General features: G+C 42.9%; 1 protein-coding gene across 1 annotated transcript; it reads left to right on the top strand.

The window, feature by feature from the left end:
- Positions 1-70,534: 70,534 nt before the first annotated feature.
- LOC126424527 (nephrin-like) lies at positions 70,535-262,907 on the top strand. The gene is made up of 10 exons (XM_050087297.1): positions 70,535-70,540; positions 70,617-70,851; positions 178,921-179,138; positions 182,725-182,869; positions 192,373-192,503; positions 207,360-207,519; positions 216,592-216,885; positions 230,048-230,377; positions 259,725-259,850; positions 262,636-262,907. The coding sequence occupies exons 1-10, from the start codon at positions 70,535-70,537 to the stop codon at positions 262,905-262,907; spliced, it is 1,917 nt and encodes a 638-aa protein (XP_049943254.1).
- The last annotated feature ends 25,451 nt before the right edge of the window (positions 262,908-288,358 follow it).

Raw genomic sequence — 288,358 nt, 5'->3', positions numbered from 1 at the left:
CTCTTTCGAACAATAGATTTATTATAAAACATTTACGAAAGACTGCGACAGAAAAAATCCGTAATGAATGTCTAAATAAACTTTTAGTTCATGTCACTGTTAATCAAAATTGTGCTGTAGCAATTAAGAAGAAGATCCACACATATCATGTTAGCTACAGCTTCAGTTAGCAGGCCGGCCGGAGTCGCCGAGTGGTTCTAGGCGCTTCAGTCTGGAGCCGCGCGACCGCTGCGGTCGCAGGTTCAAATCCTGCCTCGGACATGGATGTGTGTGCTGTCCTTAGGTTAGTTAGGTTTAAGTAGTTCTAAGTTCGAGGCGACTGATGACCTCAGATGTTAAGTCCCATAGTGCTCCGAGCCATTTGAACCATTGTTCAGTTAGCAGTATCATGTTTACGTCTCTATGGGATTGGATTGGCAGTCTTGTGGTTTAGTGCTGCTTTCTTCATGTTACTGGTTTTTCTTCAGCCAAACCTCATTAACACGTAACTCAGAGTGCTTGCGTTTAGCCACCCTATGTAACTCCGACGACTTCACCCATCTCAGAACGTATTAGCAAATTCTTCTCGTCAATGAGAAAGACTTTTCAGCTTTACTTCTTCGGACCATACGGCTTCTTTCCACATCTTAAGAAAACATACTTCCTCTTCACACATACTCTTTGTCTTTTTCACCTCAAAACACCTTAATAATTCTTAACAATCAGTCGCGTCAGAATGTAGTATCTTCTCACCGAAAGAAGAAACACCTTTCATACTCTGTAATATTTGCAAAGCTGCCAAGCCTGTGCAAAGAGCGAGTTTCTATCATTTAACACAAACCAAATTGCTTCAAAGTTCTCTCTCTCTCTGAAACAGTTTTTAAAAACGTTTTTTGTCACCAACAATCTTTACAAATATACAAACACATTAAAAGATTAACGAATTGTGCACAGAAAAGTTTGCTTATAGTAAAACGTCTGATTGATTTTACGGTGTCACACTGTCATATCGACATGACCTTGCAACTACTGTCGCCGCCTGGACATGGCCAGTGGGCCAGTCACACTCGTTGCGCTACTTCGTTTATAGATGGCTCATGTGTATAGTATTTGTCATTCGTGCACGTGACATTTCTACCTGTATTCACCTGCCGATGCAGGTATGACTCATTGCTTCAATCACAGATGGCATAAGCATCTCTACACCCTTACGCTTGAGATGTGATTCCTTGATAGGTTACACAGGACTTCGTATTGGGGATGTTACAACGGCAAAGACTTGGAATAAGCTCCTTCCTCCACATAGCCTTATCACTGAGCGAGAAACCCAAAACAGTTTATACCTCAACTGTCTGGACTGCTTAAAGAGTCTTCTGGATCTGAAGAATGCAACTAGAAAAATATTCAAGACTGGATCGAATTTGATGTTGATGACCTCGTCAATCAAGTACTGACTGACAATAAAATAATTATCAGTGTCATAGCAGACCAAGACCCTGCGACGACGAGAAAGTCTTGGCTCGCTTTAACCGTCGTTTTCGACATTTAGAACAAGGTTGTTTTATTTGTAAGACGTGTCAGACAAACTAAATATACACAAATTTTTTTGTTTAATTAAGTGCTCCTTTTTGTCACATTCCTATCAACACTGGTACAGCATATTTTCGTAAACGATCAGTTATCCGAAAAACAGTGAAATCTATACTCGTAACACATTAATTTGTATTTTAAAATATTAAAGCACTTGTTAACTGTACCACAAATAAAGGTAACTTTGTGATTCACAGAAGGCACGCATATTGTAAAACGGTTTTCAGTGGTATGTGAACTGCAATGTGCTCATGCAGTGGATAGTTCCGGACGGTACCGGAAAGGGTGAGAGAGAAATGTGAAATCTGTCTGAATCTGAGATTAATCAAGAAGCAGGAACGCCTGTGAGACCGACAGCTAAATTCAGTGTACCCGACGGATTTACAAATGCTTTGATTGACTGGCCCTAGCAAGGAATCTGAAGGCGGAAAATTGACAAAATAATATGTCAAGGAACTGGTTGTGATAATGAACACAATATTTAAATAACATTATTATTTACTATCAAAAGATGTGAATGTCAATGCAGTAAAACATAATTACGACGACAAGAAGATTAAAAGATGTTTCATAGTATACGTATTGCAAACTAACACTCAGAGTTGGCAATGTACGTGATGTTGATGATGTGTGGTTTTTGGGGCGCTCAAATTACACGGTTATCAACGTTCGTACACAGTCCAGTCTTGCCACTTCCATGAATGATGATGAAATCATGCGGACAACGCAGACATTTAGTCCACGAGCGGAGAAAATCCCCACCCCGGGCGGCAATCGCACACGGGATTCCAGAGACAGCAAGGCTAGCCACTGGACCACGAGCTGCGGACATTGCCAATGTAACCGAACGTGGCGGAGCTGCATCAGAGATCAGATCTAATTCTGTGACATAGACACAGAAATAGCCTTATTATGGTGATCGAAATGACAGTTTCTCTGGAACCAGCATCTAAAGATCCTCCAGACTTAAGGAAGTGCAAATAAAAGAGCCGGTGGCTGCTCTCTTTCAATTGAACTATGATACTTTCGATTTCCCTAATATACCAGAAAAGTAAGCGATGCTTGCCAAATTTTCACCGATCTATGAGAAGAACGGAGATGTAGCTATTCCATGACTTGTGAATGCAGCACCAATCTAGTCTCCTCGTCTCCCAAGAGACACCTTTCCTAATCCACGCCTCCCGAGAGACTCTCTATTTCGCGTCTAAAAACCAAGCACGCTGCTGGCTTCCCACCAACACTACATGTCCACTAATCCTCTAAAAAGTTGTCAGCACCGCAGAATGATGGAATTGTATCATAGGCAAGATTGTACGCACAAAAATGCCGAAAGGGCAATAGGACAATGGATTCCCTTTAATCCGTTATTTTCTAAAAAGTTTGCTACCGTGTTTTACATCCACATGACGTCACAACTAACACGCCAATTGATGCTCATTCTGCCATCAGCTAACTTCACATTTTTGGTCCTGTGAAAATGTAAAAAGCTTGCTATGAGACAAGTAACCAAACTTGCTACAGCGCCCATCCGTGAAGTAGGTCAGGGTTGTTTACTAGTTTTTTATGAACGCCAAGAAATGTTTACCTCCCAAAGTATTTCACTTCACACGGTACCAGTACCTGTCGCCCACTGACAGGGCTCCATTTTTGGAACGAAGGCTTTCTCATGTCAGCTGTCCATAGATAATGGCTTGTCTGCCAGCGCTCCATGTGCCAAGTGAATTTCATCCACTGGACAGAAAGACAGGAGGCGGGTGCTTCACCTACCATTCTTTCCTGCTTCTGCGAAGGACCAGAGGGGCGCCCCCCCCCCCCCCCCCAAAAAAAATACCGTGGCTCGCAATATGACGCGTCTCATCTTCAAAGTACTCCTCGCTGTTAAAGTAAGCCCAGAAAGCAATTGAAAGTTCCCAGCACCAAGTTAGCCTGTAAGAAAATTAAGGAGAAAGGAAGTGAACTCAGCACATCCGTACACTGTAATAATACACATCCTGTTAAAATTATTGAATTCCTCTCGATTTGTGTAAGTAACGATTATCAAAAAATGGAAATAGGCTCACCAAGGGGCTTGCGGCATTTCAGGCGGTATGTTATGAGCGATGACAAGTGAATTTTTCGCTCCACCAGTTGATTATTCCAACTTGTGTGATACGGCGGAACACTTTCACTGTCCTGTTAGTGTCCACTAAAGCTACTGTCAGGTTTTAACTACACAACTTGCAGTTCAGTGCTATTTTTCTTCCACACTTGATCATCTCACGCTTCCAATATGACTAGCTACTGTACTCACATCACGAGACCTGCTAGCAGAATTTTTAGTCAGCCGTTATATTTCTCTATTTTCTGTTTTTCATTATTCTTTCCCGAATACTCTTTATTTGAGCATATGCAAGCTCTAAGTAATTACAACTGCCACTGCAAAATGCATGTAGGGAGAGGAAAGCAACGAAAGGCCAAAATTGGTAAATCACGGGAGCATATGAGGCGCTACGTAAGGACGCAGTTGACACAGGAACAAGTGTAACTATCGATGGAAGTTGAAAGTGACAGGGAAGCTCCCCTTCTTGGATGTAATGAGTTCTAAGAAGAGTGATGGAACACTACGATGCAATGTTTAACGGAAATCCACCCACACCAACCGTCATCTGCATGCAATGAGCTGCATTCCCCATCATCAATTCAAAGGGGTGCTTACGATGTTGGCTCGAAGAAGAGCCACCATCTCTGACAATGGCCACTTGCCAGATGATTTGAACAGCTGAAGCTAGCGTTCAATCAGAATGCTTACTCTGATAAGCAGATTCATTGCACACTAGATTTGACAACCAGCTGAACCACAGGAAGGTGAATGAAAAACATGGTGTTCATTATACTTCAACTGTCTCCACATAAACGGAGGTACTTAAAAGGATTTAAAATTAAGACGTTGTAGCGTCCGACTTCCGAGGGTACAGTATTCCTTGGCTTCTAGACCAGTGTGTGCAAAATTACATGTACCTACGCAAGCACGAGTTAACAATTTTTGATCGAACAAAATTTCTGTCCACCAAGTACTCAACTTTGTACCTGACGATGGTGTAACAGCCATAAAGCGGTTCGTAATACAATTACTAAATAGCATGTTACACCAGTGTTGTGTCTGTTTTATTCATAATGAGAAACAATTGTTTGGAAAAAAAATTGATACTAGGCGCAGTTTCCGAATTAATTAGTACTTAATTCAAACACTCAGGCCATTGCACTCGCAGATTGATGCGGCCCGCCAGATACAATCAGTACCAGTTGTTCTCAGAGCATAAATGATAGCGCTAAAGACTGCTCAGCCTTTGGCTCAGGCTCGATGCTTACTACCGTCCAATGTAAAAGTTTTCTCTGTCTCTCTTATTAGGTTCCAGGAAATCAAAATGAAGGACACGTTTTGAGACACCATCTAAGGCGCGCCGCTTCAGTCTGCATGCGCCGCTAAGTTCAATGCTAATTAACTCGGAAACTGCGCAAAGTATCGATTTTTTTTCCTTTACAGCTGCTCCTCAACACAACCTACCCTCAAAAACCCTTCCAGTTTTTCAGATTGTTTCTTACCACTCTGTATATAGCGCAAACATGATATGATTAATGGCGTCTACACATTATATGTAAGTTTTACTTCTGCAGCTGTAATTTCCGAACAGCGCATGGATATTGCATACAGTTGCTTATTAACCTCTTCAGCGATATTTGCACATATGTGGCCATTAACCTTATGCTGAGTATATTGAAGAATATGAGGTCCTGTAATGGGCAGTGGTTTCAGTTGTGGCCATTGTGTTCCCATAAGTTGACTACCCTGTCCTTAGTTCATTAAGTTTGAATGTTATGGAGAGAGATGTTTTTATATCTGTGGATAGTCAGCGGCTACCTGTTGTTCAGTACGTGCATTTCATATCATAATTTACATTTTTTTGCAGGAGAATTTTTCGTCTACAATTTTTCATTATGTGCTTTGAACGCTGTTGAAACAGTAATATCTGGGAACTATTTTGTATAAATCGACTGTTTACAAACGTACACATTTGTGCACACAGTGCAATAGGTAACATAACCTGAAATACAACGTAACCACCAGTGCCTCAATTATAAAATACCGTTTTTGTCATTTTGTTACTTTCATTTATTTTACAGTTTCTCTCCCAACATTATTAAAAATGAATCGCAGGAAAACATTGAGCCCAGAGGAAATTTTACTTACCTTAGATTGTGGTGATGATGACAATTGTTCTGATTTGGACGTACTTACAAGTGATGAGGACAGTGATATTCCTGATGATGATTTTGATGATAAGTGTTGTTGGTGATGACATTGTTGCTAGTGGTGATGTACTTGTTGATAGCGCAATTCAGTAAATAACAGTGCGGACCAATAGTGCAACTACAAGTACAAGCTCAACAGTTTCGAATTCTCCACCATCGTCCCTTATTATATGATATCCATAAAAGACAACGACTTCGTTGGTAACATTCCTGCATTCTGTGGCATTTACAAAAGTAATACTGACCCTTCAGTAGAAAGGACACCGTATTTTTACTACTGCAACATGTTCACTCCTGAAGTACTGGACGTGATAGTTAGAGAGACAGCATGGTATGCTTTTTCAAATCGTGAATGTAATTTCTCTGTCTCAGTAAGTGAAATTCATTGCTGCTTAGTGATTAATTTGATTGTGACATATATGAAGTAGCGAAACTATCGTATGTACTGTTCAAGTAACCCAGCTTTGAGAATGGATCTTATTGCTGACATTATTTCACTAAAGACATTTGAGAAAATAAAAACGTACTTATATTTTGTGGACAATGAGGAAATCCCTGAAAACATCACTGATATGTTTGTGAAGGTGAAACCCATTTTGGACATACTGAAAGAAACATTTCCAGGGGCAGTAACTCCTACTGAATATCAATCTATATATGAAATGATTATCGCCTTCAAGGATAGAAGCAGGGCAAAACAGTACATAAAGTCTAAACCCAAAAAGTGGGGATTCAAAGCATAGGTACGCTTTAGCTCAGATGGATACGTGACATTTTCTGAGATGTACCGAGGGAAAAGTCAGGAACAGAATAACACACTGAACCCTAACTTTGCTTCTTTTGAGAACACTGTCGTAAAATTGTGCCAGGGGCTTGAAGGAAAGAATCACAAGATCATTCTTGACAATTTATTCACAACAGTCCCATTGCTTTCGTATCTGAAGCAAAAGAAAATTCATGTACTGGGAACCATAAGATCGAACAAACTGAAGGGTGCAGAGAGTAAATTGACCAAAACCAAAGCTCTAATGAAATCAGGTCGAGCTTCAATGCCTATTGCTACTTCTAACGACAATATTACAGTTTTGCGATGGGTGGATAGAAACATTGTCCACACGGTATCTACCTTTGCCAGAGGGACACCAACTGATACTGTCAAAAGATGGGATGTTAAGAACCATGCTCGCATAGACATGTAGAGACCATATGCTGTAGCATGCTACAACAAATTCATGGGCGGAGTGGACATGACTGACCGAATGGTTACACACTACCCTCGCACAATGAAGAGCAAGAAGATTTATTTGTGAATATTTTTCCACTGTTATAGTGTTGCACTAGTAAATGCATGGATTCTTTACAAAAGAGACACTGAAAGAAATATTTCTTTCGTGGAATTCAAGCCATCAGTTGCTGCTACAGTTACAGAGCTACGAAGCCTGCAAATGAAGCGTGGCAGACCATCAAACACCCCTGACCATGCTCACTTGAAGAAAAGGCAAGGCACGGGATGATCAGCAGGTATAAGACTGGATGGTATAGGCCATTTCCCTGAAAAAAAGGAATGTAACAATCCTTCTAGGTGCAGAGATAAAAACTGCAAAAGAAGAACAAAAGGTACATTTGCAAAAAAATGCAAGGTTCCTGTTTGCCCAGAATGTATGAAGTTGTTCCACAATACATGATGTGAACAATTTCTTGTTACTTGAATTTTGCTATCACATTTTTTGGTTTCCTTATGTTTTGACCGTATGTAACATGCTATGCACCATCTACACAAATGTGGCCATTTCCTATTTCCATTGTTGTACAGTAAATTGAAGTGTTTGAAAAATAATATTTGTAATGACTTCCTTACATCTCAAATACAGTGCTAGAAATAATTGTCAAAATTGAAATTATTAAAAAAAAATTCTCCCATGAAGAGGGTAAACTAGTGATGAGAGAGTGCGATTCCCTAAACCTGGCGATGCTTTTGATAGGGATACAGTGATACTTCTTGTGAGTTTACTACATTATTGAATACCTGATACAGCAACCGATGTTACGGATTCGACCAAAAGTAATATTGAAACTGCCTTAGTCGAATGAATGAGTTAACCAATTGATGTCGCGTCTCTTCACTCATTTGTTGTCAGTCCCTCTGCTCTGCAAACAAATTTATTAGTGGCCGTTAGCAGGGTGGTGCTGCCGCAGCCTCACCTGCTGCGCAGAGAGGAGTCACAGTCTGCTGACGCCCGGACGTCGCTTTTCACCGACTTGGCACAATTGTGCGGGAGCCGCCTTTGGCTGTTTGCTCGCCGAGCTGGAAAAACAGCCCCGTCGCGCAGCGCTTCTGTGATCGCCACTGCGTGCAGCGACGTCGATTAGTCGCGACAGTGGCGCCGCGGCGCGGCCAACCTGCGCGACGGCAATTACAGCCGGCGGGTCTTTGTGGGGCCGCTCGCGGCTTTTGTTTCGCAGATTGCTTTTCGGAGGGCAGCGGGGAGAAGCGAGGGGCAGCCGCGGACGACTCGAATTTTTGTTTGATGCGACCCGGGAATCGATTCGCGAGATCGACGGACGGAATCACACGACCGCTAGAAATAACTTCCGCTCGTAACACGGGCTGCCATTTCCGGCGCGCAGTTAGCGCGAGCGGCAGCATCGGCGCGGCGGCCCGTGCCTCGCGGGGCGCGTCCCAGCAGCCGCCGCTCGCGGCGAGGGTCGCCCAGCACAACACGCGTGGACAGCACTTCCCGCTCCTTTTTTTCTCATACTACTCTGTCATTTGGCTCGTTTGATGTGGTTCTCATTTCTTTCTGCATTCATTTCTTTAGATCTTCGCAAACCTACCATGTGCTGTGTCCTGCAGGGATTCACAACACATTTCTTTGTAAGCCTATTATATTTTTCTCTTCTATTGGCATTTGTGGAGGTACCTTGACGAAGGAATCAATAATATAGCACCGATTTTGTACGTTATCAAATAAATTGTTTGCAATACAGTATTTTACACTAGCGATCAACGGAAAGAGTTCGCACTGTTTTAAACAGACTACGTTGTTTTCGGGACGATAGTGGCTCCAGTCTTCATCCGACCAATCTGATTTGGGTTACTAACCCTTTCGCTAAATTCCTTCAGGCTAATCCCAGTATAGCTATCACTGCTCACTGTCTCCAGTACTAGACCCATAACTACAGGGTGATAAAAAAGTCAGTATAAATTTGAAAAAAAAAATGGTTCAAATGGCTCTGAGCACTATGGGACTTAACATCTGTGGTCATCAGTCCCCTAGGACTTAGAACTACTTAAACCTGACTAACCTAAGGACATCACACACATCCATGCCCGAGGCAGGATTCGAACCTGCGACCGTAGCAGTCCCGCAGTTCCGGACTGAGCGCCTGAACCGCTAGACCACCGCGGCCGGCAAAATTTGAAAACTTAATAAACCACGGAATAATGTAGATAGAGAGGTAAAAATTGACACACATGCTTGGAATTACATGGGGTTTTATTAGAACAAAAAAAAGTTTTGCTAGACGCTTGAAAGATCTCTAGCGCGCGTCGTTTGCCGATGATCGTGTGCTCAGCTGCCACTTTCGTCATGCTTGGCCTCCCAGGTCCCTAGACCTCAGTCCGTGCGATTATTGGCTTTGGGGTTACCTGAAGTCATAAGTGTATCGTGATCGACCGACATCTCTAGGGATGCTGCAAGACAACATCAGACGCGAATGCCTCACCATAACTCCGGACATGCTTTACAGAGCTGTTCACAACATTATTCCTCGACAACAGCTATTGTTGAGGAATGATGGTGGACATATTGAGCATTTCCTGTAAAGAACATCATCTTTGCTTTGTCTTACTTTGTTATGCCAATTATTGCTATTCTGATCAGATGAAGCGCCATCTGTCGGACATTTTTTGAACGTTTGTATTTTTTTGGTTCTAATAAAACCCCATGTCATTCCAAGCATGTGTGTCAATTTGTACTTCTGTATCTACATTATTCCGTGATTTATTCAGTTTTCAAATTTATACTGACTTTTTGATCACCCGGTATATGAATACCAAGCAGCTTTTTTTTCCTACGACAACTCGTCCAATATCCTTGCAAAAGTATTCTAAGGATGGGTAAAAACGGCAACAATTACCACTACCTACTTGCTTTTACATTATATGATATGAATTGTGTTCCTTGGATACCTTGGAGACTTTAATGTTTAGAAAGAATTCAAAGAAATACATTTTTTCAGATTTCGTTGCACGTTATTTACAAATTTGTCAACGGAAGATATTTCCACTGAGATTATGTTACATGTACGGTTGTTTGGACAGCATTTGGACCGTTTCGGCAAAACAGTGATTTTCACGTGGACAAGACCATGAACATGTGTCACATGTCTTTCAAAAAACAATCACAGAATCTGATCATGATACTCATCACACGATTAGGTAAATATGTAAGTTTGTGTTAAAAAACTTACTTTGATAATACTGCAATGTTCTTGCACATACATTTACCGATTGTATGAAAATCACTTGATAAGATGGTATGGCACGTTTTGATTTCATACGATGTGTATGGACTTGGAGACGACCCTACCAACTTTTGATATGCAATAACGAACTTAGCTACGCATCGCCAAGCGTATCCGTCTTAATAGGAAAGAACCATCTTGTGGTTTCCTTAATGAAATACATAAGGATGTTACATTTACAAGGTTAGACAGCAGTGCATTAAACTGGTATATCTGTGAAACTCATACTTTGTATGGTTTTAATTTACAAATTATAAAAAATGTATGTCAGTCCATAACAACGCATGTTGTCTAGAGCTAACAAGTTATCAGTATAAGTTTTTTACTTACTAAGAGCCGAGCGGGATTAGCCGAGCGGTCTAAAACGCTGCAGTCGTGGACTGAGCGGCTGGTCCCGGCGGAGGTTCGAGTTCTCCCTCGGGCTTGGGTGTGTGTGTTTGTCCTTAGAACAATTTAGGTCCCATAAGATATCATTCACATTACTTTACATTACTTACTAAGAACGAGTTGAGGCCTCAAACATGACAAGCAGTGCGCAGAACACTTTGAAATGTCACTATTACTTTCTAGAATAGAAAATTTAAAACAGAGTTATTTTGGGATCAAGTCTTATCTTCTTTTAAAAACAACCGCTTAAAGAACCTAAATTAATTATGTAAAGTTTCTAGAGAGTGGCTGGGATTGTGTTGTTTCATATTTACGTACTGCATACTTTTAAAACGATTACTGAAAACTGTGCCTTCATCAATAACTTCATCCACAAAACTTTACTAAACATGTTTTTCACAACGCCAAACACAGCAACGTTGTTGAAACACCGTTACAAGAACATAGCACCCAAGAGAACACAAACGTTTGCATCTACTTGTAGGCACAGTAATACATCAAAATTGGACAGGATGTATTCAGCTACTCGAAATTAAAGAAATTACGGAATAAATATTATATTATCTTTTCAAATTCTGTTAATGACAGCTGCTGAAAACTTCAGGTTGAAATTTCATATGTTAGTTTATTTTGCAGCGCAACGGTATTTTATGGACCGGGTGCAGGATCCTAATAAAGGCACAGCAAATGCTGGTGAATGAAATGACAAGCACTTAAATTAAAAACATTAATATTGTCACCACTCCTTCTTGTAATACAGTTGTAATGGAAACTTATACGTACGTCGCCTTCATACGACAAAAAAAAGAGCTACAGGGGCTCGTGAACTGGCGCAGGTCATGTCCTGTTAAAGGTCGTATCAAACGTACATCGACTAACGGTAAGCGTCAGCCACCAGAGAGAGTTGCCGTAAGTGACTTCGGGTTGCTGCCATCGGCCGCTGTCAGTTACGTTGTATTCGTGGACATGTTGGTCACAGCTCCCCAGATCACTAGCCAAGTCAGCGCTGAACAATCAAAATCGGCGAACAGCCATATCATCCAGAACACCTCTTCTCTCTGTCATTCAGGAGCCACTGCACGAAACACGTTTGTCTCCTCCCCGCACTTAACGTGGCACGGAGAACACCATGTCTCGAGAAAAACGCCATTTGAAGGACAAAACGCTGCGAAAAGTCTTCTACGTTGGTCAGTTTCGATGCACGTCTTTAAACGTCGATGGCAGTGCACGATTACGTCCTGGTGGCCAATAGTGTTTTCTGGCTACCGGAGATAGTATTCTTGTGAGGTGGATATTGCATGGAGTTACCTGAAAGACTGAGAGTCTCGTTAGTCAAACTGGTTAATGGAATGTATGAAAGAGATAGTATGAACAGTTAGCGGACATTTTTTTACCGGTTTATTCAGAAGGTTTTGAATTTTGAAGAAGTAATGAATAGAACAGTAGTGGCATATTTCAGCTCACGTAATCTGCGGTCAGACTCGCGGTTTGCCCTTGGGATAGATATAACAACATTAAATGAAATTTACTATTTTATGTCTACGTACTATCCCAGCAAAATGATGAGGACAGTACGTATTGTCCATGATTTAAGAATAGTATTTGATCGTGTGGAACATGTAATATTTTTGCATAGCTTGGAACAATGTGGAGAAAGATATAAAGCTCAACAATGGCTCAGGAGGTAGGTAGGGGGCAGAAGGCTGTTGTCCAGCCTCAACACCAATGAAAGAGTTTTGAACCTGAATAGGGTCATGCAAAGTAGAGGGTGCCAACGGATTCTGACCTGGGTTCGTTACTTTGCTTGGTTTATGCTGGAAACCAACTGTTTACTTCAACATTTAAGACATGAACCACAATTAGTACAATTTGCAAGCTGTTTACACCCGCGTTCCTGGTGAACCTTATGTAAATATGCATCTGACCATTATTTACGAGGCGAGAACTGTTAACCTTCGCAAGCGGAAACGAAAACGAAATATTGAATATCGGAAGCCAATGACAAATTGTGATAATGAATATTTTGTTCCACAAAAGAAACAAGTGAACTACGGGTGCACAGATTACGAACTCTGTCATAGAGAAACCCTTACAAGAAATCACCTACACCATGCCCATATTTTTGCAGTTCGTTACTCTGTATGTAAGAACTCTGGCCATTACTTCAATACAATATCTTCATCTGCCTCTACACGTACATCTACATCTAGATTTACATCTACATAGATACTACACAACCCACCTACGGTTCGTGGCAGAGGGTACCCTGTATCGCTACTAGTCATTTCCTTTCCTGTTTCACTCGGAAATAGACAGAAGGAGAAACGACGGTCTGCATGCCTCCGTATGAGCTCTAATTTCTCGAATCTTACATTCGTCGTCCTTATGCACAATGTATGTTGGCGACAGTGGAATCGTTGTGCGGTCAGCATCAAATACCAGTTCTTTAAATTTTCTCATAAATGCTTCTCGGAAAGAACATTGCCTTCCTTCCAGGAATTTTCTTGGAATCCCTGAAGCATCTCTGTAATACTTACATGTTGTTTGAAACTACCTGTAACAAATCTAGCAGCCTATCTTGAATTTCTTGGATGTCTTCCTTCAATTCGACCTGGTATGGATCCCAAACACTCGAGCAGTACTCAAGAATAGGTCGCGCTAGCGTCCTATATGCGGTCTCCTTTACAGGTCAACCACTCTTCCCTAAATTTCTCCCAATAAACCGAAGTCGACCATTCGCCTTCCCTGCGACAGTTCTCACATGCTCCTTCATTTACATACCACTTTTCAGTGTTACGCCCAGATGTTTAAACGGCTTGACTGTGCGAAACAGAACACTAGAAATACTGTAACCGAACATTAGAGGTTTGTTCTTCCGATTCATCTGCATTAACTTACATTTTCCCACATTTCGAGCTAGCTGCCATTCATCAAACCTCCTAGAAATTCTGTCTGTCTTGTATCTTCCTCTAGTCACTCAACTTCGACGCCCTGCCGTACACGACGATACCCTTGTCTCTGATGAACACTCGCCGCCGAGGATAACATATTGGGTTGTAGCACTTAAGAAGTCTTCAAGCCACTCACATACCCGTGAACGTGTTCCATATACCTTCGTTAACAGCCTGCAGTAGGGCACCATGTCAAATGCTTTCCTGAAATCTAGAGATATGGAATCTGCCTGTTGCCGTTAATCCATAGTACGCAGTATATCATCTGAGAAAAGGGCAAGTTGAGGTCCGCACGACCGAATAATCTCTGAATCAGAACGAAATGTTATATGAGCATTTGGTAAGAGCCTCATTTGTAGCGTCGGCGCATTTAGCATCAAACGCACAATGTATGTTGGCGGCAGTAGAATCGTGGGCAGTCAGCATCAAACTCCAGTTCTTTAAATTTTCTCAATAGTGCTTCTCGGTAAGAACATCACCTTCTCTCCAGGAATTCTCATGGAGTGATTAAGCACCCAAAAAAATTAAAAGTCGAGTAATATACACCACTTTTTTGTTTAAAAAAAAGAGGAAATGGAGCACCAGAAGATGAGGAGGAATGACAATGGAACTTCAGCGGTTCAGTGTGTAGAAGGGGAACTCTACCTAGATTGCGGCCACGCCTGCCGGCATTAGTCATCCGGGGGCTGTAGACCCAAGATTTATCGCTGACGACAGTGCGACGCAATGCATCGGCGGTCTATGCTTCCTGGTCGCAGCACCACTCCGAGTGTAGGCTATCGCTTGGGATGGGAAATTCGCTAGTCCGGATGATACTAGACTCGACCAGGGGTGCGGAATGACACAGAATATTGTAAGGAATACATCACTTGCTCTCGGAAGGCAGGCACATACGTGAAACAATTAAAATGTGCTTGGGGCACAATACGGCTATCTTCCACTGTCGTGACCACGTGTGGTCCAACTTTGGGCCGCTGTCAGATCCGACTGCCCCACAGATCAGGACAATTCGATTAAATCACCCGGCTAACAGGAGGCCCCCATTGAGGCCCCTCTAATATGCTATCATGTGCTGATAACGGTGTCCCAGACGACTAGGCTGCGCCTCCGTGTCCTCCACAGTGATTGCTCAACGTCTATTTTCTAGTACGGCAAATCGAGTCTCTTGTTATAGATTCCGCAACCGTAGCAGTGGTTCTGGAGAAAATGCCGGCACCAGTTGCACTTGTAAATTTAATTTTTTTAAAAAATGGTTCAAATGGCTCTGAGCACTATGTGACTTAACATCTGTGGTCATCAGTCCCCTAGAACTTAGAACTACTTAAACCTAACTAACCTAATGACATCACACACATCCATGCCCGAGGCAGGATTCGAACCTGCGACCGCAGCGGTCACGCGGTGCCAGACTGAAGCGCCTAGAACCGCACGGCCACACCGGCCGGCTTAATTTTAAACCATGACCGGTTCCTGTCCCCAAGACCATTACCAAGGGGTATCTACATAGCCCCCCCCCATGAACCATGGACCTTGCCGTTGGTGGGGAGGCTTGCGTGCCTCAGCAATACAGATAGCCGTACCGTAGGTGCAACCACAACGGAGGGGTATCTGTTGAGAGGCCAGACAAACGTGTGGTTCCTGAAGAGGGGCAGCAGCCTTTTCAGTAGTTGCAAGGGCAACAGTCTGGATGATTGACTGATCTGGCCTTGTAATAATAACCAAAACGGCCTTGCTGTGCTGGTACTGCGAACGGCTGAAAGCAAGGGGAAACTACAGCCGTAATTTTTCCCGAGGGCATGCAGCTTTACTGTATGATTACATGATGATGGCGTCCTCTTGGGTAAAATATTCCGGAGGTAAAATAGTCCCCCATTCGGATCTCCGGGCGGGGACTACTCAAGAGGATGTCGTTATCAGGAGAAAGAAAACTGGCGTTCTACGGATCGGAGCGTGGAATGTCAGATCCCTTAATCGGGCAGGTAGGTTAGAAAATTTAAAAAGGGAAATGGATAGGTTGAAGTTAGATATAGTGGGAATTAGTGAAGTTCGGTGGCAGGAGGAACAAGACTTCTGGTCAGGTGACTACAGGGTTATAAACACAAAATCAAATAGGGGTAATGCAGGAGTAGGTTTAATAATGAATAGAAAAATAGGAATGCGGGTAAGCTACTACAAACAGCATAGTGAACGCATTATTGTGGCCAAGATAGATACGAAGCCCACACCTACTACAGTAGTTCAAGTTTATATGCCAACTAGCTCTGCAGATGACGAAGAAATTGAAGAAATGTATGATGAAATAAAAGAAATTATTCAGATTGTGAAGGGAGACGAAAATTTAATAGTCATGGGTGACTGGAATTCGAGTGTAGGAAAAGGGAGAGAAGGAAACATAGTAGGTGAATATGGATTGGGGGACAGAAATGAAAGAGGAAGCCGCCTGGTAGAATTTTGCACAGAGCACAACATAATCATAACTAACACTTGGTTTAAGAATCATGAAAGAAGATTGTATACATGGAAGAACCCTGGAGATACTAAAAGGTATCAGATAGATTATATAATGGTAAGACAGAGATTTAGGAACCAGGTTTTAAATTGTAAGACATTTCCAGGGGCAGATGTGGACTCTGACCACAATCTATTGGTTATGACCTGTAGATTAAAACTGAAGAAACTGCAAAAAGGTGGAAATTTAAGGAGATGGGACCTGGATAAACTAAAAGAACCAGAGGTTGTACAGAGATTCAGGGAGAGCATAAGGGAGCAATTGACAGGAATGGGGGAAATAAATACAGTAGAAGAAGAATGGGTAGCTTTGAGGGATGAAGTACTGAAGGCAGCAGAGGATCAAGTAGGTAAAAAGACGAGGGCTAGTAGAAATCCTTGGGTAACAGAAGAAATATTGAATTTAATTGATGAAACGAGAAAATATAAAAACGCAGTAAATGAAGCAGGCAAAAGGGAATACAAACATCTCAAAAATGAGATCGACAGGAAGTGCAAAATGGCTAAGCAGGGGTGGCTAGAGGACAAATGTAAGGATGTAGAGGCCTATCTCACTAGGGGTAAGATAGATACCGCCTACAGGAAAATTAAAGAGACCTTTGGAGATAAGAGAACGACTTGTATGAATATCAAGAGCTCAGATGGAAACCCAGTTCTAAGCAAAGAAGGGAAAGCAGAAAGGTGGAAGGAGTATATAGAGGGTCTATACAAGGGCGATGTACTTGAGGACAATATTATGGAAATGGAAGAGGATGTAGATGAAGATGAAATGGGAGATACGATACTGCGTGAAGAGTTTGACAGAGCACTGAAAGACCTGAGTCGAAACAAGGCCCCCGGAGTAGACAATATTCCATTAGAACTACTGACTGCCGTGGGAGAGCCAGTCCTGACAAAACTCTACCATCTGGTGAGCAAGATGTATGAAACAGGCGAAATACCCTCAGACTTCAAGAAGAATATAATAATTACAGTCCCAAAGAAAGCAGGTGTTGACAGATGTGAAAATTACCGAACTATCAGCTTAATAAGTCACAGCTGCGAAACACTAACACGAATTCTTTACAGACGAATGGAAAAACTAGTAGAAGCCAACCTCGGGGAAGATCAATTTGGATTCCGTAGAAACACTGGAACACGTGAGGCAATACTGACCTTACGACTTATCTTAGAAGAAAGATTAAGGAAAGGCAAACCTACGTTTCTAGCATTTGTAGACTTAGAGAAACCTTTTGACAATGTTGACTGGAATACTCTCTTTCAAATTTTAAAGGTGGCAGGGGTAAAATACAGGGAGCGAAAGGCTATTTACAATTTGTACAGAAACCAGATGGCAGTTATAAGAGTCGAGGGACATGAAAGGGAAGCAGTGGTTGGGAAGGGAGTAAGACAGGGTTGTAGCCTATCCCCGATGTTGTTCAATCTGTATATTGAGCAAGCAGTAAAGGAAACAAAAGAAAAATTCGGAGTAGGTATTAAAATTCATGGAGAAGAAATAAAAACTTTGAGGTTCGCCGATGACATTGTAATTCTGTCAGACAGCAAATGACTTGGAAGAGCAGTTGAATGGAATGGACAGTGTCTTGAAAGGAGGATATAAGATGAACATCAACAAAAGCAAAACAAGGATAATGGAATCTAGTCTAATTAAGTCGGGTGATGCTGAGGGAATTAGATTAGGAAATGAGGCACTTAAAGTAGTAAAGGAGTTTTGCTATTTGGGGAGCAAAATAACTGATGATGGTAGAAGTAGAGAGGATATAAAATGTAGGCTGGCAATGGCAAGGAAAGCGTTTCTGAAGAAGAGAAATTTGTTAACATCCAGTATTGATTTAAGTGTCAGGAAGTCATTTCTGAAAGTATTCGTATGGAGTGTAGCCATGTATGGAAGTGAAACATGGACGATAAATAGTTTGGACAAGAAGAGAATAGAAGCTTTCGAAATGTGGTGCTACAGAAGAATGCTGTAGATGGGTAGATCACATAACTAATGAGGAAGTATTGAATAGGATTGGGGAGAAGAGAAGTTTGTGGCACAACTTGACCAGAAGAAGGGATCGGTTGGTAGGACATGTTCTGAGGCATCAAGGGATCACCAATTTAGTATTGGAGGGCAGCGTGGAGGGTAAAAATCGTAGGGGGAGACCAAGAGATGAATACACTAAGCAGATTCAGAAGGGTGTGGGTTGCAGCAGGTACTGGGAGATGAAAAAGCTTGCACAGGATAGAGTAGCATGGAGAGCTGCATCAAACCAGTCTCAGGACTGAAGACCACATCAACAACAACATCTACATAGCACCAAACAACAAAGTGGAACAGAATTTTTCAAAAGCTGAAGAACTTACCAATAGTCATCTTCAACAACAAATTAAATGCATACATGTCCTAAACAAATTGTCCACACCCTTCATAAAAACAGCAAATTAAATAATAATGTAGTGTGAATTCGTCTACTTTCAAAAGGGACGTACTTTATGTAAAGTAAATAATGCTGAAAAACAAGTATTCAACAGATATAAACCACCGTATTAACATAGATATTGTATTACGTCGCTGACAATCTAGGAAACCGACATATGTCCCCAGAAAGTTCATTTCAGGCGTCCTGAGAAGACGCAGAACGATTGCGAAGAGACGCCATGATGTGTCACGTAAGTAGGAGACAGCCAAATTACAAAGAGAGCCTCTAGGGGACAGGTAAGTAAGTTATGATATAAAAGCTGACGAAGTACTTTCAAATGTAAATAAAATACGAAACAAACTTGAATATAAAACCCTGACAAGGTTACATAATGAAATGTATAAAAAGTAGTACACTGAAGAGCCAAAGAAGCTAGTACACCTGCTTAATATCGTGTAGAGCCCTTGCGAGAACACGCAAGTACTGCAACACGACGTGGCATGGACTCGACTAATGTCTGAAATAGTGCTGAATGGTACTGACACCATGAATCCTATTGCGCTGTACATGAATCCGTAAGAGTACGAGAGTATGCGGATGTCTTCCAAATAGCATGTTACAAGGCATCCCAGATATGCTCAATAATGTTCATGTCTGGGGAGTTTGGTGGACAGCGGAAATGTTTAAACTCGGAACAGTATTCCTGGAGCCACTCTGTAATAATTCTGGACGTGTGAGGTGTCGCATTGTCCTGCTAGAATTCCCTAACTCCGTTAGAATGCGCAGTGGAGATGAATGGACGCAGGTGATCAGACAGGATGCTTACGTACGTGTCACCTGTCATAGTTTTATCTAGACGTATCCACCAGTTTGAACAGTCCCCTGCAGACATGAAGGGTCCAGTTTCCTTGCAGGATCATTCTCCTGCCGCAGTGATGTCGGAGGTTTGACGTTTTACCGGATTCCTAATACGGCACACTCGTAAAATGTCCATACGGGAAAATCCCCACTTCGTTGCTACGTCGAAGATGCTTTGTCCGACTGCTCTTGCGCCGTCTATAACATCACGTAAAATCTCAGTAAAACACTGATAAACTGCCATTGTAGCAGCAGTAACTGATCTAACGACTGCGCCAGACACTTGATGTCTTATATAGGCGTTGCCAACCGCAGCGCCGTATTCTGCCTGTTTACATTTCTCTGTATTTGAATACGCATGCCTACACTAGTTTCTTTGGCGCCTCAGCGTACTACGGAAAGAGAAAGCAACAACGGTCAACGCTCAGATACCCTGTGATTAGCGAAAAGTCAATGTAGAAACAAACACAAAACGGCACAGAGCACTAATATTGCCAATAACTTCAAATTTTTGCATAAAATTGGAAATATCTTCTTTATTATATTTCTACTTTTGGATCACAAACTTTATTTGTAATCAGGTTATTATTTTCGGCCGGTTATGTCCATTTTCAGCCCTAGACAGATATAAGCACTTCGAGGTAGCCTAATTTACAAATGCACTCCTCAATATCAGAATGTAAAGCAGAAAACACTATAAAACAACTGTACAACATATCGATTCCTAAGTAGAAACTAGTTGCATTGCACATATCACACCATTATACGTGCTGTTGCAGTCAGCTTTATGTTGCTGCAGCTTGTGCAGGTAAAAATAGTCAATAATAATAATAATAATAATAATAATAATAATGAGCGTACGGCATCGGTGGCCTGGAGACACCTCGCGGGGCGGTTCGGCTGTCGCCTCACAAGTCCTTTAACGCCACTACAGCGACTTGCGAGTGAATGAGGATGAAATGATGATGGAATACACACAACAACCAGTCATCTTACGTGGCACATTTACTATGGAAAACATTTAACAAACATTTTTAGTAAAAATGTTTTCTAATTACTCTTTGTGTTTTACAGGTAGGTAAGGTATGACGAAACTCTTATGTTTAATGACTGTTTAGTATTTTGTCGTTTTGGCAAATTGCTTTTTAAGGCATCTGTTTTTTCAAACGGATTGTGGAAGTACAGTACGAGTATGTATGTTTTATGAATTCGATTTTTTTATTTGTCAAACTGCAGAGTTTTCTTTCTGTTTTTACACGTTTTTTTTCTCTTCTTAGTCAGTGTGGTTGGAGCTCATGGGCGCTCAACGGCGGGGTTACGAGCACTTTCTTTCTCTGTGTGTGTTTTAATACTGATTGCCTTATACGAAGATATTGTACATAGTAGAATGAAGGCTTTCACGACCGGGTGACATGTCTGTTGATATACTTTCCGGGATGTGAGGTCGTGGTCCAAGAACTTTTCTGCTCCTTACGTTTCGTCCAGGACTGCGCTGGACTTCCTCAGAGGCGCTGCTCCGCTGAGTCTTGCCGACTGACTGGTCGGGTGTCTGAGAGCGACTTATATATTGTGAGAAAGGGGGGCGTGGTTCAGGTGACACGTGATGAGCAGTGATAATCCATAGCAAAGATAAGGTTGACTATCGATTACCACCTTGTCAAAGATAAAAATTGTTAGCAATTTTGTAGAGCCACTGTTAATATATCGCTAAGTTTCATAACCTCCTCTTTCCTATTAAAATTATCGTGATGTTTATAAATTTCGATAGCTTCTCTATATAGCCGTGGATAGTAATTTAACGTTGTAGATAAAACTTCGATATCCGAAAACTTTACTTGGTGGTTGCCCGGTTGAAGAGCATGTTCCGCTACAGCTGACTTTTCTATTTTTCCAAGTCGACAAAGACTTTTATGCTCTTTCAGTCGCGTGTTTACGCTTCTTTTGATAGTACCAATGTAAACTTTACCACAGGTACATGGAATTTTATACACTCCACATGTCGACAGGGGAGGGCGTTTATCCTTCACAGATCATAGTACTTGACTTATTTTCTTTGTTGGTTTAAAGATCGGTTTTATGTCATGTTTTCGTAAAATCTTACCGATCAGATCTGTTACTTTTTTAATAAAAGGGAGAACTACTGTATTTTTCTGTCGTTGTAGTTCATTCTTATCTTTTGGGTTTCTGTTCCTTGGACGCAAAATTCCATTTATCTGAACATTTGGATGCTGAAGTGAAACATCTGAAGCAGGCTTTTGAAAAAAAAAACGGCTATTCAAGGTGGTAATCGATAGTCAACCTTATCTTTGCTATGGATTATCACTGCTCATCACGTGTCACCTGAACCACGCCCCCCTTTCTCACAATATATAAATCGCTCTCAGACATCCGACTAGTCAGTCGGCAAGACTCAGCGGAGCAGCGCCTCTGAGGAAGTCCAGCGCAGTCCTGGACGAAACGTAAGGAGCAGAAAAGTTCTTGGACCACGACCTCACATCCCGGAAAGTATACCAACAGTTATTGTACATAGATTACAAAATTGTTTACTTATTTGGTAATAGAAAAGCTGTTCATGCTCATAAGAATAGGTAATACTGTTTCACAGTAATGTTTTTAAGTCATACCATTAACCCCTCATTTATCCGCTGTTGATTTGTGAGTGGATGCACGAGCGTACCCTGTCCGCTAATTAATATGTTTTATTTACGAGACAAACATTTGAAACTTCATGAACATTTATGTTGTACATTGGCTCGGGATTCCTGATGCGGCATATGCGTTACAATACCTTTTAAGAATGTATATTTTATAACACCTGTTTCCACACACACTGATACTTTATAATTGTGGTTGCCATATGGATGGCATGTGGCAGTGGCGATATGGCGTCCAGTGACATTTTTATTCCATTTACCGTTATGCCTGAGGTTTATTGCGAGCTCTCGTCTGAAGGGCGTGCTGCGTGAGCGCATTGTCTACATTTGATAATATTTTCACTGGTGGCTGCAATTTTTACTGAAATAAAACTGTTTTGAGTGTGTAAAGAGACTCTGCATTCTTCTGACATTAGTGTTTGTTATAATGAAGCATCGTTTCCTATTAAATTTATTATATGCTTTTTAAGCACAAGCATTTCAGTTTTAATTTCTATATTTCCTTTAATAAAATGTGAACAAAGTTTTTATATGTTTGAGTATAAATCGTGTAAACTGACGTGCAGGACGGCGACGTCTTCCGGGATTGAATGGAGGCACGTTTATTGTTGCTGCACGGCAGTTATAACTAAGTATCTCTTCATGTCCAGTATACTTGCTTCGGCATTACCCTTCACGTTACGTAATTTTATTTGTTCGACGAATCCGAAGGGGCTACTCATTTTGACTACACCATCACGTTACAGGCGTGATATTCCCGTATGGATATGTTGTGCAGTTGTTTTACTGTGTTTTCTGCTTAAAATTCGTGTAGTTAGGAATACGTTTGTGAATTAGGCTACCTCTGAGTGCTTATTCCTTCCTACACCTGAAAATGGACATTACGGGTTGAAATTAAAAATCTGATTACAAATAAACATTGTGATATAAGACTAGAACTATAATAATGAAAATATTTCCAATCTTATGCAAAAATTTGAGGCTACTGGAAATATTATTACCACTGTCTCGTTTTGTGTTTGTTTCCATGTGGACTTTTTGCTCATAATAGGGTATCTGAGAGTTGGCTGCTGCGCTTCCTTTTTCCGCAATAATACCTTTCATACATCATCTTTTTATTATGCAACCTTGCCAGTGTTTTGTATTTCAGATTGTTTCGTATTTTATTTATATTTTAAAGCATTCTGTCAGCTTTCATTTCATCTCTTGCCTCTGTCTGTTTACCTACCTGCCCCCTACAGGCTCTCATTGTAACTTGGCTCTCCCATACTTACATCCTGGCACTTTCAGCAACAGCCCTGTGCCCTCTCGGAACGCCTGACATGAAAATATGTTGGTTTCTCGATTGTAACCGACCTCTTACATTATCTATGTTATTATGGCGTTTTTATTATGTACATTGGCAAGCTGTTTTTCAACGTTATTTAGTGTACACAAAATATATCCATTTTAGTAGTAAACGAGATTACACTAGTTTTTAATTTGTTGCTGTTATGAACTGAGTGAACGATTTTTTGAACAGTTACGTATTTGATTTTTTGTTGATGGTTCTTCATCATCTGATTAATTCTGTTGTACTTTGTTGTTTGTTATAGTGTCCATACCACTAGATAATGCTTTCTGGTGACCGTTTAACTGTTACAGAGAATTGCAGCTATAATCATTTACATACCCGTCGTCGGTGTTTACGTGTACGCTGTTACGACTACACTCACAATTGGTCAATTCTTCTGGGTGCTTCACTTTTATTGGTAGAAACTGTATGCATGAGACCCGTAACGTTCCGGTGTGTGCGAAGTATTTGTGAGTTGCAGCACTGTTAAACAGGGTTAAGGATTATAGAATTACCTATTTCTTGGTTGAGGTTTGGTAACAGCTTGCTCTGTTACAAAAACTACTCCTTTTAAAGAATTGTCGTTGATGAACACCGAAATCCGAACAAAGTACAAAAATAGATCGCTTTACAGGAAACTCTGACTTTTTACCGAATAAGAGGAGGATTTACGGTTCTAGGCGCTACAGTCGGGAACCGGGCGACCACTACGGTCGCAGGTTCGAATCCTGCCTCGGGCATGGATGTGTGTGATGTCCTCAGGTTAGTTAGGTTTAAGTAGTTCTAAGTTCTAGGGGACTGATGACCTCAGATGATAAGTCCCATACTGCTGAGAGCCATTTGAACCATTTGGAGGATTTAGTATCTAGCACGAGCATGGGTGCTGACAGAATACATGGACATCCCGTTACACGTGGGCGCGGGACTCAAAGCCATTTACAAAGAACAACGTTCTACTTTCAGTCAGAATTCCAAAGAAAACATTTGGCCGATTGTACTTGCAGTGCGTTTCTTAAATCAAAAGCATGTAGTGATCTCACAAACGGATTAGCAGAATCATAAAATGAACACAAAACAGCGACCATGCTTTGGATTACAACCAAAGGGGTCCTGCTGTGAGATGAAATGGCATCACAGACCATCACTCCTGTAGTTCGGGTTGGACGGTGGGTGGGCGGGTGGTAGTCCACCACCTTTATGGAGCGTCTCCAGACACCTCCCCGTCCAGAAATCTCATGGATGGGAGCAGAACTGTCTACAGTGATGAGCCCACCTTCGATGTGAGCCCCGATGTTCAGCGGTGACTTGTGCGGAGACGCCCCGGTAGCGGTGAGTGTTGCTCGCCATACGTTGTTGACAGTCAGGGGCGATGGTCTGGGTGCCATTTCATTTCAGAGTAGGATCTCTTTGGTTCCATACACGGCGACCTTGCAGCACAGCGGTATGTAGACGATTCTCTTCTCGCCATTTTGTTGCCCTTAATGGCAAGTCGTCCTGGGCTTACATTTCGGCACGCCAATGCACACACGCACACGGCGGGAGTTGCTACTGCTTCTCATCGTGCTTGCCAAATCCTTCCTTGGCCAACAAGGTCACTTGACCTCTCTCCAGTTGAGAACGTTCGGAGCATTATGAACAGGACCTTACAGCCAACATCGTATTTGGTGATCTAAAGCTCCAGTGGATATAATTTGTCACGACATCCCTCATGAGGGCGTAATTAGGGATTATACAGAAGGGTCTGCACTGTTCATTAAGTTTTATTTTCAGTAGTTTTCCAGTAGAAATGAAAAAAATTGAGTAATAATCCCGAAGTATTCAAATCGAATTTAAAGGTTTTATTGTGGCACATTCCTTCCATTCTGAGCAGTATTTCCTCGTAGTTGAGGAGCACTTTTCTTTGTCACGTGTTATTAATTAGTATAGTCTCTGACTTTCTTTTATTGTTTATTAATTCTATAGTTTACCAATTTTAGTCAGTATTCTATAACTATGTACTGGCCTGTTACGTGGAAAAATATTTCTGGCTCTCATGGTCCAATCGAACCAGATTAATGACTAAAATAAAATAAAAGTAAAGTGGGCTCCTGATTGTATCAACTCTCCGCGATGAAGGATACAGGATCTTACGATCCGGTCATATGCATCGCTTTCTAGTTTAGGGGAACTCACAGGCTATTTATATTTTCAGAAAATCAGTTTTCCATCTCATCATTCCGCGACTGTCACAATAATTTGAGAAACACTAAATGGACGTGACAGTTCTCGTTTCGGGCCTAAGAGAGGCTGACATCCACTGGACATGTCTGTGACGCCATAGAGCAGGATGAGCATTTTTTTTCTCCAATTGTGACCGTTCTTGGTGAATTATCGATGGAGCTTCAGATATGTTATGGGTCTCGATGGTTGCTGAAAGTCTTTATTGTCTGCTGGATCCTAGGACGCAATGTTTCGCCACCGTCAGGTCAAATCCGGGTAGTACATTTTACTGGGTGGTTGTGGATTGCTTACATTTACTTTTTGTGCACAGCCAATAGTACAGTCCCTGTGGAAGTAGTCTTCTAGTCTTCAACAGAGCAGAATAGTTGTCAAATATAAAATACATTAACTTAGTCTTTAAATTACACTACATTACCTTAACATTATGTATTATTTTTAAAAGTCATCATCGTCACCCTTGATTACTAAACTTACGCTATCAAAAGTTTCTAAGAGTGCAGCTTAAGCCTTTGGATTATTTTAAGGGGGAACAAGTTTACGGCATGTCATGTGTTAAAGTACGAAATCGTTCCATTTGAAAACGGCCGAAAAGCCGAAATTGTGGTAAATCAAGTAATTTTGATACATAAAAAGCAACAACCGTCTCGCTCAAAATGTTAATACGACTATGAACTGTGAAAAAAATAAAAAAAAAAAAACTGCGTCACATCTAATAATCGCTTACAGGTTAAGTTGTAGAGAATATGTGTACTCGTGTATCTGTCTCTTTTCTTTAATAATACTGTACCATTGAAGAAAGTGATCGTGGTTTTATATCCACATTTTTCAAAGGTACAACGGACGGATGAACATCAACAGTGTCACATGCCTCACTTCACTGCACACTAAGAAGAGGTTTGGAATTTTGCTGATCGGGGACATTACACCACAGCCCTTCCTTTCCCTTCAGCCATAAACGCAAAGGGAAAATTGTCATTAGCGTGCAGTGTAGAGGGATGGGCACCCATCCAGGTACTGTCTCCTCCAGATCGTGCCTAACTTCGATGATCTGATCGGGACAAGAATATCAACCACGCCATGGCGATTGACTCCTGCCTATACTGTTCTCCATAAACGTCTTCCTCCATTCTGTGTCTATATTTGATAATGATAACTGTAGTCTTCAACTGTACTACCAGGATGATGTTTATATCTTTGCTCCATGTCTTTCTCGTTCTTTCTAAGTTGCTTATTTTAATCTTATCGTTTCCATTTCTAAGCGATCTAAGTATCTACTGCACTCTTAGAAATTATGTATTTCTTTCTCCCACGGAATGAACAAAGCGTCACAGCAGTTGTGTATGTCCCCTTACTATACTTCACAATATTTGTGTAGGCCATTTGTCATTGGTTCAGTGAACGTCTGCTTTGTTCAGTCATTCTTAATTCATTCCAATACTTCCCCCATTTCTTCATTCTCTGGAATTTCAGCAAATTGCCCCTGTTTTCTAGGCTGTAAATGGAATTGATATCCTGAATTGGTTTAAAATATCAGCAAATCGTTGTTAATACTGTTTGTAACCGCAATGTACTACAGTTCATATATTCACATGTATTTTTCTATTTACAAGTATAATTTCTTTTCGAATATTCTGCTTTTTGTACCTACCCGCTTTTAAAACCTTCCAGTCTTTCAAATTGAACCCATTTTGCTTCATGTATCGTCAGTATTCCATTTACGTCAGCGAGACCTAACGAAATGTTCCTGTTCGGTAAACTCAGTAGCATTCTACCAAAATGTATTACGAGTTATAAGTTTTGTAACAATAACCCGTTTCGTGTCGCTTCTTTTTATTCCACCAAACATTAAAAATTATGTTGGTGGCTCCAGAAATTTACCGATTGTTGTTTTGTAGGGCGGGAAACAACAGCCAAACTTCGACATATTTTCAAAGAAAATTCCGCACTGGCTGTATGGATGATTTATATTAAATCTGCGACCGGTTTCGCACCACTTATCGGTGCATCCTCAGGCAATCTGTACAAAAAATAATATAAGAAGAGCTCATATACACTATTCGATCCCCCAACTTTGAGGTGTAAATTAAACTTTTAAATAGTCAGTTTCTTGAATGAAACAAGAAAGTACTCACATAGGCTATTTATAACATAGTAACGTTGAACATTGCCCTGTAGCCACTCCCCACCATTCACGTCCAATATACCGTTATCTGGTGAAAGCGGTAGTTAAAATTTAAAAATCTTTTTGAATGATGGGAACGGCAGTGACCTAGAAAATAAAAATAGAATACGATGTTGATGAAACTCCCCTAAAGACGAACGACGAAGAGCAGAACATCAGTATGAAGAAATAGAGGAATTAGGGACATGTAAACATATCAGAACTTGCACGAAGTTGAGAGGAGCCGCGTGGCTGAGGACACGGCCTGACTGACTGGATGTGTTATTGTGTTATGATTATCCTCGATTTCAACAATGTCTCGAACTCATCCACACAGCACGTTTTGCCCGCGAATCTGTGTTCTTTCGGACCTACTGTCACTTGCTTCATCTTCACTGCCTCCTTGTGCAGCTTGAGAGAGCTGAGCCGCCCTCGCTGCGCCGGCGTTAAGTGGCCGCCCGCCCGCTGTTGCAGCTTCGACGTGCGCGGGCGGCCGCTGAGCCAGGCGACGCACTGGTCGTCTCCCGAGGCGTTCGGGCCGCGCGCCTACTTCCGCACCGTGTCGGAGCCGGCGCAGCTGGTGCTGGAGGACGTGCGCCTGCGCGACGAGGGCGTCTACCGCTGCCGCGTCGACTTTCGCAACACGCCCACGCGCTCCGCCAGGTTCAACCTCACCGTCATAGGTGAGCACACTGCTGGCTTTTCATACAGTAAACAAGTTAGCGGAGAACCACAGGTACCGTTGTATAGAGTGAACCCAAACACATCCACCATGTCGGACGTTATTCAACGATATTTTCTGTTTTTCTATAAGGGACTCGTGTGTATGTAAGTGTGTGTGTGTACTAACCGGGGACCTAGAAACGAAGGAGAGGCTTGGCCCCGCCGTAGCTCTCAGTGGTTCACAACACAACCACACGTCACAGCAGTCCACCCACCCCACCACCGGCACAAACCGAACCCAGGGCTATGCGGTTCCGCCCCAGTGGACCACCCCTCCCGCTCCTGGGGCTCCAAATATTTGAGTCGCTGAGTAATTATGGTGTACACGTACAAGGAGACAGTGTTTCCACAGCAATCGCTGACACAGTGTAATTGAGGCAGAATAAGGGCAATCAGCCGAGGCAGATGGAAAACCGCCTTAAAAACAGTCCACAGGCTGGCTGGCACACCGGACCTCTGCACTAATCCGCAGGGCGGATTCGTGCTGGGTACCGGCACGCCATCCCGCTCGGGAAACAGCGCGTTAGACCGCGCGGCTAGCCAGGCGTGCCAGGGATCAATGCTGTCCAGTACGGACTAGCTAACAAGGAGACGGCACGACCGTGGGGTCGGAGAGGAGCCCTAACACCTCACGTGGTTAAAATATTAGGACGCACTACCCGGAAAATCCCGGGAAAAATCGATCCAAAGTTTCTTAGGTGCCGTATGAGTATAAAATGTTAGTGTATTGCCGAGGCGCCGTCTGGCCTAGATGTTTAGGGCTCGGACTCTTACGCCAGAGGTGACTAGTTCAATTCCTCCTCCAGCACTGTTTTTTTCCTTCTGTTTCATTTTCTTTTGTTATTCCACCTATTATTCAGAAGGTTTCCCAAACCTACATTATCTTTAACAAATTAGTTACATTATTGAATAAAAATTATTTTCTTTTTGTCCAACAACACATGGCGGTAGGTTTTCCAGTTTTCATTGTAAAGTATATGAGGAGAAACATTGGGTTTTAATCAGAATAACAAAGTCAATTGGGAAACATTCGATTTTTGTACATATAATAATTATAAACACGAACCGCAGTGGTAATTATCGTAAAAACAAACAAAGCAATAGTTTTTGCGACATCTTGTTCAACATATGAAAGCGGATTTTTTAGAATCACAGGGCGTTTGCAATAAATCTGTACAAAAAAAGCCCCATTAACATTTACGAAAATGTTTTGAGTTTCTGATAATTTTGAGGCAAACCAGGAATATTGAATCGTGTCTCGGAATATTGGTGACGATAATTGATGGTGAATTATAGAATGAATTTTTATACAATCTTCCCGGGAATTAATTTCACGATTCTCCTGTAACAATGCGCTGCAATTTTGCAAGCAACAGAAGAAAAAAAAGTGTGCTAGAGGAGGAATCGAACTCGAGACATCTGGTATGAGGATCCGAACGCTAACCATGTAGGCCAAACGGCGGCTCGGTAATGGACTAACATTTTCAATCATACGGCACCTAAGAAACTTTGGATCGTTTTTTCTAGGGATTTTCGGAGTAGTGCGTCCTAATATTTTAACCACGTGAGGTGTTAGGGGTCCTCTTTCACCACACAAAATTGCGGACAAATCCCCGTACCAACGGTCGTTCCGTCTCCTTGTAAGTAACAGCTTGCTACAGCAGTTACCTTTATTTCCGTGACATACATTGATAACAGTTAAAAAGTCTAATATCCAATTACTGCAGTAGCTCTAGTGGTGCAGGCTCGTAACCGCCACATAGTCACCCAAGGGTAGCAGGGTGGCCGCCTGGCCATCATGGAATGGGTAATGTGATGTCTGTGGCGACGGCGAAGCCAGTGAATACTCCCAGGAAATAGCTCTTATTAACAGCACATTCTAAACAGCGAAGTCAACCAGTGTCCGAGAATGGGAATTGTTGAGACAGTCGACTGCAATATTGGGAGCAGCCCGGCTGGGCAGCCTTGCTGAGGTAACTGGTCTTAATACAGCTCCGCAGTGGAGAGACTGCGAGCAGCGAGTGTTTCCAGAATGAAGTTTTGACTCTGCAGCGGAGTGTGCGCGGATATGAAACTTCCTGGCAGATTAAAACTGTGTGGCAGACTGAGACTCGAACTCGGGACCTTTGCCTTTCGCGGGCAAGTGGTCTACCGGCTTTCTGCTGCAGAGTGAAAATTTCATTCTGGAAACATCCCCCAGGCTGTGGGTGAGCCATGTCTGCGCAATACCCTTTCTTCCAGCAGTGCTAGTTCTGCAACGTATGCAGGAGAGCTTTCGTGAAGTTTGGAAGGTGGGAGACGAGATACTTGAAGAACTGAAGCTGTGGTGACGGGTCGGAGTCGTGCTTGGGTAGCTTGGTCGGTAGAGCACTTGCCCAGGAAAGGCAAAGATCCTGAGTTCGAGTCTCGGTCGAGCGCACAGTTTTAGTTTGCCAGTATCAGCGAGTGTTGTCGGCAGTTCGGCAGGCAGCTAGCCCGGATTGCCGTGATCTTGCTCGAACCCACTGATGCAGTTCTAGTCGTTAGTGCGTTCTGAATGGGCCATCACGGGGGAAGCGAAGAGGGTCCCATTTCGACACCTGAGAGCATTACCCTAGCTGGCGCTAGCAAGCTCGTGAATGAGTGCAGTAGCAGGTACAGACCATGGATGCTACCAGCAGGTGCAGAGATTGCATCAGTGCTGACGCTGGAGTCAAAGTCACGAACAAAGCTGAACGCAGCACAGTTCCAGTGGTACACATTCTGACGTCATAATTGTCCCTGTTGTCACGAAAGGTTACGTTTGTTGTCACGTAATGGTACGCCTGAAAAGCATTGCCACAATCGCTGACGCGCAGAAGCATGCCCCGTTGTGGGACAAGTTGGGAAATGCAGGATCCTGAATAGCAGTATTAACTTGCTGCAAAATTTCCTAATTTGCGGATCACTAGTCCGGCAGTCAAGCCGTTCGATCCGACGTTACAGTAATGCGGAGAGATACGAAAGCACTGTGATGTGCCTTGCTTCACTGCTGGAACTGCTCACCTAGCATCCTTGTGCCGTCTTCCAATACATTCCACGAACCAATGTACGATGTGCATAGTAGCCAACTATGGATACTGCTTTGTATTACTGTTGACGTACAACTGACATTGGTGGGAAGAAAACCGAAGCAGTAGCGAGCAGTTCTGAATCTAAGCTTAAGGGCGAAGAGTAAAGTGATACGTTATGGTACAAAAGGTAACTGAAACAATACCCAATGAAACGAACAGCATTGAAACTTTTATTCAAAGATCACATTTTCACAGAAGTTACCGCGATTTGTCATGGTCCCTTCGGCATTAAGAACGGCGGTACATGGTCCTTAGTAAAGTCTGTGATCAGCATAGTGAGTAACTCATGTTCTGCAACGTGGTCTCCTGCTGCTACCCACAAGGCTATCTTGTGATAGAGCGTTGCATTCCTCCAACAGCGTGGTCTTTGGTACATGTACGCATCCCACATGTGGTCAATGTGATCAACCGCGAATTAACTCGGGGAAGGGAGGGTGGGGGGGAGGGGAACGTACAAGCCAGTCCATTCACCGCATATCTTCTTGTTCCAAGTGCTCTTCCACCTGCGCAGATCGTTGCGGTCTCCCATTGTGAGTGTATAGAGTTCAAATATTTGGAGGTCAGTATGCCCATGACATATTATGCCTCCCCAAAACGCGACACCAGGACCACCAAAACGACAATATTCGACAATGTTAATGTGTGGAAAAAATGTCCGCACCTCTCGCCATATATGGATAGGTCCAGAATGAATGAACTGAGGGGAGAATGATTACATGCGTGTATGTACGCTGCAATTAGTCAAATCTTTTCTACGGGAGGAGGAGGAGTTTGTAGTATACATTACGTTCCTTACTCAGTGGTGCTTCTTAAAACTTTATGAGGAGGCTTTCGATATACAGTTGTCAGTGATACAGCGCTGCCATTTCAAGTTTTCCATTCTTCCCCTGACGATTTCCCGTGAGTCAAAACTACCTGTGATCTTTTGTGTTACCTTTCTTTGTATTTAGTATCCCTTTAGCCCTATATGGAATCATTCCACACGGTTTAGCTACAACGTAAGATGAGCCAACCAACTATTTTTCAGCTTAACATAAAAGTTTTCTGAGTATCTGATTGTGTCATAATGTAAAAAACGATACGTAGTTTCTCTTATTGTGACACGGTGAGATACTCAGAAACCTTTTATGTCAATGACTGCCTCCGGAAACCTATGGAATTACATTTCTCGGCAGCCTCGTTTCTAGACACTGCATTTTGCCAGTATCCTACCAATTAAGTCGACGATGTAATTTACCTACAACTTGGCGTGTATCCCTAGAAATTGCATCACTGTGTTAGCTGTAAGACCTGATTTATTCCAGTTGACACTCATTTATACTGTAGCAACACTTTACTAAATTTTCATGAATTTTGAAGTTAACAATTGCACATGTTTGGACGCGTACAGCAATTTCCCAATCATTACACCACTTTGAAAACTTCCAGTAACGTTTCCGGATATTCTGAGAGTTTTCCTTACATAATACTATATTATAGTTGATTCCATCACCTGTAAAAGGTTTACTGTTGCTGTACATGCAGCCTACCAAGTCATTAGTATACAGGGTGGTCCATTGATAATGACCGCGCCAAATATCTCACGAAATAAGCATCAAACGATAAATCTACAAAGAACGAAACTTATATAGCTTGAAGGGGAAAACCAGATAGCGCTATGGTTGGACCGCTAGATGGCGCTGCCATAGGTCAGACGGATATCAACTGTGTTTTTTTTAAATAGGAACCCCCATTTTTTACTACATATTCGTGTAGTACGTCAGGAAATATGAAAGTTTTTGTTGGACCACTTTTTTCGCTTTGTGATAAATGACGCTATAATAGTCACAAACGTATAAGTACGTGATATCACGTAACATTCCGCCAGTGCGGACGGTATTTGCTTCGTGATACATTGCCCTTGTTAAAATGGACCGTTTACCAATTACGGAAAAGGTCGATATCGTGTTGATGTATTGCTATTGTGCCCAAAATGCCCAACGGGCGTGTACTATGTATGCTGCTCGCTATCCTGGACGACATCATCCAAGTTTCCGAACCGTCCGCCGGATAGTTACGTTATTTAAGGAAACAGGAAGTGTTCCGCCACATTTGAAACGTCAACCACGACCTGCAACAAATGATGATGCCCAAGTAGGTGATTTAGGTGCTGTCGCGGCTAACCCGCACATCAATAGCAGACAAATAGCGCGAAAATCAGGAATCTCAAAAACGTTGGTGTTGAGAATGCTACATCAACATCGATTGCATCCGTACCATGTTTCTATGCACCAGGAATTGCATGGCGACGACTCCGAACGTCGTGTACAATTCTCCCACTGGGCACAAGAGAAATTACGGACCGATGACAGATTTTTTTCACGCGTTCTATTTAGCGACGAAGCGTTATTCACCAACAGCGATAACGTAAACCGGCATAATATGCACTGTTGGGCAACGGCAAATCCACGGTGGCTGCGACAATTGGAACATCAGTGACCATGGCCGGTTAATGTATGATGCGGATTATGGGAGGAAGGATAATTGGCCCCATTTTATTTATGGTAATCTAAATGGTGCAAAGTATGCTAATTTCATACGTAATGTTCTACGATGTTACTACAAGATGTGTCACAGCATGACAGAATGGTCATGTACATCCAACACGATGGATGCCCGGCACATAGCTCACGGTATTGAATAGCGTATTTCATAACAGGTGGATTGGTCGTGGAAGCCCCATGCCATGGCCCGCACGTTCACCGGATCTGACGACCCCGGATTTCTTTCTGTGGAGAAAGTTGAATGGTATTTGCTATCGTGATCCACCGACAACGCCTGACAATATGCGTCAGCGCATTGTCAATGCATGTGTGAAAATACGGAAGGTGAACTACTCGCTGTTGAGAGGAATGTCGTTACACGTATTGCCAAATGCATTGAGGTTGACGGACATCATTTCGAGCATTTATTGCATTAATGTGGTATTTACAGGAAATCATGCTATAACAGCATACGTTCTCCGAAATGATAAGTTCACAAAGGTTCATGTATCACATTCGAACAACCGAAATAAAATGTTCAAACGTACCTACGTTCTGTATTTTAATTTAAAAGACCTACCTGTTACCAACTGTTCGTCTAAAATTGAGAGCCTTATGTTTATGACTATTACAGCGCCATCTATCACAAAGCGATAAAAGTGGTACAAATAAAACATTCATATTTCTTTGAGTACTACACGAATGTGTAATAAAAATGGGGGTTCCTATTTTTTTTTAAAAATCGCAGTTGATATCCGTTTGACCTATGGCAGCGGCCGGCCTGGGTGGCCGAGCGGTTCTACAGTCGCTACGGTCGCAGTTTCGAATCCTGCCTCGGGCATGGATGTGTGTGATGTCCTTAGGTTGGTTAGGTTTAAGTAGCTCTAAGTTCTAGGGGCTGACGACCTCAGAAGTTAAGTCCCACAGTGCTCAGAGCCATTTGAACAATTTTTGAACCTATGGCAGCGCCATCTAGTGGGCCAGCCGTAGCGCCATCTGGTTTTTCCCCTTCAAGCTAGACAAGTTTCGTTCATTGTAGTTTTTTCGTTTGACGCTTATTTTGTGAGATATTGGCCCGGCCACGATCAATGGACCAATCTGTATAACATGCACAGTCTGCCGCTGGTAGTGCTGCGAGGCGGTCACGCGCCAGAGCGCTGCGGGCGATGAAGTTAAAATACCACCAGTGGATCTAATTGGTATCGACTTGTCCATATTTAGCAGTACCGTGTACGTCAAAATGATCAACGATGCGGCCTGCGACAAGGTGCTTCAGCAGGGAAAACGTGGACTGCGCTTCTGTCATTCAGACGGCAACGTCGGACCCGTTACCGTCGATCACACAGGTCTCGGCACACGAACGGTAAGGATCTTCGAACTGCCGTTCGAACTACCAACAGACGTAGTCATCGCGGCGCTCCGTCCTTGTGGCAACGTTCTGGAACATGTTGCCGATCGATGGGTACAATTTCAAACCTATCCCGTTTTAAACGGTGTCAGACAGTTCCGCATCGAGTTGCAGAAACAGGTGCCTTCCTATCTACGTATCGGAGGTTACCGTGCCATTATAATATAGACGGCCAACCTTGGACCTGTTTCGGCTGCGGGAAAGAAGGTCACCTACGGTCTGAATGCATTCAACGACGTGTCGTGCAGCTCCCGTTGTCGGAAGCGTCCGTCACACCCACGATGACCGCCCTACCGGTCACTTACGCAGCGGCTCTTGCCACGTCTACAGTTTCGTCCAGTCCGTCGTCCGGTCTCACCGCCCGTCCCACCATCCCATTCACCTATGGACGGTGCAGACGTCCCACCTGACAACCTTACCATAGAATAGGCTCCCGCACCGGACGCTGAGGAGACCAGTACATCTTCACAACACCTGTTTGACAATTTCATTGTACCCACCGGCGCCTTCGAATCAGATCGACGCGCCTCCTTGCCGTCGTCCGACACTGAGGAACACGTGCGCAAACAGCGCTTGCCACGTAGGCGCAAACGCCGCCGCCGTTCACCCACGGGTTCTCCAAGCGCCACCACAAAGGACGACGAAGACGACACCCAACCAGCCGACATCCCCACGCAGAGGTCGGCGGACAGATTTCAGGATGAAGAAGACGTTTCGCAGGACTGGACCACCATACAGGTTTACAGGTCAACACGCACAATGACACGATCGGCGCAGGGCTTGAGACCCCTGTCTCCCCGCCGACAGCTCCAGATCTCTCTCACAACGATGCAATTCCCATGGACATTGGACAGACCCACGGCACAGGAGCATGGGCCGACGAAGTTGAGGAAGGTACGCCCCCTCCTCCGGATGAGTTGCCTCCACCGGACGGGGCTGCCTGTTAACATCAAAAGCGAGGCACCGCAGCAGATGGGACAGAACTACCTGTCCGTGCCTTCTCATACTTCCCTTGGTGATGGTAGATGCGCGTCCACCACCACTGAAACAAACGTACCGGTTCGCCACACTGAACATCAACATGATCGGTACTGCACCCAAGCTGCAGCTCCTATGTGAGATGCTTCGGGTCTCTGCCGTCGACATCTCCCTTCTTCAGAAAGTACACGTTGCCACACTACCACCGGTCTACAGCTTTGACTCATACGCGTCCACATGTGATCAATCAGGGCGTGGAGTGGCTTTCTACATACGCGAAGGAATCCCAGTCAAGGACACGACCATCCTTGCCTCTGGAAGGGTCATGGCTGTTACCATCTTCGACACGCGCGTCATCAGCATCTACGCTCCGTCTGGCTCCACGAACAGTCGGCAGCGGTCCACTTTTTTCGGACACGACGTGTCTCCCCTGTTTTCAGGACGCTATGATCGCCTTAACGTGGAAGCCGCTTTCAACTGCGTCCTCCATCCGCAGGACCAAATGCCTGGTTATTCTCCATGCCCGGCGCTGCTCACCTTAATCGAAGATTTTCATCCAGTGGACGTTTGGGAGAAAATTCATGGCAATGCCCCCGGTTTTACCCATTATACTGCACATTCTGCGAGCAGACTGGACCGATTTTATGACTCTGCCCACCTCGGCAACGAAGTCTCCCAAGCAGAACGATGGTCCCTTGCATTTTCGGACCATTTCGCCGTCGTTTGCTCCCTGGCTCTGCCACCTCAGTCACGCAGCAGAGGTTACTGGAAGCTTAATACCTCCCTAATGATCCACACTGCAGACGATATATTGCCACTACATGGGCATCTTGCCAAGACGCTTCCCGCAGTGCACATCCACGATCCATTGGTGGCTCAAATGTGCCAAATCTGTGATCAGAAAAGTCTTCATGCAATGTGGCAAGGAAGCAGCAGTATGGCATCGACACACCACAAATTTTCACTACGCCGTCCTCCGTGAGCTCGATGCGCTCCCTCCATCGAAACCCATAGGGAACGACAGGACCGATTCGTCTCTCTCCAAGGTGCACGACTGTTTGGTGTCGTGGTGCGTTCCCGACGACAGGACCTCCTCCATGACGAAACCCCATCCATAATCCATGCCGCATCCGACCATCATCGTCGACGTCGACTTTTCGTCCCCAACATCACGACCGCCGACGGTGTTCACCACACAATACAGGCGGCAGTGGTGTCTGCCTTTGCAGAACATTATCGCCAATTTTATGACGACGAACCGATGGCAACGCCAATTCGTGATGATCTCCGTCCTTCCCCTGATCCGACCCTCACCGTAGTGGAATCAACGTCCATGATGTCTGCAGTCACCGCAGAAGAGATGGTAGATGCGGTCAACAAGGGGCCAAGAACAGATCACCAGGACCAGATGGTCTCCCCGTGGAGTTTCACCGGGCGTTCACCACGTTGATGTTTCCTCGCTGGACGGAAATGATACAGGAATTCTTTATTCCGTCCTTCCCAATTCCACCTGAATTCGTCACTGGCATTCTTCTACCTGTTCCTAAGCCGAAGGGAGGATCTCATGTGTCTGCATATCACCCCCTTACATTAATGCATGCAGACTATAAAATCAATGCAGGCATCTTAGCCCCGCGCATACTCACCGTCTTACGTACTGTCCTTCCACCGGAGCAGACTGCACGTGGTTGTGGCGCCACCTTACAAACAGCCCTAAGATACTGCCGTAACATCATCGCGCTGGCGGCAGTTTGTCGCCTTCGCGCAGCACTGGTATCCATCGATTTCACGAGTGCCTTTGATCGCGTTCGACACCCATTCCTTCTCATGGTGGCTACACGTATGGGGTTCCCATCACTCTTTGTCGATGCCATTCGCTGGTTACTGGTTCCCGCGGTCTCGATGGTACAAGTCAATGAGAGGCTTGTAGTACCGTTTCCTATTCGCCGCTCTGTGCGGCAAGGATGCCCTATGTCTTCCTTACTATATGCCATTGCACTTGTGCCCCTTATCACTGGTCTTACCTCTAGAATGCAGGGTCTCACTTTACGTGACTACACCTTTCACTGCAGGGCTTATGTGGACGACCTCATCTTTCTCAACTGCTCCTCCACGGAACTCAATGACGCCATCCAATGGATCCACCAGTATGGACGTCTTTCTGGTAGCATTCTTAATGTCCGTAAATCGACTATGATGCACAATGGGCGGAGACTCCCGGCTATGGTACCGACCCCACTCCCAGTCAGTACCACCCTTCGTTACTTGGGTATCGAATTTACGAGCTCCACACACGTCACAGTGGCTTTTGAAGTCGATTTGGCACCATTCCGCGGTCAAGTGCACCGTAACTTAAACCAACTCCAACGTGTGTCCTATGTTAACTTGTATGTCTCCCCTAAACTGGTAGACGTCGCCCAGATCCTCCCAATGCCGTTACCTCTCGGCAGCCGCATCCAATCAGCATTTGGATATTTCGTGTCAGCAGGGGCACTTTTCAAAGTTCGCTACAACACTCTAACACTGCCTCCTGCAAAAGCTGGCCTCAGACCCGTCAAGGTGCGGGCACGATCTTCTGCACTCTTTGTCCACACTCTGTTGCGGCACTGGCAGGGGCCGGTCCCGTCCTTAACACGCAGTCTCTTAGATATCCTCGACCAGCTTATTTCGATCCACCGATCAATGTGGCACCTGTTTCTCCATTATTGTAGCATGTCGCTAATTGTTTCATAGAACTCAGTACGTTCCTGCTGATATTCCAGTCGCCCGTGCTCTTCGTACAAAAGATTATTACGGTTAGTTTATGCTGTCGAACCCTTGCAACCCCATGGTGCTACAGCACCCTGACATTAATTGGCGAAAGGTTTGAGGGTGTGTTCATTCTCCCTTTTTACCGTCGCCTGCGCCTGCACTCTCGTATGTTTTAGTCTGTGGCAAATGCCCGACTAATAGTCGACTTCATCGCATAGGACTGGCCACCTCCCCACTCTGCCCCGACTGTCAGCTCGAAGACACCCACGAGCACCGTCTTACGTGCCCCCTCAAACGAAACGTATGGCTCCTCATCCAACGAATCGCAGGCTTTTACCTCCGAGCCCCGACAACGACGGTAGCCACAGATTTCTTGTTGTTGCCACAGACATTTCACTACCCTCTTGCTAAGCACCATACACTCATCACACCAAAAAGAAAAAGAAGAAGACAGAACATGTTACATTTTGTTGTATTTAACGTTTTTCCAATATTTTTGTATAACTAACAATCATTTGTATATGTTTAAATGGTATGTTGAAAAACTGTTGCATTGTATATATACAGCGTGGTCATTTGATAGTGACCGGGCCAAATATCTCACGAAATAAGCGTCAAACGAGAAAACTACAAAGAACGAAACTTGTCTAGCTTGAAGGGGTAAACCAAATGGCGCTATGGTTGGCCCGCAAAATGGGGCCGCCATAGATCGACCGGATATCAACTGCGTTTTTTAAAATAGGAACTCCCATTTTTATTACATATTTGTATAAAACGTAAAGAAATATGAATGTTTTAGTTGGGCCTCTTTTTTCACTTTGTGATAGATGGTGCTGTAATACTCACAAACATATGGCTCACAATTACAGACGAACAGTCGGTATCAGGTAGGTTTTCTAAATTAAAATACAGAACGGAGGTACGTTTGAACATTTTATTTCGGTTGTTCCGATGTGATACATGTACCTTTGTGAACTTATCATTTCTGAGAACCTATGCTGTTACAGCGTGATTACCTATAAATACCAGATTAATGGAATAAATGCTCAAAATAACGTCCGTCAATCTCAATGCATTTGGCAATACGTGTAACGACATTCCCCTTAACAATGAGTAGTTCGCCTTCCGTAATATTCGCACATGCATTGACAATGCGCTGACGCATGTAGTCAGGCGTTGTCGGTGGATCACGATAGCTAATATCCTTCAACTTTCCTCACAGAAAGAAATCCGGGGACGTAAGATCCGGTGAACTTGCGGGCTATGGTATGGTGTTTCGACGACCAATCCAACTGTCATGAAATATGCTTTTCAATACCCCTTCAAACGCACGCGAGCTATGTGTCGGACATCCATCATGTTGGAAGTACATCGCCATTCTGGCAAGCATGGAAACATCTTGTAATAAAATCGGTAGAACATTACGTAGGAAGTCAGCATACATTGCACCATTTAGATTGCCATCGATAAAATCAGAGAAAATTATCCTCCATCCCATAATGCCGCACCATACATTAACTCGCCAAGGTCTCGTGGATTTGCCGTTGCCAAATAGTGCATATTATGCCGGTTTACGTTACCGCTGTTGGTGAACGACGCTTCGTCGCTAAATAGAACGCGCACAAAAAATTTGTCATCATCCCAGTAATTTCGCTTGTACTTAGTGACGGAACTGTACATGACGTTCAAAGTCGTCGCCATGCAATTCCAGGTGCATAAAAATATGGTACGGGTGCAATCGATGTAGGTGTAGCATTCTAAACACCGACGTTTTTGAGACTCCCGAGCCGGCCAGTGTGGCCGAGCGATTCTAGGCGCTTCAGTCCGGAACCGCGCGACTGCTACGGTCGCAGGTTAGAATCCTACCTCGGGCATGAATGTGTGTGATGTCCTTAGGTTAGTTAGGTTTAAGTAGTCCTAAGTTCTAGGGGACTGATGACCTCAGATGTTAAGTCCCATAGTGCTCAGAGCCATCTGAGATTCCAGATCTCTCGCAATATGTCTGCTACTGATGTGCAAATTAGCCGCGACAGCAGCTAATACACCTACTCGGGCATCATCATTTGTTGCAGGTTGTGGTTGACGTTTCACATGTGGCTGAACACTTCCTGTTTCCTTAGATAACGTAACTATTCGGCGAACGGTCCTGACACTTGGATGATGTCGTGCAGGATACCGAACAGCTTTCATAGCACAAGCCCGTTGGGCATTTTGATCACAATGGCCATACATCAACACGATATCGACCTTTTCCGCAATTGGTAAACGGTCCATTTTAACACGGTTAATGTTCACGAAGCAAATACCGTCTGCACTGGCGGAATGTTACTTGATACCACGTACTTATACGTTTCTGACTATTACAGCGCCATCTATCACAAAGCGGAAAACGTGGTCAAACTAAAACATTCATATTTCTTTACTTAGTATATTAATATGTATTAAAAATGTGAGTTCCTATTTAAAAAAACGCAATTGATATCCGTTTGACCTATGAAAGCGTCATCTAGCGGGCCAACCACAGCGCCATCTGGTTTCCCCCTTCAAGGTAGACGAGTTTCGTTCTTTGTAGTTTTTTCATTTGATGCTTATTTCGTGAGATATTTGGACTGGTCGCTATCAATGGACTACCCTGTATGTGTATATGTTCAATAAAAATTATTGCACCAAAAATAAAAGTGGTCAGCGCGACAGAATGTCATTCCTAAGGGGCCGGGTTCGATTCCTGGTTGGGTCGGAGATTTTCTCCGAACACGTCCTGGGTGTTGTTTTGTCCTAATTATCATCATTTCATCCCCATCAACGCACAAGTCGCCGATGTGGCGTCAGATCGAAAGATTTGCAACCGGCGAACGGTCCACCGCCGGCCGCGGTGGTCTAGCGGTTCTAGGCGCTGAGTCCAGAGCCGCGCGACTGCTACGGTCGGAGGTTCGAATCCTGCCTCGGGCATGGATGTGTGTGATGTCCTTAGGTTAGTTAGGTTTAAGTAGTTCTAAGTTCTAGGGGACTGATGACCATAGATGTTAAGTCCCATAGTGCTCAGAGCCATTTGAAGCATTTGAACGGTCCACCCGACGGGAGGCCCTAGTTACACGACATTTACATCTTAACATGAGCAACACATATCCCACTACACTCTTCTGGACAATGCCAGCATGCTGCTTCCTCCATAGAATTCCTTAATCCAACCACATATATCGTTTTATAGTATGGTTCTACTTTTGTGCCGGCCGGAGTGGCCGAGCGGTTCTAGGCGCTACAGTCTGGAACCGCACGACCGCTACGGTCGCAGGTTTGAATCCTGCTTCGGGTATGGATGTGTATGATGTCCTTAGGTTGGTTAGGTTTAAGTAATTCTAAGTTCTAGGGGACTGATGACCTCAGAAGTTAAGTCCCATAGTGCTCAGAGCCATTTTTTTTCTACTTTTGTTTATAAGTTTGTACTGTTTCAAATATTTTCGGTAGCCAATAAGTACTAAATCTCTCTTATTGCCTTGATCCATGGCCTTCTTTATAATATGTGACGAAAGAATGAGGCCGGTTTCACATCATCAATGTTTTCGAAATCCTTGCTGGTTGGCATGTAGGAGGTCATTCTATTCGAGGTACCTCATTCCATCTGAGCTCAGAATGTGTTTTAAGATTCCGCAACAGATGGATGTCAGTGAGATTGGATAATAGGTTTGTGGATCACTTCTGTTATCTTGTAGATGGATGAGTATATTGGTTTCTTCCAAATAGGAGGCACACATTTTTGTTCGAATGACCTACGGTAAACTACAGTTAGAAGTTGGAAATTCAGTACAGAAGATGATAGAGGTTCCATTGGGTCTCGGACCCTCGTTCAGTTTTAGCGACTTCAGCTGTTAGTCAAAGTCACTGGCCATAACGTCTAAATCATCATATTTGAGGTTGGGTGAAGCTAAATTGTATCTGTAACCCTACTTTCTCGTTTGTAACGGAAAAGGGGCTCACAATTTTTAAATTTGCTTTGCTTCCTTCAGTATTAGTTCCTGTGTCATCTGTGAGTGTCTGGACACTGATTTAGGTGCTACTGACACCATGTACACAATAACTTAATTTCTTCTGGTTTTGTGACTGCCTTCGGTAAGAGTGAGATATGACAAACGTTGAACTTATACGCATTCTCTATACAATGGCCGGATCATCTCTATCTGCTGCTGTACGATTTTTCTACACACCTGATGATCAGTATCCATTGTTTACTTAGATGTTTCTTGCAGCGACTGTATTCTATGGAGCAGTCTGCCCCTCTCCCCCCCCCCCCCTCCCTCTGTCAGGATCCTAATTGGTGTTCGGAAATTCCCGTGACAAACCTCTAGCACTTTTAAAGGAGAGTGAGTGGATAATATTTTGAATTGGAACCTATGTCCTGAATCGTACCGTTCCTATGCTACAACCAGTTGAAAAAGTGTTCGTAACTCGATCAGTTTTACAAGTAAATCATTAAGCGTGACTTGTCTTACAGATGTCGTTGCTAAAACTCAAAAAACTGCTCATGGTTCTTTTCAACCTGATGCGGTACGGCGTCTTGCCAAAACGGGTTTGCGGCGTCTCCTTCGACCACTACAGTCACGCCTGCTGATGGTGAAGATATCCTTTCTGGAAACCGTTGCGTAATTGTGGAGAAAAGAGTGTGTGATGGAGTCAGATATTGTGGAGAATGATCTCGATAAAGGCGACGAGCAGGTCTTTCATTGCCATGCGCTTCGCCATTCAGAAGGATCATGCGGGATATTTTGCAAATGTACTCAAACATGTTGCTGTAAAACTCACAGATACGCGAATAAGGCTCGAACCAGGTTAGAGAGGTAGTAAAGACGTCAGATGACATTAGCCTATCGGACGTAAGCACCCACTACAGTAACTACCCTGTTACGTATCTGCCTTGGAAACACGTTTTGTAATGGCTCTAGCACGGAAACGGTACGTTATCGGACATTGGTTCCTATTCAGAATATTATGTAATCACTCCCTTCTACAAGTCCTAGAAATTGATAAGGTGGACTTCCGTATACCCTATATATATCCCGAGCGCTTTCTCAGCTACTATTCTGGTTAGAGCTACAGCTACTGTACATGCTTTTGTACAGAACAATATCTTCTTCACAGGTAACACGTGCACTTAATATGCAGCGGGAATTTTACAACTTACTGCATAAAAACTATTGACCTATATTCAATATGTCACACGCCTTATTTACAGCTGGCACCACACGGCAGAATGGTGCCATTTCATTGTTATTTCACACTCTGAATACAATGAAACTGCCGGCCGCAGTGGTCTAGCGGTTCTAGGCGCTCAGTCCGGAACCGGGGGACTGCTACGGTCGCAGGTTCGAATCCTGCCTCGGGCATGAATGTGTGTGATGTCCTTAGGTTAGTTAGGTTTAAGTAGCTCTAAGTTCTAGGGGACTGATGATCACAGATGTTAAGTCCCATAGTGCAGAGAGCCATTTGAACCATTTTTTACAATGAAACTGCTGCTAAAAATTAAAAATGTTGTGTTAATACAAAAGAACCCAATAGCAGCGGGCTTCCTCTAATGATTAAATACAAATATGAGCTGGAGGGAAGGGAATTTAACTTTCAGCGTAACAATAAAATTCCAGTCACGTCGTGGAAAAACTAAGAACATGTTGCTATTTCCACAATTTAGAAAATATATAAAGACATCACAAAATTTGCAAGAAAATACCAAGGTGAAAATAAAGTGATGTTTGTTGCCCGCTATTGCCAGGTACTATATCGACGAAGATGTTGATAAATTTGTTCAAGTGTGTGAACCTTACGTAGTGGGATGAAGTTCCCAGGTATGTTGCAAGACAGTTGACTGGTGGCTTCTAATATCGGAAACAGATAGGGGGACTAAAACTTTTGATGAATATGAAATAAGTTTCAGAGGACGTACGAGTTTTCAAAGCAGAGGGTCACATGTTCGTCTTGGGGCAAATGTGGAGATTACTGGACTGTTTTGCGGCCGTCTATCAAAACTTCTAAGAAATGTACAAAGTTGTCATTTGTGTTAAGTGAAATGAGAGACACAATGACAATACATATAATGAATTCATAATGTCAATTTTGATCGGAAAAAAAGAGGTAGAAATAAAACGTTCAACAGTTAATGAACGATTTTCTACTCTAATGATTAGAACCTATCAAATTTATGAAAATTTTGTGTGGTGAGAACAGATGGGCCTGTAAAAAGATTGACCTCACTGGTCATCAGGGCTCACTGAATGCGTCGCTATCTCGGCACGAATCACGTTGCCGGTGTGCACCCAGATCTACTGCATTGAAATGAAGCAGCCACTGCGAATGCTTGTATCGAGCGCCTGCGATGTAGGTCGCCCAACAAACAGCACGAAGCCGCGGGTCACGGGACGCGGCTCGGCGCTGCACCCGTTTCCTTGGGCTCGTTGCGAATCCCCGTATCAGAGGACACACGGCCGGGGGTTCCCTTCGCCACGGAGGATCTCCGCGGCCCGGAATCCAATTTGGCTGTCGGCTCCTCGCCGCTGCCTCTCGCTGACCCACCACGGCACCTGCAGTGGCTGCCATTGCCGCTCCAGCCTTGGGTCACCAGCTGCTTCTTCCTATTTCAATAGCTATCATTTTTGTTTATTTTCATTCAGTAATATAATAATTTGCGTTTTACATCATACGAACAGTAATATTTTTGATGGGATACAATAATGAAAGAAAATGTTTTAGGGCATTGTTTGGCTTGAAGGATCCCTAGGCATAGGTAGAGCCGCCTACCAGAACAGGCTTTCCTTCCCCTAATGGATGCTCGTAGAGCGTGGTGGCCCGTTAATGATGAGAGAAGGGAGAGGGTGAAAACCAGTGCCACATCATAGTCTGCTCCTCTCCTATGTCTTCAAGCGGGTGGCCGAGCTTAACGTCGACACACGAGACATGTAACCCTATCACTAGCTCCATATATCCTCACTACATGAAACAATACGAGTCTGGAATTAAATCCAGGATAGTGACGTATATCTGTTGTTCAGGAACTTCATGTCACCACCTCTCCTCCCCTTTCCGGAAAAGTACTTGTGGTCATAACATCTTCCACCGACGTAGTTCCGGCCAGCCAAGCGTGGATCACCGACATTAACTGTGGAGGGGATTGTGATACGATGGGTTGCTAACAAACTTCAAGCTTGTGATCGTGACCTTCTGACACAAGCTTATGGTGTGCCTAGTGCTCACTGGGAGACGTCGAACGTACGAGTTCCATACCTACTCCCGGAATAGTACATGACTTTTTTTTTTAGATTCGATTTGTTTGCTAGTATCTTCTGGATTCTACGGTCGCCTATAAATTTATCTTGGTGAACAGTTCCTGCTATTCAGTCCCAGTTAATAATCTTATTCACCGTTCTCGGATCCTCTTTCCCCAAGATTTCGTGAATTAGCTGAAAAAAGAACTAACTCCTCCCATCAAGTAACGTAAAACGTTCATAACCAGAGTTCCATTGTTTCAACCAGGTACTCTCAAATTAACCATTAATAGAATGTACTTTACAATGAACACCAGGCTCCTCTTTTCTATGTACTGTATACCGTAGAGTAAGTCAGTTATATTTTAAATAACGTTTATTACTAATACAGGCTCTTTGGTTATTCCTTGGCGGGCCACCTCAACTCCTCCCATCAGCGGCTACACGGAATAACACGCGCACCACAGAAACTGACGACGTCCGTTCACCACTCATGCCCACCACGGGAGGTGCAACTCCTGCGTAAATTCTTTGCTCTGCACAAACAGAAACCGACGGTGTTTGGTTCCACTCTAGGTCAATTAACTTCAAATAATAGTTTTCCTCTCCATATTCACGTGAGTATCTTAAGAGCGTAACATGAAATGTCCTAACAAAATGTCATGGAACATTACAAGTTGATTATCAAATAGGACAGAGAAAGTGTATAGCTAGGTGCCATTGTAATTATATGTATGTGTAGAGCACCAATGTCCAACTTTGTAAGTAACCTTAAAAATGAAAATTTTCAAAACATTTTTTTCTGTGTTTGGCTGTGTATCTCACATTATGTTTACTGCGTTGTTATAGCCCTCTAGTGATGATTTTGTGGACCGAAACTTACGTACGCCCAGAGGTTTGACTCTTATAGATTGGTGAACGGTATAGTGGACAGAATATATGTGAAGGATTTTTCACCTAGAACTTTTATAGAAACATATGAGAGGGTATACAAACTTGTACTCATTCGTGGTTTACAAGATAGGAGGAAAGGAAAATATGAAATGAAAACTTGAGATAACCTCATGATGCCCTATTCGGGTGAAACGCGTCGTTTTTGGGACAATAAAGACCATTGTGCAACCTAGGACTGTTTTTAAATATTAATTACTGGGTTGCCTAAAAGAGCAAAATTTATAAATCACAGTTAAAATTCAAAAAGTTTTAAAGACGCCAATGAGAAAATCAGACAACATACAATTTTAAAAAATATTTAAAAGGCCAATGACCAAATCAGACGTCGAAAATATATATAAAGCGCCATTAATTGAATCAGAAATTGCAGACTTGAAAGTACTTGAAATGCATGAATAATCAACTCTATAGCTTCTCGTGGATTTAAACCTAATAACTTACAGGAGTGCAGCTACAGAAGTCAAATTCCGGCCCTCATTTAGTTAGAACACAAAAAAAGGCCAATAACTGACGAGAATGTTATGGGGTCACTATGAAAAACTTCGTTCAGAGGTTGGTATAAGCATGTTTACATTCGGCGCCGGTCCCAACACGTCGTCCCATCAGATTTATAAAGGTGCACTGAAAGAATTCGGTTTTAGCGCTACGAAACAAAGAAACAACGATATTACCATACGTCCTATAACATCTTAAAAGAATTACATATAATTTAAGTAAAGACGCCTGTGTTGCTCCTTCCGTGCAATGTAATGGTTTTCATAAATCTAGTAAATGAATGTTCCAGTATTCAGTTAACTACAGCGCTTCTTTGGCAGAGTTGCACACAATACACCGATTGCCTGCTCGTATTGTTATCACAAAACTGTGTACGATAACATCACTTCCGTGATATACAATCTTTAGAGGAAAATTTAAATCGCAAGAAAACACACAAGTTATTGCTGGCACTTCCTTTGAAATCTTAAATGCAAGGAGCATGTACATCTAACATCTTACGCCGCAGAGGTAGTAACCGATTTCTCAATTATACATATCAAAACAGGTACGTAAATGCTGAGGCAATCGAGATCACTCGAGCATTATCAAGACTGAGTCTCGCAGGCAATATGTTCAGTGTCATTTGGTACAACGAAACCCCGTTAATATGTAATACAGCTGACGGAAACTGACCATTAACTTCCATTGTTTGATGATAATTATTGCCGCAACCGCCTCGCAGCAGGTGCAACTCGTTGACGAAGTTTCGTAGCAAAATTACGACCTGGGTCACCGCATGTAAATTCTCCAAACCAGCTACTTTCCAAGTTGGAACTTGTCGCTCTGCCGGGAAATCTTTCCTACGCACCGTTCACCGCGTACTGCCCTTCGCGTCCTCTCGCGGTGTTCCAGGGGAACTTCAGGTACTTTAAGTCAAGCACCACCACTATCTTATTAACACATCGATACGAATGTATCAGCACCTTACTGCGCCGATTCCATACAACCGACTCGCACATAAACACCACTTCAACAGCTTGATTCACGTCAGGGTTGTAGAGTCACATGGCAGCCTGCTACTATTGTTACAGCAAGTACTGTGCGATATATGTTCTATTTTAAAATGGTGACTGTTATTTCGGCTGGTGATCTTAAACTATCTGTCAGAAGCACATGCACTGTAAGCCCCACGTTGATCCCTTGTGACGCTCACGTGTTCTTAGCAGCATCACGCCGTTACCTGTGACAGTGTGGTCAACCTTGCCGTTACTGTTGTGTGCCCGCAGTGCTGCCCGAGGCGCCGCAGGTGCTGGACCGGCTGGGCCGCCGCCTCAACGCGACGCTGGGCCCACTGCTCGAGGGCGACGACATCGTGCTCACGTGCCGGGTGGTCGGCGGTGAGTAGCCCTCCGTCTCCTGCCTGCTGCGCGCTTCACCATTAGAACACAACCCATGCCAAATAACGTGGTGCTAAAATGAGTGGGTGAGTAAAATACACTACTGACCATTAAAATTGCTACACCAAGAAGAAATGCAGATGATAAACGAGCATTCATTGGACAAATATATTATACTAGAACTGACATGTGATTACATTTTCACGCAATTTGGGTGCATAGATCCTGAGAGATCAGTACCTAGAACAACCACCTCTGACCCTAATAACGGCCTTGAGACGCCTGGGCATTGAGTCACACAGAGCTTGGATGGCGTGTACAGGTACAGCTGCCGATGAAGCTTCAACAGGATACCACAGTTCATCAAGAGTAGTGACTGGCGAATTGTGACGAGCCAGTTGCTCGGCCACCATTCACCAGACGTTTTCAGTTGGTGAGGGATCTGGAGAATGTGCTGGCCAGGGCAGAAGCCGAACATTTTCTTTATTCAGAAAGGCCCGTACAGGACCTGCAACATGCGGTCGTGCATTATCCTGCTGAAATGTATGGTTTCGCAGGGATAGAATTAAGGGTAGAACCACGGGTCGTAACACATCTGAAATGTAATGTCCACTGTTCAAAGTGCCGTCAATGCGAACAAGAGGTGGCCGAGACGTGTAACCAACGGCACCCCATACAATCACGCCGGGTGATACGCCAGTATGGCGATGACAAATACACGCTTCCAATGTGCGTTCACCGCCATGTCGCCAAACGTGGATGCGACCATCATGGTGCTCTAAACAAAACATGGATTAATCCGAAAAAATGACGTTTTGCCATTCGTGCACCCAGGTTCGTCGTTGAGTACACCATGGCAGGCGCTCCTGTGTGTGATGCAGCGTCAAGGGTAACCGCAGCCACGGTCTCCGAGCTGATAGTCCATGCTGCTGCAAACGTAGTCGAACTGTTCGTGCAGATTGTTGTTGTCTTGATAACGTCGCCATCTGTTGAGTCAGGGATCGAGACGTGGCTGCGGATAAGATGTCTGTCATCTCGACTGCTAGTGATACGAGGCCTATGGGATCCAGCACGGCGTTCCGTATTACCCTCCTGAACCCACCGATTCCATATTCTGCTAACAGTCATTGGATCTCGACCAACGCGAGCAGCAATGTCGCGATACGATATACCGCAATCGCGATAGGTTACAATCCGACCTTTGTCAAAGTCGGAAACGTGATGGTACGCATTTCTCCTCCTTACACGAGGCATCACAACAACGTTTCACCAGACAACGCCGGTCAACTGCTGTTTGTGTATGAGAAATCGGTTGGAAACTTTCCTCATTTCAACATGTTGTAGGTGTCGCCACCGGCGCCAACCTTGTGTGAATGCTCTGAAAAGATAATCATTTGCATATCACAGCATCTTCTTCCTGTCGGTTAAATTTCGCGTCTGTAGCACGTCATCTTCGTGGTTTAGCAATTTTAATGGCCAGTAGAGTATGTGTGTCATGAACCGTTACAGCATACCTGGAGACCTTTCAGTGTGACGTGGTGGGAGCAACACGCGGAAAAACCGTTGAGCAGACAAAAATTAAGTAAAACAGCTTATGCACGATTCTGTGTGTAGTATAGAAAAACTAAGGAGCTAATATTGATGTGACATACATAAAGAGAAAGGATGGGATCAAAACAAGTTTCTGAACTGTCAGCATGTAACGATATTTCATGGAAATTGTGTGAAAACATACTTAATCTGTGACTCGTCTTTGAAAACATGGTTTTCGGTATGCTTTCTTTTCCGCGGTATCGGCCGCGATCCAGCCGCCGCACTTTCAAATACGCGCGCCGCCAATTACGTCACCGCGGTTCCTATAGCCGCCACCGCGGCACGAGGGTGCTGCCTGCCACGAAGAGTTACGCCGCTGCCAAAGAGATGCGAGCATGCCATCTCCAAAGCTCCAGGGTCGGGTGTACTTAAGTTCTAGCGTTCATACAAAGAGCCCATTTGTATGTTCCCCAGTTGAATAACATTTACAGGACACGACATTTTCTGAACTGACGTCGTATTGTAGAGTGACAGATTTGTAAATTTTTTGTATCTATATATATATTTACATTCAAAGCTACTGTTAACAACTGACGCTGCTATACCAGCAACAAAGTCGTGTATTAGTTTTACTATTTGAGTATTGGTTAAAAACAGTCTTGGTTGCAATTATAGTTTTTATTTTTCAACTACGCGTCTATCTAGAAAAAGGTTTTACTGAGTTTAACGAAGGCGATGTTGGCCTGATATATTCGACGATACCCTTTGGCTATACTGACAAAAGGATCCTTCTAAGAAATACCAAATTAAGATAACCTGAAATGAAATGAAATGTCGTGTGACGAGGGCCTCCCGTCGGGTAGACCGTTCGCCTGGTGCAAGTCTTTCGATCTGACGCCACTTCGGCGACTTGCGCGTCGATGGGGATGAAATGATGATGATGATTAGGACAACACAACACCCAGTCCCTGAGCGGAGAAAATCTCCGACCCAGCCGGGAATCGAATCCGGGCCCTTTGGACTGACAGTCTGTCGCGCTGACCACTCAGCTACCGGGGGCGGACGTTAAGATAACCTGAAGATGCCTAAATAAGGCGAAACGCGTAGTTCAAAAATAATAACTAAAATTGCAACCAAGACTGTTTTCAACAAATACTGTTAAGCACTGGTTTGCTGTATGCCACATATGGATTAAGAATTCTCTGCCAATGAACAGCATCTGTTCCTTGCTCCCGTGTCCACTGAAGAACCACATAGCGTGCAAAGGAAGACATGTTGTTGTGGTCTTCAGTCCAAAGACTGGTTTGATGCGGCTCTCCGTGCTACTCTATCCTGTGCAACCTTCTTCATCTCCGAGTATCTGCTGCAACCTACATCCTTCTGAATCTGCTTACTGTATTCATCTCGTGGCCTTCTTCTATGACTTTTATCCCATCCTGTCCCCCCCCCCTTCCGCCCCCCGATTCCCTCAAGTACTAAATTGGTGATCCCTTGATGCCTCAGAATGTGTCCTACCAACCGATCCCTTCTTCTAGTCAGCTTGTGCCACATGTTTCCCTTCTCCCCACACTATTCAGTACCTCCTCATTAGTTACTTGATTTACCCATCTAATCTTGAGCATTCTTCTGTAGCACCACATGTCAAAAGCTTCTTTTCTCTTCTTGTCTAAGCGGCTTATTGTCCATATTTCACTTCCATACATGACTACACTTCATAGAAATACTTTCAGGAAGGTTTTCCTGACACTTAAATCTACACGCGATGTTGACAAATTTCTCTCCTTCAGTAACGCCTTTCTTGCCATTGCTATCTACGTTTTATATCCTCCATACTTCGACCATCATCAGCTATTTTACTTCCCAAAAATCAAAACCGATCGACTACTGTAAGTGTCTCATTTCCTAACTCAATCCCCTCAGCATCACCTGATTTAATTCAACAACATTCCATTATCCTCGTTTTGCTTTTCTTGATTTGCTTCTTATGTCCTCCTTTCAAGACGCTGTCCATTCCGTTCAACCTCTCTTCCAAGTCCTTTGCTGTCTCTGACAAAATTACGATGTCATCAGCTAACCTCGAAGTTTTTATTTCTTCTCCCCGGAATTTAATTCCTACTCCAAATTTTTCTTTTGTTTTCTTTACTGCCTGCCCAGTATATAGATTAAATAACGTGGGGGATAGGCTGCAACCCTGTCTCACTCCTTTCTCAACCACTGCGTTCCTTTCTTGCCCCTCGATTCTTATAACTGCAATCTGGTTTATCTACAAATTGTTAATAGCCTTTCGCTTCCTGTATTTTACCCCTGCCACCTTTAGAATTTGAAAGAGAATGTTCCAGTCAACATTGTCAAAAGCTTTCTCTACGCCTACAAATGTTATAAACGTAGGTTTTTCTTTCCTTAACCTATCTTCTATGAGTATGTGTTGGGTCAGCATTGCCTCGCGTGTTACCACTTTCTCCTGAATCCAAACTGAACTTCCCCGAGGTCGGTTTCTAACAGTTTTTGCATGCTTCTGTGAAGGATACGTGTTAGTATTTTGCAGCCGTGATTTATTAAACCGATAGTTTGGTAATTTTCACGTCTGTCACCACCTGCTTTCTTTAGAATTGGTATTATTACATTCTTCTTGAAGTCTGAGAGTATTTCGCGTGTCTCATACATCTTGCTCACCAGATGGAAGAGTGAGTATTTCGCGTGTCTCATACATCTTGCTCACCAGATGGAAGAGTTTCGCCAAGGCTGGCTCTCCCAAGGCTATTAGTAGTTCTAACGGAATGTTGTCTACTCCCGGGGCCTTTTTCGACATAAGTCTTTCAGTGCTTTGTCAAATTCTTCACGAATTATTATATGTTCCTTCTCATCTTCATCTACGCCCTCTTCCACTTGCATAATAATTCCCTCAAGTATATCTCCCTTGTACAGACCCTCTGTATTCTCCTTCTACCTTCCTGCTTTCTCTTCTTTGCTTATGACTGGTTTTCCATCTGAGCTCGTAATATTCATACAGGTGGTTCTCTTTTCTCCAAAGGTCTCTATAATTTTCCTGTAGGTTGCATCTATCTTACCCCTAGTGATACATGCTTCTACATCCTTACAGTAGTCTTCTAGGAAGTCCTGCTTACCCATTTTGCACTTTCCGTCGATCTCATTTTTAGGCGTTTGTATTCCCTTTCACCTGCTTCATTTATTGAATTTTTATATTTTCTCCTCTCATCAATTAAACTCAATATCTCTTGTGTTACCCAAGGATTTCTACTGGCCCTCGTCTTTTTACCTACTTGATCCTCTGCTGCCTTCACTATTTCATCTCTCAAAGCTACCCATTCTTCTTCTACTGTATTCCTTTCCCCTGTTCTCGTTAATCGTTCCCTAATGCTCTCTTTGAAACTCTCTACATCCTCTGGTTCTTTCAGTTTATCCAGATCCCATCCCCTTAAAATCCCGCCTTTTTGCAGTTTCTTCAGTTTTAATCTGCGGTTCACAACCATTAATTTCTCGTCAGAATCCACATCTGCCCCTGGAAATGTCTTACAATCTAAGACCTGGTTCCTAAATCTCTTTCTTACTATCATATAATCAGTCTCAAACCTTCCGCTGTCTCCAGGTGTCTTCTACGTATGAAGCCTCCTTTAGTAGTTCTTAAACCAAGTGTTAGCTGTGATTAAATTATGCTGTGTGCAAAATACTACCAGAGGGCTTCCTCTTTCATTCCTTTCCCCTCCGTCTACATTCACCTACTACTTTTCCTGCTCTTAACATAACATTTTCTTATTCTTGAGAATCCTAGTAAAAAATAGCAACTGTAATAACCAGAAGAACAACCAGAATAAGAGGCAGAAGTAATAACAGAAACTGCAATCAGAGCAATAATGCAATATTTGGGAGAGTAAACCAGAACAAAATACAGAGAGTTAAGCGGACTAACAAAACAGAGATGCCTCTTCAAAGTAGGACAGCAAACGAAGCTTCGAGCCCCTGCGTTGAGGGAATGGTGGAAGAGACAGTGCCCCACTCGGCTGCCGCTAAATAAGGGAACCGTAGGCTACAGCCAGCAGTTTTGGAGGGGGAAGCACTTAGTTGAGGTGAAAGACTCGCGAGCCGCTGTTTGCCAGCTCTGGTCTAAACGTTAAGAGTAGTAAAGACTAGTTCACGGAGAATTCAGTTATAAGAGAACGAAGTTTTGATTTAGTTTAAAGAAAAAAAGAAGATCTATAGAGAGATTACAGCTTAACGTTCTGTCAACATGGAGGTAATTAACTAGACTAGAATAACTCAACAAGAAAAATCGAGTTACGAAATTTTGATTTCCGGTATTAAAAAGTGTATCTGCTCAGAATTTCGGGGTATTGTATTGTGTATGCCTCAGTGACGCACCATCATCAGCTCGAACCACACAGCAGACTTTGTTGAATAGATAATTGCTTTATCACTGACACTGCTCTCTTCAATCCTAGCGGTTTGTCAGTAACACTATTAACGGGACTAGTCCATTGTTGAATTAGGAAAAGAGGATTGTGTTGATGTTAAGATGGAAAAATATAAAGTCGATTGCGCGGTCGTTAAGCTGGTGATGGTGAGACATTAAGCTTCTGGAGTGCTGTCCGGCTGCATCCAGCACAGTTGTCTGCTTTATTCACTTTTTCACTTGTCATATACGGTACTAGACTGCAGTACAGTTCGTTTCTGGCCAAAAGCGCATCCTGTCTCCAGTAACAGTTGACAGTGATATGCGGAATGAAATTCGTATGGTTTCGTTGGCTGGCAGACCCCGGAGGCCAGTTCGACCTCCTCATTGCAAACGTGTCTTTGTCCTAAGCAAAAAATTTCACCGTTCCTTTGCTAGGTGTGAGAGTTGTCTGTGGAAGAGTGTTTGGTACGTGTTGGTGACTCTAATGGGTGTGTTTAGTGTTGTGTTTTTGTTGGATGAAGATGATGAGAGGAGGAAGAGGGTGAAACCTGGTGATGCATAAAGTCGGCTCCTCTCGAATAGCTCTAATGGGGTCGCCGAGCTTACGTCCCCTTCCGACGGACGGATCACCAGCAACAGTAGCATATGATCTCACTTCATGAGGCACTGTGGAGAGATGTGGAACTGAACCCAGGACACGGGCGCAAAGTCTGGTGATCAGAAACGTTACGTCATCACTTCTCCTTCCCTTTAGCGTAAAGACAAAGGGAAAGTAGCACCCGGTGTACTCAGGAGGTTACAAGTACGCCTAACTTCGATATTCTGATGAGAACTGGTGTATTCAGCGAGTCGCGGCCATTGACATAATAGTCTGTAAAATTCATAGGGGGACATAGCAACAGTGCTCAGAATGCGTTAGATTTGACATGTAGTTCCGTGAATTATGAATGAAGACTTAAAATACAAATCAGGATCATTATTGTAAGTATCTTAGACTGCTGTTTGTTGATTCTTAATTTCCGGTACGTTTAGCATGTAATAAATTATTAATATATTACATAAAATCTGTGTACATGACTTCAGCTTGAGGCGCAGCGTACGATATAAGTCTTGATTTACGTGATAGTCTTATGATGAGGGTTTTACGAGTGTTTCCAGATGACAGACCCATGATTGTTACACTGTGATTCCTTAGATTTCCTTCTGAACGGATTCCTTAAAGAAAATGTTTTTATGTAATTTATTGTAGACTAGCGATACCCAGCCATGGTTTGCTGTGGCTCAGTCTGCTTAAATGGAAGGAAAGAGAAAGCACACGTTTCTACTATATGCATCTTCTAACCTATCTCTGTCCATTTCCCATTTCTCCTGTTTTTGTTCATCTATTTCTCATTTCCCCCACTCTGCCCATTACCTCTTCCTCTGTCCATCTTCTCCACGCACCCCTCTCTCTCCATCTCCTGCTGCCCCCTTTCTCCATCCACCTTCTCCATCCCGTTTTCTGTGTCCATTTCCTCTTACCCATTTGTCCATCTGCTCTTTCTCCTCTCTCTGACCTTGATCCTTCTTTATTGTTATTCCATATTGATATTCTGTAGTAGCATTCTATTTATAAACCAGTAAGCTATAGACAGAAGCTTTCTTGTTTGATAACATCGTTTCACTATTGCATATGCGGAAAAATCGCAACACCAAAAACAAATAATGACCGAAATTACTGAATACGTTTTTCTAGGTAACGTATTGCAGTGATCAACATTGCAAGATCACAGGTTAATGTAAGTGCGAAGTTACTGCAAATATGAAGTGCTGGTACGTTAATAACCGGTGTAACCGCCAGAATCTTCAATGCAAGTATACAGATGCGCATGCGTTGTGTTTTACAGATACCGGAAGTTAGTTTGTGGGAAGATTTATGCTGTTTGTGGATGACATTGGAGTTGTCTCGGATGATGTGCCATATGTGCTTCATTGAAGATAGACCTGGTGATCGAGCAACATGTCGATGGGCTGTAGAGCATGTTGGGTTATACCAGCGGTATGTAGGCGAGCACTATGTGTTGGAAAACACCCCCTGGAATAATGTTCACGAATAGCAGCACAACAGGTCGAATCACCAGACTGAATTTGGAGGCAGGGTGAGTGGGATACTCACGACTGCTCCTGCTGTCTTACGAAATCGCACACTTGGGCATAATTGCCCTATGTGTGTGTAGCATGCAGGAATGTAGGTTGTAGGCCCTCAGCTGTCCTCCATCCAAACGACACACGGCCATCAATGGCACCGAGGCAGATCAACTTTCATCAGAAAACGCAACAGGCCTTCACTCTACCCAAAATGAGCTCTCTTAGACTCCAATGAAGTCGCAAGTGGCAGCGGTTTGGGGTCAAGGAGTATGGTTCGGAGTTGTCCTTGAAGTAACCGATTTGTAACAATTCGTTGTGTGACCATGGGGCGAACTGGTGCTCAGATTGCTCCTGCAGATACAATACGATGCGCCAGAGCCATATGCCAAACATGCTGGTCTTCCCTCTCGGTAGTACCGCGTGGCCGTCCGGAGCCCGGTCGTCTTGTTACCGCACGCTCTTGGGACTGCGGCTGCCAGTAATCATGTGCAGCGACTACATTTGTGCGAAGTACTTTTGCAGTATCACTGAAGGAACATCCATCTTCTAAGTCCGCACGCGTCCAAAACTCTCATCCACTGCAATAGCAGAGGAAGCCAAAATATGAATCACGCTCCACTCATACCACGTACTTCCACCGAAGCTACTTCGACATCACGTTATATCAGTTAAGTCGTCTGCCTCACAAAATGTCAGCTTTCTATACAAAGTACGGTATGGGACACATTTAAATTGTCACTTTTTCTAAGCCCCGTAATTGTCTCGCATTGTGACGCGGGAGTTTAAAACTTAGCTCAAAAATGTATACAGTTTTTCTCTTTAATGGTGCCAAACCGTGGCTCTCTGCAACGTGACCCTCAGATTCGACTACGATCCAGACAGCACGCATGAGAAAGAAAGGCAAATTCCTATGTGGTGTAATTTGTGTGAATGACGTCACATTGGCACAAAATTTCACCACAATTCTGCCCAAAGCCATCGTGGACGTGTCGCAGAATGAGAAGGTCGTCACACCCCATCTTACCCATATATGTTTACCAATATTTCAAATATACGCTCAGAATCGATACGAAAAGGTCTGGGTGGCATGAAGGGCGTCAATTGGAACCACCCCTCCCCTCTGGGCATTGGTTCTCACATATTACGCAGTCGAAAACGTGCAATTCGCAGTCCGATGACCAACTTGACGACGTTTTTGATAGTCTTTGACACTGCTAATATCCCTGGGCGAATCATATCTTCTCTTAAGGATATTAGGGCCTGCAACGGCACTGACATTGGCCGTACCCCTTTAGATCGTAGCGCGACCGTAATTTTTGCTGTGGTGAATGTTGCGGAACCATTCGGGACCGTTCAAAACGATTGGGCCAAGTCTCGACCTAATCTGAAGCTGCAAAGAGTGTTTATGCTTCTTCAGCCCTCCTGTCACGTGATCTCGGGGGAGGGAGCCGGGTACCACGAGTGGGTGAAGAAGAAGGCAAACTTCTCTCTAAGAAAACCAAGGCAACCATTTCGACACACGTCAACTGAGTGCTGCTACGTCGCTGAACTAGTGCCAGTTGGCCACATGTGCAGGGTGACAATTATTGAACTATACGGAAAAAACGTAAATTAGTTACAAACTACTGGGTACACACACTTTATTCAGCATTTAAACTTCACTACAGATATTCAGATTTAGGTTATGACATGTTCGATATGCCTGCCATCATTGGCGATGATATGGAGCAGACGAATAGATAAATTCTGCATGACCCGCTGAAGTGTCGGAACATCGATGCTGTCAATGACCTCCTGAATAGCTGTTTTCTTCAAGGGTTTGGGGTTATTGCTGTACACTTCGTCTTTAACATAGCCTCACAAAAGGGAGTCGTCTGTGTTCAGGTCCGAAGAATTTGGCGACCAATCGAAGGCCATCTCAGTGGCCTCTAGGTACCCCAGAACCAGAATGCGTCCCAAAAGTGCTCCTCCAGGACATCAAACGCTCACCTGCTTCGATAGGGTGCTCCGTCTTGCATGATCCACATCTTGTCGTAATCAGGGTCACTTTGGATAATGGGGATAAAATCATCTTCCAAAACCTTTACATACCGTTCCGTAGTCACCGTGCCATCAAGGAATATCGCAGCCATTATTCCGTGACTGGACATTGCACACCACACAGCCACCTGTTGAGAGTGGAAAGACTTCTCGATCGCGAACTGCGGATTCTCAGTCCGGCAAATACACCAATTTTGCTAGTTGACGAACCTATCCAAATGAAAATGGCCGACAATACCAAGACGCGTGCGAAAGTGCATACTAATGCCCATCGTGCCCCGCGACCAACCGTGCAGATTGAACGTCCTAAAACTCAAACCATTTGGGAGTTATGACGATTTTATTTCATATAGTTCAATAATTGTCACCCTACAAAAGATAACGGATTTTCGAAAGGTATGGCTCTCACGCCAGCGCCCAGGAAGCAGTGAACGGCCATTTTTGTGTAGACACATTTTTAAAGTGCCCAATAAACGTGTGCGGGGGGTAACGAGGGTGTTGCCCAACTGGAGTTCCTAGAGGGACTCTTATCCCTTTTATTCACCCTTGTGCGAATGTTGCACCCCACAGTGATCACGACACAGAAAGGCGTGAAACAGTAGCGCTGAAAAGGCATAAATACCCTTTGCCGATTCGGTTCACGTTCTAATTTCGCCAAATGGTTTTGAACGGCACCAAGTGCTTCTACCCTGCACACCAGAACAAAAATTGCGGTCGCGTTGCACTGCAAAGCGGAGCGCTCACATTCGTTGTGGTTGCAGGTCCACGTGCCCTTAGAGAAAAGTTGACTAGTCCGGTACATGTCAGCAGTTTCAAAGAAGCAGTTCCACGAGCTTCGTACTGCCGCTCGTCGCGCTGCGAACTGTCGTTACCGAACGCAAAATATGTGATGATCAAAGCAACAAGAGAGGAGGTGGTTTCATTGGTGTCCATTATGCCACCGCCTGAGACCTTTTCGTATAAACTTTTAGCGGCAGGTGCGCCTGAAACGTTTACATCGGCCACCTAAAAGAAAACTTCTGTATTTCAACGCTGGGGGTCGCGGTTTGACCTCCGTTACAGAGGTGTGAAGAGAGGGGGTGAAATGTGGATAAGACAGCGTGTAACGACCTTCTCATTGAGTGACACGTCCTCTTTGATGTTCAACAGAACTGTGGTGATATCTGATGCCAAAATGACATCAGTAGCCTACCTTACACCTCAAGGAATTTCTGAACAGTGGCCGTTTTTTCCGAATTGTCTATGGCTTGCTATTTAAAGCGCCGCCCCTAGTTCGAGGGTGACGTCGCAGAGTGCCAAGCTCCTGCACCATTACAGAGAAAAGTTTTAGGTACCTTTGAGCAAAATTTCAAACTTATGCGTCATAATGAGATACAATTAGGGAGTTTTAAAAAAATTGCCCTTTAATTGTATTGTATAACCGACAGCTTCAGGGGCGTGAAAGTTTTGTGAGAACCCTCTAGAGATCCCGGAAACAAGCATCAACACTGGAATAATGACGATGGAATAGGATCACGTTCCGTCAAAACTCAACGAGCCTGTAAACGAAATTTATTTATTTATGTAGTTGCTTTTTATTTATTTATTGAATTGTCTTCAGTCTGATGACCGGTTTGATGGAGCTCTCCATGATGCTCTGTCCTGTGCGAGCTTCTTCATCTCCGAGTAACTACTGCAACCTACATCCTTCTGATTCTGCTTACTGTATTCATCTCTTGGCCTCCCTCTACGACTTTTACGCTCCGCCCCAGCGTTTCCCTCCAGTACTAAATTGGAGATCCCTTGATGACTCATAATGTGTCCTACCAACCGATGATCCCTTCTTCTAGTCACATTGTGCCACAAATTTCATTGCTCTCCAATTCTATCAGTACCTCCTCATTAATTGTGTGATATATCCATCTAATCTTCAGCATTCATCTCTAGCACCACATATCAAAACCTGCTGTTCTCTTTCTGTCAACTGTTTATCGTCCATGTTTCACTTCTATACGTGGCTACACTCCAGTCAAATACGTTCATAAAACATTTCCTAACACTTCAATCTATGTTCAATGTTAACAAATTTCTTTTATTTAGAAGTGCATTTTGTATCCTCTCGATTTTGGCCATTATCGGTGGTTTCTTCCTCTAAGCGAATTCCCTCAGCTGCACTAGATTTAATTAGACTACGTTCATTATCCTTGTTTTGATTTTCTTGATGTTCATCTGATATGCTCCTTTCAAGACATTGTCCATTCCGTTCAACTGCCCTTCAAAGTCCTTTCACGTCTCTGACAGAATTACAATGTCATCGGCAAACCTGTACACTCATGCTCATGAATTAAGAATAATGCTGATACATGGTGAAACAACGCTCCGGTGGGCGGTTTGCGGGTTTAAATAAAGTTAATAAAAAGTCATAGAGACACGCAGTTTAAGCATATGATACACAGTTCTATAGATCCTGACGTCAGCTAGAGAATGGCCATATTTCTATTATTGTTTAACAAGTACACTAAGAGTTGTGAATTGTTTATGGAATAATAGTATAAGCATGCCAAACAAAGATTTCTCCACACGTTCACAAAATATTATCGTCAGCATGCGAGAGTTGTTCTATTATTCTATCAATCCATATGTTTATTCAGTGAGATTTTGGTAACTTTATGTAAGATTGTCATTTTAGTAACATAAGACCGCAGGGCCAAAGTGAATAAGGTTGTCAAGCTGAATAGGTTTTCTGTAGTTCCGTTTGTGTTGTATAAATCTGAATAAAGCCAGTTACTTTGCTATTTACATGTTACATATATTTAAAATGCGTACGTGGTATAACATGCATAATGTTATGGAGGAATGATGCTACACCAACGACTGCTACATCTCTTCAACGAATGTTGGAAGAAGAAGCGCATTCCCAAAGACTGGAAAACATCTAGAGTGATATCAATTTTTTTAAAAAATAGTATAAAAGCTTATCCAGTAATTACAGAGTAATAAGTTTACTGTACTCAGCATACAAGGCGTATGCTAAGATTTTAAATACACGACTTAGAAACATAGAAGAAGCGGTACTGCATGACGAACAGATGGGTTTAGGAAAGGACGCTCCACAATAGATGCAGTTTTTATTCTACAGCAAATAATAGAAAAACGGAGAGAGTGTAATAAACAAACACACGTTGCTTTTATTGACTTTAAAAAAACTTTTACAATGTCAATAGACAGAAACTTTGGGAAATAATCATTGATATCCACAACATCTAGTAAATGCGATAAGAAGCTTATATGAAGATACAAATATCACTCTAGATCTCAATGGTAAAACAACTAATGAGATACCAACTAACAAAGGGGTACGACAAGGTTGCTGCATCTCTCCAACTTTGTTCGACATCTGCCGGCCGCGGTGGTCTCGCGGTTCTAGGAGCGCAGTCCGGAACCGTGCGACTGCTACGGTCGCAGGTTCGAATCCTGCCTCGGGCATGGATGTGTGTGATGTCCTTAGGTTAGTTAGGTTTAAGTAGTTCTAAGGCATCTACCTAGACAGGAACATTCTTTTAAATACTTTACTGTATGCCAATGATGCAGTGATACTAGCAGATGAGGAAGACGCCATTCAGAAAGAAATCTACTTGCTAAAACAAATAAGTACAAAATTTAACAAGGAAATTTCAAAAGAAAAGACTAAGATAAAATAGTGATAGATCAGACTAAGATAAAATAGTGATAGATCAGAAGATTTTCGAGCAAGTAAACCATTTCAACTACCTAGGATGTGAAATGACATATTGCTACAGCAGAGATATTGAAATTAGGCTTAGTAAATTCAGCCGCGTATGTGTAACAATTAAAGGACACCAAAAAAACAAAACCAGGAAAGACACTCAAATTAAATTTTACGAAACTGTTACAGTTGCCACACTGCTCTATGGAAATGAGACATGGGTGGTTACCAAGAAGCAACAAAGCCGGATTCAGGCACAAGAAATGAAATTCCTTAGAGGTGTTAAAGGTTGCACAAGAGAAGATAGGCTAAGAAATCAAGATATTTGAGAAGAAATGGAAATCTTTAGCCTCAGTGATACAATTAGAGATTGCAGGAGAAAATGGAATGAACATCTACAAAGAATGGAGAGTGAGAGACTTCCCTTAAGAGCAAGAAATTATAAGTGCTTTGGGAGAAGAGACGGAGGAAGACCCCGACAGAGATGGGTACCGTAACAGGCAATTTCTGCCTTACCTGAAGAGAATATGAAGATGATGTTATGAATGTAGTCAAGTAAGTAGTTGTGCTGAGGAAGGCAGCGGGTCACATGACGAAGTTTTCGAATGGGTTCACAGCTTAGAGCGCAGCGTCTTGGTATTCGTATCTTGGTCAGTGACGCTGGCGTTGGTATGCTATGTGCGACCAAAGAGCCGCTTGAGCTTAAGAGTTATTCATGATTAGAAATGTTTCGATGCCACCAGTTCGAATCTTAGAAATATTTTCGTGTGTACCAGTTTGGGAATTACAGTAGCTTGAAGCTCTGAGTGCAAGTGGACATTGACTCACAATCGGGCTAACAGTGAATGAATATATCAGCCCTGGTGAAACTGTTACTATGTAAACGATTGTACACAATCTCTGAACTTTAACATTTCCTTACATTTTAAGCGATTTGATGCGGCGCTCCATGCTTCTACTTAATATCCGATACTGCCTACAAACGCTCCGCTTGCTGTTGAAAATGAATCATTTTCGTTTTTTGCACACAGAGTTTTCTCGGTAACAACCTGTCTTAGGGTCCTATTCGGAATAAATTTGTGTTTGATTTGAATAAACAAATAATTTAACAGAAGCTTTGGTTGTAGTGCACATCGTCATGTTTCAGTGCTACATTAATTACGGTATTTTCCTTTCAATAATCCCAATCTATTTATTTATTTGCTTCAGTGTTATGTCATTGCTAGATTAAGGTTTCTCATAAACGATCTCTACTTTTGCAATATCTTAATGCAACAGTGCAAGACCGAACACATTTTGGTCAGATGAGCCATATAGAAATTTAATTGTAAAATCGTGAATTCGCTCTCTGGTGACTAGGTAGCAAAGTATTGATGCTGACTGGCGGTTAAGTTCTCATTATTGTTGTCAAGGCCGAGTTATGTTGCAAAGACTTTGCACGAGCTCGATATAAGGGCCGATCATAAAGTTTCCGTTGAAAGGGCGTACAGTCCAGGAACGGTAGGCCAATCAGGAAAAATCGCCTTGAGTATCGAAGCAGTCATCTCACCGACCCCACCAGGTGGAACATACCCTTGTAGTAACATATCATTTCTTGCTGCGTGAAGAAGTTCGTAACTGCCCGCCGCACATTCTCGTCTGACAGGAATTGTCCACCCATCAAGGCCTGTTTTAACAGACCGGAGGTGTGATAATCCCATGGGGGAGAATACTATAGGCTGCATGATCGAGTGTGTCCCACTTAAGTTGGCGTAAATTTTGCGTTATGACGTATCCGACATGGCGATGTGCGTTATCAGGTTGGCTCTGAGCACTATGGGACTTAACATCTGAGGTCATCAGTCCTCTAGACTTAGAACTACTTAAACCTAACTAACCTAAGGACATCACACACATCCATGCCCAAGGCAGTATTCGAACCTACGACCGTAGCACCTACGCGGTTCCGGACTGAAGCGCCTAGAACCGCTGGCTCACAGTGGCCGGCGCGTTATCAGGAAACAACAGCACCCCATCACAACGTTGATTCTGGACAGACCTGCTGCCTCTTACGTCCATACACATTCTTCATTCTGCTATTGATATCTACCGGCGTTTCTCCTTCGGTAGCCAGAAAAATAATAGCAGCACGTTGACCCTATTTGAACACATTAGGTAATAACATCGCCATAGTTCACTTTTCCGCATTTGCCACAGGCACTTCCGTAAGACATGAATCCCTCAATTAACCCTTTCCTAGATGTCGGTGCTTATATACTTGCTTCGGAGCAGCCCTACTTTACATATATGCTGCTGCAAGCTTTCATACGGAGTCTTTTCGATCACCCCTTATATTTCGTCAACTTCTGATTAGACTTTGTATCGTTTTTATTAGACAGCATTTTGTCGTAAACAGACACCCTAATTTCAGAATGTATGAAGTTGGAATTGACATTATCCTATAAGACACTGACATATGGTAAGATAAATAAGAGTCGCATTACACTTTTCTAGCGTCACAGATTTTGTGGTTGTGAATCAGCTGTAATGTGCTTCGTTACTGCAGCTGAGAAATTTATGGCATCTTAAAACCAAACTTGAGTTAAAATCGTTGTCTGTATCAGGGAAATTGGGCAGACGTATTCCGGACTTCTTCGCCTCCACTGCCGCATCCGGTTATCTGGCGACCGCTCCTCAGTTAGTGTAATTTCCGGACGGACTGTGACTCGGCTACTTAGCCCCCGCCAGCGCCCCCCCCCCCCCTCCCCGACCTCCGACCGCCACCTCACCCCCACCCTGACTCGTCACACCTGGCAGGGACGTAAAGTAATTTGGTGCCGCGCCGACGCTCCACTCCGCGCTGTAATGGAAATCCTTTAAATATCGGCAGCCGCCACCGCCACTGCTGCATATTAGACTCGAGCCGGCTGCGTGACATAAATACCAATTTTGTCTTATAACGTCTGCGAAATTCAGAGCCTCCAAATTTCGTCGTCACTGATTTACTCCATCCACTACGTCCCGATGGTACTCGTTAACCCAAAGCGGTGTATGTACGTTCACAAGGAAGAACATACGGTGCCTCAGACAAGCTTACTTTGCAGTGTAGTTCACGTAGACGGACATTTTACCACACGCTTGGATGACAGTATTAATATCATGTAGTATTAATGCACGACTCAGCAGTCAGTTTCTAAAGGAAGTTATAGAGGAAGTAGCCACAGAAATGATGCACTAAGTTTATGCATATTTTCAAAAGCTTTACGACAAATGACACACGCACCTCCTAAAATCTTTAAACACCTATAACTCATTATCTGACATTTAATGTCATTAGAATAACCTTTTGGAGATATACTCAATGTACTAGTGTTCTGAAAACTTTAGTTATACGATACAGGCTGTAATGTGTTATAATATGAAACACACCAAATAAATGCTTCATGAAATTCAATACGCCGGCCGTTGTGGCCGAGCGGTTCTAGGCGCTTCAGTCTGGAACCGCGCGACCGCTACGGTAGCAGGTTCGAATCCTGCCTCGGGCACGGCTGTGAGTGATGTCCTTAGGTTTGTTAGGTTTAAGTAGTTCTAAGTTCCAAGGGACTGATGATCTCAGATGTTAAGTCCTATAGCGCTCAGAGCCATTTGAAATTCAATACGCCCTACCCGAGGAGCGTAGCCAAAGTGTATCTTTAAACGGAGAGCAGCCACAGTACCTGTCACAACATATATGTATATAATTGCACATGTCCTTGCGTTCAAATGGTTCAAATGGCTCTGAGCACTGTGGGACTTAACATCTGTGGTCATCAGTCCCCTAGAACTTAGAACTACTTAAACCTAACTAACCTAAGGAAATCACACACATCCATGCCCGAGGCAGGATTCGAACCTGCGACCGTAGCAGTCGCGCCATGTCCTTAGGCAACTGTACTCCTAAGTACAATGTTTTTTTCGATTTTTATATTTATTTTTGTTGGGAAATGTAAGTTTAGCCTAGAACGTCTTGCGTAACGAACATTAATTCAGAAAGCCATTTTTTATTTTTATAACTGATTGGTAAACCTTCTCCAAATAGTGCATTTAGGATCCCCTATGTCTTGAACAGATCTATACAGTGAGTTTGGTTATTATTATAATGGCTCTTTTCTGCGATCTGAAAGTTGCAGTCATATTTCGTACATTTGTACTGCAGAAAAGAATTCGATAACTAAGAATGAGTGTCCATACGTAACTAAATGTGAGCTGATGTGCACTGATGATATTCTGTGTGAAATTTATTTGTGTGCCCAAACCAATTGTATTCCTTATGTAGTCTGTAGAGATACCAACACCATCAGGTTTCAGAATGAAATTTTCACTCCGCAGCGGACTGTACGCTGGTGTGAAACTTCCTGGCAGATTACAACTGTGTGCGGCAAAGTGTTGGAGAAAGGTAAAGGCCCCGAGTCAGAGAGTAGGTCTGGCACACAGTTTCAATCTGCCAAGAAGCTTCGTCATCTGTCGTCTGCTATGTTAACATGTCCCTTACGTCTAAGTTTGTGGCGGACCTTCGCTTCCTTCATGATGCTGTATGTACTACGATCCAGCAGTCTTCCAGAATCTGAAAACTTTTCCTCCACCGTTTGGTATTCTTTTGCAAAAAACCTTATCAGACTCTTGTATCGAGTTTCTTTTCATTTAGGTTTACAATGTTCTTTCGTCAAAAATTATGGGAGATAAGTTAACAGTTTACTTTTCGTCTTTGTGTTAGCTTAGTATGTTATTGTCTCTGCTATTCCACGCTTCCGGGGACATCCTCATTTTCGTCCATATCCATGCAACTTATTCTCTCCATCTTCCTCCACATTTACATCTTTAAAGGACGCATCCATGCTCTGTCTTTCTTTTGGGTTTTTCATGTTTCGCTCCCCTACAACAGGATACTCCATACAGTACGATTTATCAGTAAAAATTTTGTTTCTGTGTGGGTTTACAGCTTAAATATTCTACAAATGAAAATACAATCCGTTTTAGGCTGTACCTTAATGTCCTTCATTACGAATTAAATAAGGAAAGTTAGCATACACCTTAGAATAGATCATGTCCTCAATTTATTAGTCTTTTCTTCACATGCAGTTTGAACATTAATAAAACCGAAAGCGTGCAGGGACAGATTCCTGACTGCAAATGGTGGAAGGAAGTCCTGCGAACATGTGTCAGTGAGCGAGGTAGTGAAGCAGTGGTTAGCGAACTGGACTCGCATTTGGGAGGACGAGGCATCAAACCCGCGTCTGGTCGTCCTGACTCAGATTTTCCGTGATTTCCCTAAATCGTTTCAGGCAAATGCCGGGATGGTTCCTTTGAAAGGGCACTGACGACTTCCTTCCCCAACCTTCTCTAATCCAATGAGACCGATGAAATCGCTGTTGGGTCCTCTCCCCCAAATCAACCAGCCAACCAACCAATATCTGTCCGAAAATCCATCGTTTCCACGGTAGATGTCACTGACGAATGAAAGTTCCTCTGACAACGTGCGTGTGTTCGTTATGTGTTTTAGCGTGTGCCATTGATGCAGCGTAACGTAAGCAGCAGAAATAACCCTGTATTCACGTCGGGAACAAGCCGAGAGAGTGTTTGTGTACGGCCAAGGAGATGGAAACGGTCAAGAGGCAGCACGGCTATACCAAAGCAAGTACCCTCACAGACACCAACCACATCACACAACATTTCGAGTCCTTTTTGGGCGTTTGTGTGATCATAGGTACTTTCACACAGACGAACGTGCAGGGAAGTGTAATGTGCTGCGAATACATAGAAAGAAAGATCCTTTATTATTTAGCTGCAATTTAGCAGGTCAACAACTGGAAGCAGTTAATTCCATAAATTATCTAGAAGTAGGCATTAGGAGTGATTTAAAACGGAGTGATAATATAAAGCTGATAGTTGGTAAAGTATATGCCAGACTGAGATTCATTGGAAGAATCCTAAGGAAATGCAATCCGAAAACAAAGGAAGTAGGTCACAGTACAGTAGTTCGCCCACTGCTTGAATACTGCTCAGCAGTGTGGGATTCGTACCAGATAGGGTTGATAGAAGAGATAGAGAAGATCCAACCGAGAGCATCGCGCTTCGTTACAGGATCATTTGCTAATCGCGAAAGCGTTACGGAGGTGGTAGATAAACTCCAGTGGAAGACTCTGCAAAGAGAAACGCTCAGTAGCTCGGTATGGGCTTTTGTTGAAGTTTCGAGAACATACCTTCACCGAGGAGTCAAGCAGTATATCGCTCCCTCCTACGTATATCTCGCGAAGAGACCTTGAGGATAAAACCAGAGAGATTAGAGCCCACACAGAGGCGTACATACACTCTTTCTTTCCACGAACAATACGAGACTGGAATAGAAGGGAGAACCGATAGAGGTACTCAAAGTATCCTCCGCCACACACCGTCATGTCGCTTGCGGAGTATGGATGTAGATGTATGTGTAGAAGCAGCGGACTGTGCATACACCACATTTGGAGGACCTGGTTCTGCCTCTCGACCATTTCCATCTGCTTGGCCGTACACGAACACCGTCTCGGTTTGTGTCGACGTAAATACTGGACCACTCTGCTGCTGACAGTTCGCTGCGTAAATCACGCAGCGTGTAACACACAAGGACCACAAGAAAAGTGCCCACAGAAACTTTAATTCGTCAGTGCTATCTACCGTGGCAACGACGCATTTCAGTATATATGTTCATAGAAAATTTTTCCTCCATTTCCGCTCATGAATCTGTTTCTGCCGTTTCTAGGTGTTATTAATGTTCCCCCTGTATTTGTCCACATTGCAGCTGTAAAGTATCTTCTACTTAGAAAATACTTTTTTCACCATCCTCGTTATATTTTTTGTGATGCATTCCGGCACGTGAGATACCGTCTACCCATCTACTTTTAATTTAACAATGTCATAAACTCTTTTCAAACTGAAGTTCACCGCAGTTTTTTTTTTTTCTTGGAACGTAACTGCATTTGCATACTGATCGATTGCGAACTTAGGTTACGGTTTCATTTGCTTCCCCACGTTTCCTCAGAAACTAAAATGTTTTTGTCATCCCTTCGACTCCGAATCGCTCAGGACATCCGCATCACTGTGCGGCTGGCCCCGGCGGAGGTTCGAGTCCTCCCTCTGGCATGGATGTGTGTGTTTGTCCTTAGGATAATTTAGATTAAGTAGTGTGTAAGCTTAGGGACTGATGACCTTAGCATTTAAGTCCCATAAGATTTCACACACATTTCCACTTTTTGAACATCCGCATCAAGTAGTGACAGCAATCGGTTCTAACCCTTGCAGCATAACTCGGGCCAGATGAATGTAAGCAGGAGATACTGTTGCACTTGGTCTTCTGTGAGAAGAGCCGGTCAGATGACGCTTTGTACTTGTCGAGCAGAACGTGAGCCAGCCGTGCCTTGTGGTGGCAGGGAAGCCGGAGCCGTCGGTGCGCTGGCTGCTGGACGGCGAGGTGGTGGACGCCGACTGCGAGCGGCGCGTCGCGGGCGTCGTGGAGAACCGGCTGGCGTTCCGCGGCGTGGCGCGCCGACACCTGGGCGCCGTCTTCTCCTGCCAGGCGCGCAACACGCCGCTCGTGGAGCCGCGCCGCGTCGCCCTCACGCTCGACCTGCACCGTGAGTCAAGCACAGCGACTGCACTAGCGATGGCATGAGATGCCAACTGCCGACAGCAGCTTACAGCGTTCCAGCTCCAAACAAGTAATGCGCTGAAGAGCCAAAGAAACCGGTACACCTCCCTAACACCCGTACGGCCACCGCGAGCACGCGGAAGTGCCGCAGCATGACGTGGCATGGACTCGACTAATGTCTGAAGTAGTGCTGGAGGGAACTGACACCATGAATCCTGCAGGGCTGTTCATAAATCCGTAAAAGTACGAGCGGTGGAGATCTCTCCTGAACAGCACGTTGCACATATGCTCAATAGTGTTCATGTTTGGTGGCCAGAAGAGTGTTCCTGGAGCCACTCTGTAGCAGTTCTGGGCGTGTGGGGTGTCGCATTGTCCTGCCGGAATTGCCCAAGTCCGTCGGAACGCACAATGGTCATGAATGGATGCAGGTGATAAGACAGGATTCTTATGTACCTGTCACCTGTCAGAGTCATATCTATACGTATCAGGGGTCCCGTATCACCCCAACTTGTAAGGTGCCTCTTACGTGAGGAAGACATTTTTACCAGTTTTAATAAATTATTGTCTCTCATTGACGTATTCACGGTAGTTAGGAAGTGCTGTAGTCCGTAGCCGGCCATGAATCGGAGAGCATTTCCCACGCTGGCAGGCTAGGTGACGAAGCGACCATATGTCGCGCGTAGTGGGGTGAGACTCGGCGCTGGACCGTAGCAACAAGCGTTAGCCTGGGAAATATACATGACGGGAAGTACCGCCAACTTGGTGCCGAAGTCACCGATTTTGTTTATTTATATTTAATAATTAAAGTCATTTATGACAACATGAATACTAGGAGGAGCCTCTGGATGTTTAAAGCTCTTTATCACAATTTTGCCTCGTTAAAATTCACACCCGTTCATTAACAAATGCATGACTTAGTAAGTACGCACTTGATCGGAAATCCACGAACTGTGACGACACTAGTAAGAGATACGGACTGCGAGCCAAAGTCGGCAGTCGGCGTTAAGAGCTCTTCCTGTCTTGTTCGATGGTAGCCATGCTCTCGGTTACGAGTATTTTGTGACATGAGTGTTTCATTATTGATCTAATAGGAATAAAAGTGATATTACGGCATTCTGAATGTTAATTTCGAGTAAATAGATACCCTAAAATTGATCGACAGCAATTTCAGATAATTAGCTTCCCCCGACACATCCAATGCGCCAATGAAGAATCTGCACGGGACGACATTTACCGCGCACAGGTAGGAGGAAATCCTACGATACAACCCACCAAAGCGGATCAAGGAAGATCCGACTTACACTCGCAAATTCAGGGTGGAAATGCTGACCAGTCATACTATACGTCACGTATACCACCCTCTACGGACTCGCGGCTAAGCTGAGTTATAACAGTATCAGTTTAAAAGCGAGGGGATCTTGCAAACTCCACACGCCCCACACCACTACAGTGTCTCCACCAGCTTGAGCAGTCCCCTGCTGACATGCACAGTCCATGGATTCATGAGGTTGTCTCCATAGCCGTGCACGTCTATCTGCTCGGTACAATCTGAAACGAGGCAGCTCCAACCACGCAGCATGTTCCAGTCATCAAAAGTCCAATGTTGGTGTCGATGGGTCCACGCGAGGCGTAAAGCAGTGTGTCGTGCAATAATCAATGGTACACGAGTGGGCCTTCGGATCCGAAAGTCCATATCGATGATCTTTCTTTGAATGGTTCGCACGCTGACACTTTTTGATGGTCCAGCATTGAAATCTGCAGCAATTTGCCGAAGGGTTGCACTTCTGTCACGCTTAACGATTCTCTTGAGTCGTCGTTGGTCCCGGTCTGGGAGGATATTTTTCCGGCAGCAGCGATATCGGAGATTTGTTGTTTCACCTGATTCCTGTTACTCACGGTTCACCCGTGAAAGGATCTTACGGGTAAATCCCCACTTCATCGCTACCTCGGAAATGCCGTGTCCCATCGCTCGTGCCCCGACCATAACACCACGTTCAAACTCGCTGAAATCTTGGTCACCTGGCACTGTAGCAGCAGTAACCGATCTAACAACTAGGTTCAAATGGCTCTGAGCACTATGGGACTTAACATCTATGGTCATCAGTCCCCTAGAACTTAGAACTGCTTAAACCTAACTAACCTAAGGACAGCACACAACACCCAGCCATCACGAGGCAGAGAAAATCCCTCACCCCGCCGGGAATCGAACCCGGGAACCCGGGCGTGGGAAGCGAGAACGCTACCGCACGACCACGAGATGCGGGCTCTAACAACTAGGCCAGACACTTTTTGTCTTATATAGACGCTGCCGACCACAGCGCCGTATTCTGGCTGTTCACATCTCTCTGTATTTCAATGCGTATGGCTATACCAGTTTCTTTGGCGCTTCAGTGTAGCTTGCAGAAAATGTCGTGCAGTACATTAAAACTCGCACAATAGCTCGCATCACTGTAGCATTTTTCCTGTGAACTGATGAAGTTCTGCTTGCCTCCGTTGCAGGTATTTTGTCTGGTTACTCTAAGTAGTACGTCAACATTATGTCTGACTACAAATATTGCAATATTCAATTTTGCTACTTTCGCCTCTTACAGAAGAAAATCTTTATGAATCAGTACACCTCTCTCTTATAGTCAGCACTGAGAACATGCACAACGACTCACGCAACGGAATGTAAAGTTTCTATTATTCATTTTCCAACAATATGTCACGTAACACGTGGCAGAATCCCGTCGCTGTAGTAAACCGAAATTAAAGTTTTTCGGCAAGTTGAAAAATAGAGGGGGAGAGAGGGAGATATAAACCAGCGTGTGATAAAACCCTCCCCTCGAAAATTCCTTCATACCTTCTCTGTGTTACCACAGATGACGTGTCACTGATGGTATTTTTACTAAGATCGCAATACATACGAGGTGCCTATTTGCTTCCACCACCCTGAGTGGAATGCCTAAGTTCTAATTAATGTTCACCAATCTGCAGTCCTCTGTCCTCTGTGCATAAAATAGCACGTCGTGAGTCTCTTACCTTGAGTTTACAATACACTCTTAGCGAGGAACTGGTATTGTGTAAATAATTAAATCTTCAATTGGTTTGCTTAATGTGATGCCACTCGCATTTTTACTAGCAGATAATGAGAAACTGCACAATTATAATGCACTTTACGTATGACAAATAATCTCCATTCTTCACATTTTCAAAGAAAATTTAAAAATTAATGAACAGTGTATTTGCGTAGTTTGTGTAGCTACTATCATTGCTCTCAGCTGCATGTCCACACAACCAGAAATTGCTAAATTGTTCTCAACCGATAGGACCAAGACAGACAACATGTCTGTCTTCCGAGACTGCCGAACCAGTTCTGATCTTACAGCAAACCACTTCGCTCGCCATCCAAGTTAGGCGTGATCCGAATATCTCCGAAGTGCTTCGCCTGCCTTTTCGTTTAGCAGTTGTTTATTAATCTGCTGGTAGTTAACAGTTTTGAATTAATGTAGTGGCAGCATGCTATTGATAGATGCTTCTACATGAAATGCTTGTAAATTCACTGTTTAGTTTCACAAATATAAATAACAGAGACTTATCATTTAGGAGGTCTACTCCCGAACGCAGCAACCCATCATGGAGAAGGACCAAAACGTAGGCGGTCTTTCTCGTGATACCCGTACCGAGCAAACCATCTGTCATCGGTACCTCACACCACATTACGTCATCTTCCCATTGCTGCCTTCTCAACTCCTCTTAGAGGAGCTTCTAGTAGGCGAATATGATGGCTGCAAAGCCAGAAATATTAGTTTTTGTCAGTTTACCCTGCAATTCCGTACAAAGTGGTGTATATGATGTACAGTACAAATGGTCATGCCTTCCCACCCGCCGGCCGGAGTGGCCGAGCGGTTCTAGACGCTTCAGTCTGGAACCGCGCGACCGCTACGGTGGCAGGTTCGAATCCTGCCTCGGGCATGGATGTGTGTGATGTCCTTAGGTTAGTTAAGTGTAAGTAGTTCTAAGTTCTAGGGGACTGATGACCTCAGATGTTAAGTCCTACAGTGCTCAGAGCCATTTTTTGAACCTTCCCACCCGAGACTGCGCTAGTTAAGTTAACTCTCCTGGATATCTTAAAGAATCAGCGCTTAAAGTTTCTTCCAACTTGTTTTCTGCGAATCTCTCGCTGATGTTGCCCCTTGGAACATTTCTTATAGCGCATTGCATTCTTCAAAAGATGCATGCCGGCTACCTGTCATAAGTGTGGCGTGGATATCTAATTTACATGAAATAAATAAGGGAATGCCATTACGAAGCGTTTATTAACAAACACCGTAAAACAATAACAATTCAGTAGCCTGAAAGAGATTCATCTCAAAAAGCTAAAAAATCTCGAGAGCATGGTGAAGCCGACTATTATAATAGAACAAGTGTCCAGCACATCATATTGCGAATTGGTGAGTTCGGCGTACGGCCGAAGTCTCTTGCTCACATCGTAAAACTTCGTAGCTCTTCGTACAGCTTACGGAACTTAACAATATTCTTTTGTCTACTGAATTAACTGGTTTACTGTAGAGATGGATCGTTCGCGAACTAACAGGACCAAATGAACAGTTCATCAACGGAAGGAGCGAGGAACGAATTCTAAGGAACGGTCTTTCATAGTTCACTTCGGTCGTGGCTTTCTGCTTATACACTCCTGGAAATTGAAATAAGAACACCGTGAATTCATTGTCCCAGGAAGGGGAAACTTTATTGACACATTCCTGGGGTCAGATACATCACATGATCACACTGACAGAACCACAGGCACATAGACACAGGCAACACAGCATGCACAATGTCGGCACTAGTACAGTGTATATCCACCTTTCGCAGCAATGCAGGCTGCTATTCTCCCATGGAGACGATCGTAGAGATGCTGGATGTAGTCCTGTGGAACGGCTTGCCATGCCATTTCCACCTGGCGCCTCAGTTGGACCAGCGTTCGTGCCGGACGTGCAGACCGCGTGAGACGACGCTTCATCCAGTCCCAAACATGCTCAATGGGCGACAGATCCGGAGATCTTGCTGGCCAGGGTAGTTGACTTACACCTTCTAGAGCACGTTGGGTGGCACGGGATACATGCGGACGTGCATTGTCCTGTTGGAACAGCAAGTTCCCTTGCCGGTCTAGGAATGGTAGAACGATGGGTTCGACGACGGTTTGGATGTACCGTGCACTATTCAGTGTCCCCTCGACGATCACCAGTGGTGTACGGCCAGTGTAGGAGATCGCTCCCCACACCATGATGCCGGGTGTTGGCCCTGTGTGCCTCGATCGTATGCAGTCCTGATTGTGGCGCTCACCTGCACGGCGCCAAACACGCATACGACCATCATTGGCACCAAGGCAGAAGCGACTCTCATCGCTGAAGACGACACGTCTCCATTCGTCCCTCCATTCTCGCCTGTCGCGACACCACTGGAGGCGGGCTGCACGATGTTGGGGCGTGAGCGGAAGACGGCCTAACGGTGTGCGGGACCGTAGCCCAGCTTCATGGAGACGGTTGCGAATGGTCCTCGCCGATACCCCAGGAGCAACAGTGTCCCTAATTTGCTGGGAAGTGGCGGTGCGGTCCCCTACGGCACTGCGTAGGCGGTCTTGGCGTGCATCCGTGCGTCGCTGCGGTCCGGTACCAGGTCGACGGGCACGTGCACCTTCCGTCGACCACTGGCGACAACATCGATGTACTGTGGAGACCTCACGCCCCACGTGTTGAGCAATTCGGCGGTACGTCCACCCGGCCTCCCGCATGCCCACTATACGCCCTCGCTCAAAGTCCGTCAACTGCACATACGGTTCACGTCCACGCTGTCGCGGCATGCTACCAGTGTTAAAGACTGCGATGGAGCTCCGTATGCCACGGCAAACTGGCTGACACTGACGGCGGCGGTGCACAAATGCTGCGCAGCTAGCGCCATTCGACGGCCAACACCGCGGTTCCTGGTGTGTCCGCTGTGCCGTGCGTGTGATCATTGCTTGTACAGCCGTCTCGCAGTGTCCGGAGCAATGTGTTCTTTTTTCCATTTCCAGGAGTGTAGTTCCGGGAACAGGAAACGGTCGGCCTCGTTCCCGCAACGACACTTCGGCCGGTCTCGTTCCAGGCTCTGTTCCGTTCCCGTCTCCGTCTCAGTTTCGGTCTCCCTCTGCCGGACTCGTCCTTCGCGTGGCCACTCTTCGCAGTTCCACTGCTAACTCTCCTAGTTAGTTCGGTATCGAGATGTTGTTCATTTCGTTCGCTGCGCACGCCAACTCTGGATATGTTTCAAACATTTTTTGAACTCTGGATTTCTGGTTCTTTTTGTATTGTATTCAACGTCCACGACCGGTAATTAAAACGTATTTTATAATTACGTAAATTACATAAATATACGGTGTATGTAATACATACTGTTACATCTTTTCAGGCAACGAAAGGGCGTATCAGCTTACTTCACTATTTCGATAAACAGCAGAAGACATAGAAAGGAAAGTTTTTTTGTTATTAGACATGCAAAGGAAGTCGGCACGATACACACCAGTGGCCATCTTCTGTTTTTTTTTTTTTATCCAAGGTAAAACAGCATCTCCATTGTTATGGAAGGCAGACCGACTTACGACCGAATGAAGCCCGCCGTCCATAATCGACTGTCTGGTGTCACATTTTGCGACGAGAATATGATAACTTATACAATATTATTTTAGTGGTACAGATTGGCACACGAAAAATCGGCTCCGAGTACTAGACTGCTCGTTGTCGCTCACCAATCGTCATCTATTGTTTCGAAGTTGTTGTTTTCATTTGCTTATTTGTTATTTCTTTAGTGCCTAATTATTATATGTTTTTCCATTCTGCTCGTAGTGGTCAACAAATCGTGCGTAATTGGTGTTCAGTCTGTACTCGGGGCCGGTTTTTAGTGCGGCCCCTTATATTATTTCATTGCGATCAGCCACATAACGATACAGTTGGCTAAACGAGAGGTTTTGCAGAATCTCGAAAATTACTTCTACAAGTGTATGAGAATTCTGTAGTGAAAGAAAACTCTGTACTCCAGGGGGAAGGTAAGTGCCCCCTCTTGGCGCCTTCCATCTTCAGTCACCTATGCTACTAATTTTCAGTTTTTCATAAGAACCATATACCATGCACAAATGAACGGTGAACGAATAAAAATGAACGGTTTACAAAAAATGAGCGATCACAGTGAACTAAATCCCAACAATGAACGAGTTGGCCCATCTCTAGTTTACTGCATAGCGATACTATGGTATTAAGACCCTTATGACCCACAGGCTCTCCTAGTTTTTGCTATGACGAATGTGGACTTTAGTAACTGGTATTTAATAAAGAAAATTTTGTGTTTCCCGCCAAGACACTCGTGGTTCCCCTACGTATTGACTGCCAATCAGTATTCGCTCTCAGGCCTTGTGCACTTCTCCCCACTCCCATGACTCACTACCACGCCATATGGTCCACTCGTCACCTCTGAATTTGTTGGAACCAGCTTCCTATTCGCTGCCCTCGCACTCTGCAGTGTGTGTCTGTGTGTACCTATTAAGAGCGCGTGTAACTCTGCTCGCGGCAGTGCACCCCTACCAACTGTTACCAAGTGAATGGATACGTTCCGTCTGCGAGTAACACCATGACTTGACGGAACGATTAATTAACCTCCTCAGCTGCCGCACAGTACTGCTGCGTCTGAACGATCTGAAGATATCAACACGTTGCAGGTGCGTAGATAACACCATGACTGCACAAAGCTGTCTGTACATAACAGTCTGCAAGACAGAGCTCTTAGGCTGTCAGTTACAGCGACAATGCACGAATGGTATTGATAAGCTTGTAATTAGATTTTGCAAAGAAACAAGAAAAGCACTGTAATAAAAACTAAAAAGATTTCTCAATATTAAAAAAAAGGAGTGAATGGTGAAAACTCGCTTTCCTGCTGATAAATCTTACCCTATTAAAATTTTTAGAGCGTCCAGAATGAACCTTTTGTTTTGATTAATAGGTACTATTCGGAAACAGTCGAATTTTCATAGTCAAATGTTGCCGGTCACTACTCTATACTGCACTCACACCTCATGTTTTCCCATTACCAGTGCGTCTCTTTGTTTCATAGATATTTATTTATTACTCACTTCCTTCATACATATTTTTTAACCATCACAACTTAAAACTGTTGCTAAATATAGCAAGGTAACACCTGATCTTCATCTCACGTAGATTTTAGACCCTACATACGTAAAATTGCCTTCTCATTGAAAATGTTACATGTATTCACATAGACCACTAGGTACAGTTGACAGCTAACCACTCGTTTGTATTACAGCAGTTAATTCCATTCATGAATTATGTTCAGTGCCCCCCCCCCCCCCCATTCCTTTTCGGCTTTGCTGTGTTCTTGGGCTATAAACCCGGTATGTCATCGTGATTGCACCCCTGCCTACATCTCCAAAAACTAAGGTAGTACAAAGTAGTTAGCAGTGATAACGTCTCGAGAGCCGCTTCAAAAATTTGACACTGTCGTCTTTTTGTTCAGTCCATTTGTACTGATTAGTAGCAAACTCGAAACAGATACCGTGTGCAAAAGATTTCCGCTAATGTGATCAATCAACACTCCATGCCATATTCATTACGACGTCATGACATTTTTACGAGAACACGGAGGCAGACTATCCTGACCAAAGCTCATGGTAACTGTTGCATTAATCACAGGATTTATGTGTCTATTTACATCTAATTTGTTCGTTATTATTGGTGCATATACTGAAGTATTGTGCTCTGCCTTTCAGCTGCCAGTTTTACCCATTTGTCAAGCCTGATTTACGGCAGCGCACAACAAGAACAGACGTCTTATGGTCCGAAAGGTCTGTTTCAACAAGCATGCAACATTTACAGCATTCTTAATTCAAATGTAATTTTGTCTTCGTCGTTAGGTCGTCGGGATGTCTAGACGTCAGACAGAAAACATAAATATAATAGGCGCTCAAACAGTTTTAGTTTGTGAAAGTTTCTGTACTGTATTTTATTTGTTATTAATTACATGTTGTGATTTCTTGTACTGACGCGTTCCATGATTTTGGAGATTTGCAGACCGACCTACAATCCTCCAACCAAATCAGAATACCACACTGTTGACCTAGATACTTGATTTTCGCTTCAATCAAGGACAATAAAAGATTGATGTTTTACGTCCTTCAAAATTTTAGGAATCTGTTGCAGTCCAGGCAGCTGCCAGACAATGTCGACTTGCCTTATTCTTACGTTAGTTGGCGGCTTCTGTTTTCTCCATCGAAGACATCTTTCTGGTCTTACCGAAGAAGTACGCTTCTCCATCGTCATCACGTGTCACATCTTCATCACTTTCAGTTTCTTTCTCCGAATTAGTATCGTGATCAATAAACACACGAAATCAGGGTCAGTATCACTGTCCAAAAATGTGTGTGAAATCTTATGGGACTTAACTGCTAAGGTCACCAGTCCCTAAGATTACACACTACTTAACCTGCATTATCCTAAGGACAAACACACACACCCATACCCGAGGGAGGACTCGAACCTCCTCCGGGACCAGCCGCACAGTCCATGACTGCAGCGCCCAAGACCGCTCAGCTAATCCCGCGCGGCTCAGTATCACTGTCATAAAAGTCTTCATCTCAGAATTCGATGAAGCGTTGTAGAACACACGTATCTGTCTCGCGTAGAAAACATTGCATAGATGGTCTAGCTTTTTTCACCTCGGAGAAACGGTAACGTTCAACAAAAACACGACACGCAAACACTATGATGTGTCGGTGAAACGTCCAAAGAGCCAAGAATAAGAAACAAATTGTAACAACAATGCCAGATTTCTGACACGTGTAGCCCGTAATCCAATAGGAAGGTACACAGACAAGTCCACTTCTCCTCACTGAGTTGTGTGAAATATCACAAGACAAAAAACTGTAGCGGTTTGAGAGACCATCCATAGTAGCGTCGAAACAGTCAGACAACAGCTCTTAATGTAATACTCATCCCGTCCTTTAATTACCGGGATCCACTGCTCATTGATTTCAAGAGCCTGGTGTCTCCGTCTGCGGTACTGCGCAATGCTGGAGAAATTACGGTGACAAGGGTTGCTGCTGCTTCTTTGTAACGCTCATCCGGATATCGTAAATGTCGTAAAGCAGAAGTTATGCCGACTTAAGTGGGAGATACTTGAGTACGTGCCCAATATTCCTGATCTCTCCCGATGCGACAGTCGGTCACATAAATAAGGAGTTAAAGAGTCGACTGCCAGCCTCTGTGGCTGAGCGGTTCTACGCGCTTCAGTCCGGAACCGCGCTCCTGCTACAGTAGCAGGTTCGAATCCTGAATAGGGCATGGATGTGTGTGCTGTCCTTAGGTTAGTTAGGTTTAAGTAGTTCTACGTTCTAGGGGACTGATGACTTCAGATGTTAAGTCCCGTAGTGCTCAAAGCCATTTGAACCATTTGAAAGAGTCGGCAACTCCTGTCTGACGAAACTGTGCAGCAGGCAGTTACGGATTTTTTCACGCAGCAGGACGCGGTGTTTTACCAAACGGGTATCTCCAACCTGGTGCGTTGGTGGTGTGATAGCCTCAATCCTCACAGCGATTTTGCCTCATTGGAGTACAGATTATGGACTGTACGACCTTCGAATAGTAACTTTTTGATAAGCACATTTTTTTGGTGTCAACAGTGAGGTTTCATTCGTGGGAGAACTAGCTTTCCCCTTTGCTCTGTCGCTTTAGTTTCAGAGTACGATGGATTTTAATATTATCTATGAATCGGTATTCTGTCCTTCGTCGGACTCTTACACACTTAGGTTTTCCAAAGGATAGGTTTCCCCCAAGAAAATCATGTTACAATAGTTAAATGTACTTCCCTTTCTTCAGTTATCATCATTTATACCGCAGCCATTTTTGTTATGTGTTTCTGTTTTTACTTTATCGTCATTTATCGTTAAAAAAAGCACTCCGGCAGGTAATTGGTCACTTCTAGGAGACGCCACGTAATTACTGTGGAACACCGCTTCGTTTTTGGATAATGGCCTCAATTCAGCGGGTCCGCAGCTCGTGGTCTCGCGGTCGCGTTCTCGCTTCCCGAGCACGGGGTCCCGGGTTCGATTCCCGGCGTGGTCAGGGGTTGTCACCTGCCTCCAGATGACTGGGTGTTCGTGTTGTCCTCATCATTTCATCACCATTCATGAAAGTGTGAGATTGGGCTGAGAAAAGGTTGGGAATTAGTACGGGCGCTGATAACTGCGCAGTTCAGCGCTCCACAAACCAAACGTCGTCATCGTCAATTCAGCGCCCAAGAGAGCCCACATGTTTCTCCAGGTGTATAACAGCCAGCTGAATATTGCATCCCGTAGCGCCGGAAAACTGCTGGGAGGCTGACTTTTATGTTTCAACTGCTGTTCCAAACCGTGTCAGATATTTTCTATGAGATTAAGGTTGGGAGATTTAGTTGACCAATCGAGTTGCAATAACGTTTATGACTGTTTATCGAACAAGCATAGTATGAGTGTAGACTTGTGGTCACAGCTGTCATCGTCTTGGTAGAAGCGAGTTTCCACAGCATATCTTTATGAAGACATCAGACCTTTCAGTTTCATCTCTGGTCATTATTGTATAGGAGCTTTTTACAATCGCTATATGTACACCATGTTCATGGTTGTGACGTACACCTTTCCTTGTAGACATGTTGAGTAGTCTGTATTGATCCTTTCTCTCTCATGCTCTCTTTCTAGGCACACAAACAACAGGCGTCGGCAGCCTCAGAAATGTGAGGTTTATAATCTCCTAGCTCCTGCAGAAGAGGATGCAAAAACGTGTTTTTCCAACCCCTGGCATATAGGCTGCCTTTTGTGACAAGCATATTGTGTAGAAAGAATGTCAGCTGCCTGATCGATCTACTTTGGAGGGCAACCTACATGTCAGGGGCAAGACCTGGTTCTCCAACCCCAGGCACGCAGGCTTCCCTGCATGATAGGCTGTTGTATAAGAGTAGTATCAACTAGGATGGAGGTACAGACTGGCTGAGAGGGAAACAGGAGAGCATGGATACAGAATAGGGGGAAGGAGACTAGGAACAGTGACACGGGTGGAGGAAAAGGACAGGGTGTGAGGCCATAGGAGATGGACAGAGAGAGGGGTGTGGAGAGAAAGGACAGAGAGGGGGACAAGGTGGTCAGAGATAGGGGGAGGAGGAGATTGAGAGCTTGTTAGGGAAGTGTGGATAGAGAAATAGGAAGTAGATGATATACAGACAGAATATGGGGAGAACAATATTTAGATAGAGTCGGAGGAGGAGGTAGAGAGAGGGACGAGGATGAGTTGAGGGGACAAAGAGAATGGAGAGGAGGAGACAGACAGAGCTGGAATGATGAGGTGGACAAAATGGCAGATGAAGAGGTGGAAAAATAGAGGCAGGAGGACGTGTCAGCAATGTTGTGTCAAAGGAATATTTTGGTGAAGCTGTGAGGAAAGGCTAGTACACAATAAAATGGAAACTTGATCATGGGAAAGTCGAAACACTATAGCTTCCTCTCTGCCATTCTGATCCATCTTACAGCATTGACTCTGTACAAGCCACTGGCATATACACAAACTTTCATAGTCATCAGTTGTTAATGATATTCAAGTTGCAGTTCTACTCCTTGTACAATAGTCCAAAGCGGCCAGTGAGCTACTGTAAGATAGTGGTAGAGACTGGTCCACAAAATTTAAGAACGGAAGTAACTTTAACATAATGTGTCACTGCCAAGTAACATAGATAGATGAAACGGACCATACGCAGGAGGAACTGCTACAGTAGAGTTCAGAAAGTAATTGAAACAGATACCCAGCGAGACAAACTGAAATAACACGATTATTCAGAGACAGTAAGACCACTGAAGTCACCGCGATTTACGATGGTCAACTGGACATTACAATTCCCAAGACGACCATGCATGCTGTGCAACGTGCTCCCATGTTGGCTAAAAGGTTTGTAAGGTGTCCTTGTGGTAGGACGCCCCGTTTCCTCACCAGCGCGGTTGAAAACTGGTGGATGGTCATTTATGCACGTGGAAGTGCTGAAATATGTGTCCCCAACTCATCCCACACGTGCTTGGTGCGATTTAAGTCTGGGGAACGCGCAAATCCTCTCTCCGAATATCCTCTCGCTTCGAGAGCTATTCCATCCGCGCAATTCGATGCGGTCCCACGTTGTCATCCATAGAACTGAAGTCACGGCCGAATGGAAAATATTAACGAGTGGAAGGAGTACAGTGTCAGAATAATGTAGAATCGTGAGTATACCGTGTTTTATTTGGAGATCAGTGCATCAATGCTGCATTATACCTTCACACACCATAACAACGACCATGTTTGACAATACTGGACGTACCATCATACGGCAAGAGGAGGGAACACGTAATGTACCCAAGAACATTGTTGAACACGATCCTTTTGATCTTCCAGGTGTTATGGTGTGTGTGTGGGGGGGGGGGGGGGTCACATAATGTTGGAAGGGCAAACTGACCTCCAAATATTTGAACGTACTACACTCGCCGGTCAAGACTATGGTTACACTGTACTTGAACCGTGTGGCGCGATCAGCGATATTGCCGCCGCCGGTATGGGTCACCTTTGCGTTGCTGTGTGCAGAGCGCGCGGTGACGCTACCTAGCGGGCCGATCGGGGAGCGAGGGGTGAGCTCTAGCAAGTAGCGAGAATTTTACTTTGGGACGCCTAGCAGTAACGTCGTTTGCGAAGTCTGGCGGACAGTACAGGCGCCGTGCGAGGCAGCAGGAAGAGCACATCTGAAAGGGGCTGTTTACCCGGGTGACGGCGCTCTAGCAAATATCGCCGGCGTGGAAGCAGTCACGTTACTGGGAAGCCGTTGGTGTATTTCGCTTCCTGCATGTCTCCTGGCATCGGGATGTGCGTCGACTGGCTTCGTCAAACAAGCAAGCGGGTAAGGGCCTTGTTTGTGCTGTAAATTGTGGCCGGAATCGACTACTGGGTTCAATGCTGCTGACTTCATTTTCTTGGCCGACCGTTGCTACTCCTACTGTGTCTGTCTTCGAATGTGTTAATTTCAACTTGCTTAGTACGCAAAGTCCTAGTGAGAGCTGTATGTGATGTGATGATTAACATTTACTAGGGCCTGGAGTGCTGATACATGCTGGTTATAGATTGCTACTGTCAGTGTTAACCGCCATTGAAAACAGTTTGGCTGGTCCTTGTCTAAGTGCCGCCTGGTTATTATATTTATATCACACGACGGAGTTAAGCTGGCCAGTTGCTATGGATATACATGGACAAAATTTTCCCTGAATATATTTTTCTTCGAATTTCAATAACATTACTGTTACGTTTGTATCTGAAGTGATAGTGTGTCTGAGAACACATGTCTAATTCTAAATGAGAAGTTTCATAAATTCTTACAAGTTACTGAGAGGCCAGTTGTTATTGTGTGCTTAAATAGTTTGAAACTGATTCTATTAATGAAAGTACAAGAATTCCTTCAATGACACTATGTGGATGTGGTAATTAATTCTGATTTAATCACGAGTTTAAGTGCGGCTGTAATTTGCCTTACCCAAATAGGGTAATAGATTAGTACTCCTTAGCTGATGTTTAGTAATGAGTTGATTAATTCTACAGATGATGTGCTGTAATGAATTATTGTGTTTCTAGTTACTCAAGGCAGATGTCAGTCTGTTGTAGCTGATTTCTCGTTGCCTGCACCATGAATTACTTTGGTAATACCAATCGCTGCAGTAATGAAAGGCTATATTTCCTCGTTAAATTTTAGTAAATTGTTCTTCAGGTTGATCATAGTTTTTGAGTGAATAATGTTTAGCTCATTTCACTAAATGTGTAATAGGGCATAAATGAAGTAGTTCATGAATGTTAAACCTCCCCTTAGAAAATTTTTATATATGACATTGCTGGAAAACCTCAACGTTATTTGATTTTCAAACAGCTGAGCAAAACTGAACGTACTGGGACATTCACTAAACTGACACACAATATTTTTCTAGCGCAACGCAGTCTGACTTTCAATAATCCCTACAAAAGAATGGTCCTGACTAACAATAACCTATACCTTTCATGAATCACTTACCTCACAAAAATCTTCGTTACTCAAACTACTGCCATACAGCGTGCACCAATACTGCCAGCTGAATAAAAGATTCTAACTATTGAAGGCACTAACTACTGATAGGCATAGTTAGCAAATGAAAGATTTTGATAGGGAACAAACAATGTATTTACCTTAATAATGTTCAAAAGTCATCCATCATATATATCAGTTCATGATATCCAATATCACAAATTTACTCTTTCTGATGGACACACGTCCAGATCGTCCGCTCTCAAAATTCTGCCATCTCTCTCCCCACATCCACCACTGCTGGCGGCTCACCTCCAACTGCGCAACGCTACGCGCTTTTCACATCCAACTGCCCAACACTACAATAGCAAATATTCCAACAATGCAAACCAGCCACAGACTGCACACAGCACAGTCAGTGATTTTCATACAGAGCGCTAAGTGGCGTTACCAACATAAAAACCTGAACAGCCTACTTACAAATGTTTAAATTCTGAAGTAACTTGTTCTCACCTAAACGGTACTTTTAAAAATGCGTTGACGGTTTTATTTGTTACTTGTCTTGTTTAAATGTGCCAAATAAATGTTTAGTGGTGATTGCCTGATGTGTCACTTGGTCCAGTCCTACCACTCCACAGCCTATTTTGCTGAGCTTGTGTGGTTGCGTAAAAGTTGAATTCCATGCTGTGCTGACACATCAGTACTCTTTGCCTATGTTCGTCTTTTCAGGACTTTGTTAGGCCCACACTTCATTTTTATGGATGACAATGCACGACTGCATTGAACTGCACAGGTGCAGGAGCTCTTCGAAGGAGAGGATACTCGTCGAATGAACTGGCCAGCCCGTTTCCCCGACTTGAATTCCTCGAGCACTTAGCGCTGTGTTGGCGAGAAGTACTACAGCACGTCTACATCCAGCAACAATGGTACAGTAGTTGTCAACAACTTTGATGAAGGACTGGAAAAAACCTGCCAAAAGAACTCACCAGCCTCGTGGCCAGCATGGGAACACACCGCTGAGCATGCAGTACCATGTACCGCTTTTTGTAATACCCTGCATAACATGACAATTCGCGATGAATACAGTTTAAGTATAGACTGCATAAAGGAGTCATTGTTGTTCGCTTCATGGCGTACTTGTTTCAGTTACCTTCTGTAGTCGGCTGTGGCAGTTCTTTCTGTTTATGGTCCAACTTTCAACGAGCTACGTTACTTGGCAGAGACACATCATGCGAAAGTTTCTTTCGTCGTTAAGTTTTGCACATCAGTGCATTTTGTTGGGCGACTTTACACTAAGCCGCTTTCTGCACTAACACTCGAGCGAAAGTACCCTGTACGTATCGGATACCTCTGAAAACTGGATTATTCATATTAAAGATTTCAGTCGGATCACTAGTGCATTGTGGAACTACGGCGCATACTTGTAACTGACACTGTTCAAAAGCATAACTTCTCAAATAAAAACGGGCCAATCATTCTCAGTTAGCAGGAAATTCGTGTACTCTGCGATTTGGGTCATTTCCAAAAATGATTTCCTATCGAAGTTGGAGCGCTCCAAACGATAGATATCGAAGTTGTAATAGTAAATCGATTATGAAAGTCTCGTGGCGCGTGTTACGAGTATGTTTGAAGGTGCACTACAGAATGACAGAAGAAAAGCGTTAGAGAAGCTCTCGCAAATTGAAAGGAGACGACTTACGTTACTCGTCGTCAGTGTTATCGTCTTGTGACAGTCCGCGTGATGTATAAGCTGCAGGGACAAGCCCTTTTTTCCCATACCCAGTGGAAACTCTGCCAATATCGGGTAGGAATATCGACAGATTGTCGCGTGCGTCGACTTTCCCCTGCAAACGAAAGTTGTTAAAGTATAGGTACTGGAACAAATACAGTTCGTCCCTCTCTCCTGGACAACCTTCTCTTTTTATGGTTGGCTTGACAGGCTTCCATAGGCGTTCTATGGTCTTGGTATGGACACTGGCGTCATCTGAAGAGACAAACTCGACAGACTGGTTCACAAATTCGTGCTCGAACCCTTCAGCTTTGAGACTCTGGTATGACTGAAACCCGTCGATAATGACTTTTGTTCCAGACAGTATGAAATTATTTATAAGACCCACTAAAGTGACCTTGTCTCGCGACAATACCCTGACAATGAAACACTTGCGTGACTCCCTTTCTACCCCACCAAAAACCCAAATGTGATCTACTTCACTTTTAGAAGGTCGTACTCTCTGATTCTTTCGCCTAGCAATGTGAGACTCGTCTACTTCCACTATTTTGTTCGGTCCACCAATTGGTGCACTGTCATTTGTCACTATGACGTAGCACACTTCTCGGCAAAACCCGAATTAATCACAGACGGTATTCGCCGATAGCTCAGTTTCTGATGCTGTGGCTTTCAGCGTGTAATCACGAATCCAGCACGACACAAGTATTACGCTCGTCTGTATCGATAATTTAGACTCGAACCACGTATATTTCCTGACACTGGCTCGCTTTCCACAAAGTCCGCAATGAAATTGCAACGGAATCTCAGTGTCCGCACTCCTCTTACGCAGTTTCACAGACTTCGCAGCACCACAGTCATTACAGTCTGTCCTGTCGTCGTCCGGCAGAAGTCCGTATTTCCGGGAAAAAGTCAAACATTTGTCTACACTGCATATACATGGAATTAGAGTTTTCTATGTGAGGCAATCCGCAGGAGAAACTTGAGAAGCAGCACACATTACACTCGCTATGAAGAGAAGCTGTCACAAACAATTATGGCGGGAACGTAATGTACTCAAATTGAAGAAACAACGCCAAACTGATACAAATGACGATCACAATTAATGTATCATAACGCGCCCCGCGAGACTTCCATAATCGATTTACTATCGCAACTTCGATATGTATCATTTGGAGCGCTCCAACTTCGACAGGCAATCATTCTTGGAAATTACCACGATTTGTGTTACAGTGTCCAAGGTGAGATCTCGTTGTGGGCATCAAGAATCGAAACTGTCCACAAGTTCAATTTTTTATGCGTACCCTAATACTAAACGAATTGTACTAATGTTAACTTCGGCAGCAACAAGAAAAAGACTCTTGCCAAGACATTTTACAGATTTAATACATCTTTACAAAAACAGTGAAAAAAAAGCACGAGCCTTCTTGTAATACCGACAGACATGTCAGTCTGCAAACAGAGGGCTGTAGTGGCTTCAGAGCTATCAGCGCAGCCAAGCGACAGGCGACAGCTGTTACCTAGCAACGATGCGATCGGCCCGCTGGTTCCATTGCGCTCGCGATGTACGAGCTGCTCGCGGCAGTCGCCAGGTGCGCTCCCCTCCTCTAGATGGACGGCTCAGCCACGCTCACAATTGGACAGGCACACCGTAACTTACGCGCGGCGCAGACACGGGCCTCACCGGTGGAGATTGAACGTATAATTCAGCCACTTTGATCCAGCAAACAGCTCTCTGTGAAAGAGTTGTGCGACTTCCATAGTAAGTCGTAAAGCGCGTTCTAGAGTAAGGTTCCAAATTTCCATGACTCTGGTCCCTCCGCCAATAAAACAGTTAAGTGTTATAAAGATTCGAACCTAGCTTCATACTACGTGCGCGTAGTGAATTAGAGACACTTTAACTTTTGCAGTAAAGTAAAAACAGCAACCAGTCACTGTTAATAATGCTATTTATTAGGAACAGCCGGCAGGAGTGGCCGTGCGGTTCTAGGCGCTAGAGTCTGGAACCGCGTGACCGCTACGGTCTCAGGTTCGAATCCTGCCTCGGGCATGAATGTGTGTGATGTCCTTAGGTTAGTTAGGTTTAAATAGTTCTAAGTTCTAGGTGACTGATGACCACAGCAGTTAAGTCCCATAGTGCTCAGAACCATTTGCACCATTTTTTTTTATTAGGAACAAATAGCGCCGTTATCGGTTTGGAGCCGACAGATTCATCCTCAGGTGACAGCTCGCTATGTGCTATACACACACGGCTAAGCATTTCGGCAACAAGTGCGTGTGGTGCTCTCATCTATTTGCGTCTTCAAAGTTCGGGGGTTTGTTAAGTATTGCTAGGTAGTCAGTAAAATATGCGTCCGTCTGAGGATCAACCTGTCCGTTTGAACACGGGTAACGGCACTATTTGTGCCTCAACACTGTGGGGACAACTAAGTGCAGTAACTTGCGGATTACCATCTGTCAGTCAGTATTGTCAAAATGCTACAAAGTATTTCGATATTGTCACCTACTGAAAACAACGAAACTTTGATCGCACTCATACCTAGTAATTATTCATTGTCTTTCCCTTTCAGAGTAAGAATCGCAGTTTTACATTATGTACAGACTGAAATAAGTGGAAATATCTACAAATTTTGTCGTCGAGATACGTGGAGTAAACAAAAATTTAGAAGTACTAAGACCAGATAGCATTACTCTGTCTAATACGGTGTGGGAAACCCGCTGGTATTCAGAACAGCTTCCTGTCGTCTTGGAATGGATAATCACTGGTCTTGTGCGGTTTTCAAGGGAATTGTATATCATCTTTCCTTCAAAATGGTAGCAAGTTCAGGAGCCGGATAAAAATCACGCAGCCTTATCTTCAAAGTAAACCACAAATTCTCAACAATTTTGAGATCTGTTGGCTGTGGTGCCCAGTAGAGATGCGACAGTTCATCCCGATCTGCCAAAACGATCTGATAATCCTTGGAAATAATGCGACCTTGTAGAGTGACCATGAAGCCCATGGTATACAGCGCTATGGCTGCCCACATCATCACCGAACCTCCGTCATGTTTCTCTCTTGGGACGTAAACACGGCCAGAAGCTGGAAACTGTGCAACAAAACTTACTCGACCAAATTACTTTTTTCCATTGTTCCACACTCCAGGTATTATGGCTTCGGCATCACGTTTTGCTGTTAAGCACATTTATGTCTCTGGGTGTAGGTTTTTGAGGTTTCAACTCGCTCTGCAATTCCCTGTTTGAGGGGCTCCCTTCAGGTTGTTTTTTATGCTGGCAGGGATCGCGAATGTGACGTTCATTTCTGCAGTGACTTGTGCACCTGTCGTCATCTTATTTTTCGTCACAATGCTCTTCACTGACCGTCCGTCACAACTCAACACACACTTTCGTCCGCGTTGTGACTTAGTGGATGATGTTTTTCCGCTTTCACTGTATGCGGTGTAAATCTTCGATACGATGCCTCTTGAAACACATAGCACGTTGGTTACGGAAGCACCCACCATGAGGATCAACAATTTGCCCACATTCGAATCCACTCAACACCGGCATATTGCACTTACAACTACCCAGAACACTGTTCTGACCACAAATGACACACACAACTCACTAAGAACATTGCACAGGTACCGTTCCTAGCCAAATAGGATGGCACAACATGCGGGCTGGACTAGCATCTGCATTTATGTTCAACCGTGCCCCTCCCGCGTTGTGTATGTATTTTTGTCCAACACCTGTATTTTCTACATAATTGAGAGAATGCTATGTCAGTGTTGACGCAAATTTCATTTCGCAATTATACAACAACTGGACTTAAGTGTCAAAGAATTGCACTGAGCAAAGCCAGGACTCTCTAGACCCTCGTAATAAACGCATAGTGTTGTCCTATGGAGAACCACGTTAGTTCGTGTCCATAACAATAAAAATTGTCAGACGGTTCAAATGGTTCAAATGGCTCTGAGCACTATGGGACTTAACTACTGTGGTCATCAGTCCCCTAGAACTTAGAACTACTTAAACCTAACTAACCTAAGGACATCACACACATCCATGCCCGAGGCAGGATTCGAACCTGCGACCGTAGCAGTCGCGCGGTTCCGGACTGCGCGCCTAGAACCGCTAGACCACCGCGGCCGGCTGTCAGACGGTATCGTATGCAGTTGGTTGTAGTGGTGGCGCTCTCCCAATCGCGTACTATTTCCACTTCGCGTCAATTTTGATGTGTGGTGGAAATATTAAATATGAGATCATTTCCATTTGGAAAAATGGCCATATCATAACAAGCCATGTCATCCTTGCAGAGCGTGCACCTCTCGAGGAGGGACCAAAACGCACTACACGTGTATTTTATTCTGTATTAAACATCGGATACATTATTCAGTGATGATTATACGCTCTTACACAAGTATTGGAAGACCTGATGCACTTTCAGCACATTTTAACACTAAGGTTGGCTGCAGCAAGACGTTTCTACTAACTGCTATAGAACACCATCCTTGATGTGAGTTGTCGACACAGGAGAAGACGGCTGGTCTTACGTTGTGATAGCGCGGTCCACAGGCGGAACAGAGATGCTGAGTCTCACATGCCTGTAACAGTCATCAGATGTTATCGCTTGCAGGGTAGCGCGTGATAATGGCAGCTGTGACTCCTTCTGAAATTAAAAACGAAATTAAGTTTATGGCGTCGTTCATACCCCAACAGAACGAAGCAGATTTCGAATTCATCATCAGCGTTTGAATGAATGTAGTGAGCAAGTCTCCCACCTTTCCTTAGTAGGCACTATCACTTGCTTTTATATTTCCCATTCTTTTCGTATGCCCGATGGGTCTTGTACCGAAGCTAGAAGTTACACACAATGAATATCATAATTCTGCATTTCACAAGATGCAACCTTTCTATATCTCCATCTATGTATACAGGGTGTTACAAAAAGGTACGGCCAAACTTTCAGGAAACATTCCTCACACACAAATAAAGAAAAGATGTTATGTGGACATGTGTCCGGAAACGCTTAATTTCCATGTTAGAGCTCATTTTAGTTTCGTCCGTATGTACTGTACTTCCTCGATTCACCGCCAGTTGGCCCAATTGAAGGAAGGTAATGTTGACTTCGGTGCTTGTGTTGACATGCGACATTTCTGTGAACGTTTGGGCAAGCATTGTTGGTGATGTCTTGATTGGGCCCCATGTTCTTCCACCTACGCTCAATGGAGCACATTACCATGATTTCATACGGGACACACTACCTGTGCTGCTAGAACATGTGCCTTTACAAGTGCGACTCAACATGTGGTTCTTGCACAATGGAGTTCCTGCGCATTTCAGTCGAAGTGTTCGTACGCTTCTCAACAACAGATTCGGTGCCCGATGGATTGGTAGAGGCGGACCAAGTCCATGGCCTCTACGCTCTCCTGACCTCAACCCTCTTGACTTTCATTTATGGGGGCATTTGAAAGCTCTTGTCTACGCAACCTCGGCACCTAATGTAGAGACTCTTCGTGCTCGTATTGTGGACGGCTGTGATACAATACGCCATTCTCCAGGGCTGCATCAGCGCATCAGGGATTCCATGCGACGGAGGGTGGATGCATGTATACTCGCTAACGGAGGACATTTTGAACATTTCCTGTAACAAAATGTTTGAAGTCACGCTGCTACGTTCTGTTGCTGTGTGTTTCGATTCCATGATTAATGTGATTTGAAGAGAAGTAATAAAATGATCTCTAACATGGAAAGTAAGCGTTTCCGGACACATGTCCACATAACATATTTTCTTTCTTTGTGTGTGAGGAATGTTTCCTGAAAGTTTGACCTTACCTTTTTGTAACACCCTGTATACTCCTCAAGTCACAGTACGGTGCGTGGTGGAGGGTACTCTGTATCTCTATTAATCATCTACCTTCCCGTTCCAGTCTGTATGCCTCCGTATGCCTAGTCCCCTACACGTGGGTCTAAGGATAGCGTCTTTGACTGGTGATGAAAACGTCCTGGGTCCTGGACTCGAAACTTGCCACTGCTTAAATCTGAATAAAAATCATCAGCAAAGACGGCGGAGAACTTAGGGCATAAGGAGCTACCCACGTTCTGCCAACAGCCATGTCAAAGGGGTCGGAAGAGCGGACAGAGATTCAAAACACTCTCTTGTCCTTGGGGTCGGAAACTGCCACCAAAAGGTGGAACGATCAGCAATGGTGAACGATATGAAGCTGTAGAACGCCGTGGGAAACACTGTATTAAAGACACATATTGTGTGTAAACTGAATATGTGGCCTTTTAACTGAAAAAGTGTCATGACGATCTCTCCATTGGCAAGATTACGGACTAGTCCCCCCCTCGGATTTCCTGGAGGGAACTACGAAGTGGGAGGAGAGCATGAGAAAAGGATGGTATAACCGATGAAAGAGTAACGTTCGACGGGTCGAGGCGTGGAATGCCAGAAGTTTGAATGTGGTAGGAAAGGTAGAAAATCTGAAAAGAGAGATGCTAAGGCTCAGTCTAGATGTAGTGGGAGTCAGTGAAATGAAATGGAAAGAAGACAAAGACTTCTGGTCAGATGAGTACAGAATAATATTAACAGCAGCAGAAAATGATATAAAGGGAGTAGGATTCGTTATGAATTGGAAGGGTGGGTTGATAGCGATTTACAGTAAACAGTTTAGTGATAGGGTTGTTCTCATCAGAGTCACCAAATGAACACTGGCAACAATAGTTCACGTATACATGCCGACGTCGCAAGCAGAAGAAGAAGAGATACAGAAAGTATATGAGTTTATTGAACGGGTAATTAAATACGTGAAGGGAGGTGAACACCTAACAGTCATGGGGAATTGGAATGTGGCTGCAAGGGAGGGAGTACAAGAAAAGGTTACGGGAGAACAAGGGATTGCTAGTAGAAATGAGAGAGGAGAAAGAATAACTGAGTTGTGCAATAAATTTCAGCTAGCAATAGCGAATACTCTGTTCAAGATTCATAAGAGGACGAGGTACGCAAGGAATGGTCTTTTATCCCTACTGTTCAATCTATACGTCGAAGAATCAATCACAAAAATTAGAGTAAGGTTAATGAGTCGGATTAAAACTCAAGGTAAAAGTATTTCATTTATACGATTCACTGGTAACATTGCTGATCTCAGTGAGAGCGAAGACGAATTACACGATTTGTAGAATGGAACGGTCAGTCTAATTAGTATAGAACATGGTCAGAGAATAAATTGAGGTAAAACGACATTAATGAGAAGTAGCAGAAATGAGAACAGCGAGACACTTAAAATCACTTCATGAAGTAGATGAAGTTAATGAATTGTGGTACTTACGCAACAAAGTAGCCCGTGATGGATGGAGGAAGGCGGATATAAAAAGCAGACTACCAGAGTCAAAGAGAGCATCCTCGGCGTCCTCGGCTAGTATCGAACATTGCCTTTAATCTGAGGAAGAAATATTTGATAATGTATGTTTGGAGCACAGCATTTTAGGGAAGTGAAACATAGACTGTGGCAAAACCAGAACAGTATGGAATCGAAGCATTTGCGATATGATGCCACAGAAAAATGATGAAAATTTTGTGGACTAATACGATAAGGGACGAGGAGGTTTCCGCAGAATCGGCGAGGAAAAGAATACGAGAATACGGATAACATTGATTGGAAGAACGGACAGGACGACAGGACATGTGTTACACATCAGGAACTGACTTCCACGTTACCAGATGGAGCTGTAGAATAAAAACTGTAGAGGAGTATAGAAATTGGAATACATCCAGAAAGTAACTGAGGAAGTGGGTTGCAAGAGCAGCTCTGAGATGAAAAGGTTATAACAGGAGAAGAATTCGAGGGGGGCCATATGAAACCATCCAGAAGACTGATGATGCAAATAAATAAATAAACAAAAAAATGGTCAAATGGCTCTGAGCACTATGGGACTTAACATCTGAGGTCATCAGTCCGCTAGAACTTAGAACTACTTAAACGTAGCTAACCTAAGGACATCACACACATCCGTGCCCAAGGCAGGATTCGAACCTGCGACCGTAGCGGTCATGCGGTTCCAGACTGAAGTGCCTAGAACCAATAAATAAACAATGAGATGTAATTTCCCGTATCTTATCTTCGTGGTCTTTAAGTGTAATGCATGTGGGTGGCAATAGAATCGTTCTTTAAACAGCTTCTGATGGCATTACTCAAAATTTTCTCAGTAGTAGTTATCGAAAAGAACGTCACCTTGCCTCCAAGGATTCCCCTTTGAGTTTCCGAAGCATCTACGTAATACTTACCTGTTGTTCGAAAAAAAACTGGTAGCAAATCTAGCATCATACCTCTGAATTGCTTCGATGTCTTCCTTTAACCCGGCTCGTGGATCCCGAACATTCGAGTAGTACTCAAGAATAGGTTGCACTAACATCCTGTGTGCGGTCTCCTTTACAGTTGAACCACACTGCCTAAAATTCTCCCAACAAACCAAATTCCACCATTCACCTTCCCTACACAATCCTCAAATGCTCGTTGCTTTCATATTGTTTTGAAACGCTACGCTCGAATATTTAAACGACGTGGCTGTTTCAAACAGGACTCACCAAATGATACTTCCGAACATTACCGACTGGTTTATCTTATTCATCTACATTAATGTACAGCTTTATAAATGTGGATCAAACTGTCATTTATCACACCAACTAGAAATTATGTTTAACTCATCTTGTGCCCTCCTATATTCAGTCAACTTCGACATCTTCCCGTACATCACGGCACCATGAGCAAAAAACCGCCGATTGCGGCCGATCCTGTACGCCCGATCACTTATGTAGATAAAAAATAACAGCGGTCCTATCACACGTCACTGGGACATTCCCGACGATACTCTTTGCTCTGACGAATACTCCCCGCCGAGGACAACATACGAGATTCTGTTACTTAAGAAGTCGGCGTTATTTCAGAAGTCAGTGCACCTATTCCATATGCTCATACCAAAGGTAACAGCCGGCCGTTGTGGCACTTCAGCCCGGAACCGCGCAGCTGCTACGGTCGCAGGTTCGAATCCTGCCTCGGGCATGGATGTGTGTGCTGTCCTTAGGTTAGTTAGGTTTAAGTAGTTCTAAGTCTAGGGGACTGATGACCTTGGATGTTAAGTCCCATAGTGATGAGAGCCATTTGAACCATTTGAACCAAAGTTAGCCTGCAGTGGGGCACCGTGTCAAATACTTTTCGGAAATCTAGAAATATTGAATCTATTTGGAGTAGGTGTAGACAGGACACAACAAACTTTCAATACGAAATTGAAAAAAAATGTGGGAAAGTCATGGAAAAGGAAGAAAGTTTTGTTGTTAGGCAGTTCTCATGCCAGAGGTGTAGGCCAACTTCTGCAGGAGGAATTAGGACCAGAATACCAGGTCACAAATTTTTTCAAACCAAGTGCTAGTCTGGATCAGATGACAGAGGAATTAGGTTCAATCTGTAAAGGATTTACCAGGGAAGACACTGTGGTTATTGTTGAAGGGCCAGGGAACAGTATCGACAGAGATCCTGGGTACAGTATAGAGTGTGACCTGGTAAAGATTGCATCGGCATCGAGACACACCAATGTTGAGTTTGTATCTGTCCTGAGACGCCATGACCGGCCTCATTTGAACTCTTCTGTTGGGAGAGTTAATCTGGAGTTGAAACAGCTGCTTGGGTCGGGTGCGAGGTCTCATATTGGTGTGGTTCCTGTTGATTCTCTCAGTAGGTGAGAGTATACCAGGCACGGCCTATATCTCAACAGGAAAGGGAAAGGAAAGCTGGCTGGGGTAATAGCAGGAGATTTAAGGGGGGGAGGCACTGCCATGAATGGTAAAATACCAGTGGTTACAGGTGTTGGAGCAGCACCTTTTTTAGGATAGGTAAGACAGAAAGATGTCAAGTTCTACGAGAGGTCAGGATTGAAACAAATCTTCATTTTAGGAAAGAAATTAAACAGCACAATTCTAGCACATTGGATCACCAATCACAGCTGTCAATTATAAATTTTCACCAATCACCAGAAATTTTATCTCCACCAAATTTTCATCCATTTCTGAAAAATTTGGACTCCTTGTTGTACTGTCTGTCAAACAGGGGGAAGCAAATTATTATTTGTGGGGACTTCAATGTAGATTGTCTGAAAGAGGGTAATAGGAAAAATGACCTTGAAGTATTACTCGGTTCTTTCAATTTGACACCCGTTTTTGATTTTCCTACTCGGGTGGTAAAGGATAGCAGCTCACTGATGGATAATTTCTTTATAGACCAAGATAAGTTTAACCAGATAAATGCTCAGCCTGTTGAGAATGGTCTTTCTGATCATGGTGCACAGCTAGTTACAATACATGACATAGCTCCATTCAGCAGTACTAAACAGTTCTCCAAAGTAGTACATTCAGTCAACGATTTAACAATTGCAAATTTCAGGGAAAGCCTACAGCATTTAGACTGGGATGAGGTGTACCGTGAACCTGATGTCAATTTAAAATATAACTTATTTCATGACACTTTTGTAAATGCATTTGAAATCTGCTTCCCCAAGAAAATAGTTAAATATACTCGTAAGAAACCATGTAACAAACCATAGCTTACTAAGGGTATGAAAATATCTTGTAACCGGAAAAGGGAAATGTATCTGACAGCAAGAAAGAGTAGTGACCCAGAAACTATCAAACATTATAAAAACTACTGTGCTATATTAAGAAAAGTTATTAAAAGATCCAGAAGTATGTGTATCATGTCTGAAATCAGCAACTCTGATAATAACATTAAAACAATTCGGAATATTATTAAAAGAGAAACAGGTCAACCAAGAGCACAGGAAGACAGTATTACCATCAAATTGAATGAAAACTTTACGAACAAAAAGTCAGAAGTTGAAAATATTTTTAATAATCATGTTCTAAATGTTGTGGATATAGTAGGATCCAGGTGTTCATTAGAAGATGCTAGGCTGTTAATGGAAGAGGTCATACCTATGCAATTTGATACAATTGAAATCTCACCCACTTCTCCCTCTGAAATTAGGAAAATAATAAACTTGCTTAAAAGCAAAAACTCACATGGAATTGATGGCACTTCCAGCAAAATGCTGAAAGCTTGTTCTCAACAGGTAAGTAAGATTTGCAGCCACCTGTGTAATAGCTCTCTGGAACAGGGCATTTTCCCTGATAGACTGAAATATGCTACTGTTATACGTTTGCATAAAAAAGGGGATAGGTCTGATGTCAAAAATTACCGTTCAATCTCCCTTCTAACAGCTTTATCCAAAATTTTTGAGAAAGTAATGTATTCAAGAGTAGCTTCACATATCTGTAAAAATGAAGTACTAACAAAATGTCAGTATGGTTTCCAGAAAGGTTTTTCAACTGAAAATGCCATATATGCTTTCACCAATCAAATTTTGAATGATCTGAATAACCGAACACCACCCATTGGGATTTTTTGTGATCTCTCAAAGGTTTTTGATTGTGTAAATCATGAAATTCTGCTAGACAAGCTCAAGTATTGTGGCATGAGTGGGACAGTGCACAAATGGTTTAATTTGTACCTAACTGGAAGAGTGCAGAAAGTTGAAATAAGCAGTTCTCATAATATGCAAAGATCAGCACATTCCTCAAACTGGGGAACTATCAAGAATGGGGTTCCACAGGGGTCAGCCTTGGGTCCTTTGCTGTTCTTAATATATATTAATGACTTGCCATTCTATATTCATGAAGAGGCAAAGTTAGTTCTCTTTGCTGATGATACAAGTATAGTAATCACACCTGACAAACAAGAATTAACTGATGAAATAGTCAATAATGTCTTTCAGAAAATTACTAAGTGGTTCCTTGTAAACGGACTGTCACTGAATTTTGATAAGACACAGTACATACAGTTCTGTACAGTAAATGGTATGATGCCATTAATAAATATAGATCTTAATCAGATGCATATAGCTAAGGTAGAATATTCACAATTTTTAGATGTGTCCATTGACGAGAGATTAAATTGGAAGAAACACATTGATGATCTGCTGAAACGTTTGAGTTCAGCTACCTATGCAATAAGGGTCATTGCAAATTTTGGTGATAAACATCTTAGTAAATTACCTTACTACGCCTATTTTCACTCATTGCTTGCTTATGGCATCATATTTTGGGGTAATTCATCACAGAGGAATAAAGTATTTACTGCACAAAGGCGTGTAATCAGAATAATAGCTGGAGTCCACCCAAGATCATCCTGCAGACATTTATTTAAGGATCTAGGGATATTCACAGTAGCTTCTCAGTATATATACTCTCTTATGAAATTTGTTATTAACAACCAAATCCAATTCAAATGTAATAGCAGTGTGCATAACTACAATACTAGGAGAAAGGATGATCGTCACTATTCAGGATCAAATCTAACTTTGGCACAGAAAGGGGTGAATTATAAGGCCACTAAAGTCTTTGGTCACTTACCAAATAGTATCAAAAGTCTGTCAGATAACCAACAAGTATTTAAGAAGAAATTAAAAGAATTTCTGAATGACAACTCCTTCTACTCCATAGAGGAATTTTTAGATATAAATTAAGGAAGAAAAGAAAAAACCAAACAAAAAAATTATAAAATAAAATTAAAAAAACAAAAAAATAAAAAAGTTGTTATATTAACTTAATTATGTTGTTAAATTAACTTAATTATGTCATGTATTGGATAATTTGACTCGTTCCACATCATTACGAAATATCGTATTCATGATCCATTGAACTAGTATTAATCTAATCTAATGTAATCTAATCTGTCCTTCAACCATAGTTCGCAGTATATCACGAGATAAAAGGGCAAGCTGAGTTTAGAACGAGCAATGCTTTCTCAAACCGTGCTGACTCGTGGACATAAGCTTTTCGATCTAATGAAAATTTATTATAGTCGAACTCAGAATATACTCTAGAATTCTGCATCTAATCGATGATAGGAATATTGGACTACACTTATGTAGATTCGTACTTTTATCTTATTTATATACAGGAATCACCTGTGCTATTTTCCAGTCGCTTGGGACTTTGCGCTAGGCGAGAGATACGCTATAAATGCAATCTAAGTAGGGGGCCAGTGCCGTAGAATACTGTTTGTAAAACCAGAATTGGGATTCCATTCGTACTTGGAGACTTAATCTTTCAGCTGTTTCTAGACGCCAGGGGCGCTTGTTACTGTCGTCCATACAGTACTCTGTGCGAAGTTCAAAAGACGGTACGAGTCTTCCGCGTGAAGAATTTCTTAAACACGAAATTTATGACCTCGGCTTTCGTTCTGCCATCTTTCACTGCCACACGAGACTAATCATCAAGTGTTTGGACGGAAGCCTTAGACCTACTTAGCGACATTACATAGGACCAGAATTTTCTCTGGTTCTTGGCTAGATGTTTTGCTAAGGTATGACGGTGGCAGTTGTATGCTTCGCGCATAGCTCTTTCCACGGGCAGACTAATCTTTACTAACGCTTGCCTGTCGTCATGTGCGCGTTCTCTTTTGAACCGCTTTCTTGCTGTACACTGCACTGTTTCTACCGTATTTCCTGTGGGTGTTTGGGATTGACTGTCAGATAGTCCATCTGCCGTTAATTCCTTCTGAAGAGTTTTGTCACTAATTACTCCCTCTTTCCTTTAACCTCGGTCGTGCTCCGGTAAGTACAAACTTTTATTCGACTGCTACTTATAATCCCAAGACTGCCGAATAGGTCTAATACAGCCACCGTTTCTATTATGGTGATAGCATTGCGGCACTCCACGGTCGCCAGATAAGAATTTGTTGTTTTGTTCCCGTGTTCGAATGTATTTTCTATCTAGTTTATGATAACTGAGGTAAATCCCGCTCCATCCACCGCCCTTCTTAAAAGAAAAAAAAGTCCGTCGCACAGAACAGTATAATAGCGACAGTCAGAAACACAGTTGTCCCCGTTAAATAGATTCTCTACCAAAATGCTGGATTCACTTCCCATCAGTTACACACTAGCGGCAGAGTTACAGTAACAGATGAAAACGGAGTAGTGATGAAAGGTTGTAAAGAACTAAAATTTAATTGTGGCACTTGCTTGTGTAATGACTCGTGAAAGCAGACGACTGCAAAAGTAGTTTTGTATGACATTCAATATCTCGTTCTTCACAACTACTTCATAAACATTAATTGCTTTCTATTCTGTTTAATCTATCTGTATCAAATAATGAACGGTTTTGCAGTGCTATGTAGTTCGAATGACTGGCGAATGCTATTGCCAAGTTGTCAATCAAATACTTCGCTCTCCAGTGCCGTGCATTCGAAGGTTAGGTGTGATGCAGTTTCTTCATTCTCATCACAGGTCCTACATTTAGGGTCTTCTTAGGTGCTTTTTGAAATTCCCATGGCTGGGCATCAGTCCTACCATGAGTTTAATCTCTTTCCTGTTCAGGCTCAGGATTACAGAGCTTCTTTTAAAACATGCCTTGGCATCGTCACCTTACTATGTTTTTGTTTATAGACCTTGGTCCAGTATTCTACATGCTGTTTTCTAAGCCAGTTCCATAGTTCTAGTCTGATCATAGCCTTGGTGATTGTCAGGACAGGTTCCGGTCTAATGAATGGAGTCTTTGCCCCCTTCTTGGCCAACCTGTCAGCTTCTTCATTGCCACCGATTCTTGAGTGGCCAGGGATCCACACTAGGCTTACCCTACTGTTTCCCCCTAGATCCGCCAGAGCATTGTGACATTCTGCAACATCTTAGACATTGTTGCGGGAACTGCCTATGATTTTAGGGCTGCCTGGCTGTCTGAATAGAGGCAGATGTTACAGTTCTTGTAGCACCTATGCACATTCTCCTCCATACACGCTCTTATTGCAGTAATTTCAGCTTGTAATACCGAGGCCAGTTTTCCAAGGGAAATGATGCCCTCCAATCTTGACGGAACCCTGTACGCCCTGGCGCCAGTGCCTCGGTCTGATTTTGACCCATCAGTGAACCAGACAGTGTCCCCTGTGCGGTGTCGAAATGTTTTTTCCCACTGCTCCCTCTTTACAATTATTATACTGTAACACTTGTTGAAACAGTTGGGAGCTATTGTATAGTCGCCTGACATGTACCGAGCCATTCCGATATTTACCTCACTCGCTATTTTAGTGTGTGATTCTGGATATCCCAATGAGATCCAATTTTTACCAGTTTTGAGTCTGTATGCACCTGCTGCTGCCTTCATCTTGACCCAAAGGTGTAGTGGGGACATGTCCAGCATGACGTCCATCCCAGCAGTTGGTTTGCTGCTAATTCCGCCTGTTATGATTAAGCAGGCCAGTCTCTGCACCTTAGCAGGCTCCTTAGCTACAACCTACTGTTCTGCCTTCTCCCACCACACTACAGCCCCATAGGAGATCGTAGGTCTAGCCACCATGGTGTATATCTGGTGCATACCTCTTGGGCATAGGCCTCAGTTTTTGCCACAAGACCTTCTGGTACTCACGATAGTACCTTTCACCTTGGAGCAGATGCTCTTAATGTGAGTGTTTCATGCTAGTTTCTCATCAAGGGTTACCCCTAGATATTTAATTATCCTCTTCACAGGTAGAGTTTCATCGAAAAGCTTTAGAATCCAACTTGAGTGTTGGATATGCTTCTTTGTGAATGGTACCGTAACGGTCTTCTTAGGATTAACCCTTAGATCCTGCTTAATGCACCAGTCTTGCACAATGTCCAGTGCACCTTTTGCCATACTCCTAAATGTGTCAGTAAATTTGCCAAGTATTACTATGACAAGGTCATCTGCGTATCCTTGGCAAAACCATTAACTGGAATTTAGTTCCTTAATGGGTTCTTTAACCACTAGATTCCACAATAAACGGGACAAAACTCCTCCTTGTATACAACCTCTAGTGGTGTTGATTACTATCTTTTCATTCATTATGGTGGGCTCTACCTTCCTTCCACTAACAAGGCCCACCAACATACAGTGGTCACTACATCATGCACTTCTGCCGTCCTAACCACGGAATCGAAGGTTGTGTAACTAAAAGCCCCTCGATGTCCAGGGAGATGCAGAGGGCTATTTCCTGAAACCAAAGTGCTTTCTCGACCCTCCTAATGAGTTGATCGATAGCTGTCTCACATGATTTGCGTGGTTGATAGGCATGTTGGTTTGAATGTAGAGAAGCTGTAGTTATCCTCCTCTTCCCAACATGTACATTAACCAGTTTGTCCAATGTTTTAAGAATGAAGGGGGACAGACTGATTGGTTTCGTATCCTTGGCCTTCATATGATCAATTCTCCCTGGCTTTGGTATAAAGACAATCCTCACTGCCCTCCTGGCATTGGGAATAATTCCTGCTGCTAGGCTAAACCTGAATAACCTGCATAAGACTCTTATAAGATTCTTTCCTGCTTGTTGCAGGGAAGCTGGAAAGACTCCATCTGGGCCAGGTGACTTGAACGATTGGAATGTTCCTACCGCCCATTGGGCTTTACTGAAGTCGACATACTCATTGGCCAATTCCCAGTCCTCTCTTCGACTACCTGATAACCATTGCCTGTCAGGGATCGCATTCTGGTGTAGGGATCGCATTCTGGTGTATGTTATCTGCCAGAGCATATTGACGGAAGTGAGTTTTTAGGAGCAATTCCAGCGTCTGATGTGATGTCTTTGTATATTGCCTATCCTTGTTCCTCAATGTACCTCCTGGATAACTTGGTACTCTAGTGACGATTTTGTGAAGTTTGGCTTGAGCAGCTGTGCCCTCCACTTCCTCACAGAATGCCTTCCAGGATGCCTCCTTTGCTTGTCTAATTGCAAGGCTGTAGTTGACAAGGGCCTCACGGTACCTTGCCCATTGTCCTTTACGTTTTGGAAGGCTAAACAGTCTTCGTACCTTTTTCCTTTGCGTTTCCAAGTTATTGTTTCACCTAGGCACACTCCTATTTGTGCATTTCTTGGTGATTGAGCAGTTGTCCTGATATGAGGTCGCTGTTACAGAGGTTAGAGCCTCTGCTACTTCCTCAAACTATGCTGGATTCCTTATCAAGGTTTTAATTTCCGATAAGCTTAAATCAAGTTGCCCCTATATGTCTCCCAGTCTGTTTTCCTGGGATTCCTATTGGCTGTGACCCGTGTGAGTCCCATTTCAACCTTGAATTTAATATTGAGGTCGTTTATTAGCCTGACGGAAATCTGCGAGAACCCTAGAAACAATTTCAGGTCTTGCTCTCACATTGCCTTCATGGAGTTCTGTCCGACCTCCACCACCAGGGCTCATCCTTCCAGTACAGTCTTCTGGATGATTACTCTTCAATCCTCTATAGACACTTTTGGGTTTTTGACCCTTATTTTTTCGAACAGAGTCTTTGGAGAGACATTGTTAAGGATCTTTGGTACCAATATTGATACCTTTGCAGTCTTAAGATGCTCAACTGCCATCTTGACCAGCAGCTTCGCAAACAAATATGAGTGCATCGCGATCTAAATAAACCCTCCTGAAACTGGGTACTGCACCAGCATCCCACTCCCCCAATCTTTTCAAAGAGGGCCATATGTATGAGCTGCTCCTGCTGAGAGGTGATGCCTACCAGTGGATAACCTTCTTGGATAACTGCCATCCTAAAAATCTAGACTGCAGCGCTATAGGTCTGTTTCGTTATTTATTGTCTCGGCTTTTTCTGGGCTCGCTTATCCTGAGAGGAAGGAGTGTTGTTACTTGTCTTCCTCACTGGGGAGGGGGGGGGGGGGGGTCTGTGTATCCCCTTCAACCTGAGACAGTTTTTTCTTGGGGGTCTTGGGCTCAAGCTATTTTAATTCCCCCCACTTTTGTTTGGGAAGCCATTCGTTTCCTTCCGTTTGCTTCTGTTCTCTGAGAAGTTTCTTCCCCTAGGCCCCCGAAAATGCTTTAATCTTGATCTGGTTCAACTGCTCAGTTACAGTTCCCACTTCTTGCTCAGGTCTAGACCCTGATTCAGTAGTGGGAGTGCATTCCATCGGTCCTGACCCCGATGTTTGGGTGTCTGAGGTCTCAGTTTGCCCCTCATTTTGTTTTAAATTACTTTCATGAGTCGTGTTCATCTTGGTACCACGAGATTTTGGTATCTATACGGTCCACACCACGGAAACCCCGCGTGGTGTAAGGCTACTTACTCAGGCAGGTCGCCGAGTATCAGTGAAGCTCCGTTTGCGGCACATCTTCCCATGTGCCAAAAACTCCTCGGCGTGTATCACATCACACGTTGGTTGGATAAGGGAATTGGGTAAGGATTACGAGTGGATAAGGAACACAGGACGTTGTGGGACACTCTTAGTATGATCCATCAGCTAATGTCTATCTGACAGTAGGTCCTCTATCTTCGGCACAGCGCTCAGCTTCACGCAGATACGCCACAAGGACAGTGCTTCGCCAAGGTGGTGTCCCTTGGAGACATCTCTATTCATACTTACTCTTGTACTTTCAGTCATAATTTTGTATTCGCTTCAACTCTCTGAACCTCTGTGTCAAATCTTTCGCTTTATTTGTAACTTGATCCTGAAATTTATGTACTTCTTTCTCAAAAAGCGCTACTGCCAAATTTATTTTTACTATCTTCTTTTTTTATATCTCAATCCAATTAATATGGCATTCAGTTCGCACTTTTTCATTTTTCACTTCTTTCATATTGAGTTCTGTTTTACTAGAAATACCATTTTCTAATTTTGGCATTCTTCCAGAAAGAGCTCTTTCTAATTTGGTTATAGTGCCAAACATTTCTCATACATTAATTGCCACTGGACCAGAAACATTGCTTCCCATTATAGCCATTTTCCGAGCAAAACTACTGTTCGTTTTATCTAAAATTGGCGCTATTAGCAATGAATGGAAGTTTACGGGGTATTTATCCAGACTTATTTCTCCATTTTTGTACTTAGTATCTTCTAATTCACATTTAATGTCAGGCATTCATATGTTTTGGGTTGAAGTGGCTTCTCCAGAACATTGTTCGTGTTTAAGCACTACGAGCTGTTATATGCCTAAAAGACCCTAACATGGTCGCATGTGTTTCATTTTCCCTTGGGTTCGTAAATTTGTCTCCTCTCCCTTCACTCATAAAGAAGTGCAGGGTGACGCCGACTAGACACCGAAAGCGCCTGGTAAAACTCTCTTCCAACAGTTACGTTTTTCCGGTTTTCAATTACAGCCATTTTAATTTTAAAAATGTTCTGGTAAGTAATTTCTTACATTTTGATAGTATTGAAGCCGTTGTTGTTTCCACAGTGTGTAAATACACTTAAAAATATACTTAATGTAATGGATACTATTTCGCTACTGTTTGCGCGTTAGTGCTGTTCGATGTACAAAAATTGATGTGGTATATAGCGACGTTAACACCTACCAAATATGGAAATGTTGTCTCACGGTCGCCACGTCTAACAACCGTCATCTCGTCTCTATTCGTAACAAATAGCTTTCTCTTATCGTCATTTATTACGAGCAACTGCTCAGATTTGTTAAGCTGCATGATCTTGCTACAACCTTGCATGTTTTTTGTGACATTTAACCTTGGAGTCACTAATAAAAACAATAATATTAACACTTTGAACATTTAGCATGAGCTCAGTTTGATGGATGGTTTCAAACTTGTTTGTGGCTGAATGAACATTAATCAGGCTATTATACAGGGTGATTCAAAAAGAATACAACAACTTTAGGAATTTAAAACTCTGCAACGGCAAAAGGCAGAGCTAAGCACTATCTGTCGGCGAATTAAGGGAGCTATAAAGTTTCATTTAGTTGTACATTTGTTCGCTTGAAGCGCTGTTGACTAGGCGTCAGCGTCAGTTGATGCTAAGATGGCGACCGCTCAACAGAAAGCTTTTTGTGTTATTGAGTACGGCAGAAGTGAATCGACGACAGTTGTTCAGCGTGCATTTCGAACGAAGTATGGTGTTAAACCTCCTGATAGGTGGTTTATTAAACGTTGGTATAAACAGTTTACAGAGAATGGGTATTTGTGCAAAGGGAAAAGTTCTGGACGGCCGAGAACGAGTGATGAAAATGTAGCACGCATCCAGCAAGCATTTGTTCGCAGCCCAGGAAAACCGACTCGCAGAGCTAGCAGAGAGCTGTAAATTCCACAATCAACTGTATGGAGAGTCCTACGAAAAAGGTTAGTTATGAAACCTTATCGTCTGAAATTGGTTCAAGCACTCTCTGCAGCTGATAAGATTAAAAGAATTGATTTCTGTGATTTTATCGTTGCTCAAATGGAAGCAGACGAATCTTTCGTTTCAAAGATTGTGTTTAGTGATGAAGCAACTTTCCACACAAACGGGAAAGTCAACCGTCACAATGTCTGTATATGGGGCACTGAGAATCCGCGGGAAACAACTCAGTATGAACGTGACTCGCCTAAGGTGAACGTTTTCTGTGCCATTTCAGCCAATAAAGTTTTTGGTCCCTTTTTCTTCGAAGGTGCTACTGTAACTGGACTACAGTATCTGGAGATGTTAGAGAATTGGCTGCTCCCTCAGCTCGAACAAGAAGCACAACAATTCATATTTCAGCAGGATGGAGCGCCACCACATTGGCACTTATCTGCCCGTAACTACCTGAACGTCAACTACCCGAGGCGATGAATCGGCCGCCAGGCAGCCCGTGACAGAGCACTTCATCACTGGCCTCCAAGAAGCCCTGATCTTACCCCCTGCGACTTTTTCTTATGGGGGTATGTTAAGGATATGGTGTTTCGGCCACCTCTCCCAGCCACCATTGATGATTTGAAACGAGAAATAACAGCAGCTATCCAAACTGTTACGCCTGATATGCTACAGAGAGTGTGGAACGAGTTGGAATATCGGGTTGATATTGCTCGAGTGTCTGGAGGGGGCCATATTGAACATCTCTGAACTTGTTTTTTAGTGAAAAAAAACCTTTTTAAATACTCTTTGTAACGATGTATAACAGAAGGTTATATTATGTTTCTTTCATTAAATACACATTTTTAAAGTTGTGGTATTCTTTTTGAATCACCCTGTACTTCTTTCGGAGCATTTATCGGACCAACAAGTGGACATTACATTAGAAAACGAAGTACATACTCCATTTCTTGGTTTCATTTACCTGTCTGATAATTAGTGATCCACAGTAAATCACAGTGTCAGCAGAAACCAATAACAACTCGCTCTGAGAACTTTCCTCCCGTAAATCAACAATTCCATTTGCCAATGTCGATGGCCATATCCTGAGGGGACGATTTTTGGAAGAATGCTCTTTAGCACAGAACATTTAATGGATTTATATTGTAATTAGTGTAATTATTGAATTTTGATTAGAATGAAACAAACAAAATTTAAATCAGTTACTTTTCTAATGCCACTTTAAGAACTTTCCCAAGAAAAAATAATTAAGTTACAATAATTGGTTTATTGTAGCCGAATAGCCGTTCAAGTTCTAACTAAAATTATAGTAATAACCGAAATTAGAAATTTTACGTGTTGTGGTTTGCATAGTCACTTACTGCCGTGTCCTTGTGATACCGAGTTCTATATGGTAACGTTAACGATTGCATATTCAGTGACACAGTCCAATTCACGCATTGCTTTTCTTTTCCTTTGTCCATATTCGCTCAGTCCTGGCGTCTGCGCTGTAAAATTCTGGAGGTATTGCATCTCTTTCTTCCTTCATAGATTTTAGTACATCTTCCAAAGCGCTTGTGTGGGGGAGCCTCAGGATTGTCTGCAGGTCTTGAATGACAAAAGGACTCCCTTGCTAGAGGGTGTGTACCAATCTGGATCGTGGTATTTTGAACATTTCGATCGTTTCTTTAATACAAATCGCCTTTACTCTTTCCAGTGTCGTTAGGATTTTCACTGTAAGATGGGGTGTGATGATTTTTGTGTTGTACGTCAGTACTGGCAAGATTTTGGCTCTGAATAGTGCCATTGCTGTCTCTAGGCTGAGGGATCTAATATGTTGTGTTTAATCGGCAGCCATTATTGCTTGCCATACTTCCTCTGTTAGGTTTTTTTGTGAAACATGTTGCACCTATGTGTATTGCGACGCCTAGGTTCTTCAAGTCTGGTACGATTATTATTTTTCTCTCCTGTGTGAAGATCTCAGTCGATGCAGGTGCTCCTTCTCCATTACTATGTTCCGTAATTTCCGTTTTTGTTTCATTTATTTTGACGCCGTGTTCGACGTATCAATCTTCTATATCGTGTTATGTTTCTTGTAGCTTTCTCTCCCTTCAAGAGTTTCCCTTATTGTCTTCAGCAGGAATTCTTTTGCTGTCAGAGATGATCTGCCCTTCCCGAATCCCATTTGACTTTTAGGGAGGTATTCATCGATTGTTTTCTTTATTCTTTTCGCTATTATTTCTGTGAATATTTTGAAAAGTATGTTTCCTAGTGTTATGTCTCTGTATTTGCTAGGGTCCAAGGGGGTCTCCTTTCGCTTTGCGTATCATTTTTTTTATTGATTGTCTCCAGTTTCTATTCACTTTCTATTGAGTTTTGTCCTCATTGGAGTTAGTATTTGAGCTTCGTCTTTTAATTATTCGCTATACGGTTTCTCAGGGCCTGTAACTTTTGGTATCTTTGACCTCTTAAACAGCCAATCGAACCCATTCTGTAGCTGTGTGCTATTAATGGCATCTTTGACCTCTTACACAGCCAACGGGACCCATTCTGTTGCTGCCTGCCTCTTAGTTCCTCCTTGTTCAATATATTGTCGAAATGCGTCTCCCATTCTTCCATGTTGATGTAATGTGTTTCGGCTCGTTGTCTGGGGCGTAGTGCAGTATATGGACATTTATCTATTCCGGCTTCCTCGACTAGTTTCTTTCCTTCTCTTTCCCACAATGTTCTTTTCGTTTAGAGTTTTCTTATAGATATATCGTTTTTCGGAAAAAGTACTGAGGAGTGTAGGTTTTTCTACTGACGTTTTAGCTGGTCACTCTTTCCAGTAAAACTTTTCTTAGCCTTCATCACTCCGTTTCGAGCCTTTTTTTTTGCTCTTCTTTTGTTCCAGGGATTGCGGCTTGTTTTAGAAGTCCTTCCAATGCTTCTGCTGCTTCCTCTAGTTGAGCGTCGTCAGTTAGCATTTCAAATCGTTTTATGTCACCTGATTTTGCTTCCACTTTTCCGATGTCGATTATTCTCGAAAGTGTTTGCGCCAAAGGAGTAGGGTTCCATGCCGCCAGAATTAAGGCCACCTCAGGTCACCTTTTCTTGTGCTTTTCGCTATTCTCCCTAGATACGTATTTCCAGCGGAATATGTTTCCGAAGTGATGTGTAGTTGGCAGTCCAGAGATATGTTATATTGCCCCTGATTGATCCGCCTATGAATTTCATGCCTGTTCTGCTTTTGGGTGCAATATATGTAGGCATGCTGGCATTTCTTTTAATAGGATAAAATCTCTTCTGGCAACTTTTCCACCATTGTTGTTGCTTTAGTTATGTATATCCGCAGGTTAAGTCTTCGGCAATAATTAATAGTGTACTCGTACTAGTTTAGTCTTAGTGATCAGCTGGCCTATTTCATTTATTATACCAATAGCTGTATTGTTGGGTTGGAAGTAGGGTGATATGATTGTAAAGTGTTTCGTTTCTGTCAAGAGTGTATGTTTCTGTTTCGGCTAACAATGTTTCTGTTGGGATTGCTATGTCCTGTCCCTAAGGAAAGCTTCTTGGAAACATATTTCCTGCACTTTTTAGACCTATATTCCATAGGAGCATCTTTAAGGTTGTAACTATTTTTACTTTTTTGCATTTTTTTTTTTGAGCGGTGGTCTTGTGTCTTTTTGTAGCGACACCCTCCATTTTCTCGGAAAAAGCGGGGAAAGCGAAAGCACCTGACAACCATGCTGGCCAGAATTTAGTTCTATTGTGCAATTATATGTTGTAGAAGTGGATGCGTACCATAAAGGACTTCGTATTACTTTTGTTTGTCAGGTCTTCACATTTCAATTTTTATTGAGATTCCCTTCTTACTGAGAAACCGTTTTATTGAGTCTGGTGTTGTTTCAGGTTTCAGCCGTCCTACATAGACCAAGGCTTCCTTATGGGCACCTTGTAGATTTCTTGCTCTTGGTCCAGTCGGTGACAGTGTCTCGTGTGTTGCTTAGCTGGTCTCCTCTCTCTTCTACGAGTAACCGCAATCCATTGTTTTCCGTTTAGATTCGTTTTCGTTTCTTGATCTTGTGTCACATCTCTTATTGTAGGTACTTCGTCCTCAGTCGTGTCAAACATGCTTTCTGTTTCCCTCTCTGAGGTGTTGGGCCTTTGTCGTGGTTTTGGTGACCTCTGTCCTCCATCTCCAGTTATCTCCTTTTTGAAAATCCTTGCACTTTTCGTGAAATTCTCCACCATGAGACCTATGTTTTGTGTAACTTTTCCGTAATTTTTGTCTCTAACTATCATTACACAAGTTAATCATTTCTTTGGCAGAATGTTACACTTTTCTTAATAATAAAATATAGGTTAACATACTCAAGAAGAGCTCAGACTTTGCAAAAGTGATTGTTTTAGATCTGTAAGTACAACAGTGAAATAAATGTGCAGTTACTAATTACAGTATACTTTTATGATGGTTGAATAAGGACTCTCTCCCAATAATCATCATTAATTAATCATTAATATGTCATATCAGGTACTGGCAACACACTCCATAACGTTGTACCGTTAAAACTTAAGTATCTGTTCCTCTTTTCTTTTAATACACTCCTGGAAATTGAAATAAGAACACCGTGAATTCATTGTCCCAGGAAGGGGAAACTTTATTGACACATTCCTGGGGTCAGATACATCACATGATCACACTGACAGAACCACAGGCACATAGACACAGGCAACACAGCATGCACAATGTCGGCACTAGTACAGTGTATATCCACCTTTCGCAGCAATGCAGGCTGCTATTCTCCCATGGAGACGATCGTAGAGATGCTGGATGTAGTCCTGTGGAACGGCTTGCCATGCCATTTCCACCTGGCGCCTCAGTTGGACCAGCGTTCGTGCTGGACGTGCAGACCGCGTGAGACGACGCTTCATCCAGTCCCAAACATGCTCAATGGGGGACAGATTCGGAGATCTTGCTGGCCAGGGTAGTTGACTTACACCTTCTAGAGCACGTTGGGTGGCACGGGATACATGCGGACGTGCATTGTCCTGTTGGAACAGCAAGTTCCCTTGCCGGTCTAGGAATGGTAGAACGATGGGTTCGATGACGGTTTGGATGTACCGTGCACTATTCAGTGTCCCCTCGACGATCACCAGTGGTGTACGGCCAGTGTAGGAGATCGCTCCCCACACCATGATGCCGGGTGTTGGCCCTGTGTGCCTCGGTCGTATGCAGTCCTGATTGTGGCGCTCACCTGCACGGCGCCAAACACGCATACGACCATCATTGGCACCAAGGCAGAAGCGACTCTCATCGCTGAAGACGACACGTCTCTATTCATCCCTCCATTCACGCCTGTCGCGACACCACTGGAGGCGGGCTGCACGATGTTGGGGCGTGAGCGGAAGACGGCCTAACGGTGTGCGGGACCGTAGCCCAGCTTCATGGAGACGGTTGCGAATGGTCCTCGCCGATACCCCAGGAGCAACAGTGTCCCTAATTTGCTGGGAAGTGGCGGTGCGGTCCCCTACGGCACTGCGTAGGATCCTACGGTCTTGGCGTGCATCCGTGCGTCGCTGCGGTCCGGTCCCAGGTCGACGGGCACGTGCACCTTCCGCCGACCACTGGCGACAACATCGATGTACTGTGGAGACCTCACGCCCCACGTGTTGAGCAATTCGGTGGTACGTCCACCCGGCCTCCCTCATGCCCACTATACGCCCTCGCTCAAAGTCCGTCAACTGCACATACGGTACACGTCCACGTTGTCGCGGCATGCTACCAGTGTTAAAGACTGCGATGGAGCTCCGTATGCCACGGCAAACTGGCTGACACTGACGGCGGCGGTGCACAAATGCTGCGCAGCTAGCGCCATTCGACGGCCAACACCGCGGTTCCTGGTGTGTCCGCTGTGCCGTGCGTGTGATCATTGCTTGTACAGCCCTCTCGCAGTGTCCGGAGCAAGTATGGTGGGTCTGACACACCGGTGTCAATGTGTTCTTTTTTCCATTTCCAGGAGTGTATGTTTTGTTATTCATAAGCTACTGTTGCTGTAAACAGTATTACGTTCCTCTGTATTTGCGTAATTCATATTACAATAGCTCTGTGACAATTGAACCTTAATAAAAGGTTTCATAGTTTTTATTCTTGTTGTAATTGTCGCCCTGTATATGGTAACATGTTTTTTGTGTTCTTTGATGATTTGGGTTATTTCAAACGTTTTAGAATCTATAAACGTTTCTTTACTTTTCGGTTGACACATGGTACATATTAATTATATCCATAAATTTTCAACTATACTCCTGCATGAGTGTGGTGGCGTAAAAAGTTTGGTCGTATTCATAATGAAATCATGATGCTTTCTAAATCGTTTCTTTGTGTCGTAATGAACCTCTCACATCATGTCGGAGTACGTAGCTGGTTTAAGTGAGTAGCTACCACTCAGCTATGGAAAGTCTCCCATAGATTTACATTTTTAAACAAAAGTTGGCTGGCTAGTATTTCTTTCCCAAAGGGCTGCAATTCCAGTAGACTTCTCCGGACAACATCTTTGGAGTTTAAAGTGTTGAGGATAAGGGCTGACAGAAGCTTATAAGCAACGTTATTAATGTTATGCATTATCAGAAAAAGAGGAAGTGTGAATGTTGCGCATTATCAGAAAAGTGGAAACTGGAAAGAAATTTGATGTGCAGTCACTATAAATGATAATCGAAGTACCCCACAAACCGGAGCTGCGCTAATGTGTTGGAAAAGAGCACTCCGCTTTAAACATGCACATAGTGAGAAGGCAATGCGAGCAGTCCATTAGATGTACCGTATGTCAATTACAGTATATCTCCCGTTTCTTAATAAGCATGGTCTAATGGTACAGTTTACTTATTTTTGACCCTCTTCTGTAAGACAGAACGTTAGGATGCCCACAACCAGGTCACGTTCACGTCATGTTGTTGGCAGGCATAGTGTTCGAAACGCGTGCACTGCTTGACGTATTTGGCTAATTTTGTGCGTTACTTTTTGTTTAAATGTTTGTTTTTAGTTTTAAAACATCTCTAATTACTTGTTTTCCACTCTTTTATAAACCTTTAATAAGCCTTAACTCGTTCTACAATCATATCACATCCTGTACAGTAAATAGGCTTTCATTTCTTCTGATATTTTGAACAGTAAATATTTACAGTGCAGAGACGCAGATATCTCTTAATCTTCGTTTTACAGTTCTCAGTGAATAGACTACTATAAGTGTGTAGTATCCGTGTTTAATGTACATCGGAGAATTTTTATGTGATACTTAGGGAGCTGGCATTTTTACCATGTCAAAAGAGTTTCATGTTAACGACGTTTGCAGCAAAAAACTATATTTTCGATCGCGTACAATTTTGTAGGTAATTAGTGTATACTGAATTTTCATGGGCTGTGCATTACTACCTTGTGATGACTGTTTCGCCGGCCTTGGTGGCCGAGCGGTTCTAGGCGCTGCAGTCTGGAACCGCGCGACCGCTACGGTCGCAGGTTCGAATCCTGCCTCGGGCATGGATGTGTGTGATGTCCTTAGGTTAGTTAGGTTTACGTAGTTCTAAGTTCTAGGGGACTGATGACCTCAGATATTAAGTCCCATAGTGCTCAGAGCCATTTGAACCGTTTTGATGACTGTTTCAGCAAAATATTTCCGAAAAATAGTCATTTTATTTGTCGTCCTCATCGATGTTCAGAATGGTTTCCAAAACGTCTTCGTCTGTCATAATGGCGGCTGTACACATATAACAATCGACTGTCAGGAATTCACCGCCTGGTACTATACAACACTGTCATAACGCTTCCCCAAAATGTGATTAACTGTCGGCTCAGTCTCATTACCCACTGATTTTTGAAACGCCAGAGAATGTAGTAATTCAATTTAGGAGAATCCCACATGACAAGATTAATTTTCAGTTGTCATTGGCGTCGTAATATTCACTGCAGAATGCAACACATATAATCCATCATACAAAGCGATGAAGATCTGTTCTTTTGACTCGAGTTAATATTTCCGGAACAATTACTTTCGAAAGCGAAATTTCAAATTTCGTGCAATGTCTTAATCACATGGCTGTAAGACACTTGCGGTGTTCGAATGCAAAAGTATGAGCTTATAGGATTCTCTTTAATATCGGCTTGGCTGGCCAATTATCAATAATTGGGACTTAACGCTTCTATTGTAAAAACCGATTATTCAAATTGACATTCCAATTCCCGAGCATAACGCCCCCCCCCCCCCTCCCTCCTTTTGTTCACCGCATATTCGAATCGTAGTGGTCTTTCAGTTTTAAATACCACGATCTTAAAATAAGAGTAATTTCTCAGATTCATCTGAACTGCGTCCTGCCCTGCCAATACAATTATTCTTTACTCATACATCTCCCCCAAGCCGGCCGCGGTGGCCGAGCGGTTGTAGGCGCTTCAGTACGGAACCGCGTGACTGATACGATTGCAGGTTCGGATCTTGCCTCGGGCATGGATGTCTGTGATGTCCTTAGGTTAGTTAGGTTTAAGTAGTTCTAAGTTCTAGGGGACTGATGATCTCAGATATTAATCCCCATAGTGTTCAGAGCCATTTTAAACATTTGAACATCTCCCCCTCCCCTTCCCTACAACGTGATCGAGGTTGCCTCTTAACGGAAGGAGTGTTACTGGCTAAGCCTCAATCAAATAAGTAGTTTCGTTGGCGTTGAGGAATTCAGTCGCCTAATATTGTTTGAATATTCAGGCATCATTGACTGCAAACGGTCTTTAGTCATAGTATGTCTCGCTTACATCGCGAAGAGATTTTTTTTCTTTACTTGAAGCTTTCCAGCCAACTTGTATTTTCATGAAATCCGATACACAGTAACTGTCGATAATGGAGGCGTATCAGTCTAAACTCTCTTCGTGTTTCCTTTTTACATTTACAATAGTTTTATATCAGCTGCCGTAAACTGCTCCAACCTCACTTTGTGGGAATAGCTGTCCGTTTTCGCCCTCATTTCTCTGCGTTTACGGGATAAAAATGTAATTTACTGTATCTGCATATAAAAAGGAAAACACTACTAAAAAATTTTTGACACAAAGTTCACTGACTGCAACACAGTTCACAGACGTTGACATAACCATGGCCGAATGTGATCACAAACTAGTGTTTTTACAATAGTAGTATCCGTAGGTAAAAGTTAAAATTGCAACAGTAGCAAATATAGTTTAGTATCTTCAATTTGAGAAACAAAAAAGAGAAAGAAAATAAAGCAGGTAGACATCATGATTCCGAAATTAAGATGTATTTATTGGTTCTAGAACTGAAGCTGTTTCAGCTTAACGATATTTACTTAGTGTTACAAGAAAAATGCAAGAAAGTACATAGCTTTTGTCTGAACCGCAGTAATATTTCGTGTTAACCACTTTCGTGTTAACTATATTTCACTGTATTTAGCTGTGTTAGTTAAAAGTGTTAGCAGTTTATCATGCGTCACGTGGTGTTTCTAAATTCCGGATTCCTGGTGTTTCTAAATTCCTTGTTAGAATATCTGATCGTTGTTCAATGTGGATTCTGTGTAATGTCTTTATGTTTACGTGTATCAGTGATATGGAGCGGTAGAGTTTATTGTGTGATAATTTTTCGCACTTACGTATTGTAATTGTACTGGCCCTGGTCACAGGCTGTGGGGACTACTTCATTGACAACACAGTAGCTGAAGTAGACGGTCAGTAAGGTGATCAGAATTGTGAGGGCAGAAATTCCGAGATACCTTTGCTCTCTTTCGTTCTCTACTGTGACCACGTATAGTGGTTTAGTCTCAATTATCTCCTTGACCAGTACTAGGTCGCCTCCTAATGTGGCAGCGAACCTGACAGGAAATTGTAGGAGAGCTTAGTTTCAGTGGCGATTCGCAGCTGTCGTCGATTATGTCGTCCTGATAGGAAACGTGTATTCCCTTCAGTTACTTGCCGAAATGCTTCACTTACGCTGAGGTGACAAAAGTCATGACAGCGATATTCTCATATACAGATGGCGGTACTATCGCGTACACATGGTAGAAAAGGATAGTGCATTGGCGGACCTGTCATTTATACGCAGGTGACTTGTGTGGAAAGGTGTCCAACGAGATTATGGCCGCACGACGCGGCATGGTGGTTCAAGTTGGATGCATGGGACTTTCCATGCCGGGAATTCAATATTCCGAGATTAACAGGGTCAAGACAGCGTCGAGAATACCAAATTTCAGGTATTACCTCTCACCATGGACAACGCAATGGCCGATGGCATTCAATTAACGTCCGAGAACAACGCCGTTTCCGTAGAGCTGTTTATGCTAATAGACAAGGAACGTCTAAGTGGGATAATCGCAGACATCAATGTGGGACGTACGACGAACGTATCCTTTAAGACAGTGGAGCGAAATCTGGCGTTAATGGGCTATGGGAGCAGACGACCGACGTCAGTGTCTTTGCTAACAGCGTGAAATCGCCTGCAGCGTCTCTCCTGGGCTCATGACGATATCGGTTGGATCGTTACCGGAAAACAGTGACCTGGCCAGGCGAGTGTCGATTTCAGTTGGTAAGAGCCGATGTTAGGGTCAGAGCGAGGCGCAGACGCCACAAGTCCGTAGATCCAGGTTGTCAATGGCATTGCACAAGATGGTGGTGGCTCCATAATGGTGTCGGCTGTGTTTACGTGGAATGAACTGAGTCCTCTGGTTCAACTGAACCGATCTTTGACCGTAGATGTTCATGTTCGGCTACTTGGAGACCATCTGCAGCCATTCATGGCCTTCAGATTCCTGAAAAATGACTGAATGTGTGATTTAAGACAATGCACCTTTTCACCGGGTCACAGTTGTTCCCGATTTGTTTGAGGAACATTCTGGAGAATTTGAGCGAATGATTTGGCTACCTAGTGTCGCTCGACATGAGTCCCATCGTACACTTGTTGTTGTTGTTGTAGTCTTCAGTCCTGAGACTGGTTTGATGCAACTCTCCATGCTACTCTATCCTGTGCAAGCTTCTTCATCTCCCAGTACCTACTGCAAACTACATCCTTCTGAATCTGCTTAGTGTATTCATCTCTTGGTCTCCCTCTACGATTTTTACCTTCCACGCTGCCCTCCAATACTAAATTGGTGATCCCTTGATGCCTCACAACATGTCCTACCAACCGATCCCTTCTTCTGGTCAAGTTGTGCCACAAACTTCTCTTCTCCCCAATCCTATTCAGTACTTCCTCATTAGTTATGTGATCTACCCATCTAATCTTCAGCATTCTTCTGTAGCACCACATTTCGAAAGCTTCTATTCTCTTCTTGTCCAAACTATTTATCGTCCATGTTTCACTTCCATACACTTACGGGACACAATTGAGAGGTCAGTCCGTGCACAAAATACTCCACCGGCAACACTTTTTCAATTATGGACAGCTACAGAGGCAGCATGGCTCAATATTTATGAAGGGGCCATTCAGCGGCTTGTTGAGTCCATACCACGTCGAGTTGCTCCACTATGCTTGGCGAAAGGAGGTCCGACACTATATTAGGAGGTATCCTATGTCTTTATCACCACACTGTATTTCTGCGTCTCCTGTACTCAGCGACTAAGTGGATGTTAGCTAGTACTGATATTCTACCATGTCATGGTCTTTAACTTACCCTGTAACTTGACTGCTGCCGATATTTCAACAATTCTCATCATAAAGATATTAATGAATCTCTGGGTCTCAAGGCTATACCGGATTTATAAGTAAAGTTAATGATACATTAATATGCACCCTCTTCAGTGTGTTAGTCTTCCCACAAACGCATCACGTAATTAACTACCTGATGTTTTCTACACCGTCCTAACAGCACCAAGAAGTGAATTATGTTTGTCAGTATAGACTTTCCCTTTTGCGTCCATGTACCCACATTTCAATATCTGACATTCTGAGACCTGAGTTTCTCCTGGCGTATACAACTTTCAAATAACTTCCGGGAATTCAGCCAGGTAACACTTTCAGCGACCGCCGATATTTCGGCGGGAGAACACCCCGCCATTTTCAAGGCAAACTGCAACTCCAGTTGCAGTTTGCCTTGAAAATGGCGGGGTGTTCTCCCGCCGAAATATCGGCGGTCGCTGAAAGTGTTACCTGGCTGAATTCCCGGAAGTTATTTGAAAATCTGACATTCTGCCTAGGGGAAAGTAAACATTAATGGCCTACTTGTATCTTGCGTACACTTAATAGCTATAATTAGTAGCCTGTAAGTGAAGGTAACACTGATACAATGTTCTTCAGTTCACTGTTTGAATCATCAATAAGAATATCTGCACTTATGCCCGTTACTCCGTATACGCCATGTTCTATACGTAGATCAGACATCCTATTCTCAGGACGTATGCGATCTTCCTGCCATTCCTCAGCGCTTTTGACGCGGGGCACCAGTCTTTGCTTTGTTGCCAGTTTCTCGAGTTTTTTTTTTTTTTCAATTTGATATCAATTGTCCCCCTCGAAGAACCTAGGCGTCTGCGACCGGATTTGTGTTGCCTTGCAGCCTTGTCTGTACAGTGGACGTCATACTCTTCCGGTATATCCAAGTACCTCTTAATAAATACTGTGCAGAGAGTGGGCATACTGTGTATTACCGTGCAAAAAAAATCTTGACACAGACGCCTTAACCACGGGACAGTGTTATCAGAGAGGCTATAGAGATTAGGCTGACAACAACCTTACATCAAAGATTCCGGATGCAAGCCCAGCAAGGTCTGCGATTCTGCCTTTAAATAATTGAGTCGAGGAAAGCCAATGTAAACCGACATACGAAGCTATCACTTCTTGACGCCAGCCGCGTTCAGTGCATTCGGATGTGGTGCAGCACATCTGGGGCAGACAAGGAGTGCGTGAGAGTGGGCAACATAGGAAATATCATCTGCAGGATCGCTAAAAGAGAGAAGAGAGGAAGAGTAGGACGATAACTGGCATCTATAATCCGAAGAGAAACTCATGTGAGATTGAATACATTAGCTAATGATAAATACGAGTCAAATGACTTACGTTGTCGAAATATAATGCCAAGAGAACAAAGCCCGATGATGTAACCGAGAAGGTATGATGTATCGACAGCGCCGGGACGGTATGAAAATTTCCTGAACTCTAAATTTAATAACTGTAATCTCGTAATAGCTACATACAGAGTGTCCCAGGAATACGACAGGAACGTTCGTTTGAAGCAAAAGCTTCCTGTAGAAGCTTACCCTATTCCAAATTGTTTCCGAGATGCAGCGGTTTTGACGTACATTTGTTTCTGGGCTAGTGGCGCGCTTGTATGTGTCTTACCATCCTACATCTTCGACGTTGTATTCTAGCCCAGCCAAACTCGTTGCTCTGAAGCTCTTTGATAGCGATGTCTCTCTGCCACTAAACTAGCCCGTTGAACGTGAAATTGTTCAAGTTGTGTTGTGAGTGCAGTAGCTCGAGGGATTGATAACGTTATCAGAGAGAACCACAAGTTAACTGCGTTTGTACACACGCTGGCTAAAGTGTCACACGTATACACTTCTAAAGAATATGAAAGAATAGTGTTGTTTACGGCTTCTGCGATAGCAGTTTTCCTTCTGCTGTCCAAGAATACCGTTCCCACATTCAGACGCGTCGAATTTCTGATCGTTGCGGTGTTTACCACAGTTTTCAGCACACTGCGTGAAATAAATTTTCTTCCAAGTTCACATCTTCTTCTGAACGTGCAGTTCAACAAACTGTGCTCCAGAAAGCAACACATTGTTGAAATGCTGCACCGTAGTCCTACTACCGGCACACAGAGAGCGTCTGCACGTAACAGTGTTCCATGAACACGTGTATGGCGGAAGTAACGTGCGCAGAATTTGTACACCTTTAACATGCAGCCTGTGCAGAATCTTCACACTGGCGACAATGCCACACAGTTTGAATGATGTCACTGGTTAAATGACAATCGTCATTTTCTTCCACTAAAACTATTAACTCATGAAGCTACGTTTACACGGAATGGAAACAACAACAGACGTAATAATCATCGATGGTCGCAGGAAAGTTCGTGTTTCGATCAATTTTTGGTGCGGCATGATCAGTAACATGTTGATAGATCCATTAATTTCAGAAGAGTGAATGGCGGGACAGAATTACTTGCATTTTTTGGGAAATTCATTTGCTGAGCACATTCAGGAAGTTCCTTTGACCATGTGGACAGCAATGTGCTTCAAGCGTACACATATTTTACCAATCGTTTGAGTGAACATCTCAACAGCACTTACCCTAATCGCTGGACTCGTTGTAGTTGGCCACCAAGATCTCCAGACATTACACCATTAGATTTGAGTTTATGGGATCGGTTGGTGCCTGAGACGTACAACGAATGGTTAATACGCGAGGTCATGGGGAGTGCTTCCGCCCTACTTGACAAAATCGGACATTTCTGCTTTTATGAAAAATATGTAAATATGAATCTTTGCGCTAAGTTTGGTGTTTTTTTTACTGAAATATTCGCTTATTTATAATTTTAACTAAATGTTTGAAGATAATGAAGCACTAACATTTCAGGGAATTTTGTTTTTCGTCATTGGTGGAGAGTAAAACCTATGGTGACTTGTCAATTGCAAAATTAGAGCGCTTTACTCATGTGCAGAAGAGAATGCACACGAGACGGGCAAAAACAGTGATTGGGAAGTACAAAGTTATCGGATGGTCTCAGTATAAGGCACTGACTGACTGACAAAGTGATCAAATTACACAATATTATGGTACGGCTATTAAATGTGACAGGAATAATTTACAAGGTACGAAGAGAGCGGTTTGGGCAGTTTATTTCCACTAGCTGTTTACAGATGCTGAATCAACCCACAATATGTGTTCCATTGAGTGGTGTAAATACTCCAAGGTAAAAGAGGTTACTCACAGAAAATTACTGTACCAAATACTGTTGTGCTTGTCATGAAACGTCTGCACATCCAGAGCTGTTGAATAAATGTCTGAAAGGCAAAACACAAAATGCCAACCTACTTTTTAACATGTTTTTGTAGGAAGGTCAGGTCTCGAATTTGATTTTTTCGGTGCTGCTCCTACTTTTAATGATGGCTATTCCGAGAAACTAAAGGTTTTGGAGCATCTTGGAATTCGTAAAGGTTAAAACACCACTAAATGTGTGATGGACAAACAGCGAATCATGAAGGCAGAGATTGCAGCAAACAATATGTCAAAAGAAGCCAGATCCAAGGAAGAGAGGACAACATTCGTTGAGGAAGATGAAGAAAGAGATGAAGACTGCCAATCAGGAAGATTCTAATACATTTTGCATGTATCACTTGGGTGTGTATTAATTTTTTTCTTTGAAACTCAATTTTCTCAAAATGAAGTTTTTCAGTAGAAATGCCCTTTTTCTTTAGAATTTCTAAATCTAGACCTATGAATTACCTACCCCACAACATGTAGTAGGCATACTTTAGTAGCATTTACTCTTACAGTTAAAATTCAAGAAATAAAAATAGTGAAACCTTACATCAAAACATTATATGTTTAGGAAAAAAATCAAACTGTTCTCCTAACTGTCACTTTTAAGTTAATGTAGAGCAATACGTTCACATAACGTGGGAGAAAATGTGGTAAATATCTGATACTTATATACTCATCAGTTCCTGAGAAAACAGGGCATTTATGTAGCGAATTGAACACTTTCAGGATAGGGTGGTAAGATTTCCCTTAAGTGCTTGGTCGCATCATAGGTGCTGCTGTCCTCATTACGGAGCGTGCAGAGGCACCTAGACGAGCAACACAACATGTTCTCCCAAGAGAACACAACTGCACTGAAGTTGACGGTGGGATATTCGAACAATTATTTTGAACGGTAGAACAGCTGCGGTGTAACATGTACCATAATGCCTGGAGTTAGACGTGTTAAAAATAGGATTTTCTCAAACGACATTTTGTAAAAAGTATGTTCTAATGTTTACCAACTGTTGTATATTTTTAAACCTGACAGTGTATTGAAGCGTACGGGCAACAGAGTACATTACATGTGTTCTATCTAGGAAACCATTCCGAATAGGACATATGTCCATATGAGGCATGTTGCTTGAAATGGTCATTCTTGTTATATCCTTGGATAACGACCTCTTCTGGAAAAAATTGTGTATCATTCCTACTATACATAACGGAAGCAGTAACGTGAAACGTTTGATTATGTATAAATTGTACTTTAGTTGCAGCAGATAATTTTTATTTATTTTTGACACAAACATTGTTAAATTATTAACATCGCAAATTCTTCTGCATGTATTAACAAGACAAACAAATGGTTTTTTTTGCTCTTTAGAAATGATTTTAGTACTGATAGATAGACAAATAAGAAAAAAGCAAGTAAAAGGGTGTAGAACAAATACAATGTAGTAAAACTAATAGGGCGTCAGGAATGTGACTTGCCTGATACCGATCAAACATTGAACTCTAAAATGTGGCGAATGGGATTTTTTAGCGGTGATAGAGGGAAAAATTGATTTCTCGTTCCTGGTCACCACGCTTTAGCGAAATTTATAAAACCAAAAGTCACCTCCTCACTGAATGTGTGCAAAACATCGCAAGGGCTGTGAGATGAACATACCTAGTTATACGAGGGCGGTTCAGAAAGTAACCTCCGATTGGTCACAGTGCGGGTTGTGGGGGAGTAGCGACGCCATCTGTGCGTTCACGCACTCAACAGGTCAGTCGGCATCAAGCCGTGGTCGAGTGAACGTCGTACCTGCGCTAGTTTAGTTTTTGTGGCAGTTTGAAATGTGTGCTGCAATAGAAAACCCCGCCAAATGTGAAGTGCGTGCTGTCATAAGGTTTTTTACAGCCAAAGGATATTCTGCAGCAGCTATTCATCGTGAGCTTTATGCCGTGTACGGACCAAGAGTTATGAGTGAAGGAGTTGTCCGTGAATGGGTACGTTTATTTAAAAGTGGACGAGAAGACGTTCATGATGAAGAGAGGAGTGGTAGACCATCATTGGTGACTGACGAACTCGTTCAGACAGTTGATGCAAAAGTTCGTGAAAATCGACGTTTCTCAATGTCGGAGTTGTCTACTGGTTTTCCACAGATTTCTAAGACTCTCTTGTATGAGATAGTGACAGCAAGATTGGGTTACCGTAAGTTCTGTGCAGGATGGGTGCCCAAAATTCTTACCGACCACCACAAAACTCAAAGAATGGCCTCTGCATTAGACTTTCTGTCACGTTATGAGGACGAAGGAGAACCATTGTTAAACAGAATCGTGACCGGTGACGAAACCTGGATTAAGTACGTGAACCCTGAGACAAAAGAACAATCAAAGATGTGGGCACATTCCAATTCGCCTACCAAACCAAGAAAAGCCTTGCAAGATTTTTCTGCCAGAAAACTGATGGCAACGGTGTTTTGGGATGCCAAAGGGGTGTTGTTGGTTGAATTCATGGAACGTGGTACGACCATTAATCAAGACGTGTACTGTGAAACAATAAAAAAGTTACGACGGGCTATACAGAACAAACGCCGTGGTACGCTGACTTCCGGTATCGTTTTTTTGCACGATAACGCCCGTCCTCACTCTGCTCGCAGAACAACGGCCCTTCGTGAGTCCTTCAAGTTGGACGTTATCAACCATCCACCTTACAGCCCAGACCTGGCGCCAAGTGATTATCACCTCTTCATGCATTTGAAGAAATGGCTCGGGTCACAGCGGTTTGATGACGACGAAGAGCTCAAAGATGCGGTCACAGGCTGGCTCCAGGCACAAGCGCGTGATTTTTATGCAGAAGGAATTTCAAAGCTTGTGAAGAGATACGATAAGTGCCTCAATCGCTATGGAGACTATGTAGAAAAATAGTGCAAAGATGTAGTTGTAAGATGTATATATTAAAATATTTTTATTTAACTTGGTGTATTTTTTTAAATCAACCGGAGGTTACTTTCTGAACGGCCCTCGTATAAATACGGTTTGTTGAAAATCAACAAAAGGGTAGAAACATTAAATAAAGGGTCTCAGGGTGCTTTCCGTGGGCATACATCTCACAAATGGTTCTCAGAGGAGCATATTTATTAGTTAGATCTCACTAAATTCTTGAAACGGCAGTTGGCAATGTAAGGCGTTTCTCTGCAGGCATTTGTCTCTGGTTCGTTCTTCATCTCCGCGAGGAAGCAGTGCGTCGCATGTGACTGACAGCTGCCGGCTGTTGAATGACCTAATGTGCAGGCCTAGGGGACTAGCTGGCCAGGCTAGCGCATTCACTAGTCAAGTAGTAACGTTACCAACAGGCGACTCTCCAACCGAGGTGAAGTTTTGTGTTCGGCTGGATTACAGAGCGGCACGCAAGGAACAGGATTTTAACCGTAAGACGTTGGTTATCAAAATAACAGCGTGGAGCAAAGTCAAAACTCGAATCTGTATCGGAACTGCAAAGCAAAGTTAGGTGAAACACGGACATCTGACTTCAAAAACGGAAACGAAGACGAATGCTAGTGAGAACAGTCAGAAAACCATAGAGTAGACTGGAAATTAAGGGATCGGAACATCACCAAGGGCAAGTGTAGACTCCTGTTTAACTACCAAGTCTCGATATGAAGTCCCAACACGAAATCTCTCGAGAGATGACTTACGCATCATTTCGTGTCTCCTCCGGAAAAGACCACGGAATGCCACCATTGTGCTCAAAGTAAAGCTCTTGCCACTCTCGACTTGCATTTAGGTCTTTCCTTCCTTAAGCATTCATAGCACTAAAGTAGTCGTCATATCAGTGACTGACGATATGTCACTGCAGCCAATAGATTATTCCTCCTGGCAAGTTTCTCCTCTTTTTGACTCCTTGTCCCGTGGAGCCAACTTTCCGTTATTGTGGACGGTATTTCAGGTACCACGTCTAGCGAGCATTGTCTCGATTTTGCCCCGCAGGCCGATAGCTTGCAGTAACTCGCAACCAAGTTTAGTACCACAAGGAGTTTTCAGGTAGCAACAGAGTAGTCGGCCAGGAGGCAACCTCCGCCGTTATGTTTATCACGGAAGCGTAGGTTAAACAAATGAAGTGCTTTCCTAGTGCACGAAGCCGGCTGTTTACTAGTGTCGTCAATCGGTCATAAGCCCTCGACGTCAAGGTCTCTCCCACGACAAACGGTCCTCTTCTCTGTCTATCCACTTTTGTCCGCCACATGCGTTTCGAGGAAGGATAGCCACACCCCACTAACAAGCGTTCTTCTAGTGCCTTTTGTGTGTAAGTCTGGTTAATACCAATGGCACTCTATCTTTTGTACTTCGGCATTTACTACAGTGTAGATGAGAGGACTGAGACAGGAATTACATTCCACAGCACAAGGATGTGGAAATTCAGATACGAATGCACATGGCAACGACAAAGAAAAAGCCTCATCCTATTTCGATAAAGCCGTTATACTATTTAAAATAAATACTGTATATGTAGGACATCAATTAATGTACATGTAGTTCACTGGATGGAGAGAAGTTAATGAGTTGGTTATAAGAAAGCTACGGGTATTTAGCTCATCCAGAAAAAGTCATTAAGTTAATTACGATGTTAGACTGTCACTCGGACTCCCTCACAAAGAACACCTTGAATGTGAGGTCGCAAGTTCAATCTTTAGTAAGACTGATTTGAAGCTGTGCCAACCATAATGACAGGAAAAATAATATCTGCGAATGACTCACCATGTGCATCTGGAGGGTGACAGACAGTGAGTGTCCGAGAGATGCAGAGATCAAGCTTTATGGGATGTATGTATTACACTTCACAAAATGGACAGCGTCGACATTCAAGAAATGTTCAAAACAAACCAATAACTTGCACCATGAACACCGAATGAAAAATGGCGAGTCACAATGATCACAATGTTTCGCACCATCAAGATCGAAGGCGAACTCCTTGGGAGTTACAAAGCTTGCGGGACATTCAGCTAGGTATCCATTCTTACAGAATGCATGTAGAGTCATCCTGATGTAACGGGGTGATGACAGCTGATGGGATGTTACGGCATGCAACATAATGCCAAACAATATGTCGTGGGGTTCATCGTGAAATTGGCTATCCCTGAAGGCGTAACTGCAGATGGTGCAATAATATCTTTTATAGCCACGGAAAAAAAAATCCAGAGGCTGAATTAGTCCAGTGATTTCAGGTGGTATGAATTGCAATGTCACACACTTTTCGGGAGGGATAGTTAGCTTTGAAGATGTTTGATTTTTATGCGCGGAACACGAATCAAGCAACAGCAAATTATTTTGACCAGCTCTTGCCCAATAGTGCCTCTCGTACCATAATTCTCTTGCTTGCTGTGACGTAAATATTCTCTACTGCCCTTGCGAGGTCATGCACACGAGAATGAATCGTAGGAGGCAGAACACTTCCGACTTCTCACGGCACAATAAATAACTTTCCTAGGCAATTATCATCCAGATTAATATTCGGGCATAATTATATGCGAATGCTTTAAAACTTTGATGTTAGTTAATCTATATACAACTCTCTTTGCATCTCTAATTTCCACGGTTCATTTCATATGAGTTTCATCTTCAAATCCTGGCTGCTCGGCGTTGAAAAAAAAAAATTCTTTACTGAGCCATGGGATACGTTTGTCTATCTCACCTACAAATTTTCGGACCGATTCCGCAGTCTGCGGTGCACTGTCAAGTTGATGGTTTGTTTGAAATATCGTTATCTTACGTCTTACAGTTCTGTAGCACTGTCTGATGCAACCATTCATTGCTGCCCTTGAAATCGATGTACTCTATGTCACGCGCAGCTTGATGTACATAACGTAGTAAGTCACTACCATGCACACCCTGTAAATTGAATCGAGCACCCCTGAAACGCGCAGACACCAGTTTGTGTAACAAGTGCTCCTTGTTCTTCCTTGAATATCCGTAGTTTTTCTTAGGCACTACACGGTCATAAAGATATGGAATTATCGAAAATCTGTTCACAACTGTTTTTTTACTATGCTACAGATGATCTTGCACGTACGTAATTATGTACGCTCCTTGTCCGCTCCTTGTACAACGAGAGTCCTTCACTACAGTTCATTTTGAACGAGATTTATGGGACCCTGACAAGGACTACAAGCTACGTGGCTCAATACCTGTTTCCTTATCACTTGCGCTTGTTAACCACGTATCGCCGTCATTGCCCGGACAGTCGAGAGTATACGACACCACACATTCCGTTGACTCGTCTTGCAGAAACGCTGATATTTCAGCTGCCACTTCTTTCTCACTCTGCGAAATTACTTTGGATCAAAAATGGTTCAAATGGCTCTGAGCACTATGGGACTTAACAGCTGTGGTCATCAGTCCCCTAGAACTTAGACCTACTTAAACCTAACTAACCTAAGGACATCACACACATCCATGGCCGAGGCAGGATTCGAACCTGCGACCGTAGCAGTCGCGCGGTTCAATTACTTTGGTTCTTATCTGAAAAAATGTCAACTTCGGCAACCATTGTTGTCGATATAATGCAATGTTTCCTTCATATATATATGTATCTTTTTGGATGGGTCCGCTTTTAGCAGAACACAGTTTTGTTTTCTATCCCAAACGTGTTTCACTGCAGTTGCAGCACCATCAGTCGGTTTTTATTTCATAGGTTTTTACCACATGCTGTGGTCTTCCTGATGTATTAGAAAGTAGACACTTTAAAAACATGTATTATAAAACAGACACTTCAAAAAAAATGCATTAGAAAACAGACACTATAGAAAACATCATACATCAGGAAAATCAAACCGTGTGATAAAAAGCCATAAGAAAAGCCCACTGATGATGCTGAAACTGCAGTGAAAAATGTGTGGGATAGAAAACAAAATTGTGTTTTTCTAAAATTGGTTGCCATCCAGAAACACATATATTATTAAAACAAACATGGACAAAAAAGCTTCAATCTCAAGATGAATGTTTTCATCATTTATAGTTGCCATTGCTTTGCTCTGTATCTATGCCACTAGCATTGTAACACTGTTGTGAGTTTTCCGTCGACTAAGCAGTTCAACTACTCTCCGTAGTCTCATGCTGTGATCTCCATTGGATGCCTCCAGTTCTGCCCCTGTTTGCCTTTAACAGCCAATATTGTGGATGCATAGTAGACAATATGTGGGGCGTCAAATGCCGTAAACCTCATTGGCCTTTTGTGACTTCACACCAAAGCGGTGTGAAGAAGAACCTTCGCTACTGAAAGGTGAGAACCTGGTTGTATATCAGGTCCAATGAACAGTCAGGAAGTTTCACAACAGCGCACCCTACCCTGTTGATTCATAGGCTCATTCTGGGAACAAGTCCTAGGTTGCGACTGTGGTATTTCCCCATGTCCCACACAAGCTAGTCCAGGCACGTTTGCGAGAGGGCTGAAGAGTTTGACAAGTAGGACTGAGATAAACGCAAAACTGAAGTTATCACTTAGCCCATAAGATGTTATTGAATAACTTGAAAGCATATGGGTTTCGCTAACAACACAACTTTTGTCTCCTGGTTTGTAATGAATGATTTCGACCACAAATACAGGGTGTGCTAAATACAATTATTCCCAAACTCATGCACATTAAGAGAGGCAACCCAAATTACATCATCCACATCCAGGGCCGATGATGTAAGCTTGGTTGCGTTTTGTAAGGTACGTGAAATATTTTATTTTATTTTGCTCACGTTCTATTATTACTGTCTCGACATCAGTTACGTAGGAGAACAGACACCTCATCTTGCAACGTCTTCCATATATACTATGCGATGGAATACTTATCCGCGATTTTTATGTGTTATGAGCTTTCATAGGTAGGCCAGCACCACAGATGACAACTTTGAATGACGTACATACTATAGTTTGCACTCAGCGTTCAAATACACTCGGGTTCAGGAAAATCAGAACACCTTGAACGACTAGATATAGAACGTTCATATTCATATGGCATAGACATTAGTAGTGTAGCCATGTATGGAAGTGAAACATGGACGATAACCAGTTTGGGCAAGAAGAGAATAGAAGCTTACGATATGTGGTGCTACAGAAGAATGCTGAAGATAAGGTGGGTAGATCACGTAACTAATGAGGAGGTATTGAATAGGATTGGGGAGAAGAGAACTTTGTGGCATAACTTGACTAGAAGAAGGGATCGGTTGGTAGGACATGTTTTGAGGCATCAAGGGATCACAAATTTAGCATTGGAGGGCAGCGTGGAGGGTAAAAATCGTAGACGGAGACCAAGAGATCAATACACTAAGCAGATTCAGAAGGATGTAGGTTGCAGTAGGTACTGGGAGATGAAGAAGCTTGCACAGGGGAGAGCTGCATCAAACCAGTCTCAGGACTGAAGACCACAACAACAACATAGGAATGATTAGCATTCGAACCGTGTTGGACCGCGGGTTCAAGGTCAACGTCGATATCGCGGCACATAATGCATCAGTATGACTTGAGCAAACGTGCAGTATGCCTCGCAGGCGTATGCATGAACGGTAGCGTCAAATCACTGTGTTTGAAGAGGGTGCATTATTGGCACGAGAGAAAGTGAAACATCCATCCAGGAAATTATTGATGATGTGGAACGAAATGTTTCGGCAGTGTAACTGTTACGTGCAAAATAGTTCACTGGAGGCTGTAGAACAACACGAGAGGTGTCAGGTCGCACCACCCAGACCACCCACGGAGAAGATCGATACTTCTTCCGACTGGTTTGCACGACATATCTGCGTCCTCCTCGGCTCTGACGCAACAGTGCATTAGTGTAACACATTACACACTACCAGAAGTATCTATTTATTACGGCGTGGGTCACATAAACATCATCCACATCTTAACCTATCTTTGACAGATGTGCAGATACATGCTAGACGGCAGTGGTGTATGGAACGACATTACTGGGGACTGGAATGGCATCGATAGTGTACCCGGACGAATCCAGGTTCTGTTTGTATGAAAACGAAGGCCTTATGGTGTGGGATTCTATTGGGTACAATGACAAATCCCAGTTCTCATGTGTCCAGAGTGCTGTGACTAGTGTAACCTACGTGAATGACATACTGCGACCTGCACCTATACCCTTCCTGTATAACAACCCAGACGCCATTTTTCAGGAAGACCATTTTGCTGTATGGACGGTGCCTTCTTGGTGTCACAAGACGTCAGCCTTTTGTCCTGGCCCGCCGGATCACTAGGCTTGTCGCCAATCGAAAAGGTGTGGGATATGGTGGAATGACAGGTGCAGTGTTGTGATCCAATGTCAACCATCACAGATGAACTTTGGAACTCAGTGAATGCTGCATGGATGCCTATACCACAGGACGCCATTCACACTTTATGCACGTTGATGCCATCATGCATGGGACAAGTTACCAGTGCACATCACAGACCTTGTGCCTACTAGGCAACAGGACATATACTGAACCAAGATGACTGAAATTCTAATCACTTCTGCAGAACATACTAATGTACATGTCAGTAGTAGGACAAAGAGAGAGCTGCCACAATTTGTTAGTGCGGGTTGTCTACATCAGGGGTGGGTATGCACTCAGGGGCAAACCTATTGTTCTCCTTTGATTGACATGTACTTAACCTATTGTTCTCCTTTGATTAACCAGCCCTTAAACTATTGTTCTGCTAAATGGATCCTTCCTTTTGATTTACAGGTCCTTAACCTATTGTTAGCCCCCTCCCACTCATGACCCCCCTCAAGAAACCTCCTATTGACCCACTCCCCATCGCTGCTACAGGTACACTTTCAGGTCTGAGTTATTTGAATAGCCCCTCTCACTTTTATCAATTTGAATGATTACTTAATTAGATTGATCAATTAATTAATCTATCCCCCTATGGTAAACACTCCCCTTCCCCCTCCCCTCTCCCCCCTACCCTCTCTCCCTCCCCCACCCCCTACCTGGAAATTGGCAGCTCTGTGGTGTAGAGGAAAGATCTCATGAAGGGAAATTCAAGTGTATATTTTTTTTATAAAAAATCAGTTTCCAAGGCTTGGATTCCTCTTGTTCATCATTCTCATTTGGAAAGATGCAGGTCTTGTGAGAAGTAATTACATCGATCGCATTTCTTTTTTTATTCCAACAATCGCACAAGGAATACTCTCATGAATCGCCTATAAAATGTAATTACACTGGCCAACTTTTTGATCATGAAGCATGTACCGCCCACCATCCCCAGTCCACTGGAACGCACAGAACACCACCATACCTGCTGACAGGAGTCGGCATCCACTGCCAGTTCCCGCGTATTGAAATTGCCAAACCATTCGCAGGTGTCAGTTCGGGTCCCGGGAGCATGAGGCAATGACATCCCTTTTAACTTGACATTTGAGAAATTCCTTTCGAAATGGCTCTGAGCACTATGGTACTTAACATCTGAGGTCATCAGTCCCATAGAACTTAGAACTACTTAAACCTAACTAACCTAAGGACAGAACACACATCCTTGCCCGAGGCAGGATTCGAACCTGCGACCGTAGCGGTCTCGCTGTTCAAGACTGAAGTGCCTAGAACCGCTCGGCCACAACGGCCGGCAAATTCCTTTCGAAACACATATCTACCTAGACACCATTGCTGGCGCGATGACATATGTCCTTTGTACTTGAGGTCCAGCGAGATGTTTGCATAGTGGACCACCCTCAGCGAACTGTTCCAATGTGCTCCCACGCGGACACCGTGAGCCACTGCCAGACAGACAAATACAGGGGAGTGAGCTATTACTCCCAGGCTGCTGCTGACAGCAGCCAGCAGGTGAAAGTCACGTCAGTTTTTGGCTATACAGTTAGAGTTCTTCGTGTGTTATACTGAAGTCACATGTATATGTAAAAAAGAGCCAAGTCACCCTCTGGGCGCATGTTCACCATTGCTGATGCGATACCTCTCTACCTGTGGATAATGACGTCACAGGTTGCGCTATTGAAATCTATTACAATGACTCCCAGAATAGAATAGGGAGAATTGTTCCTAGTGATCCTAACAGGACTGTGAGATGCCTCCGGCCACACATGTGTTTACTGTGACTGACATCTACCTGCAAATCCAGTCTCAAGCAAGAGATGCCTGCATAGCGGCTCACCATTTAAAAGGTTCTCAGTGTTTTATGGTTATTACAGGGCTATGTAAATAAGAGGCAAGTCGACCTCTCGGAAATTGTATAGTGTCCAATAAATAATTACCGGTCGCTTTTGTAGGATCTTTCATGATGTCTCAGCTTGTCCGAGTGAAAAATCTTGTCCTAACACACGCTGTTTACGGAAACAACCCAGAATAACGCCGAATGCATTCCTCCTGATGTCTTAACATGCCACCCCATCCATCATGTGTTACCCTTCCTGGAAATCAATAAGTCCTGCTTTCAACAAACATCTCCAAAACGGAAACGTTCTCACCACTATATAGAGGCTTCTATGTCCTGGCACAAAGGATGTTTTGTGAATGAATGGAGCATTATGTTTGGATCTTTCCAAATTTACTCTCCAGATTACTGATGCTGTCAATAAGGAAGCACTGTCCAGCTTGCTTTTTTGTAGACAAGATTTTCAGCAATAAAACTATTTTGTACAGATCACCATATTGCACTGACAGTTAAATTCTGCAAAAGTGATCTACAGATCGTCAAATACATCCCACATATTCAATGTGCTGCTGTGCAATGCCGATGGCGAAAACTACCACAGTAAACGCTGTCCATGACCGCAGCCGCAGAGCATGTCAACCAGAGAGAGGCCAGCCGGCCGTGAACGGCCCCACATCCTGGGAGAACACTATAAATACTACCAGCGCAAACACTCGTCATAATGAGTCTTCTCAAATTTCTGTAGAGTATAAATGCGACACCTGCGGTCCCGAAGGCGACTCAATGCAAACTGGGTATTATTTCACTGTTGACCTGTCCAGGGAAGCTGCGAGTCAAATTGCCATAAGTCAGAAGCTTTCTCATACTCTCTGAACTGGTGTACAAAGGATGGGCAATCCCCAGCACGGAACAAAGGCATTACTATTTTCTGACACTGACCTGCTTGCCTGCTGCTGTGCTTTCTATGGCCACCTTCAGACTCACAAGAATATTATGAACCAGGCATATATTTGTCAGTGTAACTACAATTGAATATTAGGATTGCTGCTGCAGTCTGGCACTGGGCAATGTACTGGATATGTCTCCTCTGCACGATTGTGGTTCTGGAGAAAGTCTCAGTATCTATAGCGCACATAATTTTCCACATAAAAGAACTTTCTTTCCCCTCACGGCTATTGATGTGCTGAATCTATACCCCCCTCATGATAGAACACGCAGTAGCGACCACCAGACACTCGTACATATGGCATGAAGACTGTTGTACAAAGGCTGAGTCAGTTCCCCTCAGAACAAAGGTGTCACTGTTTCTGGGCCCGACCTATTTCCTTGCTTGCTTGATTTCTACACACATCTTCCGACTCTGTGATTACAGGAACACATCTATTTCCACATGGTTTGCCAGAATATTATACTATTTACGTTTACTTCTTGATATCAAGCACATAGCAGTATCCTACAAATCGCTCTCGCAACATAACTCTGAAGATATAGACCGGAAATTATTTCTCTAGAAACTCAAAACCATAGCGAGTTGGAGCTTCGTGTAAACCACTAAGTAACTAGAAACTGATCTTGTCTGTGAAGACTTTTACGTGAAACCTCGAAAAAATAAAGGAAACTGATATTTCCACTCATGAATACATATGTCGGTGATATAACATCATCCTTATAATTTACAAAGTCAACTAATTGATGTTCTCTCAACCAAATAAAGATGGGAAATGTGCAGAAGCAGTCAACCAGACAATTTACATGTGAGGGAATAATGGTCCAGTGCAAACTTATGTCATTATTGAATCTTCTCAAATTTCCACACGATCACGAAGGGTGTCCAACACATACTAAGTATTAGTTCGCTATCCCGCCGTCTAGAGGACGGCACGCTTAAGTCAACTACATTCCTGCATCCCAATAGTCCTCTCCATGAGGACAGCTTCTGCTGTTAGCAGGAAACGTGAATCATTCCCGCCAGAGGCCACCAGCGCAGTGCACCAAGCACACATAGACAGAATCAGAATCCTCCTAGAAAACCAGCTGCATATATTATATATGATAATTATACTTGCAATTAAATGTTACGATTTCGATTTCAATTGAATGATATTCGGCAATGAGCGAAGTATTGGAAATACACCCTGCTGGCAGCTGTGGCTCTGGAAATAGAAATATATGTACCATTCTTATGACTTGACGTACTCCTCCATTTGCTATCACAGTATTCCACGACAAATTCATACTTTCCTTACGACTGGGTATAGTCATTTCTTTTGCACATATCGGAATACACACACGTACTTTACAAGCCTGATGCACAAGACGAACCTATCAAGCATACCCTACTAGTAAGTTTAATACTTCGCCAATAACTGATTGCCGGCGATGCGAAACAACAATGTGAGAAAATCAGCGATTGGTGGACATGTCTCATAAGTTTTTCCTGCGAGTGCTGTCACTCTGTCTTAGAAAGAGAGGCATATTCGTCCTACAAACCGCTAAATGTTAAAAAAAAAACTTTTTTTTTTGACGAATACCATGACACTGAAAATAGACGGTGATTGCTGAAGTATATATTATCAGAAAAACAGTGCAGTTACACTTTGCTGATGGTGCAACATCGTAATAAAATTACCAAATTTAGAAAGTGATTTGGTTAAGGAATGTGGTATGAAACTAGTATTTGCAACTCCCTCATACAGCTGCTAGGTATTTCTCCAGTATTTGTAATACATTCTGTCTCGATGCAGTGTCAGAGGTTCTGCGATGTATCCACAGGGTTATAGGTGAAGGTTGATTGAGAAGGATAACAAACAGTAGATGGTGTGCTGATTGAGGTCATAAGAAATGTTCACAGGCTTTCCAGATCTCTAGTGTTAACGCTATCTGCTAGAAATACTGTCAGGGATTTGGAATCAAGTCTTTCCATTCAACTACATACCTGCATTGAATCCTATGGAGAAGCCCTTTAATGATTACAGCAACTGGTGAATCATATTTCTGGCACTCTCATATCTCAAAGCGAGCCACCTTTCTTAGATGTATCTGCTACAGTAAAATCCCAATGTGGTTTTAGGTAGTCCCTATGCATCTTGCAACTGCCCCACAGACTCTGTGCTACCATCCCTGCAGCTTTGCGCATGTGATAGTTCCAATTTAAGTCGGAACTGAGAAGAAGTTGCAGAAAACGATATCTAACAATTTCTGCAATCTGTGTAGAAACAGGCTAGGCTGCATTAGTGCAACAGAACTGTGTTTTTGACCATTCGCTGTAAACAGGAGCATGTTGTCGTAGCACTGCTAACAAATGTGCTGTGTGTAAGGTCAGTGCCAAACGAAGCCTGCTCCTGCAACATGAAGTAGTATACAAGACAGTACGGGAACTGGGGGAAGGATGAGGATTTTGCTACTGCTTTGTGGTGAGTCCCAAAACTACATACAAGTACTGCTGTCTGAAGCAGATCCGCATCCCTCAGGGCCCATTTACGTCTATCAACCCAACATGCTATCTTTGTTATTCTGTACCACCCAACAGAGAAAAATTAGGAACTATAAAGGCTTCACTATCATTATCCAATAGAGAACTCGATAAGATTTTTACCGCATATCTCTCCTTCCATATACCGAAAATAAATAGCATCTGCATGCCGGCATCGAGCACATGTGACGATCCTGTTAAATATAGAGCTAGCTGGCTTCTATCTGGTATACGTGCTCTTCTGTGGCTGCAGTCATTGTCCACATTTACGGTGGTAGTTTTCTCTGTCGTAGCTGCACAGTGGCATGGTGAATACGTGGGATATATTTAATGAACTGTAGATCACTTTTCCAGGGTTTAACCGTCAGTGCAATATGGTGACCTGTACAAAATAGTTTTGTCGCTGGAAGTCTCGTCTGCAGAAAAAAAGGCAGACAGTTATTCCACACTGACAGTCACTAAGATCCTATCATAATGCTCCAGTCATTGCCTGGACATAGGAGCCTCTACATAGCAATAAGAACGTTTGCGTTTCAGAGACAAGACTTTCACCTGCTGGCTGCTGTTGGCAGCAGCTCAGAGCAGTAGCTCCCGCCCCTGTATTCGTCTGTCTGGCATTGGCTCACAGCATCGGCATGCACGTATTGGAACAGTTCACCTTAAGCAATCTGCTACGCAAACATCTCGCTGTACAACAGGTACAAAGGACATGCGTCATGGCGCTAGCAACAGTGTCTTATGTTGATATGTGTTTTGAAAGGATTTTCTCAGGTGTCAAGTATCAAAGGGATGCCGCCGCCTCGTGCTCACAGGACCCGAACTGACACGTGGACATGGTTTGGCTGCGTGTGTTGTGGCGTTCTTTGCAGTCCAATGGACAGGGGATGTCAGGCGGTGCATGCTTTGGATCGAAAGATTTGCCATTGTAGTTACATGTTATAGGTGTTTCATGATGATATTCCTTACACAATCAGAATAAAAAAAGAAATAGGTTCGATTTAATTACTCCTCACAAGACCTGCATCTTTCCAAACAGCAGAGAATGATGAGCAAGAGAAATCCAAGTTCTGCAGAGTAATTTTTTAATAAAAGGACAATATACCAATGTATTTCCCTTCGTGAGATCCTTCATCTCCACCACAAAGCTGCCAATTTTTCAGATATGGGAGGGGAGAGGAGGAGAGTGGGGAGGGGGTGAGGGGAGGGGGGAATGGGGATTTACCAGAGGGGGAGGGGTTAATTAATTGATCAATCTAATTAAGTAGTCATTCAAACTGATAAGAGTGAGAGGGGCTATTTGAATAATTCAGATCTGAAAGGGCGAGGGAGTGGGAGGGGAGTAACAATACGTTAAGGACCTGTCAATCAAAAAGAAGAACCCTTTTAGCTGAACAATGGGGTATGTACCTGTCAATCAAAGGAGAACAATAGGTTAAGTAACTGTCAGTCAAAGGAGAACTATAGGTTTGCCCCTGAGTGCATACCTGCCCCTGATGTAGGCAACCAACACTAACAAATTGTGCTAACTCCCTCTTTGTCTTACTACTTGTATTCGGTGAATATGAATGTCCTGTCTCTAGTCATTGAAGGAGTTCTGCTTTTCTCTGAACACGAGTGTATAAAATCTTTACTTAAATGCTTGGATATTTTAATTACTATGTACCATTCATGCAAAAGCCAGGTAGATAGTTTTAAATAACGAAAAACTGCACCAGTTGTGTATTTTCGGTTTCATGCTTAGCCCAACTCGTTTCGCGAATTTATTCTTATTTTCGAGAGAATTTGTTTACATTTTCTATATTGCTTGCACTGTAGTTGTCCTTTTGAGGTTATGCTAAAATTGGAAAACTGGACAAAATAACTTTTGGGATGTTTTGTATATGTTAATGTTAGGATGAGTATTGTTTTTCTGTCTACTTAGAGGTATTAAAACTCCTCCACTGCACAGGATATCACACACACGTAAATCATCACTTACACTGATTGTTTTTGTAATGAAAACATGTTACAGAAATGTTATCTTGGTATGCATTCACAATGTAACATCTCTAATTGGATATAAAATCTTTGTGAAACTGTACTGTCAAAATATCTCTCTAACATGTTTTGATTTAAAAAAAAATCAGTGTAAGTGATGATTTGTGTGTGTGTAATATTCTGTGCAATGAAGGACGCACAATACCTTTATGTAATGAAAGAAAAGTACTATTTCTAACATTAATACAAAAAACATCATGAGGTTTGTTTTGTCTGAGTTTCTGATTGCGATATAGCTTCAAAAAGAAAACTGCTGTGTAACGTAGACAGAAAATTACACATGCAAACATAAAAAAAATATTCATATAAGCATTCAGTTGAAAATGGAAAGAAATTCTCGAAATGTGTTGTGGTGTAGTTTTCCATTATTTAAATCATGGACGACATAGTTACAGGATTTCCAAAATATCGATTATGATGAAGGAAATGAGAGAGAATTACAGATACTACTTACATAATCACCAGTGGAAGCTACAAATCTTAATTTGAGACAATTCTTAGGAAAACTGCCAGAAGTATTTCTTATGTCTCTTGTAACAAAGCCAGAGGACAGTAACTGGATAAATGGGGCGAAGTTCTGAAGTTGTCCTAGAGCCTGCCAGGCAGTGATCATTATCTGCTATAGACTCTAGATGCATAGCAATCTACAAATTTCTTTACATTCATATTCCTTAACAGAGAGGAGCACTTTACTTTATCACGTATCGTGATCAGTGGGTAAAGGAAATCTCTTCGGGTTGGACATAAAATATGAGGTCAAGTTTCTTCATTAACGTACAGACAAAATTGTTCGAGGAAGAATTAGCTGCAAAGATAACTATCCTCATTGCAGTCCATGCCTGGCACGCAGTTTTAATTCGCCAGGAACATTGAGGTTTTCTATTAAAGACTTTTCACTTTTTCCATGCTTTGAAAATTCTTGATATTTGCTTTATCAAGCTCAGGCATTCACTATGAACAAGAGTGGTAATAATCGGGAAACATAATATGCAGATTTTAATGTAAACTTCTATTTCTTGATTTTTTGTGTGTATGGCTTTGGAAACAATTATTGGACTATTATAAAAAACTAATCCGTTTCCGTATTTTATTCTTGTCGTGATTTCGTTCATCTTAATTTATCGGACATAATGGAATATTTCCTCCATGTCCACTAGTGTGAAGAAGATATATAACATTCTGCTGCTGAGCTTAGAACGTTGTCAGCTACATTCTTCTAGTTGCATGCCATATTAATACAGTGCACTGTTGGCTGGGCTACTGGGCTCCGACTCAACATTATGTGCAAAGTGGCTGTACCCGGTCCCCAGCCAGGTGGGGGGCCCCCCTTGGGAGCAGACGGTGGACGGGCCATCAATCAGCTGCACAGCCGTGACTACCGGCGCAGATGCCGCCGCGGGCAACTCACCTGTGCCTCCATTCTCGCTGCGCTGTCCCTGTCGTGGCCATCGCTGCTGCAGCTGAAATGTGGCTCCTGTGAATATGGAAGCAGGCCATAGCTGGTAGATCGAAACGTCTCTGTATTCACTGCACCAAAACATTCAACTGATTCGGTGTATTTGGCTTCTAGAGACGGGCGTCCACGGTGCATGCAAAAAAAAAAAAAAAAAAGAAGTCTACATCCTGTTCACTAAGAACTGCTGATTAACTCCGCAGAAGAAAAAAGTTTTCGATAGTGCTGTACATGGGCAGGAAAGGAGGGAAAAAGGTTCTTGGACTCTGATTATGATGACTACGTCAGGAGGTCGAGAGTCAGAAATTGTGAGTGGCCACTCTACCTTCTTCACATTAGTGGACATGGAGGAAATATTCCATTATGTCCGATAAATTAAGATGAACGAAAGCACGACAACAATAAAATACGGAAACGGATTAGTCTCTTATAATAGTCCAATAACTGTTTCCAAAGCCATACACACAAAAAGTCAAGAAATATAACTTTACATGAAAATCTGCATATTATGTTTCCAGATTATTACCACTCTTGTTCATAGTGAATGCCTGAGCTTGATAAAGCAAATATCAAGAATTTTCAAAACATGGAAAAAGTGAAAAGTCTTTAATAGAATACCTCAATGTACCTGGCGAATTAAAACTGCGTGCCAGGCACGGGCGACCGTTAAACGACAGAACAAAAAATTTGGAAAACTAAAGGGAATATATTTCAGTGTACCCAATACAAAGGGCGCGCCTAGGGAGGAAGTTACCAGGTTTAGGCCAGTCTAGGAGGTCAAACAACTAGTTGAAGTGGGCAATGGAAGGGGACGTGGTTCATGCTATTTGACATCAGTGGCCGGTCGTAAAACGCAGAGCTAGAGGATCTGCGTCCCAAAAGGACGTCTGTTCCGCTCGAGGTCTGGATCACAAAAGAGCGAAGCAACTGTATTCTGCACTGCAGAATCCTTCAGCACCCATGCACGTGACCTGTGTCCCACACACGCTGTTCGCTAAAACCAATGGCGTGAATTCGTTAGCAGTTTCAGTGGAGGGCTCAAGGCGTCTCTTGTCAGCAGGTTTAACTGGGCAGAACTGCCTCAGTTCTGAAAGGCAAGCAACGTGTGTCACGTAGGATCAGCAGAAATTGCTCTGGAGAACACTTGTTAAGATTTGACTGGACCTTTGAAATATATTTTTTAAACTAATTCCCTAAAATATTCCTTGACTGGCTGCCACCCTACACAGTGCTGAGCCACAGTGATACACTATTTTTTGAAAGATTACACCATCATTCGATTGTATATTTCATTTGTACTACTTAGATTTCGGCTTTCACAACATCATCGATTACAATGCTAAAAAGCAAGAAGATACAAAAGTAAGACACATAGTAAAATCTGATTTTTTTAAATATGAGATGCAGGGTGAAATACATTTACGAGGGATATCCTTACTTCTTAGACTATTAACATTAATTTGCTATATACTGTGCAGGATGACAAATACACAGTTCAACACATTTGCTCAACATAATATGAATGGTGTAAAATTAACATCTTCTTGCAATTCAGAACATCATATCTGGGTAAGTCAGCCCAAAGCAGGTAAACACAAGGCTAGCATATGTCTTCACGACGTAACCATGAAAGTGATGTCAAAGAACGCAGACTCTAGAAGACTTGACACATTAAGATATAGCAATATCACACATATAAGCTTAACTGTGCTAGATATCGTCTGGTGTATGTGATTATCTTTGGAGGTGGCATTCGGAATCACCATCTTTGCTTTTACACGTAAACATCAGATCGTTAGTAATAAGTAGTGAACATACGTCATGTAACATGAAGGAAACGAAATACACTCCTGGAAATGGAAAAAAGAACACATTGACACCGGTGTGTCAGACCCACCATACTTGCTCCAGACACTGCGAGAGGGCTGTACAAGCAATGATCACATGCACGGCACAGCGGACACACCAGGAACCGCGGTGTTGGCCGTCGAATGGCGCTAGCTGCGCAGCATTTGTGCACCGCCGCCATCAGTGTCAGCCAGTTTGCCGTGGCATACGGAGCTCCATCGCAGTCTTTAACACTGGTAGCATGCCGCGACAGCGTGGACGTGAACCGTATGTGCAGTTGACGGATTTTGAGCAAGGGCGTATAGTGGGCATGCGGGAGGCCGGGTGGACGTACCGCCGAATTGCTCAACACGTGGGGCGTGAGGTCTCCACAGTACATCGATGTTGTCGCCAGTGGTCGGCGGAAGGTGCACGTGCCCGTCGACCTGGGACCGGACCGCAGCGACGCACGGATGCACGCCAAGACCGTAGGATCCTACGCAGTGCCGTAGGGGACCGCACCGCCACTTCCCAGCAAATTAGGGACACTGTTGCTCCTGGGGTATCGGCGAGGACCATTCGCAACCGTCTCCATGAAGCTGGGCTACGTTCCCGCACACCGTTAGGCCGTCTTCCGCTCACGCCCAACATCGTGCAGCCCGCCTACAGTGGTGTCGCGACAGGCGTGAATGGAGGGACGAATGGAGACGTGTCGTCTTCAGCGATGAGAGTCGCTTCTGCCTTGGTGCCAATGATGGTCGTATGCGTGTTTGGCGCCGTGCAGGTGAGCGCCACAATCAGGACTGCATACGACCGAGGCACACAGGGCCAACACCCGGCATCATGGTGTGGGGAGCGATCTCCTACACTGGCCGTACACCACTGGTGATCGTCGAGGGGACACTGAATAGTGCACGGTACATCCAAACCGTCATCGAACCCATCGTTCTACCATTCCTAGACCGGCAAGGGAACTTGCTGTTCCAACAGGACAATGCACGTCCGCATGTATCCCGTGCCACCCAACGTGCTCTAGAAGGTGTAAGTCAACTACCCTGGCCAGCAAGATCTCCGGATCTGTCCCCCATTGAGCATGTTTGGGACTGGATGAAGCGTCGTCTCACGCGGTCTGCACGTCCAGCACGAACGCTGGTCCAACTGAGGCGCCAGGTGGAAATGGCATGGCAAGCCGTTCCACAGGACTACATCCAGCATCTCTACGATCGTCTCCATGGGAGAATAGCAGCCTGCATTGCTGCGAAAGGTGGATATACACTGTACTAGTGCCGACATTGTGCATGCTCTGTTGCCTGTGTCTATGTGCCTGTGGTTCTGTCAGTGTGATCATGTGATGTATCTGACCCCAGGAATGTGTCAATAAAGTTTCCCCTTCCTGGGACAATGAATTCACGGTGTTCTTATTTCAATTTCCAGGAGTGTATGTAAGGAACAAATCAAATAAATTACAGAATCCAATGAATCGCACTTAACGGTATAATAATCACCAGTAATAATATAAAAAATACTAGCTACAAGAGTAGGAGTGGAAAACGGGTAAGGGGATGGTGAGAAGGGGTATTGGGGGGAAGGGGGGAGAAGTGATACGAAAAGATAATGTGGGGGAGGAGGGAATTGGTGAGCTTGGTGTGAGGGGGGAGGGGGGGGCTAAGCTGTAGAGATCAGTTGTTGATGTGGTTAAATACGAACTGTAGTATTAGAATAAACGCAAAGATGATTATTCACATTGCCACCTTCAAAGCTAATCACACTTGGTCAGATTTCGTTTAACGCTAGTAAGCTTGTATCTGTAGTCTAAGGGATAAGTGCATATATTTTAACTTTATATCAGCTTGCATCTAACATTTAAAAAAATCAATTCTTTACTGTGTGTCTTACTATTTGCATAGTCTCGCTTTTCTGCACTGTACTCGATGACGGCGTGAAAGCGCAATTCTGTATTTTACACGGGCAATATACAGAAATATACTGTCAAATGGCAGTGTATCTTTTAAAAAATTCGACAGAATTGGTCCACTTCATAAAATATTAAAATTTGGCTCAACTACATATATTTTGTGATACAGCTGCAAACTGCACGACATGTTCAAAGAACAGGCTCGCATCTTATACAGTGCACATTTTATAGAGTGCACATGACTGTACGGAGCATCCACAATAACAGCAAACAGCTCAGAGCACTGCCGACTCGCGTCGCGGGCACGCCAGTAGGCCGACTAGCGTTTCCCAATAAACAAACAGCAGAGCTGGCGAAGCGAGGTGTTTGTGACAGTCGATGGAGGAAGACGAATGCGTACATTCAACGGTGACATCAGATACTGGAAACTGAATGTAAGCAAGATGTCGAGAGCTTAGTCCGATGGCTCTAGTGGTATTTACTTTGTAGATATTGTAATAGTGAATACCACAATAGAAGTTCAGTTGAAAGGCAGTCACAGAGTTTTGATAGAGAGACAAAGATACAAAGAAGGTAATTGCGAACAGACGTTTGATAACAGAAGAAATACTTCAACTGATCGACAAAAGAAGGAAGAAAAAAAATGTTTAGGGAAAGACAGGAATACATAAATGTAAGTCACGTAGGAATATAATAATCAGGAATTGCAGGAAAACGAAGCTGAAATGGCTGCAGGAAAAATGTGAAGAAATCGGGAAGGGAATAATCTTCAGAAGATCTGATGAAGCACACAGGAAGATCAAAAGAACTTCAGGTGAAATTAAAAGAAAAGGCGTCAGTATTCGGAGTTCAATGGGAATTCCACTGCTAACCGCAGAGGTGAGCGGAAAAGTTGAAAGAGTACAATGAAGGCCTCTGCGAGAGGGAAGACTTGTCTGATGACGTCATTGAGGAAGCAATGCCAGTCAGAATGGAAAACACATGGCATCCAGTACAGAGTAACAGTTTAATAGAGCTGTGGGAGACTTAGGATCCAATACGGAAGAAGGAATAAATAATGTACCTTCAGAATTTCTTAATAGTTGAGGGACATTTTAAGTTGGTGTGTTGAACCTATGAGTCTGGAGATATTCGATCCAACTTTCGCCAAAATATCATCCATAGTATCCCAAAGTTGTCAGAGGCAGGAAAAAAGGAAAAAGATACTATTATCGCAGAGTCATCTTAACACCTCAGACTCATAGCTCTGAAGATATGCATTTTAGACCCCATGTTTTTACTGTCTTTTTTTCCTTCGTTGATCCACACTACCAACTCTGAAAGTTGCCTACCCTAAAATCTCAACGACTGGAATGGTGCGTGTATTCCACTGACAGAGGTTCAGAACAGATTTCGCTTATGACTTTCGACTCGTTCGTTGCCGGGTAGGGTTATTTACCCCAAACTGATGCATTTATCCTTCTCCATCATCGTAGAAAGCTTGTAACATCACCCTGTATATACATTCATTTACAGGCTCCGGCGCCTGTAACTTTGACGATACGTAGCGTCGTTGGATGACGTATCCGAACATGGGTTCCTATGTAAAACTTGATCTATTAGATCACCTCTGTAACCTCTAGAACTGTGTAACATTGATTGTGAAACATCCTGTATATTAGCAACTTAGTACAGAATCGGCTGAAAAAACTGAGAAAATAGCCCAATAATCAAGCTGAGAAGTGCAGTTATTAATGTAAAAGTAGTTTAGGACTTGTATTTTCTTGTACTGTACGGAACTGGGGACCTAGAAACGACGGAGAGATTTCGTCCCCGCCGTAGCCCTCAGTGGTTCACAACCCCAAAACAGGCTACAGCAGTCCACTCACCCCACAGCCACTCCACACCGAACCCAAGGCTATTGTGTGGTTCGGCCTCCAGTGGACCCTCCCTGGGACGTCTCACACCAGACGATTGTAACCCCAGTGTTTGCGTGGTAGAATAATTATGGTGTACTCGTACGTGGCGTACGAATCTACCGGGACGATTCGTGCCCGGGACCGGCACGCCTTCCCGCCCGGAAAGCAGTGCGTCAGACCGCACGGCTAACTTGGGCGGCAGTTCTGGACTTACCTTAAAATAGTACGAAGTAAGTAAGAGAAAAATGGTTCAAATGGCTCTGAGCACTATGGGACTCAACATCTTAGGTCATAAGTCCCCTAGAATTTAGAACTACTTAAACCTAACTAACCTAAGGACATCACACACACCCTTGCCCGAGGCAGGATTCGAACCTGCGACCGTAGCAGCCTCGCGGTTCCGGACTGCAGCGCCAGAACCGCACGGCCACTGCGGCCGGCGCAAGTAAGTAAGACAGAGAGATAACTGCAAATAGTTTTAAAAAATGAAGACGGATTAAATGTAAATTTATCATAATGCTTAACCAGTGCTCAAATGTAACACACTACGGAACGCAATTAAAAGCCGTGCAGTCTAAGGCGCCACGTCACGGATTGCGCTGCCCCACTCACCGGAGGTTCGAATCCTCCCTCTGGCATGGGTGTGTGTGTTGTTCTTAGCATAAGTTAGTTTAAGTAGCGTGTATGTTTAGGGTCTGATGACTTCTCCCATTTGGTCGCTTGGGAATTCACACACACACGATTAACGAATCACTTTTTGAGATCTCGCAATCGTCTGCCATTGCAACGCAGAAGTTTGAAATTTGCCTCAAAGATGCCGAAAATCTTCCTCTGAAACGGTATAAAAGCATAGCACCCTGAGACGTCACACCCGAGCTCGGCGACGCTTCAAACAGTTGACGACACTTGCCAGACCTCAGTTCACGTGAGGTGTAAGGTGGGTCTCTGATGTCACATTGGCGCAAAATTTCACCACAATTCCGCCCAATACCTATGAGTGTGTTATGCGATGGAGAGTTCGTCATACACACACACTCTCACCCACATATCATCTCTTCTTTTGACACCTCTGCGACGGAGATCAGAACCGCAACTCCCAGCGTGGCCGAGGAAAGTACCACCTCTCAGAATCGACAAGAAAAGACCTCATGGTGTAGCATCAAGTATGTCAATGAAACCACCCCCTCCCAAGCCATATGCTTTGCACCCCGGTCTAGTGCCCCTAAAATAGGTAATTGGCAATAACTTTATTTACGTATTTATTTATGTATTTATTTCACCTGGCAAGATTAGGGCCTTTTGGCACTCAGTCACATCCAATCAGACATCGGATCGGAAGTGCCTTAATTCTACAATATGCATAGCTTATGAGCAGTGCGTAATAATGTTAGTGGATACCAATAGTATGAAATTACGCTATTCAAAAAAAAAATTAACACCTACTACGAATCAACTGAGTACCTTCCTCCTTACTTTAATGTCGGACGTGAGTAATGAGATGATAAAAGAAATGCATAGCAGTTACTCAGAGGTATTCACTTCTAGAGAATGGATTAACTAATCCAAGGAAGAGCGAGAAATAATAGTTCAAGGTTAGCCCATTATATGGAAGAAAGAAAATAGTAAAATATATGTGCTTGGGAGGACATAAATCAAGTTTCGAGTTGTATTAGATACGAAGTGTATCTTAGCATCAACTGCGCATTAACCTCATATTTACAATATAACCTTCACTATGTAGACAAAGACATTCTGGTTTCTCATCTCTAACTGGGGCAGCCTTACTTCAATAGCGTACTTTGCTCAGTGCTGCGTGCGCAGCACCACAAACGCTCATTGCAGTGTGTAAAGTGGGTCGAGAGCGTCCGACAAGTGTGGTCACTCTCCCAACAGACTGAGCCCGCGGCTTCGGCGGCAGGCCATCGACAATGCTGCCTCCACAGCGGTCCAAAAAGCGGGCGGCCGGAGCGGCGCCGTATGTTCCGTGCGGAGCGGGGCCGTATGTTCCGTGTGCCTCGCCGCTGCTCGTAATATCGGCGGCCCGGCCTGCCGGTCGCTCGCTAAGTTGGTCGATAAACAGGCCGCGGCGTGTTCGTTTGCGTAATCTGGGTGTATGGACAAGCAAGAACATCAGTTTAAGCTGTTTGTGTTGCTGATAGTTGTTTGTGCACCGGATGGCCGCGCGCGTGTTTGTCCTGGCGAGGAAGTTTGCGAGAAACCCACCGATCCGCGGTTTCGTGCATGTTTGCAAGAAAATTGCACGCAGGATTTCCATCGCAGCATTCTAAATTCGGCATTGTACTGTTGTAGGCATAGCAGCTCGAAACACAGTAGTATGTTACATTTATCACTGGCAAAGATATATTTATTTACTAATACATGAACTTTTTCTCAGAAAAACAGTATTTTATTTGATGCAGACATAACAATCATTTTACAGGCAACCCTGTTAAATTCGATTGCTAACCGGTGTTCGGACTATTATCGGGTAGCAACTTACACATCTTCACACCAGTAGATGGCCGAGCGGTTTTAGGCACTACAGTCCGGAACCGCGCGACCGCTAAGGTCGCAGGTTCGAATCCTGCCTTGGGCATGGATGTGTGTGATGTCCTTAGGTTGGTTAGGTGTAATTAGTTCTAAGTTCTAGCGGACTGGTGACCTCAGAAGTCAAGTCCCATAGTTCTCAGAGCCATTTGAACCATTTTTGAATCAGCAGATGTGAAGGACCACTTCGACGAATGGGGAGTAGTATGGAGAAGTGAAACAGAGAATCAGGTTGCGCCAATTTTAAAGTTTGTTTTTATTTTCTGACAGTTTCGTGCTTTTTAAGTGCAGATGAATGGTTGATCACAGACAGCCATACAATGGCAACTTGATTCCCGAAACGGTTAACTGTGCATTACATTCATTGCAAATAATTTTTGTATGGTATATAACGATAACGATTGTGTTCACAACTTCTACCTCCTCTCAGCAGAATGTAGAATATTGGAGTACCTTGTTAAGTCAATAAACTTTCGCATGACAGCAATCAGTTTTGTGTTGTATACAGAAAAATCCTGAGTTACATTATAGCATTTCGGACAGTGAAACGCTATTTAAATTACCTCATGGCAGTTGATTGTGGCGGGGTGTAGGTTTTCCTCGTATCGAAATACGCAAGATACGCCTTTGACTCGGTGGCACAAGAACAGCACATTGCCTACACGACATAGGAGATACGCCGGGTAATCACGCTGTGGCAGGGATGGAAAGCGGTGACGCGCCTTTGTGCTCTTGATTGACTCACCAGTGACCAGTACAGGGTATGAAGGCACCCCAGTCGCTTGATGCAAATATTCTGCAAATCACTGTACAGCCTTTGGCGCTGCGTATCTTATACTAAAACAATCGACCTCCTACGCTACTCCTACCAAAAAACCGAGCGAGGGAAAAATGACCGTCTGTACACCTCTGCAGCCGACAAAATGTTTTGTGTCATATTCTCACGATCCCTCCTACAAAAAATACGACGGAAATAGGCTACATGAAATCCACCTCGAATACCAGTTTTCATACTTTGTCCAGCAAAAAATCACGGGAACAGTGTTGCATTTCTTCGAAACAAACTCCGTTTCCTAATTAAATATTATGGAATCAGGCTGTACCAGCCTTCGGTGACGCTATCAGTGCACATATGAAGTTCTGAAGTGTATGCGGAAAATTCAGATAAACATAGGTCGCAAATGTTTAGTTGGGGAGTTACGGCTAATAAAATATTTTGCCTAAAATTTACCAACTTCGCTATTATGAATCTATCGCAAAACTGTACGAGGTTAAAGTAAAGCACAATTTTCATTTATTTTGTTGTTATTGATCTCTTGACTCTAATAAAACATGTCCCAGACGTGTATCTGCAGTAGTAATTTCGTAAAATTTTTAATTTGTTGGTTACTTGGCCCAGTTTGTTTCTTAAATTCCAGACAGTTGCACGAAGTTTTCAACAGAAGTTGTGTAGAATTTAATTTTGGAAAAGTGATGGTGTGCACCCTGTATGTGTGTATGTATGTTCCACGTCTCCTCCTAAACCACTGCAGCGATTTAGTCCAAACATGGTACACACATCACGTACTTCTGGGGCGAATCTCTATGGGGTTAACAACCACCTATCTATAAATGAAGTTGGGATGAATGTGAAAAAGCAGTGTAGCCTATCCGCACTTTATTCATCGAGTATTTAATAATTATAGCACTTAATGACTATCAACGAGTTATACATATAATTCCAAACCTTTACGAAACATTTTCTCACTGACAACACTCATAAAATAATTAAAGGACATAAAAATTATCGGCTATCACATTTTCGCTGTTCATGGGGTAAAACTGCTGCATGAAGTGGGAACATTTTCATTTGTCACTTCTTTACTGCTAACTCCAATCGCAACGTGATTCGCACACGGGAACGACATATACCACTGGATGTACCTGCAAAATCGCGTCATTGTATGACACGTAGTTTAGCAGATACATTGAACTACGTGAAAACGAAACCGCTGGGTTAAATTCACTAGAGGTACAGGTGAAATGTGTGTACATAGACGTGTCAAATGCGTTAAATACATTTGAAATAGATTTATATGTGCGTACGCGGGCGAAAGCACAGCTAAAATGCACATCCTAGGCCTATGCAACGATTTAAACCAAATTTGTTACATACATTACTTGCGATCTGGAAAGGAATTTTGTGAGGGTAAGAACCACCACCTTCCTATTGGGGTGGCGGTGATAACGTGGAGAGAGAAGGGGGAAAGGATGAGATGAACGGAGAGGGAGGGGGAAGAAGGAGATCGACGAAGATATGATGGGAGGAAGAGTAGATGGACACAGGTATGGTGGGGGGAAGAGGAGATGAACATAGAGAGGCAAGAGGAGATCGACAGAGAAAGGAAGGAGGAGGCGATGGACAGAGAGAGGTTACATGAGGACTTGAACAGCGAGAGGTGGGGGGGGGGGGGAGATGAACGAAGACAGGGGGTGGAGATGCAGTTGGAATTACCGGGGAAGGGAGGGGATGGACAGAGAGGAGAAGAATAGGTAAACCAAGAGAGGGAGGAGGAGCAGATGGACACAGAGGGGCAAAGGAGGACATGCAGAGAGAGGGGGAGGAGGAGATAGACAGAAATGGGGAAGGTGGACCAATAGAAGACTGGAATAAATACGTACCTGGGTAATGCTGGGTATTCAGCTATTTCAGGTAAAGTCGAATCCGATTTAGTTCACCGAAAAGGTTGGATGTATTATTTTCCGGGGCCCAAAATTGATTAGTCGTGTTAAATACCTTGGGAAGAATAAAATAGTAGAAAAAAATGCTCCGAAAATTTTGTGAACCAGTACTTGGGATTGGGTAAGCGACATGAAAAATGTAATTAAGGAAGTGCAAATTCACACTTTGAAAATGGGAAAAGTTGGGGAAATGAAGTACAGAGTGCTTTGGACGGGCAATGATTCATGGAGGAAAGGGTCCTTAAGATTCGTAGATTAACATCGATTTTGACTACCCTATGACAATATCTGACAATGAGAGAGGTTATCCAACCATCCCCCTTCATTTTATTCCATACCAATCTGAAACATGACAAAGGTAACACTGAACTGCACAATTCCCGCTTAATAAAACATCGGAAAGAAACACTAGCAGATCGTCTCTCAGGAAGACAAGAAAAGTAGTGCGGTGTTGTTGTCGTGTTTCTAATGGTCAAACTTGTTGAAAAGGGTGTTGTTTCACGTTTCCTGAAGTGTTCATTCTTCCTTATTAGAAAGGAAATACATTACATGTCTTTAAAATTGAAGTATGTAGCTAGTTTCTTCCACAGTATTGAAAAAAGAAAGAAGGAAGATTAGTGTTAAACGCACGTCGTCGTCGAGGTCATCAGAGACGGAGCGCAAACTCGCCCTTTCAAAAGAACTGTCCCACCATTTGCCTGGAGCGATTTAGGTTGGTTGGTTGGTTGGTTGGGGGAAGAGACCAAACAGCGAGGTCATCGGTCTCATTGGATTAGGGAAGGACGGGGAAGGAAGTCGGCCGTGCCCTTTCGGAGGAACCATCCCGGCATTTGCCTAGAGCGGTTCAGGGAAATCACGGAAAACCTAAATCAGGATGGCCGGACGCGGGATTGAACCGTCGTCCTCCCGAATGCGAGTCCAGTGTGCTAGCCACTGCGCCACCTCGCTCGGTAGCGATTTAGGGAAATCGCCGAAAACGTAAAGCGAATGGTGTGACACGAGTTCACACCATCGTCGTCCCGAATGCGAGTATAGTGTGCTATCCAATGTGCAACCACGATCGGTATTAGGTCGGTGTGCAGACAAGGATAATGCCATTTAGTTTTCGTGATCAGTAAACAGTTAGACTGTACGTTCTAAACTTTAGAGATGTATTGTAGGTGAAAGCTGCAGATGCTGCTGTTGTGAAGGCAATTGTCTTCCTTCAAAAGATACTAGTAGGGCATACTATACAGTGAAGGTTTCTGTGTCTAGCTATCAATATGCCCATATGTCGATTCTCTCAGCGACACACGGAAGCCATAAATCAAGTATTGTTTCGACACATAATAGCACAAGCCTAGGCGGGCGCTACACAGTGACGTGGGGAGGCGGAACTGGCCACCCCAGCCGGTGATGTACAATACTGTAGCGTAAAACACACCAAACTGTCACCGTTACTTTGCTATTCTCTAACTTTGGTGACAGTTTTACGTTTGAAGCAGTACTGAACTGTTTGGAACCAAGAGTTCACAGACTGTAGAAAGGACATACGTTAATGAAGCAGACGAGGTTTGTCGAACGCCATTGTACATGACGGAGACGTCTTTCATAGTCTTCAGTGGTGGCCTGTATAATCTTCCTTTGCAGTCTGTTCGAAATGACAGATTAGAGCAAAATTAGCTCACAGTAACTTTATGTTACTGTAGAATGTAATTCAGTGAGAGATAACTGCTGATTCTCTTCTTTTTTTTTTCGAGAAAAGGCTTCATCGTGGTGGCTGTTCTTGTCTCCTAAGGTAAAGCGTCAGAACATCATTCGAAAAACTTTGTCAGCTCTCAAATAATAAGGCAATACTTTTTCTATCGCTGTAGCAGAGCACCAGAATTAACTTGACAGATTAACACTGCGTGTCAGATCGAGACTCGACTCACAACACAGGCTGGAAAACTTATTCAGGAGGGAACGCTGAGCCGGGGCTGACATTACTCCTAACGTCTTCGAAATATACGCTATGTGATCAAAAGTATCCGGACACATGGCTGGAAATGACGTACAAATTCGTGGCGCCCTTCATCGGTAATGATGGAATTCAATATGGTGTTGGACCACCCTTAGCCTTGATGACAGGCATACGTGCAATCAGGTGCTGGAAGTTTCTTGAGGAAAGGCAGCCAATTCTTCCCGGAGTGCTGTATTGAGGGGAGGTACTGATGTCGTTCGGTTAGGCCTGGCACGAAGTCGGCATTCCAAAACATCCCAAAGGTGTTCTATAGGATTCAGGTCAGGACTCTGTGCAGGCCATTCCATTACAGGGATGTTATTGCCGTGTATCTACTCCGCCAAAGGCCGTGCATTATGAAGAGATGCTCCATCGTGTTGAAAGATGCAATCGCCATCTCCGAATTCCTCTTCTACAGTGGGAATCAAGAAGGTACTTAAAACACCAGTGTGGTCCTTTGCTGTGATAGTGCCACGCAAAACAACAAGGGGTGCAAGCCCCCTCCATGAAAAACACGACCACACCGTAACACTATATCCTCTGAATTTTACTATTGGCACTACACACGCTGGCAGATGACGTTCACCATGCGTTCGCCATACCCACACCCTGCCATCGGATTGCCACATTGTGTACCGTGATTCGTCGCTCCGCACACCGTTTTCCACTGTTCGATCGTCCTATGTTCACGCTCCTTACATCAAGCGAGGCGTCGTTTGGCATTTACTGGCGTCATGTTTGGCTTGTGAGCAGCTGCTCGACCACGAGAGTCAAGTTTTCTCACGTCGCGCCTGTAATAGTACTTGCAGTGGATGCTGATGCAGTTTGGAATTCCTGTGTGATGGTCTGGATAGATGTCTGCCTATTACACATTACGACCCTCTTCAGCAGTCGGCAGTCTCTGTCAGTCACCAGACGAGGTCGGCCTGTACGCCTTCGTGCTGTACGTGTCCCTTTACATTTCCATTTCACTATCACATCGAAAACAGTGGACCTAGTGATGTTTAGGAGTGAGGAAATCTCGCGTACATACGTATGACACAAGTGACACCTAATCACCTGACCACGTTCGAAGCCCGTGAGTTCCGCGGAGCGCCCCATTCTGCTCTCTCACGATGTCTAATGATTACCGAGGTCGCTGATATGGAGTACGTGGCAGCACAGTGCACGTAATATGAAAAACGTATGTTTTTGGTGGTGTCCGGATACTTTTGATCACATAGTGTATTTAGAACAGTTTCTGATAAATTTTGGTGTCCGGATACTTTTGATCACATAGTGTATTTAGAACAGTTTCTGATAAATTTATGAACTTGGAGACAGGTATCAGTATCTTGTAAACATGGAGAGTAACGTCTGTCGAATCTAAATTGCGTGGTCTGTAAGAGCTTTTTATACAATAGTTCAATACTGAGTTGGGATGCCGGTCCAACACACTGTTCCTATCTTCCAGAAAGTTTCAAGCCGTATCCTCACTCCAGGCAGTGGTGATCGAACATAGTGAGGATGAGAGCTTCTGTCGAAATACTGACCCTCCGGTACCAACGATCTGCTTTAATCAAAGACGACATCAAAATGGTGGAATAAACCATCAAGTAAAATCAAGTAAGCGCAAAATATATTGCAGAATAAGAATTCTGATCAATTCACATTCGTAGGCTTCGCCCTCTCACCATCATTTTGTCAGCTTTAAACCTAACCTAGACGTCGGTTTAAGCCACTGATCAGTAGGCTAAGACAATAGGCTATTTTACTGTGTTGAAAATATGGTTCAATTTGCTGTTATACTGATAGATTATAAAAAGCATTTACGGTCAATATTGTCACGTGATCGAAAACGCTCTATTACTGTTTGATGCTCTGCTGACGTCACAGACTAGGAGTAAGACGAAGTTACAGGAGCGTTAGCCGAAGTTACTAGGTTTTTACGTTCTTTTTCTGCAAACATTTTAGCTATCTAGTGATGGAAAACGCAATTAAAACTATTAAGTAACAATAGAGAAGAATTTTCTCAACCGTGGTAGCGGAAGCCTTGAGAAAGTTGATGCGTTTATGTTCCACTCATTTACGGCTTCAGTAAGAAATCTTGTGGCAGAAGTTTATATTGTGAGATGTATTATGTACAGCTTCACATTAGTCTCAGTCTGAGAAATGTACAAGAGATACATGCATTTACTTCTCGAACAAACAATTCACTTTTTTGGAATGCATAGTGAAGATATCCCCCCCATGAACCATGGACCTTGCCGTTGGTGGGGAGGCTTGCGTGCCTCAGCGATACAGATAGCCGTACCATAGGTACAACCACAACGGAGGGGTATCTGTCGAGAGGCCAGACAAACGTGTTGTTCCTGAAGAGGGGCAGTAGCCTTTTCAGTAGTTGCAGGGGCAACAGTCTGGATGATTGACTGATCAGGCCTTGTAACACTAACCAAAACGGCCTTGCTTTGCTGGTACTGCGAACGGCTGAAAGCAAGGGGAAACTACAGCCGTAATTTTTCCCGAGGGCATGCAGCAGATTCAGAAGGTTGTAGATTGCAGTAAGTACTAGGAGACGAAGAAGCTTGCACAGGATAGAGTAGCTTGGAGAGCTGCATCAAACCAGTCTCAGGACTGAAGAACACAACAACAACAACAACAACAACAACAGTGAAGATTTCATCTTACGGCCACTAGAACTATGAGGTTATGCGAAGAGGTATAAAGCGAGTACAACACGCAGGTGACACAAACGAAGGGTCTGTGATACTTGTGTGTGTAAGCTAACGTTAGCGTCTGAAGCAGGCTTACTTCATCTTTATGTGAGATGATGAATGTGCCAAAGTTTAAACAGAAAGGATCCTACCTGGACAGTATGAAGATAAAATACTGTTTCTAATCAGGTAAAAAGTGTGTGGTCATATCAGCTAGAAAATATGTTTTCGCACGTGACGTGTGTGAACAAAAAAATGGTTCAAATGGCTCTGAGTACTATGGGACTTAACATCTATGGCCATCAGTCCCCTAGAACTCAGAACTACTTAAACCTAAGGACATCACACAACACCCAGTCATCACGAGGCAAAGAAAATCCCAGACCCCGCCGGGAATCGAATCCGGAAACCCGGACGCGGGAAGCGAGAACGCTACCGTACGACCATGAGCTGCGGACGTGTGTGAACAGTGATTGCAAATGTAAACACATGTAAACAGCAAGAAAACCACAATAGTATTCTGTTTCTGGTCGGTGTGCAGAAGTTTTGAATTGTGATTTGGTTTTGATATGAGAGGACTGTCGAGTCGTTTAACAAATAAGTTAAAATGTATTTTTGGGTTAGATTCGAACCAGCGATCTATAAACATCATCTTATGACATTCGAAGGTTTAGCGTATTAACAATTTTTTTTAAAAAAAGGAACCTTCCGCAGTTTTTTTTTAAAAAATGGGAACCTTCCCTGCGCCCAAAGGGAGGGGTGGGGCCAGAGTGGGCAGGCGTCGAAACCCGAGGCCTGGCCACAATGTACCATTCCCACCTTTCAGGAACCAAGGAAAGCGTCGGGAACGTGGAGCAGAGGTACAATGAACATCGTTTATTTATTTATTTCCCTTTTCTTTCTTTGTTTTCTTTTTTATTTATTTCTTTAACGTTAATACTACTGAGAATAGCAGGAAACCAGCATCGCAAGGAGGAGGGTGAAGCGAGACATAAGACTCATTGAGACTGTCATTGTACATGTTTTCCCAGAAGAACATTCCAATGACCAGAGAATATATCGGGTCTAAGTGTGGAAGAGGTGGGGATCAACTCTTCATAACAGGAACACCCCAGCTCTGGGGACGGTTAAGGAAGACACTGCAAAGGAAACTGGAGAAAAATTGTCTGTATTTTTGATTGCGGACAACTGCACTATGGCGTTCATTAAGGAACTGACAAAAATCAAGATACGTTTCTCGTCATCAGCAAAGAAGTAGTGAGCTGCGTGTCCGCAAATCCACTTCACAGCCTTCGTCTCCGCTTGCGAGAAGTATTCCACGTCCAGAAAGAGGAGCATTTGAGTAGGTATCTGATGAAGAATCGGACGGATAATTAGGGGAAACATCTGCAGCACCAGGAATCTGCATACCAGGTGGTGCTCGTCTGTGTCCAAAACATCACAGGCGACACACAACGGGGCGTCTGCGAGGTGAATCCTGTGAATGCGTGACTTGCATACTTGCTTCATATTGACAGTAAGGTGCCATGCACACTGGACGTCAGTGTCAAGATAAGGATTGCCAAACGGCACACCAGTCGATGTGGGGATGCTTCCCCTCAACTACATCCTGTGACCTGTGCTGTTGAAGGAAACCTTAGATCGCCTTCGTGGACGTCAAGTGCGCTGGCGGTGTCACAGTACGGACGTAGCTCAGTTCAAGGAATAAGTGGCGTAAGCAAAAGGGCGGCGGGATTTTAGAAAGCTGGATAGGTGGTGAGAGAGACAGTGGTGCAAGGACCTCCAGCAACAGGCTGGTAAGGCGCGTAGGACTACAGCGCGACAATGTCATGTGAAAGCCAATGTAAAGGGCTATCGCTCTCTCAGGCACATTATAAGGACCTAAACAGCCCCTGCACCACGGGAGGGTGAGGGTCTCGTACCTTATCTTGAACAGCAAGCCGTGGCAAGCAAATGAACAGTGCTGCTGGCAGGCGGCTGTCCATGGGTGGCAGAATACGAAGTGTCTGTGCCGTGTGTAGGATACGTCACGTCAAATATATATTTACATATTGTGTCCGTTGCAGAAGATCGAGTGCTCGTAAACGGTGATCTAAGAGACCAGCTCGTAGCAGGGAATGTAGACATCGGCAGTGGAGGGCAACTTTCCGCCGCAGATCACTTGCGTAATCGAGTCCTAAGCAACGGATAGTATCAGGTACACGCAAAGAAGCATCATTGTCCGCAGGAAGCAACGCACCTATAACCACGGCACTCGATTTGCAGACGTTAAGGCAGCTACCAGAAGCATCGCCGTAGGTGGTAACCCATGCAAGTGACTCTCTGATCTCAGCACCACTACGAGGAACAATGACGAGATCGTCTGCTTAAGCAGTGCAGCTGAATATATGGCCACCGAGAAACATCCCAGAGTGGCGTTGACGGAGGCAGCAGAGCAACATTTCTATGGCGAAAGACAACCGAGTTACTAAATCATTCAGTTGAAGCTGGCAAAAAACAACAATATCCCTAGGAGTTTAATTTCGTTGAATCACATTATCCTTCGTTGTAACAGATAGAGGGCACATCTCGTAGCCAAGTTAAGGTTAACTTCATAGTGCAACACACTTTGAATTAAGTTAGTGAACTTTTGCGTTGAAATGGTGCAATTCGTCGGTACAGTGCAGCAACACTTTAAGCAACTTCTTTTACTCTGGAACACTCAAAAATAACTTTCCATGTTTTTTTTATAATTGTATTTGTACAGTATGTTACTACACATCATCTGTAACACATTTTCCAAAACTTAAATCCCAAAACAAGTCATCACTGTGAATTAGCATTATAACATAAAGAGCAGCGAGCTAGCCAGCGACATCTCTGGCATCACATGACCCGGATGTAGCGTTTTAGTGGGCTTTCCAACTATTTGAATTTCATTTCCGTTTTTCTAAAAGAATATTGAAATTCAAGAGGAATGAAAAGCGCGTCAGCAGCATAAAATGACATAATTAATCATTTAAAGCAGTTTCCAGAAAACAGTCAAATAATGTATTATGTTTTCATATTCACGATCGTGGCCTCACCTTATACATAAGCAAAAAGGACACCTGCGAAATCCACCTACTGTAGACTTTGGACCACTCTACAGATTATTGTGCCACCACAACTTTCAGTCCAGAATATAATGCTGTTGTAAATAAATATATTCTGCGTTTTCTTAAAATGACTCCATAACTGCCTACATATACAGCAGTAGTAGGGCAAAGTTCGTTTCAGAGCGTTTTGTTAGTGCAGGCTCCCTACATTCAGGTGCAAATATGTTGTTCTCTTTTGATTGACAGGTCCTTAAACTATTGTACTGCTACGAGGATTATGATCCCCTGAGGATAATCTTTCCATTTGACTGACAGGTTCAAATGACTCTAAACACTGTGGGACATCTGAGGTCATCAGTCCCCTAGACGTAGAACTACTTAAACCTAACTAACCTAAGGACAGTACATACATCCATGCCTGAGGCAGGATTCGAACCTGCAACCATGGTATCAGTGCGGTTCAGGACTGAAGCGCCTAGAACCGGTCAGCCACAGCAGCTGGCGATTGACAGGTCCTTAACCTTTAACCTATTGTTCCCCTACCCCTCCCCTCCCATTCCTGCTCCAAACTCCTTAGGAAACCTCCAACCCTGACCCTTCTTCCTCGCTGATACATGTACACTTTCAGCCCTGAGTTATTCGAACACCCCATCTCATTCAATCAATCTGACTATCTAAATAATTAAGTTGATTGATTAATTAACATCTACCCCTCTGGTAAACTCCCCAACCATCTCCTCCACAAACACCCCCCCCCGCCCCTTCCAGGAAATTGTCTGCACTCTGTTGGAGAGGAAGTATCTCACGACAGGAAGTTCAGTTACATAGCAGAAGGTGTATTGTTTATTTATAAAAAATTCAATTTTCAAGGGTTTGATCTCCCTTGCTTATCATTCTCTGCTGTTTGAGAAGATGCATGTCTTGTTAATTAAATTAAACAGAAGTAACTGAATCGATCGCTTCCTATTTCATCCCAGCTGTACAAGGAATACCACCATGAAAGACCCATCACACATTATTACACATTTAAAAATCTTTCGACTGCCAAGCACGGACCATCTACTAGCCTGCGCAGAACGCAGGCTCCCCAGAGTTGGGATGCACCAGGGGCGACGTGTCTGTCAACAGCTGCGCCATGTGCTGGTGTCCAAGAGGTGTCCCCCTGCAGCCCATGGCTGACAGACGCTAATCCATGAATGAAAGCACCAGCTGGGGCAACACTTTGATTCCTGATACCAGAGAAATTCCTGTCAAAACACTTGCTCTCTCGGTTTCCCTCTGTCTCTCTCTCTCTCTCTCTCTCTCTCTCTCTCTCTCTTCCTTATGTTCCATAGCATGCCACTGCTTGGCCTGCATGTGCCATCAGTCGTGGTCAGATTGAACTGCAAACCAAGCAGCATTCAACCCATAAACCTGTGGAGAATACTGATGCACGCAAGAACTCCTTCCAAGGCAATGTGCTGGAGACGAAGGATCTGATGACAGGAAATTCAATTATATATCATAAGATGTGTTGTTTACCTATAAAATTCAATTCGCAGTGGCTGGATCTCACTTTCATTTGGTGGGATAAACTAACATCCGGCAACTACATGTCCTAATTACGTATTTAACTGCTGCAGATTGCAGATGTCGTTTTATTGAAAAATTTTCATGTGTGTGCTCACCCTGACATGCGCGGATGGACTGAGCTAGTGCACAGTGCACTAGATGGAAATAATCGTTTTGCACTATCCTGTCAAATTAATTGTTTAACAATCTAGAGGAGTCAAGTAGATTGCTTAAAATACTCATTTACACCTTATGATGACCCTCCTTCAGAATAAAACATATTTTCAACGGTTGAGTATCGCATGCAAACACTATGCAAATCAGGTAACGAAATTTCCGTCACAAACAGATCGTCCCCCCATGAACCATGGACCTTGCCATTGGTGGGTAGGCTTGCGTGCCTCAACGATACAGATAGCCATACCGTAGGTGCAACCACAATGGAGGGGTATCTGTTGAGAGGCCAGACAAACGTGCGGTTCCTGAAGAGGGGCAGCAGCCTTTTCAGTAGTTGCAGGGGCAAGAGTTTGGATGATTGACTGATCTGGCCTTGTAACATTAACCAAAACGGCCTTGCTGTTGTGGTACTGCGAATGGCTGAAAGCAAGGGGAAACTACAGCCGTAATTTTTCCCGGGGGCATGCTGCTTTACTATATGGTTAAATGATGATGGCGTCCTCTTGGGTAAAATATTCCAGAAGTAAAATAGTACCCCATCCGGATCTCCGGGCGGAAACTACTCAAAAGGACGTCGTTATCAGGAGAAAGAAAACTGCCATTCTACGGATCAGAGTGTGGAATGTCAGATCCCTTAATCAGGCAGGTAGGTTAGAAAATTTAAAAAGGGGAAGGTTAAAGTTAGATATAGTGGGAATTAGTGAAGTTCGGTGGCAGGAGGAACAAGACTTCTGGTCAGGTGAATACAGGGCTATAAATACAAAATCAAATAGGGGTAATGCAGGAGTAGGTTTAATAATAAATAAAAAAAATAAGAGTGCGGGTAAGCTACTACAAACAGCATAGTGAACGTATTATAGTGGCCAAGATAGACACGAAGCCCATGCCTACTACAGTAGTACAAGTTTATATGCCAACTAGCTCTGCAGATGACGAATAAATTGAAGAAATGTATGATGAGATAAAAGAAATTATTCAGGTAGTGAAGGGAGATGAAAATTTAATAGTCATGGGTGACTGGAATTCGACAGTAGGAAAAGGGAGAGAAGGAAACACAGTAGGTGAATATGGATTGGGGCTAAGAAATGAAAGAGGAAGCCATCTGGTAGACTTTTGCACAGAGCATAACTTAATCATAGCTAACAAATGGTTCAAGAACCATAAAAGAAGGTTGTATACATGGAAGAATCCTGGAGATACTAAAAGGTATCAGATAGATTATATAATGGTAAGACAGAGATTTAGCAACCAGCTTTTAAATTGTAGGACATTTCCAGGCGCAGATGTGGACTCTGACCCCAATCTATTGGTTATGAACTGTAGATTAAAACTGAAGAAATTGCAAAAGGGCGGGAATTTAAGGAGATGGGCCTGGATACATTGACTAAACCAGAGGTTGTACAGAGTTTCAGGGAGAGCATAAGGGAACAATTGACAGGAATGGGGGAAAGAAATACAGTAGAAGACGAATGGGTAGCTCTGAGGGATGAAGTAGTGAAGGCAGCAGAGGATCAAGTAGGTAAAAAGACGAGGGCTAGTAGAAATCCTTAGGTAACAGAAGAAATATTGAATTTAACTGATGAAAGGAGAAAATATAAAAATGCAGTAAATGAAGCAGGCAAAAAGGAATACAAACGTCTCAAAACTGAGATCGACAGGAAGTGCAAAATGGCTGAGCAGGCATGGCTAGAGGACAAATGTAAGGATGTAGAGGCTTATCTCACTAGGAGTAAGATAGATACAGCCTACAGGAAAATTAAAGAGACCTTTGGAGAAAAGAGAGCCACTTGTATTAATATCAAGAGCTCAGATGGAAACCCAGTTCTAAGCAAAGAGGGGAAAGCAGAAAGGTGGAAGGAGTATATAGAGTGTCTATACGAGGGCAATGTACTTGAGGACAATATTATGGAAATGGAAGAGGATGTAGATGAAGGTGAAATGGGAGATACGATACTGCGTGAAGAGTTTGACAGAGCACTGAAAGAGTCGAAACAAGGCCCCGGGAGTAGACAACATTCCATTAGAACTACTGACGGCCTTGGGAGAGCCAGTCCTGACAAAACTCTACCATCTGGTGAGCAAGATGTACGAGACAGGCGAAACACCCTCAGACTTCAAGAAGAATATAATAATTCCAATCCCAAAGAAAGCAGGTGACAGATGTGAAAATTACTGAACTATCAGTTTACTAAGTCACAGCTGCAAAATACTAACACGAATTATTTACAGACGAATGGAAAAACTGGTAGAAGCCGACCTCGGGGAAGATCAGTTTGGATTCCGTAGAAAAGTTGGAACACGTGAGGCAATACTGACCTTACGACTTATCTTAGAAGAAAGATTAAGGAAAGGCAAACCTACGTTTCTAGCATTTGTAGACTTTGAGAAAGCTTTTGACAATGTTGACTGGAATACTCTCTTTCAAATTCTAAAGGTGGCAGGGGTAAAATACAGGGAGCGAAATGCTATTTACAAATTGTACAGAAACCAGATGGCAGTTATAAGAGTCGAGGGGCATGAAAGGGAAGCAGTGGTTGGGAAGGGAGTGAGACAGGGTTGTAGCCTCTCCCAGATGTTATTCAATCTGTATATTGAGCAAGCAGTAAAGGAAACAAAAGAAAAATTTGGAGTAGGTATTAAAATCCATGGAGAAGAAATAAAAACTTTGAGGTTCGCCGACGCCATTGTAATTCTGTCATAGACAACAAAGGACTTGGAAGAGCAGTTGAATGGAATGGACAGTGTCTTGAAAGGAGGATATAAGATGAACATCAACAACAGTAAAACGAGGATAATGGAATGTAGTCGAATTAAGTCCGGTAATGCTGAGGGAATTAGATTAGGAAATGAGACACTTAAAGTAGTAAAGGAGTTTTGCTATTTGGGGAGCAAAATAACTGATGATGGTCGAAGTAGAGAGGATATAAAATGTAGACTGGCAATGGCAAGGAAAGCGTTTCTGAAGAAGAAAAATTTGTTAACATCGAGTATAGATTTAAGTGTCGGGAAGTTGTTTCTGAAAGTATTTGTTTGGAGTGTAGCCATGTATGGAAGTGAAACATGGACAATAAATAGTTTGGACAAGAAGAGAATAGAAGCTTTCGAAATGTGGTGCTACAGAAGAATGTTGAAGATTAGGTGGGTAGATCACGTAACTAATGAGGAGGTATTGAATAGGACTGGGGAAAAGAGAAGTTTGTGGCACAACTTGACTAGAAGAAGGGATCGGTTGGTAGGACATGTCCTGAGGCATCAAGGGATCACAAATTTAGCATTGGAGGGCAGCGTGGAAGGTAAAAATCGTTGAGGGAGTCCAAGAGATGAATACACTAAGCAGATTCAGAAAGATGTAGGTTGCAGTAGGGACTGGGAGATGAAGGAGCTTGCACAGGATCGGATGGATTAGCATGGAGAGCTGCATCAAACCAGTCTCAGGACTGAAGACCACAACAACAACAACAACAACAGATCGTAGCCCTAAATATATCCGAGGGTATGTACACACTGGCCTTTGAGGATATGGACACCACCCTCCACCACAATTTTTACACTAAACATATCTGGTGAAAAAAAATCCTGACGATCACACAAATTAGCAGTCAGAAAGAGTGCCGTCCACCAACTGCAGGGTAGCACCACCTGCACTGGCAGGGAGAGAGAGAGACCCACACCCATGCTGGCCATTTCCACCCATACTGAACGCATGTGTGCACACAGCTAACAGACACAATAAACTGATCAGTTCACAAAGAGATAGGAAGGTTCTATTGCGTAATAGAATAGAGACAACACCAAATACCACTACAAAACAGAATTCACTGCGATGTATTGAGAAGCACTAAATACGACACACTCAAGCCATGATCCAACCCATAATAGTAGTAGTAGTAGTAGAAGTTGTCGTGGCTAGATGTTGGAGATCGCTATCAGTCGGGAATTGGCATAGCGACTAGATTTTTAAAGCACTATAGATCTCCTAATCGGTTCTCTCCACTGTATTCGGAAGAAGAAAAGCTCTTCTGCATGAGAGGATCGATACAACAGCAAATGCACTGCAAGGCAGAGTCCACTGTAATGTATTGAGAAGTGATAAACAAGGCACACAACAATACCCAGGTTAATTAATTAAACTGATCATGGGAGTCACTTCGCTAGGAGGGAAATTTTTCTTTTTCAGTAGTCGGAATACACTCAGCAGGTAGTTCAAATGGGAATCCCTGCATGGAAGAATATGTTCTTTTCAAGGAACACTATCGAGAACCGTCATTTTAAACAGATCACCGAACGATTCTACAGCCGGAAACATACATTTCGCATAAGAACAGCGCTATTATAAACATGATCACAATGACTATGTTACTGTCACCCTGCATAAAAGTGGTGTTGGTTCTACAGGCACAGCCGGTCGAAGTGGCCGTGCGGTTCTAGGCGCTACAGTCTGGAACCGCGAGACCGCTACAGTCGCAGGTTCGAATCCTGCCTCGGGCATGGATGTGTGTGATGTCCTTAGGTTAGTTAGGTTTAAATAGTTCTAAGTTCTAGGGGACTAATGACCTCAGAAGTTGAGTCCTATTGTGCTCAGAGCCATTTGAACCATTTACAGGCACACACGTGGGTCGCTGATATGATTACGTTTTCTGGTAGAAATGCTGTCTGAAATTTGGAATCAAGTCTCCCCATTCAACCACATACCAGCATTTCATCCTATGAAGATGTCTTTTAATGATTACAACCAGTGGTGAATCATATTCATGCCACTCTCATGCCCTGAAAAGAGTCACCTTTTTCGAACCTATCTGCTACAGGAAAACTCCAACGTGGCATTAGACAGTCCCTCTACAACTTGTAACTATTCCTCAGTCTGTGCCCCGCCCTCCATGCAGCTTAGTCAATGTGATCGTCCCAGTTTAAGGCGCAACTGAGTAGAGGTAGGAGAGCGCTGTATCTACGGCCTTCTGGATCCCTTGGAGAAACAGGTTGAGCTGAGTTAATGCGACAGGACCATCTTATTTGACCACTCGGTGGAAATGGGAACACTTTGTCGTAGCTTCGCCACCGGTGTACGATGTGTAATATCAGCGCCAAAACTAAGCTTCTCCTGCAACATATGGTAGTATAAATGACAGTACGGGAACTGGAAGAAGGACTGGAAGAAGGACGAGTGTTTTGCTACACCAATTCTGTGCATTTCCAAACTGCATACAGGTACTGCCCTCCAAAGGAGATCTGCATCGCTCAGGGAGCATTCACGTCTCTCACCCAAACACTCTGTCATCTTTATTTTGTACCATCCAACAGAAAAACTACCAACTATAAAAGCTCCGGTAACATCATCCGACAGAGAACTCGATAACATTTCTCCGCGCCCTGTCTTCAGATACATATAGCAGAAACAAATACCGTCTGTGTGCTGGCATCTAGCATATGTGCCTACCCTATTAAATATACAGTTACTGATCCATTGGAGCAGGTGGCCAGTGATCGAAGTCGTTTGCACAGACCCGAGTAAAGTTTCGTCACCTGTAATGTAGTAGGACGATAATCCACAGACTATTGCTCACAACAGAGGGTCCCTGTCTTGTTGTTTGATACATTGTTTCTTTTCTGTTATAACACGTCTGAGCGCTGTATTACTACACCTTTGTACACATCCATACATTTTCTTTTCTCCACCATGACTTCGATGTATGTGTCAGATTCTAAACTGGCATTAACATGTATCGATCCATTCGCTCTCACGGAAAACTAGACATTTCATGGTGTAAATCATGTTGCAGCTGCCCCCACAACAAACATACTGCATGATTGAAATAAAAGGTAGTCACAACATAAGTAAACTGAGAGAGTTTTACTGCACTGTGGAGCGCAATTGATGACCTCTACTTTTAAACTCATCTTTCACAGTGACAGAGTAACAGATGGCTCGGTGTTCCATTTTGACTGATTCCTCTGATTGCAGTCAAGCATGTGTTCTTCACTGTTTCAGTGCTAGCCATCCGCAGAAGGTATTGCCTCTCCACCAAGACTCTTTCTCCATCTTTAGACAACTGAGGTCAGTCAGTCACGATGTGGCAATCAACAATCTAAATACTAGATTGCGAATATAGTTAGATGACTATGCTGTACGTCTGTTCATTGTTAACTCTGGTATATATATATATATATATATATATATATATATATATATATATATATATACCAGACAGCAATATACATATTTCACCAGGCAGGGATCTACAAATTTCTAGCACTTTGATCGTAGGCCATAATTTACGATTATGATTCCACGTCTTTCCCTTTACAGATTGCCGGCCGCGGTGGTCTCGCTGTTCTAGGCGCTCAGTCCGGAACCGCGAGACTGCTACGGTCGCAGGTTCGAATCCTGCCTCGGGCATGGATGTGTGTGATGTCCTTAGGTTAGTTAGGTTTAAGTAGTTCTAAGTTCTAGGGGACTGATGACCACAGCTGTTAAGTCCCATAGTGCTCAGAGCCATTTTGAACCTTTACAGATTGGTGTCACAGAGCATAGTCACATTCTTGAATAATCACTGGTTTCATTTGCAGCTGAGCAGAGGTAGACAGCTACATTTCACGTCTCATGAAGGAGCAGAGCGAGCAGAGTACCTAATTATTGTTTCTCAGCAATCTTACTCACGGTATCCATACAAGCGCACAATATCTCTCCAGATGCGCGCATGTCGAGGAGGTAAGCATCCCTTGTCGGTTTATAGTAGATGTGAACGGGTTGTGATGATAACAGATGGTTATGAAGAAGAAATATGTGGTTTATGCATGATGGAGCTCCAGACGGACTTAATTTGGAGCATTTTACATAAATCTACTGCACTGTGAATTCAGAAGCGAAGGTATTGGTAAGAGAGAACATAAACACATGTATTCCTGAAACTGTACGATTCTACACTTAAAACTCCCTGTAGTGCTAAAACGATGTGGCTTCTGACCTATTAGTTGTGCGCAATGCAGCACTGGTATATTGGAATCTAAGAAATATATCCCCAACCCATGACATACATTCTCCATGCAAGTTTCTCTACGATAAGCTATGGCGACATGTTGTAAAATGATAAAACTGCTATCTTGCACAGAACAGAAAATATCGATTCCTGTAACACAAACACTACATAGTTTTCCAGAAGTGCATGACTTGCCCTGTTCCCAGTCATTTACTTGCATGTGTTTAGGATATAAAAGTGTAGTAACTGTCGTTTTGTACCTATATGAAACTGAAGACTCGATTTAAGTCCAAGATGTGACAGAGAAATGGAGTACTTCACATACATCTTCGTTCATGTAGAGGAAGGTACCGAAATAAGTTTTCCATCAATGGGCATGTTTCATCACACATGAGTTGGAAGTCCTCTCCTGACTCTGGTTTAGAGAGGTTTGCCGTTAACGATCGATGGTAGATAGTGCTCCAAGTCGCACACAGAACACCTAGTTGTATACGAGTTGATTGCAGGTTATACCACACAGTTGATGCACCCCGAGAGAAGACTGGAAAAAAAAGGTTAAATGTGTAAGAAATGACCTATAGCAACATCTCCCTCTCTCCCTCTCAACCGATCACTTCATCTACTTCCTGTCATCCTTTAATGCGTATCCAAGAAAGTTTAGAGGCAGATGGATCTCTTTTCCAGGAAAGCATCAAAAACATCAGTCGACTTGCATGTATCACTATTACCTCAATAGACATACAATAGAATGCTACAATACAGCACAAGTTGATTTGCTGACGCCGTAAGGTTGCGGATGGCGGAGAGTACAGAGAAGCACGTTTTAAATACTATTTGTTAGGATTTAAAACACCTAATAGTCCTGCACATGTTCAAACACGCGATCCACTCTGCAGCGGTATATTGCAGTCATCCCAGCCATTGTACAACACTCTATAGCTAAGGACACTTTATAAAAATTTATAAGGCTGTGCCAATAACTTTGGGGTCACACCTGGGCTTTCGATCCGACATATATTAATTTTGTGCTCTATATATGGCGGTCCCCCACGTTAAATATTCTATTCCAACTGTCTTATCACTGTCAACAAAGAATGTTTCTCTGGTTCCCAGTGCTTCCATGTTTACCTTTTCTCGTATTTATCTTGCTGTCACATGCTCGTTCCCATGTACAGGAACTGCCCGGCACCAAGCAAACCACATCCAAATATTCCCTCAGTATTTTCACATTTCGAAGTATTTTCCCCCAATTTGTACACATTTTCCGTCATTTTTTCTTAATTTTAGTGATGACATGTCACTTCTACCCATGTGATCATGACATCACTTCACGTTCCATATTTTAAAATTTCTTGTGAATGCAATACAGTTGCCAACACCTAGGGCAAATGTACTGTTTTTTCTGGTTGGACAGTATAGTATAGCACTGTACTCGAATGCATCCAACCTCATATTCTACAGCTGCAATGAGTTTGCTCCCTGCATGTCTGTGTTTGTGGAAGTGACGTGCATGGGTCCCATGACCCAGAGTAGACCCGAGTTAGTGTTCGAGTGTGGATACACCAAGCGTTATATCCGGAGCGATGTAGGGATGTGGATCCACAATATGCCAAATCCGGTATAGGATTTGAAGTGGATCCACCACGTGTTATATCCAGAGTGATGTTGTAATGCAGCTCCACAATATACCACGTCTGGGATAAGGTTTGAAGGTGAATGTGCCACGCGTTATATGCAGAGCGAGGTTCAGAGGCTGATCCTTAACGCGTCACATCTGGGATAGAGCTCAGGGGTGTATCAGCCATGCATTACATCCGGACATGTGTTCTGTGTTCGAAGTTGGATTCACCAGCGGGAGGACCGGGCCATAGTAGCCATATCCATCCACTCGATACAATTTCAAACGAGATTCGTCCGACCAGGCAACATGTTTCCGATCATCAACAGTCCAATGTTAGTCTTGACAGGCCCAAGCGAGGCGTAAAGCTTTGTGTCGTGCAATCGTCAAGGATACACATGTGGGCCTTCGGCTCCCAAAGCCCATATCGATGATGTTTCATTGAATGTTTGCCACACTGACACTTGTTGATGGCCCAAGGTAGAAAGCTGCAGCAATTTGCAGAAGGGTTGCACTTCTGTCACGCTGAACGATTCTCTTCAGTCGTCGTTGGTCTCATTCGTGCAGGATCATTTCCTGGCCAAAATGATGTCGGACATTTGGTGTTAATGGTACACTCATGAAATGGTTGTACAGGAAAATCCCCACTTCATCGCTACCTCGAAGATTCTGTGTCCCATCGCTCATGTGCCGACTATAATATCACATTCAAGCTCACTTAAACCTTGATAACCTGCCATTGTAGCAGCAGTAACCGATCTCAAAACTGCGCCAGACACTTGTTGTCTTACATAAGCGTGCCGACTGCAGCGCTGTGTCTTCCGGTTTACATGTCTTGGTATTTGAATATGCATGAATACACCAGTTTCTTTGGCGCTTCAGTGTAAATTTTTGTAAGTGTCCTGAGCTAAAAAAATCGTTCAAATGGCTCTGAGTACTATGGGACTTAATGGCTATGGTCATCAATCCCCTAGAACTTAGAACTACTTAAACCTAACTAACCTAAGGACAGCACACAACACCCAGTCATCACGAGGCAGAGAAAATCCCTGACCCCGCCGGGAATCGAACCCGGGAACCCGGGCGCGGGAAGCGAGAACGCTACCGCACGACCAGGAGCTGCGGACTGTCCTGAGCTAAAGAGCGTTGTATTAGTGGCTGTGGTGACTGCAGTATACAGCTACAGCACAGATCGTATGTTTGACCATGTTATATATTAACAAACAGTATTTACAATGTGCACCGCTAATCACAACCTTGCAACAGCAGTTAACAAAAAGATGCATTATGGCAGCATTCTACTGTACGGCTATTGAGGAAATAGTGGCACATGCAAGCCGACAGTTGTCTCTAATGCTCTCCTGGAAAAGAGAGCCCTATGATCGGGGTCCTATAAATATGTAGATCGATGTCTGCTGTGCTTTGGTATATATATATATATATATATATATATATATATATATATATGTGTGTGTGTGTGTGTGTGTGTGTGTGTGTGTGTGTGTGTGTGTGTGTGTGTGTGTTCGAGAGTTAAGAATGAATGTACATACTGCTCAGTCATCTGTCTACGTTTGCAATGTAGTATATACTACTTGCAAAAGAGTGGAGAAACGGTTTAGCGATGGTACAGGAACTGGGAAGCATACTGCTGTGTCATTAATCTGCACTGAAGAAGTGGTAAAATTGCTAAATTTGAACGCACTATCAACACATCTATTGCAGTACATCGACTGTGTCTTTTCCATCTACCCACTGGTGCTCTGTTGGTTACTAGCTAATGATTGACTGACTTCAGTTGTTAGAGATGGAGAAAGAGTCTTGGTGGTTGGGCAACACCTACCAGGGATGGATAGCACTGAAACAGTGATCATGTGCATGACCGCAGTTTGAGGAATCAGTCGAAATGGAACATGGAGCCGTCTGTTACTCTGTCCCTATGAAAGATTAGTTTAAATATAGAGGTCATCAGTCAGCTTCAGACAGCTCTTTGGAAACGCTCCACAATGCTGGAAAACTTTCCAAGTTTCCTTATGTTGTGACTGCCTTTTATTTCAATCATCCAGTGTGTTTGTTGGTGGCGTAGCAGCAACATTATTTACATTTTGCGATGTCCAGTTTTCTGTGAGAGCCAATCGATCAGAACATGTTAATGTCAGTTTAGAAAATGACACATACATGAAAGTCGTGGTGGGAAAACAATATGTATGGCTGTGTACAAAGCTGTAATAATACAGTGCTTGAAAGTGTTACAACAAAAAAACAATGAATCAGACAACAAAACAGGGACACTCTTGCAGCTGATAGTCTCTGGGATATCGTCCTACTACATTACAGGTGACGAAACTTTACTCTGGTCTGTGCAAACGACTTCGATCACTGGCCACCTGCTCCAATGGGCCACATATACTAGATGCCAGCACACAGACAGTATTTGTTTCCACTAGATGTATCTGAAAACAGGAGCGCCGAGAAATGTTATCGAGTTCTCTGTCGGATGGTGCTACCGGAGCTTTTGTAGTTTGTAGTTTTTTCTGTTGGATGGTATAAAATACCAATGTTTGGGTGACATACGTTAATGCTCCTTGAGGGATGCAGATCTCCTATGGAGTGCAGAAGCTGTATGCAGTTTGGGTATGCACGGAACTGCAGTAGCAAAACAGTCGTCCTTCTGCCAGTCGCTCTTTCAGTTGCTGTACTGTCTTTTGTACTGCCTCATGCTGCTGGAGATAGCTTTGTTTGGCGGTGATCTTACACAGGTGGCGGAGCTACGACGAAGTGTTATCAATTCCACCGAGTGGCCAAAAAAGATAATCCTATAGCAATAAATCACCTCAACCTGTTTCTCCAAGAGGTCTAGAAGTTGATAGATACAGCACTCTCCGACCTCTGCTCAGTTCCACCTTAAATTGGGACGATCACATTGTCTAAACTGCAGGGAGAGCGGGGCAGAGACTGAGGAACCGTTACAGGTTGCAGAGCGATCGTATATATCCATGTTTGGAATTTTGCTGTAGTAGATAGTTTCGGTAAAGGTGACTCGTTTCAGGATATGAGAGTGGCATGAGTATGAATCACCAGTGGTTGTAATCATTAAAAGACATCTCCATAGGATCCACGGGAGGTATGTGATTGATTGGAGGGAATTGCTTCCAAATCGCAAAAAGTATTTCTACCTGAAAGTTTAATGGTATCAGAGCCTCTTCTGTGTGTCTGTAGAACCAGGACGACATTTTATGCAGGGTGGCGGTAGCATAGTCATTGTGATGGTGTTTCTTACAGCGTGGTCCTCCTGAGAAATGTATGTTGCTGGGTAAGAATCCTTCTGCGGTCACTTTCAAATGTCGGTTGTCAATAGTGGTCCTCGAAAAGAACGTCGTCTTTCCACGAGGGATTCCCATTTGAACTGCCTGCGGAGTGTAATCCGACTACTGAAAAAGAAAACTTTCTCGCCATGCGAAGTGACTCTAATGATCAATTTAATTAATTAACCTTTCAGTGACATGCCACCTGGCGGGTGGAGGCGATAGCCACGGGACAATGGATATGGTTCTAGACTTGGCGTTTTTGTTTCCTTGGGACGATATTTTTTAACGGTATTTGAATATCTCAGCTACATAGAGAGAGACTACCACCGAAATAAAATCAGATGTATTTCCGAATTGATAAAGTGATACATAGCGTAAACCTTATATTTACAACTTCTCTGAGCTGTTACCTTAATGGATAGTGTAAAAATAAGGAGGTGTCCTATGACAGTGTAGATCTTAGCATTCGATCAGAGCCGAAAATGACTTAAATATTGTAGCCCTGTGATGCAGAACGTGACAAAGAAGCAAAGATATTTTTCTACCCTATCAGAGAACACTTAGGGGAAATATAAGTTATGCCTTAGTCCTATGTAGGATTTTCACAAGTAACGGTACTTTAGCGCTCTGAAAACCCGTGCATGGTCCGATTTCACTTAACTTCGTTAATAACTCGTATAAAAGAGAGAAATTCGAGGTATATGGTTAACAACAACTCTTGACTCGGATTGGGTAAAGCAGATTTTTTAAACTGGTGGCCTATGTCAGGGTGGAATTTCTTAGAACTACTGTATACCGTCGTGCTGCAGCTGCTTGTTTTGCAGTGCACCTTGGCTGGCTGCAGCAGCAGTCACGAGGAGCTGGCAACTGGAAGTAAGATATTAGCTAAGCCTGAACCAGATACAAAGAATCTGTCTTATCTTGCTCACGGCAACAAGGGTTGGCAAAGTGACCAATATACTCGGTGAGTGTGACAGAGGCGGACATACGTGAGTTGCGTGAGAGATGATTCAAAATGAGGATGTTTGTAGTGGACATACTGATAACATCTGAATTCTTACTACTCCAGTCACCCCCGGCTGTCCTCCATGGTGGGAGTTGGTGCACTCTGGCATACATGTGTCATCGTGACTGCTGCTGCAGCTGCAGCTTTACTCTCCTCCAGTCCCTGAAGTTTGGTACTGGCAGTGAACGAGTGTGTGGGTTTACTGTGTGTGACATCCGGGAGGTGAATACATGGGATGTGCGGGTGTTCCAGTCATCTCTGACATCTGCCCGTGGTAACTACTGCTATGGACTTGATTGTGTATTCTGTCATGTTTAGCGCTTCTCAATACATTTCAGTGGACTCCGTCCTGCAAGGGGTATTTAATGTTGCCTCTATTGTATCACAAAGTGGAACCTACCTCCCTCTTTCGACATGTGGTGGAGAGAACCAATTTAGGTAGTCTATGGTACCTTCAAATACCTAATCGCGAAGTCAAATTCCCGACTGATGAATTTATTGTTTCAGACAGTTGTATTGTGTGCAGACATGCGTTCAGTATGAGCAGGCATGGCTCGGATGGGTGTGGGTCTCTCTCTACTTGCCAGGGAAGATGGGACTACCCTGCAGTTGGTGGACAGCATGCTTCGTGGTCGCGAGTTTGTGTGATTGTCAGGAATTTTTTTCACCAGATATGTTTAGTGTAAACATTGTGGTGGAAGAGGGCGTTTATGTTCTCAAACGTCAGTGTGAAGAAGATCTCGTGTACATTTAGAACTACAATCTATTTGTGACATGCCTTTCAATACTGATTAGCATTTGTTTGTGTGTGATACTCAAATATTGAAAACATGTTTTATTATAAAGAAGGATCATCATAAGATGGAAGTGAGGATATTAAGCGATCTATTTGGCCCCTGTACACTGTTAAATAATTAATTTCACAGGGTAGAGCAAATGGATTATTTCACTCTGTTCTGATATGGAATTTGTGGCAGCTTCCCTTTTTGTCTCCAGTATTAGCCGATTGGAGGAGAAATGAAAACCTACATGTTTGGATCATTGGTTCAGACAGACAAACAGGTAGTGGCATTTTGAGAGAGACAGAGACAGGAAGCGAGTGTGAAATTTCCCAATCAACAGAATACCGCCACTTGATGCTCTGTTTGGGGTCCGTGAGATAAAAGAAGTCCGATTACTGGGCCGTGGTCAGCGCTATTTAGTAATGGGATATGTAATTAGGACATTGGGCTATTTTGACTTTCATGGCGGTGCCCAGATGATAGACTCATACGCAGGAGACTTCAAACAGTGGCTACTATACCACACTTCATTCCATTCCCTGGGGATTACAGTTATTATGTCGTGGGGAGCAAGGTTGGGGGTGCAGTCATGATGTCTGCCTCCAATTGACTGATTAAATAAACAATATCTATCAATATATTATTGACTTTGATTTGAATTTGGTGTTGTGAGATCCGTCCTCTCCAGCCCAGGGTGGGTTATTTACCTACCAATTTTCTCTGGGATGGGTGGGCAGGGAATGGGTGGGACATCCGTTGGTACTGGCACCATGCACTGGCTCAGTCGATACCTGCATGTCAAGGTGAGTGGGCACATGAAAATTTTCCAATAAAACTACACCTCCAATCTGCAGCAGTGTAATTACGTAATTAGGACATGTAGTTGCTGGATGTGAGGTTATCCAAACAAATAAAAGTGAGATCCAGCTCCTGCAAATTGAATTTTATAAGTAAACATTATATCCTGTGCTATAAAATTAAATTTCTTGTCATAAGATCCTTCCGCTCCAGCACAGACGACAGCTTAGATCTCATGCCGGAATCCATTCTCAGTCAGGCAATTAGCCTGGAGGCAGTTCTTTTGTGCATCAGAATTCTGCAGGGGTTTACTGTGTAAAAGGTGCTTTGTTTGTTGTTCAGTCCAACCATGGTTGACAGCATGTGCAGGTGTGGCTGTGGTGCACTACAGGATGAGAGACAGAGAGAGAGAAACTGACAGAGAGTGAGAAAGAGGGAGAGCACATGTTTCTACAGGAATTTCTACATTATGAAGTATCAAAGTGTTGCCCCAGCTGATGCTTTTATTTGGAGATTAGCATAACATCCAGTCTGTGGGCCCCAAGCAGACACCTCTTGGACACCACCGCATGGTGCAGCTGCTGACAAACACGTCACTTCGTGGGGCCCCTGGTGCACCCCAACTCCAGGAAGCATGGGTTGTATTCTGTACAATGAGTGGTGAGTTTGTGCTTGGAGATCGAAAGAATTTTGAAATCGCAGTAACTTGTGATGGGTGTTTCATAGTGATGTTCCTTGTACAATCAGGATAAAAAAGAGCGATCTATTAGTTACTTAATTTCAAAGTATTTTACAAAACCTGAATCTTCCCAAACAGCAGAGAACGAAGAGGGAGAGAGATCCAAACCCCTGCAAATTGAATTTCTTATAATTCAACAGTATACCATCTGGTATGTATTTGAATTTCGTGAGATACTTCTCTCTGCAGCACAGAGCTCCCGGTTTCGATGTAGGGGATTGGGTTTGGTGAGGAGAGGATAGGGTTGAGGGATTTACCAGAATGGTAGGTGTTTAATTGATGACTTTAAGTAAGTAGTCAATCAAATTGATAGAGTGAGAGGGGCTATTCGAATAACTTACAGTTGAAAGTGTAACTGTATCAGCGAGGGGGGAGAGGAGAGGGTTGTAGGTTTTCTGAGGGGTTGGGATAAGGATGGGGAGGGGGAGGGGGAGGGGGAGGGGAGAAGAACAATAGGTTAAGGACTGGTCAATGAGAAGGAAGAATTATTCCCAGGGGTTCATAATCCTCCAAACAGAACAATAAGCTACAGACCTGTCAGTCGAAAGAGAAAAATATGTTTGCACCTGCATGTATGCTTTCCCCTGAATGTAGGCAATCAGTACTAACAAAACGCCCCAAAAAGAACTTTACCCTACTACTTACAGCTTTCGGTTACAAATGTTGAATTTATATTTGGTGTAGTTGAAAATGTTATAATTCGAAAATCTATAACTGTTGCGAGACTAAGCTAAGAAGTCTAATGTAGCGCACAGTTCTGGAGTCATTTCAAAAATTTCTAGTTACTGCTGACCTTGCTGAAACGAAAATTATTTTTACTATCCATCTATCTGTGTTTATGGATATATGCTGCCACACTGCACAAATCCAACGTCTGGTATCGGTAGGTTCAACACCCATCCGCTTCTGTGAAATGTCAATGAAATGAAACGAAGTACTGGTTCAGATCTCTTAAAGTCGACAGTCTGTCGTCTAGTTTCTTGCTGGCGTCCATCTTTTCCTATACTATGCTAACGTCTCTATGCTTCCATCTCTACATAACTATTGCATAGAAAATCCTCTGTAACTTGTTTGAGAGACAAACATTTCTGCCAAAGAAACATACCCAACTGAACATTATAGTGGAGACTGAAAATACCGCCTGTGTTGTAAGGTTTTTTATTTTCCAGTGCTTAGACCATGACCGGTTTTGGGGTATTACATGCCCATCATGATGTGTGGTAATTTTGTGCTGCGACCCCTATCACCACTATGGAGAACACAGGAAACGGTGTACCATCCATGATATGCGGTCGCTGATTGTACAACGCGTCGTGTACTCTCCATTGCAGTGCTAGGGCTCGCAGCACAAAATTTCCACACATGTGAAGGCCATGTAATTGCCCGAAACTGGCTGTGACCTAAGCACTGGAAAGTAAATATCCCTTCAACTCAAGTGGTATTTTAAATCTCTATTTGTTTGACACAGTCTATTCCTCGTCTTCTCTTACCATACTCTTCCTTCCACAGCCACATAAATTATTCTTCACTGACACAGAGTATGTCCCTTAAATTCTGGTAAGGGTGTTCCATATATATCCCTCACCTACTTTTTCAGTACTTCATTAAAGACAACGCTTTAAGGGGGGTGGGGGGGGGGGGGGGGGGGGGGTAGGACGCCAAACGGGCCGACTTGGAGCAGAAGAGGCACCACAGGACATTTTAATTTACACTGTCTATATTTTTACAAATAAATTCATAAAACTTTGTCAGCATGACCAGGAAGGATTCAGAATTCACACTCCTAGCAATGGAAGTTCGAAAACATAACGAAGTAATTTTTTTTACATGTGAAATTTCATCATTTTTTTCACTTACTAATGGCAGCATTTGTTGCTATAGGTACACTTTCCTTCATAAGTTAAAGATTTTTCGATGAATTTTGCATACAAACCAAATTTAAAGGTGTATGAAACTCTAGAATTTTCAAAATCAATTAAAAACTGTGGTAAAAGTTGAGGTAATTAACTAGAAAATTTGTGTTTTTCCTAAACATGAAGTTTAAAATACAACAGTTCATTCGTTTTTTCATAAATTAAATAAATTCTAGAGTTTCATACACCTGTGAGTATGGTGTGTATGATGTGTAAAATTCATCGAAGAATCTCTCTAATTTATGAAGAAAAGTGTACCTAAAGCAACAAATGCAGCCATTAGAAGAGAAAAAATGATGAAATTTCACACGTAAAAAAATTATTTTGTTATGTTTCCGAACTTCCACTGCAATGAGTGTGAATTCTGACTCCTTCCTGGTGATGCTGACAAAGTTTTATGAATTCTGTTTGTAAAAGTATAGACACTGGAAATTAAAACGTCCTGTGATGCCTCTCCTGCTCCAAGTCGGACCGTTTCACTTCCTATCGCCCGTAAGCCACGAAGCGTGCTCGGTATAACCTATCGTGACCAGCACTACGTACTAATGGGAGGTGACCAGGTCGTAGTCCGTGTTACATACGGCACTCAGTTGTAATGCCTCGGTAGCCACGATTACAGCGCCGGCTCAGTTGCAGAGTGGTCCAGTGAGTGTGCTGGAGGTGGTGACGCGTGCCTTGGTGTGTGTGGCAGTGCGTCCGCTGTGGGTGCGCGTGCTGGACCGGCCGGGGCAGCTGGTGGCGGGCCGCCGCTACGCGGTGCGCTGCGAGACTGCGGGGTCGCGGCCGCCGGCGGTGCTCACCTGGTACAAGGCGTCGCGCCCGCTGCGCAGGACCAAGGTACGTCTGCCGCCTGCGTGCCGCTTCTCCGTAGGTGGCGCAGTCATCCTGTTCTCGTACTCGAAAGTCAGTAGCATGACACTGAACATCAAACCACTTTGACACTGTTTTCCTTGAAACCAGAGCCTTCATTTATATCATCGACTTTCACTAACAATAATCTTGGCACTTGATTGTAGAATTTAAAATCAAAACTGATTTAAATTGTTGACACTTATCAACAATGAAATTAGCACTTGAGTGCAGAATTTACAATCACTATAAAATAAAAGGTTTTGGTGAACCGAGTGACGAAACAGGACCCTCTCGAACATTATTCTAACTAGGAACGATCGATGATTAATTTACTGATTTAGAGCATAATTATATAATAGTACACACATAAAAAAAACATTTTGCATCACCCCAATTCCTAGAACTCCTGGCGATAGACGTTGACTGTGGATATTGTATCACAGACACAGTCCTTTGACTGTTCAGAGATGTCACTAAAACCGCCAGCGATGTAAACAAACATGCATTAGCAGTGTATATTGGACGGAGTAGGTCCGACAGCCGATCAGTTCCAGTCATTCCACCAGGAACGAGGTACACGGCTCTTGTTGTCTCTAGTTCAACCATGCTTAGACGGTCAATACCACGGTTCGGTCGCGTCCGCATTGTCACTTTGTGCCAGGAAGGGCTCCCAACAAGGGAAGTGTCCAGACGTCTTGGAGTGAACCAAAACGACGTTGTTAGGACATGGGGGATATACAGAGAGACAGGAACTGTCGATGATGTGCCTCGCTCAGTCCGACAAAGAACTACTACAGCAGTAGATGACCGAGTCCTACGGATTATGGCTCGGAGGAACCCTGACAGCAACGCCACCATGTTGAATAATGCTTTTTGTGCAGCCACAGGACGTGTTACGACACAAACTGTCCACAATAGGCTGCATGATACGCAACTTCACTATCGACGTCCATGGCGAAGTCTATCTTTGCAACCACACCACCATGCAGCGCGGTGCAGATTGGCCCAACAACATGCCGATTGGATCGCTGAAGACTGGCGCAGGTTCTCTTCACCGATGAGTGTCACATATACCTTCAACCAGACAATCGTCAGAGACGTGTTTGGACGAAACCCGGTCAGGCCGATCGCTTTAGGCACACTGTCCAGCGAGTGCAACAAGGTGGAAGTTCCCTGCTGTTTTGGGGTGGCATTATGTGGGGTCGACGTACACCGCTGGTGGTCACGGAAGGCGCCGTAACGGGTGTACGATACGTGAATGCCATCCTCCGACCGATAGTGCAACCATATCGGCAGAATATTGGCGAGGAATTCGTCTTCATGGACGACAATTCGCGCCTCCATCGCGCACATCTCGTGAATGACTTCCTTCAGGATAACGACATCGCTCGACTAGAGTGGCCAGCATCTTCTCCTGACATGAACCCTATCGAACATGCCTGGGACAGATTGAAAAGGGATGTTTTTGGACGACGTGACCCTCCAACCACTCTGAAGGATCTACGCCGAATGGCCATTGAGGAGTGGGACAATCTGGACCAAGATTGCCTTGATGAACTTGTGGATAGTATGCCACGAAGAATACAGGCATGCATCAAAGCAAGAGGACGTGGTACTAGGTATTAGAGGTGTCCGTGTGTGGAGCAGTCTGGACCACCACATCTGAAGGTCTCGCTGTATGGTGGTACAACATACAATGTGCGATTTTCATGAACAATAAAAAGGGCGCAAATGATGTTTATGTTGATCTATATTCCAATTTTCTGTACACGTTCCTGAATTCTCGGAACCGAGGTGATGCAAAACTTCTTTTGATGTGTGTATTTAAATGAAAATTTCGCCATTAGACTGTATATAGATTTTTTATACTACTACACAATTATGATTTCGGCCTTTGCCCATTTTCGATTACGACAGTGTTTGGCTTGATTAGACTTCTACAAAGGAAGATGAGGTGTCTAGGGAGTGATCACGGGCCGAAGCGTCCACCTAATACATCTCTGCCAGCCGGCTGCAGCAAGCACAGCGTCAGCGACTCAACGACTGCACGGTCTAGCTAGCCAAGAAATTTTCAGCCAGCCCGCGGAAGTCCTTCCAGTACACCAGAGGCGAAGAAAGGGTGGCGCGCACAAACGTGGCAGGGGTCTCTCCTGCTGCGGATCTTTCTTTGTAGTCAGCGTCTCACGGAGGGCCAATCGAAGGCAAGTGTACTTCTAACACGGAAATATCTAGGACTTCGCTGACCCCGATCTAGGAACTGTGAAAGTGTTAAGGGGTATAGAAACAAATCCATAGGTCGACAGAGCAAAGCACCAACACAGAGTATGGGCGAGAACACCAAGGTGGTCGTCATCCCGTGTGAGCTGCAGTGTGTATTGTGTCCGTGGCCGACGTGAAGTAACTATCTGGACGGTGTTACGTTTTGTAATTTCGGTGCAAACGTATGAAAGTCACTTGAGGGTAAGTCGGGGCTCTGCACTGGATTTTCCAATCATGCACAATGATATGTTTGCGTTAACTGTCGTAATTGTCTTTCCGTATGAGTCAGAAATCTGATTCATTTGTGGCTTATGGCACTCGGAATTACCGCAGAGTGGAACTGTGGTATGTAGCTGTAACAGCTTTAACTTGATGCTGAAATTTTGACAATATGACACACTTCGTGTTGGTGCTGCGTGGATTGTCCCATTTTACGCTCAGGATTCTAATGGCGTAAGATTCAAACGCGTCGATACTTTATGAGAATTCAACAACTTACGAATGATGTTTTACTCACTTGTATGGCAAGAAGATAGAACACGTGCCACGTGACCGATTGTCACACGACCATCGCCTTGGATTATTTCTTCGAACTGCAATGTGACATCACTGGAGAAGTTCGCAAGCAGCTCCTGGTTTTTGATTCTTGCTATTCCTTGTTTGACTTCTTGTGCGAAACTGGGCTTAACTTTTCATGAAGTGCAGTTGTCGTAAGCGACAGGTATCACGACCGACTTCGTCTGTGATCTGTGCCTTGGCCTACAAAAATGGCAACAAATCAGCACTGGTCCAGTCGGGTACACTTCAGTGAAACATCTGCGGACCTGCACTGGTAGCAACCTACAAACGCTTGACTGCAGAGTATTATGCACTGGCTGTCTTCCACCCGATACGCTTGTGCTATTTGAAACGGTATTTAGTGTTTTGGCGATTGTGACTTATTCATGGCTCACCCCTGTATATGCAGAGGACTTGTAAAAAACAATTAAGAAAGTTGCCACATTGGTTATATATTTTTTTCTTTATGACAGTGACACAGATGAGTTATTTAAATTCTAATTTCATAATTGACCTCACAGCTTTGTTGGTTCCTGTAATAGTTTGATGTTAGCTGATGGTGAATGTTTCGATCGAAACAGGTAGTGAATGAAGTTTCCATTACTAACAGCGTTAAATGAAACTGACTTCAACCACGCTGTAGGCATCTGAGGACCAGTCGGTGTGCTAACTGTGGCAAATATGTATTGGTAAATGGCTGAAGCTTACAGCGACGCCATGACGACTGTCTGCGTACTGCACGTGTGTTGCGCAGGAGGAGACGGCGGAGAACACGACGGTGAGCGAGCTGACGCTGGTGGCCGCCACGGACGACGACGGCAAGGTGGTGACGTGCCGCGCAGAGAACCCCAACGTGACCGGCGCCTACCTCGAGACCAGCTTCACGCTCACCGTCGTCTGTAAGCCGCTCTGCTCTCTCTCCATCTCTCTCCTCGCACTATTAAGTTCTCCTCTCATCCTTAACGCTACGTGACCGTCCTTAATACACACGCCATAATTCGTACTTTTTAACTCCCTTTTGACCCTTTAAACGCTTGGTATACGTTTGAGGGAAGATCATATTATTAACTTTCATTTTTGTTTTCTGAGAATTCTTTGCAAAACACATTTACTTTCTATACATTCACACGTCCGTGTTTCTGTACTTCATCTGTGGATTGGTGCATAAGCTCGTAGCGTTTTACCAAAAGTTTAATAAGCACAACAGATAAACGTAACAGAGATCTTATTCATGTTAATATACTATTCTTCATGTTTACACTGTTTACAACAGTCTGTCGACGCTGGGGTAACTTTTCCTTCCCGCGACTGTGGAACTCACGTGGTTTTGAGGTGAAGAACTCGTCGAGCCATGTTCGGAGGGCAGTTTCGTCTGGAAAGGAAGTTCATGGAGGTTGTTCGATAGAGAACGGGAAACGTGAAAAATGTGGCCCAGTAACAGATGAATAAGGTGTGTGTGGAATAACTTCCCAACGAAACTCCTTTATAGCATTTTTTTGTCACAATGAGAGGACGCCTACTCGTTATCACCGTATGCTTCCAAATTTATGGTATGTGTAGCGCCTGGTGAGACAAGGAAGTGTTCCAAGTGGAAACTCCAGATGGCCAAGAGTTAAGGAAATAAAAGGAATTTTGATACGGATCTATCACCATGTGCACCTTATCAACTGTCCCGGTAAGAGAGTGTTTAGGAAGCGGTAGCTCAGCTTGTTGGGTCAGAGGGTTAGCTGCCCTCTTCAATTAAAAAAAAAACAAAGTGAATGGCTCCATGATGAGTTTGAAGATGCGTCATGGGACGTCCACCCCGAACGAATAGAACGAACAATAACAAATAAAAGGAGATTAAAAAAAGTTTTAAGAGATCGGATTCGCATTGAAAGGGTCGCAGGTTCGACTCCATCCAGCGACAAATATTTTTGTACTCCTTGGCACTGCGTACACTACTGACTTCACAATTAACCGCAAGATCACAAAGGTTATTTTATTAATTTATAGAAGCACAAAAAGTGTAGGCATAAGATGAAATGCGGGATTGCAAACATTTAAAAATGGATTGTAGTTAATGCATACAAGGGAACCTGTTGATGTTGTGCACATAGAAATACAAAATAACCTAGATGATTTTGTGGTTAATTGTGACATCAGTAGTTTACACATTGCCAAGGAGCATTAAACTATCGGCTGCCGAGCAGAGTCAAACCCGCTATCCTTTCGAGTCAATTTTCTTACCTCTGAGCGAAACACCGCTTCCTAAACACACTGTCAATTGATAAGGTGCACATGGTGATAGATCCGTATCAAAATTCCTTTCACTTCCTAAACGCTTGGCCATCTGAAGCTCTCACTTGGGGCACTTTCTTGTCTGACCACGCCCTACATGTACCATGAATTTGTACGAATTCGGCGATGACGAGTAGGCGTCCTCTCCCTGTCAGTGTAGCAGAATGGGGCGGCCATTACCGTTGAGTAGCATCACTTTACACAGGCCTCCTGGTCGTCGTTCTTCGATTGCGCCTGTAAGACATCTCCGTTGTTGACAAAAAATGTCAGCAGTGATGGTTAAACGTCGGGGAAGCGATTCGTTGTACACCACACCGTCGCTGTTCTGTCAGATGCATAACATTACGTTTCTTGAATGCGCACAGTTCTTTGCACGGGGTGTTGCTACTTAGTTCGTGCTCAACCGTTGCTTCCTTTTCCTTACTTTATCATAAAGACACCAATTTTCGTCACCAGTAACGATACAGGATAGGAATGGTCAGCGTTGTTCATTTGCCAATTGATGGCGAGCAAGCAGAGTTGCACATATTGCACACCCCCTGACTTTTGCGGTTTTGACTTAGATCATGAGGTATGCAATCACCCGATTTCCGATCCTTCTCCATTGCATGCAAATGTCACACCATGGTGGAATAATCACACTTCATTACATTTGGCAGTGTCCGAGTGCAGCAACTTGGGCCATCGTGGATTAATGCGTCTAAATCATCTTCACAAACCCCGAATGTATTACTGAAATGCAGACTCACAAATGACAACACAATCTTCCTTAGAACGAGAAAACCATTCTCTTGCCTTGCTCTCTCCAGTGGCGTTACCCCCACACACGACGCAAATGTTTGTGGCTACCTCCGCTGCTGTAACCCCTCTACTGAACGCAAACAGAAGAACATGTCGCAAACAGAAGAACATGTCACATGTGTGAGCAATGGCATCTCGTATACGTTACACACTTTGATTGCGTACCGAGGAGCAATTAAGATTCCGCAAATAGCAGGTGTGAGAAAGCAGAACACAAGCGAATTTACGCCTTTAAAAGAGAAATTTCGTACTCATTATGTCATACATCTCCAAGTTAACGATAAAAATCGCCCATATTTCTCAGTACACGGCACCCGAAATACGGCACATAAACTGTATTCAAAGCGAATGAGGAAAACTAGTGAGTGTTTCAAATCAGCAAACGACAGACAAGACATATTCATATCTACAGAGGTTTTTCGAATACGTTGCACTTGCGACAAAATGAATGTCGAATAACGGGACGATACGATAACACGAGAATCAAGAAACGTAAACGAAACTGCAAGCTGGGACAGACGAATCAATTGGTGGTAGGTGAGCACTCATCGATTGAATGGAACTTTGTAAAGAACTGAAGCTCTATCTGTGGAAAGAAATTAAAATTCCAGTCTGTTCAGGGAAGCAGTCGACATCTTCATGCACGCTAACAACAAGAAAAAGAAAGTCCCTTGCTAAGCGGATGTTCGATTACTGCGACCAAGAAAATTCTTAGGACAAGACCACAGTTATTATACAAAGCCTGCGACCGCGAAACATGTTTCAATCAACCATTAGCTATGGAGAATAACTCTGTGTGAATGTTAGCCACTTGTGCTGCCTACACGTTAGATTATTATCAAGAAATCCGCCGTCGGCCATAGAGCACGAAACGGATTTGACGTCTTTCGTCAACTGAAAAAACAGCACAACAGTTGCTTAATCCACAGTCTTTTACGTGTACACTCTTGGTTCCAGAACAATGAAAGTTTCATCATTTGATATAAACCGTTATAATAAAACTATTCTATAACACGTCAGTGGGAGGGGCTCCTCAAGTCTAAAATATCAGATAGGGAACTATGCGGCTAAAATTTCTAAATTAAAATAAATTAAAAGACAGCACGGGACGTGACTTTCAAATGAAATCACTTAATCATCTGAAGACATCCTCACCTCAGTGTTGTCGTGAAATCATATGTTCCGTGTCAAAATAGTAAAAGGGACCTAAGAAATGCAAAAAGGAAACGGATATAACAACAAGACACCAAAAGTAACTAAAATAATGAAACATGTGAAATCTTATACAAATGGAGGAATGGGAAGAAATCACATATTGCGTGGAATTACTTACATAGATTCCATAACAAGCGTTCTTCCATGCTGCATAATCGGGAATGCGAACGGGAAAACTATGTAACAGTAAATACTAGATGCGAGTACTAAGTACACGACCGAAACTCAGTCGTGGAAGGAACCAGACGTGAGATTGGTGAACTAATTAAACTGGAAAAGCGGGAGGTAACAGCAGAAAGGAGACGGAACCATCACAAAATTAAGAGGGACAATGACATGTACATTTAAAAAGCAAGTAAAAATATTACGTTACATGTACGCCTTAATCTGCCTAGATAATGTCATAAATAGGTGAAATATTTTTGTTGTTCCGGTTTGTGGATGCATTAATTGTTTCGAGAGCATAGAGATGAAGGCTTCCTATGATATCAGTTACTTCCAGAACATTCAGTATCCGATCTTTCTCTGCAATGTTCAAGAGAGGGAAGTTACAGCTAACCTGTTGCAGCTGATGCTGGTTGTCAGTCAAATCCACCGTCAGAGATGACCTGGAACTGGCGAAGTCTTTATTTTCTCTAAATCTCGTACAAAAATTCGTGCCTTTCTGACTAATTTAACTGCTCTAACACAACTTGCTTTTATCACACTCATTTCGATACACTCTGAGGTAGGAGAAAGTATCCTTTTTATGACTTCACAGTTCCTTAGCATACTGCCCAAATTTTTTGGTATGAAAAATGCTGGAACTATGTTGGCTGACATCAGTTCCTGCCGAATCCTCTCTGGTACGAATTCATGACTGGGCATTTTATAAAACTTGTGCTTTTTCTTTTTCTCTGCTGGCTTCAGAGTGATTAAACTTGCTCTCTCTTCCATGTTCCTCTGATGTGAGGGGAAAATTATTTAAGGGGAGCCGGGGGTGATCAAATCCAAAAAAATTACGATTTTTTTTTTTTTTGCTACCGAAAATTAATTGGAACATTCCTTTTTAATGTAAACTTTTAATTATTGTTCTACTCGCCCTAGAAGTGGAGTTATTACCATTTTCCCCCACGCCTGCAGAGGAAATGGGCGGCCGCTGAATGCATCTAACACACTCTCGTGACTTCCTGGCGAACTGCTTGGGATTTTCTCGGCCTGTTACGCATACAGCGCCTTATGTTACGCATACAGCGAGTGTGCAAGGGTTGGCTACATTGTTTTCTGTGACAAATGAAGCGCTAAGAGCGCGGAATATCGTCTCTTTGTTGTTTACCCTTTCGAATTAGTTCAGTATTGCGCCTGTTGTTGGTAATATTGTACTTCTTGTGTAAAGCGTTGTTCTGGTTACGATGCCACGTTTTAGTAACCGTGTGTATAAGAAGAGGAAGAACGTAGGGAAAAGAAAATTAACACTAATACGAAGTTGCGATACTACAATTACTGAAACAGTGCGTTCTTCTGCTAAGAAACATATGGCTGGCCATAGCCTTGTGACATCTTCTAGCAAGAAGCTAACTGGTGGAAGTGACAGATTCCGTGAATATGTTAGTGACAGTGATGATATTAACGAAGTACTGAATATTGGATTATTATCTTCTGTGCTGAAAGAAAGTGTTCTGTGTAAAATGTGTTCAAGTGTAGGAGTGGGACTAGAGTTAACAAAGCACTTTGGTTTAGCTTGCGAGATGAAGATAATCTGTGCATGTTGCAAGTATCCAGTAACTTTCTACAATTCACATGCCAGTCTCTTTGGTGAAAATGGACGATCTAGAGTGTTTGACGTGAATGTTCGACTTGTGTATGGTCTTCGATCCGTTGGGAAAGGGTCTGCTGCTGGTAAACTGTTTTGTGGTATTATGAACTTGCCATCGCCTCCAAGCAAACTTGGGTACTACTGTCATCTGGTAGGATCCTCTGTTGAAGATGTGGCTTTCTAAAACCATGAAGGAAGCAGTGGAGGAATCTGTAGAAATGAACGGTGGTTCTAGGGATTTGGTAGTGGCATTAGATGGTTCCTGGCAATAGAGGGGTCATAAATCCCTGAATGGGGTTGTAACTGCTACTTGTGGTGATAGTGCAAAAGTGATAGATGTTGCAATATTATCAAAACATTGTAGGTGCAAAAATAAAATCAAAGGAGAGCACAGTGGAACTTGTGAGGCAAATTTTAGTGGATCAAGTGGAGCAATGGAAGTGGGGGGAGTGAAACAAATTTTTGAACGTTCAGTTCCCAGGTACAACGTTAGGTACAAATACTACCTTGGCGATGGTGACGCCAGAGGTTTCAAGACTATAGAGGAACTGAAACCATATGGAAATGAATTTGTAGTTGAAAAGTTGGAATGCATTGGGCATGTGCAAAAGCGTATGGGTGCACGGCTTCGAAGGCTCAAACAAACTTTGGGTTCAAGTAAGCTCAGTGATGGAAAGACAATAGGAGGGAGAGGCAGGCTTACTGATGAGGTGATATTGAACGTCTACGGAGATACTATAGGTATGCTATAAGGCAAAATACTAGTAATGTTAGTGACATGGGAAAAGCAGTGTGGGCATTGTTCCTTCATACTGCCTCTTCCAATGAATACCCTCAACACAGCCTGTGACCAAAAGATTCCTGGTGCAAATGTAATGCAAAAAAGGACTACGAGCACAAACATGGTTTGCCAGCAGCTGTGATAAATGCAATAAAACCAATTTTTCATGACTTAGCACAGCCAGAATTGTTACACAAATGTCTACACGGAAAGACGCAGAATCCTAATGAGAGCGTAAACAATTTGATTTGGAAAGTGATTCCTAAAAGGGTGTTGTAAGCATAAAAACACTGCACTTTGGCATTTATGATGCAATAGCAACCTACAACCAAGGGAACAGTGTGAAGTGTAAAGTTCTGAAGGCATTAGGATTTACAGCTGGGGTGAACACTGTACGAGCACTAAGAAACATTGACAGAGAAAGGATAAGAGGAGCAGAAAGAAGAGAATGGCATATGAAGTATGATGGATTAACAGGCCAGAAAAGAAGACAGAAGAGGAAGCTTTTGGAGGATGAAGAAGACCTGATAATCCATCCTATAGTGCAGGAATGTATTGAGAAACTTTGATAGCCATTTCCCGTAAATTAGAATTTTTCGAATATAAGGAACATTTTCTCAAAATCCACTCAAGCTAGAGAGATGAAATTTTTGTACAGCACTCCCAGTGGTCAAACTTACATTGTAACACAGCCATTTGGCAATGTGTTCAGTAGTTTCATTTCAGTTTAATTATAAAGCAATTATTTGTAAAAAAATTGGGTCATTAATAAAAAAAAATAATTGGAAGGAAACTAGAAAAGATACTCCAAAATCCCTCTGTCATAACTGCAATACTAAACCACTCTATATGTAAAAAAAAATCAAATTTTTCTGTTTGGTAGTTTATTCATAAATGTTCCTCAAACTTAGTGATTTTAACATGGGCAGCATAGGCACCTCCGGCTCCCCTTAATCTGAATGGGATGGACCAGAAAGCAGCAGTTTTATGTTTAAACGCGTGGTTCAATGGTACATTCATAACTATGTCAGTGCTAGACTCTTTTGTATAGATGTCAAACTCGACCTTGCCGACATTTAAGGTGATCCCTAAGTCTAAATACGCCAAAGTTCCGTGAATCTGATGCTGAACAGAAAAAGAAATCTTTCCATGGAATATATTAAATTTTTATGTAAATTGTCACACTCTTCCTTGCTCTGTATTGAACAAAAATGACATAACGTAACTTTGCCAACATACCTTAGCGGCCTCCTCCAGATACTTCTTAAAAAAACTCGTACTCGAAGATACTCGAAGCTACAGTGCAAGCCGTGGCGGGGGGGGGGGGGGGGGGGGGGGAGACCCATGGCCAGACCCTGTTGCTGCCTGGACACTTCGTCACCAAATTTAAAACAATTAAAACGCAAGACCAAAGTTAAAATATTAACAACCTTCTTGATTTCGTCCAATGGACTGCTGCTAAATCTGATGAGGTTTTCAAGAACGATGCCACATATTTCGTCTGTAACTATATTAGTACACGTATGACTGACACCAAAGGTAGCCATATTGGTACCTACTGCGATGTTGGTATTTTTAACAACTGTAATTAGATCTTACCTGTTTTTTATCACTATAGACTCCCTGAAGTAAAAATGTTCTTTAAGAAAACCTGCATCAAATTTCTCAAGTATGTAACCTCACCACTCGGTGTGTTGCGTGCGTTGACAGTCTGTCTCGTCGTAGATTAAGCAACAATAAATTCTTCAAAGAGGATCCTTTCTCCTATCCTAGAGTCTATCGTAGCGAGTGTGATAAAAGCCAGTTCTATAATAGCAAATACATTGGTCAGATAGGCAGGAATTTTTATACGAGATTTAAAGAACGTAAACACTTGGCCGATTCCAGATGTATTTCTGCAGCAGGTTAGCGATAATTTAACTTCCTTAACACTGCAGAAGAGGTCGAATACTCAGTGTTCTGGAATAAACTGAAATCCTAGGAAGTCTTCATTCCCATCATCTCGATACAATTAATGAACTCAATGAACTCACAGACCTGTATCACAAAAGTGTTCCCCTTAATTATGACATTATCCAGGCAGATTTTCAGTTCAGACAGTTCACCAGTCTCATGTCTGGTTCATACTATGCCTGCGTTTCGGTCATGTCCGGCTTAGTCTCTCACGGCTAGTGTTTGCTGTCACATAGTTTTCCCGTTTGTATTCTGGGTTGAGCAGCACGGGATACTCTTGTTATAGAGTCTATGTAAGTAATTCCACGCAATATGTGATTTCCTCCCCTCCCTTCATTTGTATAACATTTTACATGTTTCATTATGTTGGTATCTTTTGGTGTCCGGTTGTTATATCTGTTTCTCTTTCGGTCCCTTTTATCATTTTGACAGGGAACGATCGGTTCCATGACAACTTCAGATGATTAAGTGATTTTATTTCGAAGTGAGGCCCCGTTCTCTCTTTTAATTTATTTTAGTTTAGAAATTTTAATCGCATAGTTCCTTGTCTGATGTTACAGTCTTGAAGATGCCCTCCCATTCGCATGTAACAGAACAGTTTTATTATTACGGCTTCTGCCCGATGATGGAACTTCAGTGTGCCGAAAGATTGTGTATTAAGCAACTGTTGTGCAGTTTCATCATTTTATGACATGGATTTATACAGCTGCGGCTGCCCCATAAGAAGAACTCTTTGTGAATAATTTCAGATAGCAGTACATAAAATTCGGTTTTATTTATTTTCACTTGGTCTCCTGAGTTTTGTTCAACATTGCAGTCTCTGAGATACATAGATAAAATTGTGGCGTTAACAAATAATAACTAATGTGAAAGCAAGATATATAAGCTACTGATTTAATGTAGATTTGGTTTCGCATTTGTTGCTGTTTGAACTGCAGCTTTGAGACAGTACATAAAACAGATTAATATAATAGCAGAGAAGGATGTGATCATGCGATTGTGGAAAGAGGTAGAACCAATTCTAAAATTTATTTTTGCAACGTATTTGTTCTACAGGAAAGTCACCTCGCAGTTATAAATATTGGTATATGCCATTACTTAATACCACATGCTAAGTTTCATAAACAAAGAAACACATTTTTATCATGTTTTGTCAACCAGCTATGTAAAATTGAGTTAATATTACGTAGTTAGGAAGTTACAGTATGCATTTCACTTGGAAATAAAGTATTTAATCGGCAGATATCCAACATAAAATATCAGTAATTTGTATTGCTTTTCGATTATGGATTATTTTGCTAATATGGAGACGAAAAGCAACTACACTTAAATTTGACAAGTTGTCTTAAAATCTAACCCTGAAGACTGTATGCTGACATGGAATATAATCCTTAAAGTTATATCAGCAGTTAGTGAAAGGAATTTTGTACATCTGTGTTACAACATTGAAGCCGCTTACTTTACCATTTTACACTATTTTATGATCATTTCCGACGTGATAAGTATGCTCAAGCGTATTGCTCTGTCTGCTTGATCTTTTGTACATCTCAGTAAAGTCTGAAATCTCCACCCCACAGATCCACCTATAGTGTCGCTCCTCCTGGGATCCACACTGAACGCGGACGACATCAAGGAGGGCGACGACGTCTACTTTGAGTGCCAAGTCAGGGCCAACCCACCCTGGCGTAGGCTCTCCTGGCTGCACAACGTAAGTACAGAAAACTAGAAACCTATTCCGTGTTGTTTAAGTTTGAACGGCACTTAGTATTACGCAAATTCTATGCGCGATAGGAAAATGTAGATTCTCTAAGGTCTCCTTTCATGTAAGTGGAGCACCAAGGATATCTTTGCTTTTGATACTGTCTGAAAGGACAGATGTTCGTCCTATCCGTATCATAGCGGCAAGATAATGTTCGTAATAAATTAAATCATCCAGAAGGACCTGCATACAACTACTCTTGAATAGATATAATTAGTCACTTTTGCAGAAAAAGCCCAGCATGGCTAGGCTGTCCCACGATCTCTTTCCGTATGTGTTATTATGACCCGTATGTCACAACACGACGATTCTCGAACCACAGTAGCTAACGCGCACTTCGTGGCACATTCCCTACAAATTCCTTTACGTTTCACTGAAAACTAGGTGGCGAAATTACAAAGGGTACTGCTATCTTCAGTACAGAAAGCTGGCTTAAGCCAGAGATAAATTCTGCCGAAATTTTTACAAAGGTACAGACGGTGTTTAGAAAGGATAGATTGCATGCAATCGGTGGTGGAGTGTTCGTCGCTGTTAGTAGTAGTTTATCCTATAGTGAAGTAGAAGTGGATAGTTCATGTGAATTATTATGGGTGGAGGTTACACTCAACAACCGAGCTATGTTAATAATTGGCTCCTTTTACCGACCTCCCGACTCAGCAGCATTAGTGGCAGAACAACTGAGAGAAAATTTGGAATACATTTCACATAAATTTTCTCAGCATGTTATAGTCTTAGGTGGAGATTTCAATTTACCAGATATAGACTGGGACACTCAGATGTTTAGGACGGGTGGTAGGGACAGAGCATCGAGTGACATTATACTGAGTGCACTATCCGAAAATTACCTCGAGCAATTAAACAGAGAACCGACTCGTGGAGATAACATCTTGGACCTACTGATAACAAACAGACCCGAACTTTTCGACTCTTTAAGTGCAGAACAGGGAATCAGTGATCATAAGGCCGTTGCAGCACCCCTGAATATGGAAGTTAATAGGAACATAAAAAAAGGGAGGAAGGTTTGTCTGTTTAGCAAGAGTAATAGAAGGCAGATTTCAGACTACCTAACAGATCAAAACGAAAATTTCTGTTCCGACACTGACAATGTTGAGTGTTTATGGAAAAAGTTCAAGGCAATCGTAAAATGCGTTTTAGACAGGTACGTGCCGAGTAAAACTGTGAGGGACGGCAAAAACCCACCGTGGTACAACAACAAAGTTAGGAAACTACTGCGAAAGCAAAGAGAGCTTCACTGCAAAGAGAGCTTCACTCGAAGTTTAAACGCAGCCAAAACCTCTCAGACAAACTGAAGCTAAACGATGTCAAAGTTAGCGTAAGGAGGGCTATGCGTGAAGCGTTCAGTGAATTCGAAAGTAAAATTCTATGTACCGACTTGACAGAAAATCCTAGGAAGTTCTGGTCTTACGTTAAATCAGTAAGTGGCTCGAAACAGCATATCCAGACACTCCGGGATGATGATGGCATTGAAACAGAGGATGACACGCGTAAAGCTGAAATACTAAACACCTTTTTCCAAAGCTGTTTCACAGAGGAAGACCGCACTGCAGTTCCTTCTCTAAATCCTCGCACAAACGAAAAAATGGCTGACATCGAAATAAGTGTCCAAGGAATAGAAAAGCAACTGGAATCACTCAATAGAGGAAAGTCCACTGGACCTGACGGGATACCAATTCGATTCTACACAGAGTACGTGAAAGAACTTGCCCCCCTTCTAACAGCCGTGTACCGCAAGTCTCTAGAGGAACGGAGGGTTCCAAATGATTGGAAAAGAGCACAGGTAGTCCCAGTCTTCAAGAAGGGTCGTCGAGCAGATGCGCAAAACTATAGACCTATATCTCTGACGTCGATCTGTTGTAGAATTTTAGAACATGTTTTTTGCTCGAGTATCATGTCGTTTTTGGAAACCCAGAATCTACTATGTAGGAATCAACATGGATTCCGGAAACAGCGATCGTGTGAGACCCAACTCGCTTTATTTGTTCATGAGACCCAGAAAATATTAGATACAGGCTCCCAGGTAGATGCTATTTTTCTTGACTTCCGGAAGGCGTTCGATACAGTTCCGCACTGTCGCCTGATAAACAAAGTAAGAGCCTACGGAATATCAGACCAGCTGTGTGGCTGGATTGAAGAGTTTTTAGCAAACAGAGCACAGCATGTTGTTATCAATGGAGAGACGTCTACAGACGTAACCTCTGGCGTGCCACTGGGGAGTGTTATGGGACCATTGTTTTTCACAAGATATATAAATGACCTAGTAGATAGTGTCGGAAGTTCCATGCGGCTTTTCGCGCATGATGCGGTAGTATACAGAGAAGTTGCAGCATTAGAAAATTGTAGCGAAATGCAGGAAGATCTGCAGCGGATGGGCACTTGGTGCAGGGAGTGGCAACTGTCCCTTAACATAGACAAATGTAATGTATTGCGAATACATAGGAAGAAGGATCCTTTATTGTATGATTATATGATAGCGGAACAAACACTGGTAGCAGTTACTTCTTTAAAATATTTGGGAGTATGCGTGCGTAACGATTTGAAGTGGAATGATCATATAAAATTAATTGTTGGTAAGGCGGGTACCAGGTTGAGATTCATTGGGAGAGTGCTTAGAAAATGTAGTCCATCAACAAAGGAGGTGGCTTACAAAACACTCGTTCGACCTATACTTGAGTATTGCTCATCAGTGTGGGATCCGTACCAGATCGGTTTGACGGAGGAGAAAATCCAAAGAAGAGCGGCGCGTTTCGTCACAGGGTTATTTGGTAACCGTGATAGCGTTACGGAGATGTTAGATAGGCTCAGGTGGCAGACTCTGCAAGAGAGGCGCTCTGCATCGCGGTGTAGCTTGCTCGCCAGGTTTCAAGAGGGTGCGTTTCTGGATGAGGTATCGAATATATTGCTTCCCCCTACTTATACCTCCCTAGGAGATCACGAATGTAAAATTAGAGAGATTAGAGCGCGCACGGAGGCTTTCAGACAGTCGTTCTTCCCGCGAACCATACGCGACTGGAACGGGAAAGGGAGGTAATGACAGTGGCACGTAAAGTGCCCTCCGCCACACACCGTTGGGTGGCTTGCGGAGTATAAATGTAGATGTAGATGTAGAATCTGGTTGTGAAGTTTATGACATACTAAGTTATAAGTGGCTAGGAGCGCCACTACGTGATTTTTTTTCTGTTAGATTCTTCAAGGAACTTACTTCAAAATCACCACAAATTAGAAATCCCTTTCATCTATGTGAAAGATAGGAAAATAATTCATCGAAATTTTCATTAGAATTTCCGAACAACCTAGCGGACACCTGTGGACTCGTACAATCACAATCGTTTTTCTCAGTGTTACCTCACAAGCACATGGTTCTATATTTCGATCTACATAGAATTTTGTTATTTCTGGTTTTATACTTATCTTTGTTTTTATGAATCTGATAACACCTGCTTTACCCATATTGGATATGTGTGAATACATCGCAAACCTAAAACCACTTAAATTAAGATGTTCTGTACCTGCGTTATTGTTTTTTGGAAAACAAAAGTGAAATCAATTTTTTCCCACCTACTAAGCTCTTGCAAACAAAGTAACAAGTCAGCTACTTTACTTTTGACCCTCTAACTCTCGTATTCTTGTGAAGCAAGTTGATTTCACTTTTCACTCTATTATGTGACCTACTACGTTTACCGATTTCATTTCCTTTAATACTATTTGTCTGATTTCAGAATTTGACCTTAAGTCGATGTCTCAATCGATCGCAATAACCACAGGCATTTGTCTAAGTCCACTGGTGCCCCCCTCTCTATTAGTAGAAGCGTTCTTTGTAGTGTGATAGGAAATGCCATCGTAAAACCTTGACTCAGTCTGCAAAGATCTGTTTTAAAACGTGAAAGTAACTGCCAGTATGCCTCTTAGTCCTCAAAGCTCGCATTATCAGTATCTGGGTAAGGCAAACTAAGAAGAATGATAAGACATGTGGAAGCCGTGCCATCTGCAGAAGTGACATCCTTCTGACAGTGATTCATGTGTGGTACGAAACTTCAGGATGACAGCTCTACACAGTGAATACGTTATACACAGAACGAAATCTGATCACAACATGCAATGACCGCCTCATTGCCCTCGTGAGAGTAACGGACAATGCTGCTTCGTCCACAGTGTTGCAAGACTGACACTGGGGTGGACCTGACTGCGTTTACGGTTCGACTCCGTATGTTGCGTGCTAGACGGGTGACTCACAGATGACAGTATTAACTTCCATTCTCCAGAAACCAAAAATACTTCAGCTGGGAGAGGGCATGTGAATGCTTTCGACGGACGTACTGTGCCAAAACATGAGGCAACAGTGAGAGTGCAAAATGAACCTGTCCAGCTGTTATAGCAAACATGTCGACACCACGCAAGACGATATTGTGGTTAAGGCACTGGACCAACATTCGGAAGTCTGGGTTCAAATACCCGTTTGAACATCCAGATTTAGATTTTCCGCACTTTGCCTAAATTGCTTGACACGATTGCCAGGTTGGTCCATTTATTCGCGCGATCTGTTTGTGGTCCTTGCCTAATGTATCATAGTGAAGGAGCGTTAAACACTAATAATGCTTTCTGCCCTAATATAGTTTAGTTCATTATATACCAACGGTAGGTGTGACAGTTTACGATACCACTGCTATCTCCACTGATAGCACTGAACAGCCACCAACACGACAATGAGGATTTCGAGGTAGAGGTATTGAACGTCCTTCAGGACATGGCAGCCATTTCAGATGCACAATACCCGACAATATGTGAGAGTAACGTTGGAGTACAGGTATCAGTGCTATCTTCTTCGCGGAGCAACTCTGCAACTGCATACCAATGTAATGTGTGCATACAGGTACTGAATACATAATGAAATAAAGTAAGTGCACTTGAAACTTTAATTATACGTTATGTGACTCGCAAAACATAGTGATTAAAGAAATTAGAGATGAGCAGCCACGTGCCCTGTATTCCCCGTATTAATTGATGTATTAGTAGTTTCCCTCTACACACGAGAACATCGTCAGATATTCATTGTTCTCATGATAACACATTAAAGATTCAAAGATCTGCTCTGCACCATAATCAACGCAAAAACTGCTTGACGATGGAGTTGAGTCCATCTTTCAACCTTTAGCGTGTTGCTGTCAGGAGTCACTCGTCTATATAGTGAAACTGGCAATAAAGCAAATTAATACGCGACATGTGGTGGTTTGTGTCTACGTCAGTTCCTGACACTCGCATGCGGTGCCTGCGTCTGTTACATTATAGAATTTGTTACTTTGCGCAGAACAGCTGTAACATTAAAATACAGTCGGCACACTGTTGACAAATATGAAACTGCACGAACCTGATTGAAACTTTCTTTTGGCATACATAAGGCTACGAAAAGCGGACATTTGCTGTATTTCTTGATCCTAGTAGCTTTATCAAAAGAAGCTAACATTAAAAAAAAAGTCATCCACCCAAGTCCGCGGCCATCTAATCCCTTCTCCTGGATCCCTGAGTAGAGAGTCACTGGAACTCACATGTGGTTGTAGTGTGTCAGCATACACTTCCAACCTTACACCTACTTGTAAACATAGCCCAGGAGGGTGAAATTTGCTCTGTGCGATCAGAAGACTCCCCTCTTATCCGATACAATTTCGTACTTCCTCCATTTCACCGTTAACATTTACCAAGTCGTTCTACGTCTCTTTTTAACCGCTACTGAACGTAGTAAAACACGCACCATTAAAGAGAATGTCCTTGCTGATATACCATGTGGTTATTTGCATCAACTGCACACTCGTACAGTTAATTCTGTGCGCACTAGTATTTGTAGGAAACTACATTTCCATAACTTGAAGCAAGTTAGATATGTAGGCAATGTGTAGACTGAAGCGACTGATACTTCATAAACATTAACTTCTTTATAAACTTCTACATCATTTAGGAGACATAATACTGTCATGCGACATATTATGTACGTGATTAGTATCGCAAAACTACATTACATTTGCCACGTGTGAGTCACTGCTTGCTACAATCAAGTCTCTGAATGTCGGGTAAGAAGATTTCATATATTTATCTTATGTATATAGTTGAGACTATGTAGAATCCAAGTTTCCGACCTTCACAATCCTCACGACAACTTTTTGTGGCAAGAAACTTACATAATTTTGGCACTCTTCTCGGACATTCACCTATTACTTGGAAACTATGCATACTACTGAAAATGTTACCATTACCAGAACGAAAGAGCATTAAATTTTGTGTCCAATGATCAACTTAAATGTCAGAATCAGTGCAGCCGTTTGGCTGCAATCAGTTCGGTCATTTTTACCAACTTGGCTAAAAAGTCGACTCCAAAGCCTATAATTAAGAAACGGCTACTCCAAATGAAAAGTGTCAAGTAACCAAAGTCGTAGAGTATGAAATTTCATGTTACAAAAGCATCTGGTTCTTCAATTTTAGGCATTATTAAGCATTCGCAAAATTGAAAGACCAGCTAATTCCATTTTTTTAAAGTCGAAGTTATTCAACGAAATGAAATTTCCAATAGGGAGACATAAACCTGTACCACCTTCCGGTGTAGAGGTATCTATTAATCTACTTCGATTGAAATGTCGTAAACAACCGAGGCTGCAATTCCCTCCGTTCCCTTGTTACTGTTTACATTGTTAGCCACGCCCGGTCTTCCTAGTTGTGCACGGTAGGCGTTCAATACTCCTTGTGTCCTGAACAAATCTCCTTTCCTCGTTTGAGTTTACTTTCGCTGTGCGGTCAGTACGTTTAAAATGAGTGCTTCAGATCGTACGGAGGTGTCTTTTGTATACGATGGCAATTTGGCAGATGGTGATGTGGTTAAAGTGATAGAAAGGACCGGAAACGCTCTGTAATCCAGCAAATTGCACCACATCGTAGTAGACTTCCCTAAGCAAAGCGAAATATTGTTAATAAAGTGATAAAACTTGAATTAAGAGTATCTGAAAGGCGAGGTGATGACTGAGCTCGAGAAGTAATGAAACATATCGTGATGAGGACCTATGTCATAAGCTTTTCAATATCATAGGTTTTGTCACAGATTTTTTTTCCAACCAGTCAGTGGTGAAGAAAAACAAGTAGGTCCTAGAACCACACAGATAGATGAAGCAATGGAAATTGTTTCTTCCTGCCTTGAAAAATCAGAAGAGTGGCAGTTTGCTTCGCAGGAGTTAAAGGACAAAATCACGGATGGCTGGGAGGCAGCTGTAAGTGTTGGTGGCGGGGGGTGGGGGGGTGGGGGGGGGGATGGAGGAGGAATTTCCTCGTTCCAATTCCTCCAAGGCGGCCCCATGTCCACTCAGTCTGCTGTCAAATGAGTTATGGCGATCATTCCCAGGGGTAAAAGACGTTAGGGGTGCTAGGCTCGCCATCCTTCCCCTCCCAGTGCTGCAGGTGAGGAAAGGATGTACTCTAAATATACAGTAGCCCGTTCACGCGTTTGCGCCACTGAGTTGTGATTGTATGCTGTAAAGCTCTTAATTATTACAACATGCATCTGCCCACTGAAGCTGTGACAAGAATTTCCAGTGTTGTGTGTATCGTGAGACCAAATACATCGCTAACTAAATATGTCATTCTATTAAAACAACGTCGTGTGCTATATTGTTCAGATACTTATAATGAAGTGTACGACTAAGACGACACCGAAAATTAAATAGGTAAGTTTCGTTCCAGTGGTAACTTCCGTACCATAGACCCGTACGTATATCATCTTGTCCACCGTTTCTCCACTATAGACGTGTTCTTGATAACGTTTTCGTTATTTTCTGTGCCCACTCAGCTTTAAAGTGCAAGTAAGTTAGTCGTCCCTGTTTCCGGCAAGCCCACAATCACCCACAGCGTCTAGCAAACTTACGGCTAAACTTGCTCAGAGAAATACGGGCTTAAAAGAAGGACAGTATGTTCACTATAAAAGCTCCTTGACATAGTGGTTAATACTAGGAGTGGGGGCGGCGTGCGAGTAAAAGTATCATAGTTGGTGTTTACCAGCAACGCGTCTCATGCCGTAATGCCGTTATTGTATTAAAGTGACATTCGTATGCAGATCTCTATGATGGATTGAAATGCCACTTGTCCGAAAATACTTCTCTTGCCAATGAGGGTCCACGTATCCATTGCGATCGAAGGCATTTGCGAATTTTGGACGAGGAAAGTAGATACAATTGCAAACGTGCCACGTATATTGATCGTTCCAGATGTCTTCAAAATTTCGAAGCAGAATAGCCCACACTCATCCACTGAACCAACTCCAATGCGGGCGAATACTGTTACTGGTTTCCACAGCGCACGCAGTACTATCATCATATTGCAAACTGATCAAAGAAAACTTATACCACGTTCACTACTTGCGTAGTCCGTGTGTGTGTGTGTGTGTGTGTGTGTGTGTGTGTGTGTGTGTGTGTGTGTGTGTGTGTCTGTGTGTGTGTGTGTATGTGTGTGTGTGTGTGTGTGTGTGTGTGTGTGTGTGAGAGAGAGAGAGAGAGAGAGAGAGAGAGAGAGAGAGAGACTGATTCTTCTTCGAACCAACTACGTTGGAGTTATTGTGTGCCGTGAGATCTACGAGACTCACTTTGCTTTTGCTCTCATGTATGCTAGTCGTTGATGTAGTTCCTCTGTCTTTGCTGTCTGTTACACTGATATCTGAGGTCATCTCTGAGTGGACACCCCTGAACCTGCGTATACACCATCTCCCTGCAATCACAATCGCTCTTATCTGGTTCACTGGTATAAACTTTGTGAGTTTCAGCCGAATGACTCGAATGCGTGCCTGTAAAACACTTGAGGTTGGTTGTTAGATTACGCATACCATTAACTCGTTCTCATATCGGCTCTCGCAATCGTGAATCTGCTTTTCGAACGCTTAATAAATGCATGACGTCACATGTCATGGTTGGTAGTGTACGTAAAGTGGCTAGTGAGGTTGCAATCAACCTAAATATATCATCTGTTGGATCAGTTTGATCCACAGCCTCGGGTGAAACATGTTATCTAATGAATCAATTTCACCCACGACTCGGGCTTTCATTATTATTGTTATTATTATTATTATTGTCCTAGTATAAGCTTTTTATAGCTTCAGCAACATCTATAGGATATTTAGCTTTAGTCATTATATCCCACTGTTTGTTTCTTGTTATATTGTCTTAGTGCAATCACCACCCTGAATTCATTGAATCAACCGAAAGATATCATCTGCTGATCGGTTTCACCCACAGCCTCAGTCGAATATTGATCCAGTAGATAATATCTTTCAGTTGATTCAAAGAATTCAGTGTGGCGATGGCGCCATGACAGTGAGTACAGAAAGGAACTGTCGGACAAAAAGCGTGGATTTGGATATCTTACACGTCTTATTGAAGCTATAACGAGCTTACACAAGGACACAACAAGTCATAATATCGAAAGATGACGATAATAAATCTGAAAAAAATGGGATTTCAGCAAGGCTGTAGTCTGTTACCAACTTCATTTAACGCACACATAAAAGATTTGGCTCAGAACTGGAGCCTGGAAGTAAATTCAGATTTACGGATTGATAGAAATAAACATAATAATAACTTTACGTAACAATGAACTACAAAAATCTGTGCATGAACTGCATCATTTAGCATTTTATCAATCTTCAGCAACCACTTGCATAAAATAAATTTTATTTCCTTAACAGGTTTGGGGTCCATAGTGCCCTCCTTGAGAAAGCTATAATTATAGTGTCAACCATAAGATGCCTGCAGTAATATCCTGCATGCATCTTATAACTGACAAACACAAATAATGCGGTAGTAACAGCCTTCTTAAGAAGGGCACTAACGCTCTGAAACCAGTTGAGGAAATAAAATTTCTTTAATGCAAGTTGTTGCTGATTACTTCGAAAAATTAATCAGTTAGGAAAAATAGAACATAACCTTCGTATGCAAATAAAGAAAATTACGGCCATGGTTCATCATGGGAAAGGTGGTATGAGTTATGATATGGACATGGATATAAAAAATAATATTAACAAATTTTACTTAATATGTGAAGAGATAAAACATATCAAAACAAAATACGGAAGGGATAAGAATAAAAATTTCATATAAACACGGCTGCACTTGCACTGGTATATGGAAATGAGTCATGTATCCCTAACAAACATGGTAAAAGTAAACTGTAAGTATCATAAACAAGAAAAGTATTACCAGCGAAGACCATATAATAACTGAGGATATTAGGAATCAAGTAGGTATTTATAATATTAACGAAAAATTGAACGAAATAAAACATTATGTAAATACCACCAACAAAGAATGATTGAATCCCACTTAAGGCCTTGCCATAGCAGTCAAGAGGAAGGAGGGATGTACGAAGACCCAGAACGATGTGGCAATGGAAAACACAGATGGAGCAGGCGCAAGTGCGGAAACCTTGAAATTCAGAAGACGGGGAAGATTAATTTCACTCACATGAAATGAATGGTGACAATCAGAAGAAAAATAATGAAGATACCATCTCATGAAATGATCTGACAGAAGTAATGTTCAGAAAAGTAGTAAATCGGAGCTAGATTCCCAGTTTGGGGCAGTTGTTCGTTAGTCACTACCTACTCGAAACAGATTACCCTGATTCACAGTGTGCCCCATAATTGCAAAAGCTGAATCATTATTACTGAGTTACTTTCAGATATCTCGACGTTTTCGACCACAGAATTAGTATCCATGGCAGCTTACCTGCTGCAATACAAGTGGTACTCATCAAGCTTTGCTCTTCCTAAAAACATTTTTTTTAAAAACAATAAGTTATTTAATTTTTGTTTGTTCTTGGGTATGTGGCAGCAGTCCTGGTATACTTTGGAAGGCTTGCGCCAAAGTACCGTAGCACGCTTCTAGCAGACCCGAAAGGAAGTGGCTTAGCCCATTAAGAAAGTGGGGTGAGTTGCACCATTTTGTATTGGCTGCATGTTAAGGTACTGTTGCGCGAGTTTACAAAACGTACCAGTGCCGAAGACACTTGTATCAAACTCTTGATTATCAGAGACCGTATTATCCAGTTTTCAGATTATCCGAACAGAGTTCGGCGATATTTTGGAAAAAATAAGCATCGGAAAAAAAATATTTTGTAACTGAGACTTATAATTGGACACAGCACCTTTTGTGCAAAAGGTAACAGCCGTATTCTATATATAGTTTGCAGTTTACATGGGTCATGAAGTATATGCACTGCCGTACTGATAGATGTTACGACACGTCATTAGTAATTCATTTGTTCTACTGTGATTAAAATGCAATGTCGAAACGGGTAGGTGTTGTAAAAAACGATGAAATACCTTCGTGTCATGCATTTAAAAATTATTCTGTACTTATTAGAATGAATCTGGTCGTTCAGTATTCACTATCACATATGTGAACCGTGTTTTACCGACAGATGACGATGCAGCTACCTTCGCTGAAAAATAGTTTCTTTTATAGTAGAGGCATATGCTACTCGTATGACTGAACGATTGAAAGAAATTTCTGCTTGTGAACACATAGATGATGAAATCATTCCCGTGTGATTAAACAGGGATGGATATGAACCGGGACATCAGCAGCTTAGTGACGCAGGTGTAGAGAACAAAGTGTGTCCTGCAGAGGATTAGGGCGGAGACGAGGCGATCGAGAAACTCATCACGCTGGGAAACAATGACAGATTTTTAAGAATGGAAATGGATGTTTCTTATGTATTTTTTACCCCTCAAAACACGAATACATTATTTGTCTTTTTTAGCACCCACAGTTTTTAAAATAAATTTTTTACAATTACTCTTTAATCTTTTACAAAGTGATAATAGTGCGTGTGACTCATTGTCTGTTGCTCCTAAACAGCACGTTCTTATCAGTCATTAGGAAATGCTTTCTTTTTTTAGCTGTACATTTATGGATGTGAGTAGTGTGATCTAAATGTACCTTGTGCTGAGTGTTTCGTTTTGTTTCAGTGGTCAGTTTGTATTAGTGTCTGTAAAATGCCAAGGATATGCTTAAATCACTCAAATAACTTTTGCTGCATCTGTGCGGAGTTCATTATTAAATCATGCAGATGACATGTGAGACCCGTAGTGAATAAACTGTATGGCATTTATTTCGGGTGCAAGTTAGGTGATCAGCACCGAAAATGGGCACCACATATTGTCTGTATGATCTGTTCGTCTCCCCGTAATGACTGGGTGAAGAAAAATCGTAAAGTTGTAATGTCTTTTGCCATTCCAATGATAAGGAGGGAACCGATAATCACGTTGATGATTGCTATTTCTGCATGTTAAAATAGCGGAGATAAAGGTCAAGGATAGAAAAACGATCAAGTATCACTCCCTGTACCGCACTGTCCCCATTCCTTCATACTTGTGGTCATTGGAGAATAAAACCCAGATCGAATCTCGTAGGGACGTGGAGAAGGCAAGCTTTGATCACGATTACGAAGGAATGACGTTACATCTCCTGCCACAAAGTGATTGAATGATCTTGTGAGGCCTGAACTTTTGGGTTCACATTTGGAAGAGTGGAATTTACTAGAAAAAGATAATAGGGTTGTTTCTTTCGACATCGTCGGGCTGCCTTCGCATTATTCTTTGACATGGAAGATTCACTCTGTTATTGCAATGACGTGAATGGACTGTTTAATGCTGTGGGAATGAAACATATCAACGGAATGGCGACTATTCTTTGATGGCTCCAAAACTAGCCTCAAAGCAGTGTTCTTTTCCAATAGCAATGTATATCCTCTGTTCCCATAGCTTATGCCGCTATTTTGAAAGAAACGTGCATAAACATGGTACTTTCTTTGAATAAAATTAAATACAACTGCCACAAATCGCAAATCGGTGGTGACTTCAACGTAACTGGGATACTTTCAGCTTTAAAATGTGGGTATGCAAAAGCAATGCAGTTTTCTTTGCGAAGGGGATAGCCATGATCGGAAAAGCTATGACAGGCGGATTTTGCCCGCCCGTACACAAATGGAAGCTGGCTGGAGGAACGTAGTAAACGTTGCACTGGTAAATTTAAAAGACTTTTGCAACCACCACTTCGCATAAAACTTGGATATGTGATTTCGTTCTTTGTTGCAATGGACAAAGGTGGAAATGGTTTTATCTACATACGTCAGAAATTCCCTGCGTTCTTCACTCACACTTGGATTCTTTTCCTTCTGATGCTCTTGTACAAGTCTCCGATGAACATGGGAAAAGATTTCATCCGACCATATCTATACTGGAACAACGTTACCAGGGGCAACATGTAAGAAGTATGATTGCTGATTACTGTTGGACACTATTGCAGGATAGTAGTGTCACACATAAGAGGCGCAGCAGAGGTCAAAACATTATTTAGGTATGCATGAAAACATTTCATTAGTATTTCGTGCTTTTCTTTGTGTTGATAAATTAGCATTTAAAAACGAAAACATCCTGTTTAGCCGGCGCGGAGTGGCAGCGCAGTTAAAAGCGTCATGTCACAGGTTGCGCGGCCCCTTCCGTCGGAGGTTAGAATCCTTCCTCGGGTATGGGTGTGTGTGTTGTTCTTAGCATAAGTTGGTTTAAGTTAGTTTACGTAGTGTGTAAGTGTAGCGATCGATGATCTCAGCAGTTTGATCCCTTAGGAATTCAAACACATTTTGTTTCAACAACACAAAATCCGAATAAAATTAGATAGTGACTAGCACAATTTACACAAAAACTGTAGGTGACGTGAAAGGAAACAATGCCAGGAGGCCTTCAGGACTTCAAAATACATAATGGTAACTATTTTGGTGCTAGAAAATTTTATAAAGTTGAATTTTGTAGATCGGTGTTACCATGCACACCGAGACACACAAATGCGTCATTCTGTTGCCTGAGAGTGTCAGCAAAATCGTTTAGTTGTATCGATGGTGGGACTCCATGGAAAATGAGAACTGTTGTCAGGGAAAAACGTATGAAAAATAGAAAAAGAAAAAAAAAACTGGATGATTATTCCTGGAAGTGCTGAATGCAACTGATATGAAACTGAGCGTGTTTTAAATTTAAATTTGTAAATAAGTTATTCGTTGACAGTGAGTAACTCATGACCAATGAAATGGGCTTTCAATTGTGTAAACTCAGTTAGTTGCAAGTTTCGATAAAACCATGTGTACTTTGGATTACCTGTGCTTTTCAGTTATCCGTGCTGTCCCCAACTCCCATTAGCCCAGATAATCGGGAGCTTGCTGTTCCTGAAAATAAAAATTTAATTTTTATGTAACATTCCGTTGGTTATTGGAGGAACATAGACATATTAAAGATTTTAATACAGAGCATTTATATTCCACAATAATATTCATTTACTTGGTCGTTATGAGTAGGCTGTCGGCTTATTAGCTTATCATCAGATAACAGCTATCAGACGAGTGCCTAAGAAGCCGAAAGAGAGTGACTCTGTTTTTTGGCTGTTATATTTACACGTTCATCAACACCTCTTCTAGGAAACATAAGTTAGCTACTACGAACGTTAGGATAAAGTATTAGCGTTGCTCTGTGATCTAGCCTTGTTTAATTGAGGCGACTACGCAACTCAGTGCACAGTCGCCTCGTTGCAGGGCGCGTTGAGTAAGCCTACGACATGTATCGAATACAGGGGCGGCGTAGCGCTGCCCGGGCTTCCGCCGTGTAATTCCGCACAATTAGCCAACAAAGCGCCTGGCAGGTAGGCAGCCGCACGGCTCGCTGTGCAGCGCGGGCGGCCGCAGGCAGACTGAGGGGCGCGCGTTGGTCGCTGTTCGCAGGACGTGCCGTTGGCGCACAACCCGGCCGAGCGCGTGATCCGTAGCAATCAGAGCCTCGTGCTGCAGAAGGTCAGCCGCCAGAACGCCGGCCGCTACGTCTGTGTCGCCTCCAACGGAGAGGGCGAGACTCCATCCAACGTCCTCACGCTCAGGGTCAAGTGTAAGTACCTAGTTCATTGCACTTTTCTATGTTAATTGTATATAAATTTCCCAAACTGGGTTTACGTTGAGCGTAATATATAAACTTTCCTCCATAGTATGGCCATTGTCTTTCTCCACCATCATCTACACCCACAAGATTTAAGCCGTAGCACTAACTCTGCATCGGTTTAAAATGCAACATTTTTCAAAGTGTTTGAAACCCATGCTCTCTTTTGCTTTCTACTTCACTGTATTTCCGAAACACATTTCTTTCAACTTGGAAATATTGACACTCCCACACACATACACCTCATACGTTCGATTATTCTACACTTACAGATTTTTAGAGGTGTGAAACTACCGTAGGTTACAGTAGACTATCAAAGGTAAGCGCAACCTAAGCTAGTTTTTGCAGTAACTTCGTTCAGCTGAGGTCGTGCTCGCGTTACCTGTACGTCAGGTGTGTTGTATATCAATCGGGCGTTATTTCAAAACGATCACTTCCTTTACGTACGCAAGTAATGTCTCACTTGGTTCGTCTAAAAACAAAGTTGTGAAGCGTCTAACAACTGCTTTAGGATATATAAAGGGACGAGTAAGTTTCTGAACAATTTTTTCTACATAGTTAACCTCCTGTCAATCGTACACGGTATTTCTAACAAAACTGAAAGTCTCAGTGTTAATTCGGGTTTTACCCGAAATAGACTTTTAACGTGAAACAAAGAGGTGTTGTCGGGAAAACAAAGTAAACAATAATATAGATTTATCATGTAGCGCTAAATAACGCAATTTTTTCATCAACTCGATGAAAAACGCAAAACAAAAATATATCAAACATCCCTTCAGTACTTCCTCGAACTTTTATAACGCATGTTATTCATAGATACTTTCCGAATTTATTTATAACGTGGAATTCTTGATTTGGATCATGATGTAATAAATAAAAAATAACACTTGTCTACATATATTTTATGTTCATACATATAAACTGTGCCTACATAAATAATAAATGCTTCGTTTGTTTAGTAGCTTAGAAGTTGTGGAATCAATTTTTATTACTTATCAAATGCTATTTAAGTTTTCTAAGAACATAAAGTACATAATGGACTAGTTCCTAATGATGTGCGGTTATAATTATGTGCAAAATAAGCAACCAAGGAAACAAGAAACAGAAGTTGTCGGCTCCCAGTGTCTTTTAGATATTCGTTTATGTTCCTTTCCTTATCAATGCTACCAGTACTATCGGCAATCTTACTATTTACTACGTTATTTATGTGGTGTACCGAAACCGCCGAACCGAAGTTTTGATAGAGCGCAACTCTACCGAAATAATGATCATTATGGCCTCTTAATTCAGCCACGCAGGAAAACTGTGAAAGGCAGGATCTGTGGGGTTTTAGACATTTCATTCACTGTAGAACACACAATTATTTTACACAATTTCACTCACATAGCAGCCAGCTAAACATTTATTTATTTTTTAAATTAATTAAAAGACCAAGCTGTGAGAAGTTCATTTGAAATTCAATGCGAGCTCAAACAATTTACAGAAAAATTAAAGTTAACTTTAACCTAAGATGACTTAGTATTCTTTAAGGGAAGACACGCCCTATGTAAGTCCCAGAATGTAATAAGGGTAAAGGTATAATAAATGCTGACATAAATCTGAAAAACTGTACGAGAACAGACTAGAACGGCCTTAATTACAAAATGATGAGAGTAAGATATTATCTAAACTTGACTTACTAAAAATCCTAAAACCATACCTAAAACAATGCAAAACAATTTAACACCAATATCCAGGCAAGATAATTTTAAATCCTGAAAAATATATCAATTGAAGATTTAACGCACTTTCCAATAACACAAGAACAATCAAGTTGCTACACGTAAGGTATATGTTTGGGTCACAGCACACATCAAAAGTCGTTTGGCATCAAGCTAACGGATACAAATTCAGAATTAGTCCAAGTATAAACTTAACTTTAACAGGAACATTAAGTGGTGCGGCCGCGGTTGGAGGAAACAGCGCAAAAGACAGACAGCTGCGAGAGCTGCCGATCGCATCCACTCCAAATGACGTGAACAGCCGGCTAAGCAAGCCGACCAGGTGTAAGTAAATGGGGTCCGATACTAGGTATCACATACCAGGGATTATTAACGACAGTTTCCTGCATCACAAATAATTTTAATTAGACAGAATTCCACAATCAGCCTTGTCCCAAGTAAATAACTCCTAGGGTAGAATTAATTAACCTGAGCTCTTACCAAAAGCCGTGACAACTTTACTGCCTTTTAACGAGTTAATGAAAAGATTTAGGAAAGCAACTAAAGATATTTGAAAAGTAATTTCACCAATAACGTAATAATATCAGAAAAATTTTCCTTTCAAGTAAACCATTAAAGCACTTGCATAACGTTCACAGCTCATCAGTACACACATTAGTCCATTGCGGTTCTGAGAAAAAAGTGTCCTGGAAGAGACTAAAATTTATCTGAGCAACTTAAAGAGAACAGGTGCGTTATGTAATTTCTTAGACAGCATAAGCTTTCAGCATTAGCTTCAAAGAAGCCGTAACAAAATCAAATTATAAATAGACCAATAAAAGAGCAAAACAGACACACAATATCCCCTGAATAGTTAATCATCCGTGATAACTGGTAATACTAAACATTTCACTGTGCTTCCTACTGCAAATTACATGACAAATCATTAACTTTCAAAACTAGAAGAATTAAGGGAGGCGGACAAGAACAAGTAACCCATATAGTAATGCACACCGCCAACATTGAAAATAAGTTTTCTTCTGGAACATGGTGCTTTACACTGGCCAAAGGCTTACAAGCATCACGGATACATAATGATAACACATAAAATAAACTGTAATGAGATATCAGCCAACGAATCGGTTCCACATGTCTACCAGATGTTGCAGTCACATTGCCCTTCGAATACCATGGAGACACAGACATCCATACCCAACAAACAGAAGGAAGACACACCAAAATAGCAATGAACACTACTCTGAAATCTGGGCGCTATTCTCATAAATCGCAACACAAACCACGTCGGTACTCGATAACTTACACAGGGTAACATGACCCCAACAATGGTCGCCCGCCAACAGCTAACACCACGGCGAAGAGGTCCCACGGAAAACTCGTTAGAGCTTCGTTCGTCAGCTTAGAGTGCCCGCCAAATCGTCCAACACTCCCGGAGCCGCCAAACGAGGGGGTGCTGCGCTCTAACGGCAACATTTTAGTCACAGAACATATCAATAGCGACGTCGATAAATTGCGAGAAAGCCGCAGCGGCTTATCTATATATACTTGGCACGTAACGTAATACCCCTACCAGGTTATCAAAGCAAAGACGTATCACTAGGGCGTTCCTGCCATTCACTAACTAAACATAAGTATTATCTCCTTAAACAGTTCTAACCTGTCATTCAATTCAAGCAATGTATCAAATCTAACAGCACCTCCATCACGTGCACCGAATCTGCGCTTGTCTCCCTTTATTTGTCTCTTTCTTCTATACTTCCTTTCCGTGACAATACGCTATAGCCAATACCCACACTCGTTTATCGTATCACAATAGTTGCTGCGTACTTGAAGGCTTCACGTAAATCGATGACACAGAGGACCTATTCAGTATCTAATCTATTCCGCTCTCACCAAATCACGTTCCCAAATCCTGTTAACTTCTGAAATACCCATCACCTGGAACAGGTCTTCCACAAAACGGTGGAATATACTGTATAGTAGCAACTAGAGAAATGCAAATAAAAGCACCCTTTTATAATCATCGTAGATTTGTCGATGACATTGTTTTGTTTCCTTAGATTACAAACTACCTTCAATAATCTAAGAGGCTAAAGTTTCTTACGCTAAACTAATTGAAATATATCAGCGGAATGTATTGTTCGAAACGAGTTTGTTTAAAATCTGCATCCACTCATAGAACACAAGGCAATAAAACAATATTTATGTAGGATTTCCGTCCTTGAACACTGTTCAAAAAATGTGTGCCAAGCGCCAATACAAATTTACAGTAATTTTCCACGAGATATGAACTCTGTTGCTAAAAAATTGATGTTTTCAAACGTATAAGTAAGTTGGTGTCCCTTCTCAAGACGAACGCTTTCTTTCCCCAGTTGAGATACCTTAGACCCACTTAAATATAATATGAGAAAGTGACACAATGAAATGTATGATGTGGTACCCCACACTATTTGTACAGGACTATTTTAAATACCATTTATTATGTAAATTTAATATGAGTTACCAAACAGAAAAAAGAGTTTTTTATAGCATCGGGCTACTGAGGACCATGCCATTTTTCTTTTCTGCTTTCTTTCTTTCCAGTAGTTTTTCGCTCTGTCACTATTTTATTCTCTTCTTTCTTCTGCGCGTGTTACGCCTGTCTCTTTCTTCTGGAAGACAATGAAACTTTTTACTTTTGCTTTGAAATTTTCTGTTTCTCGTATTTATACCTTCGTTGTATTCATTTCCCTCAAATATGCTTTCTTTGATCCACGTCATTAACGTTTTTGTGTTTCTGTCAAGGAAGTTAAAAATCCTATTTTTTATTTTTTTATCTAGCCTTTTTAGGTATCCATGTAATACAACTTGTCTTCCTCATTGTGTCCAATATTCGTTTCATTCTGTCATAAATTTCTATTTTCCACTGCCATATTTTTATCCCAAGATTTTCTTGATTATTTCCCTTTCCTTTTTCTTCCACTTCACCTAAGCGTATTTAACGAACAGCAGAAGAGCTGTTGTGTTAACCAGACATCACTAAAATGCAATGAAAGTAACGACTAACTGTTCAACTGGAGGATTATCCTGATTTGAATTTACCACAATATTGTCCTAACATCCCAGACAATTGATTAGAAATAAAAAATGTTTTAGTGTAACTGGAAATTCAACCCCGATGGGAGTGCAATAGTGGAAGAAAAGTTTCAAGAAAATGTATCACTACATTAAAAAATTTTAAGGGTACATTTATGAAAATAGGTATTTCACTTCTCGGTTTGATATAAAGAAATATTTGTTAGAGGATGAAAGCTGCTATGGAAATATCTCCACAACAACGCAAAAGGCGTTGGATCCCAGCTACTAGAATCACTTTTTGGTCAGAAGCGTATTCTAAAAGATCATTCTTATATGGCCTTCATTAGCGTGAAAAGTTTAGAGGGTGTTGCAATTAATGAACAGCATAAAAATTCGATTAAATTATAACAAAAAAACTTTCTGCAGGCCATACAGTCTAGGCGCAGAGAAGCAATGGGCGCTAAGCTAGTGAAGGAATAAATATCAGACGCCACTTCCCGCATCCATTACTAAATAAAAAGGAAATAGCATTCCACTGAAAGGAATTAAAAATAATCAACATACTATCTCTCATACGTCATCACAACGTAAAAGAAAAGCGAAAAATTCCTGAAAAAGAATTTACTGCTTATGTTCTGTAAACGCGTTTGCGTTCACTGCGCTCCGTAATTGCTAAATATCCTTTAAAAAATTCATTAAGTATCAATATTTACTTGGTATACTGTCATTTAGCGTAGTCCGATGAGAATAAAAGAATTACGTTATAGCGAAATGAATGCAGAACAACGAGTGGTATTTAAAATGCTTGAATGAAGTCTCTGTTATCTCACTACAGCAGTTGTATTCTCTGTACTGCATGGGTCATTCTTTTTTCGCCGTCAACAATAACACACCCTTAGTTAGGCACCATGTTCCCTTAATCGTAAAAATTTTTCCAAAAAAAAATTAATAACCATATTTTCCACCCACTTGCAGCCGCTATTCCATCACTCGGCAACTATTTTTAATACAGCTATTAAATGGCACGTTTGGAGCTACTAGTTTACTGGGGAATAAGAAAGGCCATGTGCGTCAAATATAGGAGGGCCGCTATACGGTGTGCATCGGCTCCTCTGCTATGCACTTTTTAAATATTGCAAATGAAGTAACACTTTGCTGTGGCACGCTGTCAAGGGTGCACATTTCATGCGTGACTTAGCGAACTCTAAGTGGCGCGGTTAGTCAAGGATTTGTTAAGTCTCAGGTAAGAAGTACATTTAATGCTCCTGTGAATGCTATATGTATCTCAACAGTTACTGGTGTGGATAGTACAGTCGACGTTACGAGACCCGGTGGATCAAAGTCGCACGTGTCAGTCTGTTATGTCTGTCGAAGCTTCACCCCTGGCCCTGAATCGTTACCGTATCAGGCAGCAATTGGTCTGTCGTTATTATTCAGTACTCCCGTGCATTTGATTTCGCTTTGTTCCGTTAACTCTTTCCGATTTATAGAAAATTATTAGTGGTACGGAAGAGTAGCTTACTGTCAATAGAATAGTTGTTACTCCATGTTATATTGGTGTGTGGTGGTATCGAATGGGCGTTTCATCTCAAATTAAGTAAGTAATAGCTAATGTCTTGACGTTTTTCATCAAACTTGCTCATCAGGAAGAAGAACTTATATCAAGCAGCAAAACTGACGGCAGAAGCATGAGATGTCTGAGAGATTACCGCAACAAGTTAGCGGCATCTTAGTTTCTCTAGAGTTTGTTAGTGTAAGTGCTCCATTCGCCAGGAAAGGGGTATAAATGGGACAGCAGATTTAATAAATAAGTCATCAGCAGAGCTATGTTAGAATTCTACTATATAGGTGAGTATCCTTTGGTCATAAACGCCCGTGCCCAATTATAACATAAATGGAGTATGAGCATTTGAGAAACGATCGTTCGTTGTCTCCCAAAGGAAACTGATTTTGAGAAAACTTGACAATGAACGCCAATTTAGCATGAAGCGAAGAGGTATAGCTTTATTCAGAGCTAAATTTTTGCAGACTATGCATTTATTTCATTCAGAGGGCAAACGTGGAAATCGTAAACAGATTTACAATTTGGCAGGAAACCTCGGGAAATGTTGGCTCAAAGTACCTACAGGTACTTCTGTACAGTGTTAATTTGTGGTTTTTGTGACGGATGCAGTGGTGATGAGTTTGTAAGAGCTGCAAATACAATATTTTCGGGAGGTAGGGAACATTCTCGGTCCTAATAAGGCGAGCCGCCGGAAAATGAACCCGGGCCGCAGCATGCTAGTCCTCGCGCGCTGTTGCACACGGAATCTCTCGTAAATAAACTGCGTTCGTAGGTACAGAGTACAATAACGAAATCTCAGAAGCTACCAAAATGAATTTTACCATTCTCTTAACAACTTTTACACCTGAAGTTTCTGCGAGAACTTTTTTCGTTACACGTGCAAATTAATTTCACACCTCTTACGGTATTTTATTGATTACCTTGGAATACTTCTATGTTTTAACGATGAAATGTTATTCGCATGTAATATTTTGAAAATGTTCATTCTTTTTCAGGCAGCTTCTGACTTTTTACAGGGATCGGTGTAAAAAAATAATTGCTTCCAAATTTTTTGGAAGGTTAGGTTTCAATATTTTTCGAAACGATTTGTAAAATTTTTACGTTCCAAAGCATGTAAAGATCTTTAAAATTATTTGAAATACTTTAATGAATGGCTGAAGTGGGAATGCGTACAGAACTGGAGTTGGCGTGTAGCGTTTTGTAACTGTAAGTAGTGTGTTTACTCTGTGTTACTGTCAACAAAACTTTATACCAACTGATTGCACAACGCAACTCCCAGTACCAATAAAGAAATACAGTCATTGCAAAATACATGCAGCCCCTTAGGTACTGAATCCTCTGGCCCTGTTGAAAACTGATAACTTTGATCCCTGTGCACATAACAAATAAATAAAATTGTCTTACCTCTAAAGCAGCAACGGTTGATTGTGTAATTTTCTGCTCTCTCATGAGGAAGAATATAATATACCAGGTACAGGCTGAGAGGGGTGCAATGCTGGCAGTAAGACTTTGAAATATACATGAAATTATTTTGGCTGATAAATGAAAACTTTGAAGTAATAATGAATATCTTTTTAAAAAACATATGACCTGGATAGGGAGACAGTAGTGATATGGGTGACTTCCTAACATTGACGTGTTTAATAGTATACTTGTATTCGAAGTTAAGTTTGGCTTTTCAAAACATCTGGCAATTGATATTACATTACTCAGAAAAATGTCATTATTTTTACTAAATGAAAACCATTCTTTGTTGACGTAGTCACAAACAATGAGACTCGTACTATAATTATTATCTTACATCACGAAATGTATCAAGATAAATCACCAAATTACGTACACCTTTGTTGTCAAATATCAAACTAGCCTATAAATCATATCTGTTTACGTACATTCTGGAGTTACTCGACACGGAATTCGCTGTTACCAATTACAAGCCAAATCATTTACGCTAACCTGCTGCCAAAGGGAAAGTAATAAAAGATTAACTTCTTTAACTTAACTGCGAGAAAACTTTTGCTTCCACATTTGTATTTCCAATAATACATGTACTGGTGAAGCTTCTTTATAATATCAATCCAGTAAGACTTTCTTGTACAAAATTTAATCTTACATTTCATTATTTCAACTTAAATTCCATTATAAGATCACTTATGATTTTTAACTACCTATTTTACGTGCTGTGTAACACAAAATCTTGGTATGAGAAAATTTCTGCATTATAATCTAACACATTGTGGCTTTACAGAGCACGCCACAAAACTGCCTACCCCATCATCTTTCGCTTACACACTGAAACACACACACTGCTGTGCGCCAAGCGCCTCTCTTCTACAATCTCAGACCAGAAGCAGTATCTTTCGCTCTGCGGTCGTGCAAAGTCAGCAATCCGCTTAATACACCCATCGCAAACATACATTGGTTACAACATAATAGTTTCATTTTAGTTTACATTAGCATCATTACAGTACTCGGGTGCCACATGTAAGTGTACCCCTGTAGACTCCCTTCAAGCACTACATCGTTTCCTACAGCAATAATGTATTTTTGGAAATTTCACTACCAACTGAAATTTCGATAACTGGCGATGGTGTAAACAGCTGAGACGAATCTGACTTTGTCTCCTTGGTGATGCCCACAGAGCACACTGCGCTCACAATGGACAATGCTTTTGTGACGCTGCAGACGCGCCGCGGTGCTCCGAGGAGCGGGCAGTGGTGGTGGGCGCGTCGCGCTCGGAGACGCTGGACGTGTGGTGCCGCGTGCAGAGCGACCCGCCGGCGCGCGCCTTCCGCTGGAAGTTCAACAACTCGGGCGAGACGATGGAGGTGGACAGCAAGCACTTCGCCAGCAACGGCAGCCTGTCACTGCTGCGCTACACGGTGCGCTCCGACCTCGACTACGGCACGCTGCTCTGCTGGTCCGACAACGCCGTCGGCGCGCAGGCCGCGCCCTGCGTCTTTCAGGTAGTGGCCGCAGGTAAAACACCGCGCCCTGCATCTTTCAGGTAGTGACCGCAGGTAAAACACTGTGCCCTGCGTCTTTCAGGTAGTGACTGCAGGTAAAACACTGTGCCTTGTGTCTTTCAGGTAGTGACCGCAGGTAAAACACTGTGCACTACATCTTTCAGGTAGTGATGGCAGGTAAAACACCGCACCCTGCGTCTTTCATGTAGTGATGGCAGGTAAAACACTGTGCTCTGCATCTTTCAGGTAGTGACTGCAGGTAAAACACTGCGCCCTGCATCTTTCAGGTAGTGACTGCAGGTAAACCACTGTGCCCTGTGTCTTTCAGGTAGTGACGGCAGGTAAAACACCGCGCCCTGTGTCTTTCAGGTAGTAACCACAGGTAAAACACCTCACCCTGCGTCTTTCAGGTAGTGACTGCAGATAAAACACTGTGCCCTGTGTCTTTCAGGTAGTGACGGCAGGCAAAACACCGCGCCCTGCGCCTTTCAGGTAGTGACCACTGGTAAAACACTGTGCACTGCATCTTTCAGGTAGTGATGGCAGGTAAAACACCACGCCATGCGTCCTGCATGTAGTGACCGCAGTAAAACACCGCGCCCTGCGTCTTTCAGGTAGTGGCCGCAGGTAAAACACCGCGCCCTGCATCTTTCACGTAGTGACCGCAGGTAAAACACCGTGCCCTGCATCTTTCAGGTAGTGACTGCAGGTAAACCACTGTGCCCTGTGTCTTTCAGGTAGTGACTACAGGTAAAACACCGCACCCTGCGTCTTTCAGGTAGTGACTGCAGGTAAAACACCACACCCTGCGTCTTTCAGGTAGTGCCTGTAGGTAAAAAATTGCATCCTGTGTCTCTGAGGCTGCGGCCACTGATAAAACGCAGCACCATGCATCCAGCAGATAGTAGCTGCTGGTAAAAGACCACACTAAACGTCTTTCAGGCAAGGACCACTGGTAAATCACCACACACTGCCTATTTCAGGTAGTGACTGTGGTTAGAATGACACGCTCTGATTCGAAATTCAAACTCTTGGAAAGCTAGTATTCACACACACACTGAATGTTACACAGTATACGAACGTTACAAACATAATACACTTCAAGAAACTTCCAGAAATGATACATTCTAAATAATAAACAATTGCTGATTGGCAGGTTTTAACTGACGAAGCATAGCAAGCTACTGTATGCACCATGGCTCATCTCATTGACTCCTCTCCTGATAAACAGCGACCGCTTTATTTAGAAGGTCTCATTGGAGCTGACTACAGCACAACGGATCTTGATCTTCTCAGTGTTTCTTTGTATGATAGCGCTGGTGGATGCTGGCTTTCTGGCCGTGTTGTTACATCCGCTACACTACGATGAGCATTGAAGATAGCCCTCCCATCGAAACAAAGCCATCGTCAAGTGAGTAATATTTTTCATTGACCTCACACAGCCGATCTGCGTCTCTGCACTGTAGTAAGGCTTCATACGGAGGTCATGCACGATCACTCTGAGCTTTTCTTTCCTTGATAAAGTGTCAGAATCCTTGACTTCGTATGTGACGTCTGACAAGAAACGAAGAATACGATATAGTCCAAAGTATAACCTCAGTGACTTTTCTGATAGTCCTTCTTTTCGCACAGGTGTAAAAATCCGTACCAAGTATCTCGGGCTGCACCTTATTGACTGGTGCTTGGCGTTATTCTGCTCTCGCACTTACTCCTGGGCGCCCAGGTTCCGTCTGTATGTGAGCCAGTTCACTTGCTTGTCAGATCATGGTGATTAGGAGATCACTTTGTAATCCTGAGTAATATTCTAGCAACTGTAACCGTGGAGCAGAAACATCGGTGGGAATACCGTACTGTCTTGTTCACTGTGGTGTACGCAAATGTCATTATAGGCAGTATTTATCCCAATCTCTCTCTTCGATATCAACATACATCTAAGGCCTATCTGTCGATTAAGGCGTTCTGTGAGCCAATTCGTCTGTGGATGGCAGATACTTCTCATTGACTTCAGTCTCGATTGGAAAATGTTTTCACAGCCAATCATCATCGCATGTCCCGTGCTTCAAAATGATGACTTCTATAAGGAATTTCGCAAGTCCGAATTTTCGGCTGACGGCACGGCTTCGTGTATAGCTTACCTGTTGAGTTAGTTAGAGCAGACGGTCGTCCATCAATTCCCGCCTGCCGATTTAGGGAACCTCCCAAAGAGGTCGATTCCAATTCGACGGAATGGCGCTGCTTAAAATGGGATTGGTACCAGATGTACCACAAATAAATGCGGAAAATGTTTCCGCCTTTGACGTTCTGTACAGTGGCTTAGATTGTGTGTAACGGATCGGAAGATGCCTGGCCAGTGATACATACGTCTGATTCTACATAGGGTCTTCAGGAAACCCTGGCGACCAGATGTTGGAGCGTTGTTGAAATACTTCAGGATAGCTGACTATAAATGCACTGAGATGACGAGTAACCATTTCCTCCCCACTAAATCACAGTTCCTCTTGTACAAAGATCCGTTTATTTTCTGGAATTCACCTTTGGTTGGTTCCTCCTCCTTCAAGGCTTCTATAATTTTCAATAGTGCCGGATCATTCCTCTGTTTAGCAGCAATGTAATTTAATGCAGCGTTGACTGAGCATTCATCTACGTTGCTGTGTTATGTCGAGGGATTCCTTGAAAGACAGTCGGCGTCCTGGTTTGCATCCGCTTCCGTACGCCATTGTGAAAGTTCAGTGCTCATTTCACCACTCGACCCAACGGATCCTTCGGGCTAGTCAGCGAGCATAGCGAATGGAGGTCACAACTGTGATTGACTTGCCGAATAATTATGGCTGTAACTTGTTGATTGCCCTCGGTTGTCAATAGTACTTTGGAACCACAAGCTACCACTTATTCAGCAGCTTCCTGAACCTGAAGTAGAACGGCACCTATCCCATACCCACTCACTCTTTGCAGTTTCCTCTGTTTGCTGGAATCACTCTGTCGTTGTGGTATACTTCAGTAGAAGAGCTTTGTACAGGTATTTTGTCCGCTTCTGTCATGATCGCATTAGCGATGTGGAATAGCACTAAAAAATTCTGTATGAACTTTTCCTTATGAAGCTTGATCATGTTTTTTCGTTTTTGTTCTGCTACTTGTGCTTGCTGCTGACTGTTGCCAAGTGTTTCCTTGAGTTCGGCCTAGAATTTGTCCTAGCTATATATCTTCTCTTCATCGTTATCGAACCACAGTTGAGCTTTGACAAGTCCATTTGCCAAACACATTTTGTCGTCACACCTGTTGTATTTGGCGACTCGGTTAATCGTGTTAGCCATTTCGTCGGGTCCTGAGAGGCTTCTCCGGAAAACACTGATGTATGTCTGAGGTGCAGATGACTTACTAGTCTTTTTAATCCAGCTGTATCCTGAATGTACGGATCTTAGGAATGATGTACTACTTGCATTCCTGTTTCTGCACGTTTAGGCGACGGCTTCTACGTTGCATGATTGGAAACACGGCAATGTAGAAGTTTTGAAGCGCCCAGCGTCTCCATCAATCACTCTCATGTCGAAACCTCAATCAAGCGCAAATCCGAAGGCAGAGTCGCCGTTGAAGTACAACAGTCGACAAGGATAGCACGTTTAGTATTGATACCTACGTACAGACATATCAGAACTGAAATCCTACAGGCTGAGTGCAGATGTTTGTACAAAGTACGAATATTCTACCTTGTAGTTATTTATAGAAACATCGAATGTTACAGAACACGCAAACGTTATAAACATAAATTACTTCAGAAACTTCCACAAACGCCGGCCGGGGTGGCCGAGCGGTTCTAGGCGCTACAGTCTGGAACCGCGCGACTGCTACGGTCGCAGGTTCGAATCCTGCCTCGGGCATGGATGTGTGTGATGTCCTTAGGTTAATTAGGTATAAGTAGTTCTAAGTTCTTGGGGGTTGATGACTTCAGAAGTTATGTCCCATAGTGGTCAGAGCCATTTGAACCATTTGAACTTCCACAAACGATAAATACTGAGTAACTGCTGGGGAACCGAAGGCGCGGGTTTGAATTGTCAACCCCCAACACAGCAGCCAGCGACAATGACCACCACACTGCACTGAACGCACTACAGATGACGGCCATGTTCGTAACCACCTTAAAAGGACAGACCAGTCGCTGGACCGCTGTAGATGGTGTAGGGGGTGTACTAGGTGGGAGTGTGGATCTCCACCGCTGACATAAACCATGTGCCAGTCGACTGAACGAAATCAGCTTAGTAAGACATGACAAAACGGCCGAAAGGAGCTATCTTGTTTGGACGTGGTTGGTGACGTATCCCGATTTCTTGGTGTATCGGCACAGACCATGTACCTACAAGTAATTGTGTACCATTTGCAGCCATGTAATGTAATATAATAACAGTAATAAAAGATCCTAATGACAAAGATCGAAGACAAGTGCTATGCATTGTCAGTTACAGTCGGGTCAAAGCTCTCCAGAAATTGCAGCTGATGCTAAATGCAGGTCCATCTCATCCGCGAAAATTGCGAAGGAACGTGCACATTTGGAGTCGGATAACTGGCAAAAAGACCAGTGTTGACAGTACACGTATCTGCATGTATTAAATGGCTCAAAACACAGAAACTGGACAGTATCTGACTGGAGGGATTTATTGTCGACCGGTGAGTCCCCATTTCGCCTCTTTTCGAATAATGCATGGCATCGAGAATACCTACTGCCAACGAGGCGTTTCACTTGCAGTGTGCGGAAGAAGAGGTCTGAAGTATCATGGTAATGGTTAATATTTCATAGTATTTTCATCAGTTCCTTCAGGATAAACTGGTGATACAAATTAATTGTAAATCACTCTGAATTCTCTTCTTGATAACAATTTAATTTCTAGTACTAGTAAGTGGCTTACAGCCTTCGGCGAAATATTGTTTGCCTAGTATGTCATGTACACAAGACAGAACTACCTTTATCAAATATCTTTAGTCAAAGGGAATCATTATTGTCACCTTTTATATATTTCTATTTGTTAACAACGTATATCTTTGGGAAATTTCAGCATGCACCACCAGTGAAAAACAATGGCGTAATATCCTGGTATTTTACATTGCTGTGGTGTGTTTCTTACAATGCGTCATATGTTTTCCCATTTCTACAACAACATAACATCCTACAAGTGCATAAGCTGCGCCAGGTTGTGACGTATAGTCTTGACTGTGTAAATCTTGCAAACTCTGACGATGGAACTTTTCTTTTGAAGTAAACGTCGCAAACAAAAACCTGTAAAATAAAACCGAAATACAACATGTGATAAGCTTTTATTATGTATATATATATATATATATATATATATATATATATATATATATATATATATATATATATATATCACTTTCTCAGTGTACCACGTGGAACCATTGCTGATGTGTTAAAACAAAATAAAATTACGAAAGTTAAGTTTATTTTTTACTTGAGCAGTCTGACTAGCAACACGAAGAGGGATCGACAACACCACATGGTTCAAGTCGATAACAGTTTATGACATCTCAGTTTTGTATTACTTTCTGTTCATAAACATCAATATTAAAAGAAAACAGGCAAGTGGCAGAAGCAAAATGGAAAGAAACACCTTGAAATTTGAAGAACTTTCAAACTCAAAATTATGTCTACCCATTTTCTAAAAAAAGTCTTAAAAGAACTCAAAGTCATTGCAGTCATCCAACAGAACTGTGGATGATTTCCGAAGACACCATATCGCAACTCGTATCAAAATGACAAACGGACTTTAAACTTTCTGCTATGCAAACGAGCACCGATATTTAACCTGACACTAAATTAAATATCCCAGAAATTCAGCAAAAGATGCCAGTAATTCATAAATACGATGCTAGTAAAATACAATTACTGCTATTAGCAAAAACTCGACTAAAGCGGAAGTACAGAATGAAGTGAAAGTCAGCGTTTATCAAATCTGCACCAAAATAAATTCCAATGTTACTTATAATCCGTCTTGACTGCAAAATGATTGTTCATATGAACGGTTTCGGTTCATCTAGAACCATATTCAGATCTTTAACGATAATGATACTAATTTACTATTTCATAAATGCAAATCGTTTTCATCCTATCTAGTCAAAATCAAATGTACCAGAATGTACCTGATATTTCGGTTACAGGAGTAACCCGTCCAAATACAGCAACTTTCACATGCTGCATCACATAAAATTGGTTGGCAGAATGCACGTCATTTATATTAATTATAACACTATTACCGACAGGTGGCGTCTGGTACATTTGTTACATGAAATACAAATAGTGGACAGATCACGTCCTAAAACAATAATATTTGCCATAGCGAAATCTTATTACTTTCAAGGATCTGGAAACAATGTTTTTCTTTATGTTAAATGATGTTATGCGCCCGTACAACGGGCTACAGAAACAGAAAACCAATAGTAAGCAACCGCACACGCAGCCAGGAAATGGTAGTAATAAGGAAACAATGAAAATCATCTGAAGAAATTCCACGGCATTATGTCCCAGTAAACAGGGAAATGTTTTAGAAAATCTAAACGCCGATGTCCATTGCAACACTTCGGAAAAGACGCACAACACTTAACAATCACTGGGAACACTGCACTAAAAGGTCAGCACGAAGATGACACACCACAGGCAAGGGCAGATGGGAGGGGGGACCTGGACAGATGAAGGAGGAAGAAAGAGAGGGGGGGGGGGGGGAGAGGAGAAAATGGTTCAAATGGCTCTGAGCACTATGGGACTTAACATCCATGGTCATCAGTCCCTAGAACTTAGAACTACTTAAACCTAACTAACCTAAGGACATCACACAACACCCAGTCATCACGAGACAGAGAAAATCCCTGATCCCACCGGGAATCGAACCCGGGAACTCGGGTGTGGGAAGCGAGAACGCTACCGCACGACCACGAGCTGCGGACGGGGGGGGGGGGGGGAGAAGAGGAAAAACGAAAGGCGGGGGGGGGGGGAGGAGTGAAACGACAAAGAGAGACAGCTCAGAAGGGGGCAGCAGGGCAGACGCGAGAGGGAATGGAGAAAGGCAGAGGAACGAAAATGCAAAAGGTATCAGGGCAGAGAAGGGAGGGAGAGAGATGGTAGACGGGGAAAAAACAAGATGGAGGGGGGAGGGGAAGAGGGAGCCCAGGAAAAGGATAAAGGAAAGGAGGAAGGTGAGGATTAGAGTTGATAGGAGGGATAAATGAAGGGATAGAGGGCATCATCCGGGAGGGGGAGTTTTACGGAAGCCACCTTGGGAAAGGGGATGAAGAGTGTATAGATGGAGGGCAAGGGGGACACAACAGTGAAGGCGTGGCAGAGGGCGGGGGTTGGAGAGGAGAGGAGCAACCAGGGGATGGGGGGATCAAGGTGGCGGGAGGTGTAGAGTATGTGGATATGTTCGAGGAGTAGGAGCAGAAGGGGGAAAGGAATCAGGTCATAGAGGATCCGCGTAGGGGACGGGAGGCGTATATGGAAGGCGAGGTGGAGTGCATGACTCTCGAGAATCTGGAGGGACTTATAGAATTTGGAGGGTACGTTATCGATCGAACCCCTCTCGTACGTACCGGGTGATCAAAAAGTCAGTATAAATTTGAAAACTTAATAAACTACGGAATAATGTAGACAGAGAGGTAAAAATTGACACACATGCTTTGAATGACATGGGGTTTTATTAGAACCAAAAAAAAGTAGTACTGCTAGACACGTGAAAGATCTCTTGCGCGCGTCGTTTGGTGATGATCGTGAGCTCAGCCGCCACTTTCGTCATGCTTGGCCTCCCAGCCCCCCAGACCTCAGTCCGTGCGATTATTGGCTTTGGGGTTACCTGAAGTCGCAAGTGTACCGTGATCGACCGACATCTCTATGGATGCTGAAGGACAACATCCGACGCCAATGCCTCACCATAACTCCGGACATGCTTTACAGTGCTGTTCACAATATTATTCCTCGACTACAGCTATTGTTGAGGAATGATGGTGGACACATTCAGTATTTCCTGTAAAGAACATCATTCTTACTTTGTCTTACTTTGTTATGCTAATTACTGCTATTCTGATCAGATGAAGCTCCATCTGTCGGACATTTTTTGAAGGTTTGCATTTTTTTTTTTTTTTTTTTTTGTTCTAATAAACCCCATGTCATTCCAAGCATGTGTGTCAATGTGTACCTCTCTGTCTACATTATTCCGTGATTTATTCAGTTTTCAAATTTATATTGACTTTTTGATCACCCGGTATATCTTGCCCTGTCGTTACATAGTATAGAGTGTACCACATATTTTCTACATTTTCTGACGTTTTTCGTTTCACTCACACGGTTTTCCCTTCTCTGTTTGCGTAGTATATTTCTTTCAACAATATAACATTATTAAGTGAGTTACAATACATTTTTATACTTTTCATGGAACGGCGTTTTGCCGGGTGTGTGAGGCCCTCTGGCGGTAAAGTTCCTCTGACTTCTCGCCTATGTCTTCTCACTTACTTTAGTTGGTGTTTAAACTTTTTCGCTTCTTCCTTAGTTATTCTATCAGCTTTATATTATGTTATAAGCACCATAAGCTTGTTGTTGTGCGTGTTATTATTTTTACCTAAAATAACCACGAGGGCATCTCAGATCATGTATTATCACTTAGCCATGTCCTTTTAACTGTACTGTACAATTTGCTATGAGCAGTAGCGCGACTGACAGTACGACTCCACAAGCACTGGGGCCTAGTTTACACCATACTTTAAATATGTCAGACCTTGCTAAGCTTGTTTTGTGACGATGCCACCATGGTTTTGTTATATTAGGACACGTTATAAAACAGGTATACCTCGTTATGTTTTAAGCACATGTTTCCACATCCATTCAAGTAATGATTATTTGTTATGGCTCATTTTATTGTATTAAGACATAATCTGTCCACTAGTTGTATTTCATTTCGCACGTTTTGCTGCAGATCTGAAAATGATCATTCATAACCGAAACCGCTAGTCTAAGGAGCAAAACTTTTGTGATCAGTGACAGAAATGAAGGAAATTTATTCTGTCGTAGTTTCTGCCTGTAATTCTTCGTGGAAGTTTGACCATACCTTTCCATACCCTGTAGGAACGCTTAAGATGTGGAATGTCATGTAGACCCCATGAGTGTTCGACGTTTGGAGTGCACCTGCTGCTCAGTGGCCGCCAATGAGATGGCACTGAGCGTTGGGTAGAGCGCAACTCTGACAACAAGGAACTGTACAGGGAGCAGACGGTCAGCCTACCAAGACACCAGACATACCGTTAGATGCCGTTAACTGGTCAGAAACTGAAGCAGTTGCACCATATGAGTCCCTGCGTACTTTCAGTTCTTTGTTTTAATACTCATTTTTACAGACATCAGTAATAAACTGAAATGTCATTAACTAATTTCAAGTTGTCGATAGTTTTCAAGTACTGTCGATACTTCTTTGGTTCTGTAGTTGGGCTGCTCAACTGAAAAGACTTTTATTCAGTATTTTACTGTATGTAATTTTAAACAACTATAAAATTTTGTTGTTTAAACCTTTGGCGTAAAGTCGTACTCTTATAATGATTTATCCTGTGATCTCACGGGTTTTCTCGGCGTGACTGATTAATACTACGCTTTCTGGTGTTCATCAACTCGAATGAATACCCGAAAGATGTATTGCGGCTATAGTTTTAAGTACATCATTGAAATTGCGCTTTTACGGATTGCGTTTGTTAAAAATAATTTGTCAAATATGTGTGCAGTGTCACAGTAGAATAGCTTACATACGCAACAAGGAGGGACACACCTCGCTCATCTCCGTTCACAGTGTGCTTTCCCAAGTGTGCTTGTGAATGAACTGCTGCGTCCTTTTATGTTGTGACAGCGCCACATTAAAAAGAAATTTAATTTTGCTGTGAGCTGTGCAGAATCATTGCTACGTTATTCACATTCTGTTTTCTATCAGTTCTGAACATGAACTGAAATTGTAATTTCGTAGACTTCTCCATGATATCTGAAGAGTTGAAATGGAAACATTTTCAGTGCTACTTGCTCAGTACTCCGTTGCATGTCTCTATAGAGTTGGCCTAGGTGCAAAACCATAGAGAAAGACTTTCAAACATTAGTTAGTAGATAGTGTATGGCCTTCGTGCAAAGCTGTTCTTCCCTCTGGAGTTAGAAAATTTAAAATGTTCGAGCAGTGATTATCTGTTTACTACAGTCCTACTCTTAAATAACGTATGCTGTATTGCTGTACTTGTATTACGACAAATAAAAGGTAGTGTACTAGCATTAATGGAACACAGTTTTAATCTGCCAGGAAGTTTCATATCAGCGCACACTCCGCTGCAGAGTGAAAAATGTCATTCTGGAAACATCCCCCAGGCTGTGGCTAAGCCATGTCTCCGCAATATCCTTTCTTTCAGGAGTGCTAGTTCTGCAAGGTTTTCAGGAGAGCTTCTGTAAAGTTTGGAAGGTAGGAGACGAGGTACTGGCAGACGTAAAGCTGTGAGTACCGGGCGTGAGTCGTGCTTCGGTAGCTCAGTTGGTAGAGCACTTGCCCGCGAAAGGCAAAGGTCCCGAGTTCGAGTCTCGGTCGGACACACAGTTTTAATCTGCCAGGAAGTTTCATTAATGGAACTTGCAATAAAAACTGTCTTCCTGGTATTTTGTCGAATACTGACGCAATTCAGACTATGGCCTTCCAGAAAACATAAGATGGGTCTTGGAAAGAAAACAGAACAACCAGTCACCGAAAATAATTTTATTTACTTACACAAATAGCGCCGTTACCGTTTCCGATATCGGTAGTATATCTACAAACGGCCGTTAATGTTTATATTACATTTCTTGCTATTTAGGTTAACTGTTGGAAATAAAAAAGGCAAAAACTAATGTAAATAACATTACAAGTTTTATAAACTAAAACGGCCGTCTGGTGATGAACCTGTCACATTTGAAATCGGTAATGGCGTGCTATTTGTGCAAATAAACAGCGTTGTTGACGGTGACTGGTTGCTGTTTCCTTCTCTGCAAGACTCTGGTTGCACGAAACTTTCTTACTGGCACGTAGAACCAGTCAGTAACTTGGTATGACAGTTAGAATGTTCTTAATAAAATATTTATTTTCTTTTTTTACCAGTGGTGAAAAAGACAACAGAAAAGATATAGAAATTAATCTTAGTAAACTCAGGCAGGTGTGTAGAACAATCAACAAAAAGCTTTAAAAACAAACTAGGAAAGATACTCAAATTAATTCTACAAAACTGTTGCAGTCCCCACACTGGTCTACTGAAGCGAAACCTGAGTGATTACCGAAAGTCAAGAAAGCGGCACCGATGCACAAGAAATGAAATTCCTAAGAAGAGTTAAAGGCAGCTCAATAAAAGACTGAAGAGTCAGTATACAAGAGAAAAACTAAAAAAATTAGTTTAAATGGTAAAATTCTAGATTATAGAAGGAAATGGAACCAACACTTACAAACAATTGACAGACTCCCGTTAAAGGCTAGAAATTTCAAGTGCCAAGGAAGAAGACATAGAGATATACCCCGGGAAAGATAGGTACTGTAACAGGCAATTTTGCGGTACCGCGGTGAGCAGTATAGTTCGTACAACATTTCAATTTTTTGGCTAGAATACACTGATTTGAAAAGTTGTTGTTATGATCTTCAGTCCTGAGACTAGTTTGATGCAGCTCTCCATGCTACTCTATCTTGTGCAAGCTTCTTCATCTCCCAGTACCTACTGCAACCTACATCCTTCTGGTTCAAATGGCTCTGAGCACTATGGGACTTAACATCTATGGTCATCAGTCCCCTAGAACTTAGAACTACTTAAATCTAACTATCCTAAGGACATCACACAACACCCAGTCATCACGAGGCAGAGAAAATCCCTGACCCCGCCGGGAATCGAACCCGGGAACCCGAGCGCGGGAAGCGAGAACGCACGACCACGAGCTGCGGACTACATTCTTCTGAATCTGCTTAGTGTATTCATCTCTTGGTCTCCCTCTACGATTTTTACGCTCCATGCTGCCCTCCAGTACTAAATTGGTGATCCCTTGATGCCTCAGAACATGTCCTACCAACCGATCCCTTCTTCTGGTCAAGTTGTGCCACAAACTCCTCTTCTTCCCAATTCTGTTCAATACCTCCTCATTAGTTATGTGATCTACCCATCTAATCTTCAGCATTCTTCAGTAGCACCACATTTCGAAAGCTTCTATTCTCTTCTTGTCTAAACTATTTATCGTCCATGTTTCACTTCCATACATGGCTACACTCCATACAAATACTTTCAGAAACGACTTCCTGACACTTAAATCAATACTCGATGTTAACAAATTTCTCTTCTTCAGAAACGCTTTCCACGCCATTGCCAGTCTACATTCAATATCCTCTCTACTTCGAACATCATTTGTTATTTTGCTCCCCAAATAGCAAAACTCCTTTACTACCTTAAGTGTCTCATTTCCTAATCTAATTCCCTCAGCATCACCCGTCTTCATTCGACTACATTCCATTATCCTTGTTTTGCTTTTTTGATGTTCATCTTATACCCTCCTTTCAAGACACTGTCCATTCCGTTCAACTGCTCTTCCAAGTCCTTTGCTGCCTCTGACAGAATTACAATGTCATCGGCAAACCTCAAAGTTTTTATTTCTTCTCCATGGATTTTATTACCTACTCCGAACTTTTCTTTTGTTTCCTTTACTGCTTGCTCAGTATACAGATTGAGTAGCATCGGGGAGAAGCTACAACCCTGTCTCACTCCCTTCCCAACCACTGCTTCCCTTTCATGTCCCTCGATTCTTATAAGTGCCATCTGGTTTCTGAACAGATTGTAAATAGCCTTGCGCTCCCTGTATTTTACCCCTGTCACCTTCAGAATTTGAAAGAGAGTATTCTAGTCAACATTGTCAAAAGCTTTTTGCAAAGAGAGACACAATTTTCGTCATTCTCCAGGTACACATCAGATTTGAAGTTTAGAACGTTTTCCATCCCCGCTCAATAATTGTTGTTCCTGTGGCATGGGGTAAGTAAAAGTCTCGGCACCAGCTATCGCAATTTGCTACACGCCTTAGCCCCTGCCACAGCTGTTACCAGTCAGCGTAGCCTCGCGCCCCCGCCGGCGAGCCGACCTGTGAGAGTGTGAGCCGTGTCGTGGTGCCGCAGGGCGACCGTTCCCGGTGCGCAACTGCTCGCTGTGGAACCAGACGGCGTCCTCCGTGGAGGTGGTGTGCCAGCCGGGCTTCGACGGCGGCCTGCCGCAGCACTTCGTGCTGGAGCTGCACGCCGCTCCCGCCTCCAGAGCCGGCACCGCTTCCAGCTCCAGCGCCAGCGCGCGCCTCAACCTCACCGCCAGCGACTTCCCCTCCTTCGTGCTCACCGACCTCGAGCCCGACCTGACCTTCTGGGCTGCCATCTACGCCGTCAACGCCAAGGGCCGCAGCGTGCCAGTGCTCATCGAGGAGATCACCTCCAGGGACGCGGAGCGCAGAACAGGTCGGTGTTACCTATGGTTCTCAGCACTAACAACGACACTCCACGGGAAACATTACTGGAGTTGCATGAAGCTTCGGCCCGTTACTTTGATTAGGGCAGGCACCGTACCGCTGTTAGCCGACCTAGACGAGTTAGGAGAAGCCCAGAGTATTTCCTATCATCACTACATCACTTAACGCTGTCTTACAAGGGGGCCATGAGACGTTCTAATCACGGATTTCGATAACTCCAAGATACTAGAAGGAAAGTCAGCATTGGCCGTAATTTTGATTGTTTATTGACAGCAAAATCGATTTTCAATCACATAATGATCATCTTCAGTGCTGTAGTGTAGAAATTAAAACTCATTGGCACTGGTGTCAAGTTACACTCCTGGAAATGGAAAAAAGAACACATTGACTCCGGTGTGTCAGACCCACCATACTTGCTCCGGACACTGCGAGAGGGCTGTACAAGCAATGATCACACGCACGGCACAGCTGACACACCAGGAACCGCGGTGTTGGCCGTCGAATGGCGCTAGCTGCGCAGCATTTGTGCACCGCCGCCGTCAGTGTCAGCCAGTTTGCCGTGGCATACGGAGCTCCATCGCAGTCTTTAACACTGGTAGGATGCCGCGACAGCGTGGACGTGAACCGTATGTGCAGTTGACGGACTTTGAGCGAGTGCGTATAGTGGGCATGCGGGAGGCCGGGTGGACGTACCGCCGAATTGCTCAACACGTGGGGCGTGAGGTCTCCACAGTACATCGATGTTGTCGCCAGTGGTCGGCGGAAGGTGCACGTGCCCGTCGACCAGGGACCGGACCGCAGCGACGCACGGATGCACGCCAAGACCGTAGGATCCTACGCAGTGCCGTAGGGGACCGCACCGCCACTTCCCAGCAAATTAGGGACACTGTTGCTCCTGGGGTATCGGCGAGGACCATTCGCAACCGTCTCCATGAAGCTGGGCTACGGTCCCGCACACCGTTAGGCCGTCTTCCGCTCACGCCCCAACATCGTGCAGCCCGCCTCCAGTGGTGTCGCGACAGGCGTGAATGGAGAGACGAATGGAGACGTGTCGTCTTCAGCGATGAGAGTCGCTTCTGCCTTGGTGCCAATGATGGTCGTATGCGTGTTTGGCGCCGTGCAGGTGAGCGCCACAATCAGGACTGCATACGACCGAGGCACACAGGGCCAACACCCGGCATCATGGTGTGGGGAGCGGTCTCCTACACTGGCCGTACACCACTGGTGATCGTCAAGGGGACACTGAATAGTGCACGGTACATCCAAACCGTCATCGAACCCATCGTTCTACCATTCCTAGACCTTCAAGGGAACTTGCTGTTCCAACAGGACAATGCACGTCCGCATGTATCCCGTGCCACCCAACGTGCTCTAGAAGGTGTAAGTCAACTACCCTGGCCAGCAAGATCTCCGGATCTGTCCCCCATTGAGCATGTTTGGGACTGGATGAAGCGTCGTCTCACGCGGTCTGCACGTCCAGCACGAACGCTGGTCCAACTGAGGCGCCAGGTGGAAATGGCATGGCAAGCCTTTCCACAGGACTACATCCAGCATCTCTGCGATCGTCTCCATGGGAGAATAGCAGCCTGCATTGCTGCGAAAGGTGGATATACACTGTACTAGTGCCGACATTGTGCATGCTCTGTTGCCTGTGTCTATGTGCCTGTGGTTCTGTCAGTGTGATCATGTGATGTATCTGACCCCAGGAATGTGTCAATAAAGTTTCCCCTTCCTGGGACAATGAATTCACGGTGTTCTTATTTCAATTTCCAGGAGTGTATTATCAGTAACCAGTGCTATGAAACGATCACAATAATTTAGTTATTGAGGTATTGTGATGCCTATGTGTTTTAATTTGTACTCTACAGCACTGAAGATGATACGTGATTGAAAATCGATTTTGCTGTCAATAAACCATCAAAATTACGGCCAACGCTGAACTTCCTTCTAATTTCACGTATATGGTCGTTGTGCACACAGCACTCTATGGAGTCGCCAATGAACTCCAAAATATGTTGTAGTCCCAGCATGTGGCTAAGGGCCTTTAATGCGACGGCCTCTAGTTTCCGAGAATATCCATATAGTACTTTTATGACTTCAGTCGTATTTCGATCAAGCGAGCTTAGCGCTGCGAATAAGTCTCGCGGCTACCACACTGACAGTATATTTTCAAATCCTGCCCACCTACCTTTTTTCGGTGTCATCGCATGGAATATCATTAAATAGAATATGCCACGCAAAATTATTCAAAACTGGTGGTTTTCGTTGTAGTTATTTCATTAACAAATCAATCATTACTACAGAATCGTCTTCCTATTGCTCGGAACGCTTATTGTACTACAACAGAAATCTGAGCAGTGTTTGTCGCAGAGTCAGACGAATCACAGATTCGTAGAGCACCACGCACATTTAATGGAAGCTACTACTTCGCAAGCACACGGATTTTTAGAAGCGACACCGTCCATTTAAATCAGAAAGTTTGTTCTTTCTTCGATCAACTTTGATGCAAACCAAGCGTATTTCATCATTCCTGTGAAAGTAGGTGCACTAAACTGATGCAGAATTAAAAAATGAATATTTTCGGAATCTTCCCTCGAAGTGTTGGTATTTAGCTTTTTGAATGTTTCTCGTCAAAATCTTAAAATGCCTGCAGTTGTAGTACGTTTGGGTGCGATCATTTTTACGCTACAAGTGCATATTTCTCTTTCATCTGGAAAGGTCTGGTCGTACAGTGTCTGATCAGTCTGCCCACACCACAAATCTGTACGGTAAAGAGGTTTTTCTTGTCCCACGTACGGGAGAATGACAGATTTTAAAAAATTCTTCGTAGAGCGCTTTCGTGAACCTCCTTGATTTCGTGCTGCAGGTCAAAATTACATTTTTAATTTACGATTCAACATGTCAACACATTTTTTGAACTATCAGTACCAACTCCACGAATGGTTCTTGCATAAATAAGAAAACGCTCCATATAATCTTTCCTGATGGAAATGGAAATGAGTGTTTGGCGTCATTGACCTGGAGGCCCCTTGCGTGGCAGGTCCGGCCGCCTTAGTGCAGATACAATTACATTCGAGGCCACACTGGGCAACCTGCGCTCCAGATGGAGATGAAATGGTGATGAAGACAACACAACACCCAGTCCTGGAGCGGAGAAAATCTCCGACCCAGCCGAGAATCGAACCCGGGCCCGTAGGACGGCAATCCGTCACATTGACCACTCAGCTATCTTTTTTTTCCAATGTCAGACTTACAACCTTTGCTGACATACATTTTGTTGTACTACCGCATAAATAGTATCTACAATGTCCAAATGTTGACAAATAGTGGATAATTAGAAAATTAATTAATTAAGGAAATGAATAAAACTGAAAATGTCCAAATGAAAGACATGAAGACATTGCGGATAGTACAAATACAAAAGAAACATGCTCCTGTAGCAATGAAATGAGATTCGTGTCGGGGGCGACACCTACTCACGACCCGACGTGAGAACATCTATCGACTCGTTCTCCAGTCGTTGGTATAAGACTGGGTCGTCCTCTCGAAATTAACTAAGGGTCCGTAAGTGTGATCGATGTCTATCTCGGCTTTTTCGCCTATCTCATCTCTCACCCGCCACACCCCATCTGGCCGGCGGGTTGATAAATGTAAGTCGCAAATAATTTGCGAAGTCTTGCCTATATTTCTTATGCTGCTGCAGCTTCGTGTGTCCATCCAGGAGAAAATGCCAAAAATCCATTTCGTCCTTTTCCGATTCGTTATTGACGTAGCCACAACCATTCACCGTACCCATGTCACTGCATTGGATTTTTGGACAGGAAAATAAGATTTTTGGGGGAAAAAAGTGTGTCTGATGAACTTGCGTGAGGGTCGGAGCGTAACAGGAACGCCAATATCTGTTGTGCCAAGAGCCACACTGGAGCTGTCCCAGTACATGCTAAACGATGATCATCAGTGTCCACTGTTGCGCAGCCTAAACATAGTGGGGTGTCTGCCAAATGAATCGCGTGCCGCCGTTGATTCGTTGCGAACTTCCTATTTACTACCACATACCATGTTGAACGTACCGACGTTGGGAGGTAAACGTTCTGTTGCCATTTCTTGTCTGGGTACTTCTTTTCCAGGGTATTCCTGGGGCACTGGCGCAGTAAGAGTTGGCATACATCTCGCGTCGTCGCGGTAGTCCTGTTGTTGGGAAGAATTCTCTGAGCTGCGCTCAAAAAAAAAAAAAAAAAAAAAAAAAAAAAAAAAAAAAAAAAAAACTTGAAATGTGACATCTTCGGTGAAATATGGCCCACATTGACTGGGGGCAGCATTGAAGTGGGCGCTAGTACATCGGCCAACGCACCCGAGATATTGCGAAATAGACCGCGCCACTGTCGTAAAGTCGTACTGACGAATAACGCCCATGCCTTTTCATACACGTTCACTAGACCTAGTCCACGCTCTCCAGGTGGTAGTGTAAGCGTTGTGTATTGGATCTTAAACAGGTGTCCAACACTCACGTAGGTTCCGAAAATTGCTTGTATCCGTGAGGCCATTGTGCGCGTTAAAGGGAGGACAGGCGCTACGTGAGTGAGTCTCGGTGCTAGGTATACGTTAACATAGGTCACCCTCTGAATCATATCCAACGCTCTTAATTTCTGTAACAACACAATTGTCCGCATCAGCTTCAATATGCGTCGGTAGTTATCCGCTGCTGTCCGCTGCACATCCGTGTGGAACGTAACACCTAGACATTTTATGGTCTTAACTGATATGAGCGACCGACATTCATGCAGCGTGACTTCTGTAGATTAAGCACACTTCCTGCCGCCATCCCGTATCGCTGTATCCATGCCAACGCCGTGCGGTATTTCGTCGCCTGTCCTTGCCACCAGCATCACATCGTCAGCATAAGCGCGGCAATGAAAGGTCAGTTGTGGCAACGGCATTCCCTCCAACCGTCTTCGGAGACCATATAGACAGGGTTCCAAAGCCATTGCATACAAAACTATCGAAAGGGGACAACCTTGACTAACTGACCTTGAAATAACAATGTAGTCAGTGCCCGCCCATTCTCCGAGACCTTTGATCGCACGCCGTGTAACAGTCGCATGATCACTAGAATGAAGGCCTGTGGGATTCCCAATCTGCCCATCACTGCGTGCAAAAAGATATGATCCACTCTGTCGAACGCATGATCGAGGTCAACAGCGACTAGTGCCCCACGCACTCGGCATGCCGCTGCTAATGCGATGATATCTCGGTAGAAACCGAGCGCCGTATGTACGTTACTCTTACCGCCGAGGCATGTTTGATGTATGAGGAGTCTATCAGTAATTGAAGACCGCAGGCGAGCCCCAAGGATGCTTGCGAAAATCTTATAGTCGCAGTTCAAGAGAGTGTGTGGTCTATAATCTCCTGGCCTTCTGCCACCACGTGGTTTGGGTATTGGGATGATGATACCCTCCGTGAATTCGGCAGGTATCTCAGTCTGCGGTAACAGGAGTTCGTTGTACATCTGAATCCAGGTCCGTCCCGTGAGATATGCAAAGGCGCGGCAGATATGCAAAGGCGCGGCAAAATTCAATTGGGAAGCCGTCCTGTCCCGGAGACTTGTTCGGAGCCCCCCTAGCAATTGCGTCTGTCAGCTTGTCCTTCGTTATCGCTGTGATGAAAGTCTCTGCATCCAGTGGTGGTCTATCTGGAATTTCCGAGATAACATCATGTAGTGTCTCGGGGTTCACTAGTATAAGTCCATATAACTGGCTTTTGTTGAAGTTTCGAGAACATACCTTCACCGAGGAGTCAAGCGGTATATTGCTCCCTCCTACGTATATCCCGCGAAGAGACCATGAGGATAAAATCAGAGAGATTAGAGCCCACACAGAGGCATACCGACAATCCTTCTTTCCACGAACAATACAAGACTGGAATAGAAGGGAGAACCGATAGAGGTACTCAAGGTACCCTCCACCACACACCCTCAGGTGGCTTGCAGAGTATGGATGTAGATGTGGTTGTAGATGTAGGTCTCTAGTTCAGTTGTCAGGAGTTTTTCTGTCACTATCCTTTCTTTCATCGCTAGTAGTGATTTGTATATGTAAAAAATGCTAAGTTCTACAGGTTTTTTAGTCTTTTTTAAACTTCATGGGTCCTGTAACTGGTTGATTAGTCAGTCCATAGGAAGGAAAGTCTAGTAAGGGAATGCGTCTGAAACCGACATTCGGGCAGAGGGCAGTATTACGCTATGAATATTATTAACTTGTTGAAATACTTTGGTTGTCGAAGACTAGGTCGTCAATGGTGATCAAGTTCAGTTTGAGAGAACCTCTCTTCCACTCATCATCCCATCCCCACAGCTCTTGCTGATGTTTCGCGGCGTCTAAGTTTTTGGGCTTCCAAAATCCCGAGTGCAGCACATCTAGCCGAAGACAATTGGCATTAACGACGGTAGCTGACAGCACAATAGCGTTTCAGGCAAAATCTTGGGGAAATAATTCTTCATTATTATTAGTCTCGATCTCAACTGATACTGTTTTCAGTTTATTTTACAAAATATCTTCACATCTAAGAATAAATTAAAAATTATAGTAGCTCCCATAGGTAGTGACTTCCATGTAAAAAACAGAGAACCCTGTCATCTAGCGTTAGTATTACCACCATGCATCCTTTGGTGAATGGTTGCAGTAGAATCTCGTCCAACTGTACCGTTAGACGATGTCACCTGTGAAAATACCGTCTAACGGGTCGATCAACGACCTGCGATTTTAAAGGCTGCCATACCACAAAGCATGCACCTGCGATCGTTCCCAGACATTCGGCCGTGGCTGATTTGTCGAGCATTGCGGGACGTGTTCACTGGGAAATCCCGCACCTTGCCACAGGCAGGACGGGGCTAGGTCCACAGTCAAACAAACTTTTTCCTACGTACCGCAAGCTGCATCGGGTCCAACATCAGACTGCATTAGCCTTCTGCGTTTGCGTTCTGCGTTGTGAGGCCTTAATGTTTCCCGTTAACTGCTATACCCCAAGGAGTACGCGCATCTATGTAATTTATACGCTGGACTGAAAGTTGCGCATGTCACGTCTAGGACTAATATTGCAGGTAGCGGTTCATAAATCATAATTAAGTGGAACCCCATACAATTGAAACGATAGCCAATGTCTCGTCCTTTAACAATAAGTGCATTAAAAAAGTATCCAACAGCTCCCCAAGCGTCAAACTGACTTTGCCTCGTTTGGTCTTTTGATCTTAGGCTTAAAATCTCTACAGCAGGACACATGGTGACAGAGGGAATGATCCAATGGCTGGATCAAATCTGTGATAATAATATGTTCGCTGTCCAGTCCATCCAATTCTGCCTTCACAGCGTCCCTTACGGTGAAAAAGCTGGACCTTGATGTGAAGTATTTAGGTTTTGCATTTGGCTCCTGTAAAACAGGAGCACGCAGATCTTCAGTTCAGTCCAAACCACTTCAAAATATTTTCATTCAGAACTCAACCAGTTATGTAAGTAATCAAATGAACACAAACTTGATGCATTGGACGCATCCATGCCAAAATATTTGCCTTTCCTTGTTTATATGGAACATGCAGCTACAAGCACTTCTCAACCGATTTGTCTTCGAGATCGACCTTAACCGTCCCCGAACTGGGATCTTCTGTTATGCACAAAATGTGAGGGTAATGCAGCCTGGTTGTAGGATCAGACAACCAAAATTCTGCCATACGGAATTTATAAGGAAAGCCGTTGCTCTAGCACGAATCTGCAATACCGGGCTCTCTCCTTGAATGAAATGAAGGATGTGAATCAGTCAGTCTTCGAGGATAATAGCAGCGGCCACTTCGCCTACTACGTTCATTTTCATTGGGTCGAAGGTTTTGCAAAACAAACGGATACCAAGTGACTCTGTTTACCGCAAATGAGCAGGGAACGTTCTTTTGGAAATCCAGGTTACCGCGTTTCGAAAAGCAATGCAGCATGACATAAAGTCTCCCTTAAACACGACAAACGCTCCTCCACGCCGTTCGCCCCACCTTCAGATCCTGCACAGAAGATTCCACTTGCAGAGAACTGCCGCTCGTTGGTTGCACTGATGTTGTTGTACTTACGTTTTCATTATCTTGGAAGTTTGTTCGAATGCGTTTGCTGGAACTAGACTTGCATTTTTATCGTAGGTACAATGTCCCAAAACCTATTTGAAAATAAGCGTGCTTACTTCCATATCTGTTGTGAACCAACGTCGTGTGTTTCGGGCAGTGTCATAATACTGCTGACCCAATGCCATTTCAACTTACTGTCTTCAAAATCTACAAAGCTATTAAAAGAAAAAAAATATACAAATTTGACACATCGTTATCTGTCAGAAAGGGAGATATGGGGGGGGGGGGGGTAATGTCGTAATTTCTGATTTGAAATTTAGGATGGGACTTTTTTTCAACAACGAGTTAAAATATCATATCCGTTCAGCGCTTCCGTACGGTCAGCTTCGTCCACGGCGTGCTGAACCAACGTTCGCAATTTTTAATGATTATATGAAGATTTGCAATAGGCTTGTCAGCATTTGAACTATCACAAGTTGAAGCAACCATAGAGTGTGAACCACAATTTATGTGATTAATATTGTCTTTTGGTGGTTGAAATAAAAGTAAACGGTATGACAAAACATGACTGATGCTGCAAAACTACTGGCATGCACTGAAAGACTAAGAAAGTTGCATGCCTACCTTATATCGTGTAGGGCCCCAGCGAGCACGTAGAAGTGCCGCAACACGTTGTGGCATGGACTCGAGTAACGTCTGAAGTAGTGTCTGAGTGAAATGACACCATAAATCCTGCAGGGCTGCCCATAAATCGTACACTTCCATCCGCTCGATACCATTTGAAAGGAGACTTGTCCGACCTTGCAAAATGTTTCCCGGCATCAGCAGCGCAATGTCGGTGTTGACAGGCCAAGGCAGGGCGTAAAGCTTTGTGCTGTGCAGTTATCAAGCGCACACGAAAGGGCCTCCGGCTCCGAAAACTCCTATATATGACGTACCGTTGAATGCTTCGCACTCTGACGCTTGATGATGGCCCAGCATTGAAATCTGCGGCAACTTGCGGAAGGGTTGCACTTCTGTTACGTTGAACGATTCTCTGCAGTCGTCATTGGTCCCGGTCTTGCAAAAAAATTTTCCCGGCCGCAGCGATGTCGGAGACTTGATTTTTTACAGGATTCCTGATATTCACGGTACACGCTTGAAATGGTCGTAGGGGAAAATCCCCACTTCATTGCTACCTCGGAGATGCTGTATCCCATCGCTTGTGCGTCGGCTATAAAACTACGTCCAAACTCACTTAAATCTTGATAACGTGCCATTGTAGCTGCAGTGATCGATCTAACCGCTGCGCTAGACACTTTTCATGTATAGACGTTTCCGACCGCAGCGCTGTATTATGCCTGTTTACGTATCTCTGTATGTGAATACGCATGTCTATACCGGATTCTTCGGCACTTCAGTGTAGCTTCTGCTGAAGAGCGTTCAACGGTGTGGGCAGTACAGCATTCTCAGGACGATCTTCTGCATTAATCACAATGCTTACGAACGCCAGAAACAAAATGCACTGCAGACAGTCGTCATATTACCTTGTGAGCATGTCAGTTCTGACACGGTACAATTCTGGAATAGGTGGCTTGTCTGGTGACTTTAACCTTGTGATCGGGCGTACTGTTTCTGCATATTTTGCATTAAATACTGTCGTTGCTATTTCTGCGAAGTCTGAAGTTGCATTCTCATCATTTCAGCTGCTGTTTGGCCGCCTGAGCAACATGGCAAGAATGCATAAAGAAATCAATTTGCGCTGTTATGTTGTTGCTGGGAACGCACATAAAACAACGTTACCTTCACTTCTTTGTATGCTCACTGGCCTTGCGAACGGTAAAACCTACGACCATGGACAGTGGAAATCAGGCGATTCCATATTTGTGTAGAAGATGAACTACAGCGATTAATGGTGCCAGCGGCTTTTATTTTCTTCATATGAGTATTTAGTTTCTTGGATATAGTCAGTTGTCTGTCTTACACTTCGTTTCGTTACAATTCAGGCTTGTACCATTTCCTATCGTAATACGACACTAAAGTGATACGATATAAATTATGACAAAAGTACATACGAAATGATCTAGTTAAAAGCAAATTGCAGGTCGTTATTGAAACAAATTTGTATAACATTTTCACTCATAAACGGAAAACAAAAACAGAAGAGGTAATGAGATCGCACTTATTATAAACAAACAGTACATTTTAAGTCAAAGGACATTACCAGTTCACATTAGGAAACTAAGATCCAGACAACATGCATCTGTGCGTTTACATCTTTAGATCTTTCTTACATAAACGTAGCCCGATTAAAAAACTTATAAGTATTTGTACTTATAGATTTCAGCATATTTATTTGATAATGAACTGCCCAAACTAGCAAACCAATTTCCATTGCTTCAGAATACTGTAGCAGATCGGTACGTGTAAAGTGCGACCATGTCTCATCTCTGACAACTCACTGGAAAATTACAGCTACTCTTATTTTGTGATTGCTAGTGGTTTGTTTTCTCTCCTTTCAAAATAATTTTCGGTGCTGTTTAGCGTAGCATAGGAAAAACTGATATCTTTATAAAAAATTAAAAACATCACCTTGGTTAGTCTATTTTAACTACAGTAAATAATTACCTGATTATCATTTTGTACATAAATCTATACTGCCTGCTTAAGATATCGAGGGGATTCGTTTGCGCTCAAATAGTTACGACGTATGGTGAACAGATAAACTTAACAATTTCAAACCCTTGAGTCTGCAGCTAAATAGCTGAAGTGTCTGCAAGCGATTTATTAAAAAAACATGAATTGTTATTTAATTTCAATATGAGAAACGTAATAAAAATGCCACACACAATCCCAATTAATCTTTCTTTACAGTTCGCTGCTATCATTTCTCGTTAACGTAAATCGCAATAAATTTAATCAAATCCCGTCCACGACCATAAAGAGAATTTGATGTTTTTGCTTACGTCTCTCGTCAGTGTTAACGCAAATAAATTCGGTTGCAGTGGTGTACCTGCGCTATTCGTAGCGGGTAACGGCTAATTAAAACTCTACCGCCTACTCACAACTGAACAGAGTGCTTATGTCAGTATCAATTTTATCATTATATATGGCTCACCGAAAAATAAATTTTATCTGAAAAAAGCAATAAATAGCTGAATCAAGATAAAACGTTTTCAAAAATCTCTTAGGTATACCATACTTACGGATGGTGCGCTGTAAATAAAGCAAAATACGCAGCTTTATTTGCCTACTTGCTCGGCGATCAGTCTGAGCCATCAGCTGAAACAACCTAGATTGTTATAATGTCTGTTAGGAGGTATTTAATATTGGATATCAATGTGAATACAGCTGAGGGGAAGCAGGTGAGAGAGTGACGTTTATCGGAAGAATTTAGGAAAATGTAATACACCTACAATAGAAGATGCTCGTGACACCTGTTCCTGAGTATTCTTTGCCACTGTTAGACCCTTATGAAGTCTGACTGGCAAAAGAGGTGGGAAATATTCAAACAGGAACTGCGAGATTGGCCACGAGTTTGTTTAGTGAGGTCACCGTCCCGTATTGGTTGAGATTTGGAGGGGGAGATGATTAAGTTTTAATGTCCCGTCGACAACGGGGTCATTAAAGACGGAGCACAAGCTCGGATTACGGAAGCATGGGCAAGGAAATCGGCCGTGCCCTTTCAAAGGAACCATCCTGGCATTTTCCTGAAGAGATTTAGGAAAATCACGGAAAACCTACATCAGTATGGCCGGACGCGGGTTTGAACAGTCGTCCTCCCGAATGCGAGCTAACCACTGCGCCACCTCGCTCAGTCTTGAGATACTAAGATTATTTTCTTCATTATAGATTTAGCCTAATAACCACCCTCCAGTGTACATCTCGCGAGATATCCACATCGGTAAAGTAAGGAGTACCCGTGGTCTAGGGGTAGCGTCCTTGATTCATAATCAAAACGTCTTCGGTCCCGGGTTAGATCCCCGCCACTCCCTGAATTTTGATAAATAATCAGCATTGGCGGCCGAAGACTTCCGGCATAAGAAGTCAGCCTCATTCTGCCAACGGCCTTGTCAAAGAGGGCGGAGGAGCGGATAGAGGTTCAGGGCACTCTCTGGTCCTAGGGGTGGGAAATTGCCCCTAAAGGCGGAAGAATCAGCAATGATCAACGACATGAGGATGCAGAAGGCAATGGAAACCACTGCATTAAAGACACGTAACGTGTATCCACAGGACATGTGGCCTGTAATTGAAAAAGTGTCATGATGATCTCTCCATTGGCAAAAGATTCCGGAGTAGTCCCCCATTCGGATCTCCTGGAGGGGACTGCCAACGGGGAGGTTACCATGAGAAAAAGATTGAATAATCAACGAAAGGATATCGTTCTACGAGTCGGGGCGTGGAATGTCAGAAGCTTGAACGTGGTAGGGAAACTAGAAAATCTGAAAATGGAAATGCAAAGGCTCAATCTAGATATAGTACGGGTCAGTGAATTGAAGTGGAAGGAAGACAAGGATTTCTGGTCAGATGAGTATCGGGTAATATCAACAGCAGCAGAAAATGGTATAACAGGTGTAGGATTGGTTATGAATAGGAAGGTAGGGCAGAGGGTGTGTTACTGTGAACAGTTCAGTGATCGGCTTGTTCTAATCAGAATCGACAGCAGACCAACACTGACACCGAATGACGAGATACGTTTGAAGTTCTCTAACGCTATAGATACAGCAATAAGGAATAGCGCAGTAGGCAGTACAGTTGAAGAGGAGTGGACATCTCTAAAAAGGGCCATCACAGAAGTTGGGAAGGAAAACATACGTACAAGAAGGTAGCTGCGAAGAAACCATGGGTAACAGAAGAAATACTTCAGTTGATTGATGAAAAGAGGAAGTACAAATAAGTTCCGGGAAAATCAGGAATACTGAAATACAAGTCGATGAGGATGAAATATATAGGAAGTGCAGGGAAGCTAAGACGAAATGGCTGCAGGAAAAATGTGGAGACATCGAAAAAGATATGATTGTCGGAAGGACAGACTCAGCATACAGGAAAGTCAAAACAACCTTTGGTGACATTAAAAGCAACGGTGGTAACATTAAGAGTGCAACGGGAATTCCACTGTCAAATGCAGAGGAGAGAGCAGATAGGTGGAAAGAATACATTGAAAGCCTCTATGAGGGTGAAGATTTGTCTGATGTGATAGAAGAAGAAACAGGAGTCGATTTAGAAGAGATAGGGGATCCAGCATTAGAATCGGAATTTAAAAGAGCTTTGGAGGACTTACGAAGGATTCGATTTAGAAGAGATAGGGGATCCAGCATTAGAATCGGAATTTAAAAGACCTTTGGAGGACTTACGATCAAATAACATTCCATAAGAATTTCTAAAATCATTGGGGGAAGTGGTTACAAAATAATTGTTCACTTTAGTGTGTAGAATGTACGAGTCTGTCAGTATACCGTCTGACTTAAGGAAAGATGTCATCCACACAATTCCGAAGACGGCAAGAGCTGACAAGTGCGAGAATTATCGCAGAATCAGCTTAACAGCTCATGCATCGAAGCTGCTTACAAGAATACTATACAGAAGAATGAAAAAGAAAATTGAGAATGCGCTAGGTGACGATCAGTTTGGCTTTAGGAAAAGTAAAGGGACGAGAGAGGCAATTCTGACGTTACGGCTAATAATGGAAGCAAGGCTAAAGAAAAATCAAGACACTTTCATACGATTTGTCGACCTGGAGAAAGCGTTCGACAATATAAAATGGTGCAAGCTGTTCAAGATTCTGAAAAAAGTAGGGGTAAGCTATAGGGAGAGACGGGTCATATACAATATGTACAACAACCAAGAGGGAACAATAAGAGTGGACGATCAAGAACGAAGTGCTCGTATTAAGAAGGGTGTAAGACAAAGCTGTAGCCTTTCGCCCCTACTCTTCAATCTGTACATCGAGGAAGCAATGATGGAAATAGAAGAATGGTTCATGGAATTAAAATACAAGGTGGAAGGATATAAATGATACGATTCGCTGAGGACATTGCTATCCTGAGTGAAAGTGAAGAAGAATTAAATGATCTGCTGAATGGAATGAACAGTCTAATGAGTACACAGTATGGTTTGAGAGTAAATTGGAGAAAGACGAAGGTAATGAGAAGTAGTTGAAATGAGAACAGCGAGAAACTTAACATCAGGATTGATGGTCACGAAGTCAATGAAGTTAAGGAATTCTGCTACCTAGGCAGTAAAATAACCAATGACGGACGGAGCAAGGAGGACATCAAAAGCAGACTCGATATGGCAAAAAAGGCATTTCTGGCCAAGAGAAGTCTACTAATATCAAATACCGGCCTTAATTTGAGGAAGAAATTTCTGAGGATGTACGTCTGGATTACAGCATTGTGTGGTAGTGAAACATGGACTGTGGGAAAACAGGAACAGAAGAGAATCGAAGCATTTAAGATGTGGTGCTGTAGAGGAATGTTGAAAATTAGGTGGACTGATAGGGTAAGGAATGAGGAGGTTCTACGCTGAATCGGAGAGGAAAGGAATATGTGGAAAACACTGATAAGGAGAAGGGACAGGATGATAGGACGTCTGCTGAGACATGAGGGAATGACTTCCATGATACTAGAGGGAGCTGTAGAGGGTAAAAACTGTAGAGGAAGACAGAGATTGGAATACGTCAAACAAATAATTGAGGACGTAGGTTGCAAGTGCTACTCTGAGATGATGAGGTTGGCACAGGAAAGGAATTCGTGGCGGGCCGCATCAAACCAGTCAGTAGTCTGATGACAAAAAAAAAAAAAAAAAAAAAAAAGTAAGAGACATTCTGACTTGGCCATAGAACACGACAATAGTTCTCCCACTGCACCATCCACACTGTAATCTGCAAACAGCTTTACGATCTGTGGCAGATAGGACGTCAAACGTCAGCGTCTTTTGACACACTTCCCTAATCCGTTTTCAAAGAGTGCGCGGGAACAATGAATTTCGGTTGACTTCCATATGATCTCGAAGTTTCTGATCTTGTGGCCATGACCTTCCCTCGAGACGTGCGTGGCAGGAGAATATGTGCGCCCCACTCTTCTATGAAATTGTTTTAAGCAATATAACACTACATCCTCTGCGTGGCACACGATGCCGCTGGATGAGTATTTCCATGGCACTCTGATGTCAACGATGCTAATCCATGACAAAACTTGCTACTGTTCTTTGGATGACCTTCATCTCCACTGTTTACATGTTAAAAGTTCCAGCTTACGAGAAACACAAAAAGAGGACAATGGTTTTGTAAGCTACTTCTGCTGCGGGTGAATTAAACGATTTCAGGCTGGTATTCACATTTCCGTTCACTAATGTAGCCGTACCTCTTTAAAACGCTCTGCAACGATTCTGAGAGATATTTAACAATGGTTGTTGTTCCCAAAGACTGATCATTAAGTGTGCAAAGGAAAAATAACAAGTTCTTCCGTCTTATATCTGTGCACTACATCAGTTGATTTGTGTTGACGATCAACTGCAAGATATGTCACTAAGCTTGTAGATTTTCATCATTTGCAATCAATTTTCTGGCTTTACGGTTTCCCGGTGTACAACAGCATTATCCGGGAACATTCGAGTACACTGAACGCCACTCGCATTGTCAAACCCTAAGCTCGTTTTGATTTAGTGGCCGCAGTCTAAAACTCCTATAGCCACGTCATGTCTTTCTTATCTCCCACATCCTTCTTAATCACGTATGGAAAGGTTATCCTATGATTATTGATACTTTTATTCCCGGAGATGAATGTCCTACAGAGATTCGTAAGGAAATTGCAATCCATCTCCTGTTGCTGAGAACAAATATTTTATTTACCTTGCCAACATTCGTTTTAAAACTTGCCGTCATTGATGCTACAACAGCATTCTATACTGAATTTAAAGCAGTGGATCTGTTCATCACCAAGAAATTTAAAACGTTGTCCTCACAAGAAACTGCTCAAGGTTATTTTCGGATGAGTGATTTCGTACAATATAACATTAATCGTAGTCCGTGGCACCTGTTCTTGTCAAGCGAGTCCCGCAGTCTACAGCTCGCGAGTCCTAAAAGTATCGTGATTCGAGTTATGTGTCTGAGACTGGACAGATTTACTGAACAGATGATTAGGCTTTATAGTCCCATTAATAACAAGTTCATTAGCGACGGAACATCAGGTCAGCTTCTGGAGGGGTGGGGGAAGAAAACTGGCATTTAAAGGAATCCTTCCGGCCTTCACCTCAAGCGATTTAGGAGAATCCTAAATCTTCATTGCCGAACGGGGATTTTAACAGTGGGCCTCCAGGATACGAGTCCAGGGTGACAACCACTGCACCACTTCGCTCGCTCACAATGACTGCGGAATTTGAAATTTCAACGTCTACTGAGGACTATGCCGTGCAGAGAAGTGACCTAACGGCTTTGCACGGAAGAAGAATGACTACCGCAAAAAAAGAAAAAAAAAGCAACACTTTGGAATTATCAGAATGCGACGAAAATCCGTAGATGTGATGTACATGTAGAGAAATTTGGGTGATTTATTCAACAGAAAGCGCTTCACGAACTGAGCAAGTCAGTAATGCGTTGACCCATCCATGGCCCTTATGGCCCTTGTCCAGGCAGTTATTCGGCGTGACAGTGATTGATGGGGTTACTGGATGCCCTTCTGATGATATATCGTGACAAAGTCTATCCAACTGACGCGTTCGATGATCAAAACGCCAGCTGGTTGGAGTGCTCAGCCCATAATGGCCCAACCGTTACCAGTTAGAGAAAGATCCAGCAACCTTGCCTGCCATGGTAGGTTTTAGCAAGCACGAAGAGAAGTAATAGAAACTCTCGCCGGATGCGGGTGGGCGTTATCTTGCTGAAATGTAAGCCCAGAATGGATTGCCATTAAGGGCAACAAAACGTGGCGTGGAATAACGTCGACGTACTGCTGTGCTGTAATAGTGCCGCGAATGACAACCAAAAGGGTCGTGCTATGAAAATAAATGGCACCCCAGACAATCATTCCCGGTTGTCGGGCCATCTGGCGGGCAATAGTCAGGTTCGTTTCCATGCCTATCCACGGCGTCTGCAGATATGTCTTGGGCCTGATATCTCATTGACAGGAGTATAATTGTCTTCAGTGATGAATTATGATTAGAACTAGTCCCGATGACTAGCGATGACGTGTCTGGAGCCGCCCTGGACAACAGTGGAGTAACAGTCGCCCGCCACAGGGCCCGAAATCGAGGTACAAAATGGTTCAAATGGCACTGAGCACTATGGGACTTAACTTCTGAGGTCATCAGTACCCTAAAACTTAGAACTACTTAAACCTAACTAACCTAAGGACATCACACACATCCATGCCCCAGGCAGGATTCGAACCTGCTACCGTAGCAGTCGCGCGGTTCCAGACTGAAGCGCCTAGAACCACTCGGTCACTCCGGCCGGCCCTAAATCGAGGAGTGATGGACTGGGGTGCCATTACATTTCACGGCAGGCCCCCATTGGTTGTCAGCCGTGGCACCATTATGGCACAGCGGTACATCGATTATATTCTAGGCCCCCTTTTGTTTCCCTTCATAAGAAGCCATCCTGGGCTTCAATTTCAGCAAGATAATAACCGCAAGCACACGGTGAGTGTTTCTACTGCTTGTCTTGGACGTTGCCAAAGCCTAACTTGGACGTAATGTTCGCCGGATCTCTCCCAAATTGAGAAAGTTTGTAGCATTATGGGCAGGGCCCTCCAACCAACTCGAGAATTTGACAATGTAACGCACAAATTGGACAGAATTTGGTACTACATACCTTAGAGGGACATCTAACAACTTTATCCATCAGTGCGAAGCCGAGTAACTGCTTGCATAAGGGCCAGGGGTGGACCAACGCGTTCTTGGCTTGGTTTGTGAAGATCTCTCTCTTGAATAAATTATCCAATTTTTCTGAAAGTGCCATCATTTGTTTGTTGTATATGTACATCACAGCTATCATTTTCCGTCTCACTCGGATAATTCCATCGTGGTGCGTCGCTTTTTTGTCTTTGAGTGCAAAAAAGGGGTATACGCTGTTGCGTCCTATTTTTACTTTATTTACACTGTAGACTTGATTTTAATTACATAAGCGTTACAGTTCCGTACAGCGTTCACCGCTTCTTACGTTGTTGTCTGCTTAAGATCGGTCCATCTGTACCACTTTATCCCCTGAGCGCGTCGGTGCTGCCTCATTGTCTATTGTGTACACCAGAGCTGCTTTCTGGCGTCCAGGGAAGGAGGCTTTGACAGCAGATGGGGCGGTCTTCTAAATGGGTTGTGCCGGCCGGAGTGGCCGATCAGTTCTAGGTCCTACAGTCTGGAACCCCGCGACCGCTACGGTCGCAGGTTCGAATTCTGCCTCGGGCATGGATGTGTGTGATGTCCTTAGGTTAGTTAGGTTTAAGTAGTTTTAAGTTCTAGGGGACTGATGACCTCAAAAGTTAAGTCCCATAGTGCTCAGAGCCATTTCGACCATTTTTTTTCTAATTGGATTGTGGCTGGGACCAACTGTGCTGGCTTAAGGAGAAATGGTTTTCTCAAAAATAGTAGACGTTTTCCAGTTCCTGTTGGAGTAAACTTTGAAAAGCCTTATCCAGAAGCTGCTCTTTCCTTAAAGTTCCTATTAGCATATATTGTAGCAACATCTAAATTCTCTGTATTTCTTGTGGATCGCATACGGCATAGTGACGATGAGATTACCGTTGCCTGAAGATTAATGCCGAAGTTAATATCATAAAACGAAATCTATACAAAAATAATACTCAAAGATTCGAACACCCATCTCGTTAAACGCTGGGAACGTCTGAAATCCAAACCTGCCGCGAGTCCTCATACTCCGCGGCCGCTACCTTGGCCGATTACGTACATTGATTAAAATGGTAACTGTTACACCACTGACACCTTGATCGAACGCTTACGACCTCATACCCTAGTGTTTCTCATCCCTGTCGCATAAACTGACTCAACTGCATCTTGTTTTCATTATTTTCAGTACACGTAAAGGCGACTACATGTTCCGTATTGGCTGCGTCTAACTTTTCAGATACAGATCGCAGCACATGTCCACATGACGTACACTTGCAGCGATTCTTTCAAACTTAGAGAACAGTCGAGTCATCGACATGAGGGATATTGGATTATCATACTGACAAATCTCACAGACAGCTCGCTGTGATGCGATAACTCCAAAAGGAGTAGTGACGAGGTGGAGTGAGCACAGCAGTGTCGCACTATCCTTCCTGACGGACTGCACCAAGAGAGTATCATAGGATTGTTCGATTACCTCTTTCGAATAGACGGTTGACAACAGCTGAAATTCTAGCAGAGGTTATAGGCGGAGGTCACCACCAACCGTCGGGAACAAATTACTGAAAATTAGGACTAGATCTCGAGTTTCCACGCGACGTTTGGCCCTGACACCACACCACAAACAACAGAAGCTAGCGTAGGATGGAGCCAGGGCCAACCAGGACATTGAGTCTCAATGTCTGGTGCTCAGCGATGAGCCTCTATTCTGTTTGTAGCCATCAGATCGTCGCCAATGTGTACGTACTCGTAGACTCCTGCAAGTATTGAAAGGCGTCTAACTCCTGGAACCGTGGTGTACATGTGGCAAAAGGACTGATTTGTTAATTTTATAAGGGAGTGTGAATACTTTCCAGATTGTGGCAAGATGGCTAAAGTTTTTGACACACATTTCGTGACCAGATTACCAAATGGCGTACGCCGGCGTCGTAACACAAGATACATCATTGCACTTCGCACCACAAACGGCCTGATGAATGTACGAATCCGTGGCTAGCCTGCCCAATCTCCATATTTGCCACACACACTGTATGTCTGGGATGTGATGGGTAGCCACACTCCTTCCAGGCAGCGATACTCATGAAACGACAAAGAGTTTTGGACGTGCCAAAATATTCTTCTTGGTGACATTTGAGACCTGTTTGCTCCCATACCACGATGAAGATAAGAGTATTTTTGTGCACACGTTGGTCACATCACATGTTGATGTACACTGTCAGAAAAAGATACAACATCTTCAAGGACTGTTCAGGTGACAGTGAAACGACCCCTTTGTACAATTATACATGACTGTGCTTATACTGACACACAATATTTTTAGCGCAATGGAATCTGACTTTCAATAATCCCTACAAAAGAATAGCCCTGACCAACATTAACCTATACCTTTCACAAATCACTTACCTCACAAAAATCTTCGTTACTCGAACTACTGCAATACAGCGGGCGCCACTACTGCCAGCTAAATAAAAGATTCTAACTACTGAAGTCACTAACTACTGATAGGCATAGTTAGCAAAAGAAAGATTTTGATAGACAACAAACAATGTATTTACCTTAGTAAAGTCATAATATACGTATTTAGCAGTTCATGACATCCATTCTTACAAATTTACTGTCTCTGTCCAGATCATCCGCTCTCAAAAATCTGCCATCTCACTTCCCCCACATGCACCACTGCTGGCGGCTCACCTCCAACTGCGCAACGCTACGCACTGTTAACAGTCAACTGCCCAACACTACAATAGCGACTATTGCAACAATGCCGACCAGCCTCAGACTGCACACAGCACAGTCAGTGATTTTCATATAGAGCGCTACGTGAAGTTACCAATAAAAAAACCTAAACAGCCTACTTACATAGCCCCTATGCTCCCCACAAAAAATTTTACAGATTTGTTTTGGGCACTGGCCAATACAAATTTGTTAATTTTTTTTTACAATTACAATAACAAAGAAATCAAACGCACACACTTATTGATACAATGTTGGTCAAAAGATAAAATTTTGTCACAGTCCTCAAGGACAGTCCTGATCATTCATCACAGTAAAATTGCAGTTTTCTTTTCTCAAAGTCTGAGCAGTAAAAGACAATGCACATGGAAGTAGTGGATTTCAATGCAGTCTTGAAGAAGTAGTGTTGTCCTTCCAACAGAAAGACAGTGCTGACTCTTGACATGCAGACAGGTAATGGTCCACAACAGAGCAAACCCACAGCAGAGTCAGTCGAAGTTTTGAAGAATATTGGTAAGTAGGTCATCACAGAGCAGACCCACTGTAGTCCTGGTAGAGAGTATGGTATTGGTGGGCCATCAAAGGTGCAGACCCTCTGCAGGCCTTGTAGAAATAATGGTACTGGTGGGTCATCAAAGGTGCAGACCCACTGCAGTCCCTGTAGAGATGGCCAGCAGCCATCTGCTGTGACTGTGCAGGTGCACAATCACCATCGAAGAGTCTTGTGGACAATATAGCAAGTCCATAAACCACCACTTGTGCACTCACAAAACTTTTTGGAATGTCCTTAGAACCAGCAATGCTGTTAACCAGTCCCTTGCTGAATTATCAACACATGTGCAAAAACTAACAGTCCTCTTTTTTTTTTTTTTTTTTTACATATTGTGCATATACTATTACCAAAAGAAATGTGTGCCGTGAAATGAATGCTTACAAGTTACTTAATTTGATAAACTGGTGTACCAATTACAATTTTATAACATGAGAATACAATTACAGAGATACAGAAAACATCATTAAAACGTAATAATACAGATAACATTTGTGCTAATACAGGCTTTACAAAAGAATAGAAATAGACATATTCATCAGTGTTACAGGAATTATGACATGAGTAAATAGATAAAATAATGAGAATAGTATTCGAAACATTAATTTCACACATGAGCATTGAAACAGAACAGAATTAATAATGTCTAAACATCTTTACAAAGTAAATAACATATTATTAATGCAAATTATATTTGAGGATAACAGTATTCCCCATCATAGTGAATGTAGCTTAGTACTAGAAATATTCTACAACATAAATCTTAGTAGCTAAACACTTAAAGACAGGAAAAAGACAAATACACAAGGGTACATAAACACATAGCGGAATAATACAAAAGGAAAGACAGGGTTCATTGTCAGTGTGAAATTTGGTACTGCAGTCCAACCCAAAACTTCGTTCTGTAGATCTTTCCTCTTATTTCAACATTTGTTTCCACCAAAAAAATCCTATCCAAGCATGCTTTCTGCATTTATATGTTTACTTATTTCTTGCCTCATTATTTATTTTCCATTATCTTTTCTCATCATTTATTTCCAAATAAATCCTATCTATACCTGCTTTCTGTACTTTTTTCGTATAACTTCTCAATGCATTTCTTCCAATTCATCGCAACTCATTCTCTTATATAGTCTACCCCCTCTTAAGCTAACTTAAATCTACTGAACTCAGATATATATACCAAGGGACGAGGCAATTCAGTAGCACATAACAAATTAACACAAACAGCAATGACAAAAAATGGAAATTGGCAAAGCAAGCAGCATTAAATATAAATTAGCAAAGCAATTGCAATATTACAACAAATATAAGGCAATATGCATCAAACAAGAAAAATAAATCAGTAGTAAAACTGGCTTAACAGAGTAATACAAAGCGCACTTCTGTAGCACTATGCCTGGCACACAGCAGCAGCAAATGCAATAACTTATATCTAAACATGACAAAGCTCATGCAGAAAGAATATTACAGTAAAGATGGCCATGTCTAATACCTATGTCACATCTTAACACTAGAGTGATGCATCACCTTGACTTACTCTAGCAGATAAGTTACCAAACTGTTAAAAAAATATTTTTGCAATTCCTGTGAAGGAAAATGTCTATTTGTGCTCTCTTTTCTACGAAAGTACATCATAAAATTATTCTTTACTTGGTCTGTAGACAGAAAATAGTGATATTAGTACATCTATTAAATTTTATTTCAACCAATGCTGCTGCAGCTAGAAACTTGATATTAAACAAAATGAGCAAATATATACATATAAAGCAACATATGAAACATCATTCACTAGGAAAATGGCGTCTCCAAAGGCAAAAAAATTCTCTCAGCTAGAAAGACAATAGATGTAAAATGTTTCTCATCATTTCATTAGGCATTTTAGTAAATATCATAAATTAAGAGCTCCACAAAATAATCATATGTTTTCAAGTTTGAGCATGTCGTATTTGCGATGCTTACTACAAAGAAATGTCAATAGCGAGGATAATGGCCTCTTTTTTTTCCACCTGTGCCTCTGAAAGGCACACACTAACGACTTTTTTCCAGGCGACTGTCGCACAGCTGGGTGCCCATAATGCATTACATGAAGGTCACTTAACTTTCTTACCGAAATATTTACGACACCAGTTTGCACTACAGTGACAGTCTCATACAAAAAATTTCACAGGTCAAGAATTTGCGTTGCAAATGTGTAGAAACTAAATCCTATGAATATAACAGTGTGCAAAAAATGTTCGCCTGCATTGTGATACATTCACGCATTTACACACATTTCATAACTCTTAAATTACGATTCTCAGCTTATTGATCATAAACATGCCTCAACAGCATAATACACATCGTCATCGTAATAATAACATCATAACAGACCAATCACATCTCAGAATTGTCGCAGCTTCTTTCAATAATTTCAAGATCTTCAATAAAGTCATCTACCTCAAACGTACTTCAAAAATCATGAACCCTTACCAAATACATCATTCAAAGCTCTCATAGTATCACAATGGCTCCTAAAAATATGAACAGTTCACAAAGTACAGACAAAATACAATTTCGTAAGTGTGAAGTTATCCAACGGTGTAATTACGTAAACATCTGTCACTGATGTAGTAAAATAAATGTTTGTCTCTCTCAGTTAAATGATCAGATAGCTGTGTAATTTATGTGTTAGAGAAATATGGTACCGATGTGTAAAGTTGTATAAGCAAATACCATATTAGCTAGGGCTCCTTGTGCTTGCCCAACACATGGTACACAAAGTAAGCGTGCACCCTCCTGAGGATGTGTCTAACTTTTGGGTACCGATGTGTAAAGTTGTATAAGCAAATACCATATTAGCTAGGGCTCTTTGTGCTTGCCCAACACATGGTACACAAAGTAAGCGTGTACCCCCCTGAGAATGTGTCTAACTTTTGAAGATTTTGTCCCATTTGTTTCTGATTTTGTTCAAGTGTTGTGTCTAACTTTTGTAGCCTTTGTCCCATTTGTTGCATTAACTGTAATAACAATGCGCTGGTGTCTGGAACATGTTCCTCAGTGCTTTTCGGCAGTGAAGTTGCACCGGCAACATTCACATTCTAACAAGCAGAAAATGTGTCTTGACTTATTTGAGAAAACGGTGAATCTGCAGTATTTGCAAGATTGTGTCCTGTCATTCCCGATTCCTGAGGCGGGCTGTTGCCGACCGATCGATCGATAATGCTTCCCTGTTCACTAATTGTTTCACTGTCTACACCACTGTTTGCCGCCCGCTTCATTTCCCTATGCACAATTACCAAATTACTATGTTGAACAATAGTTAATTCATTACACGGTGGCGCTAACACACTGCTTTCGTCTTCACTGTCATTTCTCAGTTTACTTTGGAGCCTAGTATTACGTTTTTCACACGCCATAATTGTCACAATATTTCACACAATAACACAGAAAAGCACAATTTGAAGAGCAAAAATAAGAGAACACATTAACATAGCACTGAAAATAATATCTAGTTAATCGCAAGCGCAGCTGCGAAATACTTGGTGCAAATCTGCATGCACGCCACAACTGTTTTACTTTACAACAATGAAAGAATGCAACTACAAAGGAGATTCTCTCTACAATTACGCGCTAGCAATAAACAAAAGCTACACTAATTATACAAACTACAAGAAAAAATCAGAAGATTCCATTGAGGTATCCTCGGCTAAGGGTCGACATATGATACGTCCCCTTTGTACAATTATAGTACATGACTGTGCTTATACTGACACACAATATTTTTAGCGCAACGGAATCTGACGTTCAATAATCCCTACAAAAGAATGGCCCTGACTGACACTAACCTATACCTTTCACAAATCACTTACCTCACAAAAATCTTCGTTACTCGAACTACTGCAATACGGCGAGCGCCACTACTGCCAGCTAAATAAAAGATTCTAACTACTGAAGTCACTAACTACCGATAGGGATAGTTAGCAAAAGAAAGATTTTGATAGAGAACAAACAATGTATTTACCTTAATAAAGCCATAATATATATATAGCAGTTCATGACATCCATTCTTACAAATTTACTGTCTCTGTCCAGATCATCCGCTCTCAAAAATCTGCCACTCACTTCCCCCACATGCACCACTGCTGGCAGCTCACCTCCAACTGCGCAACGCTACGCACTGTTAACAGCCAACTGCCGAACACTACAATAGCGACTATTGCAACAATGCCGACCAGGCTCAGACTGCACACAGCACAGTCAGTGATTTTCATATAGAGCACTACGTGGCGTTACCAATAAAAAAACCTAAACAGCCTACTTACAACAGTATCTGCATACTGAGGGGTTGTAATGTTAGTGATTATTTGTCACGGTCACCACACCGGCAATCCGATAGCGCCCAGGAGACCTGTCAGTGCAAACCCCTCTTTAGAATGTGCAGCGAGTAACTGTGCTGAGTTTACATGTGAACAGTGTTTTCAACATTCATTTTAGGGTACCACCATGACCCACTGACGAGTACGTACTCCTATTAAACAGCCATATGAACAGGGTCGCTTTGTGGACCTGCGTGGAAGCTAGATGAACGTCTCGACGGATTACCGCACATGTTGGGCACAGACCGTCTGAGGTGGGTCGCTGCTTTTAACATTGGCTGCCGAACGTTCCCACACCCGTAGACCAGCCTCTGGACGTCCGCGGAATACTGAAGCATGTCAAAATCGACGAATTGTGCGAGAAGCGGTGGTCGCCGAACAGCATCCAGGATCGAAATCCGGGCACATGTAGCATCCGCAATGTCACCATGACCACTGGGACTCATACACGTGCTGCAGGGTTGCTATCAAGTGTGTCTCTCGTTGGCTGATACTACGTCACCGTCACGCTTGGCTACTGTGATGTTGCGAAAGAGTTGACTAGAGAGTGGAATGGCGCTCTGTTCCTCAGTGATGAGACTAGGTTCCATCTGTAAGAGTGTGATGGACTTACACGTGTACAGCTTAGACATGGTGGTTGGCTATTCCAGACCTTATTCGCCTGTGACACACAGGTCCCATCCCCGGCTTCGTGGTGTGAGGGTCTTCAAACTCCCGGTGACATTTCCTGCAGGGTAAAATGAGCAGTGCCAGCTACATTGCACAGCCTACTACCATTTCTGCGACAGGAAGGTAACGTGCTTCTTCAGCATGACAGTGCACGTCTACATGTCGCTGCCGCGACGCAACGTACTCTTCGTGGTGTATAACAACTTCCTTGGTCAGAAAGATCACCAGATCCGTCCGATTGAACACGTTTGGGACATGATGCAGCAGAAATCTACTTGTTTCCCAGTGAGTATTTGCTCCTTTTACTGTGACATGAGTTTGTCATTTGGTCTGAATTTGTTATCGTTCTCTCCTACAATGATGACCTACATGTCAACATAGTTGTCGATAAAATGACATTGTACTTGAGCTCGTTGCTCTTTTTTTCTGGCTATGTAGATTATGTACATCAGATCCAAATGGAATAAACGTTTGATCTTTTAATATCCAGTATGTCATTATCACCTGCACCAAGTTTGATGAATATCGAACTGGTGCTAGATAGTCCAGCACTTTACATTTCCACGAGATGCCGAAACCAGGCTTCTGGTTATACCGTTTTACAGCACTTTAACTTCATCAAAAAACCGTGTTTCTCTTCTTCGTTCTTCCACTCTTGCTCCAAGTAATGGTTCTTGTAAGCGATGTATATGTTTGATATTTAGAAGTGTACTCTTGTTTCTCAGAGCCGAGAATGTAGGTAAAGAGTGCTCTTAGAAGACGACATCTGCTGGCTGTCTGAATGACGCGATTGCTTTGTACATCTACATCTACATCTACATCTATACTCCGCGAGCCACCTTACGGTGTGTGGCGGAGGGTACTTATTGTACCACTATCTGATCCCCCCTTCCCTGTTCCATTCACGAATTGTGCGTGGGAAGAACGACTGCTTGTAAGACTCCGTATTTGCTCTAATTTCTCGGATCTTTTCGTTGTGATCATTACGCGAGATATATGTAGGCGGTAGTAATATGTTGCCCATCTCTTCCCGGAATGTGCTCTCTCGTAATTTCGATAATAAACCTCTCCGTATTGCGTAACGCCTTTCTTGAAGTGTCCGCCACTGGAGCTTGTTCAACATCTCCGTAACACTCTCGCGCTGACTAAATGTCCCCATGACGAATCGCGCTGCTTTTCGCTGGATCATGTCTATCTCTTCTATTAATCCAACCTGGTAAGGGTCCCATACTGATGAGCAATACTCAAGAATCGGACGAACAAGCGATTTGTAAGCTACTTCTTTCGTCGATGAGTCACATTTTCTTAGAATTCTTCCTATGAATCTCAACCTGGCGCCTGCTTTTCCCACTATTTGTTTTATGTGATCATTCCACTTCAGATCGCTCCGGATAGTAACTCCTAAGTATTTTACGGTCGTTACCGCTTCCAATGATTTACCACCTATGGCATAATCGTACTGGAATGGATTTCTGCCCCTATGTATGCGCATTATATTACATTTATCTACGTTTAGGGAAAACTGCCAGCTGTCGCTCCATGCATTAATCCTCTGCAGGTCCTCCTGGAGTACGTACGAGTCTTCTGATGTTGCTACTTTCTTGTAGACAACCGTGTCATCTGCAAATAGCCTCACGGAGCTACCGATGTTGTCAACTAAGTCATTTATCTATATTGTAAACAATAAAGGTCCTATCACGCTTCCCTGCGGTACTCCCGAAATTACCTCTACATCTGCAGATTTTGAACCGTTAAGAATGACATGTTGTGTTCTTTCTTCTAGGAAATCCTGAATCCAATCACAAACCTGGTCTGATATTCCGTAAGCTCGTATTTTTTTCACTAAACGTAAGTGCGGAACCGTATCAAATGCCTTCCTGAAGTCCAGGAATACGGCATCAATCTGCTCGCCAGTGTCTACGGCACTGTGAATTTCTTGGGCAAATAGGGCGAGCTGAGTTTCACATGATCTCTGTTTGCGGAATCCATGTTGGTTATGATGAAGGAGATTTGTATTATCTAAGAACGTCATAATACGAGAACACAAAACATGTTCCATTATTCTACAACAGATTGACGTAAGCGAAATAGGCCTATAATTATTCGCATCTGATTTATGACCCTTCTTGAAAATGGGAACGACCTGCGCTTTCTTCCAGTCGCTAGGTACTTTACGTTCTTCCAGCGATCTACGATAAATTGCTGATAGAAAGGGGGCAAGTTCTTTAGCATAATCACTGTAGAATCTTAAGGGTATCTCGTCTGGTCCGGATGCTTTTCCGCTACTAAGTGATAGCAGTTGTTTTTCAATTCCGATATCGTTTATTTCAATATTTTCCATTTTGGCGTCCGTGCGACGGCTGAAGTCAGGGACCGTGTTACGATTTTCCACAGTGAAACAGTTTCGGAACACTGAATTCAGTATTTCTGCCTTTCTTCGGTCGTCCTCTGTTTCGGTGCCATCGTGGTCAACGAGTGACTGAATAGGGGATTTAGATCCGCTTACCGATTTTACATATGACCAAAACTTTTTAGGGTTCTTGTTTAGATTGTTTGCCAATGTTTTATGTTCGAATTCGTTGAATGCTTCTCTCATTGCTCTCTTTACGCTCTTTTTCGCTTCGTTCAGCTTTTCCTTATCAGCTATGATTCGACTACTCTTAAACCTATGATGAAGCTTTCTTTGTTTCCGTAGTACGTTTCGTACATGATTGTTATACCACGGTGGATCTTTCCCCTCGCTTTGGACCTTAGTCGGTACGAACTTATCTAAGGCGTACTGGACGATGTTTCTGAATTTTTTCCATTTTTGTTCCACATCCTCTTCCTCAGAAATGAACGTTTGATGGTGGTCACTCAGATATTCTGCGATTTGTGCCCTATCACTCTTGTTAAGCAAATATATTTTCCTTCCTATCTTGGCATTTCTTATCACACTTGTAGTCATTGATGCAACCACTGACTTATGATCACTGATACCCTCTTCTACATTCACGGAGTCGAAAAGTTCCGGTCTATTTGTTGCTATGAGGTCTAAAACGTTAGCTTCACGTGTTGGTTCTCTAACTATCTGCTCGAAGTAACCGAGTGTCAGTCCAGCTCTCATCGCATGCAGGCGACGAGTCGCTGTCGGCGGCGCCAGTGATGGGCGCCGTGCTGGGGGTGTCCCTGACGCTGCTGGCCGTGGCCCTTGGGGCTGCCGCGACGCTCAGCCGGCGATCCAGGAGGCGGCGCCACCTGCGCGCAGCCGCCGCCGCCGCCGGCAAGGCGCTGCCCCCGCACCACACCGCCGCCCTCATCGCCGAGGAGAAGGATCCAGACCTCATCCCAGCCGGCTTCGGTAAGTTGTCTGACTGCTGCACAATCCTCCCGTCCTCACTACAATAGCCCTCACAAGCAGATTTTTTTTCGAGATATCAGACGTATTAGTGATCTAGGATTATATTGTTTGAACTACTGTCTCATGAGCACCCGTTTGACACTTCAGAGTTTGTGTGTGCCTTGTCTTAAAATTGCATCAGCATCGGGGGTAGCATATGACAAAATTTAACTTACTGTGCATATATAGTAGAGTGGAAAGAAATACATGAGTTGTAGGTTATTTAAGGGTATACAGAGTGGGACACAAGGTAGACATTTCTGGCAGTAACAATAGCTTTAACGTGGTCTCATCGAGTCGAGGTAGGCCTGGATGACAGATACGGTTGCGTGACACCATGCTGCAACAGTTCTCTGCCAGTGACGTATGTTACGGTTCAAATGGCTCCAAGCACAATAGGACTTAACATCTGAGGTCATCAGTCCCCTAGACTTATAACTACTAAAACCTAACTAACTTAAGGCCATCACACACATCCATGTCCGAGGCAGGATTCGAACCTGCGACCGTAGCAGCAGCGCGGTTCCAGACTCAAGCGCCTAGTACCGCTCGGCCACAACAGCCGGCGTATGTTATGCCTCGTGTAAGAGAAAGACGCGTTTACCAGTACGTGTCGGAATTCAACAGCGTCAGATTCATGCCCTGTAGAGACAGCAGATTATCGTTCCGCGATACTGCTGCTCGCTTTTTTCAGCATTTTATGAACGTCATGCGAATATGAAATCAATATGTTTAGGAGTGCCATACGCAAGGGCTCTACACGGCTAGTAACCGAGAGCACTTCCGTGTTGTAACTTAGACTCTGCTGAATCGTAAATAATCGTTACGTCATTGGAGTCAGGAACTCGTTTGCAGCCAGTAGTATACGCAGGGATAGCGTGACGACGTCTGGAGCGGCACGGACTATCAGCACGGCTGCCATTGTCGCGGCTTCCACATACTCGGCAACAGATGAAGGCGTGAAGATGGGGGTGCGTCTGACGGCGACATGCACACAGGAGTGGCACTGTGTCGCCGTTTCAGACGAGTCTCGATTCCGTGTACGGCACGACGATGAACGTATCAGGGTGTGGAGAGTCTGAACGATGCGAGTTGCATTCATCATCGTCACATGGGCACTTACTTGGCTTCTTGATACAGGCTGCCACTGGACACACAACTCGATCACCTCTGACAACATGGACACCAAGAATCATATTTTTGTCTTGTTAAGAGACGTGGCCGTATCCTAACTCTGAGATTGCCCTGAAATCTTTGAATACGATGACGCAAGACCACTTGTTTGCCGTGCGGTTCAGACCTGTCTTGATAGAAGAGGTGTTTGACTGTTGTCCTGATCAACAGTTCCTCATCTCTTACCCACTGAAACATTGATTCATAGGTGGCCGAGGGTCTTGCGAGCCACTGCATGCCAGCCACTGTAATGTTTGGCACAGTGTTGAAGCAGTGCTGAAGTTCATTTCGACTCTATGCCCAGCGGGTTAGAGGCATAGTTCGTGCAACAAGTAGTAGATTTTTCTACTAAATTACTCTCCACAGCCCAAAATCGACTACAGTTTTAATCATTTAGTCTTCCTACTATTTCATAAATCCTCAATTCGAAAAATTTCGGTATTTTCTGCACTTCTTGACACCGTGCTTCTAATGGCCAACAGTGTAAATGATGATGTAGTTGCAGACTGAACGCAAACGTGTGTGAACTAAAATGGGTTCCTTCTTAAAGGTACCTAACACTAGTAGAACTTATCTGACAAGTACACAGACATTCCGTTTATTTGGTGTAAGAACTAGGATACGTCATTTTCTATTGAAGGGATGGAAGATGTGTACAGTGAACTGATTGTTTACTGGGTTGATCAGTTTGATGAAACTGGTCTCATTGTAACGACTCATTTCATTTCGACAACAGACGCACGTCAAAACAATGTGGTAAATATCTCCTTAAATCTGCTAGCAGTATCGTTTATTTTCAGTGAATATTGGAAAAATCTGGAACTGCATGAAAGGACGGATTTACTGGTTGGCTGACGTATGCTATATAATGAAAAACAGTGAAAGCGCAGTCGAGATGTGGTGGGTAAGGAAGAGTTTTCCACATCGTATGAATGAGAATCTATGATTTGTTATGGATAATATGGGACAAGTATTGTTAGTGTGAAAGCTTTTACGCCATAGCAATTTAGGGTATCTTTCTGGAATCGTTTGAGTCATTCAGGCTGCAGTACTTCGAAATGGCTGGGCTTGTTAAGAGGAGCGCCTGGAACGTAGCAGCTAACGTCACCTTGGTTTAGCAGCTGTCAGGATGTAATCATCAATGACTGAACTTAATACGTCATGGACTCTGTTCATCGTCGAAGTAAGTCCATTGTCACTTTTAGAGACAGTTTTACAGGGTATTAGCGTGGCATCATCTGGGAATGATTAACCCTCACTCCGGTCTGCTTATCTCACAAATGAAAGAAAAAATACTCAATATTTATTTAATACGAGTTTTAGAATTTTAGTCATTTACACCAAATTATTGTTTTTACTAAGGTGGATTGCCATCTAATACTCTGATAATGCTTTCGATTGCGTTCAAAATGGATTAAATTCGTAGAGCGGTTGTAGTGCACTGGTCTGAAGGTAACCCTTGTCACCTCTGCAGCTGGCGGAGGGCTGCGAGCGTCGGGCGACCGCGTGCCGCTGTCCGCGCCGTCGCTTGGCAACGGCAGCGTGGTGTCCCCGGCTCTGGCGGGCAGCCTGGTGTCTCCGCCGGCCAGCAAGCTGCCCACGCCGCAGGGCTCCCTCACTCTGGTCTCGCCGCAGGGCCCGCTCGATGCGGCCAGCATGCTCACTCCACTGGGCTCAGCGCTCTGGCCCAGGACAGTCTCACCGCCACCCGTAACGGTGCGTACTGCACCTGCTGCTGAGTTGTAACATCAAGGGAAACGACGCAAACAACATGGCACTACTCACGTATTTCGTAAAATGCACAATCAGACTTTTTAAGCTGGAATTTCTTGTGCATTGCTGAACAACCTCCTGTCATGGTCGCCAAAGGTAAAACATGTGCTGAGGAGCAATGTAGTGCGGTCCGTGTTGCTGCGTTTCGTCAGGAACCTTCTGGGACTACCACATTTCTATGGTGTTAAGAACACATTGATAGGATGCTAAGAATACCAAAATTACTGAACAGATAATCTACAAGATGTTAGGATTATGAACATGCCTGTCATCACACAGACGAATAATTAATAACTTTCTCATCGTTCTGACACAACCTTCTTGTTCCCAGGTGAAGTCGTAAATTATCTGACTGAAGGCAAAATAGATGAAGAAAAAAAAAATTGTCAGGAATATGTCGCCTTCATTTCTCGTCACCTGTGAAAATGACCAGTAAGTCACCCTCTGTAATTATGGACTGAGAGTCAGTAAAATCCTTCGGGTATACGATTCCGTTGTCAGTATGTAAAACTGTCCAACGCTTCGGCCACTGTGGCTTCCTCAGGGTGTTTCGGCCACTGTGGCAAATGGCCTTCCTCGGTATCTTTAGCGTCTTTAAGCAGCACAGGCGGAAATTTTGGAGGATGTTACATACTGACAGCGTGAAACTTTGAAGCATTTTATTGGCAGTGATAATGACTGTGGAAGCCTGTACTTGCACTACAGACTGAAAAAAATGGTGCAAATGGCTCTGAGCACTATGGGACTTAACATCTTAGGTCATCAGTCCCCTAGAACTTAGAACTACTTAAACATAATTAACCTAAGGACATCACACACATCCTTGCCCGAGGCAGGATTCTAACCTGCGACCGTAGCAGTCCCGCGGTTCCGGACTGAAGCGCCCAGAACCGCACGGCCACCACGGCCGGCCTGCAGACTGAATCTGACCTCTACCAGTAGGCCATATGAAGTTGATCATGGCTGTTTTTTGCGTGTTCCGCAATAACAGACCCTCATTACAGAATAATTAGTTACGTGTGTTATGCCAGTTGTCCTTGTGACCCTATTTGCTAAGGAAACTCACACATCAATATGAGCAGCAGTAATGCAGAATTTATGAGATCCCTGTGAAGAAAACACTTCAATTTTTTCATAATACTTTTGATACCACAATTAAATGAAACTTCTCCCCGGCCCTTAACACTGACAAAAACAGTTCATTGTCAAATGAACAGGAGAAGGGTACGAAATCATAGTAAACTAACAGGAAAACAACTCTGCTACAGGATATTACACTACATAAAATAACAACTTCTTTACAATAGTTCTTCAAAATATCAACTTCCACGATGACAGTAAGTATGACAACAATACACCATGAACTCCTAGACCGTACTTTACTGCTAAACTACTGTGTGAAAATTGCTCTCTATAAACAATCCATTCACGACGCATAAACATTTTACACCACAGAGTTTTTCGTAGCAGCGCTTGTTTGGCAAGATAGGTGAAAGATGTTTTTCCAACTTTTTTAAGAATGGGAGAGAGTTCCCGGCAGTAATTTCGAGTGGGCCGCTTGTCGTACCAGAATGTCCTGTCACGGTCGCCACTTACAGCATGTCCGCTGAGGACGACCTGCCGTTGTCTTCAGCTGGAGCTTCTTACTTTCGGGAACCTTCGGCCTCCATCTGTCACGACGTCCCTGCGACTGAGTGCTGGGCATGTTGCAGGTGTCTGGTCCGGTGCTGAGCGTGGGCGGCGTGCTGCCGTGGGAGGCGCGCTCGGTGACGCCCCGCGCGTCGCCGCCGCCCCCGGCGCCGGAGTACCGGCCGCCGCCCCCGGGGCCCGCCGTGGCGGACATCGAGCTCAACGGGCGCGCCATCAAGGAGCGCCTCATGGCCAGCCGCCTGCCAGAGAGCTGCGTATGATCGCCTCGCACAGCCGCGCACCGTCCAGAAACGCAGGCCGCCGAGTCGGCGCTAGGACCTGGCCGCCACCTCACCCTGTTAGCCCGAGTGACAGCGGTGATTCGCCTCACGGCGACAGATGCTGCTGTCAGTATTCGCGGAGTTCAGCCTTTGTACATCCACGTTATAGACACGGTCGTTCAGCGTACATTTGACCCAATGGATCTATAACGAGCTGAATTAGGAGTCAGCGCTGATATAAAATCCTTATCGTTGTTCATAATAACACACGAGGAGATGTCTGATACATTGTTCTGTAGTTAATAATGGCAACAACTCCGAAGAAGTTCTTCCACGCAGAAAAGTATAATTACCTCAGTTGAGCCACGGACTTTAATTCCCAAGCACGTACGGTTATAAGTACTTACCGAAGTACGTTACTGCTCACTTAATTGTAGTACAATTAGTGTGCGAAGCTATTCGTAAAAATGTTCTGGAGAACTTCAGGGTCTTGCATGCATTATCTACAGCTGAACATAACGAACTCGTTCTGATTATACTATTTTTGCGTGTTATTTCATGGTGGAGACTTGGCAGTATTGGAACTGATCTTGGCCTCTCTTCTGCCCCTATGAGTTCAATAGCGGTTAAAAACTCAGATCTTTCTGGATTTATTAAAAAACTGTTCTTACAGTACCTTATGGTCTTGGTTTTGAACATATGTAGATATAAGAGGATCGTTCGAACGGTATCACAGTTTTTTTTCTGCTAAATGTTCCCCATGACGGGAAAAACGACAAATAAAATATGAAGTGTAGCTAAAATTACCTCATGCTCGTATGACAAATGGTAATTATTTTGTTCTTCGATTAGCTTGTTTTTAATTTTGTATTGATTAACGCCTTGACAGATTTGATGCCGTCCACGATTTCTTCCTTTTTTGTACTATTGTCGTCACCTCTGCGTACGTGATACACCCAGTATCTTCCGTCAACAAACTCACACATTCTACCTGATACTTGCCACTTTGATGCTTCTATCTGTAACTCTTTCCTCGGACTGTATAAGTATTCCTGGATGTCTCAGTATTAATTTTTCCCTGCTTCTCGAAAGTAATTTCCAATACCCGATTTTATCGCAAATATTTTTTACTTCATTTTAGCTTTGGTTTGTGTACTTAATTTTTAGTACGCTTGTGCAGCACCACACACCACATCTTCTCAATTACCACTTCTTCGATTTTCGTACAATTAGCGTTTCATATAACGCTAAACGAGACGACTACTTCCAGGAATTTCTTTCTCAGTTTTTTTTCAGTATCTAATACCAGTGAATCACTTTATTTGGATGTCTCCTTCGAATTTCTGGCATTTTTCCTAGCTGGGCTGTATTACCCCTATATTTATTTGTAGCACATCACCGCTTTCATTCCTAGTGATAAAATTTTTTTGTCTTAATCTTACATATTCTGAGACGCACCCACACCATTTCAATCAGCATTTCTTTCGCTTCTTCCTTACTTTCTGACAGTAGGAACCTCGTTCTACGCTTCTTCGGCATTAACTTAAATAAAGGAGATATTAAACTGAAACACTGGAATAAGCCTTCACAGCTTGTTTACTAATTTTCAACGCCTCTTGAAACATGTGGGTTATCTCCCCAGATCTATTTGTCGCCCCTACGTTCGGTACCGTTCCTCTAATATTAACTGTGCGTGTACGCGATACGTCCGAAGGAATTTGACCAAATCATGGTTTTCCATATTTGACAGTCGAAGCCTGATCAGAACGACGTGGCGCAAAATCATTCTCCTACAGTTTGTACAGAATTTATGTCTTTACGTCGCAGGAAAATTGCTGTAAATATGAGTCACATTGATCTAAACTTATCATGTAATATTCTTCATATAAACCGTTCTTACGCTAAGAGTTGTCGACTTCTCTGGACATGTTATATATCCCGTGCCTAACGGACCGACTTACGAAAGTTGTAAGCTGCTTTCAGCTAATATGAAAGTTACACGTGCGGCAGGTATCGAAAGGTAAAGTCACGTGAGAAATTAGAATCACTTTTAGTCCCTTTGTGTTCGTGTGGATTGTTAAATAGTCTACAGAATATGTGACTATGGACTGTACTCTTTTCTAAAATTTATCTGATCGTTGGTAACGTAAGACACCCAAATGAGACATCTGTAATAGCCGAATGTGGCAGTACCTTATCGTTGTTCGAACACTGAATATAGGTTACGGTTGAATATGCGAGCCACTCTCATTTACTGTACTTTGCAGAAGACGAAGCATTTCTCTGAACGAAGTCGTATACCTATGAGGTCAACTGATGTCTTCCTCTTAGATTCTGATAACACTATTTTATTCACCGCAGCAGTAGTCAGGCCCTTCGCAACTTTCCCATAATTCAAACGCTTTTCTACTTTTCATTAGATAAAAATGTGGTTTACGAGCAAGTTCAAACATTGTTTCAGCAGTCAGAATCAAATTTTGTGTAAAATTTTCCGGCCACAAGTATGTTACTTTAGATTTCTCGAAGTACAGTTTTACGAACAACACGGAACTGAATTCCCGCCTTGAGCAGTATTATGGTATCGCGGCATGTTTTAGCACAATCTCAAAAGTACTCAAACGAATTATAATAAAACTGACACCGTAGCAATGGTATCCTATGGTAAAACAAGTTCCTTGAATACAGTTGCTCTGTATAGAAGGCTCCTTTATTTCTTATATTTGAGCCTTCTCCAAAATTCTGTCTGTGGCATGCATTACAGAATCTATCGACTATTCACCAGTGAACACAAATGTGAACTCATGAACTTCTACTCGGAAGACAGATATCGCCTAATTGTGATAACAATAAAGTTGATCTTGATGTAACAAAGTTTCTATTGTACATATTGGAGTTGTTTCACAAAGCAACATGTCGTTTTTATTGAAGAAAAGGTAATAAAAATTTTATCTAATTATCTATTTTACTTATTTATCAATACTTCACTATTATTTCAATGGAAACTAAACTGTTTGTATAAAACAGTTATCTTTTCTCATAACACAGAGTATTTATTTCTGAATGAAGTGGCTATGAGATTTTATCTAAATTGCGCACACTTACCAGAATAAGCAGGTATTACATGATTTAACACGACTGCTTCAAAAACAACAATTGAAGGAAGTTGTGTATTACATAAGGTAAGAATATGAAAAATTAATTTTTACCTTGATTTCATACTAACTTCATGACATTATTAATTCATATAGAAGCTAATATGCTATTGTTAATGAATAGATAAGGGACCCTCACTAAATAACCATTACCTGTGTAAGTAGACCAACAATTACATTAATTTTATTTACGACAGTACGCGCTACAGCCGAAATTCCTCTCGTTAGTAGATTGCTGCAGTCAATTTACAGTCATCCAAAAAATTTTGTTTACATTTGTTTTATCGTGTTTAAAATTGCAACTTCTCTTTGGAAACCTAAAAATTTCGGTTCTTACGCAGAACTCGTCTTATCAAAGTATACTGACCTATCCAGTGAAAAAAGATGAGTTACATAAGTGGAAACAATGCGATATTCAAGATTTCTTATGAAACAAGCATGTAATGTCACCCAACAATTCTTTTCATCACCCTCTCATGGCCTGCACACATACATTTCTCAATCTAGGAATTGCCATCAAACCTGAACTGAATGTTAGCGTCTTGTATAGTGTAGCGTTCTTTAACGTCCATGTCACTATCACGACCAATGATTCCTGGCAAGAACTGTGAAGAACAGTTCTAAGTTGACAGCTGGATAATGTGGGATTCTGGCAATACAGTACAAATATCATTGGTTGTGTGGGGTAGAGAGAGAGAGAGGTCACTCTACACGGCTAAGAAAGTTTTCTGTTTCGCAGATGAACCATCGTTTCTTAGTATCAGCCTAATGAACCCTATGTTGTCATTTACTGAAACAATAAAGAAGTAAAATCATATTGTTTAGAAAACGCGGTATTATCGAATTGATTGTATGGTGAATTCCATACTACATAAGATCCTATACCGCAAATAGTCATAAATGGAACCAGCATGCATATGGATTATCTCTTATTTAAAACATACGAGGTAAATACTTCGAGAACGAAATTTCTAAGTTTTGCGACCCACCAAGACTCAAAATACAAATACCACGTAAGTACAATTATCAGAAACGTAGCTACCAGGCGAATATAGACTAGCAGATGTACTAGAAAATACTGCATGAAAGTGAATACTAATAAAGCTCTTGTCAGATTCGTTTAAGAGTACTTCCTTCGGTATGAGGTCTATTCTATGCAGAACTGGAAGGAAGGATAGAAAACGGTCTAAAATATGACTTTAAAAATTCATCAAGCCATGGTTTCATCCGAGCAATATTTCGCGACTAGGTGAAACCTGAATATAGCCTGATAAGTGAGAAAGTGCTACAACATAGCAGCATGCAAGAGCTGTACTTGGTTATATAAACTAATCATTAACCTACCGCGGCAAATGCATGTCACAGACTGTCCAGCTGCAGCATCCCAAGAACTAGATTTTGCGGCATTTGACTTTTAAATTTCCTAATGATTGCTGATTTCTAGCGCATCCACCATACGAAAACTAATATCCAACGCCAAATCAATACGAAGATTTCGGAAATCAGTCTCACAAAACAGACTATGAAACACTCTGGAAAGTAATTATTCGTTAATAGACTCGTTCATATGAAAATACACACACACACACACACACACACACACGCGCGCGCGCGCGCGCGCGCACTCACAAACACACACTACTCCCCATACATGAAAACGTATTGCATTATTTAGCATGAATCTGTGGAGGAATGAGTCGTAGTTGCAATTAAACTACTCCAATAAAGTTCAGAATTGAGGAAACTTCTTCTGAATCATAAAATAGTCAATTATTCAAGTTAACTATAAGAGAATGCGGAATATTCATTGAGAGGAAACGGATAGTCGAAATTTATTAATTAGCAAGTGCGTGGATTGGTGTCATCATTTGATGCTTTTTAGAAAAACGTAAGACTCAGTACCACACCTGAGCTAACTGTCGAAAGTGCTATCGTATGGGGCATCAAGGGAAATTTGTGACCGAAGTAAGAACTTCTTGGTAGAGAGGACGCAGTATGTTATCTTGAGTAGAGAGTAACTTCAGGTGTGCCCTAGGAAGGCTTGTTGGGATCCTTGCGCTCACATATTAATGAGCTTCCAGACATTGTTAATAGTAAGTTTTCGCCGGTGATACAATTATCTACAACGAATTATTGTCTACAAACCGCTACGCACACATTTAGTCAGATCCTCACAATATTTAAAAGTAGTGTAAAGATTTAAAACCTGCTTCAAATGTTCAAAAATATAAAACTGTGCACTTCACAAAATAAAAAATTGTGTCCCACGACTACAATATTTACGAGTTACAGATGGATTCAGTCAACTCATACAAACACCCGAGAGTAACAGTTTGCAGGTATATGAACTGCAACAATCACATAGCCTGAGCTGTAGGAAAAGCATGTGGTAGACTTTGGTGCATTGTTCAAATACTAGGGAAATGGAGTCTACAAAGGAGATTTCCCTGCAAAACACTAGTGCGACCCTCCCTGTGATAACGCTCGAGAGTGTGGAATCAGTACCAAATAGGATTAAGGGGGTTATTGAAAGCATACAAAGACGCAGACCACGAATGACTACAGGTTTTTTCGCCCGTCGCAGAGACGCTGAAGAAACTGAACTGACGGACACCTGAAGAGAGATGCAAGACCATCCCTAGAAAGAATACATACGAAGTAGCTTTAAATAATGCCTAGGAATATACACTGGGATGACAAAAGCCATGAGACAGCTATGTGCTAATACAGGTGGTAGTAGTATCACGCACACAGGGTATAAAAGGGCAATGCATTGGCGAAGCTATCGTGTGTCCTCAGGTGATTCATGTGAATAGGTGTCCGACGTAATTACAACCACACGACGGGAAGTTGGAGCTAGACACATGGGACATTCCATTTTGAAAACCGGTTGGGAATTCAATATTTCGAAATTCACAGTATCAAGAGTCGGCCGAGAGTACCAAATTTCAGACATTATCTCTCACCACGGACAATGCAGTGGCCAACGGCCCTCACCTAACGACCGAGAGCCATGGCGGTTGCGTAGAGTTGTCAGTACTAACAGACAAGCAACACAAATTGAAATAACCGTAGAAATCAACATGAGACGTACGACGAACGTATCTGTTAGGACAGTGTACTGAAATCTGGCGTTATTGGGCTATGGCAGTAGAAGACCAACGAGAGTGCCTTTCCTAGCAGCACGACATCATGTCCAGTATCTCTTCTGGTCTGGTGACCACGTCGGTTGGACGGTAGACGACTAGAAAACAGTGGCCTGGTCAGATGAGTCCTGATATCAGTTGGTCAGAGCTGTTGGTTAGGTCCGAGTGTGTCGCGAACTCTGCGCAACCATGGACCCAAGCTGTCAACAAGTCGCTGTACAAGCTGGTGGTGGTTCCATAATATTGGTGTGGGCCGTGTTTCCATGGAATAGACAGGGTTTTCTGGTCCAGCTGAACCGCTCATTTACCATTTCCAGCCATTTATGATCCTCAGGTTACCAAACAACGGTGGAATTTTTATGATTGCCAATGCGCCATGTCACTGGCCCGCAATAGTTTGACTTGTTTCCAGAACATTCGGGACACCTCGAGCGAAAGATTTGGCCACACATATCGCTCGACATGACATCCATCGAACGTTAATGGGACATACTCGAGAGGTCAGTTCGTACACAAAATCCTGAAATTCTCAGAAATTTTTATTTATTTCTTTTTCTTTTTTTTTTTTTTAGTCATCAGTCTTCCGACTGGTTTGATGTGGTGCGGCCCACCACATATTCCTCTCCTGTGCCAACCTCTTCACCTCCGAGTAGCACTTGCAGCCTATTATTTGCTGGATGTGTTACATTCTCTGTCGTCCTCTACGGATTTTACCCTCTAAAGCTCCCTCCAGTACCATGGAAATTATTCCCTGAAGCATTAACGGATGTGCTATCATCCGGTCCCTTCTTCCTGTCAATGGTTGCCAATTATTCCCCTCCTCCCAAATTTTGCACATAATCAGTCCACCTAATTCTCAACGTTCGTTTGTAGCACCACATCTCAAATGCTTCGATTTCCGGTTTTCGCACAGCCCTTGTTTCACTGGCACACAATACTGTTCTACAAACGTCCATTCCCAGATATTTCATCCTTCCTGTATTCAATATGAGTAAATTTCCATTCGCAAGAAACTCCCTTTTTGCCAGCGTTAGTCTGCTTTTGATGCCCTCCTTACTCCATCCGTCATTGGTTACTTAGCTTCCTAGGTAGCAGAATTCCTTAACTTCATCTACTTCGTCAACATTAAGCTTCTCGCTGTTTTCATTTCACCTACTTCTCATTACTTTCGTCTTTCTTCGATTTACTCTCAATCCGTATTCTTTACTCATTAGACTGTTCATTCCATTCGGCAGGTCCTGTAATTCTTTTTCACTTTCACTGACGACAGTAATGTCATCAGCGTATTTTCTTATTGATATCCTTTTCGCTTGAATTTTAATTCCTGTCTTGAACCTTTCATTTATTTCAGTCCTTGCTTCTTCGATGCACGGATTGAAAAGTACAGGCGAAAGACTACATCTCTGCCTTTCATCCATTTCAATCGGAGCACTACTTTCTTCGTCTTCTACTCTTGTTATTCCCTCTTGGCTAATGTACAATGAGAGGAAAAAAGATTTCCCTTCCTGAATAATTTAGAGTACAAGAAAGAGCAGTTCAGATGTGCCAGTGTTCACAACTCTAGCTGTTTGTGGAGCTTCTGCTTGGTGTTTACGTCGTCGTTAAGATACAGTATATGTCGAGATTCATTGCAGTTTAACTCATAGTAACATTTCTTTCGAAAATCATTATTGGAGCAAGTAGAAACGGCTGAAATGTAGGAACTCCACAGCGGTAGAATTACTACAACGACGACTGTTTCACATGTTTTGTTTCAGTGGCTGCCTGCAGTCGGCACGGTAGCTCAGAGGGTTAGCTGTTCTGAGTGGAAGAAAAAAAAAGGGACTGAGCGAATGGATCAACTATGAACTTTAATGGGTGTTATGGAACGTCCGCCGCGAACAAATGCTACGAACATAATGAAATCAACAAAAACAAAACAAAGAAATAAAATAAAATAAAGTGAATAGACTGACGGTTTACGAATGTAAAGGACGAGCTTAGAGTCCAACCGGAGTTCAGTTTTTCTTTTTTTAATTAAATCTGTGCAGGTAATATTTTAAGCCCTAATTCGCTACAAATTGTGTAGATTTTGGCTTTTCTAACTTTCGCATTCTTTCAAAACAGTCCTATTTTATAACAGTCTAATCTTTAAGCTAATGGTGATAGTAAAAATATTGAAAATAGATGTATTTATTTGTAATTGCTCCGGCCGTGACCTGGTGTCTCTGTAGCTTTCACCTAAGAGAAACGTATCAGCTGATTGGCAGATTTTTCAAAGCCCTTACGTGCAGTTTACACGAGGAACTACATGCACCTTTCACTATCTATTGTTTCCCGTTTAATATTCGTTCTTCAACTATGGTACGTCTATTCGAACGTTACACTAAAAAGAAGAGATGAGTAGTGCCTTGGTAGCATGTCAGCTTCCTGTACTCATGCTGGTATCTGTAGTATGTGTTGGATCCAGTTTCACAGCAGCCTTTTCCTGCGTGGCAAATGTTTCGTGCTTTAATTACTTTTTATTATTAAATTATAATTCCTTTTTTTTTACTTTTTTCTATATTCTCTTCAGTAAATAACTCATTTTTGTGAATTTAATCTTCCTCCGAAGGTAATATATATCTTATGTCCCATAACAATAAACATAATTATATTCGGAGGGCGAAATTCGTCTGACCTTCCACAAAAATAATAGCGAAATAAGGTTTAAAATACTCGTATTACCTACACAGGGCTAAATAAATAAAAAATGACAACTGACTCCAGTTAGATTCGAACAGTCTTCCTTTACGATCGCAAACCTCCAGCCTATCCACTTCTTTTATCTTCTTCTTGTTCGTTAGTGTTCTTTCATCAGGGCGAACGTCCCAGAACACCCAGTGAAGTTCATCGTTGATCCATGCACTCAGTGCTTTTTATTACAGAGGGCAGCGAACTGTCTGACCGAACACTCTGACCTACCGTGCCGGCAGCCACAGAGCCTGACTCATGGAAACATCCAATTAACCATAGAGATGAGAAAGGACGGCTGCCTCCTTTCCTAGGATTTCAGGGGAAACCTGGGGCATGGTGTCATTCATCTACGAGCGGGCAGCTGTCGTCATCCTGTGCGCATCACTGTTTCCTAAGTACACTTGCACACATTCCACGTACGACTGGTCATAAATATCATTTACAGGAAGATTTCGAGCACCTCAAAGAGATTTATGAAGATAATAACTATCCATCATGGAATAACCGCAAGGCTTTGCGTTTCAAACTGAGTGGGAGTGATCCACCACAAGAAGCGTCCAAGTCCTTCCTATTGTTCGTAGGCAATCTGTCCTGTATAAAAGGTCGTGTCCGCACTGTTCGGGAGTGGAATGGTAGGGAGATAGTATGATTGTGGTTCGATGAACCCTCTGCCAAGCGCTTAAAGGTGAATTGCAGAGTAATCATGAAGATGTAGAAGTCAAGATTATCTTTCTGTCAGCAGGAAAGTAAACCACTCTCGTTCGCTGGGAAAAGGATGACTTGGTTTTGTAGAGGGCAGGCGTGCATCAGATTTCTAGTTGTTGTGGGTTGTTGTATATTGGGCGTTCTTTAAAATTCGGCGCCTTGTGACCCCCCCCCCCCCCCCCCGCCCGTCACCAAAAATACAGTTCGATAAATCGACCATCGCCGAGCACTGTATTCGGAAACGCTATGCTATACTAGAATGTCCAAGTTTGAAAATATGTTTCACTTTCTGGGATTCAGTTTTCAGGGAAGCCCCGAAATACGTTCGTCGAATCATTTGATTAATTTTGATTATGGATATAACCTTGATAATATCTGGAATCAGGCACTAGCAACTGTTAACTCTCATTGACAACGCTATCGTTCCCCTGCTGACCAGAATTCGTGACACGAGATCTCTCAGAGGCGGCGTCACGGTAGCACGTATCTTTTCCGCTCATGGGGTATATCTGCTACTGCAGTTTCTCCCTTAACTGTCAGTCATCGAAGTGCTACTCTTAAAGATTAGATTGCTGAAATCTCTCTCTCATGGCTTCAGAATATCATCGTCCCCTCTTGTCGTTGTTATATCGACGTCGAGAGGTTAGCTGCTACAGAGGGACACTAACTCCGTCGTTGGACAGTATTACTGTAATCAACGAATAAGAATGAAGCCGTCTGCTAGAACAGCTACTATAACAACAATTGTAGTCTACATGGCATCTGTATACGTATACATGAAGTTTAAAAGAGGAAGCACCATTTACAAATAGCCATGTTTCTAAATGCTAAGTCAGTGACTCTTAAAAGAAGAAAATTTTAAGCCAGTGTTTCACCTCAGTTGTTTTCTCTTATCAAAGTAATATTTGTTCCAACTCGACCATGCTGAACGCAATGTAATCTCACTGAAATCTTTCCGTATCTCTGGGTCTTTACAAGTATACCTTCTCCTCTTGTGATTCTTGGCCTTTCTCGTCTCTTGTTCCTGGTAATAAGCCAATATTCTCCCGCAACCCTTTCTTGTAGTACTTCCTCTAAAGCCGCATTCCAGTGCCCGATAACTATTAGATTTTTGCCTCCCCTTACGTACTGCATTACCCGTTCAGTATCCTCTTCAACTTTTTCTGGGTGTTGTGTGCTGTCCTTAGGTTAGTTAGGTTTACGTAGTTCTAAGTTCTAGGGGACTGATGACCATAGATGTTAAGTCCCATAGTGCTCAGAGCCATTTGAACCAACTTTTTCTATGTCTTCATTTTCAGTTTTCGACGTCGCCAGGTAAATCTGAATTATCGTTGTAGGTGTTGGTTTCTATCGATTATGGTGAGAACAACTCTATCACTGAACTGTTCACACCCACTTATTTTCTGACCGGCCTTTGCCGCCCGTTGTGGCCGAGCGGCTCTACGCGCTTCAGTCTGGAACCGGGCGACCGCTACGGTCACAGGTTCGAATCCTGCCTCGGGGATGGATGTGTGTGATGTCCTTAGGTTAGTTATTGTATTGTATTGTATGTTAAATGGTGGTGTACACGTACGTGGAGAACTTGTTTGCGCAGCAATCGCCGACCTAGTGTAACTGAGGCGGAATAAGGGAAACAAGCCCGCATTCGCCGAGGCAGATGGAAAACCGCCTAAAAATCATCCACAGACTGGTCGGTTCACGGGACCTCGACACAAATCCGCCGGGCGGATTCGTGCCGGGGACTAGGCGCTCCTTCCCGCCCGGAAAGCCTTACGTTGGACCGCACAGCCAACCGGTCGGGCTTAGGTTTAAGTAGTTAAGTAGTTCTAAGTTCTAGGGGACTGATGACCTCAGATAATTAATGGTTCAAATGCTCTGACAAGGGAACCTCCCCATCGCACCCCCCTCAGATTAAGTTATAAGTTGGCACAGTGGAGAGGCCTTGATAAACTGAACACAGATCAACTGAAAAAACAGGTAGAAGTTGTGTGGAACTGTGAAAAAATAAGCAAAATATACAAACTGAGTCGTCCATGGGCTACATATGCAACATCATGGCCAATGAGAGCACAGGAGCCTCGTGGTCCCGTGGTAGCGCGAGCAGCTGCAGAACGATAGGTCTTTGGTTCAAGTCTTCCCTCGAGTGAAAATTTTACCTTCTTTATTTTTGCATGGTTATTATCTGTCCGTTCGTTCAATGACATCTCTGTTCACTGTAATAAGTTTAGTGTCTGTATTTTGCGACCGCATCACAAAACCGTGCGATTAGTAGACGAAAAGACGTGCCTCTCCAATGGGCACCGAAAACATTTGATCGCAAGGTCGTAGGTCAACCGATTCCTCCACAGGAAAACACGTCTGATATATTCTATATGACACTGGTGACGTCATATGCGTCACATGACAGGAATATGTTGTCGACCCACCTAACTTGTACACTTAGCGAATGGGTAAAAAGATTCTTCTACCTTGCCCGATTTAGGTTTTCTTGTGGATGTGATAATCACTCCCAAAAAAGTGATGAAAAGATAAGAGTTTGTAACATAAACTGAAAATAAAAAATTAAACTTTTCACTCGATGGAAGATTTGAACCAAGGACCTTTGGTTCCGCAGCTGCTCACGTTACCAGGAGACCACGGCGCTCCTGCGTTCCCAGCGTCCTTGATGTTGCCTATCTTCCCATAAACTACTCAGTTTGTATATTTTGCTTATTTTTCTCATAGTTCCACACAACTTCTTCCTGTTTTCTCAATTGATCTGTGTTCAGTTTTTCAAGGCCTATCCACTGTGCCAACTTATAACTAAATCTGAGGGGGGTGCGATGGGGAGGTTCCCTTGTGAGCACTATGGTACTTAACATCTATGATCATCAGTCCCCTAGAACTTACAACTACTTAAACCTAACTAAACTAACGACAGCACACAACACCCAGTCATCACGAGGCAGAGAAAATCCCTGACCCCTCCCGGAATCGAACCCGGGAACCCGGGCGTGGGAAGCGAGAACGCTACCGCACGACCACGAGCTGCGGACTTGACCTGAGCCATTTAAACCATTTGGCCGGCCTTTGTTTTCATAACAAATCCTGCTTCCGTTATACCATTTTCTGCTATTGTTGATATTACCCTATACTCCTGTGACCAGAAATCCTATCTTAATTTCACTGACTCCACTATATCTACATTGAGCATTAGGATTTCCATTTTCAGATTTTCCGGTTTTCCTATCACGTTCCAAGTTCTGACGTACCACAGTTTGGGTATTAGGACGTTATCCTTTCGTTGGTCATTCAGTCTTGGCGTCATTATCCTCTCCTTTGAACACTGAACATTACAAAGCAGAACAAAGACTTCTGTAGCAGCGCTACGCACGTGCCACGCGTCATTTCCAGGCCGGCACAGGCACGCCGCGGTGCGGTGCGGCGTGGTAGTTACCGCTCGGAGATGTGTCACTTTTTCCGCACAACGGAAATCCGATTACAACGCCGCTGCGGCTGAGTCCTCGGCTGCGACTCTTCCGGCGGATGGCCCTCCAGAGTGACATCCAGGGCGGAGGGACTGGGGGCTGAAGTAGGGGGCGGGGACCATTTGTCAAGCGGAGCGGTGATCGCTGCCGCCGTGGGACGAGCGCTCTTGAGGGAATGCTTCCTCCCGTCAGACGTCACTGCCAGGCGCCGGCTGTCTCACGCTCTGCGGATCCGTGCGTCAGCCGCCGAAGGCAGGGAGCCTCCCTGCCTCCACCATCACATTCCCTGTCCTCCTGAACTGTTATTAAGATATGTTACTATCAGAAGTAAAATATATCCATCTCCACATGAGGAGTTTTATGACACCGTCCTTTTTTATTGCATCCAGAGATTACGTTTCTGCTTTCAGAGACTCCGAAAGGTCATCTGGACACAACAGGCCACGACTACTTACATTGGGACCCTATCTAGACGGACTATTTCTGCAGCAACAACTTAAAAGTTCAATAATTTGATCAACACCACTATTTTAACTAACATGTAAGAAATGTATTCGCATTTGTGAATACGATTACACTTCAGCTGCACAGTTTATCCGTAAATTAAGAAACTTTGTGCCAGATCGGGACTCGATCCCAGATTTCCCGCCTTACGCGAGCGGTCGCCTTAACCTCTTCGACTATCCGAACACTCTTCCCAGGCCGACAGAAACCTTTGAATACCTCCATCTGTCCACGCCCTGCACTCGCACACTTGCTGTGAATACCGCACAGGGAGAGATTTGTTTACTATCGTTGCGGCCTGTTTAGGCATGAAGTACCATTTGCACTTCCTGTGTTTTATGGCGTGATATGCATTGCACTGTACTGATCATGGACAGTAGAGAAAGACAGAGATTGGAATACATCCAGCAAATAATTGGGGACGTAAGTTGCAAGCGCCATTGTGGGATTAAAATGTTGGCACAAACGAAGAATTCGTGACGGGTCGCATCAATCTGAAGACTGTTGACTCAAAAATTGAAAAAAATACGAAATTTTTCCGGCATGCTTGCGTTTACTGTGTATATGAAGATACACACACTCTCTAAATGTAGCCATTGCAACCATCAGTGTTGTACACATGCCTGCAACGAATAAAATGTCGATACAGTAATTGTTTCACTGTGTGGAAAGATTGGATCAGTCCATGAGGCGTCCCTGGATAGCCAAAGGAGTTAAGAGTACTGTTCACGTAAAGCAGGATATCAGAATTTTAGTCCTGGTCCGGTGAAGAATTTCATGTATCACTAATAAATCCTGCAGATGAAGTCTAATCCAATTCGCAACTGTGAACATGATTCTTCCATTTCATACGGCTGTAGATCGCAACACTGCTTCTTACTTCAAACATGCGTGTCTGAAGGACATTGCATAATGGATCGTAAAACACACACAATGCAAACAGTATAATACGCCGAGACGGCTGTGATAATAATACATAAGTCTCTCCCCGTGCTGGATCACAGCAACTGTGCGAATGCAGGACTTGGAAATACGACGACGGGTCAGTCCGGCAGGCGTGCTCGCATAGCGGAAATGATTAAGGTGACGACTCACATAATGCGGCAGACCCGGGTTCGAGTCCCAGTCAGGCACAAATTACCGTAAGTTACCAATAAATTGCATTTCAGAAGTCTAATCGTATTCACGATTGCGAATACATTTCTTCCATATCATACAGTCGTAGATCGTAGCAATGTCTGTTCGTTCATACATGCGGGCATGGCTGAAAAACATTGCTCACTAGATCGTTAAACTTAGACACTGCGAATAGTATATTAATTTAGTGCTTTCAGGATAGCCAAAAGTATTGGGTGCGCTCATTCTTTCCCAGAGAATTACTTTCTAAACACCAGAAGTACCACAATCAGTTCAGCCTGTAGTCAATGCCTTTATTGGTACGTCAATTACCTCGGCGAAATTTCAGCCGCTTATGTTAAAATCACGTCCATTAACAGGAAAAAGCGCAGTTTTACATATGCAGACTTCATAGCACTCTACACATGAGTTCGGAAAGGTCTGTTGCGAAAGTACGTGGTATTTCGATTCAGAGGATAGAGTGTAACCCATGCAAAAAATTACTTCATTACAGTAATCTACTACAAATACTATACACGAAAACGATGTTCCAGCAGCAGTCAATAAATCAGTAAACTGTTTTGCTATAGCCGGCCGGCGTGGTCGAGCGGTTCTAGGCGCATCAGTCTGGAACCGCGCGACCGCTACGGTCGCAGGTTCGAATCCTGCCTCGGACATGGATGTGTGTGATGTCCTTAGATTAGTTAGGTTTAAGTAGTTCAAGGTCTAGGGAACTGATGACCTCAGATGATAAGTCCCATAGTGCTCAGAGCCATTTTTTTGTTTAATACAAATGATAGAGATAGGAAAATTAGCTCAGTGTTATCGGCACTATAAATTTGAAGTACAATAATGGGCACTGTAGCGGTGAAGCGGTGTTTGCAATGCGTATGCGGTATTATTCACACTAAGCTTTATTTCTCTACTGAAATATAAAATTTGCGAAAGTAACGATCGTTAGCATCTCTTAGGTAAATCAGCTGGCTCAGTTTATTTGACGAGAAACAATTACTTCACCTACCACTTATGTCAACTTCCTTTACCATCACACTTTGATCGGCAACATAATGTTGAATACTCACAGCTCTAAGACGAAGTTCGTTATTGTCATCAATACTCCAGCTTACTGCTCTCAAAATGTTTTTGCCATTAATAACACCCCCCTCCACCACTTAAAACTCACCTGACCTGTGTAACCGGAACAGCAAGTTACCTTCTCTCTCCCGAAAGGAAAAGTGATTCTGATTTCTTGACGCCTTCCCGCATTTGGAGATTCCTGTGAATCACAAATTACAGGTGGAGAAAGTTAGGGAAATCGTGTGAAGTAGGGAAATCGTGTGAAGCTGTGCCCCTTTGACACCAAAAGCCCTGATGACGAATCTTCATTAACTTATATTCAGTTGTACGGGTTAGTTGCAGCCAGTAAACCCCTGACACTACCATGTATGAAACCACTTCAAGCGCCTGATTACTTTACAAATGAGTTAATGCGTGAAATATTTGACTTTAGGTATGTAAACGAGAAAAAGTATAGAAAATGTTTGAAATTTTGCTTAACGTTTGTTGTAAGTTGCTAAGTCTCTCGTTACAAAATAGTGGATGAATAGAGTCCGAGAAAGTTTCGCAAATGAAAAGATTGTTTTTCAAGCATCTCAATGTTTTCGGCGTCATGCATTCTGAGCTATGTGTCATACAATAATATAATTTTGCTCATACATTCAGTGGTATATTTTGATACTGTGTGTACCGAATAGAGGTAGTAGTATAGAAATGATAAATTAAAATGACATGCCTGATGTTGAGGCTTCAATGTGTGCCATTTTAAGCAAAAACTATTTTTTTACGCATCTAAACGTTTACGATGCCTTACTTCCTGGAACATGTGTCGTACAATGGTATGTTTGTGCAGGTACATTCAGTGATTCTGTCTGGAAACAGTATTGCAAACATTGTTTGTAGCAAAGAAGTAATAAATTAATAATCATGTGTGATGCTGATGTTTGACTACAGGAGCAGTGAAAATGTAGTAGGCGATAAGTTTTTTTACTTTCATCATTTTGTGGGGAGTGCCGGTGAAAAAAGTTTTTTCGTGATTTAAAGTTATATTTTAAGTTTGTTGGAAGTCGCTAATTGCTCTCATTGTGAAATACTGGAAGAATAAGTCCGCGTATTGCCACGCTCTCAGTTACGCTGCCTCCAGACAACACACTGTTTCCAACTATAATACTTATCTTATTGTTTTAAAGTTTTAATGTAAGATTGTACCGCTTAATGAGTAGATTATGACACCATTCTAAATTTTTGAAGTCGTTCAGTAACCACACAAAGTGCTGAAACTCAAGTTCTTGTTGCCCCTGAGAGCCCCCCATACGAAACGTGCAGCTGATACTGGACTTCAGAACAGAGGTTTAGTAATACATATTGTTGGTCTATGTTGTTCCTAAGGCTGTTTGATGTAATTTTATGTATTGTGTTCTACATGTCGTGGACGTACGTATGATTACTAGTCAAAAATCTTCAGAATGACATCAAACAGTCCTCCCACGGGACGCTTGTATTTAGGTGAAAGCTTTGCCGTATTGGAACTTTGGTTCGGTAATGATTTGTCGGCCAAACCTGTCAATAATAACTGTACAGGTGTAGAAGGGTTACCTACTAAGGACCGACGAGGACGTGGGCATTTGGAGGAGTCCAAAATTAAAGGGTTAAATAAACTGAATTTTGGTGTCATCTGAGGCCTCTGACCACGCAGGGGCTCTCCTGGAGCGCACTGCGAGGCGCCCACTGGTCTAGGAGAACAGAGTGGGCGCAGGAGTAAGAAAAGAGAAGAGGCGGTCCGCGTGTGAGTCAGCCAATGAAGAAGATCCACAGACATATGGCCTAAGCCAAGGGCTAAAACACAGGAGAGCTAGCGGCAGAGTGCAAGAAGCTGCCTGCTCTGTGGCAGGACTGTATAGGAAGAGATAGAGAAGGCGGAGTTCTGTATTCAAAGGAGCGGCCAGCAACCGCCATGTGACGCGCCTCCCACGCTTCCTGTTGGCTCGCCATGGTGATGCATGTGGCTGGTTTTATTAACAGATAACCGGACACAACAAGATCTGCTGATGCCACGGTTTTACAAGGCGCGTTGGCTCCGACGGAACTAATTGTGGACACATAGTAGAAAACGTGATTCTACACCGAGTCCTTAAAATATTGTCATACTGGTTAGTCACCCTATACACAACAAATAAAAGAACGTTAGAGAAACAGTGGTTAGAAAATGAAACTAGTCGCTATTAGAAACTAGTCGCTATTAGATTATTACACATTAAATGCAAATGTGACGGAAACCTTAATTAATAATACATGAAACATTTTTATGAAGCAAACCATATGTGTTACAGTTCTGTGTTTCAGAATTACACTACTGGCCATTAAATTTGCTACACCACGAAGGTGACGTGCTACAGAAGCGATATTTAACCGACAGGAAGAAGATGCTGTGATATGCAAATGATTAGCTTTTCAGAGCATTCACACAAGGTTGGCGCCGGTGGCGACACCTACAACGTGCTGACATGAGGAAAGTTTCCAACCGATTTCTCGTACACTAACAGCAGTTGACCGGCGTTGCCTGGTGAAACGTTGTTGTGATGCCTCGTGTAAGGAGGAGAAATGCGTACCATCACGTTTCCGTCGCGTCACCAATCGTAGTCTATCGCGATTGCGGTTTATCGTATCGCTACATTGCTCCTCGCGTTGGTCGAGATCCAATGACTGTTAGCAGAATACGGAACCGGTGAGTTCAGGAGGGTAATGCGGAACGCCGTGCTGCATCCCAACGGCCTTGTATCACTAGCAGTCGAGGTGACAGGCATCTTATCCACATGGCTGAAACGAATCGTGCAGCCACGTCTCGATCCCTGAGTCAACATTTGGGGACATTTGCAAGACAACGACCTTCTGCACGAACAGTTCGACGACGTTTGCAACAGCATGGACTATCAGCTCGGAGACCATGGCTGCGGTTACCCTTGACGCTTCATCACAGACAGGAGCGCCTGCGATGGTGTACTCAACGACGAACCTGGGTGCACGAAGGGCAAAACGTCATTTTTCCGGGTGAATACAGGTTCTGTTTAAAGCATCATGATGGTCGCATCCGTGTTTGGCGACATCGCGGTGACCGCACATTGGAAGCGTGTATTCGTCATCGCCATACTGGTGTATCACCCGGCCTGATGGTATGGGATACCCTTGGTTACACGTCTCGGTCACCTCTTGTTCGCATTGACGGCACTTTGAACAGTGGACGTTACATTTCAGATGTTTTACGACCCGTGGCTCTACCGTTCATTCGATCCCTGCAAAACCCTACATTTCAGCAGGATAATGCACGGCCGCATGTTTTAGGTCCTGTACGGGCCTTTCTGGATACAGGAAATGTTCGACTTCTGCCCTGGCCAGCACATTCTCCAGATCTCTCACCAATTGAAAACGTCTGGACAATGGTGGCCGAGTAACTGGCTGGTCACAATACGCCAGTCACTATTCTTGATGAATTATGGTATCGTGTTGTAGCTGCATGGACAGCTGTACCTGTACACGCCATCCAAGCTCTGTTTGACTCAATGCCCAGGCGTATCAAGGTCGTTATTACGGCCAGAGGTGGTTGTTCTGGATACTGATCTCTCAGGATCTATACACCCACATTGCGTGAAAATGTAATCACATGCCAGTTCTAGTATAATATATTTGTCCAATGAATACCGGTTTATCACCTGCATTTCTTCTTGTTGTAGCAATTTTAATTGCCAGTAGTGTATATTCTTGCTAAAGAATCGTCTTTCCGCGCATTCAGTAAAGCAGCCGTTTGTACATGTTTTCTTGTGTTAATAGGCTACTTCTTCACTTTAATTTTGATTTCAGAGTTGAATGTAAGCGACTCGATATGTCACCCTAAAAAGCTTGATGATTTGTAACATAGACGGGAGAAGATTAAAGTAGTAAGAGTTCCTAGTCCTCCTTAAAATGAATTATTCAGTAATTTGAGTCCCAGCGAGTGTTGAACTTAAGTCAGTGAGTATTTCATTCAGTGGCACAGCTATATTCACGAAGAATAGGAGTATCTAGCTTAAATCCTCACTATGCTCTAGACACTGATGTGTTCATCTTAGGCCATATACGTCTCTCAATTTAGCATGTTTTCAGAAATTTTTTCTGTAGTAAATAGCTACTGGTTTACATTTTTCTTTAATGGATTTGGTTTCAAATGCAGTTTGGTATGTTTCAGTTATATTTAGGATTCAGAACATACTTTTCAAAACTTTTTTTTCTCAAATAGAGAATAAAATGTGTCTTCTTGAGGTCTGTCCTTGTATCTAAGTACTTGATTTCGTTTCCAGATACATGTATTTCTCTGAATAGTAGACACTCAGCAAGGGCCTAATTTTTGCCAAAAGGCGTCCATGAAGTGCATATTACGAAGTTCTTTGTACTAAGAAACAATATTCCTTTTGAGATTTTGTGATTTGTGCAATTTTTTTACTGCCTAAGGCTTCATTATGTCCACAAAAACGGTACTTCCAAACAGGGTGGTTATTAATTCAGGCAAAAACTCCAACAAATATGCGCAGAACCAGTTTCCACAGCATAAGGATTCCTGAAGAGTTACAACGTGATCACGGCGCCCATGAGAAAACTGCATACAGGTATCCAGTGCTAACTAACGGCATTACAGTATCACGTACGAGGAGACAAGAGCTGTGTCTCATTGTGAAGGACACGCAGGCCGGTAACAGAATTTCGCTATCTACAATGTTGCAAAGTAGTCAAGAATGTCATCAGAGTGGCTAAAACAGTGCATTGCACCAAAAACAGGAAGCTCACAGAACAAAATTACAACTATATGACAGAATGTAGGTGCTCAACACAATATTACAGCTCTCTTGTTCGAAAACGAAGCTGTAACTGATAAACCAGACTGTGTCGAGTGTATAATAATTTGTTTCTTGTGCATGATCACCATTTAAATAAGAATTTTTTTGGTACAGCTAAATGCGCAGAACTCTTGAAAGCTAGTGCTCGGAAATAACTCTATCACACGGGGAAACAAGCAAGGATGGGAATGAATAAACTGATCAATAAAAAGTAAAGACTCCCTTGGGTGTGGTGATATTTCAACTACGTTTATAAAGATCAGTGGTCATATACTAGTTTCTACTACGTCTCCCATGCAATGTGTCTTTCAGATATGGCCTCTTTACTGACAAAATGAATAAAAGAGGTGGAAAACGTAGATAAATTGTGAAAGATATCATACTTAAGAGCTAATTTCTTTGCGACCAGTATTTTCAAACATTTTTGGCAAAATAATGTATATGGAAGTAGTGGTCGTGCCAGTACACTTTACTTATTCACAGACCTGCAGACTCCGTAAGGGCTAAACCGCAGGTTAAGGATAGTATGGACTGTCTTTGGGTTAGCAAATGCATTTTATTGTGTGGGTCACGCAGCAATTTTGCATTAGTTCGGAAGCTATGGATTAGGGAAAAAAGCTCAACCATGGTTCAATTCACATCTAGAAAATAGGAACCATAAGGTTGTCCTCCAGTGTAAAAAAAAAAAAGAAAACGGAAGCAGATTTTATTATGACTGGGAACATTTAAAGTGTGTATGTGTGTGTGAGTGAGTGGGTGTGTGTGTGTGCCGGCCGAAGTGGCCGTGCGGTTAAAGGCGCTGCAGTCTGGAACCGCAAGACCGCTACGGTCGCAGGTTCGAATCCTGCCTCGGGCATGGATGTTTGTGATGTCCTTACGTTAGTTAGGTTTAACTAGTTCTAAGTTCTAGGGGACTAATGACCTCAGCAGTTGAGTCCCATAGTGCTCAGAGCCATTTGAACCATTTGTATGTGTGTGTGTGTGTGTGTGTGTGTGTGTGTGTGTGTGTCTGCGGGAGGTGGGGGGGGGGGGGGGTGGTTGGGAGGCGTGGGTAGGTCCTCAGGGTTGTCGGTAACATGAGTCTTTGAGAGAACACGTTAACAGCAACAATATGTAATTGACACAGTTTACAGTTTCTGAGACAGAATTATTCCAAAGGCGAAATCTCTTTGTCCCAAGGTGGGCTGAAAGTAGATGGAAGGTTTCCTTGTAAATATCACATTCAAGATATTGTGCAGGAGCTGAGTGCTGCTATCTTCATTATAAGAGAGGCCTCCATTGTCTCTGCTACTGAGACGCGAAGGCTTGTCTACTTTGATTACTTTCCCCGTACTACCGTATTACTCTCTGCACGCATCAAGAATATTCTTACATCAGAAAGGGCGGTCAGGAAGTTCATGAAGGCAGTTGTTTATGCGTCTCGAAATTCCGACAGTGCCATCCCTGAACATATATTGCAAGACAGAATTTAATATTGACAACATTCACTCTTTCACAATAAACTGCAACATTGATTCAGTGAACAGGTGACAGAAAAACAATATGCACTTGAATAACCCACCCTTAAGCACTTTACAGGAAGAAACGCACTAGTCTTGATGTTTCATTTTCAATAGGCTCCTCTGAGGCACAATGAAGTATCTTTGTCTCTCATGCTCCCATGAAACCTGGTAACTAGATAAGTAAAATTACAGGAACAGCCTCTGCGTTTGATGTTGCAGTGCCGACCATATTGGCTTGTACGGGTTCTCCTTTCCGGTAGTTGCGACACGCACAAGCAGAGGTTTGCGCAGGGAAGCTCTCCCCTCGAATCTTCCGCAAAATTTTCTGTTGGAATGTCCATACGACTGCCTGACTATCTGGTTCTTGCCAATCGAAACACTTAACACCTATATTTGTAGCATTTGCCTAACATCTCATGCAAGAAGACTTATACAATCGCCAAGGAAATTCCTTTCTTTATGCATCCCTTGTTTATTTTTAGTTTTGTTTAGCATACCCCAGTTCTATGGTTCAAAATGGTTCAAATGGCTCTGAGCAGTATGCGACTTAACTTCTGAGGTCATCAGTCGCCTAGAACTTAGAACTAATCAAACCTAACCAACCTAAGGACATCACACACACCCATGCCCGAGGCAGGATTCGAACCTGCGACCGTAGCGGTCACGCGGTTCCAGACTGAAGCGCCTTTAACCGCATGGCCACACCAGCCGGCCCAGGTCTATGTTCCAACCAGCCGGTCATATGACATCTTCCACGTTTATTCAGCAGTTATCTTCCTTCCTTGTCTCAGGCCATCAAGAACAAGCCATGAGTTTAATTCAGTGGACCTACCTCTCCTACGGTCTACCAATGTCTATCCGCTGTTTCTTTGTCGAGTGAGGTAAGTCTGTGTAGGATGGAATCAAGGAACAAAACAGTTTCTCCGAACGTGTCTCGGTCTGGCTGGCCTACCTGTCCGGTTTAAAAGTTATATTTTATACAAAATTTGCCATGACTTCCTGCGAGGAATTCTGTTATTTACTTTGCTTGTTAGTTAACTGGAAACGCCGTAAATTATAAACGTCCAACTATGCCCTATCAGTTTTCCGTTAACTACTTGCCTCCTTGTATTATGGAACTACGTTCCTTTGCAAAGGGAGCATCTGGCTGAAACGAAAACAATATCTTATTAAGAATGTTAGCAAGAATAAATGTTGTCAAGTATTAAAAACGTTTCACTGATTTACTGAAAGAGGCCGCACATTCCTACTTTGTAATCGCATACTGGTCCTTGTAAATGAAAAAA

The sequence above is a fragment of the Schistocerca serialis genome, chromosome 1 (genome assembly GCF_023864345.2).
Source record: "Schistocerca serialis cubense isolate TAMUIC-IGC-003099 chromosome 1, iqSchSeri2.2, whole genome shotgun sequence".
In the NCBI taxonomy this organism is placed as follows: domain Eukaryota; kingdom Metazoa; phylum Arthropoda; class Insecta; order Orthoptera; family Acrididae; genus Schistocerca; species Schistocerca serialis.
Note: the sequence above shows the minus strand (reverse complement) of the source record. Positions and strands in the feature narration are given on the sequence as shown.

Coding starts and splice junctions, on each gene's coding strand:
- LOC126424527 (XM_050087297.1), top strand. Junction 207,520..216,591: donor CCTCACGCTCAGGGTCAAGT/GTAAGTACCTAG, acceptor GTGACGCTGCAG/ACGCGCCGCGGTGCTCCGAG. Junction 259,851..262,635: donor CAGGAGGCGGCGCCACCTGC/GCGCAGCCGCCG, acceptor TCACCTCTGCAG/CTGGCGGAGGGCTGCGAGCG.